Genomic DNA, 288,358 nt, shown 5'->3' with positions numbered 1-288,358 from the left:
ATGTCTGTGTGAAGTAGGATGTCCAAGACTTGATGCTAGAATGCTGTCAGGAGACCTTGACCACCAGGAACCCAGATTTCAGGTTGATCTTAGTGGGTTCGGCCGTGAATGTTCCATTGTAAGGCGGACTCGAGAAACCCTAGGTGACAAACACTAGAACATTTCATGGGAGTGCTGGGCGGCGACACTGAGATTTGTTTCTCGATGGACCGCTAAAATGTGCTTGGACAGTCGATAGGCAAGTACGTTACAATTTGCTTTCAACATGCTACATAATCCACCAAATCTATGTTGAGATGACAAGCTCAACACATGCGGACATTGATGATGGACCGCCTGGTTAGATGGGTCCACACGTCTACACTTAGCACGTCGGTGGTCATTATGCATCTCACATGGCCACTGACTCATTACTTATTATATTCAGGTCGTTACACCTATTTACAGCTGGCATAGTTATAGCGCCAATCGACTAGTGTGGTCGGTTATGCATTGTTTGACTTAGTAGGTCACTTTCCTTTTATGTTGTATCTTATCTATACTTTGTGTATATTGTAAAGTGTGTGGAAGAAGAAGAAGAAATTAGCAATAAAACGTTTTGGCCTCCATCTCTCTTCTTGTCTCTTGAGTGAGCTTCTCCTTGTGCATTCTGTGTGTGTTCGGCGCAGCATCTTGAGCAACCCCCTCCACCACGCGATTCTTGACATGGTATCAGAGCCGCGCCATTGAGAGAGGCTGATTTCGAAGGCTGAAGTGAAGGAGAAGAAGCAAGGTTCGAGCAAGCAAGCTACGAGTAAGAATCTCTCCCATTCTTCCACTTCTTCTCTTGGATAGTGCCTGTGGAGGCACCGGAAGCAGGGCAGAGCAAAAATCTCAGATTGCAGTGAGATTTGGTGTGCACGAAGAGCGCTGTATATTCTGCAGACAAGCCCAGGGTACACTGTGACTTTGACTGTATTGACCGAACGTGGGTGCGCAGGTTACAGATTTCAGATCTGTAAGTTCAAAGGTGTTTACCAGTGAGTAAACACAAGGTTTATCTGCAAACTGGTTGCAGATTGCATGTATTGTTGAGCAGACAGTGAAAGGCTGTCTGGTGTATTGTTGTGCACTACAGGTCAAGGGTTGCAGAAGATTTGCTTGCTGTTTGGCATTAATTTTGTGATAATGGCAGAGAACAGTGGAAGCCCCATCATTGAGAAGCTCGACAAGAATAACTACCCATCATGGAAGTTTCGTGTCACGAACTTCCTTATTGGAAAAGGCCTCTACGAGTTCGTTTCAGGTGAAGAAAAGGAGCCGGAGATGAGTGATCCTCCAACTGCAGAAGAGACAAAGGCACGGAAAGAATGGAATGCAAAGGATAAAAAGGTCATGTATTGGTTGTCTGCAGTAATTGACAATAATATGCTGGGACACATTAGAAATGCAGAGAATTCATATGCAGCTTGGACCATACTTGAAAGTATGTTTTCTGTAAATACAAAGGCACGAAAGATTCAACTCAAGCAAGAGTTGAATACATTAAAGAAAGGGAAGATGTCTATCAATGAGTATGCACTGAAGGTAAGAAGCATTGCAGATGCATTGGCAGCGATTGATGCAATGCCCGATGATGATGATTTGGTATCGTCTACCTTGGGTGGACTTAACAATGAAAAGGCTTGGAAGTCTTTTGTAACTTCTGTATATGTTAGAAAGCCATTTCCAGATTTCGATGAGTTGGTCTCTCTAATGATCACTGAAGAAATCAACATGCAGAGTGAGACATCTGAAAGAAGTGGTGAACAGGTCCAGGCTTTCTACTCCAGTTCAGGAAGGGGACGTGGCAGGTTCTCTTCAAGAGGCCGTGGTACAGGACGTGGTAGTGACAACCAGCAAAACAGATTGAATCAGCAATTTGGCGATATGCAGGTTTCAGGAGGTCGTGGTAACTTTAGAGGCAGGGGGAGCTTTAGAGGAAGAGGTGGATGGCAGAACAGAGGTTCTAACAACTCTGGTATTGTGTGCCACTACTGTGGTAAAACAGGTCATATTGCAGCCCAATGTTATGCTAAGAAAGATGATATCCGCAGTGGTAAGTTGCAGCAAGGAAACTATGCATCATCTTCACGACAGAATGAAGACAAAAATGAACGTTTGTTTGTTATGCAGCATATGTTGAATGCTGTTACAGGAAAGGGAACACATGAAGATGTTTGGTATGTTGATTCAGGTGCATCCAATCATATGACCAGCCATGCAGAATGGTTTGGAGAGATGCAGGATTTGCAGAATGCAGGTTATGTGCAGACGGGTGATGACTCATGCCACCCAATTTCACACATTGGTAAAGTTCCTTGTCCTTGCATGATGGTAAGGCAAAGAGTTTTTCAGATGTATTACATGTGCCATCTATTACAAAGAACTTGGTGTCAGTCGGTCAAATGGTAGAGCAAGGGCTGCAAGTCAGATTTAATGCAAAGGGCTTCTTTGTAGAAGACTTCAATGACAAGTGCAGATTGGTAGCAAAGGGAAGTAGAGTTGGACGTATGTTCACTCTAGATGCTGGAATTCCTACTATGAATGCTGCTATGTATGCCAAAGGAAAAGGTGTTGTTGCAGACATTGAAATTTGGCACAAACGCATTGGACATGCAAATGTACAAAGGCTGAAATTAATGCAGTCCAAAGGGTTGGTTACAGGTTTGCCTACATTTAAAGTTGCAGAATTTCAGAAGGTATGTGAAGCATGTCAGTTTGGTAAGCAGGCAAGACAACCCTTTTCACATGACAGAGATGTAAGCAGAAATGTCCTTGATGTTGTGCATACAGACATTTGGGGGCCTACACAAAATGTATCTCTTGGAGGTAGTTCATACTTCGTCACATTCATTGATGATTGTTCTAGAAAGCTGTGGGTATATTTTATGAAGGAAAAGAGTGAAGCTTTTGAGCACTTTAGAACTTTCAAGGCTGCAGTTGAAAGAGAAACAGGCTTGAAAGTAAAGTGCTTGAGGTCAGATGGAGGGGGAGAGTACCTCTCCAATGAGTTCAGTGATTTTCTGAGGTCTCATGGGATAAAGAGACAGTTCACATGCAAGTATACCCCACAGCAAAATGGGGTTGCAGAAAGGAAAAACAGGCATATTGCAGAAGTTGCACGCGCCTTGATGGCTGAAAAGAATATGCCTAATCATTTTTGGTCTGAGGCTGTTCATACTGCTGTTTATATTATGAACAGAACTCCCACAGCTGCAGTTCATGGTATGACCCCCGAAGAATGTTTTACAGGTAAGAAGCCAGATGTTTCACACTTGAAAGTATTTGGCTTTATTGCGTATGTTCATGTGCCAGATGAGTTGCGGAAGAAACTGGATCCAAAGGCTGAAAAGTGTGTCTTTATTGGATACTCTTTAGAGCAGAAAGGGTATCGTTGTTACAACCCTGTCACATGTAAGTTCAGAGTGAGCAGGGATGTCATCTTTGATGAAATGAGCAGTTGGTATGCATCTAGTGGTGATGCATTGGATGATGATGATGATCATGACACTCATGTGCAGGCTGAAAAGCAAGAATCACGAACTCTTAGTGGACCAGAGACATCATCTGGCAGTCCTTGGTTTGGGAGACTAAGGAGTACCTCTACATCTTCGGGTGCATCTAGTAGCACTATAGGTAAAGACAAAGGAAAGAATAAAGTGTCAGAAGGCATTGATGCAGTTCTTGATGGAGATTCCAGTGGCTCAGAGAGCTTGGATGATGAGCTTGGCATTCCTTCAGTGAGGACTCCAGGTGTGCAGAGAGCACGCGTTAATGCAAAGACTCCATTGAGTGATCCAGTGGTACGCAGGTCTAGCAGGGTGAGATACCCTGTTAAAAGATTTGGTTTTGAAGGTTATGCAGCTCACCATTATGCTTATATGGTGAAACTAGTTGAGGATGTTGAGCCCACATGTTTTGAGGAGGCTGTTGGTCATGCTCATTGGGATGCAGCAATGGATGAGGAGATGGCTGCATTAGAGGCCAATAAGACTTGGGATCTAGTATCATTGCCGAAGGGAAAGAAAGCTATTGGATGTAAGTGGGTTTATAAGATTAAGCACAATGCAGATGGTTCTATTAGCAGGTACAAAGCTAGGCTGGTTGCAAAAGGCTATGCTCAGACATTAGGCATAGATTATGATGAAACCTTCAGTCCAGTTGCTAGGATGACAACTGTCAGATGTGTGATTGCTTTGGCAGCAGCCAAAGGTTGGAGGTTGCAGCAAATGGATGTAAAGAATGCCTTCTTGCATGGTGATTTGCAGGAAGAAGTGTATATGGATCAGCCAGCAGGTTATGAAGATTTAGAGCATCCCACGTATGTGTGCAGGTTGAAGAAGGCACTCTATGGGCTCAAGCAATCACCTAGAGCATGGTCTGACAAGATCGGAGAGTATCTTGTTAATATTGGCTTTTATGTTTCTGATGCTGATCACTCACTTTATGTGAGAAAGGGAGATGCAGGTTTGGTCATCATAGTCATCTATGTGGATGACTTGATTATTACAGGTGATAGTGATAGTGGGATTGCTGAAGTCAAGGGTTGTTTAAAGATGAAGTTTGAGATGAAGGATTTAGGTGAACTAAGGTACTTCCTTGGCATTGAGGTGATCAGATGTGATGATGGTATATGGCTGTCCCAAAGACAGTATGGCTTGGATATGTTATCCAAGTATGGTATGACTGCATGCAAACCACTTTTAGTCCCGTTGGAGCAGAATGTAAAGCTGAGTGCTGATGTTGGGGATGAGATAGAAGACCCTACTATGTTCAGGAGGATAGTGGGGAGTTTGATCTACATGACCATTACAAGGCCAGACTTGAGCTACGCTGTTGGTCTTGTGAGTCAGTTTATGCAAGTACCTAGAAAGCCACATTTGGATGCAGTCAGACGCATATTGAGATATGTGAAGTCCACATTACATTATGGACTTTTCTATGAGGCAGGTACAGATGTACATGTATTTGGATACACAGATGCAGATTGGGCTGGTAGTATGTCTGATAGAAGATCTACCAGCGGATACATGTTCTCTCTTGGTAGTGCAGCAGTTGCATGGAGCAGCAAAAAGCAATCTACAGTTGCTTTGTCGAGTACAGAGGCTGAGTATAGAGGTGCTGCTGTTGCAGCATGTGAGGTAGTATGGCTGCAAAAGCTATTGGCTGATTTGGATGTCCAGGTGGAAGGTCCAGTTGTCATTTATTGTGACAACATGAGCAGTATACAGTTGGCTCGGAACCCTGTGTTCCATGCCAGGACAAAACATATTGAGGTACACTACCACTTTGTGAGAGAGAAGGTACTAGCAGGTGAGATTGAGTTGGTGTATGTCAGCACACAGGATCAGATAGCTGACATCTTCACGAAGGCATTGGGTACAGAGAAGCTTCAAAAGTTTCGAAGCTTACTTGGAGTTGCAGAGATGCAGTTGAGCTTGAGGGGGAGTGTTGAGATGACAAGCTCAACACATGCGGACATTGATGATGGACCACCTGGTTAGATGGGTCCACACGTCTACACTTAGCACGTGCTTGACAATATAGTCAATCCAAAATCGATGATGGGCATTTCAAAGAGTCGATCAATATGAGTTCGCATGCATCATATTATAGAATAATAACTGTCTCGTAGAAAGAATAACAACATCTAGGATAGACTGCTTGCCTACAAGAAGCTCGCCCCACCTAGATATCATCTTGGAAAATGTAGTGTTTCCGTTCTTATTCCTACTTGGCCATGGCACCTATGATGGCAACATCTATCTTAGTGAATACATCAAGATGCAGGTATCAACCCTGTTCTTTATATACACCTTACACAAGCCTTACATCTTGATTCTATATCAACTAAAATAAGGTGTCTTGATCATGTTCATCACAAGCAAAACTTGCCTACAAAGGGACATTGACAACTATAGGTGTGCAAACAAGAATAGTCTCAATGAGAAGGTAATCATGCACATCCTCAATTGTCGTGCTACTACACGGACTCATTGTGAAAAACTCTAGAGTGCATTGTCATTCAGCTTTCTTATTGATCTAGATAGTCAATGCCATATTAGTCATTAGTGTTAGTGTCTGTAGTGTGGATGGCTCAAAAATACTAGATTTTTGGACAAGTTTAGTTTATTTTTGATATTATTTCTTGTAAATATCCAAAAGCTGTAGAAAACTTCTAGAAAAGGATGACATGTAAAAAAAAGCAAGTGGCTTTCAGTCATTTTTAGGAGATTTTATGTAAAAATAAGGATTAGCGAAATTGCGTGATGCGTGATCGCAATTAACAGGTAGAAAACAATACTTTGAACTGGGAGAAGAAGGAGCGATCTGGGAAAATTTTGACTAGGTGTCTTTGTATTTTACGCCCCTGTCAGAGCCAATGGAAGCATCAAATTGGCAGCTTGAGTAGCAGAGAGGAAGCTATTGTTTTATGCACGTTTTTGGTCTACAAGAGATTTATCTTCTCAGGATACAAAAATAAATTTTCAAGCTTCACCTCAATGAGTATTCTTCTACATCTTCTATTTCTTTAAACCCGTTCTCTTCCATCTACTCCTCTCCTTGAATCTCCCTTCACCCTACTATCGCTTACCCTCGTGGTAGACTTTCAACCCCAAACACTCTAACACCGTTATTGTGTTCCCGCTATCCCAATCTTGGCACTAGTGTAACTTGAAGGATCTTATCGCAATGGTTGATGTATGGGGCATACCTCATTTCTCCCTTACGTTCACTTGAGACGAGGTCATTAGTACAAGGTGGGCCAAGATAAAAAATTTGGAATGCATTGCAAAGGATTTCAATCCTGAATTCTCATGGAAAGATTGTCCCATAGAGTGTGCCATTCTCTTCCACACCAAGTTTCACATTTTCTTCAACCAATACATTCTTGGTAGAGCTATTTGCATTGGGTGTGTCCACTAGCACCATGTCATTAGGTATGAGATTCAGCATAGGGGCTCCTTACATGCACATGCAATCCTATGGTTACACAAGGCGACAGATGTTGTAAATATGACAAACGAGGCATGCGTGTATATTCCATCCAACAATGATCGATACAGTTCAACAAGAAAACTAAGAGCCCTTGTCATGAAAAAGAAAATTCATAGGTGCCATCGTGCTTACTACATAAGAAAAAGCAACAGTCACAATAAATGCAAGTACTGATTTTCTTATGCCTCTCGTGACAATTTGGAACCAACAATAAACCCTAAAACTCAATTATACATATACTACCATCCTAGAGATGAGCACTGAAATGTTGTATCATATTAAGCAACACTATTGCTCCTCTGGGGAGCATAAATGAATATTCAATGAGTAACAAACTCTTCCATCTCTTACTACCTGCTCAAGAATGCAATGAAGGCGGAGCTGATTGGATGGTTAAATATCCAGATAGAAGATGACAAGAGACTGGGATTGCAAGAATTGGACTCAAATAAGCAAAAAGTAATTTCTGCTGCAATATTGTGCAAGCCATTGTCACCCACCAAAGCAATGTTGAATTGCATCTAGATCTCGATAGTCACACGAAGCGATTCTATCGAGCACATCGACAACTTTTCTACACAAATACCATAGTGGAAGCTCACAAGGACATGTAATATCATCATGCACCCTGCAAACCTTTACTGTGCCTGGCCATCAAGCTTAGAGTATGTAACATTATATCACTACTACAAAGACTATAGCATTACCAAAACCACCACTACATCTAATCTTGAACCCACTCTCCATGATGCCTATGGCAATAATGTGGAGCAGTATACTAGACTGGTACGATTCACTGATTTTCACCCAAGCTACCAAACTGAAGGTTTTTTCTTTAACACATTACTCGAACAAGATTTAGGTTAGAGAACAAACTAATAAATGCAGAGAACTCAGCACAATCATACTACATCGAGTGACAACTCCGTGGTCTCGTGGCCAATGAGGAAGACCTCAAAATGTTCATCACAAACTACATGCAAAGAGACTCACTCACCAATCGATGAGCATGATCATTCAAAAGATCCCTTTCATCAAAGACAACATAGTGACATTCACAGTACTCTAGCAGCATCTAACTATGAAAGTAGCATTGCATCGATGTTACAGCTCAAAAATAGTTTCAAAGAATTCCTGAAAATACTCTAACAATAGAACAAAAAGTTGTCTAAAATCACCTCATTGATGCGACATATGGCCTACACATCGTTAGTCAGCGACATACTAGGCAGTGGAAAGAGCTTTCCCAAACATTACTATAGTTACAACCTCATTGCCAATAATAAGAGTGTAGTGCTAATAGCAAGCATAGGAGCAGCTGTGCAGCTAGACTATGTAGCCTATCCACCATAGTCCACTACCAGTTCAAGATACTAGTATGTCCATAGCAATATCCAATACAATTGCAAGAGATGGATGAATGCTACATTGCAATAAGAAAAGTTGATGCAATCATTGATGAGATATCCATGTTAACAAGGACAATGTTTGATATAATAGTACGCTAGATAGTAAGTGTCTACCAAGGCTTGCTGCTCAATCCATTTAGTAAGAAGTTCATGATACTATTTGGCAATCTTGCATAGCTACCACCTATTTGCAACCATCAAATCGAGTTCAGTTAACAATGTCACATCGCTTCCTCATTGGATTGGGCACATGGAAAGCAACTCATGCTCCAAACCTCAGTTTGACACATACGTGACCTACCATTCCTAAGTTTCAACAAGTGATTAGGGTTTGTTGTCCAACAAAGTGAGAGATATATGAATGCTTATATCAATGCATGATTGACAAGGACATCCTAGATTTTGTTGACAAGAAAAAAACAATCGTATGCACAACAAGGAAGACGTTCACAACTACAAGCAGATTCTACACAAATACTACACAGTTGAACAGATCCACACTGTGAAAGTTTAGACAAATGCAAATGACAAGCCAACATTGCAAACCTAGCTACATGACAAAAATTTCCATGAGATAGAGGAGATATCAATTGGGGTGATTACAATGATAACTGAGAACATTGACCTCAACATAGATACAACAAATAGTGTGATGTTTAAGATAAATCATATTGACATATCAAACGAGAAAATGATATCAAGAATCAGGTCATGATCTAGTCAAGAAACCAACAGCTCATCATGTGGTGCAGAAAGTACCAACACAATGGCATTGAATAGCAAGTGGTATCATAAATCCACATTTTCATTGACACTCGCATATGCAATCACCGATCACAAATTGCAAGGAGCCATAGTTAACCAAAAATCGCTTCTACACATAAGAAGCATGCTACATAATGCTCTCCTGCATAAATGAAAGAAGAAATTTGCGTATCTTCGACCTTCCAAATCCATTATCCTTCACTCCGACACCTTTCCTGATACCATGACTCAAGTAGAGAAATAACACATGTGAACAAAAAACAAACAAAGATTTAACACATCACATTCCATCACACAACAATCTCATACGCTTCTTATAGCAAGTGATGAAGCAATCTTCTAATCTTCTTTCAAACATTGTTTGTTAATATACTAATGCATTTTTCTAATTTCCTTCCCCTACTAATAGATTTATTAACATACTAATGTGCTTTACTCATTTTCTCATTTATAGATACACATGACCTGTCAAGGCAAAGATGACTGCGGATGAGGTATGCACAATCCAAACGATACCTAGTATATATAAAAAGACAAATATATTACTTCACCTGACCACATTGACTTGTACATGTAGATGTTCTAGCTATACATTCAAAACCATAGGAACATCTAGTGCCATATTGAGAATTGTCCTGCAAATATACAGAATTGCAGGTACGTAATGACAAATCAGATGAGAATGGCAGATGTTGCTAGAGGCAAAATCCATCAACATATGTCAATGGCTTCACAATGTACAATGACCTCCAAAAATTGATAGCCACATCTATTCAAATTCTTGACAACGAATGACGTTTGCATCAGATGACAAGATCACAACTGGTACACAATTGATCTCCTACAAACTTTGCAACCTTCATTTTTACTTGAAACAAAAATGCTAACCCGTATGTACTTAACATGCATGACTCCTTAAAGATATACTCGACAGACACAAACTTGAGTACGAAGACTCAGTTTGACAATCCACTACTATGAACAAGTACGGCCCAAGCACTTCTGGACAGAAGAACAAATAACATTGGAATATACCCAATTGAGATGCTGCACTATAGATTTAACATCTCATTCAACTAGTTGGTAGAAGTCATGAAAAAATAAGGCAAGGATATACTAGAAGATTACATGAAAAAGAACAACTACAATCACGGTCGTGACAATCTTGCAATAATGGTGAAGAAAGTCACTACCTATTGAGCAGAGAGGTATATACCTAGAAATATAGTTCCAAATTTGATTCATTCAACAACATAATCTATGTAGCAGGCAATTTCTCAAACACGACATCTTCTCAAACATGAAAAAAAAACTAATAATTCAACTTTTCTGTAGACAGAAGCAAAACCAAGAAGAAACCAAACTTTTGCTAGTGTCAAATATGCAGCCTCAATCACTGCAAGTCCTGCCATCAGCTCAAGTACTTCCATATCATGTGGCATCATCTGCAACCAAAACCTACGAGCCAGTCTAGAAGCACCAACATAGAGACACAAAAGCAAGTACTTCATCTACAACATAAGATGTAAGAAAAATGGCAAGGAGTACGTAGGACAAATGACCAACATCGAGAAAAGAATCCAACAACGCCAAACAAATCCCACTAAGAAAATGAAGAAAGATATAGGCATATTCGAGTCGTTAGAGGATAACTTCGAGGTTAACATAGAAGCCATAGTTGATAGCATAGAAAAGTCTATGAATTTTGAGTAGGCCACCATCCGTAAGAAAAATGCAATTGTGATAGGACATAACAATCTATATATACACCCAACAAGATGTAAAAAACATTATTTTTTGAAGAGAAGAAACCTCATTTAATAAAGCAAAAATAAAAGTGAATCTACAAATGTACTTCACTTTAAAACATGTCACACGTCTAAACACCATCAGTAAAACTGCCATATAACAAACATGCAAGAATTGCACATGGAACTTGATACTCCTTTACTTAGTTGAACGTGTCATCCTAGTTGATAGGAAAGAATAGGTTGGGCTAATGGAGTTTAGCAGGAAATCACCTTCAAGGGTTAGGGTTTTAGAATTAAAAAATACATTGAGCCTCCTTGAAAGTATTGCAAAAGCTTGGTAGCAAAGGTGTGGTAAAGAGCGAGAGGGAAGGAGACTGTAAATTTTGCAAGGCAGTAAAATTTTGCTTGTTGTAAGTGTTTTGCCACCTTGAATGCTTTGGTTCAAGACAAAGGATGTGAGGAGGGAGAAAAGAGGAAGCTCAAGACAAAGCTTTTGGATTGTGACAATGCTCTGGCTCAAGACAAAGCTTAGGTTCACTACAAGGGTACACACATATAGCGATGCTAAGTAGGGATGTTTTTTTTTTGGCGTCGGTATTAGCCTTGCTATTAGCATCGGTATCTGCGTCTCTAAAAACGTCGGTATTTGCATCGCTATATTTAGCGATGCAAATACCGACGTTTTTAGAGACGCAGATACCGACGCTAATAGTGACGACTTACTGCGGTAACATTTCGCCGAAACCCGAACGTTTCTTTCATATGAGCGCGCGAAGGCGGAGAGAAAGTGAAAGGGAGGTGAGCAAGAGAGGGAGGTGAGCAAGGAAGCAAGCCGCGAGCCGCACACGAGGAGAGAGCGTCGCCTGCACAAAGAGGTCATGGAAGAAGAAGAGAGCACGACGGTATGCCCTGTTTTGATTTCTTTACAATCTTTGTTTTGCTTTGCAATGTAGGTTAGAAAGTGTTGGTTTGTCTTCGATCTTTGTGTTGCTTTGTGTTGCTTTGCAATGTAGGTTAGGAAGTATTGAAAGAGAGAGAAATGGAAGCGAGTGTTTTCAAATTTTTTCTTGTGTTGGTTTTTATTCTTTGCGATGTAGGTACAAAAATGTATGTGTGTGAGCATAGTTTAGAGCCGACCTCAAAGATAGATAAGTTTAGAGCCGAACACAAAGAGATAGGTATGAAAATTAAAAAAAAAAGACCTGAAATATATATAGTGGAGTGGTCACAATATACAATATAGAATTGATATTAAATTATCATTCCATTACATCGCAGTCAAGATGTCTAGCACTCACGACCAACATGGTGGTGATCGTGAGGCTTGGCTCAATCAACGTGTCCCCTGTCCATGCACGCAATGCAAATTGGCCATTTGTCGATAACGTCGTTTCTCCATAGAGCATGTGCAATGGTATGGAGAGTTTTGAGTTGAGATAATCGACCAAGCAGTCTTGAATTATGAGATTGCGGTAAGTTATCTCTCATTACGTACTATATGACATGTAATTGATTTAAGTATAACAGTTTGGGGTTATCTTAGAAGTTAGCTCCTTAATGTCCTTTACAGGGTTAGGGCCATGTCGATACATTGCAGTCCGCAAATCTCTTGCGTCCAGTAAGACGGGTTCATCCGTGCTCTATACAAATGCCGTCCGAGATAACTAACTGTCTCATAGAAGGTGATAACTCTCAACCCCCTTCTATGGGTGAGAATGCTGGAGACATGGATGATCCTCCTGCTTTTTTGGAGCCCGAGTTAGAGGACATGATCAAATCATTGCTTTCAACGGACTCGGAATCCCAAGATCCTTTAATTGCGGAGGCTGCCATTCCATTGTATGATGGGAGTCGGGTATCCCGTTTGAAGACACTTCTTGCATTGTTGAGCATACAAACAAAGTATGGATGGAGCGATGCGAGTGTGACAGAGCTATTCAGGTATATTATGATGTGTATGATTCTTTATTGAAAGCCATTAAAATGTGCTATGTAGTACTCTAATAACGTGCTTCATTGCAATTTGTAGAACGTTGAAATCTTATATTTTACCTACCCAAAACACGATGCCTGAGTCTCGTGACGATGCAAGACAAGTGCTGTGAAAGCTAGGCATGGATTATAATTGCATTCATGCTTGCCCCAATGATTGTGTTCTCTTCCAGGGAGAGTTTGAATTGTTGGCCACATGTCCCAAGTGCGGTGCAGACAGGTATTGAAATGACTTGCAAGGACAGACTGTTCTGCAGAAGGTTTTGAGGCACTTTCCGCTGATATCGCGTGTTCGTCACATTTTCCGGACCTAGAGTTTTGCAAATTTGACTACATGGCATGTGGAAAATCGATCCACTCAGAAGCATGGCATCACATTGACGACTTTCCCTGACTTTGCAAAGGAGGTGAGGAATCTACGATTTGGTCTTGCCATGGATGGGGTAAATTCTTTTGGTTTACATTCCACCTCCTATAGTGTATGGCACGTGGTCCTTGTTAACTACAATATACCGCCATGGCTTTCCACCAAGAAAGGACACCTTTTCTCAGCTTGCTTGTGCCTGGACGATACAAAGTCAAGAATATGGATGTCTACCTCTCTCCACTGATTGATGAGCTAAAGGAGTTGTGGGAGGGAATTGTAGTGGAGAACATGAGCAAACATATTGGTAGGCGATCCGCAACTATAAGGGGAATTCTTATGTGGACCATGCATGACTTTCCATGTTATGGAGAATGCTCTAGTAAAGCCTGTTTTCTTATTTTGCTAGTTTTCTTTGAGCGATGTTGGTGTTATGACATGCCTCATTGTACATGTGTGTTTTGCAGGGCGTCACGTCAGGTTACCATGCATGTCCTCTGTGTGGACCAAGGTTGGATTCTCGTATGTCAAAATCTATGAAGAAGACGGTATTTGAGGGACATCGGGCTTTTTCGCCAGAGGGTCATGTCATGAGAGAAGGATTTCTTGGTCGCCCTCCTGCGAGAATGAATGCACTGAGCTAGTTTGATAGCAGGATGGTGGACCAAGACTTGCTTCCCAGTGGAATGCAACGCTTCTGAATTTTCTATGAGCCGACTTATTGGAAAAAACTGAAAATTAACCACCTTTTAGATCCCATGCACATTTTTAAGAATGTGGGTAGCTTGCTATGGGACTACCTCACTGGGCAGCGAGACACACTAGGAGCGAGGATGGATTTGAAAGCAGTGGGAAAGATGGAACCATATTGGCCTGTAAGTGGCGTCGACGGTCGAGTGCAATTGCCACGTGCTCCTTGGGTTTTGTCTGGCAATGAAGTGCGACGAGTAAAGGAAAACATCAAGTCCTTTCGCACGCCGACTGGCCTAATGCCTTCTCTCAAGACAACATTCACAAAGGATGACCAGCTGATAGGTCTCAAATCCCATGATTGGCATAAGATGTGTCAGGTATGTACGGTATGAGGCTGCGTATGGCATGATTCTGCATATTAGATTTCAGAATCTCCGTTTGTTTATACACAATGTTAGCAATACGTAACTAATCAGAGACCAAAGAAAAACGCAATCGCGGGGTCTCTGACATTGGAGGTACGGATAGCCATTTACAAATTGTCCGAGTTGGTTCAGTTTGTCTCCCAAAAAGAGATTCACACATCATCGATTGAATCCGCGAAATGCATGGCAGTAGAGACTGCTTGTCTTTTGGAGAAGTATCTTCCCACTAGCATGCTCACGATACAAACCCATCTTCTAGTGCATATTGTAGATGAATTGCAGGTTGCAGGTCCATTCCATAGTCGATGGATGTTTTTCCTTGAACGGTTCATGAAGACCTTAAAGGGATTTGTGCGACAACGGGCTCATCCTGAGGGTAGCATGGCTAAAGGTTGGTTAGTGTCGGAGGCCTTGGTGTACATTTCTGAGTGGTTGTCCACTGTGGACTCGGACAAAGGCTTGATATGGTCACTTAAGAAGGATGATCGTCTGAATGGAGATGTCCTAGTGGGAAATTGAATAGAGAAGAAGATGGACACATCCATGGAGTCCAAGGTGAACCGATTTTGTCTGCTGCATAGTGCTACGATGGAGAAGTGGCTGCAACGGTATGAGGATGCTCGCGCTGAGCGAGAGTCTACAAGATCTGACTTTTGACGGAGTACGCGGCAACGGCCCATTTGATATCTAAAGGGCTTAGAGGAGATGCCTCTACTCATGTCCACTAGATGGCTACATGAGGCCCTAACCAAAGCATCTCAAGATGGAGAAACAGTTACTGAAGAAGAGTGGGACTTCTCACGTGGATGCAATCCCAAGGTATGGATGCAATCCCAAGGTATGCAATCCCAAGAAATTACAATCTATACTGCAAATCACAACTAATATACTTGTTCTTCTCCCAGTATAAGGTCCCTAGTGTAGCATGGTCACGTGGACGACATTTCAGAGTAGAGCACATCGACAAGTTATGCTCGACAATGGACTGTGGAGTGATGGCAATGTTTGAGCAGGAAAGCTGACGACGTGCCACAGGTCCAAACCATGTAGTTGCAGAGATGGAGTATTTCGGATGTTTACAGAGTATCCTTGCAGTGGACTATCGAAGTTTCTCTATTTGCTCCAAGGCTTAAGGTCAGGTTCACCCTCACCCTTCCACATGTAGCATAACCATCATCCAAGGCAATCATAGGAGCCCCGCACAATTGCATACAAAGATGCTAGTAGTCACCCACACAAACAATTCCATATCAAGCTCCTACCTAGGCACATACAAATCACAATGTCATACTAGTGGACTAGGTCACACACTATCGGACACATAAGCTAAAACACATATGGCCAAAATAAATAGAACTCACTCTTGAGCACATGCATTAGGACTCTTAGATCGTAAGCACATTCACATTCATGTAGGGCACACTAGAAACATGAGCCAATAGCACATAACTTGCACCTACCGCATAAGCACTTCACCACCTATGACAATCTTCAATCCGGATGTAGCTTACTATAGAGCACCATTGGAGACTCCCGAGCCCTAAACTGAACTCAAACTTCCAATAGTTTAATCAAGGTCTCATATGTCTAAGACAACCACAATTGGCATTACCAATTCCCCAAAACTAGAGATAAGAAACTCTTGAGAGCACACATTAATCCCTTAAGAATCCCTAGACCTCCAGACTTGTTGATCATCACCTATCCCCCTAGTGATGATCTTGCTCAGTACGTTGAAGAACTTGTTGAAGTTGATAAGTACACAAATCCCTTTGTCTACTACAATGAAGGTCATCTCGTCCTCATGGACTGTCATCTAGTGTTGATCATGATATGGTGACATGGAAGGATGCATGGAATGATTTAATCATGAGAGATAATAGCTTACTAGTCATGTAGAAAACCAAGTCATGTGTCTTCATGATGTCCTCAAAAGCAAGAATAACACAAGGAGGATGGGTTCAACTAGTGGTATCTTGAGTGTGGGATCATTCACATGTATATAAATTGCCCTACATGAAAAGCTAGTAGCTACACAACAATTGTACCTTAGTCCCTCTCTAAGTCTTTGCAATTGAAATGATTAAGAACAAGGGCATGATCCCAATTCTAGTAAACTCCATCACCATAGTGCAAATTAAAAAAAGAGGAGTCCTTGAGGGATTTTTACAATTGTTAATGGATTCATAGTAGGAAAGAAATGTGCCGAAAAGAGAAGAATGTACAGTGAAATTAAATTGAAAGGTGAAGATCTAACACCCTTCAAGGAAATGTAGCTGCTTCTAGTGCAAAAAGTGCCACGATAGTACCCCAAATGCAAGAAGCCACAATGGCTAAAGTTGGGGAATATTGCTACCGTAAGTAGCAGCTAGACACCATAGACAATGTCAAGTAATGGGTTAAGATAATGCAAGAGGAATTCTCTTTAGAGCAAGCACGTAAGGGCATGATCATACCTAGTTTATCTAGCTTGTTGCATATGTCAAACCCTATGGGATCCTGCAAACTTGGAAACACAACCATTGAACCATGAAATGATCACAACCAATAATATTAAGAGGAACTTGAGAATTTGGAAAGTCATAGTGTGAGATATTTTCACCATTTCCATATAAAAAAATTGAACCTAGTATCATTGTAGCCTTAGCTTCCACAAATATTATGATTCATTTAAGGATGTTAATGAAAGGGATCCCTGCTTTGTTATCAAGGGCATAAATAAGATAAAAAGGGCAAGCACATTGAGTGTCCCAAAACTATCTTCCATTTTTCTTTGTGACTGCACTCAGTCAATGCGGTCATCCAGAATGTCAACTATCACTCTGTCAAACCATAAGAATTGATATCAAAATAGATTATATTAATATAAACCACTCCAAATAGTAAATCAAGTGAATACTAGAATAATGCATTTTGATTTTGAAATTCTTTTGCAGCATAAACCTCCTATAAAAATCCTTCATCATGAACTAGTATTAAAAATCATACCAAACAACTCATTGCATAGTGGAAAATTGTGCATGTAACAAATTTCATATTGTCTCAAAATTTTGATAGTTGCATTAGATATAGTTATTTGCTTGTGTAGATAAACCTCCTAGAGTTCATCTATTTTAAAGAACCTCATTTAAGAAGAATTTTTAGGTAAGTTATCGGAACTTGATGTAGTAACTAGCCCATTTCTTTGTCCCCTTGAGTAACTAAATGCTCTCTTAAACTCTTCAACATGATTGTTATGAAAGTGGACTCTAAATTTCTCTTTATGTATGTTTGCTATTGTTTTAATCACTCCGCTAATGGAAGTCTTCATTTTAGCATTAATGAGAAAAATTCATTTCCACTTTTCACTAGGGTCTAAAACTAAAATTTTAAGGAAACTTAACACTTTTAGCTATTAAAATAATATTAAAATTTATTTAACCTTTTTTTACATAAATATGTATTACACATTATCAAAATATTGATAATATGATGATGGGTACTTGCATCTATTATTTTCTAATCTTAAGCATGTTTCTGTAGACCAAGGTTAGTTTTTAGGATATATTATTTTCTAATCCTAAACATATTGGTGTAAAATAGCTCTATGTTGATGCAAGATACAAGCATGTTACATCAAGGTGTCATTAATGTAAATTTTTTTCTAATGCTAAACATGTTGGTGGAGAAGCCAACATGCTACACCAAGATGTTACTATTTGATATACATAGTTTTTCCCAATTCTAAGCACATTGCTAACAATACAACACACCAATGTGTTACTTTTCCTAGAACTTAATTTTTTCTAATCCTAAATTTGACATAGGATGTAAGCATGCTAGACCAAAGTGCTACTAATACAAAATACTATTTTTATTATTTTAAATTTATTTATTTATATAAGTAATTTTGATATGTTGGTATAGGATGCAAGCATGTTACACCAAGGTTTATAAAATAACAAATTAATTGAGCATTTCTTTTTCATTTAAGGGTGAGCTTGAAATCCTCAAAGTGTATAGAAGCTACTATGATACAAGTTGTAAGATAGGATTAGCTCTTTCATACGAATGGATTTTAAATTATGAGCTCTAGAGGTGTATATCTTTAGAGAAAAAAATCTTTGATACGAAAGATTAGTGATTGCATAGTAATTAAGGTATGATATAGATTATAGGCTATATGGAACATATCAAGCATATCTTTTTATAACACGTGTGTATAAATACAACTTAGCAAATAGGTGTGTGTAGTGTGCGTGTTACATTTAATTAAATATTCAATTACGTGTCTTCACCTTCACACACACACACACACACACACACACACACACACACACACACACACACACACACACACACACACACACACACACACACACACACACACACACACACACACACACACACACACACACACACACACACACACACACACACACACACACACACACACACACACACACACACACACACACACACACACACACACACACACACACACACACACACACACACACACACACACACACACACACACACACACACACACACACACACACACACACACACACACACACACACACACACACACACACACACACACACACACACACACACACACACACACACACACACACACACACACACACACACACACACACACACACACACACACACACACACACACACACACACACACACACACACACACACACACACACACACACACACACAACATACTGCATCATGATGTAGAGGGATATTTCACTTCACTACAATATACAAAGGGTATGCCAATGAAATATAAGACAAAAATAGGCACACATTTATTTTGAAATATTAGCCCCCACCATTGACATTAGTGTTGGTATTAATTATGGTGCAAGTACATTAGTATGATTGTCTAAATACACAATAGTAAACATGTTGGAATAATAATCACTAATATAAGTTATTCTCACATTTGTTTTGATGCATCTAGTTATTATACCAATGCATATATCAATGCAATCGAGAAGGAGAAAAATTTAGCAAGGATCTAGCCCCTTACAAGGCAAGATTCCTACTATCCATGCCTATTATTCTATTACACAAGGACCACCTATTTGATTGAAATGGGATTGTAAAACCTAACAAAATCACTTTATTTATTTTAAAAATAAAATACAAAATGGTAATAATTATACAATATATATAAGTTCAAATCCCATTGTCTAACTTCTATGACTCTAAAAAGTACACAAAAGATGTATCTTACATATTAATTTGTAAATTATTGATGTTGTGTGCACCTTGGAGGTGCATTTAGGGTTCCCTCTTTTGGAAGAGTGCTGACATGCATCAAGATTTCCTCAAGAAGATGTAAGTGGAGTGAGAGGAGTTGCCCTCTCCAAGTAAAGAAGAATCTCCATCTTTTCTTGTAAAAATCAACTAACAATATGTGGTATTCCTCCACAAGAACAATTGCTCCAATGATAATGTATGTTAGGATTTGGGTTTGCATCTACACATGGAAAAAAACCAAGGTGATGGTGTTTAATACTACACCATAGAGGGTTAGGAGATCAACACTTAAACTTACGTATGGACAAGAGGAGTTGGAGTATGTGGATTCATAGATATATTTGGGAGTGCTATACACAGGTCCCACTTTCTCTATGAGGGAGGTAGTACATACTACACTGACCCGAGGATATGCAACACTAGGACACTTGGAGAGAATGTGTTCACAAGTGCAATTTTATGAACCTTGCATCGAGATGTGGTTCTTTGATACATTGTTGGTCACTTCCACACTGCTTTATGGAGTACAAGTATGGGATTCCAGTAGTCTGGATCACCAGAGTTGATTGGGTTGCCCATATGATGGATGGAGATTGATGGAGAGGCCACTTGTATCCATGATTTCCAAGATGATCAGATTCAAGGCCTCGATACCACATGAGATCATCAGAGCTACTAGCCTACAATTTCCCTTACTTATAGCTTTTAGTCTTCTTGTATTTTTTATTACATTTCCATTTACTATTTTTCAGACAGTTGTACCATCATGTAAATGACATGGTCTCATAGGTCGTTTTGGCCCGTTTGCAAACCTTAATATATAATTTCATATCATTCCATATTCTCTCTAGCTCTCTTCCATCTATCCTCTCATTCCTTCTCTCTCTCTCTCTTTCTGTGTGTGTGTGTGTGTGTGTGTGTGTGTGTGTGTGTGTGTGTGTGTGTGTGTGTGTGTGTGTGTGTGTGTGTGTGTGTGTGTGTGTGTGTGTGTGTGTGTGTGTGTGTGTGTGTGTGTGTGTGTGTGTGTGTGTGTGTGTGTGTGTGTGTGTGTGTGTGTGTGTGTGTGTGTGTGTGTGTGTGTGTGTGTGTGTGTGTGTGTGTGTGTGTGTGTGTGTGTGTGTGTGTGTGTGTGTGTGTGTGTCTCTCTCTCTCCCCCCAGTCTTTGTGTGTGTGTGTGTGTATGTGACCACAAAGTAACCACAAGAGAAAATTTGGAATGGCTCATCAAAACTATATCCTACTAGCTAAAACTTGGAATGATAGCCATGATTAAATTCTAAATGAATTAGCAAAACAGTATACTATTAGTTAAGACTTGGGATAATAAGCATGCACTTTTGATTTCAAGTCCTCTAATATCATGGATAGATGTACATATGTCTCGTTAGTGTTATTTTGAGTGTGTTTGTGTGGCTTTTGGCCATTTCCAAGAACAAATACTCAATATTCTTATTGGCTAACATGGCTTTCTTAAGTTAGGTAGGTTGTTCCTTGATCTAGCATGATTCTTACCTACATCTACAAGGGGCAATATACATTAGTAGTGGTCCCATGTATTGGCAAAAAAACTTAGGTGAAGAAACAATTCTCATCATTGTTTTCCTATTTCCCTTCTTCTTTTGCTAAATTAAACCTTTCATGGGATTTACTTAGGTCCAATATTTGTTGCTTAAATGGCTTTTTTTGACCCTATGAAGGATGTGACATGTGTGAGTATGAAGTGGCATGCTTTTGTTGTTTTCATTCCTAAGTTCCTCCTCCTCCCTCCTTTGTCTTCTTACTATTCCACTAGGGATTTACAATTGTATGGCTTATGATAATTAGAATCCATGTGGGATAAAGTCACAAGTCCAAGTTGTTGGATTTTGGAAGCACTTACTTTGGGTCATTGAGTCCACACAAGAGATCCAAATGATTGACTTGAAAAAGAAATCAAAGTTCAGATAGTTAGGAATATTTTGTGAGCAACAATGGAATGCATCAATCTATGTAGCATAAACCTCATTAGCAATAAAACTATAGGCAACATTGAGCTTAATAACATCTCACAAATAAACTCTATATCTTCCAAAAAGCTTACTTTTAATTGTTTAGAAGTTATTTTAAGAGAGGTATATAAAACTCAAAAGGGTTTAAAATATCAAACTTTCACATTTCTTGTGTTTATCTTTTGTAGTCCTTTAAAAGCCTCACATTATTGGTAGCTAAATACTTGTACTAATTCAAGTCTAACATTAAACATGCTCCCTTATATTGGGCCTTAAATATCACTATTCCATACTGAATGTGAACATTTTGTCCATTGAAGTAATGAGAGAGAGAGAGAGAGAGAGAGAGAGAGAGAGAGAGAGAGAGAGAGAGAGAGAGAGAGAGAGAGAGAGAGAGAGAGAGAGAGAGAGAGAGAGAGAGAGAGAGAGAGAGAGAGAGAGAGAGAGAGAGAGAGAGAGAGAGAGAGAGAGAGAGAGAGAGAGAGAGAGAGAGAGAGAGAGAGAGAGAGAGAGAGAGAGAGATTTCAGCTAGATTTAGAAAGATGAGAAAACACTTACCATTGAATTCAATTTTGAAAAAAATTCAAAACCTTATTCCACTTGTCTCCTCCTTTTTTCTTGCATAAATTTTTTTTGTTGCCTCTGTTTCTTTTCTTTTAGAAACTCATCTAATTCAGAAACGGATCATGCGCATCACATAAATGCAACTAACTCTTTACTTATTTTTCTATTACTTTTTTATAAAGCATATAGAGATTTTGTTGTCTCAAATTTTGAAGTGGAACATGAATGTATGGCATTTATTGAAAGATCTTCTAGTGAATTCACTAAGTGGCATATAGTTAGTCATGCATTATTTGTATACTATTCATACTGCTATTTGCCACATGTTAGGAAGGCCTAGAAGAATTACACCCATTAAATCTTTAAAGTCTAACTTGAGAAACACATTTGTGATATTAATACTCATTCATTGTGTGTGTGTGTGTGCGCACGCGCGCCAATGGACATAATGGCGACTTGAGGTGAGCGGCGGGAATGTGCCATTGAGATTCTTTAGTTACTACAATCTTTTTAGGTATCATGTCACCACATGGTGGCCACCCTCTCACTACTCTCCTAATCCATGCATGCGAGGGCAAATAAGCACTCAGAGCATGCTACGGCATGCACTTATCTTAAAGGCAAGTTAGTTAAGGACTATTGTATGCTCTTAGGTGACTAGAATATGACATGTTTTGGACTTGAAAATTTACATGGACTAGCTATGATGATTAATAATGAGAAAATAAGCTTATATTTCTTTGCTTTGAACTTTAGACCAAGAAATCTATGGATCTAACTCTAACATTCTCAAGGATGATTTTTAAAAATTTCACTAGGTATGATGATTACTAATGAAAAAATAAGCTTACATTTCTTTGCTTTGAACTTTAGACCAACAAATCAATGGATATAGCTCTATCATTCTCAAGGATGATTTTTTAAAATTTCACTAGGCATAATAGGAACGTCATGACACTTAGAGAGGAGATGAAACTAGGATATTGCGTGTTTCACTTAAGAAGAACAACCATGGGTGGAAATATTCCATCATCCTTAATTTTTGGATTCCACAAGCTCCTTTCCTATTTGGATTGAGATGAAATTCAATGGTATGATAATGTCACTAAATTGATTGCTTATTACACATTCTCTATTTAATAAATTCATGTCAATAAATTAATGACTCACTTTTCTTTAAGTGTTGATGATGATCTAGAATGGCCATGAGACCATTTAGAGACCAATATTCATAGTGCATCACTTAATGGGGTGATCAGAGCACTGTGATGGGGATATCTAGTACAGGCAGTACAAGTTATGAAGGGGGAAAGAAGTGTCTACCAAGTGTAAGAGTGTACACAAGAACCAATGAGTGACACGTAAATGAAAATGGATTAAGTTCTAAGAAGAGGAAGTGCATTAGCATTGTGTATATGTATTTATGTGTGCATCAAGGGATGCCTGGGAATGTTTACTTGTGTGTAATGAGCATTGCATTCATTTGGGGTCATCCTCTCCCTTATAAGTCAAGGTTTAAGGTCTTTTCTTTGATTAAGAAAGACAAGAGAGGTAATTCTCTCACTAAGAAAGAAAAGAAATGTGATCCTCTAGAAGTGAGGAGAGAAGTGATTTTCTCTTTCTAAGGTCTAAAAAGACACAAGCTTTTGTGTGGAAGTCAATCTTAAGGTTGAGGCCTAAGGCAATTTAATGAACTCTCCTTAAGGTGGTTGCATGGACCACAAGTTAAGAGTACAGTTTGAGAAGTTGTTCTTTTTAAAAAAGACACGGTGAATCCATTTTTAAAATATCTTGTGATAGAAAGATGATCTCTAAAAATGGGCCACTAGACTTATAAAAAACAGCGAGATCTACAACTTTTGTGTTGGACGTTTTTTCATCCGAACAACGCACATAGAGATATCTCGAAATTAGTGCTCTAGAGTAGGTCCTGGAACAACCACATCTTGCATGAAGATCAACTCAAGTCCCTTTCCAAGAAGAGTCGAAGCTCTTGAAAGCCTATAAAAGAGGAGGTTCTCCTTGGGTGTGAGGGAGGTAAAGGAAGAATCACTTTGAATGCATCCAAGAGGAGAAGAGAAGGTGCAAGTGTTGCGGAAGCTCTACTGAAATCAAGTGCTAAGAGGAAAGCCCTACACATATTGTGTAGGAGAGAAGGAGACTAAAGAAGGATCAAAAGGTGCCAACTTCCAAGTTGTGCAAGTGTTAGCCGGTTGTATACCGTGCAAGGAACCGTGATCTTGTTTCCAAGATCTACAAGTGAGAACTGCCTTATGTGTAATGGAAGAGCTTGCTCCTTATCAATAATATAACTCCACCAGGGGGGGAACTAGCCCATCTTCCAGTCCCTAGTGTGTTGCCAATTTCTCTACTTCTCTCTCTCTCTACATCTTTCTTTTCTCTCATCTATTCTCCCTCTGTGCCAGCATAATATTCACCATATATATTTTAAGTATATAAGAAAGTCAAGCGTGTATCTCAGATCTTATAAGATAAGCACCCACATACTCCCCACATATAGAAGAATTGATCAAAGTAGCATACTGACAAGCTACTCATATGTTGGTCCTTGAATAAGTTTACTAACCCAAATCCTTGTGGAAGCTTTCCATACCCAAGAGTTCTAATTCATCATTAAATCAAGCTATTTGGACCTTCTTTGATGTTTTTTAGGATGGATTCATTCCATTCACGATGATTAAGCCCCACTCTTAGAATATGCTTAACAAACATATTCAAAGGTGGGTTGACATTTGGGACAATTAACTTCTACCTTTTTGCGTCTAAATAGTATGGGATGATAGTTTAGGTAGAATGCAAAGGAGAGGCAAAGGAGCAAGATTGGCTATTCAATGTCATGATGAAGAAGAAGCAAGAGTGGCCTACTTCCTTTCTTCATTATACCCTCAAAAGTAGTTGTATTAAAAGGGGGATAAAACCCTTGAAGTATTGTAAAAGGTAGGGCAATATTGATGGGAAGGAAAATTCTCAATTTATTAAATCTAAATGCATTGGAAATACAAGTTTCCAAGCACAACCTTAAAATTTGGAAAGGGTGGATTGTAACTATGTGGAAATCTATTGAGTCTAACAGGATGAACATCACATATTGAAAGATACTAATGAATAGGTCGCAAGAAGAGACAAGCTCAAGAGTGTATTTCTCATCCTTTCTTTCTTTACAAAGATCAAATACATTATTAATCTCTTTTATGAATGTGGAGAGGTAAAATATTCAAACCGTTGGGCTTTCTTATAGTTTGATATAAATGATGCCAAACTAGGGGACTCTCATAGATGAAGATTGTTTTGACATTTAGCATGTGGTCAAAATAATAATCCTATGATCCATTTGGAAGTTAGGAATTCAGTTTTGTTCAAAGGGCCCCTATCTCAAGGGTGGACAAGGAATAGTGCAAATCAATTAGAGAGGAGATAAAATAGAATTCAGTGGCCATAAGGAAAGAAAAATTGGCTTCACGATGGGTTATAATAGATCTCATAAAGCCAATAAGCATTCATTATTTTGACTTATTTTGAAGGTATCTAGGAAGCTATGCAAATACTTTACTTTAACCATTAATAACAATAATTCTCATTACAAAGTTGCATAGATTGCTTTAGAACTTACTTGCTCTTTTTTCAAGTTGTAGTCGAGCTTGGGAATTAATGTGATAGTCATGTATGGCTTTCAAAACTTCCCTTCTTGCATCTATGTATTTCAACACAATCACATTGTTAGATTGTAAAAGGGAATCTTAGACTTTCAAGCTCTAGATTGAATAAATGAATTTAGACTCACTCAGCTTTCCTTCAATGCATCTTTTCATTGTCCCAGTAGCATTTTCTTTATCTTTTTCTTTTGATGCATCATGTGGAGTGACAAGAAACCTCCTCAAAGGTCTAGGAGTGACACTTCTACCAAATGCAACATTGTTTGAACATTTTTTGGATTTCCCATATCGGTGCTTCCTTAACCAATCTTTGAGATTCCTTTTTCCTGTACTCAATCAGGATCTGTGATATATGTAAATAGCACTTTATTTTTGTATTCAAAGTGTGTTGATATTTCTAAACAAAATAAAACATTAGTGTATAAATGAAACATACGTAATGATGTTTAGATTTAGAAAGAGAATTCTCATTATGATAAACATGTCAATGGTATTCTATCAAGGTGTCTTCCTTGATTACAATATACGTAGAAGCTTATACAAATTAATTCATGGTGATTAGTCTTCTACATATCCTCAAAATTTTATGATCATTAGAAGAAAATTAATTACGACCAATTGAAACGCATAAGACATAACTTACAAGTGCATACCTAGATCAAGAGGATGATAGTGGTATAATGACCCTGCTGAAACATGTGATGGAGCCTTTGGGACTTTGAGATCCTCATCACTAACACCATAATCTAGCCTTGAATTGAGTTGATGAATATAAGACTGAAAACTTTTCTTTAACAACTCTTTCACTGCTCGAGAATTGGTCTCTGTATGTGGTATAGTAACTTCTTTCTTTAAATCTGCAACATGTTGAGTTCTTATACTTAGTTGAAACCATACACCTGTGGTAGTTCTACAAATCATCTATTAAATCTATGTGCACTACAATCTTATATTTAGGTCAACATGTATGCATGACTGACCAAAGAACTTTCCACGTGGTGTATGACAATGCTACCAGTTAATGACATCTTCATATGTGCAATAAATATACCCATCATTAACAATGGTAGAAGATATCTATTTGATTCTTTGGGAGATTGGTTGGTCCACTATGTGCCTCTAGCATGGCTAACTAGTTCCCTCACACTTTTGACTTGCTCTTACAAAATGGACAATGGAAAAGAGCTTTGCTTTCTAAGTCTTTGACTAGGGTCATTGATTCCTCCCTCCAAGTAGATATTTAGCTTTGAAAATGTTATGTTCTTGAGGAAAAATAAAGCCCTTATCCAAAAAAGCTAAATTGCATATGATTTAATTTAGATGGTGATACCATTACCAATAGAAGATTGAACACAAATGATGTGTTGCTATTTAATCCCTCTTGAATGAAATAAAAGGAACATTTTTAATGATGGATTTGCATGTTATGGTTGTGTAGAAGTATATACCATTTTGATGAAGAGATAAAATTCCTTTATAAGATGAAAATTTTAAAATCAATGGATACATAACTAATAATGGACCTTTCAGTATAGTACTTTCTTACTTTTTTACTTAGTATATTATATGTGAGGAATGATATTATGAGAAATAATAGGAAAAAAAGATGTGGTGGTTAAGAGAAGGAATTGATGTTTGTTAAAGAGGGATGGTCAAAATGTTGATGCTTTTGAATATTTGATAATTGTATGAGTTAGCTAAATAAGGCTACTTATAATCTATGTTTTTCATGTTATTATTGATTTGAGCTCCATCAATTAAATTGTTAATATTCTTATCCATGAACTTAATAATTTTGGAGACTTCAGCTCTATAAAGAGAATATTACTAATGTTTTTATTCATGTCAAAACAATAAATAACTTGGTAGGCTTGGTGTCTAAATTGTCTAGCATGAATTGTATTTATAGGAAGGGTGAGATAGATAAGAGGGAAACAATGATGACACTTAATAATAATAAACAATGCATAATAAATATGTAAAGTTGAATTACCTTGAGAAGGAGAGAACCTCAACCCAGAAGGCTGTGAAGATGGTGGTCTTTGGAGTTCATATTGACAATATCCCGGGATTTCAACTTGAGCTAAGGGTACATGATGAGGCGACCTATGATTCTTCTTTTTGGTGGTGTAGCCTTTGGGATATACATGATGAAGTAATGGTCTCCCTTGAATAGTTAGAGGGGCTTTAGTCGTCGTGGCTTTGGGATGGCCATGTGGGGGTTTTTCTTTGGCAATGATACCAAGGGTGGAGGAGGATGATGGAGAGGTAATGCACCATGGTTGCCTTTCTCTTCTCTTTGTGGGAGGGGAAGTTTTATGAGGTAGGGTAATATTGAGATTGTGATCTCTTTCTCGCTTCGAAGGACAAGTGGTCTCATGGTTATATAGCTTGCCATGAGACTTGGGCTGCAAGCTTGTGGCTAGATTGAGGTGAGGATGATGAAGATGAAAGCAATGATCAAAGGGACGATTAAGGTCAGGGTGACGATCAAAGGGACGATTAAGGTTAGAGTACTGATTATCAAGGTTGGCCGAATGCCGATCAAAGACAGGCGAGGAGGCCAAGGGGGGATGGTCTCTTCCTCTAATTAAGCGGAGGCTGTCGTCCCAGTATTGCTGTCTGAGACGCCATAGCTTCTCCACAGTGAGGGGCCATGGAGGCTGGGGCGGGGCCAGTTGCTGAGATAATAATAACTGCATGGCGCCACCCTCTCTGCATGATCGTCCGGTTCGACTTCAAATGAAACATCTGATCCCTCTTTCTGGCATCCTGATTCCAATCATTATTTCCCAGTTATACCATGACCGAATCGTTCTATCGATGAGGCTCGTGGCGCTCATCATCTGTATCTGATCTCTGCCGCTTGAGTCGCCGCTTCATAGATATTGAAAATCATGGTCCCGACCAATGTAGACGAAGGTCTCTCTCTCTCTCTCTCTCTCTCTCTCTCACACACACACACACACACACACACACACACACACACACTCTCTCTCTCTCTCTCTCTCTCTCTCTCTCTCTCTCTCTCTCTGTCTCTCTCTCTGTCTCTCTCTCTCTCTAAATGTCGTGCCCCTACGCCGTCGTGGCGTTCAATCGAGTTGCCAAATCTACCCGTTGAAGTAGTTTTTCTCTTATTGCCCCCTCTCCCCTGAGGATTTTATTTTGTAGGTCACTCTTTTGTGCTCAATATGGTCAATAGACCCCAAGGTAAGGCACCCACCTAGTCAAGGTTTTGAACACTCTACCTTACCAAACTCACATACATACCCTTTCAACTAAATGGCCCAAATTGCCTCGACCCTAGCCCACTACACGGAAATAGGCATGTTAACCAACCAATACACATGCTTTTTAGAATAGAAAGCTACAACACATCTCTAGATGCTTCTATTTTCTTGTCTCGATAACTATGTCCTTAGCTTATCTAGTATGTAACTTAGACACATACTTAGGTATGGATATGCATGGGAGTATAAATGCGATGCTTACTAGCTAAAAAAACCAAGGAGGTGATGGTTGCAAAATTGCAACTAAGAGTGGAGCTACAACAAGGCAACCAATAACTTCCTAGATTCTTTTTAGCATACATGTGTAGATGTAGAGCATCATTCATGATAAGGATACATACATTATAGCGAGTCAAACCAAGATGCAAAATACCATAATGCGTAGATATTACATCTTAAAAGATTGTAAGCGATAGTAAATTCACCATAGCAAATATACAATCCAATATGAAATAATAATGAGTTTGGCCAAAGAATATCCTTTGTTGTGTTATAAATTTGCATGGGTGTACATAAAGCTTTGAAAATAAATTTTGGCTTGCAAACAAAATAGAACAACTAAAATCTATATAGAATGTTCTTTCTTGCATTATACAGAAGCATTGGCATATATAAAGCTTTGAAAGCTAAAGTTTGGCTACATTACAATATAGGAGAACTAAAACTAAGTTGGAGCGTTGCATGCACTAATAGACCTCTCCATGAAACCACTATTATCAAATCTATTTAGTCCCATAGAATCCATTAGGCTTGTTGGATCTTGCTTCCTCCTCTCCCTCTTCATCGGCTTGAGATTATACATATGATCCATCTAATATATCAATATTAAGAAAAAGATTACAATACTTAACATAGTAAATGACATAACAAGCTGTAATTAGCTCTTTGTATATCTTTATTCTCATGATGCAACAATATTATTGCTCGGGAATTTTTTCGTTAATAGAAGTACTCCCAAGTATCTCGTGTATGAGAGAGAAGAAAATTTCTTGTGTGTCTTACTCACCTCCCAACCAAATATACCCTCTTCCCACCTTCTAATCAAGTCTCTAGGGCATGTTTTCATGGTGCACCTGACCGGTGTTCCCAAATAGACAAGTCTTGCCCAATTTAGCAAGAAATCTGAGGGTATCCCCCGAGCTTCGGACCTTGTCACTTCTTGTCTTTGTCCGGGACACACTAATTAATGGCCCTCTTGGGCTACTTGCCTGCCGACGTGAGGGAGGGAGAGGAAATGAGAGAGGGAGAGGAAGAGAGAAAAAGAAATGAGAGAGGGAGAGGAGAGAGAAAAATGAGAGAGAGAGAGGAGAGAGAAAAATAATTAAACCTAATAGGGAAAGAGAGAAAGAGAGGGTGAGGGTGAGGGAGGGAGAGGAAATGAGAGAGGGAAAGAAAGAGAGAAAAGGAAATAAGACCTTACAATAAGCTCATCCTAGGCTTATAGGGCTTAGGCCTATCCTCAACAAACCTAAGGGATATATTTCTAGAGAACCCTAGCACACTTGCACCTCCTAGCATAATGTCCTTCCTACAAAGAGAACTCTCATACATGGGGCTTGTCCTAGCCTCCACCATGCTCAAACTATCCCCTTGGTGAAGGGATCTAGCCACTAACCTTGGGGGAGGTTTAGTGTGTAACCAAATATCCACCTATGAGGGCACAAGAACTTTTGTAGAAGTATACAACGAAGGCAATCAGCCTATCAGTTAGAAAGACATTCATTTTTCATAACGTAAATCCAAAAATAACTTTGGATATTCCATAAAAATCAATCTCTTCTTAAAAAGACAAATACAAAAAACTAAAACAGCATCATTCATATGCTTCGCAAAAGAAGATGCAATCCACAATAACTTACCCTTGTTATGTTAAGTACAATAATAACTAGTACTAAATATAAACAATTCCATCCCAAGTATATCATTGTACTTTATTTATCTTACATTATTTAAAGTTACTAGTCCTTGTAGTACATTAGGTGATGAGTAGCCTAGGTAGTAAAGGTTCTTTTCTACATAACTTCTAGATTGTCCCTTATGTTCATCGCCACAAGATCTCTTAGGAAACTCATCTTTAACTATCAATTTTAATTAAAAAATATAATATAATATCACTTGGAAGGAAGGATACTCTTTTATCATTAACCCTCTTTCATCGTTAGAATAGTCTTAGGAACAAATTTCTGCTCTAACAAGCATATATTTGAGCATAATAACTATTTTAAGGTTTCTTCCATGAGGAGTAGGAGTATATATGCAACCATCAAGCTAGAGATCATGCTTTGGTATATGTGGAGATCCCAATCTCATGCACCCATAGAGATTGTAGTGTGCAATAGTGTGGAGAGAAGGTGGGTAAATTGTAAATGGTAAAGGGGAATTCTATTGATGATGGAGAGAAGATGAGGTAGAAAAGACAATTCTATTCTTAGTGAGTGCAACCTACCCATACTATGGCATCCACGACCGATTGAAATCAGTAAGACTTCAAAATCCTACCTTGAGTATTATAACTATTGTTTTGTGGTGGATTTTCTTGCCATAAGTCAATGTCAATTTGTGGTTGTGTTCTCCATGGTGTGTTGGCTATGGGTGTCAAATGCTCTAGTCGGATCTTTCTCTCTCTTTCTCCTCTCTCTTCTCTCAACCCTTCTCTCTCCCTCAATCTTCCCTCATTCTCTCTTCCTATACTCTCCCTAAATCCTTCTCTCTCCCCCTATCTTTTTTCTCTCTCTATCTCTCTTTCTATTTTTACCTCTCTCACTTCTCTCCTCTTCTTCTCTAACTTTAATCTCTCCTTAACTCTTGTCTCTCTCTTCCTCTCTATATAAGTAGTCGTGGTCGTGGTCGTGGTCATGGTCGTAGTCATGGTCGTAGTCGTAGTCGTCGTCGTGGTCATGGTCGTAGTCGTGATCGTGGTAGTCGTGGTCGTGGTCGTCGTAGTCATGGTCATGGTCGTAGTGGTGGTCGTGGTTGTGGTTGTGGTCGTGGTCATGGTCGTAGTCGTGGTCGTAGTCGTAGTTCGTCGTCGTCGTAGTTGTAGTCATGGTCGTGGTCGTGGTCGTGGTCGTGGTCATGGTCGTGGTCGTGGTCGTGGTTGTGGCCTTCATCATAGTCGTAGCCGTGATCATTAAAGAAAATGAGAGAGGGGGAGGAAGAGAAAAAATAAGGAATGAGAGAGATGGAATAAACATACAGTATAATAAAGAAAGAGAAAAAGAGAGAGAGATGGAAGGAGAGGAGATAATGAATGGATAAAAAACAAAGAGAGTGGTGGCGAGGTCCGGTGCAACACCACGAGATGGGAAACACTCCGACATATATATGTTAATTTGTGGGTGGGTGGGTGGAGACTTTACATACGTTAAATTTTACTGAGTTACAAGAGAAGAAATCCCTTCTCAAAGAATTTAAGAAAGAAAAAAAGAATGATAACAAAAACAAATTGTTTGTCGTAATGTAGACAAAATGAAAAACGATGAAGGTCTTGTTGTTCAAGATCGCGAGGCGTATCTTAATCAGCGTGTCCCATGTCCTTGCTCTCAATGCAAGTTGGAAATTAGACGAAAACGTTAATTGTCTATAGAACACGTACGATGCTTCAGCAAGTTTCAATCTGAGATAATTGATCAGGCGATTGCGGATTTTCAACAAACGGTAAGAAAAGTTAATATCAATCATGCATTGTACTTGCAAGCTAATTAAATACCATATACAAGAAGATTGGATGTGGCTGACAAATTTTCTATCAAGGGAGGTGATGTCTCGTCCCAAGGAGGAGTGCACCCTTTGCGGCCAATCAGCAGATTCACATGCATGGAGCCACATTGACTCTACCTTCTTAGGCTTTGCTCGAGAGCCAAGGAATCTTCGGCTCGGTCTTGCAATGGATGGCGTGAACCCATTCGGTCTGTGCTCAACTTCTTATAGTGTGTGGCCTATAGTCCTTGTCAACTACAATATCTCTCCATGGCTCTTTACGAAGAAAAGACATCTCATCCTTAGCTTACTCGTCCCCGGACGTTACAAAGTCAAAAATATGGACGTGTATCTTCGTCCATTAGTCAATGAGGTTAAGATTTTGTGGGAGGAGGGGGTCATCGTGCAAGATATGAGCAAGCGCAATGGTTGACGCTCCGCCAATATTCAAGCCATTCTCATGTGGACGATGCATGACTTTCCGGGATTCAGAGAGTGCTCAGGTAAATAGGCTTCTGTTCTTGTTGGTAATATCTATATTTTATCTCATTCAAGTTTGTATTCACTAGATAGAGGTGTTAGAACATGTCTGGTTACCTCAGGTTATCATGTATGTCCATTATGTGGGCCACAGTTAGACTCTCGAAAGTCACGAATCATGAAGAAGATGGTATATCAAGGACACGTCGCTTTCTTGTTAGAGGGTCATGAACTCAGGGAAGGTTTTCTTGGATGATCTCCAACACATATGAATGCCACAAGCTGGTATGAGTTGAAAATGGTCCACACGGAGTCACATCCAAACGGAATGCGACGGTTCTTAGTTTTCTACGAGTTGCCATATTGGACCCACTTACAGATCAACCACTTGTTGGATCCCATGCATATTTTCAAGAATGTGGGCAGCTTGCCATGGGACCACATCACAGGAAAGAGAGACACTATAAGGGCATGAATGGATTTGAAGGAGGTAGGCAAGATGGAGGCGCTTTGGCCGCAGTCGAGTGCTACTGGTCGGGTGCAGCTACCTCGCGCTCCTTGGGTTTTGTTCACTAAAGAAGAGCGCATTGTGAAGCAAATAGTCAAGTTTATCTGCACTCCGACGGGTATGATGCGTTCTCTCAGGTCTGCATTTTCTAAAGATGACCAATTATCAGGGCTAAAATCCCATGACTGGCATAAGATATGTTAGGCTTATACTATGAATGGATTGTAATTAGCGTGCACGTTTTGCTATTTGGAGTGTAGCCATTGTCTATAATGCTTTCTCATTTGTGGCAGTTTGTACTACTGATCGTGATCACAGGATGCCTTACTTAAAAAATACGCGGGGCCATATACAGGTTGTCGACTTTGATGCAATGGATCTCATAAAAGGAGATTAAGACGTTTTCTATTGAATCTGCGAGGCGGGGTATAGTGAGACGGTCTGTCTCTTTGAGAAATACATGTCTACCAGCATGCTTACGATACAAATCCACCTTCTTCTGCATCTTGTAGATGAAGTGGAGATTGCTGGACCTGTCCATACACGATGGACGTTCTTCTTGGAGCGCTTCATGAAAATCCTGAAAGGCTTTGTGCAATAACGAGCTTGGCCAAAAGGTAGCATGGCTAAAGGTTGGTTGGTGTCTGAGGCGCTAGTGCATATTTCACAATGGCTACCAACGGTGGATCTAAACAACAAAATGCTATGGTCGCTGAAGGATGATGATAGACTGACAGGAGATGTGGTGGTTGGAAATGGGGTAGAAAAAAGAATGGATGCTGCAATGGAGGAGAAGGTGAATCGCTTTTGTATGTTGCACCATGCCTCTATGGAGACATGGCTCGCTAAGTACCAGATCGCTAGGTAAGATTGAGAGGAAGCGCGATCTGAATTTCAACGTAGTATGCGCTGACCGATTCGATATCCTGAGGGCATGGAGGAGATGCCGCGGTTCATGTCAATGCGATGGTTACATGGAGCTTTGACCGCAGTACCTCGCGAAGGGACGGAGGTCTCAATGGAGGAGTGGGAATTCTCGAGGGGATGTAGTCCAAAGGTGATGACGTGTTTAGGATTTGTCGTATCTATATTTTATATGCGACAAATAATTTGAGCGTTTCAATGTATAGTACAAAATATATAGTACAACGTGGTCACGCGGACGACATTTTCGCATGGAGCATATTGAAAAAATGCGCTCCACAATGGACTGTGGTATCATGGCAAGGTTCGAGCAGGAGAGCCGATGATGAGCAACGAATCCAAACACGGTTATAGATGAGATGGAGTATTTTGGGAACTTGCAAAGTATTGTTACAGTGGATTACTATAGCTTCTCCATGATACTATTCGATGTGCAGTGGTTCAAAGTGGTACTTGAAGGAGCTGGAGCAAAAGTTCAACGAGGTCCATCTGGATTTCTCGAAATGGATTCCGAAAAGAAATGGACAGATTTGCGCGACACCTTTGTGTTGCCGGCGCATTGTGAACATGTGCATGAACTCATTTGTTTGTTAATTGTATTATGACATGGTACATGTCACACTAGTTTAATCTCTCTTGTATGTGTTTGTAAACATATAATCTTCTATTCAAACCCTTGACAACCTCGATGGTGGTATGTTATACCTTCAGCTCCCCGAAGTGCGAGAGTATATGATCAAAGTGATGTTCCGAGCATACATGAAGACAATATGCAAATAGAGGGGTCGATATTGCAAGGGGTGGAGGCCACCAAAAGCTTGGTGCATATAGAGGAGCCAACATCGGCTAACAATGATGGAAATACAGGAGTCCAAGAATTCTTTGAGAACGAGGTGAACTCATCCTTTTGTGGTGACACGTCTATCGACCTTCTAGCGTATACGGAGTTGTGTCAGGAGATTGACATGGGACCATATGATACTTCATACTTGGAGCATCCACTTACTCAATTCGTTGACTAATCGCTTATAAGGGTACATAAGATATGCATTTTAAGTGAGATCATTTTTTAAGGATTTATATTACCATACTTTGTATGATTTAAATTGATTATACTAACATTATTTTTGGTCTGTGCAGGTGACATTTTCAGGATGAGTCGAGGGATGAGCGATGAGGAGTTACAGGATATCTTCACATGCATGTATCCAGATCAGATGGCGAGATTCAGAGACATGGCAGACTAGGAGCTCTCTCGGACATCGTGAGGCCGCTCTACTAGATCTACTTCGGCGCGATCAGATGCTTCAGCTTCGAGCAAACGAGGTCGACGCTCCAGACTTGGGCCAGAGGGAGGGAGTGCTTCAGGGCCAGGGGGATGTTGTAGAGATACAGAGACAATGAGCCCGCGGTCGACATGGGATACATGTGCGACTCCTCGCTCTTGTGGCGGTTCCAGGGAGCGCGGCTCAGGTGGATGCTGTGGAGGCACGGACGCGGTGTCTCCGTCTCGTCGTTCTGCTGGAGTTGTATCACCTCCAAGATTTGACACACCTATGGGGATGTCTACTCCAGTTACTCCGGCTTTTGCCAGCCATCTACAGGTGGCATCCCTATGGGTGCTACTCCGATAGATACTACCCCGGTCGGTACAACGGATGTACAGGGGTCTCCTGGATATGCCTAGAGCGTGGATGTAGGTGGGAGAGGACCCATCTTAGGCATACCCCAGAGGGATATGCCTATCTTGTCAATGATAGGTCAGGAGCCATCATCATGAATGATGAGGGGAGGAGGGTGATGGCTCGCATGAGAGAGTTGTGTCAACAAGTTTTTCGGCACAACATCTTAGATCATTGGAAAAACATACCGGAGGGGAGCAAGGACTACATAGTAGCATCCTTGCATGAGGAGTTTTCGGTTCTAGCCACAGCAGATAGATTTTCTATGGGTTGGATGATGGACTGCATGCGTGCATATATGTCACACAGACGATCGGCACTCAAGAGTGGGGCTGCAAAGCCCGAGTGGATAGACGCGGACAACTGGCACCGACTGAGGGAGGAGGCTACAGATTCTCCAGGATGTTGGAGTCAGCAGCACGAGGCGGTGAGGGCACGACTAGAGGTCGGAGTGGTCTATCATCTTGGGAGTGGCGGCCATAGGACATATCTGGAGGACTTTGTAAGTTTTTCTTTTGTTTTGCTTGCTTATTTTTTTGCAATATCCTTTGTACTGACAATCATGTTTCTAACAGTTAGTATTTTGTTTTCTTTGTAGCACTCCATTACAAATCACGATCCAACCGGCCTTGAGACTCGATATGCAGAGAGGCATGGTCTCACTGCATTGATCGACCGATTGTATAGACGCGACGGCCCTGTAAGTCACTCATCTTTCTTGTCCGTAGTTACTATGTTTAATTAGAATGCATTATTGTATGGTGGACTGATGTGTAGTTGTTTCTTTTTTTGTAGAGTTCATTCGACGTTCCTTTGCGGCGGGACGAGCTTTCAGATGGTGAGGATATGTAGCTCGCCCTTGGATCCCTGGAGTTCACACACCCTTCTTTTTTGGTCACTTGATCTGTGTAGACATTTTCTATGTAGTAGTGATATCTTGTCATGATTGTACCAGTCGCTTTCATTATGCGATCATGTATTTATTTCATGTATCAGTGTTATGATTTCAGTACACTTTGTTTTTGTTTACATGAGCATTGTACACAGTGCAAAAACTATTTTGTATGGCCCAAATAAAGCACAAAGTACTATATACCACAAAATTTTTTCCCCTATTACCGTCGCTATTAGCGTTGCAAATTTACCTGCACGTGTCGTTATTTACGTCGTTATTAGTGTCGCAGAGCATCATTATCAGCGTCGCTATTTGCGTCTATATCAGTGCAACACTGATATCGACGCAAATAGTGATGTTGACAATAATGCTGATACCGACTGTTCTATGGTGTCGCCAATAATGACGCTTTTTGCGACGAGGAGGAAATTTTTTTAATTTTATATTTTCGTCGCTTTTAACGTTGATATAAGGCCTATATCTTGTAGTGATTATCTCCCCCTTTCAAAAAATCATTATACTTAATGATTAGTGATGGGAAGTGTCATCGAATTAGAGCTTCTGATTCCCATGTAGCATCAGTAACTTGTAGACCCTTCCAAGCAACTAGATACTCGTGGAGAGTACGATTACGCAACCGTTTCTCTCTCCAATCTAGTACCTTGTTTGGTCCATGGTCAACAACTGAATCCTGTTCCTGCAAAGGTACCATACCATCAATTAGATTATCATCACCTGAGATATAATTTCTTAATTTGCTAACATGAAACACTGGATGAACACGACATCCAAGAGGAAGTTCCAATTGGTAAGCTACATCACTTAACCTTCTGAATAATTTTACACGGTCCACAATATCTTGGAGATAACTTTGGACATTTGCCAGTCGATAAACTAGACGACTTGGCTGGTACTTGGAGAATTTTTTTTTCTCCTAATTCAAAGATCCTACTTGACCTTTTATTATCTGCAAAATGCTTAGCTCTATCAGCAATTTGCAATAACTTGGCTCGAGTAATTTTAATAGTAGCCTGTATGTCAATAAGAAATTTTGGTGCAGTCGGGCATTTCTCATCAGATCTTACTATACTAGGAAAACTTGGATTCATTCCATACTTTATTTCAAAAGGAGACAAACTTATCACCTTATGAGGTCTATTGTTATACACAAATTCTAACAAAGACAAATGTGTATCCCAATCTGTTTGTTTATCATATACATACGCTCTCTCAACATGTCTTCTAGTATCTGATTGACTCTTTCTATTTTTACTATCTATTTCTGGGTGATCACCACTTGATATGTTTAAAGACACATTTAAACGACCAAAGACATGACACAAAAAATGACCAGTAAACTTGACATCCCTATCAGACACAATGGACGTAGGTAGACCATGCAACCTAAACACATGATCAATAAACAAATCTATGACTTGTGGAGCTTCCACACTTTTGTGAGTGGCTATAAAATGAGCCATTTTACTGAAGCTATCCACTATTAGGATAGTTTCTTTTTGTCTCTGGGTTCTAGGTAAGTCGACTATGAAATCCATGGAAATGCTTTTCCAGTTAGATTCTGGAATTTGTAATGGCATTAACAGATCTGGTAGCTTCACCCTTTTTGCTTTTAACTTGACATTGAAAGCATTGTTGGACATATTGGAAAAGATCCTTGGCAAACGTTGGCCACCAAAATGTCCTTCTAACAAGCTATATGGTCTCATCAATACCAGGATATCTTGCACAAGGCACGTCGTGGTTATCAAACAAAACTTTCTTTTGTAGTTCTCGTGCACTAGAAACACAGATCTTGCCTTTTTGTTTACGAAACCCTTTCTCAATTGAAATGTTCTTAAATGAACTTTCCTTATCAGAAATAATAGTAGGCAATGAAATAGAAGTATTTGGTCCATCCCTAATCAAAGAGTCTCGTTCTATGGCTTGATAAATTTTTGCTATATAAGGGTCCTCTAAGTGTGCTTCCTTTATTTCTTGAAGCAATGAGCTTTCTAAAATTGTAAAGCTCATTTGATACATTATACGAGATAATCCATCAGCAACAACATTATTATTACTCTTCTTGTATAGAATTTCCATATGAAATTCTTGCATCATTTCAACCCATTGAGCTTGGTGCCCTCGAATGTCTGGTTGATTACAAAAATACTTAAGGGTATGGTGATCTATATAAACTTTAAAATCTGCACCATATAAATAGTGCCACCAAACTTTGAGGCAATGAACAATAGCATAAAGCTCTTGTTCATGAACTGGCCAATTCTGTTGGCTTGGGAAAAGCTTATTGCTTTCAAAAGCTACAGGCCTACCTTCTTGGCTAAGGATTGCACCTATTGCGATGCTACTTGCATCTGTTTCTAAAACAAATGGTTTCTCAGGATCAACTATCTTGAGAACAGGGGTAGTAGAAACTGCTTGTTTCATAGCCTTAAAACTTTCTTGTTGCACTGATGTCCACACATAGGGTACCATAGCTTGCAACAAATCTGTCATAGGAGTAGCTATATACGAGTATGTGTATATAAATCTCCTATAGAATCCTGACAATCCCAAAAAGGAATGAAGACCTGTTTCATTTTGGGGTTTCGACCAGCTAAGTATCACAAAAAACTTCTTGGGGTCCATCTTGATCCCATTAGCAGATACAGTATGACCTAAATACTCTATCTCTGCTAAACATAGAATTTTCTTGTCTAGGTTAGCATAGAGTTTTGCTTCCTGCAAAGTTTCAAAGACTGTCACCAAATGTGACTCATGTTCATGGATACTCTTACTATACACAAGCACATCGTCAATAAAATCTACAACGAACTTGCCCATGTATGGTCTTAGTAAATCATTCATTAAAATCATAAAAGTACCAGGAGAATTTTTTAAACCAAAAGGCATAATCAAATACTCATATTGACCAAATCTTGTTCTAAAATCAATTTTAAAAATATCTTCATCTCTTAATCTAATATGGTGAAAACCACTTTTTAAATCAATCTTACTAAAGATAGGAGCACCACCTAGAGCATCCAAGAGATGATCAATACGAGGCATATGATATCTATGCTTGACAGTTATTTTATTTAAAGCCCTGTAGTCTACACACATTCGAAAAGAATCATCTTTCTTTTTTACAACTAAAAGAGGGGTTGCAAAGGGTGAAAAGCTAGGTCTAATCAATCCTTTGCTTAAGTACTCATCCACCACCTTACGGACTTCATTCTCCTCTTGTAGTCTCATCTTGAACGGGGGTCTAGCAAACTGGATTAGCTCCTGGGACAAGATCAATCCTATGCTCCATGTTCCTACGAGGAGGTAAACTAAGAGATAGTTTTGATTTAAATAAATAAAAAAATTGGGCTCTTATTTAAATTGATAAGGCCAAAGGGATACTTGTGGAACTTCCACATTTATCCGTGTCATCCTTTGACACGCATTTAGAAACATTTAAAATATAAAAAAAGTAAAGAGACTTACAGTCAATCTTGAGCACTTTGGTCATCGAGAGAATATTTGCTTCTTGGAGATCTAGTTCTTCGTGAATCAACAAGTGTCGGCTCTCGTGCTCAAATTGATAAATATGAGAAGAGAAGTTAATGATAGGTCACTGCACGCTCAACATTGGGTCAAATCTTGCAAGCCATGTAATTTCAAAATCCAATCTGTCCCTCATAGGACTGGATATGTACAGGGAGGTCAACAACTTGTTGATCCCATGTCTCTGTACCCATCCCGTCAGCTAGCTCTACGAACTAACTATATTCTGAAGGGGTAGTCTTGAGCTTCACCTTCTTGACGAGATAGAGCTAATAACATTATGTGAAGAGCCTGTATCAAATAAAATATGCACAGGGCATCCTGGCACTATGCCTTTCATTACAACGATCTCAGTGTTAGCAACGTGGTACCCCTTTTGTGCCTTATGCGATAACACTGCATCTGGCACAATTGGTACTTTCTTTGTTATTGTCACGGCTAGGATCCATTCATGATAACGAGAGTCATGTGGAGGTGACTCATCTAGGTCATCTCTCACCTTATCCACATCTTGCATTGGATTAAGCATCATTTGAGCATTGACTCTTGCCTTCTTGGACAAGCCTTAAATTTATGCTGCCCTAGGCATCCGTAACAGATTCCTTCTCTCATTACTTTCTCCCTTTGCTGTGGAGTGAGCGTGGATTAATTGTACGCTCTCTCAGCCATAGCAAAAACCTTTCTCGGTACCTAACACCGTCTTGATCATATGCACCTCTCTAGTGTCCTTTGCATGAGGAGCACTAGATGCAACTGCAGGATTAAAGACAGGGCGTGCACCTCTAGTCCAAGGAAATCTCTGGGCCTTCCCATCTTCAAGGACCAATGCAAGCTCCGCTGCCTCATTCAAGGTTTTACATCTCTCCTTCCTGACAAGTGGCCTTAAGGTTTTTTAAGCCCATGAAAAATTTATGCACTTGTAGAAAGTCAGGAATATGTTTAGGGACCTTTAACAGAATCTCTCTATACTTGTATGCATATTCTTGGACAGAGTAGCTCTTCTGAGCTATGAAGAACAACACATCTAGGGCCCTTGTCCGCTCATCTGGAGGGACAAAATTATTATAAAACAATGTCTTAAATGCAATCCAAGTAGACGGCTCTACATGATTGTGCTCAATTTTCTGCCACCAACGGTGAGCGGTATCCATGAGATTATATGTAGCTTGCTGTATCTTTAAATCATCCTCATGAATATGGCATAACTTAAAACAATGCTCCCATTTAGAGAGCCACTGTTTCACTGCATTTGCAGTCCTTTGTGCCACTGTGCCATTGAACTTAGGTGGCTTAAGGCATTTAAGCTGCCACTTAGCTTTTGGAAACAGAGGAATGACTATAGAGGAGTCATGTACAACTTGTGTGTCAGGCATACATGCATCAGGTAAACTTTCATGTACAAGTCTCTTGCCTTTATCCAAAGCATTTCGAGTTAAAATTTTCATTTGTTCAAGAAAAACTTGCATAGTGCCTTCCAAACTAGAAAGACGATTATGCACATCACTAGATGAAGAGGGCAACTCATCATCATTCATAAGAGGTTCTTCCTCTACATCAATGTCGTTCAAAGGCATATCTTCAGTGCCTGACATGATTGATTAATTGATGTTTTTTTTTGGGATTGATAATTCAAACCAACAAAAGTAATGCAAACGTAAATACAACGTACTTTCAAAAAACTGCTATGTTTCTGCACAAGTACTATCCACAAGAAGCATACATGTCAAAAGCAAGCCTCTTTGTACATTTCGAACAAAAGTGCAAAGCTGAATAAGTCACAAAATCCTCTTTGAAACCATGCATAAACATCCAAATAAACAGAATCCAACTCTCAAGCATACATAGATGCACTCAAAGTAGTGAATTTTAAGCTCCAAAAGGTAGATATAGTGCGTATCTGGCACCACGAAAGTAATTTGAAATGTCATCACCAGTCCTCGCTAGTCAAAACCAGAGGTCAAATATGCTGAAATTTGATGCTCATCAATGCAAGAAAGCCATAAGAACCGACATCACTTGAATCGGAGTCTGTTGAAGCCCAAAAAAATCCCAATTTTTGCCTGCCTCAAGAGGTCACTTTGGCGCCAAATTTTGGAAGTGCTCCCAGGCTCAATTGGCGATGATAATACTTCAGAAGCTTGTTTCAAATCATTCTTGAAGCTCGTGAAATTAGTTTGCAATTTGCATGTCATACCAAGAAGTTATAGATCTCAGAAAATGTGCTTAGAAAGAGGAGGAAACACCCTTTTTTTTTTTACAAGGGGATGGAGGGCTCAAAAGGTTGGTAAAAAGGGGATTCTATCCCACATGCAGAGTGCCACAAGGAATTTACCAAGGATAAAAGGTGAACCAGAGATGATCATTCCCTCAAGTAAAAGAGAGAGAGCTCTCTTGTGTGATGGAGTGTGCCTTGGCCTTGGGCCACTGCTAGCTCACGTGATTAGCTCATTGGGCTGCATTGGACCTTTTAGTGGGTGCCGCCACCTACAAAGAAAGAGGCTTTTCACGATGCGCTGTCTTCTGTGGTGTGTTGTAGAGATGCCTTCATGTTGCCCACTCCTGTGCGCTCTCGCGATTGTAGCACGATCTCACCTGTGTGGTTGTAACCAAAAAACCCCAAAATATTTTTTTTTGGAAAACCCGCGAGCCTGAATACCAAATGTGAGAGAGAGAAGAAAATTTCTTGTGTGTCTTACTCACCTCCTAGCCAAATATACCCTCTTCCCACCTTTTAATCAGGTCTCTAGAGTTTCAACAAAATGAGATGAAATGGAATTATCATATATACATTGCATTGAACTTCATAGGAAAAGATTTTAAGGACAAGTATTAACCACCAACTTTTTTCCAAGGATTACCATTTGCATTGATTCTAGGTATTAGTGAAAGGGATAGGTCAATAAATCCAAAAATAGCAAGATGTTTGCTTGTCGTAATCAACATCATTAACGAAGACGAGCGATTAATAAATTGTAATTGGGGATTAACGAACTCTAATTAGAAATACAGTTTTAAATAAAGAATCGCAGATTCGAGCAGAATTGCTGTCTTGAATCCTGAACTGTCATAACTATTATCAAGGAGCTATTGGAGATATATTACAAAGTTATGTGGTCACATTTTGCACCTTACCCATGAATGAGTGTGTTACAACAAAGCAATAGCATCACGTGCTAAGATTAAAAGAGAAACAAATCCATACAAGATACAACATGTTTAATATGGGAGAAATGTCTCTTATTGCAAGATATAAAGTAATACATGGTGTACAACAGTAGGGAAAAGAGTAGGAAACCATGAAATACAATGGCCAAAAAGTAATGGAGATGAAGGAACATGATACATAAAATGACATCGAGGGGTTACATGGTGTACAACAATATGGAAAAGAGTAGGAAACCATGAAGTACAATGACCAACAACTAATGGAACTAAAGGAACATGATATAGAAAATGATGTGGAGGGGTTACATTGGTTATCTACATTCATATAAAAGAGGAATGTTAGAATTTCTATCGACATGTATTGCAGGCAATGCATGAATGTATGTTTATGCATGTGTTTGTGAATGGGTGCATGAGTGAATGGGGTAAGTGTTATGTGTGTGTGAGGTGTATATGTGTGGTGTATTAAGTGTATATGTGGTGTGTATATGTGTGAATAGTGTGTGGATAAGTGGGTATGTATATATATGAATGTGTATGTTTGAGGGTGTGAGTGTGTTTGCATGTGTGTGGGTATATAAGTGGTAGGAGTATAATGAAGTGTATAAAGTGTATGTGATGTGTGTTTGTGGATGGGTGCGAGAACAAGACGATTAAGTAAATGAAGTTTGTGAGTGAGTGTGTGTCTGTGTTTTAGTGTGTCTGTGTATGAGCATGCCCTAATGTACCCAACTACCTAGGAGGGTTGTTTCTAAGTGTGTCCACGTGTGCTATGTGGGTTATGATGATTTCCTAGTCTCCAAAGAGGAATGTGTGCTAACTACCTATTGTGCATCGAAGGTGTGAATGAACCCTAATGTGCAAGAAGGTATTATTGTTGTGCTATGTGAATGAAGCCTAAAGTGCGCACTATAACAGAAAGGCCTCATAGATGCACTTTTAGATGCGATTTTTGAATATAGAGAAAATCTTACGGGCGCGTCTATCCGCTCTTCTATTTGTGCGTCTACCATTTCGCGTCTATAATCGCATGTATGAACGAATTTACATGCAAAAATAGACGTGCAATAGACGCACATATACACGCACGAATACATGCGCATAATAAACCAAAATTGCTATTTATTAAATTCATTTTTTGCGTCTATAAGCGCGTCTATCTGGCAGTTAGACGGGCATATAGACACGCTGATAGACGCGCTTTTACAAGAACTGGTAGACGCGAATGGAAAACAAAAAATCTTCTTTTTTTAAAAAAGATATTTAATTTCTTTTTTAAATTTGAATTATGGAGCGCGTGTACTCTGCACTGTAGACGCGCTTATAAACGCGGATTTTCCGCAATTCAGACGTGTGGATAGACGCGCAAAACAGAACTGGAAAAAAAAAACCAGAGAGTATGTGGTTGCAAAGCAACCGATTTTTTTTTCCCCCTCCCATACGTCAGATTGTGCATTTGGGAAAAAGACAATGTATCTTACGGGCACGAGAATTGAAAATAAAAGTCCATGTATTCATTATAGATCAAAAGCATTTACATGGGAAGTTTAAGTGCTTGCAACCTAAAGCATGGCCGCAAGCAGTAGGCTCAAAGATGGATCATACATATACAAGAAAACAAGGCCTCATGAGGAGGTATGGTGCTCCTCTACGAATCTGAAGAAGAAACATCTTCGCTAGTACCACCATGGCTACTAGCGTCGCTATCCCCCTCCTCGCTATGCTCCACATCCGGGTTCGCCTACACACACAAAAGATCAAGGTTGCTTAAATAGACATGGTGGAGAAAAAGTTATAATTAGCTATACTTTTAATAGGAAAGTAAGAAAAACATACCTCCTTTGGCTGTCAAATCCTCATGGCCCGGTTGTATTGGTGCTCAGTGATGAGACCCTCCTCATAGAAGTGAAGTCATGTGGCTGCGCGGTTATGGCCTCGATGGTAACCTACCTCTCTAGGAGTAGGTATCCTACCAACGATAGTAGTCTGCAAAACAATTATGAGTCACAATATATTAGAATAAATTATATAAAGAATAAAAAGAAATATAAATTTTAAAAAACTAGAAATCAAAATATACTTACAAACTCTCGCCTCCCACGACTCTTTGCCGCCCGATCCGTAATGCGACGATCCCATGGTTTCCATTTGGATCCGTCGTGCCTCTGCGTGCTGGCAACTCTTCACTTTCTCTACTGGTTTCTTCTTGGCTTTCTTCCACTCTATGCGGTGGCACATAGGTGGTTGGCTATAGGCTCCACGTCCCTCCTACCTCCGCAGTGAGTCCCTGGCCCGTGTCATGAGGTGGGATCTTTTGTTGTGAAGCATATCCCTCACTTTTGTGCATCCCCAATCATCCGAGAATCGCTGACCCTCAGGATTTGGGTACCTCCTATGGACTGCCCTCAACACCTCCTGCCATAAGCCGCTTTTCTGATTTTTGAAGGAAATGAAACAATCTTTATACGTTACATGCACGCCGCTCCTCATGTACGCCATTACATCCCTTCCTTCATCATCATGAAAGATGCCACCAGCATCTGTAACTCTATAGTACTGGCGTACAACCTCCTCTACGTGATCTACTGGTGAGGGTGATCGCTCGCCACCTCCTAGGCAACCCCCACACAAGCCTCTTCCTCCCCCTGCTTCTCCCTTCTCCCTCTCTGTTGACTATCCTCTACCTCACTGGACGCACATGCTTCTGCAAATGCTTGTGCTTCAGCTGATGCACGTACATGTGCTGCACGTGGAGTACCTGCATGTGGAGTACCTGCATGTGGAGTTTGGGAAGTAGTGCTAGGCAAAGACGTCAGAGGCGTTCCAGACATGACACTGCAGCCCTCGTCTGCTCGGTGGAGAGCGGCCAAGGTGTCTGGTCATCTCTCCCATGAAGTCTTCCCTACTAGGAAAACCTCCAAAAAATGCATTTATCCCCTGCCAAACGAGGCCAATGTATCATTCATGTGATCCAAATCCGGGTCATTGCTAGATGAACCAGGATACGACATCTGCAAAAAAAACATAGGAAAAAGACAAATTTATCTGCATACAAAAAATCATATATTACCTACATTTTCAAAGAGCTTTCTTTAGACATTGAGCATAAAACGTAAGTGCTAATGCTTCTCATAAACAAGAAAACTGATAAACACAAACATGGGATTTGTCACATTCATCATTGCAAAAATATATTGTTTTTTATCAGAGCTGGGAGAGGTGGCACATGTATAACCGCGTCTAAATTGCAGGTTAGACGCGCCCTCAGACGCGCTCCCAAAGTCACCAGCGCGTCTATATTCGCATCTAAGATGCAGCACAGACTCGCTATCAGATGCAAATTCCAGGTCAATCTGCGTGCGCGTGTATCCTCGTGTGTAGATTGACCTGCACACACGCCAGCACACGCGCTCTAAGACGTGCTCTTAGACGCAATGAGAGGAAACATTTTTTTGCATCTATACCTGCGTCTACATTGAAATGTAGATGCGCTCGGTCGGCTGATTTTAGCCCGACAACTGCCATTGATGATTTACAAAATGCAATACATAATGGAATCAGAAATCCTAAATACACAGACAGAGCAGAGAGAGAAAGAGAGAAACAAAGAGAGAGAGAGAGAGAGAGAGAGAGAGAGAGAGAGAGAGAGAGAGAGAGAGAGAGAGAGAGAGACTCACCTTGGGTGTTTAGTGTGGCGGGTGGTGGCGCTTCTTCCTTCTCCTTCTTCCTCTCCTTGGTCATGTACCCTCCCTTGATGCTTGCTTGCTGCTTCTTCTTGTTCCCTCTCTCTTGTTCTCCTTCTTCTCCTTGCTTTCCGTTTTCCCTTCTTGTGTGTTTGAAATAAAAGAAGAGGTGAGTCATGAGGAGGTGAGGCATGAAGAGAATAGGTGAGGCATGAAGAGACTGCATGTTGGCTAAACTCAAGCTTCAGAACTGCAAAAAACGTAGGAAAGAAAATGCGCAGTTTGAAAAGAAATGATTTAAGTATGGTTTGAATTTTGACGTGTGCGTCTATTTTTGCGTGTATATGTGCGTCTATTGTTCAGATAGACGTGAGTATAGACACCAATATAGACGCGAAAATAGACGCGTAGTTAAACGCGGATATAGACGCGCATTTGGGCTTTATCATAATTTTTTGTTTTAAAGATAAGTTTTGATAGTGAATTCTTATCATACGTTTTAATGTATTTATGATGATTTTTGTGTATTTAAAATTGAGATCTTATGTAAAAATATGAATGAAAAATATTTTGATGTTGTCATGAAATAGGTTTAATCATGTCGACGTCGTCATCACCTAGTGCGGTGCAAGCTCCTGAGTCAATGAGCACATTCTTAAGTGAGGATGAAACATTGCATCTTCATAATCGAGATGCATGGCTACGATGAAAAATTAAATGCATATCTGATCGTTATCGAGGGTGTATTTTTCGAGTACGTCAAATTGTAATGTCACACCTCAGCTTGTATGGAGAATGGGACCGAGAAAAATCACCGGTATTCATTGTTTTTTTTTACCACTAAGATTGCTAGTCTATGTTACGGGAATTATATATCAACGTACATGAAACTCCCTTTTGTGGTTGAGCAGGATGTGGTGCCACATCCTCAGATGCTCCCTCCTGGGCGTCGAGAGGCTGCAAAACGTTGACGCGAGGAGGCAGATTCTTCAAGAAGAGTAGAGACTGACGACCATGATAGTAGCCCTCATGAAATGCCCCATCAAGTTGTAGAGGATTAGATTTTGGACAACATGGTACACCATCTATTTTCGCAACCGGTTCAAGGAGAAGGTCACTCTACAAAGCTAGATGATCCACTATATGTAGCATCATCTACTCCGTTGTATGAAGGTTGTACGTACTCCGTTCTTCGTGCGTCCCTCGAGATACTTAACTTGCAAACAATTTATGGATCGAGTAATGTCAGTTTGGATGCATTATTGAAGTAGGTATCAATTCAGTTTGGCTTATGAATCATAATATTAATTGTTCTATTTTGAAATCAGGCAGAAATATATATTGGTGGTTTTTTAACTCACTTTTAAAAATATATGTAGGTTATTATTACAAATGCTTTCAAAAGGAAACAAATTGCCAACTAAGAGAGAGCAATCAAGACATTACTTGATATCTCTGGGAGGCCTCGATTATGTCAAGATCCATGCATGTGTCAATGATTGTGTCTTAATTCGTGGGATTCATGAGTTCGCACGAGAGTGTCTTGTTTGTGGTGAATCAAACCATACTTAATATATCAGATGTCATCCAAGTGGTTTTGTAATCATTGACTCTACAAAATTTCACCAAAACAAGAATGACACATTAGTACTACCTCAACAATGCAAGCAGGTATATATGCAAAGGCTAATTTTTTAATATGTATACATGTGATATATATACACAATATAATAAGTATTTAAGTTTCTTGCTTTTGTTTTTCAAACACAGGTTGTGTATCATCCAATGGTAAACAATAACCGATGGTGGTATGTCATCCCTATATCTAATCGTTCAAAACCAATATATGGTAATATTACCGACATGGAGATAGCAGATGACAATCCAACAATGAATGATGATGTGCATGATGACACCATAATGGATGATATGCGTGATATAGTACAAGATGAACCTCGCGAGGATGTTCAAGGAAATGCAGAAGAAGACAATAATGTGATTGTCGATGATATTGATGAAGTTATTGAGCAATATAGCAACACATCTGATAGTGAGATAGACTTATTTGTTTCGTTACCTCTTGGTAACATAGACCTAGAAGTAGATACTTTAGCAAGGGCTGATCTCGTTGAAGATGAGATGGATCATTCACTGTAATATACTTAATTTGCTTAATGATTCAATGTGTATTCCTAATTCTATGCTTTTTATCATGCGCATACGTGCATACTCAAGAATCAATAGTCAAGTTTAAAGCTAAATTGAATTTTTCATAATAAAAAGGAAGTATTTTTTATCATCTTCGAGTAGAGAAATTACAAGATACATATTGCAATGCTTGCTACTAATTGTAAGGTTTCTGTCGCTTGCCGCTAATTACTTATATCAGGCTTGTCAACTGGAGGAACTGCCATTCATTAGATAGCAATGAAAAAGTAATTATTAACTCTATTTTTTTAATTCAATGATTCAATGTGTATTCTTAATTCTATGGTTTTTATCATGCGCACACGTGCATGCTCAAGAATCAATTTCAGGTGGTTAAATAAATATTAACTTTGGTTTTTTAATTATGTGAATTGCAATTTTAGGTGGTTAATAATTAAGAATTCCGCTGGCGCGTCTATATTGGCGTCTATTTGCGTGGATATATAGACGCAAAATTCGCGTCTATTTACACGCACTTTTACATGCACTTACATACGCAATGAGAGACGCGCCCGACTTTGCGCATCTAACATGCGCGTCTATGCCTCGTTTCTATTGTAGTGGCGTGTGCTTACTATTTTATATGCCTATTTCATGTTCCCAATGTGCTCTTAGGAACGTGTGGCCTATTTGCCTATAGTAGTCGAGTTAAAGGTAGTCGAGTGTGAAGAAGACAACATCTGGTCAAGTGGTGGTGCAAATGATGTGGTTGAGTATGAGACACTCTATGATTGAGTGTGACATCAATGTGGCCGAGTGGTGGAAGATATTCAGAGTTGCCGTGATGGAGGGGTTTACCAACCTCACGTGATCGAGTGGTGGCCAGTGTGGTCGAGTGGCAATGGCGACAGTGGGTACACACTACAACAAAAAGGCCTCATAGACGCACATTTAGATGCGATTTTTGAATATAGAGAAATTCTTATGGGCGCGTCTATCGGCCCGTCTATTTGCGCGTCTACCGTTTCGCGTCTATAATCGCATGTATCAATGAATTTACACACACAAATAGATGTGTAATAGACGCACATATACACGCGCATATAGACACGCTGGTAGACGCGCTTTTACAAGCACTGATAGACGCAAACGGAAAACAAAAAATATCCTTTAAAAAAAAAAGATATTTAATTTATTTTTTAAATTTGAATTATAAAGCGCGTATATAAGCGCATGTAGTCTGCATTATAGACGCGAGTATAAACGCGAATTATCTGCAATTTAGACGTGCTGATAGACGTGCAAAAAAGAACTGGAAAAAACCCCTCCCATACATCAGATTGTGTATTTGGAAAAAAGGCAATGTATCTTACGGGCACAAGAATTGAAAATAAAAGTCCATGTATTCATTATATATCAAAAGCATTTACAAGGGAAGTTTAAGTGCTTGAGACCTAAAGCATGGCCCGCAAGCAGTAGGCTCAAAGAGATATCATACATATACAAGAAAAGAAGGCCTCATGAGGAGGTATGGTACTCCTCTACGAATCTGAAGAGGAAACATCTTCGCTAGTACCACCATGGCTACTAGCGTCGCTATCCCCCTCCTCGCTATGCTCCACATCTGGGTTCGCCTACACACACAAAAGATCAGGGTTGCTTACATAGACAAGGTGGAGAAAAAGTTATAATTAGCTATACTTTTAATAGGAAAGTAAGAAAAACATACCTCCTTTGGCTATCGAATCCTCATGGCCTGGTTGTATTGGTCCTCAGTGATGAGACCCTCCTCATAAAAGTGAAGCCATATCGCTGCGCGGTTATGGCCTCGATGGTAACCTACCTCTCTAAGAGTAGGTGTCCTACCAATGATGGTAGTCTGCAAAACATTTAGAGATATACAAAAAATTATGAGTCACAATATATTAGACTAAAATATATAAAGAATTGAAAGAAATATAAATTTAAAAAAACTAGAAATCAAAATATACTTACAAACTCTACCTCCCATGACTCTCTACCGCCCGATCCGTAATGCGACGATCCCATTGTTTCCATTTGGATCCGTCGCGCCTCTGCGTGCTGGCGACTCTTCACTTTCTTAGCTGCTTTCTTCTTGGCTTTCTTCCACTCTATGCGGTGGCACATAGGTGGTTAGCTACAGGCTCCACGCCCCTCCTCCAGCCTCCGTAGTGAGTCCCTGGCCCGTGTCATGAGGTGGGATCTTTTGTTGTGAAGCATATCCCTCACTTTTGTACGTCCCCAATCATTCGAGAATCACTGACCCTCAGGATTTGGGTACCTCCTATGGACTACCCTCAATACCTCCTGCCACAAGCCGCTTTTCTGATTTTTGAAAGCAATGAAACAATCTTTATACGTCGCATGCACGACGCTCCTCATGTACGCCATTACATCCCTTCCCTCATCATCATGAAAGATGTCCACTGTGGGAGAGCGGCCAAGGTGTCTGGTCATCTCTCCCATGAAGTCTTCCCTACTAGGAAAACCTCCAAAAAATGCATTGACCCCCCTGCCAAAGGAGGCCAATGTATCATTCATGCGATCCACATCTGGGTCATTGCTAGATGAACCAGGATACGACATCTGCAAAAAAAACACAGGAAAAAGACAAATTTATTTGCATACAAAAAATCATATATTACTTACATTTTCAAAGAGCTTTCTTTAGACATTGAGCATAACACTTAAGTGCTAATGCTTCTCTTAAACAAGAAAACTGATAAACACAAACATGGGATTGGTCACATTCATCATTGCAAAAATATATTGTTTACTATCAGAACTGGGAGACCTGGCGCGTGTATCCCCGCGTCTACATTGCAGGTTAGACGTGCCCTCAGACGCGCTCCAGAGTGATCCTTCTGTCTAGCGCGTCTATCTGCGCATCTAAGATGTAGCACAAACGCGTTGTCAGACGCGCATCCCAGGTCAACGTGCGTGTATAATCGCGTGTAGACTGCAGGTCAACCTTCTGTGCAGCGCGTGTATCATCGCGTATACGCTGCAGAGCACAAGCGCCAGCACATGCGCTCTAAGACGCGCCCTCAGACGCTCTGAAAGGAAACATTTTTTGCGTCTATGTCTGCATCTACACTGAGATGTAGATGCGCTATCAGACGCGCTTAGTCGACCGATTTTAGGCCGACGACCGCCATTGATGATTTACAAAATACAATACATAATGGAATCACAAATCCTAAATACACAGACAGAGCAGAGAAAGGAAGAGAGAAACAAAGAGAGAGAGAGAGAGAGAGAGAGAGAGAGAGAGTCTCACCTTGGGTGTTTGGTGTGGCGGGTGGTGGCGCTTCTTCCTTCTCCTTCTTCCTCTCCTTGGTAAGTTACCCTCCCTTGATGCTTGCTTGCTTGCTTGCTGCTTCTTCTTGTTCTCCTCTTTCTTGTTCTCTCTTTCTTCCTCTCCTTGGCTTTCCTTTTTCTCTTCTTGTGTGTTTGAAATGAAAGAAGAGGTGAGTCATGAGGAGGTGAAGCATAAAGAGACTAGGTGAGGCATGAAGAGACTGCATGTCGGCTAAACTCCAGCTTCAGAACCGCAAAAAATGTAGGAAAGAAAAGGCACAGTTTGAAAAGAAATGATTTAAGTATGGTTTGAATTTTGACGTGTGTGTCTATTTTGGCGTGTATATGTGCGTCTATTGTTCAGATAGACGTGAGTATAGACACGAATATAGACGCGAAAATAGATGCAAATATAGACGCGTAGTTAAACACGGATATAGACGCGCATTTGGGCTTTATTATAATTTTTTGTTTTTAAGATAAGTTTTGATAGTGAATTCTTATCATAAGTTTTAATGTATTTATGATGATTTTTGTGTATTTAAAATTGAGATCTTATGTAAACATATGAATGACAAATATTTTGATGTTGTCATGAATTAGGTTTAATCATGTCAACGTCGTCATCACCTAGTGCGGTGCAAGCTGGTGAGTCAATGAGCACATCCTCAAGTGAGGATGAAACATTGCGTCTTCATAATCGAGATGCATGGCTATGACGAAAAATTAAATGCATGTGTGATCGTTGTCGAGGGTGTATTTTTCGAGTACGTCAAATTGTAATGTCACACCTCAGCTTGTATGGAGAATGGGACCGAGAAAAATCACCGGTATTCATTGTTTTTTTTTACCACTAAGATTGCTAGTCTATGTTACGGGAATTATATATCAATGTACATTAAACTCCCTTTTGTGGTTGAGCAGGATGTGGTGCCATATCCTCAGATGCTTCCTCCTGGGCGTCGAGAGGCTGCAAAACGTTGACGCGAGGAGGCAGAGTCTTCAAGAAGAGTAGAGACTGACGACCATGATAGTAGCCCTCATGAAATGCCCCATCAAGTTGTAGAGGATTAGATTTTGGACAACATGGTACACCATCTATTTTCGCAACCGGTTCAAGGAGAAGGTCACTCTACGAAGCTAGATGATCCACTATATGTAGCATCATCTACTCCGTTGTATGAAGGTTGTACGTACTCCGTTCTTCATGCGTCCCTCGAGATACTTAACTTGCAAACAATTTATGGATGGAGTAATGTCAGTTTGGATGCGTTATTGAAGTAGGTATCAATTCAGTTTGGCTTATGAATCATAATATTAATTGTTCTATTTTGAAATCAGACAGAAATATATGTTGGTGGTTTTTTAACTCACTTTTAAAAATATATGTAGGTTATTATCACAAATGCTTCCAAAAGGAAACAAATTGCCAACTAAGAGAGAGCAATCAAGACATTACTTGACATCTCTGGGAGGCCTCGATTATGTCAAGATCCATGCATGTGTCAATGATTGTGTCTTATTTCGTGGGATTCATGAGTTTGAACGAGAGTGTCCTGTTTGTGGCAAATCAAGATACGAAGTGGAGATGAAGTCAACAGATGTGCCTCGTAAGGTTTTGCGACATTTTCCGATTGTTCCACGTATAAAACTTATGTTCAAGTGTAGGTCTATTGGAAAGCTCATGTCATGGCAGGGATCACTTGATAGGGGCTCGTGATTCAGTTAATGTAAGGGAGGATTTACATAACATTGGTCGCATGAGACGAGCCTGGCCACGCATTGGACCCAGAGGAAAGATTGAGCTACCCCATGCACCTTGGATGTTGTCAAAGAACGAGGAAAAAATAGTGAAGGAACAAATATATAGCTTTCGAACACCCACAGGATGTATGAGATGTCTCAAGGGAGCCTTCATAAAGAAAAAGAAAAGAGGTGTGGAGCAACTATCTAGTTTGAAGTCCCACGATTGGCACAAAATGATTCAAGTAAGGGTATCTCTAACCATGAATATAGTAATTAGTGGAGTAACTATGTGTAAACTTTGGGGTATGATGACTTTTTCCTCAACTAATCATTTGATCTATGAATATTGTTTACATTCAATTCGTACTTTCTACTAGCATATCCCATTGTGTATCCAAAGATGTACGTGATATCATTTACAAGATGGGAGAGCTTGTGAGGTGTGTATGCATTGTATTTTTTCATTATATATCTTTGAATTTCTACACAAAAATAAACAATTCTCAAATACATCTTGATAGATACGTGAGCTCAAAGGAAATTGATCCAAACACATTGCAAGATGCTCGAGTATTATCTGTTGAGGTGGTTTGTTTGGTGGAGGAAATTTTTTCTCGATCCATTTTGACTACTCAATTACATTTACTCGTACATTTGATTGATGAGATCACACTTTGTGGGGCAGTTCATGTAAGGTGGATGTTTTTTTTTAGCGCTTCATGAAAACCTTGAAAGATTTTGTGAGGGAAAAAGTACGGCTTGAGGGAAGCATGGCTGAGGGTTGGTTAGTGCAATCATGCCTTGTTTATATCTCTGAATATCTTACTGAAGTGGATCCCTCTCAACCACGACTATGGAAAGATGATGAAGACTTGAGGATGACCTCTATAGTACCTCAAGGAAAAGGAATGAGTAAAGTGCTAACAAAAGAAGAACTTCGTAAGTTAAATAGTTTTTGTGTACTCAATAGTGATGTAATGAGCAAATGGGTGATACTATATAATGAAGCAAGGGCAAGAAGAAAAAGCGAAAGACAAGAATTTCGCACTAGATATGGACATAATGTCTCATTTCCAGATCATCTAAATACGCTCCCATGTCATATTGATATAGATTGGTTACATGAGGAAATGGAGAGAATGGAAAAAGAGGAGGAAATTAATATATCTCAAGAAGAGTGGGAATACGCACGAGGTTGCTTATCAAAGGTGAGACATACTATCAATTAATTTGTTTCTATAAGTTTTATTTTATATAAATAATTGACATTTTGATCTTTTATCTTTTACTACTAGTGCACATTATTCAATGCACTTTGGTGTGAGGGTAAACATCTTCGAACTCAACGTATAGATGAAAAGAGAAATACCCAAGATTGTGGTGTCCTTGCTCACTTCGAGGATGCCAATGGTACCATGGAAGGTTATTGTGGCTTGATCCAAGATATTCTGAAGCTTGACTTCAAACGATTCTTTATATATGTACTGGATGTGAAGTGGTTTAAAGAAGTGGTAACAAATGGTGAGCATTGCACAATCAGACGTCATCCAAGTGGTTTTGTAATCATTGACTCTACAAAATTTCACCAAAACAAGAATAACACATTAGTACTACCTCAACAATGCGAGCAGGTATATATGCAAAGGCTAATTTTTTTATATGTATACATGTGATACATACACACAATATAATAAGTACTTAAGTTTTTTGCTTTTGTTTTTCAAATACAGGTTGTGTATCATCCAATGGTAAACAATAACCGATGGTGGTATGTCATCCCTATATCTAATCATTCAAAACCAATATATGGTAATATTACCGACATGGAGATAGCAGATGACAATCCAACAATTAATGATGATGTGCATGATGACACCATAATGGATGATATGCGTGACATAGTACAAGATGAACCTCGCGAGGATGTTCAAGGAAACACAGAAGAAGACAATAATGTGATTGTCGATGATATTGATGAAGTTATTGAGCAATATAGCAACACATCTGATAGTGGGATAGACTTATTTGTTTCGTTACCTCTTGGTAATATAGACCTAGAAGTAGATAGTTTAGCAAGGACTGATCTCATTGAAGATGAGATGGATCATTCACTGTAACATACTTAATTTGCTTATTGATTCAATGTGTATTCCTAATTCTATGCTTTTTATCATGCGTACACGTGCATACTCAAGAATCAATAGTCAATTTTAAAGCTAGATTGAATTTTCCATAATAAAAAGGAAGTATCTTTTATCATCTTCAAGTACATAGAGAAATTACGAGATACATATTGCAATGCTTGCTACTAATTGTAAGGTTTCTGTCGCTTGCCGCTAATTACTTATATCAAGCTTGTCAACTGGAGGAACTGCCATTCATTAGAAAGCAATGAAAAAGTAAATATTAATTTTATTTTTTTTAATTCAATATTTCAATGTGTATTCTTAATTCTATGGTTTTTATCATGTGCACATGTGCATGCTCAAGAATCAATTTTAGGTGGTTAAATAAATATTAACTTTGGTTTTTTAATTATGTGAATTGCTAATTTTAGGTGGTTAAATAATTGTGCGTCTGCTGGCGTGCCTATATTAGCGTCTATTTGCGCGGATATATAGACGCAAAATTCACGTCTATTTACACACACGTTTACATGCACTTATACACGCTCTAATAGACGCGCCCGACTTTGCGCGTCTAACATGCACGTCTATGCCTCATTTCTGTTGTAGTGACAAGCAATGAGCTCCAACAAAAAGAGCATGCGACTGAGTAGCTGCAGGCTCAAGAGATGAGCAACCATGAGTCCAATCAGAGGTGTGGTCGAGCATGTCGAAGTCAGAGGAAAACGTGGTTAAAATCGATGAACTCGCCTGATGAGTAGCCCATCACGTCCCTGGAGAAGCACACGCCCCGAGATTGAAATTTGCCACCTAGAATCTTACTGGCTCTGGGACAAGTGAGACACATCCCATGGCGCTCAAGGCTAATGGCCCGCAAGAAGATCGGTGGCGGTCAACGAGTCGGCCGAAGGCGAGTAGGCAACCCCGCGCAAATCCAGGATGTCCCATGAAGGCGACAAGCATGGGAGAATGGGTGAGGAAGAGTACTGGCTAAGATGGCAGTGGTGGCTGGTGCACTGGTGGCACCTCATCATGCACAGGCGAGAGTGAGGACTGGAGCAATATAAATGAGCAAGCAATATCTTGCATGTGCAGGATAGCCCTGCAACATGGAAACTGGCTAAGAGAGCCGAATCATTGTCTCCCTTCACAGAACATATACTTTGCCCTTATCCTTCCGCGACGAATGCAACCATGTGCTGCATGAAATAGCCAAGCTTGCTTTTCACTCGAAGCCTTGCTTTTGGAGTTCTATATCTTTCCTTTTTACGAGTTTTTTGAGTTTTGCAAATATTCTTTTCTTTCCGGGCACATAGGAGTGACTTCATGATAAGCACAATGCATCTTCAATCCACAATAATATTGTCACACAATATGTTTAGCAAGAAGAGTTTGAGTTTTGAGTTTTATATTTTGTGTTTTGCATTTTCTATTTTCTTCATTTTTTGCATAAATGTTATTTTTGTAGATTTTATTATGTTTTGTAGTTTATGTTTTGTGTTTTCTTTTACTCTGATAAATCCAATCTTTCCAATCTTAATCTAATGAACTAGTTCCTTTCAATTCAACTTTCATTAAGTACTCGCATGTGTTTCAAAGTAAGCAAGTTGCAGGTGTGGATAATCGATATCCCATCAATCCCATCTCCATTCAAGCAGATAAGCCTCTTAGTCTACCACATAGTAGAAGTGTGAGAAACTCACTGATTGCACCATTTGTTGTCCTAAAAACAAAACCAAAATGTTGGCCTAAGCGTACAACAGTCGGGACATTGGATGGCTTTTTATTCCTTCAAAAGTCGTAACTCGCTTCAACGACAATCTCTCACCTTACTTCTCATCATTTCTCTCTAAGTAACAAGGTCCCCTTCTTTCCAACTCAAAAAAACAAGAGTATAAGACTAGTTTTGAGGCATAATGAATACACCTATCTTACCTTTTTATATTATAATCCAAAAACTTGAAAGTTTCAAGATTATTCCACGACCCTAACAATATAATTCAATATCGTCGCTCCTCACATCCACCACCAACTATGTTACAATGAGAGAAGAAGATAGAGAAGAATGAGAGAAAAAAGATGGAGAAGAGCTTCACCTCGCTGCATCCCTCACTCTCTCACAACCTCACACAACTCCAAACTCAAACCTCTTACCATGAATGGGAAGAAGAAAAAGATGTAGATGTTTGCTTTTCCTAAATCCCTCACTCAATACACCTCTCTCTCTCTCTCTCTCTCTCTCTCTCTCTCTCTCTCTCTCTCTCTCTCTCTCTCTCTCTCTCTCTCTCTCTCTCTCTCTCTCTCTCTCTCTCTCTCTCTCTCTCTCTCTCTCAATAATGGAGACAAGATAACAGAAGAGAAGAAGTGAACGGAAAGCTTCAATAGTTGCTCTAACAAAGCTTCCGCAACATGGATACATCAAAAGGGTAAATAAAACTGAGACCTCCCACTCTTATATAGACCAAAATTAGGGATAGAGTTAGGCCCCTTCTCTATAGTGGCACGCCATTTGCATTTTAGGATTGATATCTCTTTTCTATTTTAGGGTTTGCATCTGTGAATTAGGATTTGTACACTCTTTTGGGTATCCTACCCAACTATGTGGACTCTAGACCAAAAGCGTGCTTGTACCCTTGCCTAATTATACCTAGCATATGCTATTGCAATTACATTCATGGGTACAACACACATAATAATTGGGGGTACAACAAATACAACTATGGGTGATAAATAACACATTGTATTTATCACCCACAGTTGTATCTATCGTTCTTGACTCTTAAAATAATACAATCATGATAATATAATGTCCATCAAGTACCACAAGGGCCCAAACATAATATACTAAGCTACACAAAATAATATCCACCAACATAATTCTAACACTTGCACTTTTATCACTTTTGATCTTTTTTATTATCATTGACTTTAGCCTTCCACATTCACTATTGAGAGTAGTCATCTTGACTACTAGTGAGAATATTTCATCAAAGTTAATCCCCTTCTCCTACTTAAATCCTTTGGCCAACAATCTTACCTTGGACTTATGCAATGCATCAAATGAAGATACCATATAGTTGTTGTGGGTTAAAGGCTTTTACTATGGAATAATAAAGGGAAGGCATGTCACACATTATGACTCTTAGATTTTTCCCATACCAGTCTTGCTCTCTTGACTTAAAATATTCATAGCTATCACTCTCTTGCTTCCACTTGTGCTTCTATCTCACTCTCACTCATATCCATTCTTTTACTGGTATCAAAGGGGGAATTCAAGGAACTTCAACCATTCTACATAAGCCTAGGAAAGAGAGCTTCAATAACCAAGCTTCTATTGTAGCCAGTCTTTATTCCGTTTGAGGTACCCATTAGCTCCCTTGCCTTCCCAGCTTGTTTCCCACGTCTTGAAGGATGCCTACTCACTGTGGCAAGTGACCCTAAGATGTTAAACATAGTAGACGCAAGCCCCAAGAATCAGCCTAAAAATTGTTGCATAACTTAAGGGGTTGTCTCTATATTCCATATATCAATCTCCTACTCCTAGTACTCCTTCTACTTGCCTAGAATTTGGTAATTCATTTTGGCTTCTTGAACTCCATTTTGGGTAGACATGATTAGCCATTGTTTCATTGTTGTGGATATACCTATTTGGGGCAGAAAACTCTTGAATATTTATGCTTCTCTTATGCTTATGCATTGAAGATTCAATGTTGGGACAATAAATTCATGGTCATGATGGCTATATAGATTGATTAGAACTTGCTTTGATTAGCCATCAAAAGATTTATTTTTGTCATAAACAATGGACAGAAAGCTTATGTATTGAATATCAATTTAATACATGCTTTTATGCTACTCAAGAATGCTCTTGGATCATATGCATGATTACTACTACTAGCTATGTTGCATATGCTCCTGCTTGAGCTTTGAGCTTTGACGTTAAGCTCCTTTACATTCACACTTGAAAATGGTGGTTACATTGATCAATGGCACCTTATCACTTACAAGCTTGGATATTCTGTCATTTGTATACTCTCGGATGTATTACTTGGCATTATTGGGCTTCTAGATATTATGATATATATGCATTGAGTTTGCCTTGCTCTCCAAAATTCTGCTTTTCTCTAGTGGGAATAATTTTAGTCTTGTATTGCAGAGCTTGGCCTTTGGCGCCATGGGATCTCTTTATGCTCATTGGTTCATGCAAAGCTTGTCCTTGCAATCATTTATCACTATGGGCTGATCTTTATTTGATACTTTGTTCTCCAATACTTCCTCCTATCAGACAGATTGTCATTCATGGATACATGCTTCATTATATACTGAGCTTCATTGTTCATGAGCAACATTGAATTGGTTGCAGTTCGGTAGACCTCATAGTTTTTTGGAGATCTCTTATCACAATTAGCTTATGTACACAGTTACTCCATGGTTGGGATGCATTTGTATCTAACACTTTTGGATGCTTTGATTGTATTTAGTACTTGGAGTTGCATTCTCTTTCTTGAACGTTGTTAGTCTTATTGCTATCTAGACTTCCTTCCTAGTGGAAGCATTATATTTGTGGACATTTACCTACATTTATCTCATTATTTACTGCAGTTTTATGGGTAATATTGTTGAAATTCAATTTTGAGCTACTTGACTGAGAGTAGACACTTGTATCACACACTCTAGTGCTTTTACTTTGTGGACAACAACACCTTGTTCTTCCCCTATTGCATCCATTTTTGGAATAGTGTTGGGGCTAATTTACTACTATTATAGTAGCCCATTCTCTGTTCATGTTGTAGTCATAATGGCAAGGGCTTCTAGTACCTCTAGGTATATTTCCATCTTTAACATAGATAACTTTGATGGCAATAACTTTAACTATCAAAAGACTCAGATATGGAAAGTTTTGGTGCAAAAGAAGCAAGTTAGACCATTGAAATGCAAAGGTATAATGCCCAATATATTGATACTGACACTTGGGATGACTTTGATGAGCTATGCAAGTCTACTACTATTTTATCTTTGTCTAAGTAAGTATACTTTAATGTCATTGAGACTAAGGGTGGTGCATGGCAATTATGAGAGGAAATATGCAATCTTAATGATAAGAAAATTCATGCTTCATAGTTGTACTAGCTTAAAAATCTTGTGGACCTTCGGATAAGGAAGGCACCACATATGTCTACTCATTTGAATGAGTTTCACTCTATTTGCAACCAGCTTATTTCACAAAAAATCATCTTTTGTGATAACATAAAGTCAATATTATTGCTTGTGACTCTTCTCGAAGATATCCCAAGACTCTTCTAGAGTCTTGGGATATCTTCTATACCGCTATTAGCACTAATGCTCATGAGGGTGGTTTTAAATACTCAAACATAGAGGGAGTCTTGCTTACTAAGGAACTGAACAAAAAAATGGCAATGCAACCTGTGCCTCTCGTGCTCCTATAGTTAGAGGCAGACTAGAGGCAATTATAATCCTTGTGGTAGACACCCACAGTAGAATAGGTCTAAGTCTAGACCTCGTGGAGACAGGGTCATAGTAAATCTCATAATCCTAAGTCTTCTCTTACTTTTCATTATTATGGATAGTGGGGATATATATGACCACATTGCCATAAAATGGCTCAAATTAGGTGTGAGGAAGGCAAAGAAAAAGTGCAAAATAATGCTAGTAAAGGCATCTAATGATTAGCATATTACTAAGTTCACTATAATGATTAAGGAGGTTAATGTAGGAGTATAGTTTAGATGATTATATTTTTGTTGCTTCTTCACTTAGTGCCTCACAGTTGTTGGATGGTCAGTCTCCTTTCTCTCAATGCTAGTTACTTGATTTGGATTCTTTCTTTTTATGTGACCCCATATCATAGTTGGGGCTCTATACTTATGGTATTATTCCTGATTTAGTATGCCTAGGGGATGATCACATCTATGATATTGTTGGTATTTGTTATATATGTTTGTAGTTTCCCACTGATACTTCCTTTGTTCTCCATCATGTAGTATGGAAAATCACTCATGGTAATCTCATTTTTGGTAAAGGTATCAAGATTGGTAGTCTTTATCCTTTGCTTATCTCTCACTCCACTGGTTATATATTGGCTATTATACTGACCTCTATCATGCATCTTTGTGGAATCACCGCCTTGGACATATGTCACTCAAAGGAATGAAAATTTTGACCCGTTTGCAGTATCTCTCACCCTTGGATTATTTATGTTTTGATTCTTGTGATCACTATTTATATGGTAGGTAAACACATAACATGCATGATAAATTTGGTTCTACACATGTGGATAAGTTATTTATTCAAATATTTGTGGTCCTAGGCCCTACTAGTCATTGGGTGGTACAGTTAGAAGTTCTAGCCGTGTTTCAGTGATTTGTTGCTTTGGTTGTTTGGGTGTAAGTTGAAATGCCTAAGGTTTAACCATGGATGTGAGTATATCTCACGTGCTTTTGAGTAGATTTGTGATGATCGGAGTATTAAGTGCTAGTTAACCACCTCTTACATCCCACTGTAAAATGGTGTTGCAAAGCTCATGAATAGAAACATTCATGAGAGGGTTTGTAGTATGCTTAGTCATGTAGGCTTATCTCATACTTTTTGGGATGAGGTAGCTACTATTGTAATTCACTTCATTAATAGATTCTTGTGCACTGCTCTTGGTGGTAGGGTTGCTAAGGAGGTATGGACTGGTAAAGCTCCCTCATATGCACACTTATGAGTCTTCAAATGTGAGGCTTTCTACCATATTGTCAAAGACAAGCACAATAAGCTCGATCCAAAGTTTCTTAAATGCATCTTTCTTGAATATGGTGATACAAGTGAGATGTACTATCGTGTTTGGGATCCATATGCTAAGAAAGGTATCCACAGCCATGATGTTGTGTTTCATGATAAAAATATGAATTAGTAACCTAAGCAGGTGATTGAGGTGCATAAGGTGATCTTTTAAGTGGAGCCTCTTATTACCATATAGCTAGTCCTAGTTAGACAACCTATAGTTATTGTTGATGCTCCAATGGTCCATGATGCGCATATTTTGTAGAACCATGAAATGATGGATAGAGAGGATAGGATGTAGTGACTCTGAAGTTAGTTTTTACAATCCTCTACTATAGCCTCACATCCTCTTGAGATCATGTCATTATTTCATGGTCATAGATTATGATGAACCCCTTATTTATGAGGAGGCTATGCATAGAGGTGATAGTTACTCTTGGAAAGGAGCTATAAGAGTTTGACTCATACATAAGAATTATACTTGGGATTCAGTTTTTTTGCCTAATATTGGAAAATATACATTGCCATGTAAGTGGATGTATAAGCTGAAGAGAGCACCCCTAGTCACCCTACGCTTGCATATAAGACTCGATTGATTGCAAAGGATTTTAATTAAGAGAAGGGAGTTGTGTTTGATGAGATCCTTGCTTCTATGGTCAAGATGACTACCATTCGCTTAGTTTCGGCCTTGGCTGCATAGCTAGATCTAGACTTCTACCAAATGGATATTAAGTCAAATTTTGTACATGGGGACCTATATCAAGACATCTATATATTGCAACCTAAGGTCTTTGTGAAAAAGGATAAGAAACACCTAGTATGCAAGTTGAGGAAAATTATTTTTGGAATTAAGCATGTACCTAGGGGTTGGTATAATAAGGGTTGGTATAATAAGTTTGATATTTTCATGCATTCATAGTCCTATAGCCCAGCGATATGGTTCCATGTCTTTACAAAATAAGGCTCATGATGGTAGCCTCATTTTGGTATTATATGTTGATGGTATGCTGATTCGGAGTACTCATGATGAACTTGATACTTTGAAGACTCAAGTCAAGAAGAGATTTGAAATAAAGGACATATGACATGCTTCTCACATACTTGGTATATGTATTACACACAACCACTCTAAAGGGATCCTTTAGTTATCATAGAAGGAGTATATTCACAAGGTACTTGAGCAATTCCATGTTTTTGGGTGGTAAGCCCATTGGTATACCTTTATCTTCCCATGTGAAGGTTAGTCACTCAGATTATTCCCAATCAGATGAGGAGCAAGGTGAGATGGCTAAGATTGTGTATACGTCCACATTGGGGCAGCTTGATGTATGCCATGATAGCCACTAGACTTGACATAGCATTTGCAAAGGGAGTTGTGGCTCATTATATGGCGAATCATGGGCTACAAAGACTCAAATTATACAAGATGTGCATATAGTAGGAAGTCCACCTCTTATTATATCTTCACCTTCGCTAAAGATGTTGTTTCTTGGATGTTTAGTGTAACATGTCTACCTATCTATTTGCGGAACACGCCTTTAGCAATCCATCGAGAGATAATCCTAGAAGACGCCGCCTCTAATATTTCCAAAAATACACCCCCTTTCATTATCTTTTCTCTAATCAAAGAGAGGCCACAAGAATTTACTTAAAGTTGAGAGTGTGGGAATTCTATCTCTCGTACACGCATCTTCGAGTATGGCCCCGAAGTGTAGATCCACAAGGATAGCCAAAAACCCCGCAAGAGTGGATGGCAGTTTGAATCAAGACGATACCGCCACCACGAATGGTTTATCATCAGGAGTAAATACCACTAGAATCAAGACATCACTCCAAACCCAGGTTGCTCTATTATTAAATCATAGATTATAATTATCATGGTGAAAAGCATATTCACATGCATCACATTGATTGCGTGATTGATGGGTAATTGCCTTGGTATGAATTTAGTTGTGATGTTTCTAACAAACAAGATAATTTTCCTTGTAAGATGACATCATAATAGGTGAAATTGATTAGGTAATTGCATCATAAATTACAAAAAAAACTATTGCATGAATTCTTGCATAAAGTGCATTGCTCCTTGCACAATTCTTGCAAAAAAATACATTTCATAGGACATCGAAAGAAACAAAGTGCATCTCCATATCGCAAGATGGATTCTAAGGTACATGTAATAAACTGCAGAAAAGATTAAAGTGCAGCTAGACTCATACAATAATCACATAAATCTATAAATATCGAATCATTCAAGAAGGTTATAGATCATGTAAATAATTACATAGAGGATAATGCTAAGATTGCATGCATAGAAAGTACCTTCCCATGTGTGGCATAAAATATCGTATGGGTTATATCAAAATTGTAAGCATTGAAATGAAGGCATGGCATTACGTTGCGTGCATTAAAGTTTTTGGAAAAATTCAATGTTGTTTGTAATTTACTAAATGGGACTGAGATCCATGAGTCCCATGTCAAAGTCCCTGGTGACTCCAAGAGGGATAGGTAAAAGCTTAGTGCATGAGAGCATTATTAAGAGGGCTTAAGAAGATTATAATTAAGACAGAGTAGGAACTGTTCCAAAGAGAATCATCTTGACCAACCATGGTCAAGGGGATAGACAATCTTGATCAATTAAGATTAGAGATAAAGGTACATAGGTACTTTAAGGGATCTAGGAGATAACCATCAAGTTGACCATGTGACACCCTGAGGGGGAGAGTACACTCTAGTGAATACGACTTGATTAAGGATAAGCTAAGTTGTATCCTTGGAAAAGAATGCAACGCTTGCTTAAGAAATTGGTTGAAATGGTTTATCATTGATGTTCTTAATGAGGATTGATCTTGTTAAAGATGGAAAAGAGGGTGTTAAGCAGAGTGGTGATTTGCTGATTTGGAAAATGATGTTTTTTCTAGTAAATGTTATTAGGCTGGTTGCCTCAGTTGTAGATGATTTTCTAAAGGGATAATTAAGGAAGGATGGCGCTAGCTACCCCCGCGAACCGCCAAACCCTAACCAAGGGGGTTATGAATCCATGCTAGAAATATGGACCAAACTAGCCAGGAGAGATCTCTCCATGGAAGTTACTTGGCGTGGGAGGACACGGGTGCTAGGGGGGCTCTGGGCATAAAATCCCAATGTCTCCGGACCTACACAAGTGTTCTATGTGACTCAAGATGGGATCCCGAGGCCTTAATACTAGTTGCAAGGCAAAATCTTAGTAGGATAAACCTTCAAGTTTTTTATTTTTGGGAGACGGAGGGATATTTTCTACGGAGGCAGTGATGCCAGGAGGCATATTTCACGGTGGATTCCGTGAGGTTTTACGGTGGATTCCGTAAACTTTGATGACCGGGGCTCATACACAAAGTGGATTCTTTGTGCGAGAAGATGATGGGGATGCCTTTTCTTTTTGGGCGTTTCATTAATTTAGTGTGTACATGGGTGATTCCATAGCGGGTGATTCCGCAAAATGCATATTAAATTAATAAACATTTATGAGTTTAGAGTGCGCACTCGTAATAAATTAAGGTTAGGATTTATTTCTAACCAGTTGATTTATTTATGTAGCTGAAGACTGCTAGGTATTCACTTTTGTCAGTTTAATTGTATTATTTTACTAACGATTGTGAATGCTTCAGTTGATGTGTAGAGATAACAGCAGTGGCGGAGGAAAGCATTGGAGGATAGCGAGTATTCGATTTATGGATTATATTTTGATAGGCGCCACACCTATATTTTGTCATGCCTATTTATTGAGGCATTGATTATTTATTATTATTTTGTATGCGCATGGGCGCACGGTTATGTTATTTCTATTTGGACATTGTATTGGGCGTGCCAGACTCTTTGGGCACCGTCCATTAGCTTTATTCCTATTTTTGTGTAAAAGCAAACTCAAAAGCTAAAAGCTTGCTATTTTGTAATTTGGGCTATTATTTGAGCATGAAGATGAAATATACATAAAATACATGCTTTGTGGAGCACTCACACAAGGCATGGGGGGAGATTGCACCCAATTGGTCTCTTGCTCTTGTTGTTCATGCTTTTTACCTTGTAACTTGTGCAAAAAGTAGAGTTCATTGTTCTTGGGGACCTTTCGGCATTCACTACACGAGCATACAGCGTCCGATCTACGCACCAGTGGTATCAGAGCTGAGCTGAGATCAAGAGCTTCCAATCGCTACCCATCTTGTGCGAAGGCGGAGCTCCTGGAACGATCGGGCTCTACGGTCAATCTCGACGCGAACTGTCGATACAGGCAGACTTTTGGTGATCAAGAACCCCTGTTTCTGTCATTGGATCGCGAAGGACCGGGCTACAGAGGCGGAGGACCACTTCCAACTTTCCTTCATCAAGTCGTGGAAAAACAGTGAGAAATCCTCCATAGCCAATCTTTTTAATAAGCTTAATAATAAAGCTTATAAGCTTTAAAAAGCTTAAAATCTTCGAATTCAACCCGCGAGGTCTCTGAGGACGTCGCGATTTTTCCGCGACGTCAGAAAAACGCCCCCCCCCTCCCCCCCCCTCCCCCACGATTTACGATTTTTCAAGGCTAAGCTAAAAAGCTTAGTTACCTAAGTTGCAAGACACACAAGTCTCTCAGATCCAGCAAGTACTGCAAGTCTGCAAAGTTCAGATTCAGCAAGTATCTTCAAGTCAAATTTTGCAAGTCAGTTAAATCGACTAAGTTCTGCAAGTCTGCAACTCTACAAGTCACATAAGTCTGCAACTCTGCAAGTCAAACTAGTCAACTGGAGTCAGAACTGACTTGTGCTCAAAACTCATAGAAGGATTGTTCCTGGGCAGAAACTCCGAACTGCAAAGTTGTTCATTGGAAGGTACTCTACCCATATGCAGGTTTGCTGAAGCATTTTCAGCATACGAAGAAGGATAAATCGCAAAATTTCCGAAGATTGAGAAAGCTATACCCAAAAACACATAAGCCTTGTATTCTTGAACTTGAGCTACGCTCATCCCGCTAACTTGATTTTGAGTGAGAAAGGTCTTTTGAGTTTTGCAGGATGACGGAACCACATATGGATGATCTTATGGCTGAAGGCGACCTACCTGAACCTACGATGGAGCAAAAGCTGGACTTAATCATGATGCAATTGGAAGAAGAACGAAGGGCTAAGCAAGCATTGCAAGTTCAACTGGCAAATTTACAAAGAGCGTCTACCGACAAAGAAGAACCTCAAGCTGAAGATCTTATTCGACGTACCATCGACGCAACTCTTGAAGCTTAAACCATCCGCAAGGAATCAAAGATAAGTAAAAGAAGTTTCAAATTTCGTACTTTCAATGGCATACGAGAAGGAAAAACTGTTCTAGCATTCATTAGTCAGTTTGATGACTATTTCCATGAGGAAACCTATGTGGAAAAAGATAAAATCAAGTGTGTCACTAATCATTTAGTAGACAGAGCATCTCTTTGGTGGATTGTTGTACGCAAGAGTATAGATTATCCTGATACTTGGGAGAATTTCAAGAAGAAGTTCATACAGAATTTCCTTCCACCACAATTTCATGAGAAAGCTATTAAGCAATGGGATCTTCTCCAACAACGGGATCGTGAGCCTATTCCTCAGTATACAGAGCGTTTTTGGAATGCATTACTCCAGCTATGCATGCTTGAAGACGTACCTGAAGCGACACACAAGCGTAAGTATATGTCTGGACTCCTTGGGCATTACTATGCTGAAGTTAACATGTTCAAGCCTGCTACCCTTGAAGACGCCATTTCACTAGCTCACGACACTGAAGATAAGCTACGAGGTAGAGACAGACGTCCACAGCAATTCCAAGCCAATGGTAACTATGGATCTAAACAATTCAATTCCAATTTTAGAAGATTTAATCCAGGTCGTTTCTCCTCATCATTATCTTTTCGCAAAAATTGGGCAAAACCACCTGCATTACCATCCAATGTCAATCAAAATTCTAAGCCTATTCCATAGCCAAATCCTAATGTACCTAGACTTCCCGCCATTGCAAACAATGTAACCAAAGCCAAGCCAATAGTATGCTATAAATGCCAGCAGCCTGGACATCTAGCAGCAAATTGTCATTCAAAGAAGCCACCTGCCCATATCAACTACCTTGGAGCAATGGACGAAGACGAACATGAAGATATGCCTGATTTCACTGAAGATGAGGATGACACTACTACACTTCCGGATACTTTACCAGGTATGCCTATTCCGCATTCTTTATTGACTATGAAATGTTTGGTGCATGGAAAGGAAAAGATTATTTTGCATGATAACGGTAGCACTCATGATTTTATTTCAGCAAAATTAGTAAAGGAATTGAAGTTACAGATTGTACCTACGCATTATCGCATCAAAGCTGCATTCTTAGGCACTAGGTATAATGGTACATAGGAAGTGCAAGACTTAGAGATTCAAATTGGTCAATACACTGAAAGAAGAAATTTCCTAGTTGTTCCATTACAGTCGAGTGACATTATTTTAGGTATGCCTTGGCGTTATTAGCATAACCCAGATATAGACTATTCCACACACTCAATGAATATTAATTTTCAAGGAAAATCTATTACATTATATGGTATGCATGCATCTAATGTTTTTCCACTGCTTTCGCATACTCAAGCTAAACGTGCATTACGCAAGAGTAGTAAATCTTATCTCATTTGGGTGAATGAATTGCAAGTAAAAGAAAGTCATATGCACCCTAGGGATAAAGATTTTCTTGCACATTTTAAGGACTGTTTTGCAGAAGACCTACCACCTGGTTTACCTCCTTCACATCCAGAAGACCATAAGATAGATTTGATCCCTGGCACACAACCACCTTGCAAAGCACCATATAGGCATAACCAGATAGAGCAAAAAGAAATCCAGAGTCAAGTTGAGGAATTACTAAATAGAGGATTGATTCGACCTAGCAGTTTTCCATTCGGTGCACCTGTTTTGTTACTCAAGAAAAAGAATAATACCTATCGTATGTGCATTGACTATCGAGCTTTAAATAAGATCACTGTAAAGAATAGGTATCCTATTCCTAGAGTTGATGACCTTATGGACAAACTGCAAGGATCTGCTATATTTAGTAAAATAGACCTTAAGTCTGGTTATCATCAGGTGAGACTAGATACGTCAGACATATTCAAGACTGCATTTAGAACACAATTTGGTCATTACGAATTTTTAGTGATGCCATTTGGATTGACTAATGCACCTGCTACGTTTAGTAGAATGATGAACCGTATATTTTTGAAATATCAGTATTGTGTAATTGTCTTCTTTGATGATATTTTGGTGTTTAGTCAAAATGAGAAAGAACATTATGAGCATTTGTCATTGGTTTTTCAGTTATTGAAAGAAAATCAACTGTATGCAAATCCTAAAAAGAGTGAATTCTTTAAAACAGAAATTGAGTATTTAGGTCATATTGTATCATCTGATGGAATTAAAGTTGATCCTAAGAAAATCGATACAATATTGAATTGGCCTGTACCTAAAAACGTGCATGAGTTACGCTCATTCCTTGGTCTTGCTAGTTTCTATAGGAAGTTTGTACGTAATTTTTCATTACTTGCTTTACCACTGACTAAACTTCTGAAGAAAGGAATTGTTTATCATTGGTTCGAAAATCAACAGAAATCCTTTGACTTATTGAAACATGCATTAACCCATGCCCCTGTTCTACAGTTGCTTGATTTTAATAGACCATTCTTTCTAGTAGTGAGCGATGCTAGTGGATCAGGAATAGGAGCTGTACTTATGCAAGACAATCATCCTATAGCCTATTCTAGTTGTAAGCTGAAACCCTCTGAACTGAAATATTCCACATATGACAAGAACTATTAGCAGTTGTACAAGCATTAAGACAGTGGAAACACTACTTAATCGGTTCAGAATTTATGATTAAGACCGATCAACAAAGTATTAGACATTTACTTAGCCAACCCCAAATCTCTGATCGTCATATCAAATGGGCCTCCTTTATTCAAAGTTTTCATCCTATCATTCAATACCAACCTGGAAAAGAAAATGTAGTGGCTAATGCATTGAGTAGAAGACTTGCCATTCATAATATTTCTGTTATATCTTTTGATTCTTTGATTGCTATGAAAGATACTTATCATCAGGATATTACTTTTCATGCTGATTGGAATAAATTAGTCCAAAATAATTTGATTCCTATTGATTCATTGTCATATAATGATGGATTTATGTTTTATGAAAAGAGATTGTGTGTTACAATTCCATTCCGATCTTTTGTTTTGAATGAAATTCATTGTCCCCCATACCAAGGTCATAGAGGTATCATATCAACTTTACGTACGTTAACTGAAGATTTTTATTGGCCGCATATGGATGCTGATGTATCTAACTTTGTTTCTGAATGTTTGATTTGTCAAAGAGTTAAGAGACATCATGGTAAACAGTATGGATTACTTATGCTTTTGTCTATTCCATCTAAACCTTGGGAACAAATTTCTATGGATTTCATTACTGGTTTACCTAATACTAAATCTAACCATGACATGATTTGGACAGTAGTAGATAGATTTAGTAAACAAGCATATTTCATTCCATGTAAGAAAACTTTAACAGCATCACAGTTGTTTTTGAAAACTGTCTTTACTAACCATGGATTGCCAAAAGTTATTATTTCAGATCGTGATTCTAGATTTTGTAACAACTTTTGGATTACTCTGTTTGCTAACCTAGGCACAAAGATTGATTTCTCATCTGCATTTCATCCAGAAACTAATGGACAAACAGAAGCCACTAACAGCACAATTCTAGATCTTTTACGTGCATATACTATCTCTAAACCACAAACATGGGACACACATTTACATTTATTACAGTTTGCATATAACAATACACCACACACATCTACAAAGAAAGCACCGTTTGAAGTGATTTATGGATATAGATTATCTACACCTGTTGCATCTTTGTCAAATAGTGTTCAAAGTGCTGATGATATTGCTAGTATGCATAACACTATTTTTGATGAGGTTATAGATATGATTGCTAAAGCCCAGCAATCATATACCAAACAAGCCAACAAGAAAAGACAAGCAATGAATTTCAAAGTTGATGACTATGTTTGGTTGAGAATAGAAAAATGTAGACTACAAAGTGTAGATAGACATCCAGTTGTCAAATTAGCCCCTAGATTCTATGGACCATTTAGGATCATTCATAAAATTAATGATAATGCATTCAAGTTAGAATTACCACCTCATTGGAAAATTCACAACACATTTCACATTAGTTTATTGAGACCATTTAGAGGCCAATTACCTGTACACCCTGTTTATGAAAACCCACCTTTATTAGAGGAAGAGATTGAAATACTGGAACCATAAGCTATCATAGACACTGACTTTTTGACCACTAGAACTGGCCGAAGATATTCTAGATATCTAGTTAAATTTAAGAACCATCCTGTAGAGGAAGCACAATGGATGCACGCTAGAGACTTAAATGCTTTCCCCACTCTGTTAGCTCCACATTGAGCTAATAGCAATTGAGGTCAATTGCTATCCCACCCTGGTGGTATGATGCTAGGAGGCATATTTCACAGTGGATTCCGTGCCATGGTGGATTCCGTGAGGTTTTACGGTGGATTCCGTAAACTTTGATGATCGGGGCTCATACACAAAGTGGATTCTTTGTGCGAGAAGTTGATGGGGACGCCTGTCCTTTTCGGGCATTTCATTAATTTAGTGTGTACATGGGTGATTCCATAGCGGGTGATTCCGCAAAATGCATATTAAATTAATAAACGTTTATGAGTTTCGAGTGCACACTCGTAATACATTAAGGTTAGGATTTATTTCTAACCAGTTGATTTATTTATGTAGCTGAAGACTGCTAGGTATTCACTTTTGTCGGTTTAATTGTATTATTTTACTAACGATTGTGAATGCTTCAGTTGATGTGTAGAGATAGCAGCAGTGGCGGAGGAAAGCATTGGAGGATAGCGAGTATTCGATTTATGGATTATATTTTGATAGGCGCCACGCCTATATTTTGTCATGCCTATTTATTGAGGCATTGATTATTTATTATTATTTTGTATACGCATGGGCGCACGGTTATGTTATTTCTATTTGGACATTGTATTGGGCGTGCCAGACTCTTTGGGCACCGTCCATTAGCTTTATTCCTATTTTTGTGTAAAAGCAAACTCAAAAGCTAAAAGCTTGCTATCTTGTAATTTGGGCTATTATTTGAGCATGAAGATGAAATATACATAAAATACATGCTTTGTGGAGCACTCACACAAGGCATGGGGGGAGATTGCACCTAATTGGTCTCTTGCTCTTGTTGTTCATGCTTTTTACCTTGTAACTTGTGCAAAAAGTAGAGTTCATTGTTCTTGGGGACCTTCCAGCATTCACTACGCGAGTATACAGCGTCCGATCTGCGCACCAGGTAGAGAGAGATACTTAATTCTCCTGCATGTGCGGGAGACAAAGATTAACTTGGAAATAAGTTAAGGAACTACTTGATCTTGTTTTATCTTGTCTTTGTTTTTGTGCCCTAATTTACATGAACAAACCTATGCCCTAACGGGTTAATTAAGGAAGTTACTTTTATATGTCAAATATAATGTGGTAGGTAATTAGATAACTAAGCAACCCCGAGAAAAGCGTAGTGGATGTGACCATCAGGTCCATCCTACGGCAGGGTGGTCTCAATTAGCCGAGAGCTTTCCTCAATGGATTTTATCGATGCAAACGCTAGATAGACAGGGACCTTAAAGTTGTAAGTTAAAACCCGGTTCATGCCGTTTTAGGGGATCAGAATGGGACTATGCCTGATGGGTAGTGAGGCTGAGCGACTCATCCCTCTCGTTTCCCATTCTCCTTGAACAAAGTGCGACATGGATTCGCTTCGGTTCAGGTGCTTCTACGCAAAGTAGAGCATGTGAAATCCAACGCTAGATGTCTGTGAGGAGACCCGTCTGTTATGAACCCTGACTTTAGGTCGGTCCTAGTGGGGACGGCAAGATACATTCCATTGCGAAGTAGATTTGAGAGACTCTAGCTGATAGACCCTGTGCCATTCCTTGGGAGTACCAGGCAACATCTTCTGGGATTATCTCTTGATGCACTGCTAAAGGCGTGTTCTGCAAATAGATAGGCAGATACGTTATAGTTGGTATCAGAGCAAAACTATGAGCGAAACAATAGATTATGTAATTGGGGTAGAGAGTGACAATGTCTGTGTCAAGAAAAAATGTGCTAACCTAACCATTTGCGTGCCACCCTAGGGTATCACACCAGCTCTCAATCCAACCAAGGCCTAAGAAAACAAGCTCCCCCTCAAGCAAATCAAACCTCCAGATTTTGATGGCAAAGGAAAAAACATCGAGATTGATGTAGAGGTTTGGATTGAGTCAATGGAGGATTATTTTACTACTGCTGGAACTACCCTAGCAAATTAGTCCATGATCGCTAAGTTAAAATTGACTGGCAAGGCTCGGCTATGGTGGAAGCAGTGGTGTAGAGAATGAGGCATCCCGGAAGCTACTATTACATGGGATAAATTAAAGGAAGTGGTGCAAGGAAGATAATTGCCGCCTACCTATCGCACACATCAGATGAATTAATTCTATAACTTGAAACAATTGGGATTGACCTTAGAAGCCTACTTCTCAAAGTTTGTTTTACCACTAAAGTATGCACCACCCATGGACATCCTCCAACAGGTGTCAAAATTTTGCTATGGACTGGATTCTCCACTGAATACCCGACTAGAAGCAATGAGTCCATCTAATTTGCAAGACACATTGATTAGGGCAAAGCCAATCATTCAAGAGCTTCAACCCAAGCCAAAGAGCCATTATGAGGACTATGATGAAGATGACTCACGAGATCAGGACAAGAGGTGCCACAAGTGTTGTAGAGAGATAGAGGGGATCAAGAACCTGCGGGCAAACGAAGCCACCTAAGCTCTACTTTTGGGTTATATCATGAATCACATGATGATGAAGGCTTGGAGCCTGCTGTAACATTTATGGATGATTAGATATCCTAGGAAGATCTTCTTGGGTGTAATAAGTCTTGTACTTGGAATAAATCCTTCTTTTGTAAAGAACAGTTGGATCACATGAGTTGTGACAAGTTGTTATTTTAAGTTGAGTATTTGAGCAATCAAAGTAGCACAACAGAAGCGTTAAAGGTCCTAACCCACAGGCTCTAAGGTACAAAGATACTTACCATCCCTAGGACTTTTCAAGAGGAGGACATCTCGATTCCTCTAAGGGGGAGAGAATGTAATATCTCCACATATATTAACACAAGACAACTTCTCTCCCGCATTGGAAACCCCCCTAGGCTGAATTTTTTCTAATTAATTAGTGCAAAAAAAATTGTATCTCCTCTCTCCGTGTCGATAGGATGTTGAGGAGAGAGAGAGAGAGAGGTGGACATGCATGCCATGTGGTGGGGGAGAGGAGGCCATGTGGCCCCCCTTTAAGCCCTCCCAAGGGAGCCATGAGGACCGCCAAGTGGGCGGTGGCATGCTACCCGCCCCCCTCCTAGTCGATGAGGCAACCCCCCCCCCTCTTATATAAGCTCCACCTTCTCCCCCCCCTAGTAGGGGACGTGTAACACAACCCCCTCCTCATCATCATCGGAAGAAGATGCCCCGACATGCTGCTCTAATGGCAAGAAGAGAGAGAGAGAGAGAGAGAGAGAGAGAGAGAGGGAAGCTTTTGGAGGGTTCTTCTTTCCCCCCCTTAAAGAGAGGTCATATGCCCCCTCTAATATTTTTGAAAATACACCCCCCTTTCATTATCTATTCTCCACTCAAGGAGAGACTACAAGAATTTACTTAAAGTTGAGAGTGTGAGAATTCTATCTCTCATACGCGCATCTTCGAGTATGGCCCCGAAGTGTAGATCCACAAGGATAGCCAAAAACCCCGCAAGAGTGGATGGCAGTTTGAATCAAGACAGTACCGCAACCATGAATGGTTTATCATCAGGCGTAAATACCATTGGAATCAAGACATCACTCCAAACCTAGGTTGCTCTATTATTAAATCATAGATTATAATTATCACGGTGAAAAGCATATTCACATGCATCACATTGATTGCGTGATTGATGGGTAATTGCCTTGGTATGAATTTAGTTGTGATGACAAACAATATAATTTTTGTTGTAAGATGACATCACAATAGGTAAAATTGATTAGGTAATTGCATCATAAATTATAAAAAAACTCTTGCATGAATTCTTGCATAAAGTGCATTGCTCCTTGCACAAGTTCTTGCAAAAAAATACATTTCATAGGACATCGAAAGAAACAAAGTGCATCTCCATATCACAAGATGGATTCTAAGGTACATGTAATAAACTGCAGAAAAGATTAAAGTGCAGATAGACTCGTATAATAATCACATAAATCTATAAAGATCGAATCATTCAAGAAGGTTATAGATCTTATAAATAATTACATAGAGGATAATGTTAAGATTGCATGCATAGAAAGTACCTTCCCATGTGTGGCATAAAATATCATATGGGTTATATTGAAATTGTAAGCATTGAAATGAAGGCATGGAATTACGTTGTGTGCATTAAAGTTGTTGGGAAAATTTGACGTTGTTTGTAATTTACCAAATGGGACTGAGATCCATAGGTCCCATGTCAAAGTCCTTGGTGACTCCAAGACGGATAGGTAAAAGCTTAGTGCATGTGAGCATTATTAAGAGAGCTTAAGAAGATTATACTTAAGATGGAGTAGGAACTATTCTAAAGAGAACCATCTTGACCAACCATGGGGTAAAGGGGATAGACAATCTTGATCAATTAAGATCAAAGATAAAGGTACATAGGTACTTCAAGGGATCTAGGAGATAACCATCAAGTTGACCATGTGACACCCTAAGGGGGAGAGTAAACTCTAGAAAGGTAATCTATCATAACTGAATACGACTTGATTAAGGATAAGCTAAGTTGTATCCTTGGAAAAGAATGCAACGCTTGCTTAAGAAATTGGTTGAAATGGTTTATCATTGATGTTCTTAATGAGGATTGATCTTGTTAAAGATGGAAAAGAGGGTGCTAAGCAGAGTGGTTATTTGCTGATTTGGAAAAAGATGTTTTTTCTAGTAAATGTTATTAGGTTGGTTGCTTCAATTGTAGATGATTTTCTAAAGGGATAATTAAGGAAGGATGGCGCTAGCTATGCATGCGAACCGCCAAACCCTAACCAAGGGGGTTATGAATCCATGTGGGAAATGTGGACCAAGTTCACTGTGAGAGATCTCTCCGTAGAAATTACTTGGCATAGGAGGACGCTTGGGTGCCAGGGGGGCTCTGGGCGTAAAATCCCAATGCATCCGGACCCTACACAAGTGTTCTATGTGACTCGAGATGGGATCGCGAGGCCTTGATACTAGTTACAAGGGAGAATATTGGTAGGATAAACCTTCAGGTTTTTTTATTTCTGGGAGATGGAGGGATATTTTATGCAAAGGCAGAGAGAGACACTTAATTCTCCTGCATGGGCGGGAGACAAAGATTAACTTGGAAATAAGTTAAGGAACTGCTTGATCTTGTTTTATATTGTCTTTGTGTTTGTGCCCTAATTTACGTGAACGAACGTGTGCCCTAACGGGTTAATTAAGGAAGTTGCTTTTATATGTCAAACATAATGTGGTAGGTAATTAGATAACTAAGCAACCCCGAGGAAAGCGCGGTGGATGTGAGAGTTGGGTCCATCCTACGGCAGGGTGGTCTCGGATAGCTTTCCTCAATGGATTTTATCAATGCAAACGTTAGATAGACAGGGACCTTAAACTTGTAAGTTAAAACCCGATTCATGCCGTTCTAGGGGATCGGAATGGGACTATGCTTTATGGGCAGTGAGGCTGAGTGACGCATCCCTCTCATTTCCCATTCCCCTTGAACTAAATGTAGCATGGATTCGCTTCGGTACAGGTGCTTTTGCTCAAAGTAGAGCATCTGAAATTCGACACTAGATGCCCATGAGGAGACCCGTCTGTTAGGAACCCTGACTTCAAGTCGATCCTAGTGGGGACGGCGAGATATGTTCCATTGCGAAGAAGATTTCGGAGACTCTAGCTGACAGGCCTTGTGTCATTCCTTGGGAGTGCCAGGCGGCATCTTCTAGGATTATCTCTTGATGGACTGCTAAAGGCGTGTTCTGCAAATAGATAGGCAGACACGTTACAGTTGGTATCATAGCAAAACTATGAGCGAAACAATAGATTATGTAATTGGGGTAGAGAGTGACAATGTCTATGTCAAGAAAAAATGTCCTAATCTAATCATTTGCGTGCCACCCGAGGGTATCACACCAGCTCTCAGTCTAGCCAAGGCCCAAGAAAAGAAGCTCCTCCTCAAGCAAATCAAACCTCGAGAGTTTGATGGCAAATGGAAAAGCATCGAGATTGATGCACAGGTTTGGATTGAGTCAATGGAGGATTATTTTACTACTGCTAGAACTACCCTAGCAAATCAGTCCATGATCGCTAAGTTAAAATTGACTGGCAAGGCTCGGCTATGGTGGAAGAGGTGGTGTAGAGACCGAGGCATCCCGGAAGCTACTATTACATGGGATAAATTAAAGGAAGTGGTGCAAGGAAGATACTTGCCACCTACCTATCGCACACATTAGATGAATGAATTCCATAACTTGAAACAATTGGGATTGACCTTGGAAGCCTACTTCTCAAAGTTTGTTTCACCATTAAAGTATGCACTACCCATGGACATTCTCCAACAGGTGTCAAAATTTTGCTATGGACTGGATTCTCCACTCAATACCCGACTAGAAGCAATGAGTCCATCTAATTTGCAAGACGCATTGATTAGGGAAAATCCAATCATTCAAGAGCTTCAACCCAAGCCAAAGAGCCATTATGAGGACTATGATGAAGATGACTCACGAGATCAGGACAAGAGGTGCCACAAGTGTTGTAGAGAGATAGGGCACATACGTAAGAGATGCCTTGTAACCGCTGATGTTCCCTCTCCAATGAACTGGGACACATCCAAACAGATTGTCCTGAGATGGACCCTGGGGATCAAGAACCTATGGGCAAATGAAGCCACCTAAGCTCTACTTTTGGCTTATATCATGAATCACATGATGATGAAGGCTTGGAGCCTGCTGTAACCTTTAGGGATGATTAGATATCCTAGGAAGATCTTCTTGGGTGTAATAAGTCTTGTACTTGGAATAAATCCTTCTTTTGTAAAGAACAGTTGGATCACATGAGTTGTGACAAGTTGTTATTTTAAGTTGAGTATTTGAGCAATCAAAGTAGTGCAACAGAAGCATTACAGGTCCTAACCCACAAGCTCTAAGGTACAGAGATACTTACCATCCCTAGGACTTTTCAAGATGAGGACATCTCAATTCCTCTAAGGGGGAGAGAATGTAATATCTCCGCATATATTAATGCAAGACAACCTCTCTCCCGCATTGGAAACCCCCTAGATTGAATTTTTTCTAATTAATTAGTGCAAATTTTGTTGTTCTCCTCTCTCCCTATCGATAGGATATCGAGGAGAGAGAGAGAGAGAGAGAGAGAGAGAGAGAGAGAGGTGGACATGCATGCCCTGTTGTTCTCCTCTCTCCCTATTGACAGGATATCTAGGAGAGAGAGAGAGAGAGAGAGGTGGACATGCATGCCATGTGGGGGGGAAAACCATGTGGCCCTTCTCTAAGCCCTCCTAAGGGGGCCATGAGGGCCGCCAGGTGGGCGGCGGCATGCTACCCACCCCCCCTCCACCTGGTCGATGAGGCGACCCGCCCCCCCTCTTATATAAGCTCCACCCTCCTCCCCCCCCCCCCAAGTAGGGGCCGTGCAACACAACCCCCTCCTTATCATCATCGCAAGAAGATGCCCTGACACGCTACTCTGACGGAAAGGGGAGAGAGAGAGAGAGAGAGAGAGAGAGAGAGAGAGAGAGAGAGAGAGAGAGAGAGAGAAAGAGAGAGAGGAAAGCTTTTGGAGGGTTATTCTTTCCCCCCTTAAAGAGAGGTCATATGCCCCCTCTAATATTTAACACAACATTAGTGAGTTCAGGAATCTCCCAACTCTGATTTTTTGAATGCTAAAAAGGTGGCACTCGGATAACATGCCTATAAGTTTTTCAAAACCATATGATGTGGCCTATCATTGAAAAGCTCTTGAAAAATGGAATCTATTGAGCTATAGAGCACTTAATTTGGAGTTATAGTGTTCAAGTTATGACAAATCCAAAGATTTGACCACATGGGAAATTCCCATATTCCCCAATATAGTGTATTTTCGAAAATGCACCCCCATTTCATTATCTTTTCTCAACTCAAGGAGAGGCTGTAAGAATTTACTTAAAGTTGAGAGTGCGAGAATTCTATCTCTCGTACATGTATCTTCAAGTATAGCCCCGAAGCGTAGATCCACAAGGATAGCCGATAACCCCACAAGAGTGGATGGCAGTTTGAATCAAGACAGTACCGCAACCACGAATGGTTTATCTTCAGGCGTAAATACCACTAGAATCAAGACATCACTCCAAACCCAGGTTGCTCTATTATTAAATCATAGATTATAATTATCATGGTGAAAATCATATTCACATGCATCACATTGATTGCGTGATTGATGGATAATTGCCTTGGTATGAATTTAGTTGTGATGTTTGTAACAAACAAAATAATTTTCGTTGTAAGATGACATCACAATAGGTGAAATTGATTAGGTAACTGCATCGTAAATTACAAAAAAAACTCTTGCATGAATTCTTGCATAAAGTGCATTTCTCCTTGCACAAGTTCTTGGAAAAAATTACATTTCAGAGGACATCGAAAGAAACAAAGTGCATCTTCATATCGCAAGATGGATTCTAAGATACATGTAGTAATAAACTGCAAAAAAGATTAAAGTGCAGCTAGACTCATATAATAATCACATAAATCTATAAAGATCGAATCATTCAAGAAGGTTATAGATCATGTAAATAATTACATAGAGGATAATGTTAAGATTGCATGCATAGAAAGTACATTCCCATGTGTGGCATAAAATATCATATGGGTTATATCAAAATTGTAAGCATTGAAATGAAGGCATGGCATTACGTTGCGTGCATTAAAGTTCTTGGAAATTTTCAACGTTGTTTGTAATTTACCAAATGGGAATGAGATCCATGAGTCCCATGTCAAAGTCCTTGGTGACTCCAAGAGGGACAGGTAAAAGCTTAGTGCATGTGAGCATTATTAAGAGGGCTTAAGAATATTATACTTAAGACGCAGTAGGAACTGTTCTAAAGAGAGCCATCTTGACCAACCATGGGGTCAAGGGGATAGACAATCTTGATCAATTAAGATCAGAGATAAAGGTACATAGGTACTTCAAGGAATCTAGGAGATAACCATCAAGTTGACCATGTGACACCCTAAGGGGGAGAGTAAACTCTAGAAAGGTAGTCTATCATAGCTGAATACAACTTGATTAAGGATAAGCTAAGTTGTATCCTTGGATAAGAATGCAATGCTTGCTTAAGAAATTGATTGCAATGGTTTATCATTGATGTTCTTAATGAGGATTGATCTTATTAAAGATGGAAAAGAGGGTGCTAAGCAGAGTGGCTATTTGCTAATTTGGAAAAGGATGTTTTTTCTAGTAAATGTTACTAGGCTAGTTGCTTCAACTGTAGATGATTTCCTAAAGGGATAATTAAGGAAGGATGGCGCTAGCTATCTGCACGAACCGCCAAACCCTAACCAAGGGGGTTATGAATCCATGTCGGGAATCTGGACCGAACCCGTCGCAAGAGGTCTCTCCGTGGAAATTACTTGGTGTAGGAGGACGCTTGGGTGCCAGGGGGGGCTCTGGGTGTAAAATCCCAATGCCTCTGGACCCTACACAAGTGTTGTATGTAACTTGAGATGGGATCCCGAGGCCTTGATACTAGTTACAAGGAAAAGTCTTGGTAGGATAAACCTTCAGGTTTTTTATTTTCGGGAGACGAAGGGATATTTTCTATGGAGGCAGAGAGAGACACTTAATTCTCTTGCATGGGTGGGAGACAAAGATTAAGTTGGAAATAAGTTAAGGAACTGCTTGATCTTGTTTTATCTTGTCTTCGTGTTTGTGCCCTAATTTATGTAAACGAACCTGTGCCCTAATGGGCTAATTAAGGAAGCTCCTTTTATATGTCAAACATAATGTGGTAGGTGATTAGATAACTAAGCAACCACGAGGAAAGCACGGTGGATGTGACCGTCGGGTCCATCCTACAGTAGGGTGGTCTCGGTTAGCCGAGAGCTTTTCTCAATGGATTTTATTGATGCAAACATTAGATAGACAAGTACCTTAAACTTGTAAGTTCAAACCCGATTCATGCCATTTTAGGGGACCGGAATGGGACTATGCCTTATGGACAGTGAGGCTGAGCGATGCATCCCTCTCGTTTCCCATTTTCCTTGAACCAAGTGTAGCATGGATTTGCTTCGGTTCAGGTGCTTCTACGCAAAGTAGAGCATCTAAAATCCAATGCTAGACGTCCGTGAGGAGACCCATTTGTTAGGAACCCTGACTTCAAGTCGGTCCTAATGGGGATGGCCAGATACATTCCGTTGCGAAGCAAATTCCGGAGACTCTAGCTGACAGACCCTGTGTCATTCCTTGGGAAGGAGTGCTAGGCGGCATCTTCTAGGATTATCTCTCGATGGACTACTAAAGGCATGTTCTACAAATTGATAGGCAGACACGTTACAGTTGGTATTAGAGCAAAACTATGAGCAAAACAATAGATTATGTAATTGGGGTAGAGGGTGACAATGTCTGTGTCAAGAAAAAATGTGCTAACCTAACCATTTGCGTGCCACCCTAGGGTATCACACTAGCTCTTAGCCCAGCTGAGGCCCAAGAAAAGAAGCTCCTCCTCAAGCAAATCAAACCTCGAGAGTTTGATGGCAAAGGGAAAAACATCGAGACTGATGCAAAGGTTTGGATTGAGTCAATGGAAACTTACTTTACTTTTGCTGGAACTGCGCCAGCAAATTAGGCCATGATCGCTAAGTTATATGTCATTCCTTGGGGTGTGCTAGGCGGCATCTTCTAGGATTATCTCTCGATGGACTGCTAAAGGCGTGTTCTGCAAATAGATAGGTAGACACGTTACATTTAGGGTGCAGAAATGCATTGGCTTGTCTAGTACGAAGGGTAAATACATTGAACCCACCACTAAGTCTTGCAAGGAGGCACTATCGTTAGGCTATCTAGTTGCATATCTCAGTATCACTACTATGACTCCTACCTTGTATTTGGATTTCATGATAGTTGATAGGTAATTTGATCTTTCATGCCAAGACCAAGCACATTGAGATCCATGATCACTTCATCAAAGGGGCAATTGAGTATAAGTATATATAGGGTGTCAAGTTCTATACAGATGAGAATCCTATTGATCTACTCATTAAAAGTCTCCTAGTAGTATGTTATCCCTTCCTTTGGAAGATGATGTGTATAGGATGGGATCATGTCTTTCCTCATCTAGTTGTATGTATATGTACATTTTGTATCGCCTTCTCCTCACTCCTAGCGCATTCCTCTTTAAGTGAGAGATTGTTGGGGGTTAAAGGCTACCTATGCCTAGCCACCTATTTATCTTATACTTAGTACTGGCACACATATACATTGTAGGTGGAGGCAGCCCATCACTGTCATGTTTATTCTTTATTCTTCACTATGAAATAATAAAGGGAATGTAGGTCACACATTGTGATTGTTGGAGTTCCCCCATACTAGTCTTGCTCTCTTGAGTTAAAATATCCATAGACATTACTATCTTGCTTCCACTTGTTCTTCTCTCTCACTCTCACTCTTGCTCACCCTACCAATAGTTTTTTTTTCAAAGAATCTATCTCCGACTGCATAACTCTCTACCACTTATGACTATCATCCCTACTCATAGCGTCAGTATAACAAGAAGACTTACCATAATCAGTGACCATGAGATTATCTAGAGATGAAATATATCTATTTGGAGGTCTAAAAACCCTCATAGACTTGTATAAAATTGGCTCAATAGGAACCTTTGGCTATCCCATCTCTCTATCATGTAAGACATGAGATTGTTCACCATCTTGTGGCACTCCCACCATAGCATTAGTAGGTTGTCTAAGCCATGCATCATGTGGAATAGGTCATAAAATTTCTCATGTGCTAGATGTACCCATCCTCCTAAAATACCACTCTACAAATTTAAAATATTTTAATAAGCTACTTATGTATATTATCTTCATTAAAGATGACATCATGGCTACATATTATCCTTCTACACTCAAGGTTCCACAAGTGATAACCCATTTCACTTGACTCTCCCTAGCCAAGAAAAATATATTTCTTAGAGTTAGGATAAGCTTACTTCACTTGTCCCTAGGTATATGCATAAATCCCTCATAGAAAATAAATGTAAGTGATCATAAGTAGGTTTCTTACAAGACCATTAGTCTTTTGCTATATTGCCATCCAATGGCTTGCTAGGAGACCTATTGATTAAATGCATTGTTCTCTTAACAACTTCAGCCCAAAGTCCATCATAGTGAAACTAGCATTAGAGAGCATACTATGGACTCTTTTCTAAATGGCCCTATTCATCTTCTCAACCACACCATTTTGAGAAAGATTATCAAGAGGTGTTAAAACTCTCTCCTGATATATGATGGCTTACAAAAAAAGTCATAAATGTATGTGAGGTGTACTCTCCACCATTATCAATCCTCAAGCACTTAAGCTTATTGCTAAAATATATACAAATCCCAAAAACTTTTGAGATGTATCTAGCATATTATAATTTTTGCTAAGAGAATAAGTCCAAACCTTCATTGTTGCATCATATACAAAACTAACAAAATACGATGCTCCATCCAATGAAACCATGGATCTTAGCCCATACAAATCGCTATGAATCAAATCAAGACATTTTGATATTCTACTTCCATTACCTCTCTTATGCGACATTTTAGTTTACGTTCCAAAGAGACGATGCCCATAGAAACCAAGATACAAAAAATTTAGAGATAGAAAATAATGCAAATGATGCAAATTTTTCAGTCTAGTGACTAGCATGTTTTCTAAATGGTGATTCCATAAAGAAATAGATGGCTATTCAATCACAACTACAACATTGTCTTTAATACTAAAAATATGCAAAGGATACAAAGTACGAGATTTCAACCTTTGGCTACAACAAGAGATTCCTTGCAAATCTTCCACACATGATTACCAAAGATCACTCTATATCCACAATCATCAAACTTTTTTGTGCTGATCAAACTTTTGGTCAAGCATGGAAAATGCCATACTTTTGCAAGACAAAAGAAGAACCATTTGTTAGTGAAAAGTGTATATCCCCAATGCCAACAATGCTACATGCATGGTTATTTTCAAGTCAGGCACATCCTCTCTTTCTTGTATCATAAGTAGTAAATCTATGCAGAGTAACATGAAATAATACTTCATAATCCAAAAGCAAGTTTTGAGACATGCCATTATCCATAGTAACTAAGAATATATAGACCTTCGTTGTCATCTTGGGGATAGCCCACTATAGGTACTTTTAAAACAGTAGTGAGAAAGGGTAGAAATTAGTTTGTGGCATCATCAAAGGGAGGACACATACAAAACATCACCATCATCACTATTGCTTGTATTTATTTCCTCTATCTTTGTCTTGGTTTTCTCTTCCTTTTTTCCATAATTTTTTATGTGTTCTTTCTTGTTACAAAAGAATCATTCTATATCATTTTTCCTTTGTGACTTGCTACTTGACTTGCCTATCTCACAAGAATTCCCCTTAACATTTGACCTTTATCTCACCATAGGACATTGGAGCTCTTTGACCATACATTGTCCTTTCTATTCACCTTCTCTCACTGAGTAAACTACTCTCAACATTAATACTCATAAGACCACCTATGAGTGCAAAGTTATTATTGGAACTCCTTAAAGTATCCCAACTCTCAGCAACCAAGGTGCCTAACAAGAACATGGCCTTCACTAAATCATAAAAGATAATCTTCTGATATGTTAGTTGATTGAGACAAATTTATCAAAATCTATATACAATCCGAAGCTGGGAATAATTAGAGATTCCCACTGCTAAAATAATGTTTCAACCTTAGAGAAAGGTTTCTATAATAAGATAGATGTCATTTAGCATCTAGAACATTAAAAAAAAGGAAAAAATGGAGTGAGCAACCTGATTTTCCAAAATGCATCGACATAGGTTATTTTCATCATGAACAACCTCTTCATGCATCTGGATTAGTAATAAATTCCATAGATATTGTGATCTCAGCAAATCATTAAGTCTCTCTCTCTCTCTTTTCTTTCCTCTATTACAAACACAAGCAAAGTCTCTGCTTTAGAACCTAACTTAATCCCTTTGCTTAGATCCTCTGATTGCAACAAGTAGGCCCCATCCTTCCAAGAGACAAGCTACCCTCTACTTAAGCAAGCCATGTGCTTACATGCATCAAAATGATGGCCAAGATCTCTTCCCAACTATCCAAAGCCAAGCTATTTTGCTTCAATCCCAATCATTGATAACTTTCCAAATCAATGCCAAAAGTCTCAATGGATTAAGTACCTAGTTGACTTAGATCTAGATCCTGGTGATGAGAATAACACCTCTAGGAAATACGAGTAGCAAGCACCAATATCAAAAAAAGGTCGAATCCTCGACCTTTGTGGCAAAGCTTCACTCCTTGTGCTCTTCGCTCCAAGAATGAGCTCTCATGAATCCTCGATGCCACTCTAATACCAGTTGAGAGGGAAGCAATGGTGGTATGCGAGGTAGAAGATATGGAGTGCAAGAAGGTTGAGGGACTATGCAGTATAAGAGGATTGAGATAGATAAGAAAACAAGAAAGTTATGTAGGTACAAGAATGAATGGAAAAAATAGCACATAAATGTGTAAAAAACATTTTTATAGAAAGAATTTTCATTATATTGAATAGAGTCTCATTTGACTCGATATATTGCATGAATACATGGGTAATACACATAGTACTTACCAGGACAAAGCCAAACGGCATGCAAATCTGTATAGACACTTTTTATCAATATCTAAGATGTTCTATGACTCATTATATTGTTTTACATATGGAAACTATGACACAGAAGTTACGTGGATGGTGGACAAATGGCATGCAAATCTAAATAGACACAATGGTACTAACACTTCAAAGGATTTTTAAACCTTGATTTCTAGTATTACCAATCTATCCTACATAAAGGAAGTACTCATTACAGTAAAGTAGATCTAGAGTTACGTGCTTCATCTATACCTCATACTACATCGGCATGTTGTTGAAATGGACTAGTTTGGTAAAAATCCAAAATAACTAAACAATCACATGAATTTTGGCAATACAAAAGAGAGCAAATTTACCTATAAGCTTATTTTGGAAGACAAGATGGAATCTCTACTTTGCCCTATTTTGATTACTGTAGGGTTACTAGATTATAAAGTTATGACCATCAAAACCTATTGAAAATAATAGATATAAGAAAATTTCAATGTCATGAGTGCTTCTTAGCATTAACAATAAATTTTTTTATCATTTCCTACTCATTATTTTCAAAAATTTGAAATGTTTCAAACCTTAAGCGTGATTTTGTAAGTGCTTAAGTATCACTGTCCAATCGACCATTGTAAGGCTATGTGTTAGTTATAAACACATAGATCATTGTCATTATCTCTTGCCTCATCTTGTAGACCATCATATTGAGCCTACTAATGATTAATGTAAACATCATTTCATTTTCTTCCACACTTATTGGTCATTTTGTAAAGGATTAGACAATGCCATTGTCTAGTGCAATTGGTAAGACCTTCCTATTATGGCCATGGCCTATGTTGATTTTAGACCTCAAAATCATAAGTTCGATGGAAAATGATTTCACCCATGGCAGGTATTAGTGAAGTACAAAATGATGGAATGAGGTTACTCTTCTAGATGTATAAATCCTCTACCTATAAGCACTCTTGTAGCCTGATATATAAAGGCAACCCATGCGATTGAGGGAGGGGGAACATTAAAATGTCTTGTAATCCAATGCCACTCTAACATTTTGGGGGGGGGGGGGGGGGGATGTCTTGAGAGATAGGCATGTGAACCCACTACATCCAAGGGTGGATAAGGATAGATGAGTGTAAATGGGCTAGAGGGCAGGAGAAACCCTAACACTAGCCATCTAGAGGCTATTTAAATAGCCCTAAGGGTCACTCTCATTGTTGTACTTGTGAACAACTTACTACACAAGATTTTCTTATTGTACTTATGCTCTCTCCCCCTCTTGTGCACACATCTTTAGCCTCTCACTCTGATTTCCAAAAAAGTTTTCAATGAACACCCTGATTGACTTATCAAAGAAACGGTGAAAAACAAAGTTCATGAAGCGCTAAAATGTAGCAAGAGCCTTGGTAGGCCAAAGGGCATGACTCTATATACAAAACATCCCCAAGGTATAATGAATATTGTCTTTCTTTTATCTTCTTCAACAATTTGAATTTGAAAGTAGCCTAGGTTTCCATCACAAATGGTGTATTTTCATGTGGTAGGCCAAAGGGCATGACTCTATATACAAAACATCCCCAAGATCTAATGAATACTGTCTTTCTTTTATCTTCTTCAACAATTTGAATTTGAAAATAGCCTAGGTATCCATCACAAATGGTGTATTTTCATGACCACCTACCTCATTGAGAATCTCATCTTAAAATGAAAGAAGAAAATGCTCTCTTTGTCATTGCATTAAGTGGTTTGTAGTCCACAAAAACTCTCTACTTTCCATTTTTCTTAACTATTACCACAACTGGTGAAACCCATTCAGAATCCTCCACGGAATAGATAAAGCTTTACTTTAAGAGCCTTTTTAGTTCCACTAGGAGAGTGTTTTGTTGTAGGATCTCTAGCCGCCGTAACTTTTGTATTGGCTTAAAGTTGTTGTAGTGTCCCATAACAATCTCTCCTGCAATGTGATCATAATTAGAGATAAACGAAGTGGTATGCTTCCTCAATATTACCATATAATCCTCTTTCTCCTTTGTACTAAGGTCCTTGGCCAACATGTTTTCTATCTCCTCTTTACTTGGTCCCACCCAAGTGCTCAACTCACCTCTATCAATTGGCTCCTTTAGGACAACTCCCATAACTTCTAAATTATGGACTACTATCTTTTTTTTTCAAACATCTCTTCATTGGATGAGGAGTATTTCTTTGAGCTCCACTCATCTTCTGAAGTCTCCAATGGTATACTCTATTGTCTCCCTTTCCTAATATTTGTACACAATGGCTTTTCCTTCTGTTCTAGCCCTTCCTTGCAGCCATAACACAAGTGTACTAGACTCCCAAACTTGCCTTGCTTTCATAACAATAAGCCCAAGTTTTCCTAGTATAACTGGATAGCCCTCCCCTTTGGAGGATAGCAACACATGCATATCCACTTCCACTTGAATATCATGTATTGTAATCTTCACATCTTTTATCACACCAACACAATTAATATAAATATTATTTATCATTTTTACTTTAAAAATAGAGGGTCCATTCACCTCCAGACCCAAATGATGCATTAGCTTATCACTCATTACACATATTTGTGCACCCCATTAACTGATACCTTGGATACTCTTTGTCCTTTGATATAAGCCTCTGCTATTGGTAATACATCATCAATGCCTTGGGCTTTAATTAAGCCCACCTTCTTTACTATTCTTCTTGTACTCACCATATAGGCCCATTGTCTTTGCACTTGTGGTGACAGATGCAATAGTTGTGGCCATGTGAGTCTTGATCCTTGTGAACTCACATACTTGATTAGACTATAGGGCTCAACTTCCTCCCCTAATGGGTAATCTTTGATCCCTATCTTGCGCCAAGGGTCATTTGACCTCCTTTTTTTCTTCTTGCTCTCTTTTGAAGTGCTTTCACCATCTCCTGGTCCCAATCTTGCTATGGTGAAAATGCTGAGATTCATCAACCCAAGCTTTCTTGATTGATATGATATCCACCTCTACCATTTTTCATTTTCCTTGTTCTGTTTTCTCTAAACCAATCATATTCATGATATTCTGGTAAGAGAGGAATTGTAGCTGGTGGTTGGGGTGTTGCTGGAGGTCTTAGAGTTTGTGGCTGTAGTGGGGTTTGTAAAAGAAATTGAGTCAAAGGCCTTTCTCTAAGATGTGTGACGCGTTATTGGCATGGTCTAGGTTGGGCATCTTCTACAGTTCTTCTTGGATAAGGGAAAAAATACATACCATGTTCCTCTTCACCACAATCATAGCAAAAATATTATTTGTTGGCCTCGACTATCTCCACCACCACCAGCTACTACCAGAGGTTGTTGTTGTGGAACCCTAACAACCTACACCAAATTGATTGAAAGTTTATCTAGTTGACTAGTTATCCTTTTAAGTAATTCTTGATTATGATCCCCCATATGAGGGTTTGTGGAAATTGTAGGTAGTAGTGGTGCTTGGACAATGGCTAACATGAGTTGTGATTGCAAATATTCCACCCTTGACACTTGGGCTTGGAATCTTAATTTTCGATCCTTAGCTCTTGCCACTTCCATTGTCTCCTTAAATATACTGAAAATTTTACTTTTGACTTTCTCTTGGAGAAGAGAAAAAAGACCTGCCACAATTCTTTCTTTCTTTAGGAAATCAAGGTCTCTCTCTCCATTGGCTAGGGTTGTTGACCATCTTACCCAAATGCTCATACTTAGATTCATCATTAGAATAATCTTCTAAAGAATATTGGCATATTTTTTAGAGTTGTCTCCACAAATCTTCAAGAGTATAACCTCCTTCCATTGGAGAAGAAATGCATTCTTGAGGGCCTCCCATCAAGCTTTAGTTTCATCACCCAAGCCATGATGCCAAACCCTTACTTCTTCTTTAAGAACCAATGGTAGGCCATGAAGCTTTGTAACCTAGTCATCCCTTCTAGATACAAGGAAACCCATTTCCAGACTATCCGTGAAATTAGTAGCATTCTTCCTCTGGCAAATAGAGAAACTTGGAAATAGCATGATTACAAGATTATTGTTGTTCAAAGTAGGAAAGGATGAAGAAGTTGGATAAGATTATATTTCGCAAAGTGGTCTATTGCAAGATGAAGATCATGACATCACATGAATTTTGATAGTTGATGATAGAAAGGATAAATGGCTCTACTGAAGCATTAATCTTAACTAGTCTTTGTGGCCTGAACATGAGAGCTATATGTTGTTGAAAGTAGATTTTTCTACTAAAGATTATGTGAATTTATTGAAAATGAGAAGGCACAAATGGCATATTCTCTCTAAACGGTTGATTCCTTGTACCACCATTTTCCATCTTTGACAAAGAACTTAGGAAAAAAATCTAAACTTCCACATCTCAAATATAAAGTGAAGATTTCTTGTAGAATGTCCTCAGTGGGGTACCAATTAATGAGAGAGATAAAGAGCAATTGTGGCCTCTATACAAATGGGATAAATCTCCTCACATTAAGGGGTGTGAAAGGAGCACCATTGAGGCAAATTAGAAGTGAACTATATCACTTTTTATACACATGAGTAGAAAGGTAATGATGGTGATGATATTAAAAGAGGAAGAGAGAAGAAGGTGTAGTGCAATATGATACAAATAAATGAAGATGCTAATATTTATAGTTACAACTAATGCATCCCAACCCAAAATGATGGGGGAGACATGCACACATAAGTAGAGGTAATGGCAGTAATAATGTAGAAAGAGAAAGAGGAGAATGGGGTGGAGAGGATGATTGTACAAAGGGGCATGAGGATAGTGAAATGGAGAGGATGGGAGTAAAGGAGGGATGGAGGGTATGAGAAGATGAGGGTAAGGGTAGAATAGGATGAGGGTATGATGAAATGGGGGCAAGAAGGGTGATGGACTTGGGAAAAGGGTGGGGGAGTGAGGGAGAGGGAGATGGTATGTGTGTGTGATGAAATGAAAAAGAATGGTGGTGGATTGGAGAGAGATGGTGGGGGAATAGTAAAGGAGAAAAAGAGAATAAACATAGTGAAAATAGTGGTATAATGCATTATGTATCTCTCCCCTTTTGAAGGCTCAAAGAGATCGTCTTTTATAAGCACTTGGCTAGATTATATTATCTGCTAATCCGAATTAATCAAGTGTAATCTTGATTTATTAGAGCTCCAAATTGGATGATACACCAAGTGATGTAGCGCAGTGTATGGAGTCTTAATGCATTTTGTTGTCTTATGTGCACAAGTCTTCATAGTTAAGATTCCCAAAGAAAGAAATAAGATAAGGGAAGGTAAACTACAAACGTTTGAAAATGTGAGGGAGATAATTTTTTAGAATATGGGATGGATAATTTTACAAGGGTTTGATTAGAGAGAATGTGAAAATGTATATACACTTCTTGTAAGATGTTATCATCCTCCAAAAGAAAAAGTAGCTTACTTTGAAAAACGATTCATAGAGGAAAAGGCTTTTAATAATAATTAAGAAGAGTCTAATATCTCCACTATTGGAAATATGTCTTTGTTACAAATCATTTCATGCACAAATATATTATTGTCTTTTCTTATTTTGGTGGCCCAAAGTCTTTTCCATGCATGCACAATTTCTGATAGGCTAGGAAAAGTGAGATGCTTGAAAATTAAAAAAATATAAGAGAAAAAAAAGAGAATCCGATGTATGCACCACATGGAAGAGTTATTGGAGTATTTCCTTAAAATACTCAATGACATGTGTGTCCAAGCTTGGTCCCACCTCCTACTTTTATTTTCAAATATCTTGGATATAAGTGACTCACAAGTTTAATTTGTTTTGTAGAAGGTGTCTTCATATCCCCTTGTCTTATCCTCATGTTGACTTCCTTGTATACTTGGTACCATTTCCTTAAATGTGAGGAGACACTTATGCACCAATCCAAGGTTTTTTTAATGTCATTTAGTCCACCTCCAAATCCATCCAAGCCCAATACTAGAATTATTTTAGATAAATATTCCCAAATAGGATTACTTCTAGAAAGAAATTTTCTAAAGGAAAAGTAGATCACTCTTATTTGGTAGAAATGTGTAAGCCTTTATAAATATTGGTTCCTATATGAGGTCTAAACTATGCATCCCAAAGCTATGTATACCTTACGGGATTCTAAGAGAAGGTTCTTCACATGGAAAGAATAAAAGGTTGTGAAATGCACTAGTCAATGGTGCATCTCACAATCACATCTCTCATATGGGCTGTTACACCATATACAGTGATGAACAAAGCCTCCTTGAGGAGGATTAGGGGTTATAGTCCACCCCTTTTCATCCAACTTTGCAACCTTTAGTTGTAGGTTATGCATCTCCTTCACTAACTCATGCATGACATCGTCTTTTACTATAAGTATAGCAAATATAGCCATAGGTACATGTGGTTGAATTGAAAATTTAGTTGCCTTGCCAAAGGTGGTAGGTAGAGTCCCAACATGCAATCTAGCCCTTCTTCTTTGCTTCTTTATAAGTGCGTTAATAGCCTCTTTTACATGATGTCAAGTTGTCTTAAGCCCCATTTTCATTCTTTGATCTTCCAAATTCTGTTGTAAAGTAAGATCCACTTCTTATAAAAACATTTCAATCTTTTGTACCTTTAAAGCTTGTTGCTCTGCTACATCTAACTAATCATATTTGCTTTTAAATTCATGTAAAGATTCAGTAGCCTATAAGTCCTTTGTTGGGCTTAGTAACCCATTCTTGGTACGTTTTGTAAGTAATCAAATTAGTAACCTCTATGTAAAACTCTTCTCTTAGAGTCTTTTTAAATTCTGCTTTAGATGCAATTCAATAATATGTGCTTCTAACCCATGCATAGTGAGCAAAATAAAGTATTGGCTCCATGCAAGCTATATAACCCCAAGAAATTCCATTTTCACTAATATATCAATGCAAGTAAGCCAAAACACAGATGCTAAATAGTTTCAACTTACTCTTCATAGCCTGAAAAATCTTAACCACTACAAATTCCAAATTCGTAGAAGTATACATTTGTTGTGGTTACTATTAAAATTAGCTACTAGTTGAGACTACAAATACACATCGAAAGTTTGAATCAATTGCTTTAGAGAAAACCCTATTGTAGGATAAATCTCTAGTATACGTAGGCTTTATGAATTCTCATATGCTTTAAATATCATGTATAATCCAAGAAAACATATAAGAAATAAATGCTACCATCAACCCGACCAAGCGGTGGAAAGCTCTGTGTTTTAAGAAATTCCTATATTGGCCTAATTACATGAGTTTAGTCTTGTTTTACGATTATAAACAATAGTAAAAATGCTTTTGTATATTGCCCTAAAATCACAGTAAAGAGGATTCTTCATGCACTTCAAGTATACACTCACTGTAAGACAAGCATATGCATCCGATATTGATCCCTATCTTCAAATATTTATGCCAAAGTTTAAGGATAGAAATATACAATCTAAATGTCCTATTTTACATTGTTTTCCATAGCTCAAATGAGCCAAAATCACTTATTTGATGTCCCCAATCAATACCTTGAAGGTCTAAGAGTGTTTAGCCCTATTCCTCTTCACCAAAGCCTCCAACTTGCATGATCTTTTAGCCCCCTTCTTCTCTACACTTTTTTCAATCCTAATCTACCCTATTTGCACCCCAAAAATGCCACGTTGCATTCTATCCTCTTTCCTCTTACTTTTCTCTACTTTACCCTTTTTTATCTAAATCTCCTAAGTCCCACATCTTTCCTACATAAAGTCACATGCAAACAGCTCTTAATCAATGACTTACTTGACTTCCCCTTCTCCTCTTGAGTTTAACCTCATTACTTGTGGTGACTGAACTATGCTTAAACCATTGATGAATCTGAACTTGGTAGTGCCTCCGGATCTCCTACAACTCTTGTCACTCACTCTCACAGTCACACACACACACACACACTCTCTCTCTCTCTCTCTCTCTCTCTCTCTCTCTCTCTCTCTCTCTCTCTCTCTCTCTCTCTCTCTCTCTCTCTCTCTCTCTCTCTCTCTCTCTCTCTCTCTCTCTCTCTCTCTCTCTCTCTCTCTACACACACACACACACACACTTGGAAAGAGTTATTTTTAAGGATGCAAATCATATAGACCCTAAAAAGATAAAGGCTATCATTGAGTGGCTTCAACCCAGGTGCATGAGAGATATGAGAAGTTTCATGGGGTTAGCTTAGTATGAGAGAGCCCATATTTGTGACTTCCCCGAATAGCAATCTTATTAAATTTTTTGACAAAAAAAATTAAGGGCTTTGTTTGGAATGATTCATATCAAAGAGACTTTGAAAGGATCGCTAAATATTGCAATTTGGAAATTCTAGAAATGGAAAAATATTTTGTCTTGTTTTGTGATACTAGTGGGCAACAATTGGGGTGTGAATTGACACATGAGGGAAGAGTACTGTCTTATGAGCCTAGAAAAGTAAGAAAGAATGAGTTGAACTATCATGAACATGACTGAGAGCTTGTTGTTATTTTTTGAAACACTGGAGACAATGTTCATCAAAGTTTGAAGTATATTTCCAGTTAACTATTTTTGAATAAGCAACAAGAGAGATTGAATATATGGTAAGAAAAGAAAAGAATGTCAGTGATACTTTAAGTTGTAAAGCTATGTAACAATTTTCCTATCATAAAACTAACTTGGTTAATAAAATACAATTTGAATTTAAAGATGACCCAATGTATTCCAAAATCCCTACTTTTCTAAATGAAAATCCAGGAAATCTAGACAAGTTTCATGTGTTAAAAGGAAACATCTATTATTTAAATCATTTGCATATTTCCACTACTTCACATTTTAAGGATGAGATTCTCAAAGAAGTCATAAATTTCATTTCTCTGCACATCTTGGATTTGACAAGATTTATAACAAGTTCAAGAAATCATTCTTTTGGTGAGACATGAAGAAGGATATTAAAGCATATGTGATCCCGGAATGTCTAGATATGTAAAGGTCGAACAAAAGCTTATGCCTAGTAAAATGTAACCACTAGACATACCCTATCGAAAGTGGGAATCGATAACTATGGAATTTCATATTGCTAGGGGAGAATATGATACTATCTTTGTACTAGTTGGCATGCTCATTAAGATGGCTCATTTCTTCCCAATGAAAAAGACTAACTACGTTGAATCTACAAAAAAAATTTGCGAGAGAAGTATTTTGGCTACATGACAAACCTAAAAGTATTGTTTTAGATAGGGATTCGATGGATAGAATTGAGAATGAGCACTATATGTCATGCATAAATTGATGGGCAAACAAAAAGGGTGAATCTAGTCCTTAAGGATATACTTAGGGTGTATAACAATGACAACCAAAATAATTGAACTAAATACTTGGCATGAGTTGAATCTACATGTAATAAATCATAACACACATCAATTAAGATGACTCCTTTTGAAGTAATGCATGGATATGACAGTATGGCTCCTATTTGTTTTTCTAATGCTTGAAATAGGCTAGAGGTCTCTAAGTAGATGCTAGAAAAGATGAACAAAGAATTGGAAAAAATTAGATAGCACATCAAAGGAGCTAATTATGCAAGTAGAAGACCCATTATGATCACAATTGGTACAACCCCTATAAGCATTGTTTGGGCTATTGGGTAGGATGACAATGAGGGAAACAAGTTTATAATCAAATTTAAAGTATCCACAAATTAAGGGAGAACTATGGGACTAGTTATTGGTTTGATTTGCAACGATGAGTATTTTATTGGAGCACCAATGATTGTGAAAATAGATTGTTTACCTCTTCTTGGGATGATTACAAGGTTATTCTATTCCTAACATAGCTACGTTATAGTGGATTAGCCTTTATATGCTTTATGCTTTTTAAATCTTAAAGCTTTTAGCTTTAGGAGTAATAGAAGAGTAAAACAATCTAAGTTGATGATAGACAAAAATCCATGACAGCTATAGATTTGATGGTAGAGTTGAGTTGGCATATTCTATCATTTTTTTGATAAGCTATTGATTACTATGGCTATGGTTTAAAGGTCGAGATGGCAGGGTGAAAAAGTTGAGCAGATTACTAGCTGCTACCATCAACTATGACATGGTAATGTAGGCTATTATATAGGGTGCTTGCCATTGTAATAGTAATAGGGTCATTAGGAGTGCATTAACTTGGATGCCAATTGACATGCATAATGCCAGAAGAAAGACAAGAAGGATGCCACCTGCATCTTAGCTTTAAAAATGCTTCTCCTTTGCTTATGTATTGCTTCTTCTTGTGGAAATTAGTGCCCACAATAGGTTGTGGTGGTCCTAGTTGTGGCAATCTCACCTACAACACTTGGAAGGCTTGAAATTTTTTCATTTTCAAAGAAGAAATATCTCCTCCTTACTTGCTCCAATTGATATTGACAACTTCCAAGCTTTGTTGGGTGAATAAGAATGTGATTGCTCTCTTGGAAAAGGAGTTGCACATATCCCACTTAAAGAAGAGAAAGAAAACCTTAGATCCATGAATTAGTAGATAAAATCTTAGACTAGTAGACCATAGCATGCCTCTTAATGTTGATGATGATGATACTTTTCATACATGGAATGAGGGAACCATGGTTGAAAGTGACTATTACACCAATCACCAAAGCTATGATACCAATGTTGAGGCATTTCACCATACAATAACCAAGTATTAGTCAAAATTAAAAGAAACACAAATTGAACAAAAAAGAAAATAGATACAAGTAAGAAGAGTAATTGAGAAAGCATGCATGACACAAGATTGGGTAAAATCTCCCCATGTGCATATAAGCACCTCCCCCATGCATGTATTTATGAGTTGTATTAAGCTTTTGTGCTAAAAACAATATTAAAAATCATCTTCTTTTTGGGTCTTTACATTTCTTGCATGAATGATATGCTTTTGCTCCAATATTTCTAACTCTTATTAAATACATCTAAACTAAGGTTTACAAAAGCAGTAACCAAGTCTTCTAAGCTTTACAAAATAATAGCATCCAAATAAATAAATTGTGCATGTGCACCTACAATTTTCTTATGCTAAGAAGCACATAAAATTACAATAATTCAACACTATAAACCATCAAACCATAATTAATTACTATGCATTAAAATGTGTTTTCACAAAATATTTGTTATACATAACATCATCTAATAAGCTACTCAACACAACACAAAGCACATTAGTATCCTTCCATCTATCTATCAGGCATAATGCAACCAATGTCACATGTATGTGCTCTTGCAACGTCATGGACCGTGTGGCAAATGGACAAAATCCACAATAAATCATCTTGTTTCCATAGTGAATTCTAATAAAATACTATAAATGTCATAATTTCATAACAATAAAGACATTGAAATTACAAGAGTTGTTCTTGATGAATGTTCTACCTTTTTTATGGAAATCTTTCAAAGGAGTTGTATAATAAAAAACGGCTACATATCGGGCAATATTTGAGTACGTTGACAAGAAGAGATGGATGGCTAGATTATGAGTTCAATAGGATCAAAAGAAAGTCATGCTCTTCTTTTTAGAAAATTGGCTTTCTTTGGAAACATCTAGACATAAAAGAGGAATTCCTTTACGATAGCATGTGACTGGGCTACTGAGCTACAGATTATGCATGAGTTTCATAGAGTCTATGGGCTAGTCATAGAATATTCTAGACTACATTTGAGATAATCAAGGAGAGATACCAAATTTATTCTTCCATGAGACATTGTCATGTTTTGCATCCTACTTACCCTATCTCTATGCATGGCAAAGGGGTTGTGGATTTAGTGACCATGCCTATAGGACTATGGTAGATGAGATATATTATCGTGCTTGCATGGGAGGACCTTATAAATCAAGTTGAAGGTAGAGCTTTGAGGAGACTAGAAGATATAGAGCTTTCAATAAAACAACTGAAAGAAGCTAGACTAAGAAACAAAAATAGGTTCAACAAGAGGCATAGACTTTGACCTATAGCTATAGAAGAAAATTATTGGATACCTTGTGTATGAAATCTATGTAGATAACCATCATATTACCATCAAGAAGATCTTTAAGAGATGGTTTGTTCTTTATATCATGAGACATGCATATGATAATGCTACATATTCTCTTTGTGAGCTTGAAGGAACGGAGTTGAAGATTCCTATAGCATGGAAGGGATCAAACTAGTCAAGAAAAGAGATTCTACCACTTACAAAGAAGAATAGGATGACACTAGAACTACTCAAGATAGCATAAAAGAAGAGAAAGAGGAAGATAATGAAGATGAAGCTAAAGATCATGATTAGGAAGAAGACCAAAGATATGTGGCACATGCTAAAAAATGTATAGGTTTAGAGGGGGTGGACATCATGTGGTTCTATGTCCAATAGTTGAAAACTTATGAGAAGTCTAATAGTGACCATAATTTACATCTATGCCTATTGGATTGATCTATTAGTGTTCATGTTGAATATAAATTATTTGTACACATCTATCAAGAAGATGAAGTGGGTTTTATACCTTTGTAGGTATGCAAAGCATTAGGCACATTTCCTAGACAACAAAGTGGACATTATTAGTGACCCTCGGCAATATTTAGGTGCATACTTAAAGTGCTAAAGCCCTACATGCCTAATTCTGTGATTTTCAAAGAAAGGTAAATATTTGGTGCCTACAATAAGGAAAGAAAGGTCAGGAAAAAGCATAGTGTGCATGTTGAGTTAAAGAAGAAAGCAAGGGCAAAGACTAGAAAAGTAGAGGTGAAAGCTTTTGTTGCATGACAAAGGATTGATCTGGAATCTTTTGGGCTATAGATTATTAATCTTGGCTATCTCAAATAGAGAGATTATATGGACTTTTTTGGATTTTCTTGATCCACTACTATAGTAGATTGAAAGTGGAGTTTTTTGTGCTAAAAGAAGGGTCTTTGGAAGCTTCAAAACATGGTATTATTGGTCTATGTGGGCTACATAGGTAACAGATTACTCTAATGCATGTTCATGTTCAGGCTTGTTTTTGAGCCTCAGTCATATTGTTTGATATATGGGAAACAATAAATCATATGGGTTGAATCAAATTGGGTATTCATTGAGCTTCCATAGACTCATTTTTATGGTCTTTATGTGCATATATATATGATGTACAAGGGTTGAGCTCATGCTCTTAGGTAATAAATATATCATATAGCTGGATCTGCTCTCTCTTGGATTTTTGTCACTTCATATCTTTTGCTTCTATAGATTTTCTTTTCTCTGTATGCTGCAAACCCTTCTTACTTGAGATCTTATGGCTTTTTCCCATACACAATAAATACTTTGACAATGGGTGTCACATATATACTACAAATTAATATCACTTAAACCACACAAAAAGAGCCATGCATATACAATTATATTTGCAGCACTTATTGTGACATACGCAAACTAGAAAGCATTGCATAAGAGACATTTTCTATTACAAATTTTGCTAGGAGCTTGCAATATATATATATATATATATGTATGTATGTATGTATGTATGTATGTATGTATGTATGTATGTATGTATGTATGTATATATGTATATGTATATATGTATGTATATGTATGTATATATATATGTATATATATATGTATATATATATATATCTCCCTAGTGACTGCTAGCAACTTCGTTGCAATTGTTCTCTCGCTTCAATAGACACACACAGGTTGCATGTATAGCAACTAGTAGCATGCATTTCTCTCTCTATATATCTCACACAAAAGCTGATTTTATTAGATGAAAAGTCCAAACAAAACAGATAGAAAAATGCTTCCTAGCCCTTCCATGTTTTTTATATGATCTTACACTCAATAGTCTTCATGCACATAATGAAATAGACTCTGCAACATCAAAAGCTAATCAATCAAGTACCTAGATTGCCCCCTTCCCTTTCCTTGTTACATAAAGTACTCAATATGATGAGATAGAGATCATCAAAGATTACTAACCAATTGCAAACCTTTTGGATAATATTACATCTTAGGAGAAACATTTTGAATCCTTTTAAAGATTCTCTTACAAAGTCACCAAATTAATCCAACAATAAAAAGCTGCATGTTTTTGAGTCATGATGTTTTGAGAATCACCCAAGACCATGGATTTTTCAAGAACTCAAGCTTTGGGCATTACCCAAAAAGGGAAAATTTCAAATTATTTTTAAGCCCTACACTAAAACCTTTCCAATCAATAGCTATGATTTCAACTTAAGTTTATTCACAAACTCAAATGTGAAGTTTGTCTTCTTAAATGATTCATCAAAGCTTTTTCTAAAGAAGTTTTTGATGCATTTAGAAATCCACAAGTAGAGTACTTCTTTAATGATCTATGTAGCCATTTTAAGCTATCTGTAAATTCTAGTTAACAAAAAACAAGTACCCTTACAAAATAAGATAACTTTTTGAAAACTCAAACAAGGGATGTAACAATTGAAAGTGCTTGACTTTATGAGATCATAAAGTGAATATAGATGATTAGATTTCCTATCAAGAAATAAAAGCCTACAAATTACCCAACAAGAGATTGAAGTTAATACCAAAGTTAATACTTCAGTATTTTAGATGTATAGCCACACAATTATGAAAGCTTTCAAAACCATGTGATTACATTTTATAAGCTCTTTTGTGTGTGTGAATATGTTGAGTATAGCTTCTCTTATAAAGCCCTCATCAATAGTCATTACCTTAGCACATTCACAAGTCCTCAAGTTTATTGTAGAAAACCATGTCACTACTAGCCAATTGTTCATGCTGTCCAAGGAGCTGATGCCAATGCTAACTCAAGCTCCATCGAAACTAAAAGCAAAGAGAGCATATGTTCTCAACTAATTCAACTCAAAAGTACTAGACCATAAATGAGGTGCTATATGATAATTGAGTGGATGAATTGTTTAGGCCCACTATGTGTGTGATCTACATCATCATCATCGTGTTTAGAGGCATTGGTTTATCAATTAGTTTTCTCATAATCTTTTGTTTTTGTCTTCCTTGATTTATGGTCTTAATAAAAGATTTGCAAATAGAGACCACTATATGAAATAAAAGATGAGGCCAAGTCCTTTAGAATCATGTGGAGTCAAAAGAGCATTGTGTTAGGAAATTGTGAATGGATCACCTACATGGTCGAAGTTATGATCACATACTGTGAGTCACCATCATGGTCATGCTTTTTGGCCAACATCAATCGATACCATTTATTCTCATAATTGAATATAGCTCTGTTTTTTAATATTAAGGGCTATTGTAACATCAAGAACCTTTGTCAAATTCCCAAGAACTATGCCCAATTACTTAATCTTAACACAAGTACAATGGGTAGATGTCAATGCACCAAGCAAAGAACAAGGTTACTAAGAATCCTTGGATCAATTACATCATGTGTAATCAAACCATTTGACCCAATAATAGGTAGTGAGCACTTTAAACCAATGTTAAAGAGCTTGATCACCTACAATGTTATGTAACAATCAACATTATTATGTAATTATGCATGTTGAAGGTAGATGCCAATATGGATCCGATATTTCAAGTAACATTTGAACACAAGCTAATTATGCATGTATCCCTGAGTTTCTTTGCATTAGGGATGTAACCATGTTGAGCTTAAAGAATTTCAACTTAGATGCATGAGCACACAACACAAAGCGCATACCTAATTCCCAAGGGGCCCAAGCTTAATCCCCAATTTCATACAACCAGAACAATATTACCTTTTTGAGGTCCATGTTTACATAATTACCAAATGAAACCATTGGGCTCACACCTAGACATATCTACAACTAACAATGCAATTGTCTACAAGCAAATGGATCTGCATCCCCATTCTGTTTGTCAAGGTAGAAGCATCTATGAAAACTAGCAAGCAAACAATGCGCACATCACATGAAGAAAAGGTGACAACGAGGGACGTGAGTCGTGTCTCACACAAGGGCTTGTAGATCACACATTACTATTCTTGTGGTTTTGCTACCAAATGGAAATAAGTACAAAAAAAGGCAAGGATATACAATAATGCATGCAAGCATTGCCTCAAATAAACACCCACAAGATGAAAAAGAATAATAAGAGACCATGAATAAGTAGTTTGTAGAAACCATGTAAAATGAAAAATAAAATTGACTCTTTTCAACAGTTAAATTCATTTGGTTTTTTTTTTGTTCAATAGTCAAATTTACAATAGTGCTAACTCTTTTCAATAGTTAAAAATCATTTGCATTTTTATTGACATATTCGTTGTCGAAATCATTTTACAATGTTAGTTGTTTGTGTAAATGCAAATTTCAAATGAGGGCAAGGGCACGCGATCATTATGGGAGCAAACAATTATTTCGGGAAAACAACCAACATCTGCAACTTTTCAAACAAGTGCATACCATCATATTATGTATTTGTTAGGCCTTATTATTTATCTGATCTCTAAACGATGGCTATTACTTTCCAAGGTTGAGTGATCGGGATTTCGACGAAGGTTTAACCTCTCTATAGACTTATCATCCATATTTCATTTTGCTAATTATAATTGCTCGCGTCGGGGCACAAGGAGTTCCGCTGACAGATTTACAGAGCATTTCTTCCATACCTCCTGCTGATAAAACAAAGAGCACCCTTGCCTCATCCCATGGATATATGAAGAAGTTACATCAGGTATCTATGATGTAGGCAAGCTATGCATTCTCCAGATCTTTTTACCAATGGGGAGATCACACCTCTAAGATATCGAGTAGGGTTGTGACAGTGCGGAAACCATGCTCAGAAGGCAAAGGCGCATTTCCAGGACGCAGTGTAATCACTGCCTGAAGACCTGTTCGTCGAAAACACATGATTGCGTGCCAGTAGATCACAGTATTGTTAGTAGACAAAACAAAGTCCCAATATATTTAAGCAGTAAGGCAAAGATCATACCAGCTTCTTTTGCTGCAAGTGCCTCTTGAAGTACATCAGTTGCAAATAATATCTGAGAGGGTTCATCAACCCCAAGAGAAAGAGCAATCTCCTTGTAGCTCCGTGATTCCCTCTTGTTTCTATGCATGAAAATGTTCAACACAGCATTCACTCAGGATTCTGAGTCCATGGGTGGTTCAAATGCAAACAAATATAAAAAATCTTGCTTAATGAGCCCTGAATGTGTCTTACAAGCAGTTACTATGAAGAGCCCTTTAGCAGGGCTTTATACCAGGCTAATGTATACACATCAATCAACCAATCAATCTGCACTTACTACACTTACAGAATGACTGATTTTTTGTAAATCATGCAACATTATGAATTTTCGGACAACCTAACATGTATGTACATGCACTCATTGCATAACTATATAAGAGAGTGTCCACCGGAGCTACCCAGTCATGGTGTCGAAGTAGCCACACAAAAAAGGTCGCAAATCACCATGCTGTGTATTTCCAAATATAAGTCTTTGTGCCTCCCTACTCCCACTAGAATATATGTACACCTGAAGAAAACATCAGACCAGAGTGAAAATTCAATCATCCCTGAGGAAGTTGACACTACATTTCAAAGGAGTTGGGCAAGCATTCAGCTGACAGGTTCTAAATCAAACATCTGTATTTAGTTCTAACACAATGAAGAGGCTCAGAACATTTTGCATGAATGATAGAAACACTCGAGTGTGATTTCTTAACCCATGAAGAGATGTAAAGATCATTGGACTTAATCTGAATAATCTGTTATGCAAGACTTTTATATCCTGGAGTGTTGTCAGCACCTACTCAGCACCAAATCTGAAGATAAGTATTGTTTTAGTTTTATGAGTATTCAAGACTCTGCCTTGATTGAGGGTGGCTTTCCAACCATTTGTTCCTTTATTTTTTGTGCCCTCAAGTAGAACAATGCTTCTTGAAAACCAGTATAACGGCTCTGATTTAATTTTGGTGGTGTCTACATCTTTACAAGACGTTATAGTGCTTGAATGTATTGAGACTATTTCCAGTATAAGGCATGTTGTATTTTCATGTATCATAGATTTGCTACTGTTCTAGAAGTTTGAACTTCTTAGAGTTCAAACTGGTTATGCACAACAGAAAAATAAAAGAATCAATGCACAAGAACTGTCAACAAGCAGTAAGAACAGGAGTCCATCCTCTTTCAATCACGTACAGTGGCATACTGCCAAGCATATATAAAATACAACCATTAGCATACACAGTCGGTCTACACACTCCATAAGCTACCTCTCTCCACATCAGGGAAGTAGATACAATATCAAATAAATGTGTTCAGTGTCAAACACCCACTAATTTTATAGATAAATAGGAGTCGCACATGAAAAATAGGTCAACCAGCTTAATATGGCTTAAATCCAGTCAACCAAAGTAGGCTTGGGGATTGGAACCCTCTGAAATGAGAATGGTTAAATCACTCTCGCTAGGAGACAAGGGAGCAATCACAGAACATGCAGAACTAAGATGTACCAGGGATACTCCAGCCTGATTAAGACTGATGTGCTTCAAAATAGAAACCTCCAGTGCCACAATCCCTCTCTAAGATCAAATACACTCAGTGCCCACACAAGCTCCATGGATAGCATGCCAACAAGCGGACTCCTTCAGTAGACTACGGCCATATGTGAGACTAATGGAGATATCATGGGAAAGCTGTCTCATTGCTGTCAAAAAGTAACCTCTTCATTCCTGGCTCATAAATGGATATGCATGGCTCTGACAAAACACCCCAAGATTTGCTCGTCTCTTTGCAATACAGGTCCATAAGCTGTACCAGAAGAAGTAAACTCAAAGAACACATGAAAGAGCATGAGTATGCCCATTTGCAACCCTCTCACATACAAAGCTGGATGGAGCATGTTGGGGTGGTATGTGAAAGTGCACAACAGAAACAAAAGCAACAAACACAACACAATGAACAGTGAACAAGAAAGAACGATGAACTCAGAGAGAACTCATGAATGGGCAATGGAACCATAGCAGAAAGCACTAGTATAAGTACAATACCAACAGGATAACCACCACTCTTATGACCAGCCACAATGCCTCCAGTCTCCCTCTCCAAGGATGTTAGGCAATGCTAAGCAATGAGCCACCCAGCTCCCCACTAAAGCCTAATGAAATGCACATAAAAACAGTGCCAAATACCCATAAAGTGAAAAGCTAACACCCTCTCTCAAATCATGTGTAATCTGTACACAGTCATGTATGGCTCTAAAAAAGAAGCCACCAAAAAGTATCCCCCAAGTATCCATGTCCCATACCACAGTAGGCACCAAAAAACCCTTAACATCATAGTACATACAGATATCCAAGCCTTCAGTGATCGAGCCCATGCTCAGGTGCCTTGAAGAAGACACTGATGTTGATGTCAATCATACTCAAACTCGGATCACAAAGTAGAAATCGTCAAATTCTCTTCACGTCTTCAACAGCCCTGCAGAAGCACATCATGACCATGGATTCCCCACCTTCAATCATCCTGCCAAGGGGTCTCCCATGTGAGAGCCAACTAAGAGCAAAGCAAGCCTGCTGTCGTATCTCCCAATATGGACCTAAGGGCGCACAAGCTTCATGGTTCCAAAACCATGGTGGTTAGATATCTTAGGTATCCTACATTAGATACATGTCCCAAAGAATTATGCATCGAGTATATTAAGTACGGTGATAGTTTTTATTTTTGAAAACATATATACATATTGATATGTTGAGCACAATATACCAGGTGGCACGTCCCGTATAGAAAAGTAACTTGAAGGCTGAAATAAAAAGCATGCTGCTTACAAGTTTTAAATGAAAATCATAATTGTCTAAAGCATTGCATGAGTCATATATATGAATCTGAAATACAAGGCATTGATGAGATGCACAGTGGATCCTATCACGTACCGCTGACATAGTACAAGACAGCCTTCTTTATGGCTCATGAGTGTTTCAGCACTGGAATTGAAAGTATGGTATGGCACAGAACAGTAATCAATTTTTTCCTATGCTGAACCTATGAAAACATATGATTTATGCAACATGATACAGAACCCTTTTGTCTACATACAGAATGCAACCATGTTCAAAACCACCAAACAAATTGATGAATGTAAAAAGCCACCCTCAAGGAGTCACCACACCAAAGATATGAGTGAGACCAGGATGCCCCACTACCACCCTCTTATAGTTCCTCCCTAGCCCAAGAACTCGTGAAAAATGCAGCATCTCTAGGGCTAGAACATTCATGCCAAATAGGAACTCCTTAATACTAGGACTCTCCCAAAACAAGCATTGCATTGTTTCCAAAGAAGCAAACATATTTACAAGCAATGTGTGGTGACTTTCTAGTTACTAATGTTTGCCCTGAACCGTCATGTCTTGATAATGTGACCAACTTTGGAAAGCCATCCTCACAAGAGTATTTTGAAAGATGCAGGTGGGTTAATAGTTAAAATAGATGAAATCAGCATAGCATCAGTGAACAATTGTGGAAGTGAATTGTAGTTTACAAAGAAGTACTCAAGGAAAGCAAACCTTTATTCCAGCAGAGTGCCACCTCTGAAGAGCTTTAGGTACATCTTCAAAAACCTGTCCTTGCAACTCGCCCTTTGCATATCCAGACCTCCAGATATGACCCTGATAAGTGGAAACAACGCTGCTTCAGTTACATAATCTAACACTCTGCTAGTTGTTTTCATAATATAAAGCATCAAAATTAAACCTGTAGTTCCTTCAGAGCTGTGACTTTACGGTCAGCTTTGATCATAGACAAAACATTTGCCTCTACTGCTTCAATTATAGAATCCTTAGATTCATCACCAGGAGGTATCAGTTGTGCACCAACTACTTGATCTTTTACATCTTGTTCAGCCTGTGAAAAGCCAGAAAAATATCCATGTGGCATTACAGAACAAACAGCAGTTGACAATGCAACATATTTAATCAGTCAATTCTTCATTGGTGAATGCTACAAATCCAAAAGCATGCAACAGCTAGCTATAATAACATAAGCCATTCATAGTCTCGGGTTGAAAAATCATCCTATGTCTGCATACAAAATCATCAAATCCAAATGTACATATATTTACACATTCTCCCTCATGCATTGTGATACTTGCAGGGGCCAAACTGTTCAACTTGAAATAAACATTACAAACATTAATGATTCCAGCATTATGTCTTTTCCACCAGGATGGCATTTTGGAAAGTTGCAGACTCGTATGCCCTTTTTGGGCTTACAACTTTTGGTCTGGTGAGGCAAGAACTCATATGATAGCTTCACGATTGTACCATCAAAGTGAGTGCTCATATAACATGAGACAACATAACTATCCAACTCAGTATTTGACATTCCGATCCACAGTTATCAAGATCAAGGTGGTTATTTTCAGAATTAATATTCTGAAAAGTAATTTAATTTGACTGAAAATTGCTGGAAAATGCAATTAGAAGGCTGCCACTTGACAAGACTTGCCCATGTAAGTGAGATCCTGGTTGGAGGCTGGGAAGGGAGGAGAGAGTCTTTCTCAGCTTGACCAGCTGAGGAGAAGGCTATTGGAGCAGGTTGTCAGCAGTTCAGGCCCAGTTGCAGCCACGAGGAGCACCACTAGGGGCAGGCGACAGCAGCCCAAGGCCCCACGACAGCATGCAACAGCTGGGCAACAGAGTTTGTGGCCAGATAACAGCCTCTTGGTTGTAGGCAACAGCTCCAGGGGCTGTTCCAGCAGGGCAGCAACATTTTCTCTCTCCTCAGCACTCTCTCATTCTCAAACCATCTCTCAAGATACCTCAGCCATTCCAGCAGCTAACAATCTATTTTATGTACACTTCCCAACACTTTGAGCTCACATGCCACCCCTTGAAATAATCTTTTCTCTCTCACTCTATTCATCTTCTCTCACCTTCATCGCTTTCCACCATCTCCAATCATCATCATGGCCTCTCACGACATGCATAAATTTGATGCACTTGTTGTGAGTGAACCTTGACATATGGAGGATGCTTGACCGGCTTGTCTCGAACCCAAACGCAAACATGGGCATCATCCAGAGGGATCCTCTTACCTGATGTCAAATGCGCACTCATTGCTTGTGGTGGCTCTATAGGCACAATTAAAAGAAATGTAGCAGCCATTTACTGAGCTGCACACTCCCACTTTCCATTTGTGCCCACAACCATGAGGACGCTGCCTCTTCAATTCCAACATGGTCCTTTAAACGGAAGGAATGTGATGAAACAAACATTCACTCATGGTTGGCCAAATGGACGGCTTATTTCGATATGCATCAGTCTAACAATTCTCAATGCATTGCATCAATACAGATTATGTTGTAAGGGAAGGCATATGCTTGGTGGATAAGGCTACACCCCAAGCTAGAGACTTGGGCAATTCAATTCATTTTCTAACGCAATTTACCACCAACAACTTGATTAAAAACCTTTGTAAATGTTCGAGTTGGATATGAAAAAAAACCTTGCACGTATATTCACAAGAACTTAAGGATCTCCTCCATAAAAGGAAGGCCCTAGAGGACCGCAAGCATTGCTCTACACATGCTATCTCTTTAGGTTCCTACTGGACTACCAAAACAAGGTGCTCTGCAACCCTTTGCATTCTTTGGAGGATGCCTACAAGTATGCCAAATATTTTGACAACACTTCAGCTGCGAGTATGGGCAGCCCATCAATGGGTGGGTCCCATCAAGTTGCCTCTACCTTCAAGTTGAAGAAAACCCATACACCAACAATATCTCATCATTCACCTTCGCAGTCATGCAAGAAAAAAGATACTAAACACAAAGCAACTTGCAACAAGGATCATTCCAAAGGACATCGGGTAAATCAAGCAAGAAGGAGAAGCAGTGCAAAGTTTGTTTTGGACATGGACATACCTCAAAATGTTGTCCGTATGTTTATGAATCTTGTCATAGAGGAAAATTTTGCAAGTACTTTTGTAAGGTTGACTTATGTAGGGAGTTTAATGGTATCTATTGTCAAGTGGTTGCATGTCCAACGACTGAAAACTCTAGAGAAATCTGATAGTGGCAGTATTTGAGCTATATGCCTATGGGATTAATCCGCTTGTGTTTATGTTGGATACACACTATTTGTACATATCAATCATGAAGTTGAAGTGGATTTTATATGTCCGTTAGAGTCAACAATGTTAAGGATCTTTCCTAGGCAACAAACTGTATATGACAAGGGGCCCTAGGCAAGATTTGGAGGGGGATTATGGTGAGAATGCTAGAAGTGAAAACATACACGTATACAAGCGTACAAGTATTTATAAATATTTTTATTTGTTAGTTTTACACTTTTATTCTTTTGGTATGATTTATGTACAAATTTTTAAATATAAAAATATATTCAACATTATTTCTACACAATAAAATTTAAAATATGCAATTTATGTACATATACAATGTTACTAATACGATCTAAACATAATTGCATAATCAACAATATTTTTTCATTTGATAATTTACAACTCATCTTTAAATCTATATAACAATTGCATTCTTATAACTAGAGCTTTTACAAGTTACATATGTACAAAAGGCTTTACATAAAGGAGGAATGCTAGATAGATGTGAAAGACATTGTCATTGCCATCACTCCCATCTATAAGGTGTTTCGCATAATGGATATGGAAGGGGCTACTATTGGCCTCAATTATCTTATGGCGGATGCGATGGAGGAGATACAATCATCAACCGTCTTGAATGGAGAGGCCTCTTCTTCATGGTGTTCTTTTTATTTCTTTTTTTTTTTAATGATTCGTGCTTTTTTTTAGTTTTAGAATTTATAATTCACATTGTCTCATCCTCTTTCTATTCAAATTGAATCACCTCTAAATCCCTATCCTCTTACACCTATTGTAGTGATATCTTGGATACCACCTCTAAAAGAGATGATATTCTCTTTTTGGCGAAGAAGAGACGGGAGTGGATGAAGCAACCTGGACATGGGTTTGCGGCACTCTTGCATCCCGCCTTAAAAAAACCCTCTCTTCATGGATACCAATGTCCTTGCCGATCGCAATGCCTTTCTTCCAAAGGCTTTGGTGGAAGAGAACCATAGTGTCTTCCTCCCAGAGCTCGTCAATTATAGTGATCAAAGGGGCACCACTTTCGCATCTACCATTTGTTGGAAGCGGAAATCATTGGTGAAGCCCCCTTTTTGGTGGGAATCATTTGGCTACCAATTGCCCCACCTCCAAAGAGTAGCCTTGCACATTCTTGCACAGGTTTGAAAATCTCCTATTTATTCATTTGATTCTAATTACAACTTGCAAGTTTAAAGTTTAAACTTACTTTCTCTTCACATGGTTTAGGATTGTTCCTCTGGGGCATGTAAGAGGAATTGGTCCACCTATTCCCTCGTACATTCCAAATTTCGTAATAAGCTTAGCATTCAACAATTGAAGCGACTAATTTATTGTCACTCCAAATCACGCATGCTACACAACATGCATGAGATATCTATAGCAAAACAAATATCATATATCCACTTTTTATACTTTTTAGTTCATAACTTTATTCATAGATTATGAAATATATTTAGAAAAGTAGCATTTATTTAATCTAAGTTTTTCATCCTTTCATCAACTCAATAGATCAATAGATCGCACAAACCAATATCCAATTTAAAAATAAGTCTTATTAAAACCTATCACTGTCCTTTTATTGAGCAAACATTCATATTTTACTATTATCTTTTTTTTTCGTAAAAGGTAATTGTATTAATTACGAAAAAAAGGTACAAGTTTACATGATTACAAGATACACAAGGGCTCTAAGCCAACGTGTGGAAAATCCCAGTACTACGAAGCCAGGGAAAAGTTACACAAGTCATGGCAAAGACGCAGAGGAAATTGCCATATGCCAGGGAAGTAAGTCCTCCCGAGGGAGCAAATCCGAGTGCCGAATGAGATCTATCTGCCAATGCAAGAGACCTTTAAGCCTAGCAATGTGTCTCGGTACATTAGAGGCCGAATCAAAAAGAAAGGCATTCCGAGTGGTCCAATTGTGCCAGCATCCCCAGTATCGAAAAAAGTGGAATAAGATCTTCATATGCAACTGTGGTGGTGTGGGGTATTTTGGGCGCACAAAGACTCAATCGAAAGGGGTTAGTGAAAACCCCACCACTGCGCGCCAAACCTGTGACAAGAGCGACCAGATATTCTTAGTGAGCGGGCAAGAAATAAATCGATGTCTGGCCGATTCCACAATAGTGGTGCAGAAGAAACAATTACCGTTCGAGATTCGACGCTTGGAAAGGGCCGAGGCAAGAGAAAGACCACCAATAATCACCCGCCAAAGAAAGACCTTACATTTGAAAGGTGTCTTATTCAACCAGCCCTCCATCACAGTTGCCTTTCACCATGATTGAGATTTGCGCAATCCCCATACAGTATTAGCTTTAACACCCAACCATTGATGATCTTTAATGAGAAGATGATACACTTGATTAGCAGAGGCCTTTTCCAGACTCAACCGACCTGCAAGAGCCCAGTCTTGCCAAGGACAATCCACAGCAAGGGCAGGAAAGGGTTGCCTGCTCTGAAGCACTAACAGAAGTTGTTCCCATAAATCACGGTATCCACGCGGGATTCTGAAAAGTCTCCTGGCAGTACGAAACAATGTGAGGACATTACGACTTGCAAGGGTGGCATCCGCAACTGAAGTCACACCCAAACGGGCCATGCGGTTGAATTTCGGTCTGAGCTCATGTTTGTCTTCCCATGAAAGTAATCTCGAGACCGCCAACAATTCCAGTTGAAAAGAGTTAGTATGCAAGCGGTCCTCCGCTCGATGCCAACGTGCTTTTTGGAGCACCACTTTCCAGGAGCCAGCCAAATGCAGTAACAGAGAGGAAGACAGACTAGAAAACCGAAAGTCTCCATTAAGGACATGCCATCAGGAGCTCTGAAGTTGAGTATTGCCATGCCGAAGCCCACTGTCCTCAAGAAAATAACGGGCTATAATGGCCCACGGGTGATGATCCACACACATGGCGCGAAAGAGAGACCAACGAAGTGCCAGCATATGACTTTTGGCATCCAAAATAGCTCCACCACTCAGGCGTTTGGGGGTACATGTATGTGACCACGAAATCCACGAAATACCTGCGTGCAATGAATCCTTCTTCCATAACATGAAACGAATGGGGCGAGTGAGAGCCTTCAAAGTAGTAGGAGTCCATGGCAGCAATGGCAAGAAATATGTGAGCATTGACAGCATAATTGTCTGAGCCACTTTGAGGTGGACATGGAAGGGCCACGCTTGCGACTTCCAATACATAAACTTAGCTGCCAGTTCTTGTGAAAGTAGCTGCTTTGGCCGAACATCAACACCCAACAGGTACCCAAGATGCCTGACAATGGAACCACGAGGAACCACCTGACCCTGCCAGCCCAATGACTATAAATCAGACTCCATGCAATTGAGAATGGCTGATTTGAAGGTATTGATACGAAGACCAGACGCATGACTAAAGAGCGTCCAAACATCTAATGCCTTGCGAATGTTGTCCTTGTCCGCACGCAAAATCATAAAGCTATCATTAGCCAAAGATTGGCTAATGAAGTGCTATCCAAAAGGAAGAGACAATCCGGCCAGCTGAGTAGAGGCTGCCATTGAAGATAACATAGAAAGAAGTGGGTGGGTCGCCAGGGCAAAGAAAAGAGGACTCAAAGGGCAACCCTGTCTCACCGAACGTGCAAGGACAAATGGCTCTATAACCCCACCATTGAGCATAACTTGCGAAGAAGCCGCAGCACTAATGGTGTAGATCAATCGGGACCATAGTGACAGGAAACGGCCGGAACGGCTCCCCGGCACGCGGAATCGCCGTCCCGGCATGTATCTGGCGCGGACCGCGTTTCCAAATGATGGAACGTTCCCTGTCCCGTTTCAGACAGGGAACGCAGCAGGGAATTCCCTGTTTGAAACGGGACAAGGAATGCCACGTGGCAAAATGACCTACCGGCCGCCCGCGCCCAGTTTCTGCCCACGCCCAATTTTCGCCTGCGCCCAGTTCTCCTGCGTCCCGCCTGCTCCCGCCTGGCCCAGTTCTCCTGCTCTCGCCTAAGGCCCTGCATTCTGCTCGCGAGACCCGCCTGCATCCTGCCCCCAGGCCCCAGGGCCCAGCCACCTTCTTTCTGTTCCTTCTTCTTCTTTCTTCTCTTCCCTCTCTTCCTTCTTCTTCTTTCTCTTCTTTCTCCTCCCACCTCCAACCTCTTCCTTCTCTTCCTTCTCTTCCTTCTTCTTATTTCTCTTCTTTCTCTTCTTTCTCTTTCTTCTCTTCCTTCTCTTCTTCCTTCTACCTTCTCTTCACTTCTCCCTTCTCTTCTTCCTTCTTCCATGAACCTTCTTCTTCTTCTCCCTTCTCTCCCTTTGCCTTCTCCCTTCTCTCGAGCCTTCAATAATCAATTTTCAGCCTTCAATTTTTCCTTCTCTCGACTTTTGAACCTAAGGCCTTCAATTTTCAGCCTGAAATCATAAATAGCTTCATCTTCCCGCCCCGCTCGTCGGGTTGGTGGTGGAGGAAGAAGGTCTGATGACTGGTCATGGTGGGAAGAAGTAAAAGCTGACAGCCCTTTGAGTGGTGGAGGATCTCGACCATGGACTTGCAAGCTTTGCCCATACAAGCGAACTAGTGGAGCAAACAAGGTAATCCATTGAGCCGAGCATTTGTATTTCAAATTTTTATTGATTTTAATTTTTCAAAGTTACTTAAATATTAGAATATGGACTACCAATTGCCACTTGTTCCATTTTAAATTTTAATATTTATGCATAATCAGGTCCGAGCTCATCTCCTACATGAGCCAAATTCAGAGGTGCAGTTTTGTCCAAATGTGACCTTGGAGAAGCAAAGGGAGCTTCGTGACCGTATAGCAGGTTAACAAGCTTATCTTGTATCTAGACCACGACGTGTTGCAGTTGACCCTGCAACTTTTGTGACACCATCCCCATCAGATGTATCTAGAGCAAGGTCAGTATCAGGAAGTGCTACCTCCACACCTACTACAGGCATTGTATCGGCCATGGCATCAACAACGCCACATGTTGCACGTAGACAAAGCACACTTGATGCTAGTTGGGATCCCAAGAAGAAGGAAGAGGTGGATACATCAGTGGCACGCTTTTTTTATCATGACCACATTCAATTTCGTGCAGCCAGGTCAGAGTATTTTAAATTGATGTGCAAGAAGATTGGTGAGTATGGCCCTTCGTATGTACCTCCATCATCAGAGACCTTACGCACCACTTTACTCGACAAGGAAAAGCGCCTTGTTGAGCAAGCAGCAGTGACTAGAAAGAGCATGTGGGCTAAAAATGGAGTTTCTTGATTGCTGATGGTTGGAGTGATACACGCAAGCGATCCATTCATGGTATGGTTGCTTATTCTCGTGGGGAAATGTATTTTATATCTTCACATGATGCATCGGGGACAGGAAAGTCAGCAGATGTACTTGCAGCAGAGTGGGTTATAGGTGTTGAGCTTATTGGCCCAGAGCATGTTGTGGGATTTGTTGCAGATAGAGAGCCTGCAAATAGGGCAGCAGGTGCTATTATTCAGGGATATTATCCACATATCACAGTTTGATATTGTATGGCTCATTGCTTGAACAACCTACTAAAGGATATTGGTAACCTGTCATGGATTGCACCTGTCATAAAGCAAGGAGCTCAAATGGTTAGCTTTGTTTTGAATCACCAGTTTCTTCGCCATCACTTCTCTTTGCGGTCAAAAAAGACACTTTTTAAAATACTCTGATACCAGATTTGCCTTTAACTTCTTGATGCTAGGCAGGTTAAGAGAATGCAGTGGTGCCTTGAGGCAGTTATTTCTTAGTGATGAGTTTACCTCATCAACATTGGCAGATACTCCTACAGGTATCTTATGCTTGGAGAAAGCAAATAACTCCACTTTCTGGGATGATGTAAAGCTGATAGATGCTATGGTATCACCCATTGTACATTTATTGAGGGTTATGGATGCTATGCAACCTTGCATTGGCAAGGTATATGAGGCTATGGACAGGCTGAATGAAAAGTTGCAGGAGTTGGCACCAAATGATGAGGCGTATGAGGAAGTACACCATTTAGTTGTGACGAGGTGGAACTCCTATAGCTCACTCATGCATGCAGCTGCATTTGTTGTGGATCCTGAGTTCCAGGGCAAGGGTCAGGAAAATGACAGTGAGGTTATGGATGCATGGAGACTTATATTGTCTCGTCTAGTGCCTGATCATGGCACTAGACGAAAGATCAGAGATCAGCTTTCATGTTATAGGACCTTTCGGGGTTCTTTTGGTTGTGGGGATACACAGGAGGATCGCTGTAAGATTGGGGCAGCTTTGTGGTGGGAGGACTATGGTTCGGATGGTCCTGAGTTGCAGCAACTAGCCATCCGTATTTTGAGTCAGTCAGTTAGCTCCTCTTGTTTGGAGCAATTGTGGAGTACCTACGCTCACATTGCTTCAAAGAAGAGGAACCGTCTTGGTGTGGAGAGGGCAAACGATCTAGTATTCGTTAGTGCTAATTTGAGGATGTTATGTAACAGTATGACAACAAAGCCTGATCCATTCACAGAGTGGGAGATACAGCAAGAAGAGGAGACACATGCTGATGTTGAGGGAGATGCAGCAATTCATGGTACACATGATGATGAGGCTGGCACTTCAGGAGTGACTAAAGCAGCCTCGGATCATGATCATGATCTTTGATTTAGCTTACTTATCACGAGTCTCATGATACATGACACATTTACATTATATATGATATTATGATCATTGATGACACTGTGACACTTGGGTTGTTGACAGTTGTGCCATGCCGATATTATATTTGTACTTGAGTCTTGCAGTCTTGCAGTTGCCCTTTGGGCTATTTTGGCATGCCGCATTTTGCTTTAGTCTAGAGATTAGACTTTATATTTGCAGTCTTTTTTAGGACAATGAGCATGTTCTTTCAAAGATTAGACTTCAATTTCATATTTGTAATTTTTTAAGTTTTTTGGCAATGGTACCATAGGCATGTTCTTTTAGCTTAGACTTTTAAGTTTAGTTCATTGTTCATTGTTTTATCATTTATGATTTTTGGCATATGTATTATGGATTTTATTATTTATAATTGAATAGCTTACCTCTTGAGCCTTGTAAGTTGCAATTCAATTTCTAATGAGTAGTTTTAGAATAATGCATGATATCTTAAAGTCAAAACTTAAAATGATTTGTCCTTGTGGATTATATACCTTGGTTTTAAGTTTTAACACTCCAGAGTCCACATGGATTATGAGTGAAATATTAATTTTTTTTTCATGAGTTTTGATTTTTTAAATGCCGTTCCTGTTCCCACGTCCCCGTTCCCTAGGTTTGGCATTCCCGTCTTCGTCCCCGTCCTCGTCCCCGTTCCCCGTTCCCGTTCCCCGTTTCATGTTTCTATGATCGGGACATTCGATTACCGAAACCCATCGCAGACATAAGTTCTGCAGTGAAAGACCAATCTAAATAGTCAAAAGCCTTTTCCAGATCCAATTGAATCAATACCACTTCCTGACTAGAGTGCCTGGCATAGTCAATAGCCATTTGCACATTTAAGATATTATACAGAATGTTGCGGCCCTTAATGAAACCATATTGAAGAGGATGCACAATAGCTGGAAGGTGCTTGTAGAGCCGATTTGCCAGCACTTTGGAAAAGATTTTATACATCGAACCCATCAAAAAAATTGGTCTCCAATGTTGCAACATTGACGGTGAAGGAATCTTTGGAAGCAGTTTGATAAGGTCTTCTTTCCATGAGGAGGGCATGACCCCTCTTTCCCAAACCTGCTGAAACATAGCCGCCAATGGCTTCACCAGTTGGGTAGCCGAGCTCTCAAAGAATTCATTGGTGAGACCATCCCAACCAGGACTTTTATCCTTAGGCAGGTGTAACAAAACATCCATAACCTCCTCCTCACAAATATCTGCCTCCAAAGTAGTTTGCATATCAAATGGAACCTGATGGCGGACCAAATCATAGAAGACAGAGCGTGCATGCGTAACTTGGTCAGAAGGCGACGGAGAAGAACCAAGAAAATCCAGAAAATAATTCCTGCACATATTGACAATGGTCTGCGGATCAGTGACCATTCGACCTTCTGAATCCTGGAGTCTAGTCATATTTTCTCGAGCCGGAGAAGCATGCAAGGCGCGAAAGAACTTAGGAGTCTGACAAGCACTATCTTGCAAATTGTCAGTCAAGTTGTGCAGTTTGGCCTGCTGATAAGATTTCAACTGAAATTCTTTAATAAGACCAGCCACACGCTGCGCCAGAGACAACAGAAATTCATCATCTGGGGAGTCCACCAGCAGCGAATGAACCAAAGCCAGTAAGTCCTCCGCTGCATGTCGATGCCTTCGACAAATAGAGGCATGATGGATCCCATACTGCCGAGCAACCCGCTGCACATTAGAGAGCAGTCGTTCAAAGGAAGCCGAGCCCTCAGAGGCGAAGTCTACTTTTTTTTTTTAAATTTAAAAAGGAGAGAGAGAAAACTTAAGAGAGAGAGAAGGCCAGCGGATCGATAGCGGAAAGAGACTGTACGCCCATCTGGCCCTTGCCGTCGCCTAGTCCTGCTGTCGCCTCGACCTGCGCGCCCTGCCCCTGCCGTCGCCTAGACCTACGCGCCCTGTCAGAGCGCACCGTCAACGCCTGGAGCTTGCCCACCTGTTCCGCCCGTGTTCGCCTGTGCCCGCCTGATCCTGCTCGCCTGCTGCCTGAGCTGCCTGTGGTCGTTTCCTCTGCGTCAGCGTGCAGCGCCCTGTTGCCCCGTCGACTCCTGAAGACCGAACGCCTTTCGTTTGCAGAAATAGGTACCTTTCATTTGATGCCCTGTCAGTCATCTGCACGGCGTCTGCCTGCGGGTGCCTGCCCTGTGCATCTTGCTGGGCCGCGACAGAGACAGGGAGCCCTAACCTGGCAGCACGTGATTGCAACCCTGCGCAGATCAGAGAGCTGATCTGCTCCTATACACAGAGAGAGAGAGAGAGAGTGTGTGTGTGTGTGTGTGTGTGAGAGCGCTAGTGAGAGAGCAAGCGAGTGAGAAACAGAGAGAGAGGACAGAAGCATGGCTGGGCTGGATATGGCTTTTATCGACCAGACGCGGTGGCAGCCCTTGGTCCGGATTTTGATACAGAGGAACTGGAGGATATGGTTCCTTGCACAGAGGAGATGCCTCCTGGTTCTGACCTTCTGCCTGCGGGCAAACGCTCCAAGCATACTTCCGAAGAGACAATGGATCATCAGAAACGTTCCTATGCGCAGGTTGCCTCTAATTCAGTGGAGTCACAGGAGATTGACCGGGAGCACTTGCTGGAGTTTACCAATACTCTGCTTGGCAATTATGTCCAGCATAATCATGAAGCTTTTTCTGACTCGAGAACTGAAGAAGTTCTGGAAGCCACGGTGGACCCGAAAACTGTCTTGCGCTCTTTTTCGGTGTTTTATGACCGTGCGGTTATACTCTTCTTCACTGGCAGGATCCCAGTGCTTTCCCATATTCGCCAGTGGTTGCACCATTTACTACAAGGGGAGTATGTTGAGGAGATCTTTGTTAGGCCCCGAGGCTTCTATGAGGTGCTGCTGAAATCGGAGAAGCATCGGACCGAGCTCCTGTCCAAACTACCATTATTCTTTGATCGCCGCTTGGTCCATGTTGTGCCATGGCGCCCTATGGCAGACTTTCAGCACCTGCTTCAACGTGAATGCCCGGTGTGGATTGAAGTGAAAATTTGTCTGGCTGTTTATTGGCAATTGTTAAAGGATGCCATGGCCGTTGTGGGAACGGTGCTGGTTCCCCCGAGCCTAAGGGCCATGAACCGAAACCGTTTGTGTATGTTATGGGACACGGCCAGGAAAAGGCCTGCGTGGCTTCGCCTTAATTGCTCTGGCATGCATCCTTTGCACTTTCGCTTGAAATGGGGCAACTTTGCCGGACACTGCTTTTCGTGTGGAAAATTGGGGCATTTTATAGACGAATGCCCAGAGAGGCAACCGCCTTCAGATGATGCGCATGTGGTGCTGCCTATGGAGGACATGGTGCTTGATGCCCCGTCACAGGAGGCCATCCAGCCACCTAATATTTTGGATAAAGATAAACAACAGGTCTTGGGTTTGGATTCCCGTAGCAATGATTGGCTAGAGGCACGTCCCAAAAAAGGTAAAAAGTTGGATGCTGGCTTGGCGGATTCTGGGCCTAATGTTTCACAGGATTCCGTGCGCACGTATATGCGCAGGAAAGAAATGGTCTCTTCACAGCATGCTGCGCGTACTATGGTTCCTTCTGCTCCCCGTAATTAGTCTACGAGGAAAGTATATACAGATGGTCCAAAGGGCCCACCTGCTAAGTTGGCGTTTGATAATAGAGGTAATTTTATTACACCCTGGGATCGTCGTTATCCCCGTTCCACTCCCAAGACAATGGATATTCCATCTACCTCTAAAGCGGGCCATCAGAATTCTTTTGCAGTGTTAGCTGATTTTCTAGATGAAGATGTCCTTGACATTCTGGCAGACAAGGTTAAATCGAGGCAAGCGGTGCCTCGTTCCTGATTTCTTTTTTTAAGATATATGAAGATAGCCACGTGGAATGTGCGAGGCATTTGTTCGCGCCATCGGTGAAGTAGGAAAAGTTGTGGATTGCCATGGGTTTCGCTTGTTTTATGCAGGAACACATGCTATGCACTATTCTGGCGTGCTTATGATTGTCCATGAGAAATACCAGCCTGCTCTTATTAAAAATGATGTACAGGGCCGCTTTGTGGTAATCGAAGTTTTATTTGAGGGAGAGATCTTATGGTTGCTGGGCCTCTATGCTCCGAATGACCCTGCATCTTGACGGGATCTTTGGAAGACTTTGCAGAGCTCCATGTCACTTGGCAGAAGGGGTTTTTTGATGGGGGATTTCAAATTGTGTGTTGACTCTTCTCAGTCCACTTCAAGGCATTCGGTGATGGATGCTCCGGAAAGCCAGGTGTGGAATGCCTTTGCTCTTGAGGTACTTAGGCAAAATCTATGATCTTGGCTCCACCCTTCTTCTACAGGGTTTACTTTTCATCTCTCTCTCTCTCTCTCTCTCTCTCTCTCTCTCTCTCTCTCTATATATATATATATATATATATATATATATATCTTTGCCTCCTGCCCATACCCATACATGAGAAATTATATATCTCTTCTGTCCAACAGAAGTACCCGATCCAAATCACATGGCACCATAATTTCCATCCATTATCTAGAATAGGATCTTCCAAAGCCCTAGATATTGGGCTCACAGCAGTCTACAACTCTGTTCCGGACTAGGCAAGGGGTATCCAGACCTCCACTGACCCCAAGCGACCTGGGAGTGAGACACACTTTCCGTGGTTGGCCTATTCACCACTCGACCTTCAGCCCGTGAATCGAATAGTGTCCTCTTGGATTCAAATGCGGCGTGACCTTGGAGATGATCCACCCACGTAGAAATATCCTTTCTTAATTAATCCAATGAATAATCAAGCACAATCAAATTAACCTATTATCATCTTTCAAGAAAACATTCCTTTATTCCCCATGGCAACTTGTCATTACTAACCCCTGCTATGCATTTACCACCAAACACAACCAATTGGAATAATTATCCAAATCACATCTCAACAATCAATTTAATACAAAAGAATTTAGGACGTTGTTTGATCAATCAACAAAAAAACAATGGTATCCCTTTTCCAAACATTGTAGGAATAGTCGCGATAATCTTTCCATCGCGCATTTTCTCTCCCTCTTGGAATCAGGAGCAGTTCTATGTAAAATTTACTTAACATGCCCTTCTTTTGATTAAGGTTTCAAACACTTACAAGACATAAGTTCTATTAATCACTTATATTGATCGATAACCCAGCCTTCTTTTCAAAGAGTAATGGTCTTTACTTTGACTCGGTCTTCTCAATCCCTTGAGCTCTCTACTTGCCTTTGGGGCCAGAGTTGTATTCAGATCTAGCCCAATCTCCAAATTAGATTGATAAACGTAGTGGTTATCAAATGGATCCCAAGGCATTCTTAGTCTTAGTCCTTATGGTCGTTGCTTGTGTTAACTACGCACATCATCAAGATCCCAATGAACTAACAGATTCAAGATTGAATTTCCCCTAGGCTAGATTATTTATCGTGCAATCCGTCAAGCGTGCAAGCTACAACATACTTTCAATGTGGGAAATACCCATTAATTATTTTCACGAAAAGGAGAGTGTAATGTCTCCACGTAATTAAAAATTAGTTGGTTAGTTCGAAAGTTAGTCAGTCAATTAATAAGTTAGTAAGTGTACTAATTAAAGACTAACTAAGGTAAAAACTGACTAACGTTAATAATTAATTATTTTTTATTTAATTAAAATTACATGTTTTAAAAAAACAAGAGTTGTAAATCCGATATTTTTCTCGGATTGACAAGGACCGTAGCCACCCTTTACAGAAGTTACAACGTAAGCGAGAGTTACGAGACATATTAATTATTAGTGTTAATATGTATAGTACGGATTGTCCGAAAATATTAGATTTTTGGGCCAAAAAAACCAGTATATTTTAGATATTATTCTAAAAAGATATGGAGATTTCTAAAACTGGATGTCATTTAAAAGAAAAGACAAGTGAAGTTTTAGTTAGTTTTGGAGATTTTATAAAACTAAAAAATAAAGAGACGGATTTGCGAAATTGCACGTGCTGCAATCGCAGTCTACAAACAAAAAACAACACTTCAAACAGGGAGAAGGAGTGAACTGAAAGATTTCCAATCAAGTGTCTCGGAGTTTTACCCCCCTTTCGAAGCCAATTAAACCATCAAATTTATTATCTAAGCATCAGATCACTGACTTTTCCAAGATACTGAAACCGGCCTGTTCACTGGGAAGGGCGGTAGTGTACAACCAAAATATATAAATGCTTTCACCCAATTTACATTCTTCTGTTTTACCTGAACTTAAGGTCACAGAATCAAGAAGAAAAACAGGAATCTAAAATGCTCCTGTTGCCACACAGACACCTTGTTGGCCCCTAAGTTAAGACTAAGCCATCTTCTCTTACGCTCTCCTATCTCGAATCTATTCTGCTTTCTTTATTTCTCGAATCTACTTGCGGGACGATGGCTCCCAAGCGAAGAATGTCGCATGCGGATGGCAATCCCATAACCAACAACGAAGCTTCAGACAAAGGCATCACTGTCAATCCAATTGCGGTACCGGTCGTAAGTAATGTATTTCGAAATTGATAGATGCTTGTTTTTTATCCTCGTATGAGATACGTTAGGCCCCATACTATGATGCATGAGTATAGGTCATTTCATCTCATGTATTCAAAAGATCGAGCTTGCAAAGTGCATGTAGCAAGGGAAGTTAATTGCACCTAGTTGTATATGGCTTATTCATTGATAGAGCAATTACAAGGAAGAATTGATTAGGAGTTATGAATGGCATAATCATGACATTAAAAATTGTGTATGCAAGTGTTAAGTAAATTTTACATAGAATCGCTCTTTGATCCCAAGGGGGAGAGCAGATATGCGATCAAAATGTTATCGCGACTATTCTTGCATTGTTTAGGAAGAATACAATTGGTTTTTTGTCGGTTGATCAAACAACATTCTAAATGCTTTCACATTCAACTAGTTGTTAGTTTGTGATTGGATGATTGTTCCAAGTGCTTGCGATTTATGGTAAAAGCATAGCAAGGGTCTGTGATGACAAGTTGCCATGGGAATAAATGAATGTTTTCCTAGAAAATGATATTAGGGCTGAATGCCTTGATTATGCTGGATTCTTAAAGAATTTAATTAAGGAATGATATATTGCACGGGTGGATCACCTCCGTGATCGCACCGCAGATTAACCCAAAGAAGGCACTGCTCAATTCATGGGCCGAAGGTCGAGTGGTGAAAAGGCCAACCACAGGAATGATGTTTCGCTCCTAGACAACTTGCGGGTCAGGTGGAGCTCTAGACACACCTTGCTAGGTCTAGAATGGAATTAAATATCTCTGTGGCCCCCAACGTCTGGGCATGTTAGGATATCCTATTCTAGATAAAGGATAGAATTGTGGTGACCTGTTACTTCTGTTGGACAGAAGTGGTACATAATTTCTCCTATATGGGCGAGAGACAAAGATTAACATGAAGATAAGTTAAGGAATTTGTTTGAACTTGTTTTGCTTGCTCTGTTATCGTGTCTATGATGTAAGTTATACAAACGAACCCTGTTCCTGAAAAGGCTTAATTAACGAAGCTGACTTTAAGAGTCACACATAAATGTGGTGGGACCTAATTAGAAAACTATACACACACACACACACACACAAATTGATACACTTACTCAAAAATAAAAATGTATATTATTATAAATCTTTACTCCAAATAATATAAAATAAGTATACTATATTATCGATAAAAGATGAACAAATAGTGGAGCTTGATCAAAATGGGACCCTCCCTTCCTCCTTGTTGAGGTATCAAGGGCACGGTAGCAAGCAATACTGTGCAATCCTAGCCAAGATCTCACAATACGGGTGGTGCAACCTCCATAGTAGCACTACCCACCATATAGCAACTAGAATCTGTTCAATGTCCCATGGGATCAGATCCGTAGCCTGAAGGATAATTAAGGAGTGTGGGCATCCTTTGAGGAGGTGATAAAGCAACCACTAACTTCTACCACACACTTTTCTAGCAAGGGCAATACTTAGCACATGATCTGTGGTGCAAGGAGGAGGTTCTAGATTCTGTTCCAACATTGATCACAATTCACAATTGAGATGAGTCACTTTCTTTTGACACCTTTCTTGAAGGAGTTGTTCTGGAGGTAGAAGTAGAGTGCTCGAAGCCTGCTCTCATTAATGGATGAAGCATATTGGGGTCACTACATCTTGTTTGTGAGCAGATTGGGCTGGTGACCCTAAGGCTGAAGTATACGCATTCAACCTCATCAGCCTCTCACACCCTCACTGTAGGCCATCTCAGCACCCACCTTTGCACAGCCCTCTCTAACACAACACCTAGCTGGTCTCCTGCCATCAGCCCTACCTGTGCTCCCTGGAGTCACCACATTGGTTCCTTTGCCTGTGGACATGTCATCACTGCTGCTGCTTGCACACATTTGGTGTGCCACCTGCCTGCTGCATTGATCATGACCTGCTACCCCACTCCACAACATCCGATATATCTGTCCATGTTGCCTTCACAATCAGCCACCCCCGTTCAAGCCCCATTCGTGCATTTTGATCTACCACCTCACACACCACACTAGTCCAATCACCAAGCCAACTTTGCCCATCACAGTCCCCTTCCTGGTCACTGCATTACATCTGCTGACACATCTCCTACCACGTCAACACGGCCTGCTGCCTTGGACTCAACAACTCAAAACATAATCAATATTATTTATTCACTAATTCTTTTAATTCTCTTACACCAAAAAGCCCTTGTTCACACTCAATGCTCCACCCAAGTACAATTTGGGACCAATTTGGGGATTTCCATCAAAAACACCCAATCCACACTAAATTCCATTGAAAATTCAAGGCTTCTCATTATTTCTCAAGATTTCTTCACCAAGCCGCAAACATTCGCCACCGGCCATCAATAAATTAGAGTTTTTTCATTGATTTGGCCAAACTCCAATTTTCTCGCCAAATTTGGGACTTTTCTAAAATTTGGCATTCTTCATCAACATTCATGCTTAATTCATCAACAAGAACAACATTCAGCATCATCCAAGCAAAAATTTCACAAAAAATTTTGAACCCCTCTTCAATTTCTCCATTAAATTCGGGGCTTTTCGTCATTCAAGCTTGATTTCACCCCAATCTCTTCAAAAAATTTGGTGCTTTTCTGAAATTCATCAAATTTCTTCAAAATCAAGGCTCAATCCACCTTGAGATGCGGCATTCGACACCAACCAAAAATAATAAGCATATCCAATTTCTACTATTTCTCATCAAATTTTGGGGCTTTTGTCCAATTTCACTTCCGAGGCACTCCAAATTTGGGGCTTTTGCCTCAAATCACCTTCTTTGGCCTCATGGTGCTCAAAAATCATATTATTTGGCTGCTGGTCCTGTTTTCTCCTAACATTGAAGACATATTCTCTTATTTTGGGTGCATGTATTGGGCGAATCTATTCAAATTCTGCTGCTGTCCACACTATTGGAGCATTTCAGCCATTAATATCTGATTTCAGCATATTGCTGATTGCTGCCTTGTTTGGGTAATATTTTATTTCTCAAATTTATTATTTTCAGCATATTTTTTGTCGCTCCTCAACAGGAAAACAGCATATTACCTCCTCTTCCAAATTGCTTTTCACTCAAGAGCAGATTTGTTGGGATGGCCATGACGCCCAAGTGCATGCACTAATTACTTTATCTGTGAAGAGAGCTATAATTCCACACATTTGATCATGCAAGACAGCTAAGGATGCATGGGATAAGCTTGCATCATTGTATCAAGTGCGCAATGAAGTAAGCGCACATTGCTTATCTACGTAAGCAACTCGAAGACATTCGCATGGAAAGAGATAATATGGATGCTTAATCCTGCAAGCATCAAAGATCTTATTTAGTAATTATTAAATATTGATGAAGTATTCCAAATAATCAACTTATTTCCATCACTCTTAATAGCCTACCAAAATCATATCAAGGTTTTACCACTTTGCAGTTGGTATCTCAATCGCAATGCTACCACGGAAAACTGAACAACCCTTTTCCACTCATCATCCTAGGAAGGGAAAACCTAAAGTTAAAAACAAGCCCGCTGATCAAAAATTAGTAAAGTTTCATGTTGGTCATCCTTTTACTTCCACTCCTCTTCCATCTAATACAAATTTGGTGGATAGTAAAGAGATCTCAAAATTAAGTTATCTTGAAATTTAATTTACTTCCACTCCTTTTCCTCCTACCATCTTAGTCAAATTTGGTGGACAGCAAAGAGATCTCTACTGTAAACCCTAAATTTCTACAAAAATTAGGGTTTAGCAGCCACCTTGGGACCCATGCCAATAGGAGAAGCCATCGTACACTTAAATTAGCTCCTAAAATTCGTGGAATTAACAAGGTTTTCACATGCCAGGCCATGTGAATTGGGGAAACATTTGGCCAATTGGTGATTCCGTTTATGCAATTCCTGGGTGAAAATCAAGGGACAATTGACCCAAATTGCTTGCTGATTGTATGTACAACAAAGGGCTTTTGAATTAATGAAGGAGATTGTGGAATCTCAACTTGTACTCAATCCATTAGCAATTAAAGTTGAAGAAATACCCAAAGGGGGGCAAATTTGCGGCCAACCGGGTGTCTATTGTCCAAAATTATTAACGTAAATTGTATATTTCAATTTATGTTTATTTGCTGCTAGCTATAATTAAGTGTTAATCAAGGAATTACCACCCTCTCCAAGAAGGAAGGTTAATTTCATTGCCAAAAGACCACTCAATTTCTCGATTTGGTGGGCCCAAGGAACCTGATTGCAAGCCAAAGCTTTGTAGTAGTGCTGATTTTTTCTCTCAGCTGAGAAATTACTGCAATATGTCTTCATACAAGGAGATGGACTCAATCAATGATGATGCCTCTTAGTATGAACACTCACAAGCAAATGAAGAAAATGCAAAGCCTAATCTTGGACAAGGCTCAAACCACGGAACAGCAAGCTGAAAATGTTGCTGTTGGGCAAGATGCAGGCCCTTCAAGGCACAATAAGACTGCTGACCAGCAAAGTGAAGAGGAATTCGATGACCACTTCAAGAATCGGATGAGGACAGCAGCAAATCTCTTTGTTGAATTGGTAAAGGATCCTCAATTTACCAAATTTTTGAATGCTCTGAAGAAAGACATCAAAGGCGAGAAAAAGACATCTTCTACATCTTTGGAACAACAAGGTGCACCGAAGGTAATGTCAAAGCCTTCACTTGAAGCTCCCAAAGATACTAATGAAGCAAAATAGTTGGTATCTATAGGGCAAGGAATGCAAATGCATGGCCATTATGGAAGTGCTAATCCAATAGATTTTGGACAGCTAAGCGTGCATGCTATGATGGGACAGTTAGGATACTTAGGTGGAAGCACGATTTTTCATGCTATGGTTGGACATCCACCACATATGCGAATGTATGGCACAAATCCCTATGATTTACAAGTGCTCTTGCCACTTTTAGTCGGTTGATGGATCGCATCTTCAAGCCACATAGAGGATTTGTAGGCACTTTCTTTGATGACACGATTGTCCATTCAAAGAATGAGGCAAAGCATAGAAGACACTTGGACATTGTGTTCAATGAACTACATGAGCATAGGTTGGTTATCAATGACAAGAAAAGTAAATTCTTTTTGCATAAAAGGTATTGTATCAACTAATGCTATTCGCATGGACCTTGCAAAGGTTGAGGCAATACGATCATGGCCACCTTTGAGAAATGTGCATGAGATCTGCAGCTTCTTGGTTTCATGTTCTTCATACAAGAAGTATCTACGCAGGTTTGCTAAAATTGCATCTCCATTGTATGCCTTGTAGAAGAAGGTATTGTGAAGGTTGTGCATGAGCTAAGAGTGAAGGGGGCTGAGAGTTGAGAGCAGTAGAGAGTGAGAGAGTGAGTGAGCACGACAATGGGTATATGGTACAATGACTAGTGTACCACATTTTAGGTTTTGAATTGTGAAGGCTATGCGTGAGCTCAGAGTGAAGGGGGCAAAGAGTTGAGAGCAATAGAGAGTGAGAGAGTGAGTGAGCACAACACAATGGGTATACGTTACAATGACTAGTATACCACATTTTAGGTTTTGAATATATATAAAGCACAAAGTGTAAGGGTGTATTTACACCCGAACACGATAAAAGGCACAGTAACCCTTTATTCCCAACAATCTCCCACCTAAAGGCAACGTGCCTGAAGGTAGAGGAAAGAATCCACTAATTCTATGTATGTACAAAGCAGAAAGACACATATACTATCCAACCCCCATCATCTAGCGCAAATGAGGAAACCGCTCGACTGGGAGATCTTTCGTGAGAAGGTCTGCAGGATTATCATCTGTATGTACCTTGACAAGCTCAATGCCTTTGCTGTCAAGTACATCCCTGATAAAGTGATACATCACTTGTATATGCTTTGTCTTTGCATGAAAGACAAGATTCCATGCTAGCATGATAACACTTTGACTGTCACAGTGGAGGATAGGAACCTCTGTAATCCCAAGCTCTCTCACTAGACGTGAAAGCCATAAAGCCTCTTTGCACGCCTCTGCGGCAACCACATATTCTACCTCTGTAGTAGACAATGCAACACACTTTTACAGCCTAGATATCCAAGAGATTGCTCCTCCTGTGAACATAAACACATATCCTGAAGTAGATTTCCTGCAGTTAGGATGGCCAGTATAGTCTACATCCGTGAAACTAACAATAGATGGCTTCTGCTAACCAAAATAGATACACAAATCCTTTGTGCCCTTAAGGTATCTCATAATACCCTTCACTGCTTGCCAATGTTTTTTGACAAGATATGCCATGTATCTGCAAACTATTCCCACCGCAAGTGCAATGTTAGGACGTGTAGCAACCATAGCATACATCAAGCTACCAACAACTGAAGCATAAGGTATCTTGGTCATTTCAACCTTACCATCATTTGATGTAGGACTGTCATCTGCACTAAGTTTCACATATGGAGGTAATGGTACACTGATAGCTTTTCCCCTCTCCATATTGAAACGTTGCAGAACTTTGGTAATATACTCCTACTGTGACAAATAAAGAAGACCCTTTGATCTATCTTTGAGTATACACATGCGAAGAATGTGATTTGCCTCACCAAGATCTTTCATATCAAAGCTATTGTGTAGAATCTGCTTCAAGGAGTCCAAGGCATGCACATCCTTGCCTGCAATTAGCATGTCATCCACATATAATACCAAGAGAATAAGGTTGCCATCTTGGTATATAAGCAGTGATCAACTTGAGAATGATGAAATCCCTTAGATTGCATAAATGTATCAAATTTGTGATACCATTCGCATGGTATCTGCTTTAGCCCATATAGACTTTTGTTGAGTTTACATGCCATGTGCTCTTTACCCTTGGCAACAAAACCATGAGACTGCTGCATATAGATTTCCTCATGCAAATCACCATGTAAAATGACAGTTTTTATATCCATTTGTATGATTTCCATGTCCTCAGATGCAACCAAGCCCAAGATGGTTCATAGAGTAGTCATTTTGACTACAGGAGAAAAGATTTCATCAAAATCAATTAAGAGTTCTTGCTTGTACCCTTTAGCAACCAAGCATGCCTTGTACTTGGGCAAAGAACCAGAAGTAACTTTCATTTTGTAAACCCATTTGCAAAGTAGCACTTTTTGTCCTTTTGGCAAAAGTACCAAATCCCAAGTGCCATTCTTCATGAGAGATTCCATCTTTGATAGCATTGCTTTTTGCCATTTTTTACTATCTTATCTGTCCATTGCTTCCCGAAAGCATGACGGTTCACCACAATCTGTTAACATGACATAATCAACCACATAGTTTACTCCAGGAACAAATCTATTTGATTGTTTTTGCACTCTGGTCGATCTACGAACCCAGTGGTCAATATTTGTTGGCTGTTCAACCTGTAAATTTGTATTAACAGCTTGTTGTTCTGCAAGTATAGCTTGCTATATAACTAGTTCAGGTTGTTCCATGTGCACATGTTCTTGCTGAATTTGTGGGACATCATGGGCAAGATCCTACTGATCATTTACAGCATCATTCCCTGCATTTTCGAGGACATTTTCAACAAGTATTTGTTGTTGTCTAATGGGCATTCATTCTTTGCTGTTGAATTGATACATCCTCCCGGAATACAGCCCTTCTGACTTCCTCTGTTCTTTCGGACTGTTTGTTCATGCGATCTTCTCGGAAGATGACATCGTTGCTACGTACTACTTTTATTTTCTCTGGATCCCATAATCTATAACCCATTTCATCTTCATCACCATATCCTAGGAAAATACATTTGCAATACTTTGGCTCAAGTTTGTTGTGTTCTTCCTTGCATATGTGCACAAATGCCTCGCAGCCAAACACTTTCAAGTGGGCATACAAAGGTGGCTTGCCCGACCACACTTCTTAGGGAACTTATCCTCCCAAATACCTATTTGGTGACCAATTAATCAAGTATACGACTGTCATGACAGCGTCTACCCAAAAACCATGGGGTAAAGCAGCATGTGACAGCATGATACGGACATTGTCTTGAATGATCCGATTCACACGCTCTACAACACCATTTTGGAACGGATTATAAGAAGCAGTAAGCTCCCTCTTAATCCCTTTGCTATCACAGAAGTCTTGAAAGGCTTTGGACACATATTCCCCACCATTGTCAGAGCGAAGGCATTTTAACATCTTGCTGGTCAGATTTTCAATAAGTGCCAAGAATTTTTTAAATTTATCCAAGGTCTCGTCTTTGCGACGGATTGGATAAACCTAAACTTTGCATGTGGCATCATCAACAAAGGTAATGAAATACTTCTTCCCCCCTAAAGATAACTTGGCATTTGACATAGATCTAAATGTACTAACTCTAAGGGTGAAGACTTTAGAGAAATAGATTTTTTGTGTGACATTTGAGCATATTTATCATAAATACAATGATCACACTTTTTAAAATCAGCATACCTCAAAGACGGTAAATAACCCAAACGAGAGAGCACTTTCATTCCAAATTGACTCATGTGTCCCAACCGGCTATGCCACAAAGAAACACTTGGCTACTCAGTTATGGCGACAACATGGTCATGCACACTAGATACATGCAAAGGATACAGAGTATCACTTTTGGACCCCTTGGCAACAATTCATATTTTTCATTGGCTATCCCCAAAGGCGGTGTGATAGCCTTCATCATCTAGTTACCCTATGTTGTGCTAAGAAATGCATTTAGCCACTTAAACAGCCCCAAAACATGCTTATTTTAGCCAAAACCCTAAAACGGGGAGCCGATCGAGAAAGTTAAGTGGGAGAGAATCTAGAACCCTAATTTTCTATAAATTTGCAGCCAATCAGTTTCATGGAACACTTTAATTTTTTGGCTAAGCACATCAAGGACAGAACAAGAAGACTTGGCATGTTCTTCCCAATGGATTTAAAAAGTTCTTGGTGCACAATTCTGCTGAGCTAGATCTTCTGATGATGCATAACAGGAAGTTCTGTGCTGAAATTGTCCATAATGTCTCAACTCTCAAGAGGAAGTTCTTTCTATGCTTGTCATCCTTACTTCTGTAAATCAAAGAGCTAACTGCACTTCTAAGTGGCAAAATTTTGGCAAAAGCTTCTGGAGGAATTGGAGAAGCTACGCTGATGATATTTTAGAGATGTTGTTGAAAGACTCAAGTATCTTCACAAGCAGAATGTCATACATGGTGATATCAAGCCTGAGAACCTTCTTCTACCCTTTCATCGATGATACTTTGCAGGATGTACCAGAAGCTTCAAATCCAGATCTAATAAGCCTTCTTTCAAATTGAATCGTGATCTCGCTTGATTGATCTTCTATCCTGAAATTAGTCAAGGTCCTCTGTGGCCGCGACTTTGCTTTCGAAAACCCTTCGACATCTTTGGGATGTCGTATTGCTGCACATCCGAGCTGGGGTTGCACCTGATATGTCCTCCTTCAATAATGGTGGGTCCCTCCACTCTTTTACAATCTCGTTTTTGCAGATTTCAGGTGTTACCAGCTTGCTGCCCACACCCCGGTCACGGAGGACATCTTAGCCCGTGCTGTCCACCATCACTGTTCCCTACAATCTGGCACCTGTTTCTAGCCTTCCTTATGCTGACTGCAGGCTGTCCTGCCTGCGTTTTCAATCTCTCTCTCTCCTACAAGCTCCGCTTTTAGTCTTTCTCTCTCCTGCAGACTGTCTTGCTTGCATTTCTAGTCTTTCTCTCTCCTACAGGCTGTCCTGCCTACGTTTTCAGCCTTTCTCTCTCTTGCAGGCTCCGTTTCTAGTCTTTCTCTCTCCTACATGCTGTCCTGCCTGCGTTTTCGTTTTCAATCTTTGTCTCTCCTGTAGGCTCCGTTTTTAGTCTTTCTCTCTCTTGTAGGCTCCGTTTTTAGTCTTTTTCTCTCCTCACTGCTGTCTGCATCAGATCTAGCCTCACTGCTGCGTTTGCTGGTGTTCGACATCCGGAAGCTGCCTTGCTGCGATTCGAGATCCGTTCGGAGTACGACACTCTCTCCAGCTCATTACCCCTACCCTGATCCTAGAGATACAGGAGTTCAAGGTTTAGTATTCATTCACTACATAGTGTGTTTGCTGCATGAGCATCGTATTATTAGTAGTCATATCATTTCATTTATTCACTGTGTTCATTGTCTCTGAGTTACTCTAACCCTAACCCTAACTGTGTTCTTTTTATCAGTATGTGCTGTCATATATTTTTCTTTACATGGTATCAGAGCCTAGTACTCTCTGAGAAACCTAGACCTTTGATTTGAAAGCTCTTCGCAAGAAGCAAGAACAATAGTAGGTTCAAATGACTTCGAACACATCAACACCGATTCAGTCTCCAGATCAGCCTATGCCGAGAACCGAGCGAGAGTGGGCTGATCAGCTTGCTCCACAAAGTTCCCACATGGTACCTCTGAGCAATATAAACTGATCATAGCCTATCGACAAAAGAAGATTGAGGAGCTCGACCGAAGGACTGCCCTTCAAGAAAAGCTTCTAAATGAAGGTATGCATGGATTTTACTCTTCAAATGTTGTGCGTAAGTCTGATGATGTTGCAGAGCCGTTGAGACCTCCATCAGGGATGGGTCCCCCCTCTTGGAGAGCAAGATCCGAAGTATGTTCCATTTTTTCAGACTCTTCCGTCCTCTCTGGTGCAAGGTACTTTTGATTCGTCTTTTGTGCCTTCTTCTTTTACCTCTTCTGTTTTGCAATATACTGGTAGAGATCATGTGGAAGAAAGAGTCCAGTCTGTTGACTACGGAAAAGGTCCTCTAGAGGACCAATTCTTGTATGTTAACACACATCGTGGGGATTATAAGAAAAAGCTAGGTAACTCTTCTTCTGTCCTTCCTTCTTTTCCGTCTACTTCACATAATCAGATTGAATTTGGTGTTCCTTTCACTTCATTACAAGGTGTATCATCATCTTCACAATTTCATTTACAATCTTTAAATGATAAAAATGAACAAAAAGAATCTGCACCTCACTTTCAAAACCCACCCATTTCACCACATTCTTCCGTTGCTTCACCACTTCCACTTACACCATTTACATTTTCATTTCAGACACCTCATGTTGCACCGCACATAACATGGGAGGTTATAGAAACATAGGCACATCCTTTAGGACCTCATCCTTCCCTCAGCCGGGTGGTATTCCACCTACCTCATATACACTTTCAGGATCATTGCAGCCTAGGTATCCCACTCAGTCTCTCCCGAGTGTGGATCAGTTACCTCCATAGTTTGCCTCCATGGCATTGCCTAGTGGACCTTTTGGTCATAATGCTGCGTCCCAGCCTCACTTTGGACAAGGCTACTATGTCCCAGTGCCTCCACCTACACCGGCACCTTATGGAAACATTCATGTTCCAGTGCCTCCGCATCAATCAAAACTCATTGGAAATCACAGCCTACTTTTGCCTACCCACCTTTTCCCCCTCCTTACTCTTATCAGACACTCTCACCTCCACCATCTTTCCCACAATCATCTTACTCCATCCACCCAACACCTCATGTTTCTAGCTTATCTTCTGCCAAGAATGCATTTAATGACAAGACTCGTTTTAACGAGTCAAACTTTACGACTTGGTCGAATTTGATGAGACATGTCCTTGATTCACAAAACCTATGGGACCTAGTGCAGAGGTTGGAACCCCAACCCGATCCCGCATTTGTTTCATACGAGGTTGTCCGCTCATGGAAGGCTAGGAATGCCTCCGCTATTGTCGAGCTAATGCAGGGCTTATTGCCAAAGTTTCATTCTCAGCTTCAGAATTTTGACTTAGCGTCAAAGTGATGGGCACACTTGACTGACCGCTATGCGGCTCGAGATAGGACCCGTCGTATTAATCTTGACCATGAGTTTCAGCTTTTCAAAATCACTAATCGGGATGACTTGAAAGTCAAGTTGGCAGAGTATCAGCGTCTCCTCGCTGAATTCTCCACTACGGGGACTCCAAAGTCCTCTGACGATCAGGTCACATTGTTCCTAAATAAACTCCCCAAGAAATACTTCAATTTTGTGGAAGGAATAGTTTCAAAGCCTACCATGCCTACATTCTATGAATTTGAGTGTCACCTGTTACGTTACGCACGGTTGTTGGATCAGTTTCATATGAATTCCTCTTCAAAGGGGGCTCTTCTTGCTCATTCTTAAAAAGGGCAACAAGGGAAGAGCAAACCAAACCAAACCTCCACTCAAAATCAAAATGAAACTCAAAAGCTAAATCAATCTGGGGATTCTCAAGGAAACTCCCAGTCACAACTCAAACCTGGGTGGCACAATGTACCTAAAAAGAATAGATATTGTCAACATTGTCAAAAGGCTGGCCATTTTGACGATGAGTGTCGATCAAAGGCACGAGGCACAGCACCAAAACCTAAGTCTCAAACCCCCGCCCCTCAGTCGGGCAACCCCCAACAGGGGAGGCAGGGTGATGGCAAGAGGCAGTTTAAAGGTCAGACTCATACTGCCACCGCACAGTCATCTCAGTCAACAACGTTCTCAACTCTAGAGGGCTAGTCTAACTGGTCTGCAGAGGCCCATATCATCTCCATAGAGACATCAGATGCTAGTCTCGTCCACATCTGTAAGTTGCCTCTCGACGAGGTTACTGCAGAGGCCCACTCGTCACAGCCGAGCACTTCAGCTCCAATTTGGATTGTGGACAGTGGAGCTACACATCACATGACTCCTATAGAGGACATTTCCATACCGAAGTCCCTGCAGCCGGGCGGGTCCGTGTAGGAAACAACTCCTCGATCAAGATTCAGGCTCAAGATTGCATCAATTTTGCTACTAACAAGGGTCCGAATCTGGCTTCGTTGGACAATGTATATCATGTCCCTCAGCTTAGAGTGAACTTGTTATATATTCAGCAGCTTTGCTGGTTGGGGCGAGCAGTTTTCTTTACAGCAATCACAGTCGAGGTCCTTGACTCTCTGACTGGTTTAGTGATTGCTCGCGGTGAGGCACAACCTAATGGCCTATACCACATGACACATTCTGACCGAGCCCACCGCCGAAGGCTCCGTGTTCCATAGCTTCCAGGCCTTAGCCACATCTCGGGAGCCTACGCACAATGAGCATCTTTGGCATTTTCGCTCAGGGCATCTTAGTTATGACTCACTTTATGAGTTGTCACGCCGTGAGCTGGTTGAGGGCCTTCCACACCTGAAGCTAGCTCGAGATGTCTGTAAAGCCTGTCAGCTCGGGAAGCAGCATCGTACCCCATTTCCTCAGCAGTCTACACATAGAGCTGAGGAGCCTCTTAGATTGATTCGAGTTGATCTTTGTGGGCCGACATCCACTGTTGCTTTGAACGGTGCGCTGTACTTCTTTTTGATAGTGGATGATCATTCTCGATACATGTGGATGTACTTCCTCAAGCATAAGTAAAATGCTTTCACATATTTTTCTGCTTGGGTGCTACTGGTTCATAACCAGACTGGTCGTCGTGTTGGGTGCATGAGGAGTGATAGCAGTGGTGAGTTTATCTCCCAATAGTTTTTCGAGTTTCTACAGAAGCACGGCATTTCTCGCCAGCTCACCTCTACCAACTCCCCCTCTCAGAATGGAGTCATAGAGCGTAGGAACTGCACAGTCATGGAAATGGCACGCTCTATGTTGTTCACAGCAGAGCTTCCTGAGCGCCTTTGGGTCGAGGCTATTAACACTTCAGTGTACATCCTCAACCGGTGCCCGACTGCGGCTCTTCCTCAAAAGACCCCGTATGAGGCATTTTTTGGCTCTCGGCCTATTATTTCCCATTTCAGAGTCTTCGGGTGTCGTGCGTACACACACACGCCTGATGACAAGATAGGAAAGCTTACTCCCCGAGCTGATCTCCTTATTTTTGTGGGATATTCCTCTGAAGCGAAAGCCTATCGTTTGTTCGATACTCTGACAAACAAGGTAATCATTAGGCGGGATGTCGTCTTTGACGAGAGAGATATTGTGCAGTCTTCTGCACCGGATTCCAATCCACTTCCTTCTTCCACATCATCAGATATCGTGCCTATTGAGCCTCGTCTACTTCCTGCTCCTGACATTCCTGCTGTTTCTTAACCTCCCATGCCCCCTTCACGAGACCCGTTACCTCGCTGGTACCAGCAGACCATGAGGGATTCGGGGATCCTACCACCGGATTCCACTCCGGAGGGACCTAGAAGATCTGCCCGGCTTGCTCCTCACGCATCATTTGCATCGTTGTTTACAACTCATTACATAGCGCATTTTGAGCTGAATACCTGGCAAGAGACTCTTTAGCACCCTCAATGGCGAGAGGCCATGGAAAGGGAGCTAGAGAGTATTCACCGAAATGAGACTTGGACATTGGTGGATCGTCCGAGCGACAAGAAAGTCATCGGGACAATGTGGATTTTTCGGACAAAGCTAAAAGTTGTGGCACTTTAGACAAGTACAAGGCTCGCCTTGTAGTGCAAGGATTTCGACAGAAGCACGACATTGATTATGAAGAGACCTTTGCCCCTACTGCACGGTTGACTTCCTTTCGGTTGCTACTCACGCTCGCCACTCACCACGGCTGGCCGATAAATCAAATGGATGTCAAGAGTGCCTTCCTGAACGGATACTTTGAGGAGGAAGTCTATGTGGAGTAGCCATCAGGCTTTCCCTCAGGGAACCCTAGGGATACGGTATTCCGCTTGCAGAAAGCTCTTTATGGGCTGAAGCAAGTGCCGCGGTCTTGGTTCCATAGAATGGATGAGTTCTTACAGACTCATGGATACCATTCTACCCCTTATGACCCGAACTTATATGTTCGATCCACTCCAGAGGGGGTTAGCTATATCGTGCTATATGTTGATGACTTACTCATCACAGGTTCAGATTCTACTGTCATAGCGGAAATTAAGGCTAAGCTTAAACCTACATTTGAAATGACAAACCTTCGTTTGTTGTCTTATTTTTTGGGGATGGAGGTAGTTCGTTCTGGAGGATGTATTTTTGTGTCACAGCAGAAGTACGCATTTCAGCTTGTGGAACAGTACACTTCGGATCAGACACGGCCAGTGGCCACGCCTATTGATCCTATTGTCCACTTGTCGAAGGATACCCTAGGACAGCCCTTCGATGCACACACCTATCGTTCTGTTGTAAAAAAACGTCTTTGGTTAATTCACACTAGGCCAGATTTAGCTTACTCAGTTAGCATACTCAGTCAGCATTTCACAACACTTAGGATGTCACATTGGATTGCATGTCTTCATGTGTTGCATTATTTGCGGTGTACTTTTTCTTATGGCTTGACATATCGTTCTGGTTTATGTTTGCAGGGGTACAATGATTCTGATTGGGCAAGAGATCTTGACACCCGGTGTTCCCATGGCGACTACCTCTTTCCCTTGGGCACGGCTCCCATTTCTTGGTCCAGTCGTAAGCAAGAGACGATGGCAACTTCCACGGCCGAGGATGAGTACCGGGCTCTCTTCGATGGCACCACCGAGGCCATCTATCTGAGGAGTTTACTGGCGGTACTTCATTTTCCATGTGACTCTCCCACAGTTGTCTACTGCAACAGCCAGAGTGCCATTGCCCTTATGGGCAATCCGATCATCACACCACGGACACGGCATGTGGGAGTCCACTTCCACTTTTCCAAAGAGCAAGTTGAGCTAGGCACTATTCGCCTAGAGTTTGTGCCTTCATCAGATAATTTTAAAGATATCTTGACCAAAGCGGTCAACCGGCCGGTTCTTCAGTACCTACTACCCAGGATCGACATGGATACACCCTCCCCTACTTCTTCAGCTTGACGGGGAGAGGGTGCTTCCCTCTTGCTTTCCCTTCCAGTTTAAGAAGGGATGGCTCTTATTCTTGATCGTGACAGTGATGATGCTTACAGTTTTTTAGACATTACATTCACTTATTCTTTTGTATTGTATCATGGGCATTTGTAACTTCATCCGCACTATTAGGATGACCTGATTGTAAAAGGGCACTTGGACAAGTGAACACTGTTGCATAGCATATTGCATGAGCATGACATCTTGCATCTCCCTTTGCATTACCCTATGCATTGGCATTCTGTTCATGTCAACATGCATCTGTGCGCATTTATCCCTTTTCGGTCTTTTGGAGTGGTCGACTCTAGGATCCATCATATTCGTAGCATAACACATGGCAATTCTGCTCAAGGCAGTTTCCCTACCCTTGCTTGCTTACTTTGCTTGTCTTGCTAAGCCCGCCGTTTTTTTTTGCCTCTCACATATTCAACACATGATTAGCACATACATTCACCTTTATCATCCTTAGGTACTTATTCTCGTTAGTGTGAGGGATTGGCTTGCTAGTTTTGTGAATAACTTGGGTTTAAAACTCTCTTTATCTTTTCCTATCTGTCACTTAATCGGCCGCTGCCTCTATATTACTTATATATTTTCAAAACACTTTTCAAAAAAGGAGAAAAACAAAATAAACAAGTCCATTGTTGATTCCATCTGCCTTTGTAGGCCTTGGTAGGCCCTTGGGCAGCCGACGAGCACCCTCGTCCGATGCCCTGACCTCTTTGGGGTGATCACTTGGGCTCCCTTGGTAAGATATCCATCACCACTGTCGTCTTGGTAGGCCACTGGGCAGCCGACGTGCACCTTTTGTCCAATGCCCTGGCTGCTTTGGAATGGGACGCCTTGGAGTAAATCAAAATTTAGACTGGCCTACTTTTCTCGCCCTATTTTGGGCCTAAGAGGGGATGTTGTGCTAAGAAATGCACTTAGCCACTTAAATAGCCCCAAAACATGCTTGTTTTAGGCTTATTTTAGCCAAAACCCTAAAACAAGAAGCGGATCGAGAAAGTTAAGTGGGAGAAGATCTAGAACCCTAATTTTCTATAAATTGGCAGCCAGCCCTCCACTCTTTTACAATCTCGTTTTTGCAGGTTTCAGGTGTTACCAGCTTACTCCCCACACCCCAGTCACGAAGGACATCTCAACCCTTGCTGTCCATCACTGTTCCCTACAGTCTGGCACCTATTTCCAGCCCTCCACACGCTGACTGCAGGCTGTCCTACCTGCGTTTTCAGTCTTTCTCTCTCCTGCAAGCTCCGTTTTTAGTCCTCTCTCCTGCAAGTTGTCCTGCCTGCCTTTTAGTCCTCTCTCCTGCAAGCTCCGTTTTTAGTCTTTCTCTGCTTGCATTTTTAGTCTTTCTCTGTCCTGCAGGCTCCATTTTTAGTCTTTCTCTCTCCTACAAGCTTCGTTTTTAGTCTTTCTCTCTCCTCATTGCTGTCTGCATCAGATCTAGCTTCTCACTGCTGCGTTTGTTGGTCTTTGACATTCGGAGGCTGCCTTGCTGCGATTCGGGATCCGTTCGGAGTACGACGTACTACATGTCCCACATTATGCAAAACAAGAATAGAACCATACTGAAATTCCAGTTTCACACTACCAATGCTTGCAATTTTACATGCATAGTTATCCCCCAAGTGGACAACACCACGTACAGCACCATTGTAGTCAGAGAGCCACTCATGATGTGGTGTGACATGAAAGGACGCACCTGAATCAAGTATCCAAGTGTGAACATCATCTTCAGAATCTACAATCAATGCATATGCATCCAAAAAAGAAGCTAGAAGTACGTCACCGTCACTGTCATTATCATCAGTGACTACATTAACCTCTTCTATTTTCACATTGCTCTTTTTGGCATGCTGGCTGTCCTTGTTTTCAGCCTTGTTGGCTTCATTGTTTTTGTTTTTACCCTTCTCTTTCTTTGGCTCAAAGCAATCCCTTTTGTAGTGCCATGATGGCACTCCATATTCTTTCCACAAGATTTGTTGCATGCTCGGTTTTCAGAACTGCTCTTATGCTGAAATCTGCCTCTAGTGTGTGATGCATTTAAAGACTTATTTGCTAAGTTATTTTGCCTATTGGTAGGGTGCATAGCAAGAAGATAGCTTTGAACTCTTCATCAATATGAAAATCCAAAGCAATCAGCTAACTGAAAATTGAGTTAAACTCATTCAAATATACAGACATGGTTGTACCCTCGTTCATGCGAAATTCCATCAATTTTTTCAGCCCCAATAAACCTTGTTGGCTGCACTTTTCTGAGCATACAATTCTTGAAGCCTTTGCCACATTGCATATGCTGAATTCAACTTCTCAATGTTGAAGAGCAAGTTGTCTGATGCTGAGAACTCGATGGTAGAGCGAGCAAGCTCGTCCAAGTCATCCCACTCATCTTGTTCCATGTCTACCGGTTTGACTCCCTTCGTTTTGATAGGCTTTACATGTTTCTTCTACACCAAGATATTATAGCATTGTTTCTGCCCGATTGCAAAATTATGGGCACCCTCAAGCTTCTTGATGTGCAAAAGATTACTGTTGTCACTGTTTCCAGTCATAATTTGCAGTCCCAAATTGACTAACCAATCACCAAAGGCAAGCCCAAATATAACACAAGTGACCACAATGCACAAGAGTACCAACCAGCAATGAAAATCCCAATATTGCAGAAATTTTCAGATCTGCAAATAAACTTTCAGTAAAAAATGTCATTTGTTACACTCCTCAAGCAATTTCTGACACAATTAGAGACCAAGCCACCAGTTACATGTGAAATCCCCAAAATTTCATTGCAATTTCTGCTCCAAAGGCATTCCCGAGCACAAATTTGACAATGTGGGTCAAAAGCCCCAAATTTTTAAGGACAATCTATTCAAAATTGCATCAATTCAAGTACCTAAGTGCATATACTGGGAAATTCTTGCACAAATTGATGAAATTCTGCAAAATCCCCAAATTTCTCGGGTCTAGTGTGCACAAATTTCACTAAAATTGAAAAATTTTCACTAAAATGTGAAAAAACCCCAAAATTCCACAGGCAAATGTGCACCGATTTTGCAATTTCTGAGTCAGATTGTCCACTTTTGCATTAAAGTCCCCAAATCCAGAAAAAGGCTCAATTTTCCAGAAGCAAATGTGCATAGATTTGTATTCTGTGCTTGTATAAAGGAAACCCTCTTTTTTTTCAATTTCGTATAAAGCAAAAGAAAACGTTGACTAGCAAATGGGTCTGTGACCTGCCTAGTCACGGGTGACTTGTCGAACAGGTCACCGCCTGACCTGTCGGATTAGCCCATGTCTAGTCGTCGCATCCTGCCTGTCACGTCCACGCTGAGCTCGGTTGCATGTTGCCTGGGCCTGGCCGCCTGCAGCGTGTCGGCTACAGCTTGCTACCCATCGAGCTTATGTGCCACTCCTACGATACCTACAACACTGCCCGCCGCTGGTCCCCCACTACCTCTTCTACACCTGCTGGACACTAACGACTGGTGCATGAAGCTCCTGCTCGCTTCTCATGCGACCTGACAACTGTCTCACTGTCACAACTCTATAGAAACAGAATTTGTATCCTTTTTCATTAATTTGTCTATATAATGATTTATTAAATTTATTTCCTTTGCACTAATTAGATATAAAGAAAAGTGCATTGGAGCTGGCCACTAATGAGTGGTCACAGGTTATGGTGGACCCACGCGGTGGGTTAGAGAAAAGATAGTTCACACTTCCACCTATATGGGCCGATTGGGCGCCTGTGACCAGAACTCACGCATATCAGGGTTAGACTCGCACACAGAAAGGATTGATGCCTTCAAGTGTGGGCTAGATCCACCAGAACAGACAGTTACAATCAACAAGATGGCATGATCATGAAATGCTTGTATAATGTGCATGTGTGGGCTGAAAGCTTGAAATGCACATTTCTTTGCATAGGAAAGTCACATGAAGATTCTGATACCGTTTTTGCGATGTACACGGAAAAAGCTTTCATATGACACCCATATTGGGGGGTCCCTAAATTTTAGGAGATCCCTAAATTTTAGGAGGTCCCTAAATTTTAGGAGCCTCGAATTAGCCTAAAAATGCTAGTCCTAAAAAATAGGGATGTCATTTTAAAAATAGTAAGTTCTGTACTCTGACTGTGCTTACTAAATTTGGTTGTAAAATTTAGGGACCTCCTAAAATTTAGGGATCTCCTAAAAAATAGGGGTGTCATTCTAAAAATAGTAAGTTCTGTACTCTGACTGTGCTTACTAAATTTGGTTGTTTCTATTCTTGACAGTATTCAACCCAAAAAGGAAGGCCATAGAGAAGAAACAAGTGTCAAGACACTTGTCACACAAGTTTCCAAGTGTCCCACCACTTGTCACATCTCATGACATGTGGCTGGACACTTGTCTTGTGCTACTCCACTTTCCCCTTTTGTACTAGCTCTTCCCTATCCTATAAATAAGAGCTCGTTTTTCTTCATTCAGCATCATTTTTCTTTGCTGTAAACTCATGTACAGCACCCACAGATAGCCAGAAACTAGCCCCATCCATCCCCATCATCATCCCCCACTTCTCCATTATCAAATTCCTCCATATTCCCTCTTCTATCACTGCTGTTTTACAGGACAGCAAGCCTGTAAATTCATTACAGCACCTCCTTTTCAAGCTCTTTCTTCCATTTTAGCAACAAGAAGCAAGCTCTATCCATGTACTATTGTTCAACGATGGAGAAGGCTGATTTTCCCTTTTTCTTCTCTCATACTGTAAAGAAATCAGTTCTTATCATTGCATAATAGATAATGCGTGTGTGTTTGTACATCTTTGCATGATCTTGTGAGAGTGAGAATTACTTCTTCTCACTCTCAGGTTGATTGTAACTGAGCTCTTCCCTAAGGGACTTGGGTTGAGCAGAAATACATTCCTTCGGTGGAGGGGGGGGGGGGGTTTTGCCCATCTTCAACCCTCAATCTTGTCTCCATTACTTTTACATTTTCATGGCTGTAATTTTGTGAGTAATTTTCATTTTCAGCTTTAAGTGTTCATTCTCTTTTATATTAAATCTCGAAAACAAGCGAATATCATAATTGTTAAGCATACTACGTTGTTCGGGGCGTTTACACTCACTGGCTTCGAGAAGCGTGCACAACCTGTGAGCTCTAATACTAGTTTGTTGTGAAGGTCGTGCGTGAGCTGAGAGTGAAGGGGGCAGAGAGTTGAGAGCAGTAGAGAGTGAGAGAGTGAGTGAGCACGACACAATGGGTATACGGTACAATGACTAGTGTACCACATTTTAGGTTTTGAATATATATAAAGTACAAAGTGTAAGGGTGTGTTCACACACAAACACAATAAAAGGCACAGTGACCCTTTAATACCAACAGAGGGATGTGCCATTTAGATGGACAAAAGTGAAAATTTCAACATTTGAAAAATTAAAGAAAAAGACAACTTTATTGGGGATTGATTTTACCGTACAGACAGGCCATCAAACTTTGAGGTACTTTCTGACACAGACAAAGTTGTCAAAGAAGCATATGAGATGGACAACTTTTGATGTTTCATTTTCAGATTGTATATATTGATGGTAAAAAAGTTATTGTGACTGATGCACTGTCACGTAAGCCACCAACTTTAGTTGTCAGCATTGTTTATCACACTGAGTTGGATACCATGAAAGAGTAATATATTATTGATTCGAACTTTGCTAATCTTTATGATCAATTGTGCAATGGCCAAAGGCATGAGCACTTTGTGTTAAGAGATGGATTTTTTATGATGCAAGGACGATAGTATGTCACGAAGCAGTTGAGACCTAGAGTTATCATTGAAAGTCATGCTCTTCCATATGCAAGACATAGAGGTATTAATGCCACAATCAAGGCAATGGAGCATTTCTTTTATTAGCCAGCTTTGAGACATGATGTAGAGCACTTTGTCAAGACATGCATCGTATGTCAAAAGGTCAAGCATATGACAGACAAAAGATGCCAGGTTTGTTGCAACCCTTGCCTATTCCAAATAGGCCTTGGCAGAGCATTGCAATGGATTTTATTTTTGAGCTTCTGGGACACCTACGGGAATGATGGAATATGGACTATCATTTACAAGTTTAGCAAACAAGCCCATTTTATTCCAGTGAGGAAGAAAATAAAGGCTAATCATATGGCTAACTTGTTTCTGCAGCATATCTTTAAGTATCATGATATGCCAAAGTCGATTGTTAGTGATTGAGATCCTCAGATAACCAGTTTATTTTCGAAGGGGTTTTTTGAGAATATGGGTACCACGCTGAAATTCTCGCCATCCTTTCATCTGTAGACACATGGTCAGTCTGAGGAACCAAATTTCACAGTGTTAGATCTTTTGAGGTACTATGTCTCAAACCACAAGACACAGTGGGAGCATTTGTCCTTAGTTGAGTTTGCTTACAACAATACAGTGCATAATTCCACTGACAATGCTCCATTTGAGGTGGTTGAGGATGGAAAGAAGATATCATCTATCTTGCAAACTAAGGATAAGATCTTTAAGGCTGACCGTTATGTGGAAAACTTGGATGCAACCTATGCAAAGATAAAGTATGCACTTCAGAGATTGCAAAAAAAGCAAAAGAAGGTGGTTGATCACCATAGACGTGCTTTGCAGTTTGCAGAGAGCGACTATGTATTGCTACGTTTTGAAAAGGCAAGAGTGAAAAAGAGTTTAAAAAAGAGAGAAATTGTATCCGAAGTTGAGTATGAGATACTATGGGCCCTTCTAGATGTCGGAAAAGATCAACGATGTGGCATATTGACTGAAATTACCTCCCCATTGGCAGATACACAATGCCTTTCATGTCAATTTGTTGAGGCCTTTCGTCGTGATGTGCTAGAAGATGTCTACTGATATTTAGCCTCAGGTTAAGGAGCTGGATGAGATTTTGGTACTTCAGCAGATCTTAGCACATAAAGAAATAAAGATTAGAGATAAAGTTTCCAAGAGATATTTAGTGAAGTTGCAAAATTATTTACCAATGGTGGATGCAAAATGAATGGAAGAGGAAGACTTGGCAGACCATCCTCAACTGTTGCAGCTTTATCTAGATGCCTTTCAGTTAGAGTCAACTTCAGTTCAAGTTCAGCAGAGCAGGGATCCGAAGTATTATCTGATGCTCAAGGGGAAGGTAGTACTTCCACTCCTCCAATTGTGGATAGCTCTTGTATGTAGTGAGTCTTGGATGTACTCAGCATGCATCCAAGGTACTAAGCTGACAGTATGTCTGCCATGAGGTCACTACTTAGTGTACAAGTCACTATGAGATGTATGCAAGTGGATATGGTTGTCACCGCGGCTTTGAGACTATACTTTTGCATCAATTTGAGATCAATTCATGATCAGTTTGGCATAAGCTTTTGCCTTAGTTTTGAGATCAAATTCTGATCAGTTTCAGCTCAATTTTTTATCAATTTGAGAGCTGTTTATGGTCACTTTTGGGATCAATTTTGCATTAGTTACTGATCGGATTTGTGATTAGTTTGAAATCACATTTGCAGCAGTTTGTGATCAGTTCTCAGATCAACAAGTGATTAGATTATGCTAAGTTTTCAATGGTTTACACTTGGTTCCATGAACACCAGCATGTTAGTAAATGTCATTGATAGTTTCAGCCATGGTTTATGCTGAGAATATGCTATACTATGGTTCTCAAGTAAGAATAGTTGAGAAACATGAGTTATGGATGAATCCAATGGGTTTCTAGCAACAGTTCTAGACTATTTCGCAGTTATGCAGGCTGCAAATTTTCAGCAAGCTTTGGGACATATAGCATGGTTAGACAACAATGGCCAATGTTGTGACTGTGATACCTTGTGGAAATTCCAATGCAATATGCTTTTCTTTTGGCACAATGCAGTCCAATCGAGGACGATTGCAAGGATTTCAAGGGGGAGGTCTGTCATGAGGACGTGAAATTTTGAGATGCTTTAATCTTGCTGATAGCATTTGATTATTTTATTAATCAAATGTGCAAGGTTGTTTCGCACATGTGATGCACATATGGAAGTTATTTCATAGTAACACGCCAAGGACCTTGAGGATGCAATGGGTGTCAAAAGAAAAAGATGTAATAAGTTATAACAGCTAGGCTTTGGAAGTCAATTGGTGTCAATTTTGACCCTAGGATAGTTATTTGGCCAATAAATGTCAATGGTGACACTAGGTACTAGCATTAATTAATTAATTAATGCTAGTCTAAGGGTCAACAAAGGTTCGGAACCACTCAGTCATTCAGTAAGTTTATAGCTTGGGGGAGAGAGAGAGAGAGAGAGAGAGAGAGAGAGAGGGGGAGCTGCTGGTCCATTTTCTAATCAGAGAATAGAACAGTCATCTAGGGACAGCATGGAGTCACCTTCCATGGACTAGCAACAGCATTGCCGATCAAGTGACAGCATTTTGAAGGCGCCTAGCAATAGATGACTGCATTAAATACAAGTTGGAGCAAGTAACAAGCAGAATTTAGGGTTTTTTCGCGAAGAAAATCAAATTTCTGTCTCATCTTGTCTTTCTCTCACCTTCTCGAACTGATTCTCAAGAGATCTCTACATTTCTCGACCATTTTGAGTAGATCTCACCTAAATTTGGTGGACACCATAGAGATCTCTGTTGTAAACCCTAAATTTCTACAAAAATTAGAGTTTAGCACTCCCCCTTTGGGACCTATACCAATAGGAGAAGGCATCATACACTGAAATCAGCACCTAAATTTCATAGAATTGACAAAGATTTCACATGCTAGTCCGCCGTCCATTGTGAATTGGGGCAACATTTGATCAATTGGTGGTTCCATTTATGTAATTTCTAGGTGAAAATCAAGGGGCGATTGGCCCAAATTGCTTGCTAATTGTATATACGCTAAGGGGCTTTTGGATTAGCAAAGAAGATTATGGACTTGTACTCAATCCATTAGCAATCAAAGTTAAAGAAATACGGAAAGGGACGCCAGTTTTGGGGCCAACCGGGTGTCTATTGTCCAAGATAATTAAGGTAAATTGTGCATTTCAATTTGTGTTTATTTGCTAATCATTGTAATTAAGTGCTTAGTCAAGGAATTACCACTCTCTCATGTACCTAAGAGGTGCACAGTTATATGTGCTAACAATGCCTCTTATGCAATTAAAGGCACTAGTCATATGCAAGTTGTCTCTGTTTCAAACACCCCTTTGACATTGCACGATGTTCTCTATGTGCCATGCTCAAGAAGAATCTTATTTTCATTTCATTCATTGCAACTTTAAGGTTTAACGTCATTTTCAATGGCCCTCAACGCATTGTATGTGATAATCAAGTTTCCTCTTCCATTGCGTTGACAGACACCCTCACTAAAGTTCTTTATCATCCTGATACATATGATCAACAGCTTGCTGAAGATCATATGTATTGATCGTGCCTTATTAACAAAGGAATCTTTCCAAGATACATGTTTATGGCATTAGAGGCTTAGCCACATTAACTATCAAGCATTGATGAAGCTCCAATCAAAGAACATGATCAAAGATCTTCCAAAAATCCACTTTCCAACAAATCACATTTGTGAAGGTTGTACTTGGTAAGATGCATTGATTTTCGTTTCCTAAGTACTTGGTAAGATGCATCAATTTTCCTTACCATCGAACCACATTTGTGAAGGCTACACTTGGTAAGATACATTGATTTTTCTTTTCTAAGTATTCTCATGTTTATTCTCCATCCATTTTGCATCTTCTTTATAGTGATGTTTGTGGTCCTATGCGGACCAAATCTATTGGTGGATTCCTATAATTTGTTACATTAATTTGAGGAGTTGGAGCAGCCATCGTGAGCTGAGTTTCAACCATTACCAGCAAGCATTTGTAGATTTGGAGCAGCCAATAGCTGCATGAGGTCCTAGGCAGCTCGCCCACAACCCCAAGCTAAAGGTGTCAATAGTTTTTGGGTCTCCAGGTGCAGGCAACAACATTAATTGCTGTTGGGACAAGGTAGCTCCTGCATTCAATGGAGGCTGAGAAGTTTCAGTTTTCTCTGCTGTAGGCCCTAATTTACGACAAAAAGTAGGTTTGGCATCTGCCTCGAGAAGCATGCTAAATATTGAAGACTCCAAGACCTGAATTATTCAAGGCTGAAGGTGATTTTCAGCTGAAATCAAGTGGAGGACCAGATAGCATTCAAATTTGGGGCATTTCCACTCTCCTTGAAGTGGGTGAAGGCCAATTGATTGCTCGAATCAAGGGGCAAATCAAATTGAAGACTTACTAGTCACTTTGGACAACAAGGGGAGTTTGGATTGCGAAGGGGATTGGGAAAATCCCATTGTAAATCTACTTCTACTTCAGTAAGGCTAAAGAAATACCAAAAGGGATGCCGCTTCTGGGGCCAACTGGGTGTCCATTGTCCAAAGATTTGTAGGTAAATTTGTATTTTCAGTTTTGCAATAAATGCTTAGTGCTGTAATTAAGTTCTAATCAGGGAATCACCACCCATCCATTGAAGGAAGGCTGGTTGCATCCTTCCACAAACAAGTGAAGGAGTGAAGTGGATTTTTGCAATGAAATTCCACTCAATGGTACCTCAAATATCTTCAATGGTACCCACAAATATGTTCAAGGCTTTTTCCCCTATACTATTCACCAAGGATAGAGGGACTTGAATCCTTACGATTCTTCAAAAACTATTGGTTTTTCCTCCTGTGTATCTGACAATCAAAAAATAACACCTAAACTAAGTAGCAATGGTGCCAGCAAATAAACAATAATAAGGCCAAGTTTTTACAATGTGTATTTGCAAATAAGGCCAGCTTTATTGGTGTTTCTTGTCCTATATTAAAATATATATGTACTCTTGTTTCAACTTATTTGCTTTACTTTGCATCCCAAAGTTGCAAAGATCATCCCATCAACTACAACACTATCGATGTTTGACTTTTTGCCTTTACTTCCTTTCAAAGCTACACCATGATATGGCAAAAGCGTAATGGTTGTCCTCATTGTTTCCAAGACTTTTTGGTTCCCCACAAATGAAATAAATGAAATGAAATAAATGGCACATCCTAGATGTACAAACATAGGTCTACTAACTCACATGCATGGTTAATGATTAAATCTAAAAACATTGGTGCACATGAAGAAAGCAGAAAAAAATATTGGATCAAACATAAAAAGATCCCACTCATCCACTCTATATGTAAAACAGAATTACTTCCAAGTTTGAGCATAGCAACAAGTGGGCTAAGCAGTTCAGTGTGTTTCCAAGGGAACAATGATGGAACTAGTTGTTAGACCCCTAGAGAACTAGTATTCTGGACTCGGAGATGCCTCTTCCAGTCTGGTTCTCCTACAAATCAGGAGGCTGAAATAGGGGGATGCCTAAGTGTACATAGCTTAAATAAATTGACCAAGCCCATCCCTAACAATATGATCTGATGGTTGGCCAATCAACCACCTATATACATGTGATATTGGAGTCCTGAAAGGCTCCATTCACATACTAAATGAGGATGATTGAGGCCATCTCAAGTCGGTGAAGGTGCAATTGAAAAACCTATTAGAATGGAATGTGCAAAGTGGATCTAATGGTACTTACTACATATATTACACTTACTTGGGGGTGAACGGAGAAGCGATTCAAATCATACACCAGCAAAGGATACTACAAATCGTATAGCTTGGTTTCATTTGGTTACCAAGGGACCTACAACGCGCTGCAGTAAATTTCATGTGGAAGACTCCCTTAGACCTCTCACAAGGCGCTCCTTGCCCCTCAAGTTTTTGTCTTCTCAACTTACATTTTTCCACTCATCTCCACTTTGTTCCCAAAATGTTGCTGAGAGGGGATGTGGAGTTATCATGTCCGACACAACCATTTTAGTCTTAAAGCACCTATTTCTGCACAGCGATGCACCTCAAGTGGCATCCACATTTGTTCTATTTATAGGACAGCATTTTAGCTCTTGCTTCACGTGAGTTGTGTGTTCATTGTAGTCATGATGTGAGAGTCAGAGACTTGAGTTTTTCTTTCACCCCTCACCTCAATGGTTATGTTGTACATGCATTTGTAAAGAGGGCCTGCATTTCTGCCACCATAGCTATAATGTTTGTGGGATGCATGCTTACTTTGAAGCGCCCCCCAATCAAGACTGATAGCTATTATAGTATTGTTTTGAGATTAACATAATCAGATGCATCAACATTTGTGAAAATAAAAAGGCATACATGGGCTACGAGAATTTCCACTAGCCATACTCTTTTTAGAAGATAACACCTTGCATTAGTTATAGAAAAACGACTGTAGAGACATCAAAAAGAGGGGGAGGAAAAGCTGGTAAAACCTTGGCTAGCATCTCTTCAGGGTGACTAACACATATAACAGGAGGTAGGGCCATACCTTGAGCAAGGTGATGGCATTTGTTATGTTGCAATACAAGTACATCCAAGGTTGTGTGTATAATTGCAGACATTGTAAGCATGTTCCCAGGCATTCGGAGTCGATAAAGGCCTAGTTGCTTGTGCGACATTCGAGGCAGCTGAGCAAAAATGATACTATGGGATTGCCCAAGGCTTAGGAGGTTTGGCAGAGACTCCTCAAACTCACACTACATGCACTCATGGCAAGATGACAATGACCTCAGTAGTAGTAACATGGGTCATAAACGCCAAACCTACTTGTGGGTTTGAGAACTTTCCAGGAACATAGCTTAGCAAATATCAAATAGATAGTAGAGCATTATCCTCACTCCCAATTTTTCTCACGCAAACTGAACAACAGGCCATTGTCACACCTGAGAGATCATTGTTAGCATCATTGTGTGGTACTTCTTGTCAGCAAAATGTAGCCAGGAAATAGAGGTGCAATACATCTCTACTTCAAAGAAAATTCTCTCACATGTGGACTGAGATTACCACACTCGAAGGTAGATGGGAGAGAGACCAGGAAGGCTCCAATGCATATAAGCAAGATCAGAGAAGCTTTCCTACACACCTAGGAGACTTGTACTTTCTTTCATTTAGGATCCCTCCACATGATTTGGTAACAGGGATTACAGCCTGCCTGATTAGTTATTTCATTAGCCTTGTACTGAAGACCTCCTTGATGTGGTTAACAAAGGAGTAGTCCTGATTTGTTTCCCTTGATTCCTCACTCCTATCATAGTCCTTGTCAAGGGATCTTGTACATTGCAATCTGTCTCGGTGATACTTTTTCAATGAGGTGTGTTTTCAATAGAATTCTCCCTTTTTTTGGTTTTTTGTCTCAAGTACTACACCAAAAGATTTATCATAGCAAGCATACTAAAATATGATGGCCAGATAGATATGTTGACATCAAATAACCGCACTCGTATTGACATTAAAAAAACACCAAAATTTCTTACCTGCCTATTGCTATCTCAATAGCTTCAGCACTAGCACTCGAAGTTACACAGAAAAGAGCAAAAAAGTCAATCAAGCAGACATACCTGCTGTCGTAAAAGGTTAATATCAGCTTGAGTCTCAGTTGTACTGAAAGTTGAGTACAGATGATTCTTGACATTATTTCGTGCATATGGGAAAAGAACTTCTGTTACAAATGAGATTGGAGTAGTTGTCCCCTCTATATCCAAGACAATAGCCAACTGCAAAAATTGAACAGAATCAGGCTTCCACAGTCAACAGGCGACTTTACCATCAAATCATTAAAACAAGAATCTCAGAGCTTCTCTAGCAGATATATTATTTTACCTTTTTAATATAGAACTTTTCTTCAAACACAAAGCAAAATTTTGATTGGATACTAGCACAAAATCCCAGGTCCCAGACCAACATTGCAGATCAAACATTACAGAGTATTTTTAATATGCCAAGGTATAAAACAACAAGAGTACAGTGTATATCATCCCAAATACAGATAGGTTTTCTCGGCTGAGGCAGCTGAAAGTTTGAGTTTGAAACCATGAAGTCCATGTAAAATCAAATAAATGTATTTGAGACAAGTCATAATTAGCAAAATATAAGAACTAGCTTGTCCTATTGAGATGGGAGAGGATAAAGGGCAGTTCAGAAACTGCGAGGAGGATGAGAGATGCTTTTCTCAGGACCTGGGACTCCAGCACTTTCTTCCATTGTCAGCCCATGCAATCTGGCACTATAGACCTCCCGGGTGGTTATTTATTCAGGCCTTGTAATAGACTTCCCTTGTTGTATATTTTTTGGTATGGAAATCCCTTACAAGGCTGCCGTGTACTTTGTATTTTGCTATGGAATGATACATGGTCGCAAGAGGATTTAATAATAGATCTTTTCTCTTCTCTAGAAAAGAAAAAAAAGTTTGTCCTACTTTGTAGATGCAGACAACATTATTCTACCATAAGCCCGCATCTTATAGGAAATCAACCAAAATTAGGTTCTCCTAAGTCAAGTTGTGACAACAACTACCAGCATAAAAGAGTTAAGAAATGGTGGGGATGTGGTGGAAAAGGAACAGCCGGTGGAAACAACTTACAATCTGCTCAGGGGTGCTTTGCACAATGAGATGTAGAGAGTAATGCTACATGAGGAGCAGGTGCCCCTTGGACAATGTCCCTTGTCAGAAAATTGTTCACTTGCCCAAGTGAACTTTTTACCAAGGCAAGTATGATCATGCAATGAGAAGGGTGGGTACAAGGAAGGGAGGCCAATGTCGAAGACAATGTCCAAACTTGTAAATGCCAATGAGCAGTAGAAACACCCTCTCAACCATGGATGTCAATGCCAAAGGAGGAGAAGGATCTGATGTTGGTCTTCATCTCACTGAGAATCATAATGAAGAATGAAGCTGATGATGAAGGTAAACCTAGCGTCCCCAACTAGAAAAGCAAGGGAAGAGTCAGCTACTAAGGCAGTTGGGTTATGCTAGTACTTGATCTCAAGAGATGGCTCCAATGTTGACCAAGTATCATAGGTATACATGAAACTTGACCTCGAGATATGGCTCTTATGCCGCTCAAGAATGTGAAGGCACAACCACCAATGGTAGCAATCCACCTAACATGAAACAATAAACAATACTATCGGAGTAGCGAATGATGGTTCAATTATAAAAACATCTCAATTGAAAAGGAAAGAAAGATGAATGCCAAGAAAAAATGCCCAAGACCGGATCTCGGAAGAAAATATACTATCTCCATCTCTATGTTGATGGAGGTAATACTCACTAGGGCAAGAACCAAGAAACCAAACCTTCAGCCCAAGTAGGACCAATAACATACCTGTGTTGAGCTAAATTACCATTAGCTTTAATTGAACAGCCCCAAAACTCAAGTTAATTAATGAATTTTAACCATTCTTTTAAATTGAAAGCAGTTTGAGAGAGTTTCAATGTTCCACAAGTAAACCCATAAATAGACAGTCTACCCTCCCATTCAACCAATCTCATTTTTGCAAGTTTCAAGTGATCTAGTTTCTTTGGCCACACCCCATTCACAGGGAACATCTCAACCAAGGCTACCCAAAATTGTCTCCAACCATCCGGCACCTATTTCCAGCCTCCACCTCACAATCCACACCTTCCTTCTATTGAAAGCACCTACTCACAATGTATGTGAAAGTTATGTACTCAGCAAAATGCATCATGCTTTGTTTCCCAAAGGTGAATCTATGTATGCTAATCAAAAAGTATAGCTTGTGCAGAATGATGTTTGTGGACCCATGCATTTCAAATCCATTGAAGGATACTTGTACTTTGTTACCTTCATTGCTGACATGACTCGTAATTTTTGGGCATATGCTTTGAGGCATAAATCAGAAGTGTTTGCATGCTTTGAAACCTTCTTGCCCTGGGCTAAAAATGGCGGTGGATGCAAGTTGATTACACTATGTACCAATCGGGGGAGAAATATATGTCACAGGAGGCTAAAAGGGGTATTATCTATTAGTGTACTACACCTTACACACCTCAACAAAATGGTGTGCTAAAAGAAAAAATTTGCAATTTAATCGAAATGGCATGTATGTTGTCACACAATAAGCTGCCCCCAAAGTTTTGGCTTGATGCTATCATGCATGCAATGTAGGTGCTGAATCATAGCACATATATTGCTGTGATCCAACAATGTATGTGGCTTGATACTATCATGCATGCAATGTATGTTCTGAATCACAGCCAAGCATTGGCTGAATGTACGTCTTATGAGGCTTGCAATGGTTGAAAACCAATGGTGCTACATATTCATGTCTTTGGTTGTTTGACATATGCTTTGGTGCTAGAACCACGAAGATAAATTGCAAGGCAAGGCTGTCCAATGCTTTTTTATTGGTTATAGTGCAAAAAGTAAAGGGTACCACTTACACCAACCCTCCACCAACAAGATTTTTGTTAGTAGAGATGTATTATTCATTGAACATGTTGGTCAGCCCTGAATGGACTGCAAAAATCAGCCCAATGTGGAGCCTATAGACATGTTTGATAGTTTCTTGCCTTTATTTCAGCAAAGTGCACCTGATTTTGGTCAATTCCAATAACCTATTGAGGATTTACACCAGTAAAATCAGCAGCAAACACATGCTGAACAGCAGCCTGATTTTCAGCCGATTGATCAAGGCATTGTTGATTATGAAGTGGCCAATGCGATGGCTGCTAAATCAAAAAGCTAAAACAATCCCTAGATAGCTATTAGATATATTACAGGGCAGCAAACAATCCCTTCCACTTCCCAGTAGAACTAGAGCAACCACTCGCCACATAAATGGTAACTTGGTTGTGCAAGCAATTGTAACCAGTGCATGCAATGAGGATCCTATTTCTTTACATGATCCTTTGCAAAATGAACATTGGATGGCAGCTATGCAATCTGATATAAACTCTATTCATAAAAATGGCACATGGGAGTTATGTGACTAGGCATGCCTGTTGGCAAGAATGCTATAGGAACAAAGTGAATTTACAAATTAAAACGCAAATCTAATGGTAGCATTGATCGCTACAAGGCACATCTTGTTGCACAAGGGTATGCCCACATCAGCATGGAATTGACTATGATGAGATATTTGCATCCACTTTATGTATGACCAACATTCACAGTGTCATTGCTTTGGCTGCTCATTATGATTGGCACGTGCATCAATTGGATATGAAGACTGCTTTTCTGAATGGCAATTTTCATGAGAAGGTTTATGGTTCTCAACCTCTTGGCTTTATTCAGAAAGGGTGAGAAAGCAAAATGTGCCATTTGCATAAGGCTCTCTATGGTTTAAAGCAAGCACCTAGGTCATGGTATAAAAAGATATATGCATACTTGATCGCTCTTGGCTTCAGTAATTCACACACTGAAAGTATACTTTATGTCCGCAAAGATGGGGATAGCCTCTTGATTCTTGGATTTGAGATATGTTGATTTTGACCATTGTGATCATTGTGTATCTGGTAAGCATGCTCAAACGCCACATAAAAAGTCACTTTCATTAAAGTCTTCACCCTTAGAGTTGGTACATTCAAATGTATGTGAGATGCCAGGGTTGTCTCTAGGGGGAAAGAAATATTTTATCACGTTTCTTGATGGCGCCACACGCAAAGTATGGGTTTATCCAATCCCTTATAAAGATGAGACACTGGATAAGTTTAAAAAATTCTTGACTGCTGAAAATATGATCAGCAAGACATTAAAGTAACTTTGCTCTAACAATGGTGGAGAATATGTATCAAAAACCTTCTAGGCCTCTTGTGACCAAAGGGATAAAGAGGGAGCTCAATGCCCCTCATGATCCGCCCCAAAATAGTGTTGCAGAGCATATGAATAGGACTATTCAAGAAAAGGTCCGTACCGTGCTATCTCATGCTGCATTAACCCACGGATTTTGCACAAAGGTTGTTATGACAATTGTACACCTGATAATTCGGTCACCGAATAGATCTTTGGGGACGAGAGTCCCCCCAAGAAGTGTGGTTGGGCAAGCCACCTTCTTATGCACACTTTAGAATGTTTGGCTACGAGTCATTTGTGCACATACGCAAGGAATAACACAGCAACAACGTCATCTTTGTACGAGGGCGCTTGGGCACGTGAACAATTTTTCCACAAGGGACACTATCCAAGTGACACCTATTGCATGAGTATTCTTTAGCATGTAGCATACTATGCATCCCACTGTGCAAAGCACCATTGGACGGTCCTAAGTTGTTTCCACTAGCGGATTATACCACCATCCTTCTTCACATGATACCTCATCACCTTTTCCTTGTCATCGACATCCTGGAGTGGTTGGGTAAGCTTGTACTATTTTGTGATGTATTGGGTGTACCATCCCTACTCCCGTCTTCTGAATCACTGTTACTTCCCCAAAATTAACTTTCCACCCAAAAAAAAGATTCAATGTGGTTCCATCCACCTTTGTAGGGCTTGGTAGGCCATTGGGCAATCAACGAGCACCCGTTGTCCGATGCCCTGTCCTCTCTGGGGTGACTACTTGGACTCCTTGGATAAGATAACCATCGCCTGTGTAGTCTTAGAAGGCCACTCGGCAGCCAATGTGTACGGTGCACCCTTTGTTCGATACCTTGGCTGTTTTGGGATGGGGTGCCTGTCAAAAGATGATGTACCAACAAGACAGTAGGGTTGGCGAGGAGGAACACAGAGTGAACTCGGCAAACATGGAGAAGAGAAGAGAAGAGAGAAGAAACTCTGATGAATGGAATAATGAAGTTCTGAATCATGGAGTGAATGTGATACAAGGGAACAAGGGTGCCGTAGCACAAGGAAGATGATGATGAAAGCCACGAACCACAAACCGCAATGTCCTCCTGAAGGGGCGTGAGGGTAGTGGAGAGGCTGGAGAGAAGAGGTGATGGACTGAATGAATCAGTCGTAAGGAATGAATGAGAGAATGGCCTATAAATAGGCATAGTCAGTCTAGGATGGCGCCCCTTTTTGGGGCTACAAATCCTAAATGCAAAACACAGAAACGCAAAAACGCAAACTGCAGGTGAAGGGTGAAGGATTTCTTAATAGTGCCTTGGGATACACATTGCCCACCTTCCCTTTTAGGCTCAGGTTTGGGCTTAAGAGGGGGAGTTAAGCTAAAACACCCTTTAAAGCTGATTAGCATCTTTAAAACACTTGCAAAACACGCTAAATTAATGAAAAACACAAATTTAATATGCAGTTCAAGAGTGTTTCAATGGTCCCCCAAAACCCTAATTTTTCGGGCACCCTTCAATATCTATAAATAGACGGGTTGTGCCCACCATTCAACCTTATCCCTTTGTGCAAATTTCTAATTCTTCAATGTAGATTTCAGCCATCAACCTTCATCCACGTGGCGGCGATCTACCCTTCACGACTAATGTCACTCCTCCATCAGCCCTTGTAATGCATGGCACCTTTCTCCCTGGCTGTCATGCACTGTCTGGCACCCTTCTCCCTATTGCATCCCAAGCACTCTAGCAATCAACGTTTGGTATTTCTTCACTCCGACACTCCAACTAGTGGTCACAACACTTAGGATCCGTCTCTAGTAAACGTCGCACTCCAACACTACATTGCTCTGTCCTTGGGCATTCTATACACTCTTACATTCATTTACAACATTCATTCACTTCAAAGTTTCATCTCTCTGTGTTTGAGTTTTGAGCTTTTGTGTTTTGCATTTTGCATTTAGGATTTGAGTTTTTACTTCTCTCTATTTGAGTCTTTGTGTTTCAGTCTTGGTCGTACATATTGTATTTCCTTGTGCAAACCCTGGCATATCTTCACAAGCTCTAACTAAAAGGCATCTAAGTAAAGCTACAACATCTGAGGATGGTCTGCCAAGTCATCCTCTTCCATCCACTTTGCATCCCTCGATGAATAGTTTTGAAACTTCACCAAATATCCCTTGAAAAACTTTGCCTCTAATATTTCCTTCTCTATGTGCCAAAATCTGCTCATGTATCAAAATCTCATCCAGCTCCTCAACCTCAAGTTGAATTTCACTAGATACATCCTCTTGCACATCATCATGAAAAGGCCTCAACAAACTAACATGAAAGGCATTGTATGACTGCCAATGTGGATGTAATTTCAGCCAATATGCAACATCACTGATCTTCTCCAACACTTGGAAGGACCCATAGTATCTCATACTTAACTTCAGATACAACCTCTCTTCCTTTCATCTTTTTCAGCCTTACCTTTTCAAAACATGGCAATACATAATTGCCCTCTTCAAATTGCAAAGATGTCTATAGCAATCAACTGCCTTCTTTTGCTTTTCATGTGACCTCTAAAGTGCATACTTTATCTTTGCATATTGCATCCAAGCTTTCCACATAGCAATCAACCTCAAAGATTTAATTGCTACTGTGCAAAATAGGTGGTACCTTCTTCTTGCCACCTTCTACAACCTCAACTGGAGCTTTACCAATGGAACTATGCATTGTGTTGTCACATGTGAACTCAACCAATGGCATATACTACTCCCACTATGTCTTATGGTCTGATACATAACACCTCAAAGTATCTAGCACTATGAAATTTATCTCTTCAAATTGACCATCTGTCTAAAAATGAAAGAATAAGGAGAATTTCAACGTAATGTCTATATTCTCAAACAATCCCTTCCAAACTAAACTGGTCATCCAAGGATCTCGATCACTAACAATGGACTCTAGTATACCATGACACTTAAAGATATGCTACAAGAATAAGTGTGCCATAAGATCAGACTTGATCTTCTTTCTCATTGAAATGAAATCGAATTGTTTGTTAAACCTGCAAATGATAGTCCATATCCCATCATTCCCCGTAGATATCCTAGGAGGCTCAAAAATGAAATCTCTATCAATGTTCCACCAAGGCCTGTCTGGAATAGGCAAGGGCTGCAACAAACCCAGCATCTTCTACCTATCATGCTTTACTTTCTAACATACGATGCATGTCCTGACAAGCTACTCTACATCATGCCTCAAAGCTGGCTAATAAAATAAATGATCTACTGCTTTAGTTGTGGCATCAATACCTCTATGTCTTGCATCCAGAGGATCATGACTTTCAATAATCACTCTAGGCCTCTACTGCTTTGTGATACACAATCATCCATGCATCATCAAAAATCCATCCTAAGAACAAAGTGCTCATACCTCTAGCCATTGCAAAGCTAATCATAAATATTAGCAAAATCTGAATCAGTAGTATACTACTCCATGACATCCAACTCAGTGTGATAAACCATGTTGACAGTCGAAATTTGTGGCTTACGTGGCAGTGCATCAACCACAACCACCTTTCTATCATCAATGTGTACAATATGAAAATGAAACATAGAGAGAAAGTTTGCCCATCTCATATGCTTCTCTGACAACTTTGTCTGCGTCAGAAAGTACATTAAGGTCTGATAATCTATCTACACTATAAAATCAACCCCTAACAAGTAATGTTTCCACATGGACAATGCATGAATTACAGCCAAGATCTCTTTCTCATAGATCTGCAAATTATCGTGGAGAAGCTGGCTCTCATAAGCCACAACTTAGCCATCTTGCATTAAAATAGACCCAATGTTATTTCCACATATATCACACTCAACCACAAATGACTTCCTTAGATCAGGCAACATAAGCACAAGATCTGGAGTCATCTTTTCTTGTAACTTTTCAAATGCTGAAATTTCCACTGTTGTCCATCTAAATGGCTTATTCTTCTTTTCCAAAGCATACAATGGAGATGCAATTTTAGCAAATCCACATATATACTTCATATAGTAGGAACATAGTCCCAAGAAGCTCCAAATCTCATGTACATTTTTCAATGGTGGCCATAAGCATATTGCCTCAACCTTTGCAAGGGCCATACGAATACCATCAACGAATACAATCTGCCCCAAAAAATTGGATTTCATGCAAAAAGAATTCACCTGCTACCTGCTCAAGCCTGCATTAAATGCAGTTGTCTATTATCCTAAGGCCCCAAAATGTTGTCACCTTATCAGCAATGTTGTCACTAGTCCTTGATGGATGTTTCCCCACTATCGCCTACCTCCTAGAGGCTCCTGATGGCTATCATTGGTTGTATTCTACACAGAAAAATCACTAGGAGCTCTCTCTCTCTCTCTCTCTCTCTCTCTCTCTCTCTCTCTCTCTCTCTTTCGTAAAAGGTAATTATATTAATTACGAAAAAAATACAAGATTACTTGATTACAAGATACATGACGACAATCTAAGCCATCATCAGAAGAGGTTCTAAGTACTACAAGTTACAAGGTCAAGGCAAAGGCGCGGAGGAAATTGCCATATGCAAGGGACGTAAGTCCTCCCTAGAGAGCAAATCAGAATGCTGGAGAAGATCTAGCTGCCAATACAAGAGGCCCTTAAGCCTCGCAAATGTTGCTGAACATTACAGGCGGAGTCAAAAAGAAAAGCATTCCGAATGGTCCAGTTATGCCAACAGCCCCAATATCGAAGAAAGTGATACATGAGCTTCATATGGGGCTGTGCCGGAGTGGGGTATTTGGGCTGCCCAAAAACCCAATCAAAGGGACGCAGGGTGAAACCAACCACTCCTTGCCAAACAGCCGATAAAAACAACCAGACTTTCTTAGCGATGGGGCAAGAAATAAATCGGTGGCGGGCGGATTCCACAGTGGTGGTGCAAAAGAAACAGTTGCCATTGGAGATTCGTCGCTTGGAAAGAGCTCAAGTGAGCGGAAGACCGCCAATCATCACTCTCCAAAGAAAGACTTTATATTTGAAGGGTGTCTTGTTCAACCAGCCATCCATCACAGTTGCCCTCCACCATGACCGGGATTTACGCAATCCCCATAAAGCATTCGCTTTAGTAACTAGCCATTGATGATCTTTAATCAGAAGATGGTACACTTGATTAGCAGAAACTTTGCTTAAATGGAGCCGGCCTTGTAGGTCCCAATCCTGCCAGGGATGATCCGAAGCAAGGGCAGGAAAGGGTTGTCTGCACTGGAGCTCCCTCAAAGGCTGTTCCCATAAAGGCCTATATCCACGAGGAATCCAGAAAAGCCTCCTAGCTGTACGAAATGATATAAGCACATTGCGACTGGCAAGGGTGGCATCCGCAACTGAAGACAAGCCCAAACGTGCCATCCGGTTGAATTGTGGTCTAAGCTCATGTTTACCTTCCCATGAAAGTAAACGCGAGACTGCCAGCAATTCCAATTGAAAAGAGTTAGTAGCTAAGCGATCCTCCGCTGGATGCCACTGAGCCTTCTGGAGGACCACTTTCCAGGAACATACCAAATGAGTAAGCAGCGATGAAGACGAACTGGAGAACCGCGAATCAGCATTAAGAACATGCCACCAAGAACTCCGGATTTGGGTAGTACCATGCAAAAGCCCATGGACCTCAAGGAAATAACGGGCTATATCTACCCATGGATGATGATCCGAGCACATGGCGCGGAAAAGAGACCAACGGAGTGCTTGCATGTGAGTTTGGGCATCTAAAAGAGCTCCGCCACCCATGCGTTTGGGGGTGCACGCATGCGACCAAGAGATCCAAGAAATACCTAAGTGCAATGAATCCTTCTTCCATAGCATGAAACGAATAGACTGAGTAAGAGCATTCAGAGTCGTAGTAGTCCAGGGCAACAATGGCAAGAAATATGTGAGCATTGGCAACATAATTGTATGGGCTACTTTGAGGCGAACATGGAAGGGCCAGGCCTGAGACTTCCAATACATAAACTTAGCCACCATTTTCTGAGAAATCCACTGCAGAAGCTGCTTTGGGGGAACCTCAACACCCAAAGGGTACCTAAGATGCCTGACAATGGAGCCACGAGGAACAACCAGACCTTGCCAGTCCAAGGACTGCAAATCCGACTCCGTGCAGCTGAGAATGGCTGATTTGAGCGCATTGATACGAAGGCCGGACGCCTGACCAAAGAGACCCCAAACATCCAATGCTTTTCGAAGGTTATCCTTGTCCGCACGCAAAATCATAAAGCTATCATCCGCCAGGGATTGGCTAATGAAGTGCTGTCCTGTAGGAAGCGACAGTCCGGCCAACTGAGAAGAGGCTGCCATATGAGATAACATGGAAAGAACTGGATGTGTCGCAAGGGCAAAGAATAGAGGACTCAAAGGGCACCCCTGTCTGACAGAGCGGGCAAGGACAAATGGCTCACTAACACCTCCGTTCAGCATGACTCGCGAAGACGCCGCAGTGCTAATGGTGTAGATTAGACGAGACATCCGAGCACCAAAGCCCATAGCAGACATAAGTTCAGCAACGAAAGACCAGTCCAGATAGTCAAAAGCCTTTTCCAGGTCCAGTTGAATGAGTACTACCTCCTGATTAGAATGCCTTGCATAATCAATTGCCAGTTGAGCATTCAATACATTGTGCAGAATATTGCGGCCCTTAATGAAACCATACTGGAGAGGGTGCACAATGGCAGGGAGATGCTTATGGAGCCGATTCGCCATTACTTTGGAAAAGATTTTGTACATTGAACCCATTAAAGAAATTGGGCGCCACTGTGTCAACTTAGATGGCGAAGGAACTTTTGGAAGCAGCTTAATAAGTCCCCCTTTCCATGAGGAAGGCATGATCCCCGTTTCCCACACCTGCTGAAAGAAAGCCTGCAATGGTTTCGCCAGTTGGGTAGCAAAAGCCTGAAAGAACTCATTAGTGAGACCATCCCAGCCCGGACTTTTATCCTTGGGCAAGTGTAACAAGACATCCATAACCTCTGCCTCACAAATATCTGACTCCATAGTAGCTTGCATGTCCTGCGGAAGCTGATTGCGGACCAGGTCATAAAAAACCGAACGGGCCTGAGTAATTTGGGCTGAAGGTGGAGAAGTAGAACCGAGAAGGTCGCGGAAATAATTCCTGCACATATGCACAATAGTCTGCAGATCCAGGATAAGGTGGCCTTCTGCATCCTCGAGTCTGGTCATATTCTCGCGAGCAGGAGAGGCATGGAGAGCTCGAAAGAACTTATGGGTCTGACACGCACTATCTTGCAAAGTCTCTGTCAGATGTTGCAGTTTGGCCTGCTGATATGATCTCAACAGGAACTCTTTAATAAGATCAGCCACCCGCATGGCCAGTGCAAGCAGAAATGCATCATCCGAAGTGTCCACCAGCAGCGAACGGACCAAAACCAGCAGGTTCTCCGCGGCCTGTCGACGCCGCCGACAAAGAGATGCATGATAGATCCCATACTGCCGAGCAACCCGCTGCACATTAGAGAGCAATCGTTCAAATGACGCAGTGCCCTGAGAGGAGAAGTCCAAGAGGAATCTGTCAATCAATTGCTGCATATAGCCCTGAAAGATGCCATGCTTCAAGTAAGACAAGTTGAAACGCAAAGGGAGTCTCTCCAGAAATTGCTTGAATGGTGCAATGGGTTGGGCAAGCAGCTCAAGCTGCAGAGGGAAATGGTCCGACAAGGCATATTGCTGCAACACTTTTATTTCGAGCATCTCGGGAAGAAAATCATCATTCTGCATGATATATATACGGTCCAACCGCGACCATGTTGTTGCATACTGGGCAGAATGGAAAGTAAACCCTGTAGAAGACGGATGTAGCCAAGACCAGAGATCTTGCTTAAGAACAGCAAGAGCCAACGCATGCCACATACGACTTTCCGGCGCATCCATTACCGAATGCTCCGATGTGGACTGGGAAGAATCAACACACATATTGAAATCCCCCATGAAGAAGCCCCGTCTGCCAAGTGACAAGGAGGTCTGCAAAGTCTGCCCAAGCTCCCGACGAGATGACGAATCATTCGGAGCATAGAGGCCAAGTAACCATAAGATTTCCCCTTCGAATAAAATTTCAATCACCAAAAAGCGGCCATAAACATCATTTTTAATAAGAACAGGCTGATATTTGTCATATACAATCATGAGCACACCCGAATAATGCATGGCCTGTGTCCCTGCATAGAACAAACGAAAGCCATGGCAATCCACAACTTTTCCGGCTTCACCGTGACTCTTGTGCTCAACAGTGCACAAGACATCCCACTGATTCTCATACAATACAGTCCACATGGTATGTTGCTTGTGTCGAGAACAAATGCCTCGCACATTCCAAGTGGCTATTTTCATGTGTATTCAAAACAAAATCAGGTACGAGGCACAGCTTGCCGCCATTTGACTTTGTCAGCGAGAATATCCAGGACTCCCTCGTCCAAGAAATCTGCCAACACCGCAAAAGAGTTCTGAGGACCAGATTTGGAAGTAGACGGCATATCTGCTGGCTTGGGGTTGGAACGAGGATAACGACGGTCCCACAGGATAATGACGTTGCCTCTGGTATCAAAAGCCAGCTTAGCAGGTGGACCCTTTGGACGATCCGAATACATTTTCCTGGCGGGCTGAGGACAGGGGCAGAGGCAGCCATAGAAGGAGTAGAGCGCTCGGAAGACAACATTTCCTTCCTGCGCATATATGTACGCATGGAATCTTGTGAAGTAGTAGGCACAGTATTCTCCATGCCCGCAACAACCCTGTTGCCTTTTTTTGCACGTACTTCAACCCAATCAGTGGCACGGGAATCCAGATCCGAAACCTGTTGTTTACCTTTGGCCAGAACTTGAGGCGGATGGAGAGTATCCAGCGACGGAGCATCACACACCATATCTTCCATGGGCGGCGCAACATGGCCAACATCTGAAGTGTGTTGCTGCTCCGGGCATTCGGCCATAAAATGCCCCAACTGTCCACAAGAAAAGCAATGTCCCGCAAAATTGCCCCATTTCAAACGAAAGTGTAACGGATGCATGCCAGAGCAATTGAGGCGTAACCAGGCAGGCCTTTTCCTTGCAGTATCCCATAACATACACAATCGGTTGCGATTCACAGCCCTGAGACTGGGAGGGACCAGAACAGTTCGTACAACGGCCATAGCATCCTTCAATAGTGGCCAATAAACAGCCGGACAATTTTCCACTTCTACCCACACAGAGCATTCACGTTGCAGCAGGCGCTGAAAATCTGCCATTGGGCGCCACGGAACCACATGAACCAACCGACGATCAAAAAACAGAGGCAGTTTAGACAGGAGAGCAGCACGGTGCGTCTCAGATTTCAACAGGACCTCAAAAAAACCCCGGGGCCCAACAAAAATCTCTTCAACACATTCCCCTTGTAGCAGACTGTGCAGCCACTGGCGAATACGGGAAAGCAGCGGGATTCCGCCAGTGAAGAAGAGTATCACAACGTGATCATAAAACACCGAAAAGGAGCGTAGGACAGTTTTTGGGTCCACGATGGCTTCCAGAACATCGTCAGGTGCAGAGTCAGAAAAGACTTCCTGATTATGTTGAACATAATCGCCAAGCAGAGTGTTGGCAAATTCCAGCAAATGCTCCCAGTCAACATCCTGAGAGTCCACAGAATCTGAAGCAACCTGAGCATAGGAACGATCCTGATGAACACCTATCTCTTCCGAAGTATGCTTGGTACGTTTACCCGCAGGCTGGATGTCAGGACCAGGGGGCATCTCTTCGGTGCACGGAACCATATCCTCAGGTTCCTCAGCATCGGAATCCGGGCCAAGTGCTGCCACCGTTTGGTCTATGAAATCCAGATCCAAACCAGCCATCGTGGATCACGATCTGATGGCGACGGAGGACTGACGCACAGTGGATAGCGGGAACCTCAACCTTATCTTCCGCAGTCGTGACCTGTCCCAAGAGGGCACGCGGCAGGGCACAACCCTAACAGTGCAGGGGCAGGAGGGTGGAACGCAGGGCGGGCAGGCGATGACAGAGGGGGACAGTCGGAGTCGCAGGGCAGGGGCGAGGCGGCAGCCGAGACCCTAACGCGCAGGGCGAAAGGACGAAGTGCAAGCGAAACGCAGGCGCAGAGCTTCAGAGACCGGCGACAGTGCAGGCAGCGGGACAGGCGATGGGACAGGCGCTGGGGCAAGCAAGGTCCACAGGGCCCAGGTCCAACGGCGACGGCAAGAGCCCTGACACACAGGGCGGACGAGCGACGAGCAAGAGCGGAGCCCGCAGATCTGACGGGCGACAGCAGGGCAAAGCACGCAGCCGACGGGCCTTTTAGATGCAGGCAACGGGCCTGCAGGAGAAGGCGACGGGACTGCAGATGACGGCGATAGGTGCAGGCAACGGGGCGACAGGCAATGGCTCCAGGGCGCAGGCGACGCCTCTCTGTCTCGCTCTCTCTCTCTCACGGGCACGTGCAGATGCAGACAGGCGAGGACGAGCACCTACAGTCGCAGACGAGCAGAGGCGACGGCGACTGACGCGGCGCAGACAGACGACGGGGGCGACCGGTACGGGCGTGTCAGGCGACGGGGGAGATTGTTACGTGGGTGTCAGACGACGGCGGCGACGGACCAGACAGGCGCTGAGAGGACGGGCCGACAGCAGGGTTTCCGTCCCGCTCCCGCCATTCTTCTCTCTCTCTCTTGACCGGCAATACTTTCTCTCTCTTGTAACAAGTCAGAATCTATTATCTGCAAGCCTCTCTCTCTCTCTCTCTCTCTCTCTCTCTCTCTCTCTCTCTCTCTCTCTCTCTCTCTCTCGAATAAGTGTATATTAATGTAGGGAAATATTTACATCAGACCTTCAGGCCAACCAAACAAGAAGGAAACAACGGTAATGAAGTCATCAGGCTGTCAAAGCAACCTTCTACATCAGCAACACAAAGGGGTTACACAAAAAGAACAGCAGGAGTAGAGCAAACAATAGCCAGCTAGGGAGCAACGATATCAAGAAGAACCAAGTCAGTTGACATCATAGAAGAGATTTTCCATAGCACTAAACCACGAACACGAGCCTCATGACCATGGATGCCCAAAACCGAATCAAAAATAAAGGCATTCCTAGTACACCAAATATACCACAGGGTTGTCCATCAAAGGAACTGGAAAAGGCAAGAATAATCTAAATGCAAAGAAGACACAAAGAGCATGTTTCCCATAATCCACGAATGAGCAAGTATCCGGTGTTGAGTCACCGAGGACCACATGTGAGAAATGAAAGTCTAAATCTGCTGAGCAACAGAGCAAGAGACAAAGAGATAAAGCAATGCCTCATCACATGTAGTGCAGAATACACGACGAGCAGAAATCTTTTGGGCATGCAGCACATCCCCAGTTGGAAGACCCCCAATAAATAGCCTCCACATGAATACTTTACCCTGATACAAAACCTTAGACTTCCACAGTTGAATAAATCTTTCCTGCCATTTCTTTTTGCTATCCCGAATATGCCATAACTTATTTACCATCCCAGCGACCCATTTCTTGCCCTCCACCATCTGATGATATATCTAATTAGCTCACATCTTCTCGAAATCATCACGAAGCACAAACATCCAATCACGCAATGGGTACAATGGCTGTAACGCCGGCAAAGGAGAGAACCTATAAAGGCTATCCTGTATGGATGACCAAATGTCACTATAACAGCGAGGCACCCGGGAGTACTGACGAACACCCCTGAAAGAATAAAGGCAGGGCTGCACAGGAATAACACCATCAAGGACTGTTTGCAACCCCAAACGAGCCATCCGATGAAACTTGTCTCTCTACAGATCTTTATCCGGTCAGTCTAACAACCTGGAGGAAGCCAATACTTCTCCTTGCAACGAATTCTCCTCCTTACGATTATCGGGAGGGTGCCAAATTGCAAAACGTAGCAACTCCTACCAAGATGCAATCAAATGAGAAAGCAAAAAAGATTCAAAGACATTAATAGACCTCAAAGAATTAAGCACATGCCACCAGGAAGCATGAATAACCGTGCTACCATGAGATATGCCAATCTTTTCTATGAAAAATTTAGTAATATCCGACCAAGGATGACTCTATACACATAGGACCTACAAAAGGGTTAGCCTCAAAGCAACCATATGCATGTTTACATCCAACAAAGCTGTACCTGCACCCCCCATCCTTTTCAGAGTGGTCACATGCTGCCACGAAATCCATACATGTCCCAAAAGATTACCTTTCTTTTTCCGCAACATGAATCTGATAGACTGAACCAATTCCAAAAGAGATTTCTTAGTCCAAGGAAGTAGTGGCAGAAAAAATGAAATCATACTGATCATAATACATTGAGCAACTTTAAATCTGACATGTAGAGGCTGACGCCTTGAGATTTCTAGTACATGAACCTATCATGAATCCGGGAGCCCATCCAATCTAGCAAGGCACGAGGAGCTACCTCCATACCAATAGGATATCCCAAGTGTCTGGTTATATTTCCCTTTGAGATCACAATACCATGCCAGCCTAAGGCCTGCAGATCATTCTCCGTATAGGAGATTAGAGTAGATTTCTAAGTATAATATGAAGGCCCGATGTCAAAGCAAAAAGATTCCAAGCCACCACTGCCCGATTAACATTAGTACGATTAGCCTTGAGGAACATTGAAAAATCATCTGCGAAGGATTGACCCACAAGTTGGGTACCCGAGGGAAGTATCTCGTCTTGATCAACCAACTTATCCAACAACGAGAGCATCGGGTGAGTGATCAAAGCAAACAGCAAAGGGCTGAGAGGGCAACCTTACCGAAGAGACCAATTCCCAGTTGAACATTCAAAATGTTGGGCATTATATTCCGTCCTTTAATGAAACCATATTGACGTGGATGAACCAGGTGCGGAAATACCTTCTGCAATCTGTTGGCAATGATTTTGGAGAAGATTTTACATAAGGAACCCACAACTGAAATGGGTCTCCATTGTTTCAAAGAGGTTGGAGAGGGAACCTTGGGCAACAACCTAATGATAGCAATCTTCTAGTTTGAAGGCATCATACTAGAATTCCACAGTTGCCTACACAAGCGAGTTAATGGGTCCTTAAGCTACTCCACATGGGCTGAAAACAGCTCATTAGGCAGCCCATCCCAGCCAAGACTTTTCCTTTGAGGCAAGTGGGACAGCACTTCTTCCACTTCATCTTCTGAAATATCAGCCTCCATTAGATCCACCCAATCAAGTTTGACTTGATTACTAACAACTCACAAATATATCAGCGAGCAAAGTGAACCGCATCTGAAAGAATCTCTTGCGTACCCAATAAGGATCTATAAAAGTCAACAATCATCCGAATGATGGAAGCGGGATCAGTCACCATAACACCTTGCCCATCCATTAAATGCACTATATTTTCCCGAGCATATTTCTGATGCAGACGAGCAAAAAACTGATGGGATTGACAGTTATTGTCATGTAAAGCTTCGGCTCTAGCCAGCAATTTGTATTTTGCATATTCCTCTTCCTGAAAAGAATGAACCCTACCTTTCAACCATTCAATGCATGTGAGCAGATCATCATTTGAATCCCTTGACTAACATAGAGACAACGAATGAGCCAATAAAGATAGAGCATACTGCAATTCAGCTCGTAAAGAGGAAGCATACTGCAATTCAGCTCGTAAAGAGGAAGCATGTTGAATACCATATTGTCTGGAAAACGCTCAAGCATTTTTCCTAAAAACAGTCCATGCATCCATCACTCCGGATAGGACCCTCAAGCTAAAAGAAGAGATCAATTGCTGGACACCATCCAAAAACTGATTTTGTTGCAAAAAAGATTGGTTAAATCGAAAAGGCAAGCGAGCAAGGAGAGCCTTAAATGCATGAACAAATCTGTGGCTCATTTCCAAGACCAAAGGATAATGATCGGATAAGACATGCTATCTTTCCACCCACATGTCAATGACTGCAGGAAGAAAAGAATCGCTCTGGAAAATGTAGATCCTATCTAGCCTGGCCCAGGTATTTGGATGCTGAAAAGAACGATAAGTATATCCTGGTTGTGATGGATACATCTAGGCCCACATGTCTTGTTTCAAAGACACAGCTACTAGAGCGTCCCAATCTTGTCGCTCAAGACCATCCATGACCAAATGCAAGGAAGTCGTCTAATCCCTAGATACACATGCATTAAAATCACCCATGAAAAAGCCATGGCAAGGCAGTGCAAATCATCCCAGAGCTGCCGACGTTCCCTTGCAGTAGAAGGAGCATACACACCCACCAGCCACAAAATCTCTCCTTCATAAAGTATTTCTAGTATCGGCCGCGAGGGTCCTGAGAAACCAATGATGGTTGCAAGGAAGATTTAACAGCCAACATAACTCCATATTTATGTGGAGCTCGACCACTAAAAAAGACTACATAATCCTTATAAACATAAGAAGATCCATCCCAAGCATGTTGTTTATGCTCCACAGCACAGAAAGCATCCCAATTTCTACCTAACACAACTTTCCACAACTGATATTGCTTGCTGCCCAAAGAAATACCTTTCACATTCCAGAAAGCAATTCTCATGATAAATCGCAAATAAGACAAACTATTGAACCACCGCTTTCTCTTTCCCTTTTACATCAATAGCCTTAGCTACCTAGAATCTCTCAATTTCGCTTCGAATTACATCTACAAGATCTGCCCTCTATAAGCCAGCAATCGAAGCACGGGAAGGAAACTGTTGTTGCTGTAAATGGAGAACATCTCGAGGAGGCACAAGCCTCACACGTGCATCAAAGCGCAAAGCAGAATCAAAAGACCGTTTATCATCCACTAGCGGTGCACGCGAAGATTGAGGTTTCATATAAAACCCCCTACCTCTGCGTTGAAAGGTTTGAATCATAGTTTTTCCATACGTGAATCAAACGTCAAACGCAAACGCGTATGAAAGTATGAAACGAGTATGATTCTAGACCTGAATCATACGTGACCCTAAATTTTTAACATATTCTTAACAAAATATGAGAAAAATACACAACTTTAAGATATGATAAACATGATAAACATGTGCTAATTTCAAAATAAAAGAACAATGCACAACTCTTGAACTTTGAAGACTGAGACTTGAGAGTTTGAGTCAATATAGAAGGATTCATGATTCATCATTCAACTTCCAAGAAATTGACATGATACATGATACATCTGTCATCAAGATTCAAGCCAAGTTGCCCAAAGCCAACTGCATAGTAGACTAAAAACTGAAAGGGAACAACCAAAAGCAAAACTGAAAACTGCATAATAGAGTCACATCATCTATCATGATTCATGATTCATCTGTCATCAACTAATCTACTCATCATCTTCATCATTCTCAAGAGTGCAGTCCTCCTCCTCCTCCTCCTCCTCCTCCTGCTCATCATCATCATCATCATCATCATCATCCTCCTCCTCCCTCCGATGTGGACCAAGAGAACTCAAGCCAGGAGCATCACTAGTGCTTGCCTCCCTCTGTGGCACTGGCAATGAGGCTACGATGTCCTCTTCCTCTCGTATCTGCTGCAATGCAAGCAATCTATCATCATCCTTCTCCTTGTTAACAAAGTGTGTGTTTCAGACTGCCTGGATCCAGGGAAAGAGTCGGCAGATAAAGGCGACCACATTCTGTATGCTTTTGTGTAAAGTCGTCAACATTTTTTAATTTAAAAAAACGTCAAGTCTGATATGGGGTTTTCAGACGTCTGTTTTTCAGACATTTACAGACGTCTCAAATTCATTTCAGACGCGTCTGGAAACAACTATGGTCTGAATGATTGGATTCGGCGGTGGATGGGCAGGAGTTGAGAACGAGAATCCTGTCTGGAATTATGTCTAACCACCGTGACCCAAGAATCCTCCTGAGGGAACAAAGTCCGCCCAAGCGCAAGCGAAGCACGCTCCACACCAACTTGGGGAACTTCCTTCTTCCCATCATCACGACCATGTTGGGGAAGCTGCTCAAGATCAACTTTTGGCTACTGAAGCATTTGCTGAGGATAGTGGTCTTGCATATCCATGTCAGGATCCATAGAGTGTTGCAATACCTCATGATTTTTGTCACATTCTGAAATGAAATAGCCCAATTGGCCACATCTGAAACAATGTCCAACAAAAGTACCCCATTTCAACTCATAAACCAACGTTTGCAACCCTGGAACCTCAAAACAAATTTTGATCGAGTGACGTTTCCCTGTATCCCAAAGCATACATGCCCTATTCCTATTGCAGGAAGCCACCCAAGGTTCCACCAAAACCTCACCAAGCGTTCTCAATACCACAAGGAGGAGTCTCAAAAAATGTGAAGAAAAATCAACCACCTCCACCAAAATTGGGCATGCTTGTCTCAGCACCTCCTGAAACTCGGCCATAGGTCTCCAAGGGACCATATGAACTAGCTGCCCATCCATAAACAAAGGAATGTGTTGCATAATGAGAGCCCGCACTTTCGAGGAATGAAAAAGAACCTCAAAGAACCCCCTCGGTCCATCGTATATCTCTTCAACAAGAGGATCCTGCATTTTCCCTGAAGCATCATCATGGCACTGTTCAACATTGACTAGCATGGACTGCAGCCAAGCACGAATTCTACTAATCAAGGGAGTCCTTCCTATAAAGTGAAAGATGGTTGCCCTCTCATGGAAAGCAGCAATCTGCTTTAAGACCAATTCAATTCCCATGACTGCAACTATCGAATCCCCATCCGGAAAAGAGTTCACTTTACCCTCATAATCCCTCCATTAAGAGCAATACGAGCCACAACATCCTAACCTATATGTCAATAAGAGAAACCATGCGAGGGCCAAATCCCATTGTAGACAATAATTGCCACAAGAAAGGCCAGCTAACATGATCAAATGCCTTCTCAATATCGAGCTGAAGCATAACTACTTGCTGTGCTGAAGCTTTAGCATAGTCAATTCCCAGTTGAACATTCAGGATATGCATGATATTCTGACCTTTAATGAAACCATATTGACGTGGATGAACCAGGTGCAAAAAAACTGTAATCTATTGGCAATGATTTTGGGGAAAATTTTATATAACGAACCCATAACGGAAATAGGTCTCCATTGTTTCAAAGAGGTTGGGGAGGGAACCTTGGGCAATAACCGAATTACAGAAATCTTCCAATCGAATGGCATGATACCAAAGTTCCACAATTGCTGACACAGGCAAGTCAATGGGTCTTTAAGCTGCTGCACATTAGCTGAAAATAGCTCATTAGGAAGCTCATCCTAGCCAGGGCTTTTCCTTCGGGGTAGATGGGATAGCACTTCTTCCACTTTATCTTCAGAAATATCCGCCTCCATTAAGTCCATCCATTGTGGTTTGGCCTGGTTGCTTACCAAGTTGCAAATATATCGGCTAGCAAAGAGGACAGCATCAAAAAAATTCTCTTGCGGACCCAGCAAGGACTTATAAAAGTCGACACACATACAAATGATGGAGGCCGCATCAGTCACCATAACACCCTGTTTATCCATTAGGCGCACAATATTTTCCCGAGCATATTTCTGGTGCACACGAGCAAAGAATTGATGGGATTGACAGTTATTATCGTGTAAAGCTTCAGCTTTGGCCAACAGTTTGTATTTTGCATATTCCTGTTCCTGAAGAGAATGAACCCTACCTTTCAACCATTCAATGCATGTGATCAAGTCATCATTAGAATCCCTTGATTGACTTAGAAACAAGGAGTGGGCCAATAAAGATTGGGCATTCTGCAATTCAGCTCATAAAGAGGAAGCATGCTGAATACCATACTGACGGGATAATTGTAAGGCATTATCCCTAAAAACAGCCCATGCATCCCTTCCACCAGATAGGACCTTCAAGCTAAAGGTAGCGATTAGTTGCTGAACATATTCCAACAACTAATCCTGCTGCAGAAAAGATTGATTAAAACGAAGTGGCAACCGAGTAGAAAAAAGAATTAAATACATGAACAGGTCTATGGGTCATTTCCAAGACCAAAGGATAATGATCTAATAAGACATGTTGTCGTTCCACCCACATGCCAATAACTGCTGGAAGAAAGGAATCCAGTCTGGCCCAGGTGTTAGGATGTTGCAAAGATCGATAGGTATAGCCAGATTGTGATGGATACATCTAGGACCACATGTCCTACTTCAAAGATCCAGCTGCAAGGGCATCCCAAGCCTGTCTCTCAGGACCATCCATAACTAAGTGTAGAGACGTAGCCTAATCCCCAGATAGACATGTATTAAAATCTCGCATGACCAAACCTTCACGACAGGCAGTGCAAGTCATTCCAAAGTAGACAACGTTCACTAGCCGTGGAAGGAGCATACACACCTACCAACCACAAAACCTCTCCCTCATAAAGTATCTCTAGAATCACAAATCGACCTCGAGGGTCTTGAGAAACTAGCGATGGTTGCAGGCAGGATTTCACAACCAACATAACCCTAGATTTATATGGAGCTCAACCACTAAAAAAACCCACATAATCCTTGTAAACATAAGAGGATCCCGCCAAAGCATGATGTTTATGTTCCACCACACAAAGTACATCCCACTTTCCATAACCGATACCGCTTGCTACCTGAAGAGATACCTTTCACATTCCACAAAGCAATTCTCAAGATAAATCAGAAATTAGAAAAACTATTGAACCACCGCTTTTCCTTTCCCTTTTACATCTATAGCTTTCGCTGCTGCCTGGAATCTTTCCATCTCGCTCCGGATAACATCTACAAGGTTTGCCCTTTGCAAACCAATAATTGAAGCCCAAGAAGGAAACTATTGTTGCTGTGAATGAAAAACATCCCTAGGAGGCACAAGCCTGTAAAGAAATATCCTAACACAGAAACATAAATAGAAATTGTACGACAAAGCACAAACTGATAAAAGAACATAGCTAGGGTTAGGGTGACTCAGAGACAATGAACACAGTGAATGAATGAAGTGATATGACTATTGAATATACGAAGCTCATGCAACAAACACACTATGCAATGAATGAATACTCTACCTCGAACTCCTGTATCTCAAGGATCAGGGCAAGGGTAATGAGCTGGAGAGTGTTTTGTACTCTGAACGGATCTCGAATCGCAGCGAGAGGCAGCCTCCAAATGTCAAACATCAACAAACACAACAGTGAGAAGCTGGATCTGATGCAGACAGCAGTGAGGAGAGAGAAAGACTAAAAACGCAAGCAACATGTGAGAGAAAGACTAAAAACGTAGGCAACAAGTGAGAGAAAGACAAAAAACGCAGGCAGGACAACCTACAGGAGAGAGAAATACTAAAAACGTAGACAGGAAAGCATGCAGGAGAGAGAAATACTAAAAACGTAGGTAGGATAGCCTACAAGAGAGAGAAAGACTAAAAACGCAAGTAGCACAACTGTGATGACATGGCAGGCTGTACGGCAACAGGTCTACACAGGAACAACAGTCACCTGGCTGGAATCAACTCCAAACTGCGTGAAGAGGACTGAAAATCAGGCGCCAACTGATGGAGACAGCAATGGACAGCTTCGGCTGAGATGTGCTCCGTGAACGAGGTATGGACAACAAGCTGAAGCACCTAAAATTTGCAAAAACGAGATTAGAGAAGAGTAAAGGGCTCACTGCCTATTTATAGAGAATTAGGGTTCTAGATCCTCTCCCACTTAACTCTCTCGATCCGCTTTCCATTTTAGGGTTTTGGCTAAAATAAGCCTAAAATGAGCATGTTTTGGGGTTGTTTAAGTGGCTAAGTGCATTTCTTAGCACAACACCCCCTCTCAGGCCCAAAATAGGGCTAGAAAAGTAGGCCAACCTAAATTTTAATTTACCCCAAGGTGTCCTACCCCAAAGCAGTCGAGCATCGGACAAAGAGTGCACGTCGGCTGCCCAATGGCTTACCAAGACTACAGAGATGATGGTTATCTTACCAAGGGAGCCCAAGTGATCACCCCAGAGAGGCCAAGGCATCGGGCCAAGGGTGCTCGGCAGCTACCCAAGGGTCTACCAAGTCCTACAAAAGCGGATGGAAACAGCAATGGACTTTTTTTTTTAAGTGTTTTGAAAATACATAAGTAATATAAGGACAACGGCCGATTAAGTGACATATAGGAAAAGATGAAGAGAGGTTTAAACTCAATTCATTCACAAACAACTAGCAAGCCAATCCCTCACATTGACTAGGATAAGTGCGTAAGGATGATAAAAGTGTGTGTGTGTGCCAATCATGTGGTGAATATGGGGAGAGGCAAAAAAGATGATGGTGGGCTTAGCAAGACAAGTAAAGCAAGCAAGCAAGCAAGGGTAGCAAATGTTACGAGGACGTGTATTTTTGAAACCTCACCTAACATGTGGATTAATTTTTAATCACATGATTAAGTAAATGATGCACATGTGAGGTATAATTGGGGTTAAAGTAAATTTACGAACCCGGGACGCGAAGAAATCACGAGATGTCAAAGGAAAAAGTTGCTATAAGTTATGCCGCACAGGTACTTGGTGGTATCTGGTGCCAGTTATTGGCCTAGGTCATTCATTTGGCCATAAGTGTCAGTTGGTGACACTAGAGAAGTGGCGTTTAATATACCTAACGCCAATTTGATGGTCAAAGATAGCGCAAAGACACTAGAGAATGGAAGTTGCCTAGCCAATTTAATTATTGGCCCAGTCAGATTATTTTGCAGGACACCAAAATAATTATTAGGTTAATTTTTAGTATTTAAAGACTGAAAATTAATATTTAATTATGAAAAATGTTGGAAAAACCATTTGGAAAGGTTGCCACTTGTCAAAAATGCCCATGCAAGATTGAAAAACGTCTTTAGAGCCGTTTTTCCATGTAATCAGAAGTGTCTTCCACCATGTCGAAACTTTATGGAGCAAGCTGATCGGCCCACTCTCGCTCAGTTCTCGGCATAGTTAGTTTTGGAGACTGAATTGGTATTCTTGTGTTCGAAGTCATTTGAACCTAGTGTAGTTCTTGCTTCTTATGTAGAGCTTTCAGATCAAAGACCTAGGTTTCTTAGAAAGTACCAGGCTCTAATACCATGTAAAGAAATGCCCTAATACAAAAACATCAACAGAAACCGTATGACAAAGCACAGACTGATAAAAAAACACAATTAGGGTTAGGGTAACTCAGAGACAATGAACACAGTGAATGAATTAAGTGATATGACTATTGAATATATGATGCTCATGCACTAAACACACTATGCAGTGAATGAATATAATACCTCGAAATCTTGTATCTCAAGGATCGGGGCAAGTGTAATGAACTAGAGAGTGTTTCGTACTCTGAACGGTTCCCGAATCGCAACAAGACAGCCTTCGAATGTCGAACAGCAGCAAACGCAGTAGTGAGAAGCTAGATCTGATGCAGACAGTAGTGAGAAGAGAGAAAGACTAAAAACGCAGGCAAGACAGCTTACAAGAGAGAGAAAGACAAAACGCAGATAGCATGACTATGATGATGTGGCAGGCTGTACAACAGCAGGTCTGCATATGAACAACAGTCGCTTGGCTGGAATCAGCTCCAAACTGCGTGAAGAGAGCTGGAAATCAGGGGCCAACTGATGGAGATAGCAATGGACAGCTTCGGCTGAGATATCCTCTACGAACAGGGTGTGGGCAGCAAGCTGAAATAGCTAAAATCTGCAAAAACGAGATTAGAGAAGAGTGGAGGGCTAGCTGCCTATTTATAGAAAATTAGGGCTCTAGATCCTCTCCTACTTAACTCTCTCGATCCACTCCCCATTTTAGGGTTTTGGCTAAAATAAGCATATTTTGGGGCTATTTAAGTAGCTAAGTGCATTTCTTAGCACAACAAAGCCTCCCTTGCACATCTAAGCACAAAGCAAAATTGGAATTGCTTTTATCATCCCCGGTTGGGGAACGTGAAGATTGAGGGTTCATGTAAAACCCCCTACCTCTGCATTGAAAGGTCTGAGTGATGGGGTGTGACGATGGGTAGGCAAGAGCCGAACGAGAAGCTTGTCTTACACTACATCTAACCACTGATACCCAAGAATCTTCCCGGGAAGACTTATTCCGGTCAACCGGAAGGGAAGTACGCTCAAGACCCACTTGAAGAACCTCCTTCTTGCCTTCATCACGGCCATGTTTATGGCTCACTTGCGCCTACGCTCACATAGAAGTGTTGGTGATCAGATAGGACACTGGGGCACTTTTTACTCTCGGAAGGAGAGGTTTTTTCCCCCATACCTATGGTATTATTTCGTATGTGCTTATGACACACACTTACGGACACTTATCGCGTTCGAGTGTGAACACCCCTACAACCCTAAGGTTTAAGGGTTGTACCTTGTACTTTCAGCTTACACTCTTTCAGTCTATTGCATTGGGTGTCGTGCTTCGGTCTCACACTGTCTACTGATTTCTGTGCTAAGCTTCGATCATGTCTCCATCTCACATTTGGTATCATAGCATTGGCTCTATTTAGCTGAATTCCGTTCAGCTTAGCTCCGCTCAGCCTGTGGGAGCTTCCCGCTCAATCCAATCCTGCCCCATCAGCTGCCTCACCAACAACGTCTTATGGAAGACCACCAGAGCCCCTTGCAACAGCTCGACTTGCCTCTTGGAGCCGCCTAGCCAGACGCCAATTGTCCCATCAGTCATGCTACCTCTAGCTGCACCGCCTGTACCTTACTCGTCACGCCCATCACCAATGCTCCGCTTGCCCTCTGGCTGTCATACCAGCCGCCCTGACAGTGCCCCACCAGTCTTCAGCCGCCTACATCTGCGGCAAACGCAACTCCTATGCCGCCCGTCATCTGGAAACGCCGCCTGCGCCAGAAAGAAACACCCGCCTTCTCCACGACGCCTACAGCCCCTGACGACGCCACACATGCTTGTTCGTGCTCCATGTACTACTGTACCGCCCTAACCAACGACCACACTGCCGGACTTTGACATCGCCTGCAACGTCCAGTCCGCCCTCTCCACGTCATGTATTTTTAAAAAAAAATTATCTTTTTATTCCAGAATAAATTTTTGGAAGAGGGGTTTTCTACGCAAGCAGGCACAGACTTCTGGATACGTGTTTGGGACATAGTGATGCAAATTTCTGGACACATTCATCAAGAATTTTGGGGCTTTTATGTTTTTTGAGAACATTGGCACATGTACTGCAGTTATAGTCATTGATAGACTGTTTTGAATAAATCTGGGGCAAGAAATTTTGGGGATTTTGCTGATACAGTGTTGTTGAACACTGATTGCACCTTGGATTGCATGCATTAAATACAATTTTGACAGAGCGTACCTCTGTACACTAATTGCAGAAAGTTATTTCCTACAATTTTTGGAAATTTTCAGATTTCCAATTTGGTCCCACTTCGACATTGCTCTTTTGCTTCTTTTGGTAATTGATTATCATGGCAAATCACGAAGGAGATGTCTTCACCTATGCATCCAAGGAGGACACATTGGATGGAAATAACTATTCACTTTGGTCCTTCATGATGAAGAATGTACTTGTGGCAAAAAATCTTTGGGATTATGTCAGTGGAGAAGAAGCTAGACCTGGAGTTGTGGCTCCAACTACTCCTCCAGGAGGACGTGCACAACGGGCACCTCAGCCTGCTCCACTTCAGCACCTTCCCCAAAGAACAGCAGCTCAAAAAGCATGGGATACATAGGATGCACAGGCTTTGTCACTGATTGCATTGGCAGTTCAGCGGTCAATTATCCTCCACATTCGTTCAACAGCTTCTTCACGAGAAGCTTGGCTAACTTTGGAGTAGATGTTTGCATGCAAGAATGAGACTCGCATCTCTTTCTTAAAGAAAGAGCTAGAGACATTGAAAATGGATGAAGGTGATTCTATTCAGGATCACTTGAACAAAATTCAAGACTTACGTGAGCAACTCATGGATGTTGATGAGTACTATTTGGATGCACACATGATATCTACCACTTTGAACTCATTACTATTCGAACGTTGATGAGTACTATTCAAATGCACAGATGATATCTACCACTTTGAACTCATTACCTCCTTTATACTTGAATTTTCATACAGCCTAAAATCTCACCATAAGGATTGCCGCACAGCCAATCACTTTTCTTCAGTTAGTCAGTTTGCTTCTAAAGGAGGAGCAAACAAGAAGAAATAGTGGTGTGGATGCCATAGCCTCGAAGCAGGCTTTTATGGCTAGACAGAAGGCAAAGGCAGCCAAGTAAATTCTGGCACATCACAGGCAAGTAAAAAACAAGGGGGCACGCAAGCCAAAAAGGGCAAATGCCATTATTACAAGAAGTCAGGCCACTACATCACTGAGTGCAAAAAGCGCATTGGCAAGGAGAAGAAAAAGGAGTCAGGAATGTCTATTTCTGATGCTCCTTCCACTGCTACTGAGTCTGCGTCCTTTGTTGCAGACAGGGACTATTGCTTTTACACATGCAATTATGATACTTATTGGGCTGATCGAGCATTTAGCTCTACTGAGGATGCAAGCACTTGGTTTTTTGACAGTGGTGCTTCTAGGCATATTACATCTCGCAGAGATTTATTTGCTTCTATTCGTGCAACTCCAGTTGGCAAGTCTCTACAGTGTGCCAACAATGCATCATACCATGTTAGAGGTATTGGGGAGATTGTGCTCACAGCCATTGATGGCTCTATTCTCCGCCTACAGGATGCTTTATTTGTGCTAGGCATAAAGAAGAATCTCCTCTCTATTTCTTCTTTGGCACGTTGTGGATTACAGGTCACATTTGATGATGACAGATGCATGGTGAGATACAAAGAACACATGACTTTGGTCTTAACAGGCACTTTATGTCATGGGTTATACAAGTTGGATGTTGATCAGTCAGCGTACTTGGCATCCACTCTTACTCCTGCTATGACACAGGCAGAGTTATGGCATGCTAGGATGGGGCATGTGAACTCTGGCAGCTTGATGCTCTTACACATATGCTAGATGGATTACCTCTATTGAAGAGACATCCTGAGCACTTGTGCGAAGGATGTATTTTGGGAAAAATGCATCGTTTTTCATTTCCCTGTGATGTTGCTTTTAGAGCAACAACCAGGTTGCAGTTAGTGCATTCAGATGTATGTGGGCCTATGTAGACAAAGTCATTGGGAGGATGTTACTATTTTGTGACTTTTATTGATGACTTTACTCGATTTTGTTGGGTCTACTCTTTGGTCAAAAAGTCAGAAGTGTATGATGCATTCTTGGCTTTTATTACACTTGTTGAAAACGAGTCTGGTTGTAAATTTGAGACTCTCCGTTCAGACCAAGGGGGGGAATACATGTCCTCTATGCTGAATTCTTTTTTGAAACAGAAGAGCATTGTTCATCAATACACTATTGCTTATACTCCACAGCAGAATGGGGTTGCAGAGAGGAAGAATCGGTCACTCATAGAGATGGTCAGTTGTATGCAGAAAGCAAAGAGCTTGCCACACAGTTTTTGGACGGAAGCTGTCATGTGTGCCTGTCATGTTCTGAACAGATGCCCCACCAAAGCATTGAAGAAAATTACACCTTTTTGAGACTTGGAACAGCTGGAAACCTTCTGTTGGACACTTCCATACCTTTGGGTGGTTGTCAAATGCATTTTTGTGGGATATAGCAGTGACAGCAAACGCTACAGACTCTATAATCCTGTTTCTAAAAAGGTGTTTGTCAGTAGGGATATACTATTTGATGAAAAATCAGAATTGTCCCTGGCTGGTTTAGACACATATCAGGCTGCCCGTGATGTATTTGAAGGGCTGCTGCCCATTACATTTGGTGATTCAGCTGGAGTTTCAGGAGCAAGTGAACTCAATGTTCAGCCAGCTACTGCTTTGGCAAATGCAAAAATCAGCCATTGGCTGATTTGAATATTCAACAAAGTGCTGAAACTAAAATTCAGCAAGAGCTTATGCACAGTAAGAAGGCAAGACAAATGCATGGATGGTATTTACAAACTATGAAAGATAGCCATCTAGATGCACCCATGGCTGGTCGTACTAGAAGGCAAGCTCGTATGCATGATACTGCACATACCATGGAGTTTGTTATGGCAGCAAGCACCCTTGATGATGAAGAGCCTGAATGTTTTGAGAATGCACAACAGAGTGTGCATTGGATGGCAGCAATGCAAGCTGAATTGGATTCTATCACTAAGAATCAAACATGGAATTTGGGGTCTTTGCCCTTTGGGAAGAAAGCCATTGGAACAAAATGGGTCTACAAGCTGAAACGGAATGCAGATGGATCCATTGACAAATACAAGGCAAGGTTTATAGCTAAAGGCTATGCACAAAAGAAAGGCATTGACTATAAAGAGACATTTGCTCCTACTTCCCGCATGACGACCATCAGGTCTATGGTTGCTTTGGCTGCCCATTATGGATGGACTGTGCATCAGTTGGATATTAAGACTACATTTTTACATGGGAAACTTCATGAGGAAGTATATGTACAGCAGCCCATTGGTTTTGCAATTGACGGATCGGAACACTTGGTTTGCAAACTGAAAAAAACTTTATATGGTTTGAAACAAGCTCCTAGAGCTTGGTATGCAAAGATAGATGCTTTCTTGCTTAGCCAAGGGTTCATAAACAGCTCATCTGAGTCTACCCTTTACTTATGTAAAGAGGGGGGATCCATGCTGATCATTTGTCTATATGTTGATTATCACTTGCTTACAGGGACACATGCTGATCAGATTTCAGCATTTAAACAAAATTTTCAGCAAACTTTTGACATGTCAGACTTGGGGTCTTTGCATTATTACTTGGGCATTCAGTTCATACATGATGCTGGAAGTATTGGTTTATCATAGTCAAGATACATTGGTAAACTTCTTCAAAAGTTTGGCTTACAGGATTGCAAGCCAATCTATACACCAATGGAACCTAGACTTAAGCTATCATTACATGATGATAGTGATTTGTTTGATATACACACATATGCTCCAGCAATTGGATGTCTTATTTACCTATGCAACACTAGGCGGGACATACAGCTTGTAGTTTCAGCACTGAGCAAATATATGCATCAGCCACGCATGTCACATTGGCAAGCTATTAAGCATGTCTTCCGCTACTTGCAGGGTACTAGATCTCTTGGATTGCTTTATGCCAAGGGGGGACCACTGCAGTAAGAATCCTTACAGTGATTTTGATTGGGTTGGTGATTATGATTCACGTCACTCCACTAGTGGCAATTGTTTCTTTCTTGGCTCGTCTTGCATATCTTGGCTTGGCAAGAAACAGTCCACTATTGCCATATTGTCATGTGAAGCTGAATACAAGGCAGCTATCACTACCACAGTTGAATACGTATGGATTAGACGTTTGGTCGCTAATCTAGATATATTTGTTACGGAGCCTACTCCTTTGTTCACTGATAGTCAGAGTGCCATTGCAGTGGCACAGAACCCAGTGTTTCATGCACGCACGAAACACATTGAGTTACATTATCACTTTGTTAGAGAGAGGCTACATGCAAGTGATATCAGCCTTGTCTATTGTCCTACCACCAATAATGTGGCAGACATCTTCACCAAAGCTCTTCCTCATGACAAATTTAAAGCATTTTGCAATGCTTTAAATTTGATCTCCTTTGGTGGCGGATGATCCTTGTACTCTTGATCACTCTTCACTCCAAGGGGGTTTGTTGGGTATTTCACTTACACCTCACTTACGCCTATGCTCACATAGGAGTTTCGGTGATCAGTAGGACACTGGGGCACTTTTTACTCTCGGTAGAAGAGGTTTTTTCCCCCCAGACTTATGGTATTATTTTGTATGTGCTTATGACACACACTTACGGGCACTTATCGTGTTCGGGTGTGAACACCCCCTAAAACCCTAAGGTTTAAGGGTTGTACATTGTACTTTCAGCTTACACTCTTTCAGTCTATTGCATTGGGTGTCGTGCTTCACTCTCACACTATCTACCAATTTCTATGTTGAGCTTCGATCCTGTCTCTATCTCACAATGTTGGGAAGGCATCTTAGAATCAACTTGAGGCTGCCGATGTATGTGGGGAGGATGGTGGTCTTGCATATCCATGTCTGAATCTATAGATTACTGCAAAACCTCCGGATTTTTTTCACATTCCGAAATAAAATGGCCCAATTGGCCGCATCGGAAACAGTGTCCTACAAAAGTACCCCATTTCAACTCATAACCCAAGGTTTGTAATCCTGGAACCTGAAGACGAATTTTGGTTGGGCAAGGTTTTCCTGTGTCCCAAAGCATGCATGCCTTATTTCGATTGCGGGAAGCTAGCCGAGGCTCTACCAACACGTCGCCTAAGGTTCTCAAGACCAAAGGGAGGAATCTCCAAAGATGCGCAGGGAAATCAACCACCTCTACCCAAATAGGGCATGCCTGCTTCAAGACCTCCTGAAAACTCAGCCATGGGCCTCCAAGGGACCATGTGAACCAGCTGCCCATCCAAAAACAAAGGTATGCGCTGCATGATGAAAGACCTTACTTCCAAGGAGCGAAAAAGCACCTCAAATAACCCCTTGGGACCATCATAAATCTCTTCAACAAGAGGGGCCTGCACATGCCCTAGAGCATCTTCTTGGCACTGTTGAACATTTACAAGCATAGACTTCAGCCAAGTATGAATCCTTGCGATCAGGGGAGTCCTTCCTGTAAAATAAAAGATGCCTGCCCTCTCATGGAAGGCAGCACAATCTGTTGTAGAACCAGTTCCATTCCCATGACTACATCTACTTGATCCCCTTCTGGCAAAGAGTTAGCTTTACTCTCATTAACATGGACATAATCAAACATAAGATGATTGGCAGTGGCCACCATGAACCCATCAGGTTGTGGACCATAAGCTTGGAGCTCTGGCTGAGGCAAATTTGGGGGGCATAATAGTGGATCTTCAACCGACATCTTCTGACGTTTACCTATCTCATCCCCTTCTATCAACTGCCTAGAATCCTCCACAAATGAATCAATGTCTGAATCCTATAGAAGGTCATTCCCATTCCCTATATGCTGGTCGAGAAAGGCCACATCGATACCATTTATCTCCTACAGATTCTCCATCACTAAACTAAATGTTGAGCATGAATTGCTTTGTCTTCCTTGTTGCAGGCTTAAAGACCACAAGTGTGTGTGTGTGTGTGTGTGTGTGTGTGTGTGTGTGTGTGTGTGCAGGCAGTGAGCACTCTGATCTGAGCAGGGACCCAGTCCTGCTCTGCCAAATTACGATTCTCTCTCCCTTCTCGGCACAGCAGCGTACACTGTGGCACCCAGGGGCAGCACGACGCAGGGCTGATGTCTAGCGGAGCAGTAGATGCTGAATACCTGACCGTGACATGACGCTTCCTTTCGCTGACAATAACAGTCGAGATTAGGTTTTTCTGCAGCACGGGATCAGGACGAGCACAATCACGAGGACCGCAGGCCAGCAGGGCGTCAAATCTGGTGGGCATCTGCAGTGTGGTGCGAAGCAACGGGGCAGGAGACTGTCTGAAAGAGTCGCAGGTTCGTTACAACAGGGCGTGCACAGGTCTAGACGCCGGCAAGGCGTGCGCAAGTCTAGATGCAGACAAGGACGCACAGGTCCAGGCAACGACAATGGCTCGCATAGTCCGTTCCAACAAGGTGCGCGCAGGTCCAGATGACGCCGGCAGGGACGCGCAGGTCCAGGTGACCATAGTGACTCGCACAGTTGCGGCGACGGTAGGGATGTGGACAGGGTCAAACAGGCAGCATAAGGGCTTCCATCTCCGTCGCGTCGATTCTTTTTTTTTTCGTAAAAGGTAATTGTATTAATTACGAAAAAATACAAGATTACTGGATTACAAGATACATGATGACACAAAGCCATCATGTGAAGAGGTTTTCTCTTTCTCTCTCTCTCTCTTTTTTCTGATTACAAGATACACGAGGGCCCTAGGCCAACGTGTGGGGAAACGTCGCGTCGATTCTCTCTCTCTCTCTCTCTCTCTCTCTCTCTCTCTCTCTCTCTCTCTCTCGTAAAAGGTAATTGTATTAATTACGAAAAAAAGGTACAAGTTTACATGATTACAAGATACACGAGGGCTCTAAGCCAACGTGTGTAAGATCCCAGTACTAAGCCACAAAAAAGTTACACAAGTCATGGCAAAGACCTAGAGGAAATTGCCATATGCCAGGGAAGCAAGTCCTCCCGAGGGAGCAAGTCCGAGTGCCGAATGAGATCTATCTGTCAATGCAAGAGACCTTTAAGCCGGGCAATGTGTCTCGGTACATTAGAGGCCGAATCAAAAAGAAAGGCATTCCGAGTGATCCAATTGTGCCAGCATCCCCAGTATCTGAAAAAGTGGAACAAGATCTTCATATGCAACTGTGGCCGTGTGGGGTATTTTGGCCGCACAAAAACCCAATCGAAAGGGGTTAGAGAGGACCCCTCCACTGTACGCCAAACCTGTGACAAGAGCGACCAGATCTTCTTGGCGAGCGAGCAAGAAATAAATCGATGTCGGGCCGATTCCACAGTAGTGGTACAGAAGAAACAAGTGCCATTCGAGATTCGACGCTTGGAAAGGGCCGAGGCAAGAGGAAGACCACCAATCATCACCCGCCAAAGAAAGACCTTACATTTGAAAGGTGTCTTATTCAACCAGCCCTCCATCACAGTTGCCTTCCACCATGACTGAGATTTCCACAATCCCCATACAGTATTAGCTTTAACACCCAGCCGTTGATGATCTTTAATCAGAAGATGATACACCTGATAACAGAGGCCTTTTCCAGACTCAACCGGCCTGCAAGGTCCCAGTCCTGCTAAGGACAATCCACAGCAAGGGCAGGAAAGGGCTGCCTGCCCTGAAGCACCAACAAAAGCTGCTCCCATAAGTCATGGTATCCACGCAGGATTCTGAAAAGTCTCCTGGCCGTACGAAACGATGCGAAGACATTACGACTCGCAAGGGTGGCATCCGCAACTGAAGTCACACCCAGACGGGCCATGCGGTTAAATTTTAGTCTGAGCTCATGTTTGTCTTCCCATGAAAGTAATCTCGAGACTGCCAACAATTCCAGTTGAAAGGAGTTAGTATGCAAGCGGTCCCCCGCTGGATGCCAACGCGCCTTTTGGAGCACCACTTTCCAGGAGCCGACCAAATGCAGTAACAGAGAAGAGGAGGGGCTGGAAAACCGAGAGTCTGCATTAAGGACATGCCACCAGGAGCCTTGAATTTGTGTATTGCCATGCCGAAGCCCACTGTCCTCAAGAAAATAACGGGCTATAATGGTCCACGGGTGATGATCCACGCACATAGCGCGAAAAAGAGACTAACGAAGAGCCAGCATATGAGTTTCAACATCCAAAATAGCTCCACCACACAGGCGTTTGGGGGTATATGTCTGTGACCACGAAATCCACGAAATACCTGCGTGCAATGAATCCTTCTTCCATAACATGAAACGAATAGGGCGAGTGAGAGCCTTCAAAGTAGTAGGAGTCCACGGCAGCAATGGCAAGAAATATGTGAGCATTGGCAGCATAATTGTCTGAGTCACTTTGAGGCGGACATGGAAGGGCCACGCTTGCAACTTCCAATACATAAACTTAGCTGCCAGTTTCTGTGAAATCCACTCTAGTAGTTGCTTTGGCCGAACATCAACACCCAACGGGTACCCAAGATGCCTAACAATGGAGCCACGGGGAACAACCTGACCCTGCCAGCCCAATGACTGTAAATCCGACTCCGTGCAGCTGAGAATGCCTGATTTGAAGGCATTGATGCAAAGACCCGAAGCATGACCAAAGAGTGTCCAAACATCTAATGCCTTGCGAATGTTGTCCTTGTCTGCACGCAAAATCATAAAGCTATCATCAGCCAAAGATTGGCTAATGAAGTGCTGTCCCAAAGGAAGAGACAATCCGGCCAGCTGATCAGAAGCTGCCATTGAAGATAACATTGAAAGAACCGGGTGGGTCGCCAGGGCAAAGAAGAGAGGACTCAAAGGGCAACCCTGTCTCACCGAGCGTGCAAGGACAAATGGCTCTGTAACCCCACCATTGAGCATAACACGCGAAGAAGCCGCAGCACTAATGGTGTAGATCAATCGGGACATCCGAGTACCAAAACGCATAGCACACATAAGTTCAGCAATGAAAGACCGGTCTAAATAGTCAAAGGCCTTTTCCAGATCCAATTGAATCAATACCACTTCCTGACTAGAGTGCCTTGCATAGTCAATGGCCATTTGCACATTTAAGATATTATGCAGAATGTTGCGGCCCTTAATGAAACCATATTGAAGAGGATGCACAATAGCTGGAAGGTGCTTGTGGAGCCGATTCGCCAGCACTTTGAAAAAGATTTTATACATCGAGCCCATCAATGAAATAGGTCTCCACTGTTGCAACATTGACGGCGAAGGAACCTTTGGAAGCAGTTTGATAAGGCCTTCTTTCCATGAGGAAGGCATGACCCCTCTTTCCCAAACCTGCTGAAACATAGCCGCCAATGGCTTCACCAGTTGGGTAGCCGAGCTCTCAAAGAATTCATTGGTGAGACCATCCCAGCCAGGGCTTTTATCCTTAGGCAGATGTAACAAAACATCCATAACCTCCTCCTCACAAATATTTGCCTCCAAAGTAGTTTGCATATCAAGTGGAACCTGATGGCGGACCAAATCATAGAAGACTGAACGTGCATACGTAACCTGGTCAGAAGGCGACGGAGAAGAACCAAGAAGATCCAGAAAATAATTCCTGCACATATTGACAATGGTGTGCGGATCAGTGACCATGCAACCTTCTGAATCCTGGAGTCTGGTCATATTTTCTCGAGCAGGAGAAGCATGCAAGGCGCGAAAGAACTTATGAGTCTGACAAGCACTATCTTGCAAATTGTCAGTCAGATTGTGCAATTTGGCCTGCTGATAGGATTTCAACTGAAATTCTTTAATAAGATCAGCCAAACGCTGCGCCAGTGACAACAAAAATTCATCATCTGGGGTATCCACCAATAGCGAACGAACCAACGCCAGTAAGCCTTCCGCTGCATGTCGACGCCACCGACAAAGAGAGGCATGATGTATTCCATACTGGCGAGCAACCCGTTGCAAATTAGAGAGCAGTCGTTCAAACGAAACTGTGCCCTCAGAGGCAAAGTCCAATAAAAATCTCTCAATCAATTGGTGCATATAGCCCTGAAAGATTGAATGCTTCAAATAAAACGAGTTGAAACGTAAAGGGAGTCTATCCAGCAATTGCATAAAAGGTGCAATGGGTTGTGCCAGTATCTCAAGCTGGAGAGGGAAATGGTCCGACAAGGCATATTGCTGCAAGACTTTCATTTCCAGCATCTCAGGAAGAAAATCATTCGGTCCAACCGCGACCATGTAGATGCATACTGTGCGGAATGGAAAGTAAACCCTAGAGATGAAGGTTGTAACCAACACCATAGATCTTGCTTAAGTGCCGCAAGAGCAAAGGCATTCCACACCCAACTTTCCGGAGCATCCATCACCGAATGCCCTGAAGTGGACTATGAAGAGTCAACACACATATTGAAATCTCCCATCAAGAAACCCCTTCTACCAAGTGACATGGAGCTCTGCAAAGTTTTCCAAAGATCCCGGCGAGATAAAGGGTCATTCGGAGCATAGAGGCCCAGCAACCATAAGATCTCTCCTTCAAATAAAATTTCAATTACCACAAAGCGGCCCTGTACATCATTTTTAAAAAGAACAAGCTGATATTTCTCATGGACAATCATAAGCACACCAGAATAATGCACAGCATGTGTCCCTGCATAAAACAAGCGAAAACCATGGCAATCCACAACTTTTCCTGCTTCACCGTGACTCTTGTGCTCCACCGCACACAAGACATCCCACTGATTCTCATGCAAGACAGTCCACATGGCATGTTGCTTATGGCGAGAACAAATGCCTCGCACATTCCACGTGGCTATCTTCATATATCTGTAAAAAGAAAATCAGGAAGGAGGCACCGCTTGCCTCGATTTAACCTTGTCTGCTAGAATGTCAAGGACACCATCATCCAGAAAATCAGCTAACACTGCAAAAGAATTCTGCCGGCCAGCTTTAGAGGTAGATGGGATATCCACTGTCTTGGGGATGGAACGGGGATAACGACGATCCCAGGGTGTAATCACATTGCCTCTAGAATCAAATGCCAACTTAGCAAGCGGGCCCTTGGGACCGTCTGTATATACTTTCCTCGTAGACTGATTACGGGAAGTAGAAGGAACCATAGTACGCGCAGCATGCTGTGAAGAGAATATTTCTTTCCTGCGCATATACGCATGGACTCCTATGACACAGTAGGCCCAGAATCCGGCAGACCAGCATCCAACTTTTTACCTTTTTTGGAACGTGCCTCTATCCAGTCATTGCTACGGGAATCCAAACCCAAAACCTGTTGTTTACCTTTATCCAAAACACTGGATGGCTGGGTTTCCTCCTATGACGGAGCATCAAGCACCATGTCATCCCTGGGCGGCACAACATGCACATTATCTGAAGACGGTTGCCTCTCTGGGCATTCGGCCATAAAGTGCCCAAATTTACCACACGAAAAGCAGTGTCCCGCAAAGTTGCCCCATTTCAAGTGAAAATGCAAAGGATGCATGCCAGAGCAATTAAGACGCAGCCACGCAGGCCTCTTCCTGGCAGTGTCCCATAACATACACAAACGGTTTCTATTCATTGCCCTTAGGCTTGGGGGGACCAGCACCGTTCCCACAATGGCCATGGCATCCTTTAACAATGGCCAATAGACAGCCGGTAGGCAATTTTCCACCTCAACCCACACCGGGCATTCACGTTGAAGCAGGCGCTGAAAGTCTGGCATAGGGCGCCATGGCACAACATGGACCAAACGGCGATCAAAGAACAATGGTAGTTTGACAGGAGCTCAGCCCGATGCTTCTCAGAGTTCAGCAACACCTCATAGACGCCTCAAGGCCCAACAAAAATCTGCTCAACACACTCCCCTTACAGTAAATGGTGCAGCCACTGGCGAATATGGGAAAGCACTGGGATCCTGCCAGTGAAGAAGAGTATAACTGCACGGTCATAAAACACTGAAAAAGAGCGCAGGACAGTTTTCGGATCCACCGTTGCCTCCAGAACCTCTTCAGTTCCCGCGTCAGAAAAAGCTTCATGATTATGCTGGACATAGTCGCCAAGCAACGTATTGGCAAACTCCAGCAAATGCTCCAGGTCAATCTCCTGCGAATCCACAGAATCAGAGGCCACCTGAGCATAAGAACGATCCTGATGACCGATTGTCTCTTCGAGAGTATGCTTGGAGCGTTTACCCGCAGACTGAAAGTCAGGAGCAGGAGGCATCTCCTCTGTACGAGGCACCATATCCTCCGGTTCCTTTGCATCACAATCCGGACCAAGGACGGCCACCGTTTGCTCAATAAAAGCCATATCCAGGCCAGCCATGCTTCTCTCTGAGTTGAGGCGGGACTACGACAAAGGCGAAGGGGCAGGTCTGGAATTGGGTGTCTCTCTCCCTCCCTCCCTCCCTCCCTCTCTCTCTCTCTCTCTCTCTCTCTCTCTCTCTCTCTCTCTCTCTCTCTCTCTCTCTCTCTCTCCCTGCAGGTCCCGCAGACCTGCAAAATCAGTGCACCACCCGGCTGCAGCAACAGGACTGCAACCGAGAAGAGAACAGACACGCGCAGATGAACCGGGGTGCCGGGTAACGGGTCAAACACAGATGAGGCTTAAATGCGGCTGCGTCAGCCTTACACACTGACGCAGAGCAGTCGACCACAGGCGGAGCACTCTGCACAGGTCAGACGTTGACGGGGCAGGCTCCAAGGGGTCAGGCACAAGGCAGGCGTCGACAGTGCAGAGTTGAAGGGCGCTGCAAGTACAGGCGACGGACAGCATTTCACAGGTGGGGCAAACGTCAAGCGTCAAGGAAGGCGGGCAGACGAAGGCGTAGCAGACGTCCGGCGAGCAGATGTGAGGCATGGACGAAGGTGAGCGCAAGTACAGACGACAGGCAGAGATTGACAGACGCACGTACAGACAGGCGGCGGTACCTGCAACAGGTGTAGCAACGGCCGGTACAGACGGGTGCAGCAACGGCAGGTACAGACGGGTTCAGCGGCTGCGCAGAGACCACGAGCTGGTCGCCAGGTCACAGGGGTTGAAGGGCTCCCATCGCTGCTCATCACGTTTCTCCGGAGTCTCTCTCTCTCTCTCTCTCTCTCTCTCTCTCCGTAAAAGGTAATTGTATTAATTACGAAAAAGTTTACATGATTACAAGATACACGATGGCTCTACCCCATTGTATGTACACACTGACTCTTTACAAGAACCAGACGGCCAAAGAGTTACAAAATCATAGCAAAGGCGCGGAGGAAATCGCCATATGCCAAGGATGTAAGTCCTCCCGAGAGAGCATGTCAGAGTGCCGAAGAAGATCTATCTGCCAATACAAGAGACCTTTAAGCCTAGCAATATGCCGCTGAACGTTATAGGCGGAATCAAAAAGGAAAGCATTCCGAATGGTCCAATTGTGCCAATAGCCCCAATATCGAAGAAAGTGAAACAAGATCTTCATATGTGGCTGTGTCGGTGTGGGATATTTGGGCTGCGCAAAAACCCAATCAAACGAGCGTAGCGAGAAACCAACCACCGCTCGCCAGACGGCTGACAAGAATGACCAGATTTTCTGAGCAAGGGGGCAATAAATAAAACGATGACGGGCGGATTCCACAGTGGTGGTGCAAAAGAAACAGTTGCCGTTGGAGATTCGGTGCTTGGAAAGAGCTGAACCAAGCGGAAGACCACCAATCATCACCCTCCAAAGAAAGACCTTATATTTGAAGGGTGTCTTATTTAACCAGCCCTCCATCACAGTTACCCTCCACCATGACCGGGATTTATGCAATCCCCATAGAGTATTAGCTTTAGTAACCAGCCATTGATGATCTTTAATCAGAAGATGATACACCTGGTTAGCTGAAGCCTTTTCTAAATTCAGCCTGCCTGCAAAGTCCCACTCCTGCCAGGGACGATCCGTAGCAAGGGAAGGAAAGGGTTGTCTGCTCTGAAGCACCATCAAAAGTTGTTCCCATAAATACCTCTATCCACAAGGGATCCTGAAAAGCCTCCTGGCTGTACGAAACGATATCAACACATCGCGACTGGAAGGGTGGCATCCGCGACCGAAGTTAAGCCCAAACGTGCCATGCGGTTGAATTTTGGTCGAAGCTCATGTTTACCTTCCCACGAAATTAACCGCGAGACTGCCAACAGTTCCAATTGAAAAGAATTAGTAGCTAAGCGATCCTTCACTGGATGCCACTGAGACTTCCGGAGGACCAGTCTCCAAGAACACACCAAATGGGCAAGCAGAGATGAGAAAGAACAGGAGAACCGAGAATCGGCATTAAGAACATGCCACCAAGAACTGCGGATTTGGGTATTACCATGCAGAAGCCCGTGATCCTCAAGAAAATAACGGGCTATGACGACCCAAGGATGATAATCCGAGCACATGGCGTGAAAAAGAGACCAACGGAGTGCCAACATATGAGTTTGGGCATCTAAAATAGCCCCTCCACCCATGCATTTTGGGGTGCACGCATGCGACCAAGAAATCCAGGAAATACCTGCATGCAAGGAATCCTTCTTCCATAACATGAAACGAATAGACTTAGTAAGAGCATTCAGTGTAGTAGTAGTCCAGGGCAGCAATGGCAAGAAATATGTAAGCATTGGCAACATAATTGTCTGAGCTACTTTGAGGCGAACATGGAAGGGCCAGGCCTGAGACTTCCAATACAGAAACTTAGCCGCCTGTTTCTGTGAAATCCACTGTAGTAGCTGCTTTGGGGGAACATCAACACCCAAAGGGTACCCAGGATGCTTGACAATGGTGCCACGGGGGACAACCATTCCCTGCCAGTCCAGTGACTGCAAATCCGACTCCGTATAGCTGAGAATGGCTGATTTCAAAGCATTGATGCGAAGACCAGAAGCCTGACCAAAGAGAACCCAAACATCTAATGCTTTGCGAAGGTTATCTTTGTCCGCACGCAGAATCATAAAACTGTCATCAGCCAAGGATTGACTAATGAAGTGCTATCCAGAGGGAAGCGACAATCCAGCCAACTGAGTAGAAGCTGCCATATGAGATAACATCGAAAGAACCGGATGAGTCGCAAGGGCAAAGAAGAGGGGACTCAAAGGGCACCCCTGTCTGGCAGAGCGGGCAAGGACAATTGGCTTGGTAACGCCTCCATTCAACATGACTCACGAAGACGCTGCAACACTAATAGTGTAGATCAGACGAGACATCCGAGTACCAAAGCCCATAGCAGACATAAGTTATGCAATGAAAGACCAGTCCAGATAATCAAAAGCCTTTTCCAGGTCCAATTGAACCAGTACGACCTCCTGATTTGAATGCCTTGCATAATCAATCGCCAGTTGCGCATTTAATACATTGTGCAAAATGTTTCTGCCCTTAATGAAACCATATTGGAGAGGATGCACAATGGCAGGAAGATGCTTATGGAGGCGATTCGCCATTACTTTGGAAAAGATTTTATACATAGAACCCATCAAAGAAATTGGGCGCCACTGTTTCAACATGGATGGCGAAGGAACTTTTGGATGCAGTTTAATAAGACCGTCTTTCCAAGAGGAAGGCATGATCCCCGTTTCCCATACCCGCTGAAACAAAGCTGTCAATGGTTTCGCGAGCTGGGTGGCAAAAAACTCAAAGAACTCATTGGTGAGACCATCCCAGCCAGGACTTTTATCCTTGGGCAAGTGTAACAGAACATCCATAACCTCGGTCTCACAAATATCTGCCTTCAGAGTAGATTGCATGTCCTGAGGAACCTAATTGCGGACCAAATCATAAAAAACTGAATGAGCATGAGCAATTTGGCCTGAAGGAGGAGAAGTAGAACCAAGAAGGTCAAGGAAATAATTCCTACACATATTCACAATAGTCTGCGGATCAAGGACCATTTGACCTTCTGCATCCTGGAGTCTAGTCATATTCTCTCGAGCAGGAGAGGCATAGAGAGCTCGAAAGAACTTATGGGTCTGACAAGCACTATCTTGCAAAGTCTCCGTCAGATGTTGCAATTTGACTTGCTGATAAGATTTCAACTGAAACTCTTTAATAAGATCAGCGAGACACATTGCCAGTGACAGTAGAAATACATCATCTGGAGTGTCCACCAGCAAAGAACGAACCAAAGCCAACAGGTCCTCCGTTGCCTGTCGGCGCCGCCGACAAAGAGAGGCATGACGGATCCCATACTGCCGAGCAACCCGCTACACATTAGAGAGCAATCGTTCAAACAAAGCAGTGCCCTGAGATGAGAAATCCAATAAGAATCGATCAATCAATTGCTGCATATAGCCCTGAAAGATTGCATGCTTCAAATAAGACGAGTTGAAACGCAAAGGGAGTCTATCCAGAAATTGCTTGAAAGGTGCAATGGGTTGTGCAAGGAGCTCAAGCTGCAGAGGGAAATGATCCGACAAGACATATTGTTGCAACACTTTCATTTCGAGCATCTCAGGAAGGAAATCATCATCCTGCATGATGCATATGCGGTCTAACCGCGACCATGTTGTTGCATACTCGGCAAAATGGAAGGTAAACCCTGTAGAAGAAGGATGCAGCCAAGACCAGAGATCTTGCTTAAGAACGGCAAGAGCCAACTCTTGCCACATACGACTTTCCAGCGCATCCATTACCGAATGCTCTGATGTGGACTGTGAAGAATCAACACACATATTAAAATCCCCCATCAAAAAACCCCGTCTGCCAAGGGACAAGGAAGTTTGCAAGGTATGCCAAAGCTCCCGACGAGATAAAGGATCATTCAGAGCATAGAGACCAAGTAACCATAAGATCTCTCCTTCGAATAAAATTTCAATCACCACAAAGCGGCCATGTACATCATTCTTGATAAGAACCAACTGATATTTCTCATGTACAATCATAAGCACACCAGAATACTGCCTGGCATGTGTCCCTGCATAGAACAAACGAAAGCCATGGCAATCCACAACTTTACCTGCTTCACCGTGACTCTTGTGCTCAACAACACACAAGACATCCCACTGATTCTCATGCAATATTGTCCACATGGCATGTTGCTTGTGGCGAGAACAAATTCCTCGCACATTCCACGTGGCTATCTTCATGTGGATTCAAAAGAAAATCAGGTACGAGGCACAGCTTGCCTCGATGTGACCTTTTCTGCAAGAATGTCTAGGACTCCCTCATCCAAGAAATCAGCTAACACGGCAAAAGAGTTCTGACGACCAGATTTGGAAGTAGATGGCATATCCGCTGTCTTGGGGATGGAACGGGGATAACGACGATCCCATGGGGTAATGACGTTACCTCGAGTATCAAAAGCCAGCTTAGCAGGTGGACCCTTTGGACCATCTGAATACACTCTCCTAGCTGGCTGTTGACGGGGAGCAAAGGAAACCATAGCAGGAGCAGAGTGCTCTGAAGACAACATTTCTTTCCTGCGCATATACGTACGCATGGAATCTGGAGGCAGTAGGCACAGTATCCACCATGCCAGCAACAAGCCAAACAGCCTTTTTTCACGCGTGCATCTACCCAGTCGTTGCCACTAGAATCCAAACCCGAGACCTGTTGTTTACCTTTATTCAAAACTTTAGGTGGCTGGGTGGCATCCTGCGATGGCGCATCACACACCATATCCTCCATGGGCTGCCCAACATGCTCGGCATCTGAAGTGTGGTGCTTCTCTAGGCATTCAGCCATAAAATGCCCCAATTTTCCACACGAAAAGCAATGTCCTGCAAAGTTGCCCCATTTCAAACGAAAATGTAAAGGATGCATGCCAGAGCAATTAATACGTAACCAAGCAGGCCTTTTCCGAGCAGTGTCCCATAACATACACAGACGGTTGCGATTCATGGCCCTTAGGCTTGGGGGGACCAGAACAGCGCCCACAGCGGCCATGGCGTCCTTTAACAGTGGCCAATAAACAGCCGGACAGTTTTCCACTTCAACCCACACAGGGCATTCACGTTGCAGCAGACACTGAAAATCTGCCATTGGGCGCCATGGCACCACATGGACCAGACGGCGATCAACGAACAATGGCAGTTTAGACAGGAGAGCAGCATGGTGTGTATCTGATTTCAACAGCACCTCAAAAAAACCCCGGGGGCCAACAAAAATCTCTTCAACACATTCCCCTTGTAGCAGACTGTGCAGCCACTGGCGAATACGGGAAAGCGGTGGGATCCTACCAATGAAGAAAAGTATCACAGCACGTTCATAAAACACTGAAAAGGAGCGCAAGACATGTTTCGGATCCACAGTGGCTTCCAGAACATCTTCCGTTGCAGAGTCCGAAAAGACTTCCTGATTATGTTAAACATAATCGCCCAGCAGAGTGTTGGCAAACTCCAGCAAGTGCTCCCAATCAACATCCTGGGAGTCCACAGAATCAGAAGCAACCTGAGCATAGGAACGATCCTGGTGATCCATTGTCCCTGCCGAAGTATGCTTGGTGTGTTTGCCCAATTGCTGGAGGTCAGGAGCAGGGGGCATCTCCTCTGTGCACGGAACCATATCCTCTGGTTCCTCGGTGGTAGAATCCGGACCAAGAGCTGCCACCGTTTGGTCTATGAAAGCCAGATCCAGGCCAGCCATATTGTATCGGTCAGAGGCCGAGTGAAGAACTCGCGGGAGGCAGATACACGCAGGCCTCTCTCTCGCTCTCTCCCTCTCTCTCTCTCTCCCTCTTTTCTGTACAGAGGCGCTGTCCAGGGGCGTATTCTGCAAGCACAGCTGATGAAACCGGAGCTTTACCTGTCAGCCTCAGTCGTGGCCTGTCCCAAGAACACTTGTGGCAAGGCACAACCCTAACAGTGCAGGGGCACGAGGGCGAAACAAAGGCCTGGCAGTCGACGGCAGAGCAGGACAGTCTAGGACGCAGGGCAGGGGTCCGGCGTCAGCAGAAACCCTAACGGACAGGGTGAAGGGGCGAGAAGCAGGCGCAGAGGTCGCAGTTCAGGCGGGTGACGGACGCAGCCGATGCGCCATCCGACAGCAAGGCGGGGGACTCAGCGGCAGTCGACGAGGCGTCAGGGGCAGGTGACGGGCCTGTGGGCGACGACCAGAAGGCGGCTACAAGCGACAAGGATCAGGCGACGACGATGGGACAGCAGGCGACGACGACGAGGGTCAGGCGATGATGACGAGACCTCCATCGCTCGCTCCCTCCTTCCCTCCCTCCCTCCCTCCCTCCCTCCCTCCCTCCCTCCCTCGCGCTCTCTCTTTTTTTTTTTTCGTAAACCGCGCGCTCTCTCTCTCTCTCTCTCTCTCTTTTTCGTAAAAGGTAATTGTATTAATTACGAAAAAAATACAAGATTACTTGATTACAAGATACATGACGACAATCTAAGCCATCATGTGAAGAGGTTCTAAGTACTACAAGTTACAACGTCATGGCAAAGACGCAGAGGAAATTGCCATATGCCAAGGACGTAAGTCCTCCCTAGAGAGCAAATCAGAATGCTAGAGAAGATCTAACTGCCAATACAAGAGGCCCTTAAGCCTCGCAATATGCCGCTGAACATTATAGACGGAGTCAAAAAGAAAAGCATTCCGAATGGTCCAGTTATGCCAACAGCCCCAATATCGAAGAAAATGATACATGAGCTTCATATGTGGCTGTGCCGGAGTGGGGTATTTGGGCTGCCCAAAAACCCAATCAAAGGGGCGCAGGGTGAAACCAACCACCCCTTGCCAAACAGCCGACAAAAATAACCAGACTTTCTTAGCAATGGGGCAAGAAATAAATCGGTGGCGGGCGGATTCCACAGTAGTGGTGCAAAAGAAACAGTTGCCATTGGAGATTCGTCGCTTGAAAAGAGCTGAGGCAAGCGGAAGACCACCAATCATCACTCTCCAAAGAAAGACTTTATATTTGAAGGGTGTCTTGTTCAACCAGCCCTCCATCACAGTTGCCCTCCACCATGACCGGGATTTACGCAATCCCCATAAAGCATTCGCTTTAGTAACTAGCCATTGATGATCTTTAATCAGAAGATGATACACTTGGTTAGCAGAAGCTTTGCTTAAATTCAGCCGGCCTTGTAGGTCCCAATCCTGCCAGGGATGATCCGAAGCAAGGGCAGGAAAGGGTTCTCTGCGCTGGAGCACCCTCAAGCTGTTCCCATAAAGGCCTATATCCACGAGGGATCCTGAAAAGCCTCCTAGCTGTACGAAACGATATAAGCACATTGCGACTGGCAAGGGTGGCATCTACAACTGAAGACAAGCCCAAACGTGCCATCCAGTTGAATTGTGGTCTAAGCTCATGTTTACCTTCCCATGAAAGTAAACGCGAGACTGCCAGCAATTCCAATTGAAAAGAGTTAGTAGCTAAGCGATCCTCCGCTGGATGCCACTGAGCCTTCTGGAGGACCTGTTTCCAGGAACATACCAAATGAGTAAGCAGTGACGAAGAAGAACTGGACAACCGCGAATCAGCATTAAGAACATGCCACCAAGAACTCCGGATTTGGGTATTGCCATGCAGAAGCCCATAGCCCTCAAGGAAATAACGGGCTATATCGACCCATGGATGATGATCCGAGCACCTGGCGCGGAAAAGAGACCAACGGAGTGCCTGTATGTGAGTTTGGGCATCTAAAATAGCTCCGCCACCCATGCGTTTGGGGGTGTACGCATGCGACCAAGAGATCCAGGAAATACCTGCATGCAATGAGTCCTTCTTCCATAGCATGAAACGAATAGACTGAGTAAGAGCATTCAGAGTCGTAGTAGTCCAGGGCAACAATGGCAAGAAATATGTGAGCATTGGCAACATAATTGTCTGGGCTACTTTGAGGCGAACATGGAAGGGCCAGGCTTGAGACTTCCAATACATAAACTTAGCCACCATTTTCTGAGAAATCCACTGCAGAAGCTGCTTTGGGGAAACATCAACACCCAAAGGGTACCCAAGGTGCCTGACAATGGAGCCACGAGGAACAACCAGACCCTGCCAGTCCAAGGACTGCAAATCCGACTCCGTGCAACTGAGAATGGCTGATTTGAGCGCATTGATACGAAGGCCGGACGCCTGACCAAAGAGACCCCAAACATCCAATGCTTTTCGAAGGTTATCCTTGTCCGCACGCAAAATCATAAAGCTATCATCCGCCAGGGATTGGCTAATGAAGTGATGTCCTGTAGGAAGCGACAGTCCGGCCAACTGAGAAGAGGCTGCCATATGAGATAACATGGAAAGAACTGGATGTGTCGCAAGGGCAAAGAATAGAGGACTCAAAGGGCACCCCTGTCTGACAGAGCGGGCAAGGACAAATGGCTCACTAACACCTCCGTTCAGCATGACTCGCGAAGACGCCGCAGTGCTAATGGTGTAGATTAGACGAGACATCCGAGCACCAAAGCCCATAGCAGACATAAGTTCAGCAACGAAAGACCAGTCCAGATAGTCAAAAGCCTTTTCCAGGTCCAGTTGAATCAGTACTACCTCCTGATTAGAATGCCTTGCATAATCAATTGCCAGTTGAGCATTCAATACATTGTGCAGAATATTTCGGCCCTTAATGAAACCATACTGTAGAGGGTGCACAATGGCAGGGAGATGCTTATGGAGCCGATTCGCCATTACTTTGGAAAAGATTTTGTACATTGAACCCATCAAAGAAATTGGGCGCCACTGTGTCAACTTAGATGGCGAAGGAACTTTTGGAAGCAGTTTAATAAGTCCTTCTTTCCATGAGGAAGGCATGATCCCCGTTTCCCACACCTGCTGAAACAAAGCCTGCAATGGTTTCGCTAGTTGGGTTGCAAAAGCTTCAAAGAACTCATTGGTGAGACCATCCCAACCCGGACTTTTATCCTTGGGCAAGTGTAACAAGACATCCATAACCTCTGCCTCACAAATATCTGACTCCATAGTAGCTTGCATGTCCTGCGGAAGCTGATTGCGGACCAGGTCATAAAAAACCAAACGGGCCTGAGTAATTTGGGCTGAAGGTGGAGAAGTGGAACCGAGAAGGTCACGGAAATAATTCCTGCACATATGCACAATAGTCTGCGGATCCAGGATAAGGTGGCCTTCTGCATCCTCGAGTCTGGTCATATTCTCTCGAGCAAGAGAGGCGGTCCGTAGGTCTCGGGATAGAGCTCCGTAGCTCCCCTACAAATATCTATTAGACACCATAATTTGAAAATCCCTTGTTCCCACAAGAACTTGACTATTGTTTGTGCATCATCCTTCTATATGGATTGCACCTCAATCCATTTGGTCACATAGTTTAGGGTGAGTACGATGTATCATACTTGGGAATACCATGCTTTGGGGTTGATGGGTCTCCTAAAGTTAATCCCCCATTTTTTGAAGGATTGATAGGCTAGAATTGACACTAGCTCCATTTTGTCCTTTTTAAGCATGTTTATGTACCTATTTTTTTACAAATTGTGTCACATCTTTGAATAGTGTCGACCATTGATTATCGAGAGCTCGAAAGAACTTATGGGTCTGACATGCACTATCTTGCAAAGTCTCCGTCAGATGTTGCAGTTTGGCCTGTTGATATGATTTCAACTGGAACTCTTTAATAAGATCAGCCACACGCATGGCCAGTGCAAGCAGAAATGCATCATCCGGAGTGTCCACCAGCAGAGAACGAACCAAAACCAGCAGGTCCTCCACTACCTGGCGACGCCGCCGACAAAGAGAGGCATGATAGATCCCATACTGCCGAGCAACCCGCTGCACATTAGAGAGCAATCTTTCAAATGACGCAGTGCCCTGAGAGGAGAAGTCCAAGAAGAATCTGTCAATCAGTTGCTGCATATAGCCCTGAAAGATTGCATGCTTCAAGTAAGACGAGTCGAAACGCAAAGGGAGTCTCTCCAGAAATTGCTTGAAAGGTGCAATGGGTTGTGCAAGCAGCTCGAGCTGCAGAGGGAAATGGTCCGACAAGGCATATTGCTGCAACACTTTTATTTCGAGCATCTCGAGAAGAAAATCATCATTCTGCATGATATATATACTGTCCAATCGCGACCATGTTGTTGCATACTGGGCAGAATGGAAAGTAAACCCTGTAGAAGACGGGTGTAGCCAGGACCAGAGATCTTGCTTAAGAACAGCAAGAGCCAACGCATGCCACATACGACTTTCCGGCGCATCCATTACCGAATGCTCCGATGTGGACTGGGAAGAATCAACACACACATTGAAATCCCCCATGAAGAAGCCCCGTCTGCCAAGTGACAAGGAGGTCTGCAAAGTCTGCCAAAGCTCCCGACGAGATAACGAATCATTCGGAGCATAGAGGCCAAGTAACCATAAGATTTCCCCTTCGAATAAAATTTCAATCACCAAAAAGCGGCCATGAACATCATTTTTAATAAGAACAGGCTGATATTTGTCATGTACAATCATGAGCACACCCGAATAATGCATGGCCTGTGTCCCTGCATAAAACAAACGAAAGCCATGGCAATCCACAACTTTTCCGGCTTTACCGTGACTCTTGTGCTCAACAGCGCACAGGACATCCCACTGATTCTCATACAATACAGTCCACATGGCATGTTGCTTGTGTCGAGAACAAATTCCTCGCACATTCCACGTGGCTATTTTCATGTGTATTCAAAACAAAATCAGGTACGAGGCACAGCTTGCCTCGATTTGACTGTCGGCGAGAATGTCCAGGACTCCCTCGTCCAAGAAATCCGCCAACACCGCAAAAGAGTTCCGAGGACCAGATTTGGAAGTAGACGGCATATCTGCTGGCTTGGGGTTGGAACGGGGATAACGACGGTCCCACGGGGTAATGACGTTGCCTCTGGTATCAAAAGCCAGCTTAGCAGGTGGACCCTTTGGACGATCTGAATACATTTTCCTGGAGGGCTGAGGACGGGGGGCAAAGGAAACCATAGCAGGAGCAGAGCGCTCGGAAGACAACATTTCCTTCCTGCGCATATATGTACGCATGGAATCTTGTGAGGTAGTAGACACAGTATTCTCCATGCTAGCAACAACCCTGTTGCCTATTTTTTCACGTACTTCAACCCAATCAGTGGCACGGGAATCCAGACCTGAAACCTGTTGTTTACCTTTGGCCAGAACTTGGGGCTGGTGGATAGTATCCAGCGACGGAGCATCACACACCATATCTTCCATGGGCGGCGCAACATGGCCAACATCTGAAGTGTGTTGCTGTTCCGGGCATTCGGCCATAAAATGCCCCAACTGTCCACAGGAAAAGCAATGTCCTGCAAAATTGCCCCATTTCAAACGAAAGTGTAACGGATGCATGCCAGAGCAATTGAGGCGTAACCAAGCAGGCCTTTTTCTTGCAGTGTCCCATAACATACACAAGCAATTGCGATTCACAGCCCTGAGACTGGGAGGGACCAGAACAGTGCCCATAGCGGCCATAGCATCCTTCAATAGTGGCCAATAAACAGCCGGACAATTTTCCACTTCTACCCACACAGGGCATTCACGTTGCAGCAGCCGCTGAAAATCTGCCATTGGGCGCCATGGAACCACATGAACCAACCGGCGATCAAAAAACAAAGGCAGTTTAGACAGAAGAGCAGCACGGTGCGTCTCCGATTTCAATGGGACCTCAAAAAAACCTCGGGACCCAACAAAAATCTCTTCAACACATTCCCCTTGTAGCAGACTGTGCATCCACTGGCGAATACGGGAAAGCAGCGGGATTCGACCAGTAAAGAAGAGTATCACAGCGCGATCATAAAACACCGAAAAGGAGCGTAGGACAGTTTTTGGGTCCACGGTGGCTTCCAGAACATCGTCAGGTGCAGAGTCAGAAAAGACTTCCTGATTATGTTGAACATAATCGCCAAGCAAAGTGTTGGCAAATTCCAGCAAATGCTCCCAGTCAACATCCTGAGAGTCCATAGAATCCGAAGCAACCTGAGCATAGGAACGATCCTGATGAACACCTATCTCTTCTGAAGTATGCTTGGTACGTTTACCCGCAGGCTGGATGTCAGGACCAGGGGGCATCTCTTCGGTGCACGGAACCATATCCTCAGGTTCCTCAGCATCAGAATCCGGGCCAAGTACTGCCACCGTTTGGTCTATGAAATCCAGATCCAAACCAGCCACCGTGTATCACGATCTGATCTCGAAGGAGGACTAACCCTCTCTCTCTCTCCCGCTCTCTCTCTCTCCCTCTTTTCTGTACAGAGGCGCTGTCCAGGGGTGTACTCTGCAAGGACAACTAATGAAAGTGGAGCTTTACCTGTCACCGTGCAGGGGCAGAAGGGCGAAACAAAGGCCTAGCGGTCTCAACGGCAGAGCGGGACAGGCTGGGGCGTAGCGCAGGGATTTGTCGGCAGCGAAACCCTAACTGACAAGGCGAAGGGGCGAGAAGCAGACGCAGAGGTCACAGCTCAGACGGGTGAGGGGCGCAGGCGATGGGCCGTCCAAACGCAGGGCGGGGGACTCAGCGGCCGTGGACAGGGCGTCAGGGCCAGGCGACGGACCTGTGAGGAACGAGCAAAGGCGTCAGGGCAGACGGACCTGTGAGAAACGAGCAAAAGGCGTCTCCAGGCGGCGACGAGCAGACGACGACGACGTGACACTAGGTGACGACGACGAGTCAGGCGAAGACGACGCAGGTCCCCATCGCGTTACCACCACAGCCCCGCCATCTCTGTATCCTCTCTCTCTCTCTCTCTCTCTCTCTCTCTCTCTCTCTCTCTCTCTCTCTCTCTCTCTCTCTCTCTCTCTCTCTCTCTCTCTCTCTCTCTCTCTCTCTCTCTCTCTCTCTCTCTCTCTCTCTCTCTCTCTCTCTCTCTCTCTCTCTCTCTCTCTCTCTCTCTCTCTCTCTCTCTCTCTCTCTCTCTCTCTCTCTCTCTCTCTCTCTCTCTCTCTCTCTCTCTCTCTCTCTCGTAAAAGGTAATTATATTAATTACGAAAAAAATACAAGATTACTTGATTATAAGATACATGACGACAATCTAAGCCATCATGAGAAGAGGTTCTAAGTACTACAAGTTACAAGGTCAAGGCAACGGCGCGGAGGAAATTGCCATATGCCAGGGACGTAAGTCTTACCTAGAGAGCAAATCAGAATGCTAGAGAAGATCTAGCTGCCAATACAAGAGGCCCTTAAACCTCGCAATATGTCTCTGAACATTACAGGCGGAGTAAAAAAGAAAAGCATTCCGAATGGTCCAGTTATGCCAACAGCCCCAATATCGAAGAAAGTGATACATGAGCTTCATATGGGGCTGTGCCGGAGTGGGGTATTTGGGCTGCCCAAAAACCCAATCAAAGGGACGCAGGGGGAAACCAACCACTCCTTGCCAAACAGCCGATAAAAATAACCAGACTTTCTTAGCGATGGGACAAGAAATAAATCGGTGCCGGGGGGATTCCACAGTTGTGGTGCAAAAGAAACAGTTGCCATTGGAGATTCGTCGCTTGGAAAGAGCCGAAGCAAGCGGAAGACCACCAATTATCACTCTCCAAAGAAAGACTTTATATTTGAAGGGTGTCTTGTTCAACCAGCCCTCCATCACAGTTGCCCTCCACCATGACCGGGATTTACGCAATCCCCATAAAGCATTCGCTTTAGTAACTAGCCATTGATGATCTTTAATCAGAAGATGGTACACTTGGTTAGCAGAAGCTTTGCTTAAATGGAGCCGGCCTTGTAGGTCCCAATCCTGCCAGGGATGATCCGAAGCAAGGGCAGGAAAGGGTTGTCTGCACTGGAGCTCCCTCAAAAGCTGGTCCCATAAAGGCCTATATCCACGAGGGATCCTGAAAAGCCTCCTAGCTGTACGAAATGATATAAGCACATTGCGACTGGCAAGGGTGGCATCCGCAACTGAAGACAAGCCCAAACGTGCCATCCGGTTGAATTGTGGTCTAAGCTCATGTTTACCTTCCCATGAAAGTAAACGCGAGACTGCCAACAATTCCAATTGAAAAGAGTTAGTAGCTAAGCGATCCTCCGCTGGATGCCACTGGGCCTTCTAGAGGACCACTTTCCAGGAACATACCAAATGAGTAAGCAGCGATGAAGACGAACTGGAGAACCGCGAATCAGCATTAAGAACATGCCACCAAGAACTCCGGATTTGGATATTACCATGCAAAACCCCATGGGCCTGAAGGAAATAACGGGCTATATCGACACATGGATGATGATCCGAGCACATGGCGCGGAAAAGAGACCAACGGAGTGCCTGCATGTGAGTTTGGGCATCTAAAAGAGCTCCGCCACCCATGCGTTTGGGGGTGCACGCATGTGACCAAGAGATCCAGGAAATACCTGTGTGCAATGAATCCTTCTTCCATAGCATGAAACGAATAGACTGAGTAAGAGCATTCAGAGTCGTAGTAGTCCAGGGCAACAATGGCAAGAAATATGTGAGCATTGGCAACATAATTGTCTGGGCTACTTTGAGGCGAACATGAAAGGGCCAGGCCTGAGACTTCCAATACATAAACTTAGCCACCATTTTCTGAGAAATGCACTGCAGAAGCTGCTGTGGGGGAACCTCAACACCCAAAGGGTACCCAAGATGCCTGACAATGGAGCCACGAGGAACAACCAGACCTTGCCAGTCCAAGGACTGCAAATCCGACTCCGTGCAGCTAAGAATGGCTGATTTGAGCGCATTGATACGAAGGCCGTACGCCTGACCAAAGAGACCCCAAACACCTCCGTTCAGCATGACTCGCGAAGACGCCGCAGTGCTAATGGTGTAGATTAGACGAGACATCCGAGCACCAAAGCCCATACCAGACATAAGTTCAGCAACGAAAGACCAGTCCAGATAGTCAAAAGCCCTTTCCAAGTCCAGTTGAATCGGTACTACCTCCTAATGAGAATGCCTTGCATAATCAATTGCCAGTTGAGCATTCAATACATTGTGCAGAATATTGCGGCCCTTAATGAAACCATACTGGAGAGGGTGCACAATGGCAGGGAGATGCTTATGGAGCCAATTCGCCATTACTTTGGAAAAGATTTTGTACATCGAACCCATCAAAGAAATTGGGCGCCACTGTGTCAACTTAGATGGCGAAGGAACTTTTGGAAGCAGCTTAATAAGTCCCCCTTTCCATGAGGAGGGCATGATCCCCGTTGCCCACACCTGCTGAAACAAAGCCTGCAATGGTTTCCCCAGTTGGGTAGCAAAAGCCTCAAAGAACTCATTAGTGAGACCATCCCATCCCGGACTTTTATCCTTGGGCAAGTGTAACAAGACATCCATAACCTCTGCCTCACAAATATCTGACTCCATAGTAGCTTGCATGTCCTGCGGAAGCTGATTGCGGACCAGGTCATAAAAAACCGAACGGGCCTGAGTAATTTGGGCTGAAGGTGGAGAAGTAGAGCCAAGAAGGTCGCGGAAATAATTCCTGCACATATGCACAATAGTCTGCGGATCCAGGATAAGGTGGCCGTCTGCATCCTCGAGTCTGGTCATATTCTCTCGAGCAGGAGAGGCGTGGAGAGCTCGAAAGAACTTATGGGTCTGACACGCACTATCTTGCAAAGTCTCCGTCAAATGTTGCAGTTTGGCCTGCTGATATGATCTCAACTCGAACTCTTTAATAAGATCAGCCACCCGCATGGCCAGTGCAAGCAGAAATGCATCATCCGGAGTGTCCACCAGCAGCGAACGGACCAAAACCAGCAGGTTCTCGGCGGCCTGTCGACGCCGCCGACAAAGAGATGCATGATGGATCCCATATTGCCAAGCAACCCGCTGCACATTAGAGAGCAATCGTTCAAATGACGCAGTGCCCTGAGAGGAGAAGTCCAAGAGGAATCTGTCAATCAATTGCTGCATATAGCCCTGAAAGATGGCATGCTTCAAGTAAGATGAGTTGAAACGCAAAGGGAGTCTCCCCAGAAATTGCTTGAAAGGTGCAATGGGTTGGGCAAGCAGCTCAAGCTGCAGAGGGAAATGGTCCGACAAGGCATATTGCTGCAACACTTTTATGTCGAGCATCTCGGGAAGAAAATCATCGTTCTGCATGATATATATACGGTCCAACCGCGACCATGTTGTTGCATACTGGGCAGAATGGAAAGTAAACCCTGTAGAAGACGGATGTAGCCAGGACCAGAGATCTTGCTTAAGAACAGCAAGAGCCAACTCATGCCACATACGACTTTCCGGCGCATCCATAACCGAATGCTCCGATGTGGACTGGGAAGAATCAACACACACATTGAAATCCCCCATGAAGAAGCCCCGTCTGCCAAGTGACAAGGAGGTCTGCAAAGTCTGCCAAAGCTCCCGACGAGATGACGAATCATTCGTAGCATAGAGGCCAAGTAACCATAAGATTTCCCCTTCGAATAAAATTTCTATTACCAAAAAGCGGCCATGAACATCATTTTTTACAAGAACAGGTTGATATTTGTCATGTACAATCATGAGCACACCCGAATAATGCATGGCTTGTGTCCCTACATAGAACAAACGAAAGCCATGGCAATCCACAACTTTTCCGGCTTCACTGTGACTCTTGTGCTCAACAGTGCACAAGACATCCCACTGATTCTCATACAATACAGTCCACATGGTATGTTGCTTGTGTCGAGAACAAATGCCTCGCACATTCCAGGTGGCTATTTTCATGTGTATTCAAAACAAAATCAGGTACGAGGCACAGCTTGCCGCGATTTGACTTTGTCGGCGAGAATATCCAGGACTCCCTCGTCCAAGAAATCTGCCAACACCGCAAAAGAGTTCTGAGGACCAGATTTGGAAGTAGACGGCATATCTGCTGGCTTGGGGTTGGAACGAGGATAACGACGGTCCCACGGGGTAATGACGTTGCCTCTGGTATCAAAAGCCAACTTAGCAGGTGGACCCTTTGGACGATCCGAATACATTTTCCTGGCGGGCTGAGGACGGGGGGCAGAGGCAGCCATAGCAGGAGTAGAGCGCTCGGAAGACAACATTTCCTTCCTGCGCATATATGTACGCATGAAATCTTGTGAAGTAGTAGGCACAGTATTCTCCATGCCCGCAACAACCCTGTTGCCTTTTTTTGCACGTACTTCAACCCAATCAGTGGCAAGGGAATCCAGATCCGAAACCTGTTGTTTACCTTTGGCCAGAACTTGAGGCGGATGGAGAGTATCCAGCGATGGAGCATCACACACCATATCTTCCATGGGCGGCGCAACATGGCCAACATCTGAAGTGTGTTGCTGCTCCGGGCATTCGGCCATAAAATGCCCCAACTGTCCACAGGAAAAGCAATGTCCCGCAAAATTGCCCCATTTTAAACGAAAGTGTAACGGATGCATGCCAGAGCAATTGAGGCCTAACCAGGCAGGCCTTTTCCTTGCAGTATCCCATAACATACACAATCGGTTGCGATTCACAGCCCTGAGACTGGGAGGGACCAGAACAGTTCCTACCGCGGCCATAGCATCCTTCAATAGTGGCCAATAAACAGCCGGACAATTTTCCACTTCTACCCACACAGGGCATTCACGTTGCAGCAGGCGCTGAAAATCTGCCATTGGGCACCAGGGAACCACATGAACCAACCGGCGATCAAAAAACAAAGGCAGTTTAGACAGGAGAGCAGCACGGTGCGTCTCAGATTTCAACAGGACCTCAAAAAAACCCCGGGGCCCAACAAAAATCTCTTCAACACATTCCCCTTGTAGCAGACTGTGCAGCCACTGGCGAATACGGGAAAGCAACGGGATTCGGCCAGTGAAGGAGAGTATCACAGCGCGATCATAAAACACCGAAAAGGAGCGTAGGACAGTTTCTGGGTCGACGGTGGCTTCCAAAACATCTTCAGGTGCAGAGTCAGAAAAGACTTCCTGATTATGTTGAACATAATCGCCAAGCAGAGTGTTGGCAAATTCCAGCAAATGCTCCCAGTCAACATCCTGAGAGTCCACAGAATCTGAAGCAACCTGAGCATAGGAACGATCCTGCTGAACACCTATCTCTTCCGAAGTATGCTTGGTACGTTTACCCGCAGGCTGGATGTCAGGACCAGGGGGCATCTCTTCGGTGCACGGAACCATATCCTCAGGTTCCTCAGCATCGGAATCTGGGCCAAGTGCTGCCACCGTTTGGTCTATGAAATCCAGATCCAAACCAGCCATCGTGGATCACGATCTGATGGCGACGGAGGACTGACGCACAGTGGATGGCGGGAACCTCAACCTTATCTTCCGCAGTCGTGACCTGTCCCAAGAGGGCGCGCGACAGGGCACAACCCTAACAGTGCAGGGGCAGGAGGGTGGAACGCAGGCGCAGAGCTTCAGAAACCGGCGACAGTGCAGGCGGCGGGGCAGACGATGGGGTAGGCGCTGGGGCAAGCAAGGTCCACAGGGCCTAGGTCCAACGGCGACGGCAGGAGCCCTGACACACAGGGCTGACAGGCGATGAGCAAGAGCGGAGCCCGCAGATCTGACGGGCGACAGCAGGGCAAAGCACGCAGGTGGCGGGCCTCGTAGATGCAGGCGACGGGCCTGCAGGAGCAGGCGACGGGACTGCAGATGACGGCGATAGGAGCAGGCAACCGGGCTACAGGCAATGGCTCCAGGGCACAGGCGACGCCTCTCTGTCTCGCTCTCTCTCTCTCACGGGCACGCGCAGATGCAGACAGGCGAGGACGAGCACCTGCGGTCGCAGACGAGCAGAGGCGACGGCGACTGACGCGGCGCAGGCAGACGACGGGGGCGACCGGTACGGGCGTGTCAGGCGACGGGGGAGACTGTTACGTGCGTGTCAGACGACGGCGGCGACGGACCAGACAGGCGCTGAGAGGACGGACCGACAGCAGGGGTTCCGTCTCGCTCCCGCTCCCGCTCTCTCTCTCTCTCTCTCTCTCTCTCTCTCTCTCTCTCTCTCTCTCTCTCTCTCTCTCTCTCTCTCTCTCTCTCTCTCTCTCTCTCTCTCTCTCTCTCTCTCTCTCTCTCTCTCTCTCTCTCTCTCTCTCTCTCTCTCTCTCTCTCTCTCTCTCTCTCTCTCTCTCTCTCTCTCTCTCTCTCTCTCTCTCTCTCTCTCTCTCTCTCTCTCTCTCTCTCTCTCTCTCTCTCTCTAGCAGAGAGAGAGAGTGCATGCATACACCCGGACAGGCAGGGTTCAGACGGGCATTTTCTACCATAGACCACATCTTCACTCTCCGTTGTCTGATCGACCAGACACGAGTGAAGAAACAGAGATTGTATTGTTGCTTTGTGGATTTCCGCAAAGCCTTTGACATGGTTCCGAGAGAGAGGCTTTTCAGACGCCTACTTGATCTGGGGGTGGATGATGACATGATGTGGGGTATTTATGCACTATATGAGCGGGTTACTGGCAGAGTCAGATGTCCGGGAGGTATATCAGATCCCCTTGTGAGCACCATTGGTGTGAAACAAGGATGCCCACTCTCACCGACTCTATTTGGGCTATACATTGATGAGATAGCAGAGTTTATTCAACAGCGAGCCGGTGGAGGTATAGATCTCAGTGGAGCCACAGTTCATATCTTACTATATGCAGATGACATTGTGTTGGTCTCAGACTCAGCTCAGGGATTACAGCAGCATTTATTAGCATTGGATGATTTTTGCATACAGAGAGGCATGACAGTGAACCTTGGTAAAACCAAGGTTCTTATATTCCATACATCAGCTCAGATACGCAGACAGAGTATTTTCATGGCAGCAGGAGGGAGTATTGAGGTCACTGGATCATATGTATATTTGGGAGTCACCTTTACAGCAGCTTCAGGGACTTTCTCGATGACACAGGCAGCTCGTGACCGCCTCACTAGAGGATACTCAGCATTGGCTCTTATGGAGCGACAGTGTTATCAGGCATACTTCCAGGAGCCCCGCACCAAGGGGTGGCTCTTTGATACTCTAGTCACTCCAGCACTGATGTATGGAGCAGCTATATGGGGGCCAGGCCTTGCCGATTATGTATGGACATTGATGGAGAGACCTCAAGTGATCATGATATCTAGATTGATTCGCAGCAAGGCCTCAGTCCCACATGACATTGTGCGACCAGAGCTTGCCACACCGCCCATGCTAGTCGAGGCATTATTTCAGACAGTCTGCTTCCTACACAGATTTCAGGATATGGACAGAGATCGCATTGCATATAGAGCATATATGGCATCTCAGGAGATGGCTCGAGCGGGGGATACCACATCATGGTATGCACAGACTAGAGCTTGGTTTGACAGACATGGGCTGGACATTGATAGACTCCCACCTCTTCTATATGATACTCAGGCTCCCACTTATACCCTCTCTCTCTCTGAGAGGAACAGAGTCATCAGACAGGAGATATGGCATATTTATATACAGAGGACATGGGTCAGCCCTGCACAGCCACTGCCATCGAAGATGGCACATTATTATACACAGTTCTTGAGCATATCAGAGCAGGGATTCATAGAGATTCCGAGATATATGCAGATCTATATGCCACATCGATTGAGAGTTCTTATTGGACAGCTCAGGGTATCATCACATCAGCTTATGATTGAGAGTGGCAGAGCCAGTGGCATCCCACGGGAGGAGAGGATATGCCCCCTTTGCAGATCAGAGGTGGAGAGTGAGGAGCATTTTGTTCTCAGATGCTCGGCATACTCAGAGTTGAGATCTAGATACACATTGAGCAGCTCACTTCAGGGATGTATGACTGATATGGATCAGAGATCATTTGGCCGTTTTCTGGGAGAGGCATGGCACATCAGAGAGCAGAGCACACAGCGGGTCCCAATCAGAGAGGGGCCCACCCAGACGACTATTACACAGTTCTTTCAGACAGACAGAGTGAGAGCTACTATACCAGCCTCCAGCCAGACCTCCAGGCTCACACTACAGCAGGCTGAGGACCAGCGTACCCGACGCCGCACGAGGATCCGGGGGTTTCGAACCCCACAGCCACACCGACAGGAGATCCGAAGGATTCTTGATCTACATCGACAGCAGACTGAGATCCGACGACACTCGACACATTGGATCTCAGATCTCCAGTTTGCTCTTTCTCCACCGCCGATGTACCACATCCTGCATCCAGGAGGGATCACCTGCTATTAGCGACTTCGACGACTGCTGCTACATCCCAGGATAGTATATCTCCCTGCATCTGTTACATATACACATCGCACCACTTTATCACAGCCGACAGTTGTTCCCCTATCACAGCCGACATTTGTTCCCCTTTTGTAGCCATTATCTGGAGTACCAGAGCTACATACGCACATACACATATACGACACTTATCACACTCACAGCACCGTATTTTCAGTTTCCAGTTTTTAGCTTTTCATTCAGCACTTTTATTTTGGATAGCTGGACCTCATCAGTTGTATCACAGTTTGTCTCATAGGCCAGTTTTGGTCTTTAGAAGACGTTAATATAACTTTCTTTCTTTCTTTCTTTTTCTCTCTCTCTCTCTCTCTCTCTCTCTCTCTCTCTCTCTCTCTCTCTCTCTCTCTCTCTCTCTCTCTCGTGAAGATAATTAAATTAAATGGCAATGTTTACATCAGACCATCAAGCCAGCTAAGAAAAATAGAACAAACACAAATCAAGCCGAAAGGCTTCTAAGACCATAACACAGAAATATCACATAGAAAGGACACTCGTAGTGGAGCGAACAATATCCAGCCAAGGAACAGCAATGTCAGGAAGAACCAAGTGAACTAAAACCATAGAGGAGATCTACCATAACAATAAGCCACGAACACATGCCAAATGACCATGGATACCCAAGGCAAAATCAAAAATGAAGGCATTTTGAGTACGCCAAATATGCCACAGAGCTGTCCAATGAAGGAAATGGAAAAGGAATGAATGATCTGATTGCAAGGCGGACATAGAAGGCAACCTTCCCATAATCCATGAACGGGCTGATATCTGCTACTGAGTCACTAAGGATCACACACGGGAAACAAAACTCCAAATCTATCGAGCAATAGTGCAAAAGACGAAGAGATGAAGCAATGTCTCATTGCATGTAGTGCAAAATACTCAGTGACCATGGGAGATCTTGTGAGCACCAAGAGTTGGAGAAATCTTTCCAACCACTTCTTTTTGTTGTCCTAAATATGCCATATTTTACTAGCCTTTCTAGTGACCCATCTCTTAACCTCGACCATCTAATGATAAATCTGATTAGCTAACTTGTTCTTGAAATCATCATGTAGCACAAACATCCAATCCCCCTAAGGAGACGAGGGCTGTAAGGCAAGCAACGGAGAGTACCTCAGAAGCTCCTCCTGTAAGAACGACCAAATGTCATGATAGCCACGAGGCACCCTAAAGTACTGACGAATGTGCTAGAAAGAATAAAGACGGAGCTGCCTAAGAATAACACCATCATGGACTGTCTGCAACCTCTCTCTCTCTCTCTCTCTCTCTCTCTCTCTCTCTCTCTCTCTCTCTCTCTCTCTCTCTGGCTGACTACACTGAATGGCTCCCTCCCAAACCCAAACCCCTTCTGCCCCATTGCATGAGCATTTTTTTCAAGTGGCAACCTACTAATCCCATTTTCCAGCAATTTTTTACCAATTAATTAATTGCAATCCTAAACCTGCTCAAAATTAAATGTGCCTATCCACAATTAAATTAGCTATACCATTTGCAACACTTAGTGTCCCTAGCCTTAATTGACCCTTAGACTGACATTAATTAATTAATGAATGCTAATCCCTAGTGTCACCACCATTGACACTTAATGGTCAATTAATTGTCCTAGGGCCAAAACTGACACCAATTGACAACCAAAGCCCAGCTACGATAACTTGTCACGACTTTCGCCTTTGACATCCATTGCTTCCTCACTACTCACACTTAATGGTCAATTAATTATCCTAGGGCCAAAACTAACACCAATTGACAACCAAAGCCCAGCTGCAATAACTTGTCACAACTTTCGCCTTTAACATCCACTACTTCCTCGTGGTCCTTGGCCTTTTACTATGAAATAACTACCATGTGCATCACATATGTTTTGCAGCCTTGCACATTTGATTATTAAATTAATTAAATGTTACTAGTAAGCTTAAAGCATTTTACAACTTTCACATCCCCATGACAATTGTATATTTTGTTATACTGACCACCCATGATCTAAGAGAGGCTATTAGTTATGTATATTTCATGGGTGTTGGGCCCTGTATTAGGCTTTGTATTGGGCACCTTTATGGATAGATGGGCAGTCCATTAAGGGCTAGCTCATTTGTCTCAAGTCTCTCCCTAGGACCTATGTATACTCCACTCCTCCATTCTTGTTGAATCGGATCACATCCATCTGGAGAGAAAATCTGGAGATACTCCTAGTTACCACACATGCCATTCATCTATGTGGTTTGTATATTTGGTTTGTATGGTACATCTCTTGTATTGTGTTATGGATTCAATTGCCCATTGGTTCATTGTTTGAGTTCTTGTGTTCTATGCAGTGTTCTTTGTTCTTTGTGTTCTTGTGGTCTATTACACCAATATCTCTTTGCTTCCATTGCTGCCACTATACCAACAGTTTGTACTTTGGGTTTTTACTGGAAGGAATTTTCTCTGTTGTGCCATTAACCAGATTTTCTTTATTTGAAAAAATAACTAGTACAAGATTCTATCAATCCATGTGTACAAGGAGCTCACAGCTCTCCTACTATCCTAAAATATCCAACATGGGGTTATGGTAGAGAGACCTCAACACATCTATGATATCTTTAACTAATCTAGGTCTAGGTGTGAAAGTTCTATGTTGATGCGAAATGAGGGCTTAAATCCTTATGTCACATGGATGCATGGAGGAGCCTATCTCCTAGCCCTACAAATCTTTGCGGCCCTATAGATGGTCACCTCAGGTTGTCCTATGCTAGTGCTCTTTTGTGTTGATAGAGCAAATGCTTGTGCCTGTAAGTCAACAACTACTCTTCGAGTTTTGGTGGATCAGTCTCAATGTTTAAGAAGCTCCAGGAGGTAGAGCCCCATGTTAAGCAAGAAAAACATAGGGGAAAAGTAACGCTGATTGATTGAAAAAATAATTGGCCAATTTTTTCGCCTCTATATCAGCCCCAAAAAGGACAAATGACTTAAATATCCTTCTAGCATTTGGATAGGACAAATGCCCACCTAACAGTATAAAAGGGGCCATAACCATTCTTCATTCATCATGATCATAATCATCTCTCTCCTGGAGCGACCAGCCTCCACACCAGCCCCAATCCCACAACTAACGACCTACCAAACTGCCTTGGCATCCTCTTACACTTGTGGCCACTACCACCAAGTCACCAAAAGCTTTGTTGTGAAACTCCGAGTTTGTTTTTTTAAAAATCAACCTAGAACCTTGTTTTGGGACTGTACAAGAGTTGAAGAAGGTAGGCTATAATTTGAGATTAGTTTTAAGCTGAAAGTTGAGGTAGCTTAACAATGGGCCCCAAGATCAGAGGGCGCTTGAACAACGAAAGCATAAACTTCTTCAAGGTGCAATGTGGACTTCTTCAAGGTGATTTCTTCAAGGTGCTTCCTTCAAGGTCTGATATGTGGACTTCTTCAAGGTGCTTTCTTACCAAGGGACATCTAGCAGGGTGCAAACTACTAGAATATTCATGATGCATCTTATTGAGATACCAAAGTCATTAAATGCATTGTATTACATTAATTCCTGTTTTGGTTTCCATTTACATCCCCGAAAAGGCTTTAATTGTATCGTTCTATTACTATTTGGACACCACCCAAGACAATCCGGGTGCCAACCTACATAGTTCAATGACTCATGTGCTAATAAATAGGGCATGGGCATTATTGTTCACACACTCCCAACACTCACATTCATTCATCATTCCCCCATTCATTCACTTCATCACACTTTTAGCCTCAGCCCCCTACCACTACTGTCCACATCGCTGTCGGAGGGGTTTTTGTCGAAAGGTCGTATCCACCGGGAATCAGAGGTAGAAGGAAGTGGAGATAGGAGATGGAAGAGAAGAAAAAGAATAGACAAGAGGTAAACACAACAAAGACAACGCACAATGAATCGAATCAATATGTATTGAAATAACCTGGAATCCTTGCACTACTCAGAAGCAATCTCCAGGCATTAGATCTCCTGGAGCTTCTTCATAGAACAAAACGTGCATCAAAATAACAGCTTCTTCTCTGCTGCTTGGAACCCAAATCTGATGGCTCCGTTGGCTTCGAAAGGGGGGTAAAACCTCAGAACGCCTGTTCAGAGATCTCCCAGATCACTCCTTCTTCTTTTAGTTCAAAGTGTAGTTTTCAGCGTCAATAGCGATCACGACCCGCGTGATTTCGCCCATCTGACTTTTTTATGAAAAATCCCATAACTGACTGAAAAAACAACTTGCTTTTTGCATGCCATCCTAATCTAGAAGTTTTCCTAGCTTTTTCGGATATTTACAATAAACAATAGGCTAAAATTGTCCATAAATCTAGTATTTTCAGACCATCTATGCCACGGACACTAGCACTAATGACTCAGATCACATTGACCCTCTACATCAATAAAAATGTTAGATGATGATGCATTCCAGAGTTTTTCACACTATGCCCACGTAGTGGCACGACACCACTATCCAGTTTGTTGTGTTTTGAGTCCACAAAACCTGGCAACTTGTTCATTATTTTCCACTGCTGCATTTGCTGATTTGACTCCTCCCTGGACTGGTACAGCAGTTTCTCTTCATCTTCATTGAGCATTTCAGCTCTTCCTGCCACCACAACACCCAGGCAACAATTCCCAGCCATCAGCCACCTTTTTGCTTGTTTACCTCTGCTGTGAAAGAGAGTTTGGAACTGATCATTCCACGAGTTCACAGGCACCGAAACCCTAATTTATGTGCAGCATCTTATGGTTGATTTGACTATTAGGCAACCTACAATTTGGTAGGACAACTCTCTCTTTTTTGGACTATAGAAGGTGGGGTGTGGCCACAGTCATTCAGTCATGTACTTGCAGATTCTTGGTTCGGAGAGAGAGACCCTATGGAGTGTGAGAGTTGGTGCTCAACCATTGTACCCTTGATTCTCATAGCGGATTCATCTTCCCAATTACATTGTTTCTTGCGATTACTATTGTGCATTGTCTCTTTCATCCAGTTTGCCTCTTCCATTATTCTGCTGTGCATATAATTCTTCTAACAGGACCTCCAAATGGTATTTCTTACAGAAACTAACCCCTCCTAACAGGGAAAACATAACTAACCCGTGAATGATGCTTACTGTCAACAAGACCCATAAAATGTTGCTTGAGTGATGCACTGCATTATGGCATGAGTGCATTCTGCAGTGTTTCAGCTCATATCAAGTCAACAAAATAAAAAGAAGCTACGTATACACATTAGCAAAGCACATGAAAATGTAGTTAATCTGGTTGCCATTTCTTCTGATGGAGTGGTCTGACAATGACCTGGAGGTTGACTGGACAAATACACGAATCTGTACCCTGTCTTTGGGGATGAATGGATCTGAATAAGCTACAAATTATCTCATATTAAGCAATATTATAAGAACATGGGATTCTTGTAGAGAGAGGGTCACCCAGACTGATTAATCAGATTTCAGTCTGACAATCCTTGCCATCGAAAAATAAGAGATCGTTGTTGGAGTCCATAATGTTCAAGCAGACCTTGATTCTCTAGGATGAAGCATTTTTTTTATCCACTTAGTTCTAAGCAGTCGTTTTTGCAAAGACAATTGGGACAACATATACAAGACATCATTGCTCATGATTCAATTGTTTGGCATGTGTATACTCGGGTATAGGCTTGCCATCCCATATCACAAACATTCAAACCCCATGAGTGATCGCCTGTTGTAACAAATATGTGTGAATAAAGCAGAACAAAACAAGGAAAGAGACATGATTCAGGCACAAGCTAGCTTCCACCAAATTAATGATCAAGCAAGGTTTATCCCTACCAGTGTTAATTACATATATTCAGCCTATTTTATCAGCATTCATCTGTACTATTGCACTTCTCCCTGCTAAAGCCTAAGCATACCTCCCCTTGTCTTTAGCAGAGCCAGTAACACCATTCCTAATGAATCAACCATTAAGTCAACTAATCCCATGGGAAACAAAAACAAGGAAACACATGGTAGTATTGAGATAAGAAAGACAGCCAACTCTTGCCATACAGGGTCAGGATGCTGTTGTCCTTGTCCATGCTCGTGAAGTTCCTGATAAGTTCCGTTTTCTACCATCCCATTAGAATGGATTTGTGTAGCTGCAGATGTTAAGCTCTTCAATGGGCCATGTTTTGGATCTGCTGCATCAAGTCCAAGGTGGTGTAGTCTCAAAGCTGCTTCAAAAAGATAATGATAGCATTCTGCCTGCAATGTCATGAAATAAGCATTAGCGTTCTTTAACATCAAGCTACTTCCTGGTTCCTAAAGTTTTAACAAATTTCCAATATGGCAGCACTCTTCATAGTGTCTGGTATGGTCATGCATGCAACATATGAGCATGTAGGAGCTGAACTTGCTGGGGATTGCTCCACTAAAATGACGGCCTCTTCTATTGCATATTAATGTAACACAATAGAGCAGTGGATTTCAGAAAGAAAGAAAGAAAGAAAGTTATATTAGCGTCTATAAAAGGCCAAATCAGCCTATGAGATCAAAATGCTACATCTGAAAAGTTAGGGAATTTCCCAAGTCCCAAAATAGTTGTCATCTAATGCTATGACTAACTAAATGGAAAATAAACAATAAACAATATATAGCTGATGAGTACAAAATGATGTCTAAGCCACGTACAATGTGGAACTGCAGGAGGCACTCTCATCCCAAGATCTCTCTCGTGGGTCTATCTAGCATAGAGAAGCTAAAGCGGCAAGGTATGGTCCCCCAATGACAGGGTAGTATCCTCTGTATCTGCAATAATGCCTTCTACAAGGACATGGACTAGTTGGGCATGGGCTATGAGCTTTGCATCTCTCTATGGCTGTCTAGGGTGGTACCCCGTTGTGGGGCTGCTGGTCAGTCCGAAGAGGGCTCTGTAGTGGAGGGAGTAGTCGATGCTTTTCTATGTCACTCCACTTGAATAGGCTAAAAACAACTTTAGCCCTGTTGAATCCAAGTCTTGGAACTTCCAATTTCTGGCATGCTTCCCGAGGTTGCTGCTAAACCCTAATTTGTGCTACAGATTAGGGTTTACAGCAGAGAATTCCGAAATTTCTCAGGCTCTGGTGATCTCAATGTTGTAATCTTCGGAGCAAGGTTGTAGAAAGACTGGGAGATGAGAGAGAATGCTGAGGAGAGAGAAAATTCAGACTTTCTTCGCGAAGAATTGAAGAAAATCTATCATTTACAACTACTGCCCTATCTCAACAGCTTATAGATGCAAAGAACTGAAGAAAATCAATCATTCACTACTACTGCCCTCTCTCAACAGCTTGTAGATGCTGACACCTGCTATTGATTGGTCTTCTCCTGCCCCTGGCTGCCTCAGAAGGTCCTCCAAAGGCTGCAAATCAAACCAGCAGCATCTCCTCTCTCTCTCTCTTGCAAGCTGAAAACACTAAAAATGCCTCTCTCCAGTCTCTAAAGACGTTTTTAAGCCTTGCATGGGCATTTTTGACAAGTGCGAGCCTTCCCAAATGGTTTTCCTAGTATTTTCCATAATTAAATATTAATTTTCAGTCTTTAAATACTGAAAATTAATCTAATAATTATTTCAGTGCCGTGAAAAATAATCTGACTGGCCAATAATTAAATTGGCTAGGCAACTTCCATTTGTGAGTGTCTCTGCACCATCCTTGACCATCAAATTGGCATTAGGTACCATTAAACGCCACTTTTCTAGTGTCACCAAATGACACTTATGGCCAAATGAATGACCTAGGCCAATAACTGGCATCAAATACCACCAAGTACCTATGCAACATAACTTATAGCAACTTTTTCCTTTGACATCCCATGATTTCCTCGGGTCTCGGGCTCGTAAATTTACTCTAACCCCAATTACACCTCACATGTGCAACATTTACTTAACCATGTGATTAAAAATTAATCCAACATTAAGTGAGGTTTCAAAAATATATGTCCTCATGACAATGGGCATCCCTGTTTCACTCCAATATAGTTCATAGGAACCATGGGATCTTCAACTTTTAGGATTGGTACTATAGTATTAGCTGATCAACTAGCAAGGAAGCCTTCACATAGGGCCCTATTGAATAGGTAAGCTAGAAGGGGTGCTAGGATATCTCTAGCAAGTGATAGGTGCTCTGCTACTAGTTCATCATAGTCTTGGGCCCAGCCATTCTGAAGTTTGTCGATGGCATCATGAATCCTCTCCATGCTAAAGAAGGTAGATGACATGGGTCTATCCTCTAGTGGTCAAGGCAACGGGGCCTTGCCCATGTACCTACTATAGTGAGATAGCATATGCATGCCACATGTTTGGGGAGGTGATGGGTGTATGGGCTCAGGGCTCCTAGAATGCCTCCCACACCTCCTTCCTATCCTATCCCAAGAATAGCTGGTAAAACTCGTGCTTCAATCTAGATAGAAATGACCTCTTCTTCCACTACACTAGGTTGCGTAAGATTGAGCATGTCTAGCTATGTGTGTAGGTCCCTCGTGCTTCGCCTTGCTAGAGACGAAGACGGGTTTCCTTGCAGTCCTTGTCACACAAGCTATTCTATGGGACATTCTTGCTTGGATGGGTGGAATGGGTGCGTGTGTGGGAAAAATACATGGCAACTAAGGTGTGAAGTGCTCCGACAAGCTATGCTGTAAAATCCTCCAAGGGTATATAGGAATCCATCTCTTGCAATCTCCAATAGAGATTATTTGAGTAAGCACTCGCTGTCAATCTAGTGAAGTGGTATCTAGGAAATTTGGAGTGGCTGCTCACTAGAGAGATCATATCATGTCTACAAGTGATGCTAAATTGTAGGTAGGTGTAGTCACCTGCCAGTGCTAGTGGACAAGGGGACGCTTTGAAAGATTGTACGTCAGGGATGAGGGATGAGGGATAAGGGCCCTAGGAGATAGTCCACCATGCCCACTTCTAGTCTCTGTATAGATCCTCCGGACGGGGCTCCTCATGTACGTCTGGAAGTATGCTTATGTGGAATTCGGAAAGCATGTGAGAACGTCCAATTCAGGCCATCTATCCAAGCCATTAAGGATGGCTAATCCATGTGCACCTCCCCAGACTAAGAAGTGGTCACCATAATCTCTGCACTCAGTTATGTCCTGTGATGTCTGGTTGAGCCCCATCTCCTCTAGTGCTATCTCTCTGTACATGTGGTCCTCACTCTCAAAGAAGGGAACCTGTCTTTATGCTATGCGAGCATTGAAGTCCCCAGCCAACAGGATATCTCCAATACTGGAATAATGCATAATATCCTCATATAATGGTAGATATGGTGACTCTCCCCCTTGCGGTGCATATGGAGAATTTGCTGGAACAAAGTAGCACACTGCCATGTATATATCACAGGGGTGATCTGTATGTATCCAGATCCACATGAAGCAAGCCTCCTCATCTCTCTACATTACTTGTACCATATGTTGTAGCTCCTCCCTACACAGCACAGCTACTCCTCCAGACCCTCTAGTCCCCCCTCATGATTGGGCTCTAGGGCAGCATGCTGTCTCCCATCTATAGCCTCTCACCTCTAACAGCAAAGTTTCAACCGCAACACTTGTCTATGCATGAGAAAAGCAAAACCTTTGATTTTGGGGGGCTAGGACCACATGTTTATATATGGCATGCTGCTTGTGCTTCCCAAGTGGCTGTATTGCTCACTAGTATCACATGATCTAAAGTTCCCCCTAGTTCTAGCTTAGATGGAAACAAGGATACCCATATGGTCTGTGAGTGAATCAATTATCCAATCACAAGTGGAATAGGTATAAATGATCTAGAGTTTTCGAGTCTAGATCTAGGCTGGGAGGAGAGTGGGGATTATCCCCTTAAGGTAGACCTTTCTCTTCAACCCCTTAATGACACTTGATCAACCTTTCTTTTCAGCCTTTGTGAGTTTGGCCATTTTTGGGAGTCTGGTCCCTTCTCCTCACTAGGGAGGAGAAATTTTATGGCTACAGAAGCAACCAATGTGGCCCCTTGTTTTTGTATGAGGATGTTACTCTCAACAAGCAGCCAATTTGGAAGATCCTCTTTATCTTGTATCAACGTTAGGCATTTTTGGTTGTCTTCTGGACCTTTACCACTATGCCTAGAGAGAGAGAAAATTTGGCAAGTCTTACACAAACATTTGATCCAATTGAAAGGGCAGTACTATGGGCAATTGGTCCACATGGTGATTCAGTGTAATATGGTGTCAATCTAGCTTGGTCAATCTACGTTTTTAGAGATATCTTCAACCGTTAAAGAATGAGGCTCAAGTCAACAATCATATCACTCCGACTGGATAACACTTGGACAGAGGTCTCATGACCTATCTCTCTTGAGAAAATTTTCCCCAAAGATTTGAGGTACAGTAAGAGAGCAGTTTGCTTTTCTAAAGCTTCCTCTGTATGTTCAGACAAAGACTACATAAGCCTAGACTCTAGAGGATGGCAACTCATGACACAGTGAATCTAAGCAGGATCAACATAAACCCAGCAGCTTTCTAGCACTGGTACAAATAGGTATTACTTAGGAAACTCGAGGAAATCAGAGAACAGGTTAAGGCCTAGATGATTTAAATTTTCTTTTGCCTTATAACTCATACGAGTCTGGCAGTACCAACACTTGAGTGGAATGAGGTAGATTACCAGCTGTTTGCTTGAGATGCAAAGCAATTGAGCAGACATAATGAAGCCTCAAAAAGTCTTAGATATATCAAGGATAACTTGCACTTGTTGAGCACCAAACACTAAGGCCTACATGGCCCTGAATCAGGCAGACAAAATCGCCTATTTCTCATATGCTTCCTAGGCTAACTCAAACTTATAGTTATGTGCTTGGTGGGTCACTACATGGAGCCCCTATATAGCAAGTACGTTTAAACTTTGAGAGGTACTTTTAAAACCCCCTATTTGACTTCAGAAGGCAGGGAAGTAAAAGTCACTCCTGATATTGATCAAGGGTGTCCAGTTAGCCAGCCACAGCAAAAATGCTGCTCCTCCTTCGATGGCTGACTTAGGCTCAGCGAGTCACTGTAGATGGCTGCCACTAGAACATGACCTCCCTCATTTTCATAGCCTCCAAAATCCTTGAGCTGGCTCCTCTATGGAAAATGCAGCAGGAAACAGCAAAATGTAATGGCTCTCCTTCATTTTTCTCGATGAAATTGTTTCACCACGCTGGAAGGCACATGGTGTTCTGATACGTTGTCAGAAATGCAAGTGAAAGCATTGTGGATGGATCTCTAGACATGAGGATGAAGGCAATGAGCAAGTTGATTATGAAAGCAGAGACGCAATGAACAGCACCTGTGCATGGTGCATGAGCACCTCACTTAGGGCATTTCACAGAAGGAACACACTCTGGTGGGACAATAACTAAATGGAAAGAGCAATGGAGCTGGGGCTGCTATATGTAGGCACATACATATGCTACAAAACACGAAATATAGTAGTCCCACTAGCAGATTCAGCATGTCTGTGGAGAATGAGAAACAAAGACTATATTACTAACTACCCCATGAACTGGAAACATTCTGGCAGATACTCCTAGCAGCTAGGAATCCGAATTACACAGTATGCCTGCCCCAAGAACTATCACTTCAGTAATTAAAGCTTGATTCTAAGAAAATTTCAAGCATCCTAAGATATTGCAGGTTCACACTCCCAAGACAACATATATATCTAGCGAACTGTCATCTGCCTTGCATCATGTGTGGCAGTCACTGTTGGGCCATGGTCAAAGCAATTAAGTCAACTCTCCCATATCATCTACTATTAACCATCAATGCCTATCTGAGGATATTACATACTAGCCACGTACAGTAGAGCTATAACAATTTCAGAACAACCTACTGATGTTTTACCTGTGTTTTGGCACTGATCCATGAATCTCCCCATACATAAATGCCGTGATTTCTGACCAAAACTGCTGTACTCTTTGGATAAGCAGCTATCTGTAAAAATTTAACAGCAAAGGCATGATACCGTATCACCAGTTGATTCTCTTAATACCCGACAGATGATTCTTGCAACAGTTATTTTCAATATTATCCCCACAGATGATTTTAAAGAGATTCCTATGCACACCTACCTAACCCAAACAACTGGTCTTATACAAACGAATCAAGTAAATGGTCATGTCTGGGTAGCATGTAACAGCTCCTAAATTTCGTAGTCACAGGGAATGGCCATTTTGGGTTTTGGGCCATTGTGGAAAGTAGTTCTTCCGATCCCATGTCACTATATAGTCGCAAGTGAAAGCAACCCTGCCCATCCTCCATCCCCCAACCCTGTCCTGATTTGTCATCCCATATGATCATGCTAAATCTCAATCAAAGAGCAGAACAGAATGCCTTGCTACATAAATGGAAGTTGGTTGAAAGCACAAAAATGACAGCTCGTATTGCATTTTATTAACCAGCTTGTTATATCTTTGAAGAAGAAATTACACCAAAGCTCCAAGAATATTCTCTGAGTATGTACAACAACACATAATTACAGTTTGCTGTAATTGGAACTAGCACTGATTCAAAATTTAAATAAATGAACATTTAGCCCTTCAAATCCCTGCAGTTCAAGAAGCTCAAATCTTTTTTTCAATCTTTTGGAAGATAATAATAAAAATGAAAATCAGCAGAGATAGTAAAGGATCATACTGCTCCAGCAATTGAGTCGGTCAATTCATATTCACGGGGAGTGTTTTCAATAATGGGCACAACAAGTTCATCATGGTACCCATGGCCACTAATGCCTTTTATCATCTCCATGTGTGTAATCTACAGCCCCAAACATACGAACTGTTAAAGGACTGCATTGATGATTGTACTCCCATTGCAACCTAAAAAGATTATGCTGGTTTTATTAGGTCTGATTTCAGATTAACAAAAAAGCCAAAATAAAAATAAAAATAAAAAAATAACACCTACACGGAACTCGTTGACTGCAGGATTGATCATGGTTGCCAAGCAAGACTCTAGCCCATGGCTATGAATCACAGCTCCTGCATTCCTCATTTTATAAGCCTGAAAAGGGTCAAGAAGCCACACGCTCACATCATTGAACACCAGTAGACTCAAAAAGCCATCAAGTAATTAACACGGTGTCCCGTTCGTGCCAGCATCCACACATTGTGCCCCAAAGCTTTTCCATTGTAAAAAACATGCCAGCTTGTAGTAGAGCACGATGCTTACTATTCTAGAACTATTATAAGTGTTATCCACTTTATTTTAAAAGAGAAGCCCTACTAGCCTTGTATAACTTCTAAAATCTTGGCAACTGGATCCAAAGGGACCCAGAACACTTCTACAAACTATGATTTTGTAATAGTTAAAGATTTGTAGAAATACACAGAATGAAACTGGTAATGGTGTAAAAGATTCTAGTTGTGAACTAGAACACTTGTACAAACTATGATTTTGTAATAGTTAAAGATTTGTAGAAATACACAGAATGAAACTGGCAGTCATGTAAAGATTCTAGTTGTGAACTAGATATTACACTCAATTGCACAATGCATATGACAAGATCGCAATGGTGTACCAATCAATATTACCTTCATAAACAAGGGGGCACATTCACTGCATTTTGGAGGCTTGTGTGGTGCAGGTTTGGCTGATGGTGCAGACAAGACATTACCATCAGCATCCAGTATATACATATCATCAGGTGCCATCCTCTCTTTTTGAACCCCTATCATGCCAACCATGCAGTCTAAATAGTTGCATGGCAAAAAACTCCAAACAAAAAGACAGTTTTGCACATGTACAGTTCCTATTAAGAGAGAGATCCAACTAGAATTGTTTTCAAGAGAACAACAGAAATGCATATCTTCTAACTCCATTTATTCAACATGCACCTACAATTTTGACATTAAAAGCCCAAGAAACAGAATTAACATTTAAAAACGTAGTGCTCTTAGACATTTTGAATAAGGTGTGTTGAAAAAGATTGCATCCTGGAACTAATCTATTCAATTGCATTTAGGTTGTTCTTCTCAGTTGTGTGAGGCCTGACAATGGCCACTTGTTTATGATAATTTGACACCTAAAGGCCAGGCAAAAGATTAGAACAAAGGAGGGGCAGACGTGAGATTTGAGTGTTTAATCAAGATACGCTGAAAGCTGTGTTTTAATGAAGATACACTGAAAGCTTTCGCTTTCATTCAACAATTTGATGCATCCTATTTAGGTGGTAATTTCAATGAGGCTTCTATGGTGCGCAACGTAGCCACCTTTTTGAAGAGTAAACAATGGCGGACTACTTTTCTATTGCAAGGTAAAGCACCACCTAATTGGGTGGAGCCTAAGCAGGTTTTGTCATCTGCAAGGTAATAAACACTTTAGAGGTAGATATAATGACAATTTGGTATAAATTAGATGCAACACAGTGTGAGAATCTTGATGAGTACGACATGAAGTTTTGGGAGGCTTTGCTGCCCATTAGCTCATACCATGTTGTTGCTAAGTTAAAATGGATATATTGCGTAATAAATTTTCATTAGCTCATTAAAATAACCCCAAAACTCAAAGATTATTGAAGTTTCAGTGTTCCATAAGCCAAAACCCTAATTTTGGGAGGATCCACATCTATAAATAGGAGGCTGCCCAACCACTCAGCTCATCCTTGTTTTGCAAGTGTTTTGAAGCATCTCACTATGAACCTTTGTTTTTGCAGATTCTACTCTCTTTTATAGGGTTTTGTATTTCAGTCTAGGACTAATATGCCAGTTTGCATTGGTCCTTCCTTGGCTGGAGACATGGAAAGCTCAAGGTTTCATCTTCCTTGGAGACTTCCTCTTTTATTAGCATGGAGGCTTCTTCTCCCAAAACAGATCTTGTGACGTCTCTCGATGCTATCATACTTAGTAGCTCCTCCAACTAGAGTGCTTCATCTTCATCTTTCATCATGGTTCTCAACATTATATGAAGACTGACATCAAGTCCCTCTTCTTCCTTTTGCATCAATATCCATGGTTGAGAAGGGGCTCCTACCCTTCATTGGTACCTCTGAGTTTTGGCATTTGTCTTCAACATCAGCGTTCTTTCCTTGTTATACCTCGCCCTTGCATTGCATGATCATCATCTTTGTGAAAGGGCACTTGGGCAAGTGAACAGTTTCCCCCATGAGGGACACTATCTAAGTTGCACCTTGTTGCATATGCATTCTCTGTAGCAAAGCACCCTTGAGTGGATCCTCAATTGTTTCCAACAGCGATTCTCTTACCACGATACTGTCAGAGTGCAGCAGTGCGGAAGCATAGGACTGAGAGAGAGAGAACGCAGAGAGAGAAGGGAGAGAAAGAGACAGTGGACGATGAAGATCTGCTGTATAAAGAATGCTGAATACAAAGATATGCAGATATATACACGGGCGCAGTGCGCTGGACTGCGTGTCTCCACCTCGACGATGCAACCTGCTGTCCACCTCAAAGTCCGCTGCAGTCTGCACTGTCTGCTGTCTGAAATCTGTGAACAGAGACAGAATCTGCGCGTCAGCGGTCTGTAATCTGCGAGCAGAGAAGTGTGTAGACTGCTGGGAACGTCCGGTATAAATAGCCGACAACTGGGGCAAAAAGAGAGCGCCAGAAAATAGGGCGCAACCAGGACAGGTCGGCTGCATTAAATGCAGCCGACTGGGCTGCAGGCAGTCGGACTGCCACGTGGCAGTCCGACTGCACAGTCCGACTGTGCAGACTGCCTGCCTGCCTGGCAATGATCTCTAACACCCCCTCTCAGAGCCTGGGCAGGGCAGAAGCCTGAGGGATCTGGAATGTCTCCGAAGTAGAGCCTGAGGAAGCGCCTTCGTAAACAAATCCGCAAGATTGTCCTCCGTCTTGCAATACTCCACAGTGATGGTCTCATCCAGAAGCTTTTCTCGGATGAAGTGGTACTGGATCTCGATGTGCTTCGTCCGGGCATAAAAAACGGGGTTCCGTGCCAAGGCAATGCAACTCTCATTGTCACATCGCAGCGATGTAGGACGAGTCTGGGAGCACCCAAGCTCCTCCAATAATCTCCGAAGCCACACAACCTCGCATGTGGTGGAAGACGCGGCCCGATACTCCGCCTCAGTAGACGAAAGGGCTACTGTGGGCTGCTTCTTGCTACTCCATGAAATAACACCTGCACCCAAAGTAAAACAGTAACCTGTAGTAGACCGCCTGTGGTCCACGTCACCGGCCCAGTCCGAGTCGCTCCAACCTGCAAGTACAAGATCTGACCCATCTGTCCCTGCGGGGTAATGAATCCCTAAATCAGACGTCCCCCTTAGATACCGAAGTATCCTCTGAGCAGCCTGCCAATGCACCGTCTTAGGTTCACTCATGAACCCTACCAAGAGCCCAACAGCAAAACATAGATCAACCCTAGTGTTGAGAAGCCAAATCAAAGACCCAATCAACTGTCGATAGCGGGACGCATCCACCAAAGAAGAAGCTGAATGGGAAGTGGCCTTCCAGTTCGGATCCATAGGAGTAGAGAGGACCCGACAATCCTCCATCTCAAAAGACAGCAAGAGCTCATGTACATATCTCTGTTGAGAGATAAAGATCCCCCTCATAAATCTCATGGCCCAAAAAGAAATGGAGTAGACCCAAATCCGTCATCTCGAACGTCCGATGTAAAGCTGACTTCGTCTCCTGGACTTGCTGTGCAGCATCACCTGTGACAATCAAATCATCAACATATAAGACAAACAGCACACAACCATCCTCGGAAGTGTGTACATACAGCTGCGGATCGGCCTTGGACCGCCGATATCCCAACTGGGATTGGAGGAACGAATCAATCTTCTCGTTCCATGCACGCGGAGCCTGCTTGAGGCCATACAAGGCCTTCTTCAACCTGTAGACTTGCCCATCTGAAGAACCAAAGCCAGGAGGCTGCTCAACATAGATCTCCTCCTTCAAATCACCATTCAGGAAGGCCGACTTCACATCCAACTGATAAACAGGCCATCTCCTATGGCCAGCCAAAGCAAGAACAGCTCTAATGGTCACCATACGAGCTGTGGGGGAAAAAGTGTCATGACAGTCAATCCCTGGGCGCTGTGCAAAACCTTTAGCAACAAGGCGAGCCTTGTGCTTATCCAAAGTACCATCACTGAGGTATTTGGTCTTGAAGACCCACTTGACTCCAATCACCTTCTTTTTCGGGGGGCGGGGCACGAGTGACCAAGTGTCATTCCTCTCAATAGCCTCCAACTCAGCTTCCATAGCTTTCTTCCATGGGGCGGACTGTAAAGCCTCCTTCACGGAGGTGGGCTCTCGATCCTGCATAACACGGGTCATTAAACAATAGTTGGAGCAAACAAGCTCCGTAGAATGTGCCTGGTGCCTCCGTGACCGCCGCGGACCATCCTGCGGTCCCCACTCCTCAGGAACCCCCTCGATCCCTGAATCACGGAGTGTGTCACGGGCCCAGCGAGGAGGAGGCCGAACCTCCCCTCGTCGTTCTCCATCAGCAGAAGACTCTGGAATATCCACCGGTGGTAACTCCTCAGAGGTGTCCGGTGGAACAGTAGACTCTGTGTCAGAAACAGAATCATAATCAAAAGGCACGGGCTCCACTGGAACTGTAGAAGGAGCCCAACTCTCCCCTGGATCTCCAAGAACGGGATGCTCCTCACCCGTTGAAGTAGCCGGAACCTCCACAAACCGCACATCACGGCTAGTGTACACATCCCGCTTGACGGGATCATACAGTCGGTAGCCTTGGGACTGGGAGCTGTAGCCAACAAATACCTGTTTTCGGGAAGCTGCTTCAAATTTATCACGGTGAGCCTTGGGAATGTGAACATAGGCATCACACCCAAAGACCCGAAAGTAAGAAACATCTGGCTTCGTCCCAAAATAAGCCTCGAATGGGGTCATCCCTTCGACGGCCGAAGTAGGGGATCGATTAAGGATGTGGACTGCAGTAGCCACAACCTCGGCCCACAGAACCTGAGGGGTCTGTCGATGCTCCATCATGGTGCGCGCCATCTCGATCACACTGCGGTTCTTCCGTTCAAGAATACCATTCTCTTAAGGAGTGTTGGTATTGACAAACTCCTGGTGAATTCCTCTATCTACACAAAACCGAGCAAACTCGTTAGACACAAATTCACCTCCCTTGTCGGATCGCAAGGTCTTCAACTTCCGGCCTGATCGGTGCTCCTCAAAGAGAAGCCAATCCTTGAAGTGCGAGAAAGCTTCTGACTTTAGTGCCAAAAAGTAGGCCCATGTCATCCTGCTGTAGTCATCCACGATCAGCATGAAGTACGAGCTCCCACGCAGGGACTCATTCCTCATAGGGCCACATAGATCCGTAGATACTAGCTCCATCGGTGAAGTAGACCGCCGCGAAGCTATGTGGGAAATGGCATCCCTATGCTGCTTCCCCCGTATGCAGGAGACACATGGCTGCTGGCTCACCACTATATCCGGCAACCCTCGAACAAGCTGTCCACGTGACACCCTCCAAAGATAGTCATAGTTCAGGTGACCAAATCGAGCATGCCATAACTCTGACTGTGACTGTGAGGTAAGAAGAAGAGTAGAGAGGGCGGTGGAAGACTTCAGTTTGTAAATGCCGTTCTCCTCATATCCGGATGAGAGAACCTTCCTCGATCCACGATCAAGGACTCGCACTGTAGTACTGTCAAACTCCACCAGAAGACCAAGGGAGCAAATCTTATGAATTGAAAGGAGATGGTACCCTAATCCTGGTACATGCAAAACCTCTGAGGTATGGGTACCACCTCGTCCATCCGGAATGAGCTGCATCTTACCCCGACCTGCAACAGAAACTGAAGAGCTGTCTCCAATGAGAATCTGCCCACGCGAGGGTCGCAACTGGGCAACACCATCTGATGAAGGAGTCATGTGCCGTGAGGCACCACTATCAACAATCCACTCTCGAGCCTGGGGAGCCGTCATCGCAGCATCAAAAGCATTCGGTGAAGCGTCCTCAATGACAGCTAGATGAAGAAATGCAGCTGATGAGGGTGCAGCCACCGCTCCAGAATCCTTGGTGTCCTTCGTGTCTTTGTCAGGGCAATCCTTCTTCCAATGGCCAGTCTTTCCACAAATATGGCATGTGGAGTCTTTATCCTTGTCCTTCTTGGACTTGTTATCCCCCTTCTTCTTCTTTTGGTCCTTCCCCTTCTTCTGAGAGGCTTGACCTGTCAGCGCCTCCGACTTGGAAGCATTCTGTCCCTTTAACTGTTCCTCTTGGTCCAAGACCATAGGAACCAACTCTTCCCACCGAAGAGTAGACTCTCGCCCCGAAGCAATAAGGGCAGAGTAAAATGTACCGAATCGTGGCAGCAACTGGGACAATAGTGTGATCGCCATGTCTTCGGAGGAAATCGGCTTCCCCGCATTCTGAACCTGCATCTGTAACTGCCTTAGCTTGTTAATGTGTTCCCGTAGCGAAGAAGACTTATTTACGGACAAGGTCCGCATCTGTACCTCCAAAGAAACCCTCTTCATTAGGGCCATCCGATTGTACATCTGATCAAGCTCCAGCCATATCTCCCGAGCCACCGTCAAGTGCTCGATGTGAGCGATCACGGCTATAGTGCATGATAGAAAGAGAAAGGATCGAATCCTGGCATTCAGCTTGTCCCAATGAGACTGGGCCTTGGCCAACTCCGCACGAGCATCGGAAGAGAGTTTGGACTCATCTCTTACCGAGGGCCGGTTAATCTCCTCCTGTACCAACTCCGCCAAATCATAGGACTCAAGAATGGCCAACATCATGACGCGCCAAATGCGATAGTTGTCGCCGTCGAGCTTCTGATCTGTAGGAAGAGCCGGTAAGACAGGCACCTTCCGGTCCATAATCGCCTGGAACTCCAAGTCAATCTCTATAGACATCTTCACCTGCAATGCCTTCACAAACGCAAAAGCAGCCCCCTCTGCCTGCTAAGGCTCTTCCGCGTCCTGAACCTTCGTCACCCGCCGGAGGCGATGAAAAAGCAAAACCTGCACTTGTAGGCTGAAAACTCAAACTTCCTCCGCGTCAAACAGCAGTAAACAGCAGCAAATCCACCACCTGTACTCCTTTCCTGTGCGCCCACACTCGTTTCAGCCTTGTTCCAAGGCGCAGCCCTCCTGTCTGCCCTTAAACGCAAAAAACGCAAATTTGTGTCGCGATGGAAACTCCTCTTCAGGTTGATTCTGCGCTCAGTCAGCCCTCAAACACTGCTCTGATACCATGTCAGAGTGCAGCAGTGCGGAAGCGTAGGACTGAGAGAGAGAGAACGCAGAGAGAGAAGGGAGAGAAAGAGACAGTGGACGATGAAGATCTGCTGTATAAAGAATGCTGAATACAAAGATATGCAGATATATACACGGGCGCAGTGCGCTGGACTGCGTGTCTCCACCTCGACGATGCAACCTGCTGTCCACCTCGAAGTCCGCTGCAGTCTGCACTGTCTGCTGTCTGAAATCTGTGAACAGAGACAGAATCTGCGCGTCACCGGTCTGTAATCTGCGAGCAGAGAAGTGTGTAGACTGCTGGGAACGTCGGGTATAAATAGCCGACAACCGGGGCAAAAAGAGGGCGCCAGAAAATAGGGCGCAACCAGGACAGGTCGGCTGCATTAAATGCAGCCGACTGGGCTGCAGGCAGTCGGACTGCCACGACTGCACAGTCTGACTGTGCAGACTGCCTGCCTGCCTGGCAATGATCTCTAACAGATACCTCTTCACTATTTTTTACTTCTCCAGTAGCACGCTTGACAAGTGATTGGGATAGTCTTCTATTTTGCGATGTTGAATCTAACCATCCCTTTACTTTTCACCATGGGCACAAAAAAGGGGGTTCAAAGTGGTTCCATCACCTTCACAAGTCTTGGTAGGCCACTAGGCAACCGAAGAGCATCCTTTGTCTAATGCTTTGGCCTCTCTAGGTGACTCCCAAGGTAATATAACAATCGCCTCTCTAAACTTGGTAGGTCCTTGGGCAACCAATGTGCACCCTTGGCCCGATACTCTAGCTACTTTAGGGTGAGTCACTTTAGGATATTATGGGCTGAGCTATACTTGCAATCCCCTTTTGGTTCTAGTTTTGGTCCTGAGACAGGGCGTTAAGCTCATATATATTACACATTAAAACTTCATAAGCTCATTGAAAGAGCCCTAAAACTCAAAGATTATTAAAGTTTTCTATGTCCCAAAAGCCAAAATCCTAATTTTGGGAGGATCCCCATCTATAAATAGGAGGCTACCCAGCCACTCAGCTCATCCTTGTTTTGCAGGTTTTCAGCCATCAACTCCCTATTCAGTGGCTGTCCAGCCCTAGTGACTACAGCCACATCATCTACACCCCTTAGCACCCTGTCCACTATTGTCATCTATTGTTCTTGCTGCTGGCAACCACTCTAGACAACTGTGTTTTCAGTCAAACCAAGCCGTTGCTGTCCAGCCACTTCCAGTGTATGCTGCAGCTTCTGTTTACTGCAGTGCAAGCCCAGTCAGCATCATCCTCACCTTCTCCAGCTGTCGCCCAGCCTCCTGCTATTGCCAATGATCAGTTGCCTCCATCTTCAAGTGGTTATACCACCATGTTTACCAGTTCCAACCATCCATACTGGTGCGTTTTGGTTTCCAGGCTACTGCTCTTCCATTTTCAGCATCGTTACACACTCTGACTCATGGTTATTGACCTTACAATCCATCTCCGGTAAACAGCACTCTCCGACTACTCCCATTGCTCTACCTTTGAGCATCTATACATTATTTCATTCATTTACAGCATTGATTCATTCACTCCAGAGTTCTCTTTCTTCTATGTTTGTGTTTTGTACTTTTGGATTCATTGCATTCTTGTTTGAGTTCTTTTGTTGTAGTCGTGTTTGTACATTCTATGTTTTCTCAATGCAAACCCTAGCATCACTTCACAATTGTGCCAATACCAAGGAAGATAACGAAGAACTGTTTTGGGTTGCCCAAAGAGGTTCGTGACTATTGCACAAAGACAATTGTAATCAGCATCATCGAATTGATTAAATTTGCATTAGGGAAGTGTATTCTAATGATAGCCATTGAAACTGAAAATCTGCCAATACTTTCTATGTGTTACAAATCATGTAGAGTTGGATGAGAAATACTGCTTGGCAAGCATTTCAAGCTACACACAACTTGCAATGTGGATTACACTACAAAAAGAGTCCACCTAACCCTACTAGGTGCGAGAATCACCATAACTTTCAATCAAGGCAACCAAGCAAAGCAAGAGAACCATCTACAACAACCGAAAATACTATCTATCAAGGGAGGACAACAACTGGTGGCAAACCTCCAAGGCACTCAAAAACCTAAAAGTAGTCGGCTAGATCACTCTCTACTAAGAAGGAGGAACACAAATAGAGGAAGGAATAGAAGCCAAGACAACCAAATCGAAAACTCACATGAAGAGGGAAGAACACAGGACAAACATCAAGAAGAAAAGCAAATTAAGCCCTATAAACGGTGCAATACACACCAAGGCGGGTGCCAAAAATCCCACTCTATTTGCAAAGGCAATGCCGCTGAAATCACACACTATAGCTACCCAAGCCAAGCAAAACAACCTCTTGCATGTCCTTCCCCACAAGCTCCTTAAGATACGAAACCCAAACCAACTCCTCCATCCAAATCAAAATAACCAATAATAGTCACAACCAAAAAGACAACCATCAGCTCCAACAGCCAAAGACTACAAAACCAATGGTCATCTGCAAGCCAAAGAGCTTGCCACATGAGGGCCCACAACCATAGCAACCCCCACTACTACCACTATTGCTCCTAAAAAGAAGAAAGAAACCCAAACCTCAATCATGAATCTAGAAGCAATAGCCCACCATTACTATAAACCTTGTGATAACAATAGAAGCCAAAGAAACCAAGAATGAGGGCATCCCTAGACAAGAGAGACATAGAGACTGTGATTCTTGCAGAGAGACCGTCCACATCCAAAACACAAGGTTTCCAACTTGCATTTACTGTAAAAGCAGCCATTTCAGGAGATTTTGCCCAGGGTCAACCACATCTAGCAGCCAGGTGACATCATCTAGGGGATTGCGACCTCATCTAGAGGCCAAGTAGCAACATTCAAGTGAGGCTACATCTTTTAGGCATCATGAGGCCCATTTTCCTTAGCGTTTTGTCGAACGCAAAATTCTCGGTAGTAGCAACAGTTCCTTGGTGTAGGCATGGTGCTAGGTGACAACATTCTACGTGCAAGTAACAATCTTTTCCCACAGGCAAACCTTCTACATCGATATCTTGGTATCCTGTAGCTGTTTTCTTCTAATTTGGGGCTACTATAGCCAAACGATGGTTTTATTTTGTAACAGATTACAAAAGAGGAAGATGTCTTTTCCATTTTCAGGCTCTAATGACTCACATGGGGATTGTCCTCCATCCAAAGTGAAGATGAATCCTTTGGTACCCTCTATTCAGGCACTCGTACTTCCTTCACTACCCAAAGAGGACCAATTGGATGGCTCCAACTATTTTCTCCAATCCTATAATGTGAAGTGTGTTTTGGACTCCTTCAATCTTTGGGAGCTTGTTTCTAAACCTATCCCCCATCCTAAGGAGGATCTTGCAGGTGTGACATCTATGGATCGCACAACCTTATGGGATTGGCTCAATTCTAGGGCCCAATCCTTCTTCTTTATGAGTTTGCAAGATTCTTTTCTTGTTCATGTTCACAAGTTGAAGACTACAGCAGAAGTGTAGAGCAAGCTTGTATCTCTCTATCAACAGAAGGCATTTGCCCACAAGATTTCACCTAAGAAGAAATTGCGAATGCTCAATATTGATGACTCCTCTTCTATAAAGGAGCACATCACTAAGATGGAGGACATAAGAGGTGAGCTTGGCTCTCTTGGTCGGATGATATCTTCTAAAGACATTGCTATGATCCTTTTGATTCAGCTCCCATCTCCTCGATTCAATGACTTCTACACCATCCTTATCACATCAAGAACCCACGAGACACTTCTTTAGGAGGAGTTATCACCGCTTGTCCTAGAGCATGACGAGCCCCTCAAAGAGGTCAAAGCTAGTAGTTCCTATTAGCAGTCATGTTTGTCATGCCTTGTTATCTCCTACCTGTGAGCCTCAATCTAAGTCACACGAGGACATTAGGAGCTCTGACCTGTCTATCACTTGTTTTGACGGAGAAGGTAGCTCATTCTAGAGCACTCGATTTATTACCTTTTAGTGCATTTTCTCCCCCAATTGGGATTTTGTGTGCATTTCCTAGGCAGTTTCTACATACATCAATCTATCTCACCTATCAGCGGAGTACGCGAGGATCGAGACACGCCATATTGTGGTTCGCAAAGTGAGAGAGAGTGAATACAGAGTAGAGCGTAAGAGAGAGAGCACAAGACTCGATATGGGTACAATCTCCAAGTACCAATTTAGGTTTTTGATATTATATATATATATATATATATATATATATCATGTGTAAGGGTGTGTGCACACCCGAACACCATAAAACGGCACGGTGACCCTTTATTCCCAACAACCTCCCACCTAAAGGCAATGTGCCTAAAAGTAGAGGAAAGAATCAACTAAGTCTATGTATATACAAAGCTGAAATACACATATACTATCCAACCCCCATCATCTCGCGGCAATGAGCAAACCGCTTTGCTGGAAGACCCTTTGTGAGAAGTTCCATAGGGTTATCATCGATATGTACCTTAATAAGCTCAATGCTCTTGCTATCAAGTACATCCCTTATAAAATGATACTTCACATGTATGTACTTTGTCTTTGCATGAAAGACACGACTCCGTGCTAGCATGATAGCACTCTGACTATCACAGTGAAGGATAGAAACCTCTGTAATACAAAGCTCTCTCACCAGACGTGAAAGCCATAAAGCCTCCTTGCATGCCTCAGTGGCAGCCATATACTCTACCTCCATAGTAGACAATGCAACACACTTCTGCAGCCTAGATATCCAAGAGATTGCTCCCCCTATGAACGTGAACACATATCTTGAAGTAGACTTTCTACACTCAAGATGACCAACATAGTTTGCATCCGTGAAGCCAACAGATGACTTCTACTTTCCAAAGCGGATGCACAAGTCCCTTGTGCCCTTGGGGTATCTCATCATACGTCACTGCTTCCCAATGCTTTTTTGCCAAGATATGCCATGTACTTGCTAACCACTCCCACCGCAAATGCAATGTCAGGACGTGTAGCAACCATAGCATACATCAAGCTACCAATAGTTGAAGTATAAGGAATCTTGGTTATCTCAACGTTTCCATCATCAAATGTAGGGTTGTCATCTGCACTAAGTTTCACATATGGAGGCAATGGTAAACCAATGACTTCCCCCCCCCCTCCATATTGAAACGCTGCAAAACCTTAGTAATATACTCTTGCTGTGACGGATAGAGAAGACCCTGCGATCTGTCCCTGAGTATATACATGCCAAGAATATGATTGGCCTCACCAAGATCCTTCATATCAAAGCTACTATGTACGTGTTGTTTCAAGGAGTCCAAAGCATAAACATCCCTGCCTGCAATCAACATGTCATCCACATACAAAACCAAGAGAATAAGGCTGCCATCTACTGCCTTCTTGGTGTATAAGCAGTGATCAGCTTGAGATCTATGGAATCCCAGAGATTGCATAAATGTATGAAATCTATGATACCATTCTCGTGGTGCCTGTTTCAACCCAAACAAACTCCTGTTGAGTTTACATACCATGTATTCTTTCCCCTTCGCAACAAAACCCTCAAGCTGTTGCATATAGATCTCCTCATGTAGATCACCATTTAAGAAAGTTGTTTTTACATCCATCTGTATGAGTTCCATATCTTTAGATGCAACCAAGCCCAAAATGGTTCGCAAAGTAGTCATTTTGACTACAGAAGAAAAAATTTCATCAAAATCAATTCTATGTTTTTGCTTGTGCCATTTAGGAACAAGTTGTGCTTTGTACCTTGGCAAAGAACCAGAAGTGACTTTCATTTTGTAAACCCATTTGCATGGTAGCAATTTCTGCCCTTTAGGCAAATGCACCAAATTCCAAGTGCCATTTTTCATGGGAGATTCCATCTCTGACAGCATAATCTTATGCCATTTCTTGTTGTTTTTTCTATCCATTGCTTCCTTGAAGCATAACGGCTCACTACAATCTCTCAACATGACATAATTAGCCGCATAATTAACACCAAGAACAAACTTATATTTGCATTCTAGTCGACCTACGGACCCAATGATCAAAATTTGCTGGTTGTTCAGCCTACAAAACTACATTGACAGCTTGCTGTCCTGCAGATTCAACATGTTGTACAGCCAATTCTGGTTATTCCAAAGGCATCTGTTCTTGCTGATATTGTGGTACATCATGGGCAATATCTTGCTGATCACTTTCAGCATCATTCCCTACATTTTCAAGGCCATTTACAGCAAGTATTTACTATTTTCCAGCCGGCATTCTTTGTTGTCCTATCAGTACATCTTCCCAAAATACAACCCTTCTGACTTCCTCATTCTTTTTGAGATGTTTGTACATGCAATCTTTCCAGAAGATAACGTCATTGCTACGTACAATTTTCCTTTTTTCGGGATCCCATAACCTATACCCCATTTCACCCTCATCACCATATCTTAGGAAAATACATTTACAAGACTTTGGCTCAAGTTTGTTGCATTCTTCCTTGCGAATGTGCACAAATGCCTCGCAGCCAAACACTCTCAAGTGAGCATACGAAGGTGGCTTGCCCGACCACGCTTCTTGAGAGACTCCCCTCCCCCCCCTCAAAAGATCTGTTTGGTGACCGATTAATCAAGTGCACGGCTGTCATAACAGCCTCTACCCAAAATCCATGAGATAAAGCAGTATGTGACAGCATCGTACGGACCCTATCTTGAATGGTCTTGCTCATACGCTCTACAACACCATTTTGGGGTGGATTGTGAGGGGCAATGAGCTCCCTTTTAATCCCTTTGCTGTCACAAAATTCTTGAAAAGGCTTTGGACACATATTCCCCATCATTGTCAAAGCGAATACGCTTTAATGTCTTGTTGGTCTGATTTTCAGTAAGTGCCACGAATTTTTTAAATTTATACAAGACCTCATCTTTATGACGGATTGGATAAACCCATACTTTGTGTGTGGCATCATCAACAAAAGTAGTAAAATACTACTTGCCCCCTAGAGATAACCCTCGCATCTTACATCTTAATGTACCAACTCTAAGGGTGAAGACTTTAGAGAAATAGATTTTTTATGTGACGTTTGAGCGTACTTACCATAAATACAATGATCGCATTGTTTAAAATTAGTATACCTCAAATACAACAAATAACCCAAACGAGAAAGCACTTTTATTCTAGTTTGACTCATGTGTCCCAACCAGCTATGCCACAAAGAAACACTTGGCTGCTCCGTTATGGCGACTACATGGTCACACACGCTAAATACATACAAAGGATACAAAACATCACTTTTAGAGCCCTTGGCAACAATGCGAGAGTCCTTACAAATTTCCCATTTGCTATCCCCAAAGGTGGTATAATAGACTTTGTCATCTAGCTGCCCTGTGCTTATCAAGCTCTTCTTAAGCTAAGGTACATGCCTTACATTATGCCAAACAAACACAGAGCCATGCTGAATTTCCAATTTCACACTGCCAATACCTACAATTTGACATGCATAGTTATCCCCCAAGTGGACAACACCACGTGCACCACCATTGTAGTTAGAAAACCACTCATTATGTGGTGTGACATGAAAAGATACACTTAAATCAAGTATCCAAGTGTGCATGTCATCATCATAATCTACAATCAATGCATGTACACTCAAAGAAGAAGCAAGAAGTACATCACCGTCAATATCATTCTCATGAGTGACTACATTTACCTCCTCTATCTTCACACTACTTTTCTTTGCAAGTTGGACGTCCTTTTTCTCAGCCTTGTTGTCTTCATTGTTTTTGCTTTTGCCTTTCTCTTTCTTCAATTGAAAACAATCCTATTTGTAGTGCCCTTTCCTACCACAATAATGGCACTCCGCATTTTTACCATGACACTTGCTGCATGCTCCATTTTCACAATTGCCTTTTTGTTGAAATTTGCCCCTAGTGTGCAATGCATTAGAAGATTTGTTTGCTGAATTATTTTGCCTGTTGAGTTCTTCCATCAACAAAGACTTCACATCAGAATATTACAGTTGAGCATTTGAGTTACTTAAAGCTGTCTTGAAAGTATCCCAATTTTTAGGCAAAGTGCATAGCAAGAAAGTAGCCTTGAACTAATCATCAATGTGAAAATCCAAAGCAATCACCTGACTGAAAAATGAGTTGAACTCATTCAAATGTGCAGACATGACTATAGCTTCTTTCATGCGAAGGTCCATCAACTTTTCCAACCAATAAACCTTGCCGACTACACTTTTCGGAGCATACAATTCCTCAAGTCTCACCACATTTCATATGCAGAATTCAGCTTCTCAATGTTAAAGAGGAAGTTGTCTAACACTAAGAGCTCTATGGTAGAGCGTGCAAGCTCATCCAAATCATCCTACTCTTCTTGTTCCATACCTACTGGTCTAATTCCCTTCGCTTTGATGGGCTTCACTTGTTTCTTCTACACCAAGACATTGTAGCACTATTTTTGCCATATTACAAAATTGTGTGCACCCTCAAGGTTCTTGATGTGCAAAAGATTGCTACTATCACTATTTCCAGCCATGATATGCAGCACTAAATTGACTCAAATGCAAGCCAAAATGTCACACAAATGACCATGGTACACTACAAGGACCAACCAGCAATGAAAATCAAGAAATTACAAAAATTTCAAATCTGCAAATTGATTTCCAAAATTAGAGAATGTCAACTACTGCACTCCACAATCAATTACAGCTAGATTTATAGGCCAATGCACCAATTGCATGTGAAATCCCCAAAATTCTGCTGCAATTTCTGTTCCAAATGCATTCTCAGGCACAAATTTGACAATTGCGGTCAAAAGCCCCAAATATTCGAAGGCAAATCCACCCAAATTGCATCAATACATGTACTCAAGTTCATATATCAGGCAATTCTTGCAAAAGCCAAAATTTTCTCGGGTCCAGTGTGCAGAAATTTCAGTGAAATTGACAAAATTTCACTAAAATGTTAAAAACCCAAATTTCCTAGGCAAATGTGCACCAAATTTGCAATTTTTAAATCAAATTGTCCTATTCTGCATCAAAATCCCCAAATCCGAGAAAAGCCCCAATTTTTCAGCTCAAAATTTCACACTGTGCTTACGCATGCGAACACCCATTAGTGGGTTTAATTAAGAAAACCTTTGAGATTCTAAAAAATTAAGAAAAATCTGTCCCATTGCCTTGATTGGACTGCCGCCTGCAGTCTGAGCTGTCTGACGGATTGACGTAGTCTAACGGACTGTCTGACACAGCCTAATGGACTGCAGCTCTGACAATTGTCCTGACGCAATCCTGATGCAGCTCCAGCAACCTAAGTTCTGATACCATTTGTCAGCAGAGTGCACGAGGATCGAGACACACGATGCTGTGGTTCGCACAGTGAGAGAGAGTGAGCGCAGAGTAGAGAGTGAGAGAAAGAGAGCACAAGACTCGATGTGGGTACAATCTCCAAGTACCACTTTAGGTTTTTGAGATATATATATATTACATGTGTAAGGTGTGCACACCCGAACATCGTAAAAAGGCACGAAGACCTTTATTCCCAACATCACCTACCAAACATTGTTCACCTTCTCTAGGATTTTTATGAGATTTTTCTCACAATTTACCAACATTAAATGTTGGTCAGCCATATTTTGGCCCCAAATCTTATGTCGGCAAGTTTGGGGTTATTTGGCCATTTATAGCCTTTCCCACTTGATTGGCAGATCATTCATTCATCTTCCTCATTCCTGGGTAGGTGCACACTCTAACTGTGTCATCTTCCTCCTTCTCCAGTGCTGTCATCATCATCAGCCTGATCTGGTGCCCTCACTGACACTATGGGCTGCATGCAGGGACTAATACTCCTATATTCAACATTCTTCCTTGTTCAATGCAAATTTCTTTCTTCTTTTCTTGCAATCTCCCTCTATTCCTTTGTCTTTGTGTTCGTGTTCCTTCTTCCATTATGCACTCTCACATGGTATCATTGCCTAAGATAGACAGAGCTGATTTCTCACGGAGGAGACCGCCCCGGACTACCACGTGGCCTTGCCATATTAGCGACGAGCGCTTTGCTGAAAACGCAACTTTCTTCTTGAAGGCAATAGCTTCTTTGAGCAGGCAACAATATTAGTCCCCCAAGCAGACCCTCTACATCAACTTCCTTACGATCCTATAGCCATTTCCTCCTATTTCGGGGTTGTCTACTACCAAAAAGCAATTTTTTTGTGGGTGTCTTGCAGGATTTTGAAGATGTCGTACAACCAATTTCATGGCTTCGATTATATAGATGAGGAGCCTTCTCAACACTCCTCCGAATGGCAGCGAGATTATAGCACAAACCATGAAGAACGGAGATCACCTAGCCCGTTTGTTTAGGAACCCTCTCCTCCCTGTTCTCTCCATGTCTCGTAAAAGGTGTGTTCTGCTGGCCTCCATATGCCATCCATGGCACCCTCTATACAATTGCCCATACTCCCTTCTTTGCCCAAAGAAAACCGGCTTAATGGTTCAAACTTCTCACTTTGGTCGTGTAAGGTAGAGTGTATCCTTGATACCTTCAATATTTGGGAGTTTATTATCCACCCTATTCCCCGTCTAGTGGAGGATCCCACCATTGGATCATTGATGGATCGTGTGGCCTTATGGGATCGCCTCAACTCTAGAGCTTGATCTCTCCTCTTTATGAGCTTACAAGATTTTGTCCTAGTGCATGTGCGCAAGTTGCGGAAAACAGCACAGATATGAACAAAGCTTGCTTCTTTGTACCATCAGAAGACATTTGCCCACTGGATTACTCTCAACAAGAAATTACAGATGCTCGTTGTTGATGATTCTCCTTTAAGGATCATATTAACATGTTGGAGGATATGAGGATAAGCTTAGGTCTCTTGGCACAATAATCTCTTCAAAGGATATGGCTATGATTCTTTTGACTCGGTTGCCATTTCCCCGGTTTGATGTCTTCTATAGCAACCTTCTTACATCCAGGGCCGGTTAGGTTATTAATCAAATGTGCAAGGTTGTTTGATTAGGTTATTAATCAAATGTGCAAGGTTGTTTAGCACATGTGATACACATGGGAATTATTAATCAAATGTGAATCCATAACATTTGATTAGGTTATTAATCAAATGTGCAAGGTTGTTTAGCACATGTGATGCACATGGGAATTATTTCATGGTAATAGGCCAAGGATCCCGAGGATGTAGTAGGTGTCAAAGGCAAAAGTTGCGATAAGTTATGCCAGCTGGACTTTGGGGGTCAGTCAGTGTCAATTTTGACCCTGGGACAATTTTTTGGCCAACAAGTGTCGATGGTAACACTAGGGACTAGCATTAATTAATTAATCAGTGCCAACCCTAAGGGACAACAGAGATTGGGGACTACTCCAGGTTGCAAATAGCATAGCCAAATTAATTATAAATAGCCACATTTAATTTTGGGCAAGGTCACAAGGGCTTAAATTAATTTTCAAGATTATTTAATTCTAAAAGTAATTAAATGACTGGATAATGTTGAAAAATGGGATTAGAAGGTTGCCACTTTGCAAAAATGCCCATGCAAATTGAGCAACGTTTTTGGGGGTTGGGTCTCAACCATTAAGTCAGTTTACAGCTTGGGAGAGGGAGAGAGAGAGCTGCTAGTCCACTTTCTGATTCGAGAACAGCAATTTGCTGTCTTCTAGGGCCTCGACAGGCAAGGGACAGCAACAAGTCACCTTCCAAGGGCTAGCAACAGCATTGCTGATCAGGTGAAAGCACTTTGGAGGTGCCCGACAGTAGGTTGGCCCAAAACCAGTGCCTCTTTCAGTATTTCTTTGACTTGCTTGCTAATGGAGTAAGTACAAGTTGAGATTCACAATCTCCTTTGCTATTCCAAAAATCCTCTTTGTTGTAGCAACAATCAACAATCAATTCAAGCCGATTGCCCCTTGATTTGATGGTGGAAGGAGATTGTGAATCTTAGCTTATACTCATTCCATTAGCAATCAAGTTAGGCGTCAGTTTTGGGGCCAACCGGAAGTCCAATGTCCAAGATTTAAGTAGCAAAGTGTGCATTTTCACTTTATGTGAAATTTATGGTTGTTGTAATTAGTACTTAATCAAGTTATTTACCACCCTATCCGAGAAGGAAGGCTGGTTTCAAGGTTCCATTATATGAATATACTAAAGCCAGTCTTCCTTCTTGAAAAGGGTGGTAATTCCCTAATTAAGCAATCGTGTAAATTAATTTCAACCCTTCTAACCCTGCCCAAAATTAAATATGTACATTTATAATTAAATTGGCCAGCCCATTTGCAACCTACAGTGGTCCCCTACCTCTGTTGACCCAACATTAATTAATTAATTAATGCTAGTCCCTAGTGTCACCACCAACACTTATTGGCCAAATAACTGTCCTAGGGTCAACACTAACACTAACTGACCCCCAATGCCCGGCTAGCATAACTTATCACAACTTTTGCCTTAGACACCCACTGCATCCTCAAGGTCCTTGACCTGTTACCATGAGATAACTGTCATGTGCATCACATGTTGAGCTAAAACATGCATTACTTGCTGATTAGCCTCTTAAACAACCCCAAAACACACTAAAAAATGCTCTTTTAAAGTAAAACCCTAAAACAAGGAGCAGTTCGAGAGAGTTTAGTGGAAACCCTAAAATAGGGAGCGGTTCGAGAGAGTTCAGTGGAAACCCTAATTTTTGGGATACCCTTCCACATCTATAAATAGACAAGCTGCCCCCATTCAGATTCATTCCGTCTATGCAGGTTTCTCACTCCACGTGCAGATTTCAGCCATCAGCCTCCTCCCACGTGGCTGTCCAGTCCTCGAGACTGTTGCCACTCCATCCGTGTTTGCTCCTACTGCTGGCGCCTTCATTCATGCTGACGTCAGCTACTAGTAACATCATCATCTGCTGCGATCTGATCATCCAGTCACCATCGCCAGCCACATCAGACACTATTTACAGCAGACTGTGCACAATTTCCAGCCCCTGATCAGTGGTACACTGCTGTGTTTACCAGTTCCCAGTCTCCAGATTGCTGCGTTTTGGTGACCAGCATGCTGCCATTTACTATTCAGCACTTCTACACTCCAACTGGTGGTCACAAACTTGGGATCCGTCTCCGATGGACGTCACACTCCAACATTGCTCTGCCCTTGAGCACACTGTACACTCTTAAATTCATTTACAGCATTCATTCACTTCAAAGTTATGGTCTCTCTCTCTCCCTTCTTCTGTTTGTGTTTGAGTTTTTGAGTTTTGCGTTTAGGGTTTGAGTTTTGAGTTTTGCGTTTAGGGTTCGAGTTTTGCCCTCTGTGCCTATGTTTATCTCTTTGTGTTTTTGTTGTGGTCGTATCCTCTGTGTGTCCTCAATGCAAACCCTAGCAGTTTTCTTCACATGGTATCAGAGCCGGTACTCTTGTAAAGAGTATCTTGCAAATATTGTGGAGAGCTAGTCTTTGTGCGAGGCACACAATATGACTCGTAACCGAATCACAATGTCCCAAACACCTTCTTCTCCAGTTCCTATGATGTCTTATCAAGCTTCTCCATCATTGGAGGCCCTGAGACGACATTATGTACTCGGTGAGAAGGACGACGCTCCACCTTCACCAGATTTCACTAACATGATAGAGGACTTTGAGGAGTACTATCGCAACAAGTATGGTGATGTTTACACCCCTCCTACCAATTTTGCTACCATATCCGGACCGATTGATGAGGCTGGCCACCTCTCCGATCATGGAGGACATACGGCATTCGGAACGTCTAGTGATCCATCTTCGTCATCTCAGCCAGGTCCAATGTCAGGTTTGTACAATTCTTTTGTGTTGCATGAATCAAAACCCTTGCATGTTTCTTCTTTAGAGATACAAGATCCGGATGGCTTTGCGTATGTGAACTTCAATAGAGGGGGCTCACGAAGCAGATAGAATTCAGGTGAAGAAATCGATTAGGCACGGAGATCGAGACAGACAGTCATTACGCTCAATGAGAGAACAAGGAGAGTGCAAGAGAGCAGAATAGAGAGTGAACACGTTTTTCGGTACAAGGACGAGATACCACTTTAGGTTTTAGATAGATATATGTATGAAAGTACAATGTGCTAAGGGTGTGTTCACACCCGTGCACATATAAAAGGCACGATGGCCCTTTATTCCCAACAACCTCCCACCTAAAGGCAATGTGCCTTAAGAGGAGAAAAGAATCAGCTAAGTCTAAGTATGTACAAAGCTGAAATAAATATATCTATCCAACTCCCATCATCTGTTGGCAATGAGCAAACCACTCAGCTGGAAGACCCTTCGTAAGAAGGCCTGCAAGATTATCATCTGTATGCACTTTGACAAGCTCAATGCTCTTGCTGTTAAGTACATCTCTAATGAAATGATACTTCACCTCTATGTGCTTTGTCTTTGCATGAAAGACAGGATTCCGTACTAGCATGATAGCACTCTCACTATCACAATGGAGAACAGATAACTCCGTGATGCCAAGCTCTCCCACCAGACGTGAAAGCCATAAAGCCTCCTTGCATGCCTCAATGGCGGCTACATACTCTGCCTCTGTAGTAGACAATGCAACACACCTTTGTAGCCTGGAGATCCAAGAGACCGCTCCTCCTGTGAAAGTAAACACATACCCAGAAGTGGACTTCCTGCAGTCCGCATAACCAGCATAGTCTACATCTATAAAGCCAACAATAGATGCTTTCTGCTTTCCAAAGCAAATGCACAACTCCTTTGTGCCTTTAAGGTATCTCATAATACCTTTCACTGCATCCCAATGCTTCTTGCCAGGGGTTGCCATGTATCTGCTAACCACTCCCACTGCAAAAGCAATGTCAGGACGTGTAGCAATCATAGCATACATCAAACTGCTAACAACTGAAACATATGGTATCTTGGCCATTTCAGCCTTCTCATCATCAGATGTAGGACTGTCCTCTGCACTGAGTTTCGCATATTCACATATGGAGGCAATAGAACCCCAATTGTTTTCCCCCCCTCCATATTGAAACGCTGCAAAACTTTGGAGATATACTCCTGCTGAGATAGATAGAGTAAACCTTTAGATCTATCGCTCAATATTCGCATGCCAAGAATGTGATTTGCATCACCCAGATCCTTCATGTCAAAGCTACCATGAAGACTTTGCTTCAATGAATCCAAGGCATGAGTATCCTTGCCAGCAATCAGTATGTCATCAACATACAAAACCAAGATAATCAGGCTGCCATCTGCTGCCTTCTTGGTGTACAAGCAGTGATCCACTTGACTTCTATGAAAGCCTTGGGACTGCATGAATGTATCAAACTTATGATACCATTCTCTTGGTGCTTGTTTCAGCCCATACAAACTCCTTTTGAGTTTACATACCATTTGTTCTCTCCCTTGTTCAACAAACCCTTCACGCTGCTGCATATATATGTCTTCATGCAAATCACCATGTAAAAATGCAGTCTTTACATCCATATGTATAAGCTCCATATCCTCAACTGCAACCAAGCCCAAAATGATTCTCAATGTAGTCATCTTGACTACAGGAGAGAAAATCTCATCAAAGTCAATTCCATGCTCCTGCTTGTATCCCTTTGCAACCAATCTTGCTTTATACTTTGGTGAGGAACCAGAAGTGACCTTCATTTTGTAAACCCATTTGCATGAAAGGATTTTCTATCCTTTAGGCAACTGCACCAAGTCCCAAGTGCCATTTTTTTCAAGAGATTCTATCTCTGATAACATGGCTTTATACCATTTCTTGTTGTCCTGTCTGTCCATTGCTTCCTTGAAGCAAGACAGTTCACCACAATCTATCAACACGACATACTCAACCACATTAATTGCAGCAGGAACAAATCTGTCAGGTTGTCTAGTAGCCCTAGACGATCGCCTAACCCAATAGTCATTATTTGCTGGCTGTTCCTGCAAATTTCCATTTTCAGCATGCTGTCCTGGCATTTCAGCCTGCAAATCAACATTAACAGCTTGCTGTCCTGGCTGTTCCTGCACATGTAATGGCTCATTTTCATGGGCAATAGCTGGCTGATCATTTCCAGCATCATCTCATGCATTTACACGTTCATTTACAGTAGGTATTTGCTGCTGTACAGCGGGCACATTTTGCTGTCCAAAAGGTATTTCCTCCCGGAATACAACCCTACGGACCTCCTCAGTCTGTTCACGTTGTTTGTGCATGCGATCTTCCCGGAAGATAACGTCATTGCTGCGCACTATTTTCCTTTTCTCGGGATCCCACAATTTATACCCCATTTCACCCTCGTCACCATATCCTAGGAAAATGCATTTACAAGACTTTGGCTCAAGTTTGCTGCGTTTTTCTTTACGAATGTGCACAAAAGCCTCACAGCCAAACACTTTCAAATGAGCCTATGAAGGTGGCTTAACCGACCACGCTTCTTGGGGAACTCCTCCCCCCCCCCCCCCAAAAAGACCTGTTTGGTGACCGATTAATCAAGTGAACGGCTGTCATAACAACCTCTGTCCAAAAACCATGGGGTAATGCAGCATGAGTCAGCATCGTACGGACCTTATCCTGTATGGTCCGATTCATACGCTCTGCAACTCCATTTTGGGGTGGATTATGAGGGACAGTGAGCTCCCTCTTTATCCCTTTGCTGTCACAAAATGCCTGAAAGGCTTTGGACACATATTCCCCACCATTGTCAGAGTGAAGACACTTAAGTGTCTTATCTATCTGATTTTCAGCCAATGCTAAGAATTTTTTAAACTTGTCAAGCACTTCATCCTTGCTACGAATAGGATAAACCCATACTTTCCGTGTAGCATCATCGACAAAGGTGACAAAATATTTATTTCCCCCTAAAGATAATCCTGGCATTTGACATACATCTGAATGTACTAACTCTGGAGGAGAACATTTCAAAGAAAGAGACTTTTTGTGAGAAGTCTGTGCATGTTTGTCATTAATACAATGATCACAGTGCTCAAAATCAGCATAACGAAGACAAGGCAAGTAACCCAAACAAGAAAGCACTTTCATTCCTGTTTGACTCATGTGTCCCAACCGGCCATGCCACAAAGAAACACTTGGCTGCTCGGTCACGGCAACAACATGGTCACGCACACTAGATACATGAAGTGGATACAACGTATCACTCTTGCAACCTTTGGCAATAACCCTAGATCCCTTACAGATCTTCCATTTTCCATCACCAAAGGTGGTATGAAAACCATCATCATCTAGCTGCCCTGTGCTGATCAAGCTCTTCTTGAGCTAAGGTACATGCCATACATGCTGAAATGTAAAGACAGAGCCATACTGAAACTGTAACTGCACACTGCCAATACCTGCAATCTCACATGCATAGTTGTCCCCAAGATGGACAACACCATGTCGACCCCCTGTATATGCGGAAAACCACTCACGATGAGGGGTGACATGAAAAGAAGCACCTGAATCAAGAATCCAGGTATGCATGTCATCATCTGTATCTGCAAGTAGAGCATGTGTACCAAAATGTGAAGAGACAAAGAGTACATCACTCCCACTGTCACTGTCATGAGTGACTACATTCACCTCTTCAATTTTTACACTGCTTTTCTTAGGCTGACTGTCCTTCTTCTCTTCCTTGCAATCATCTGTCTTCTTGTCTTTTACTTTCTCTTTCTTCCATTTGTAGCAATCACGTTTAAAGTGATCCTTCTTGCCACAATGATAGCATTCAACATCTTTGCCACGTGATTTACTGCGTCCCTTGCCATCATATTTGCCCTTTTGTTGTGATCTGCCCCTAGTATGCAAAGCACTGGAAGACTTGCTAGATGCATTGTTCTGTCAATTCATCTCTTCCATAAGTAGAGCACTCTCTACATCAACATACAAAAGGATCACATTAGAATTGCTCATGGCAGTCCTGAATGTATCTCAACTCTCTGGTAGAGTGCAAAGCAAGAAAGTAGCCTTAAATTCCTCATCAATCATGAACTTCAAGGCAACCAGCTAGCTGAAAATGGAGTTAAACTCACTCAAGTGAGTAGACATTGCTGTACCTTCTTTCATATGCAACTCCATAAGCTTTTTCAGCCAATATACTTTAATTGCAGCGCTCTTTTGTGCATACAATTCTTCCAATCTAGTCCATATAGCATATGCAGAATCCAAACCTTCAATGTTGAAGAGCAAGGCATCAGAAATCGATAGCTCTATGGTTGAGCGTGCAAGCTCATTCAACTCATCCCAATCGTCCTGATCCATGTCCACAGGCTTTGCCCCTTTAGTTTTGATCGGCTTTGCCTGCTTCTTTTGTAACAGGATATTGTAGCACTGTTTTTGCCACACTGCAAAATTATGTGTGCCTTCAAGCTTCTTTATATGCATCAAACTACTGTTGTCATTGCTGCCAGCCATGGTTTTCAGCTCAAAAGTGACCAAAAAACCAGTAAATGCAGGCCCAAATTGTCACCCAAGTGACCCAAGGTACAAACGAGTACCAATCAGCAATAAATGACCACGCAGAAGTACAGATTTCAGATCTGTAATTCAGTTTTCAGAAGCACCAAACCAAATGCTACAGCATTATCCAACTGATTACAGCTGTTCCAAAGGGCATGTGCATCACATTACATGAGAAATCCCAAAATTTCAGCTGCAATTTCTGTTGTACGTGTACCCACGGGCATAAAATTTGGCACGAACGGTCAAAAGCCCCAAAATGTTGTGCTCAAAAGCGTCAAACACACATCTGCATTTCCTCTGTCATGCATAGGGCTGTCCAATTTTGCCAAAATGAAGCAATTTCAGCAAAACCCCCAAATTTCACCAAGTGTTGATGTCCAAATTGCGCGGAATTCAACCTGCATGTACATTAAATGACCAAATGCTACACAAATTTTGCCCAAATTGCAAAAGCCCCAAATTGCACAGGGTCCAATGTGCCTCAATGTCGAGAAATTGGGTTAATTTCAGCCCAATTTGTGCATGTACATGAAAAGCCCCAAATGTCGGGGACAAAATGTCACAAATTCCTGCAATTTCTGAGACAAATTTGCCTGTCTTGCATCAAATTTCCCAAATCTGAAAAAAACCCCAAATTTCTGGGCCAAATGTTGAGAAATTTCACTCAAATGAGCAAAATTTCAACAATTTTGGCGAAATCCCCAATTCAAATGAGCACAATGTCTGCAATTCCGACGTAGATGCCTCAATTTTCCACGAATAGTGCTCAGTCTAGCAAAGCCCCGGCTTTCTGGGCCAAAATTGCACAAAGTTGATGTTTTGTACTTGCACACGCGAACCCCGGTTAGGGGAGTATAGGCTGAAAAAGATGAGAGAATGCTGTAGAGAGAGAAAATTCTGAGATTTGTCGCAAAGAACTGATCAAAATCAGCTGCTGCCTGTTGTACCAGCCCCAAACGGATGCAGCAACAACAATAAGAGCATCAAAGACTGTGATCTTCACGAGAGAGTGCATCAGCACAATTGCCAGCTTCCCAAGGTCAAGAATATGCAATCTCCATCACCAAAATGGTCTCCAATGGCTGGGAAATGGCCCCAAAAGTTGGCAGCAACAGTCCAACACCTCTTCCCAACAGCTCCAAAATGAAACAACGAGATTTCCCTCTCCCTTCAGCCCTATTTAGCCTTTCCCCCACTTGCATGGGAAAGTTTTGCCAAGTGGCAGCTTTCTTAATCCATTTTCAGCAATTTCCAATCATTTAATTGATCTTCAAAATTAATTAATTCTAAAAATTAATTCAGCCCTTAATCCATGCCCAGAAAATTGACCTTGCCCATCCAAAAATTAATTGGCTAGGCCATTTGCAACCTAAAGTGGTCCCATGCATTAATTGACCCTTGGACAAGCATTAATCCATTAATTAATGCCTAGTCCCTAGTGCCACTACTGACACTTAATGGCCAATTAATGGTCCTAGGGACAAACTGACACCAAAATTCACCTAGAATCTAACAAGTGTAACTTGTTACAACTTTTGCCTTTGACACCCATCTCTTTCACAGGGTCCTTCGGCCTTCAACTGTGAAAAAGTAGCTTGCACCTCACATGTGCAACACATGTGCATCTTTTAATTGCACATTTGATTAATCCTTTAATCAAATGTCAATTAAACATAAGCAAAGCATCAAATTTTCACGTCCTCGTGACACTTAGAATCGGGCCCATAGGATTTATTGTCCTTAGCTTTTCCATTCTTTTGTCTTCCGCTGCATTTACTCACACATACACATTCATTGCATTTATTTTGAGTCAGATTTTCTTTCTGTTCTGTTTTGCTTTGGAGCATCTCACCACTAACCTCTGTGTTTGCAAATTCTCATCTCTTTTGCAAGGTTTTGTCTTTCAGTATAGGACTAACTTGTAGATTGCTCTGGTTCTACCTAGACTAGAGACATGGGGATGCGCACCATTCCTTTCATGGTTTCATCATCCTAGGAGTGCTTGCTCTTCTTCCAACATGGCGGTTTCCCCTCACAAGGCGGATCGTGCAGCATCTCTCTCAATGCTATCATGGCGGTGACTTCTACCTTGCTCTTCTAGCAGGGTACTTCATCCACTTGTCCCAAAACACACTAAAAAATGCTCTTTTAGAGTAAAACCCTAAAATGGGGAGCGGTTCGAGAGAGTTTAGTGGAAACCCTAAAATAGGGAGCAGTTCGAGAGAGTTCAATGAAAACCCTAACTTTTGGGGTGCCCTTCCACATCTATAAATAAACAGGCTACCCCCATTCAGATTCATTTCGTCTATGCAGGTTTCTCACTCCACGTGCAGATTTCAGCCATCAGTCTCCTCCCACGTGGCTGTCCAGCCCTGGAGACTGTTGCCACTCCATCCCTGTTTGCTCCTGTTGCTAGTTCCTTCATCCATGCTGACGTCGGCTGCTGGCAACATCGTCATCTGCTGCGATCTCATCATCCAATCATCGCCAGCCATATCAGACACTATTTCAGCCTGCTGTTTACAGCAAACTGTGCACAGTTTCCAGCCCCTGATCGGTGGTACACTGCTGCGTTTACCAATTTCCAGCCTCCAGACTGCTGCGTTTTGGTGACCAGCCTGCTGCCATTTACTATTCAGCACTCCTACACTCCGACTAGTGGTCACAGAATTGGGATCTGTCTCCGGTGGACCTCACATTCCGACATTGCTCTGCCCTTGAGTACACTATACACTCTTACATTCATTTACAGCATCCATTCACTTCAGAGCTGTGTTCTCTCTCTCCCTTCTTCTGTTTGTGTTTGAGTTTCTATGTTTGAGTTTTTGAGTTTTGCGTTTAGGGTTTGAGTTTTGAGTTTTGCGTTTAGGGCTCGAGTTTTGCCCTTGGTGTCTATGTCTGTCTCTTTGTGTTTCTATCATGGTCGTACACTCTGTGTGTCCTCAGTGCAAACCCTAGCAATTTTCTTCACATCACATGTGCTAAATAACCTTACACATTTGATTAATAACTTAATTAAATGTTATCAGAAAGAATAAAGCATCTCAAAATTTCACATCCTCGTGACATATACCATCAATTCCCTCGAATCGGTGGGTCCGAGGCACCTAATTGAAGGTCAGATGCTTTGCTCTAGTCCTAAAATTGTATTCAGCTGAGCATTACAACAAGAATATCTTCAAATAGTGAAATGGGATCAAGCAAGGATGATGCCTCTCAATCTCAAATTTCACAAAGTGTTGGGAAAAATGCAATACCTAATCTTAGACAAGGCATGAAGCATGAATAGCAACCTGAGAATGAGGGAATTGGACAAGAGGTGGGTCCTTCTAGGTCTCTTGAAGCTAATAATTAGCAAAAGGAAGAGGAATTTGATGACCAGTGTAAAGATCAGCTAAGGACAATAGCTGAAATGTTAATGCAATTGGCAAATGATCCTCAGTTCATACACTTTTTGAATCCCTTAAAGGAGGGCAGCAAAGGCAAGAAGAGGAAATCATCTTCAAGAGATTTGAGACAGCAAGATGCATCAAAAGAAGAGCCAATACAACAGCATGATGTTCCAAATGTAGGTAATGAGCATAAGCAAATGATGCCAGTGGAACAATTGATGCATATGCAAGGCCAACTTGGAAGCGCGAATCTAATGCTTTTTGGACAGCAAGGCATGAATACAATTATGGGGCAGCCAAGGTACTTTGGTGGTGGCACTAGTTTCCATGCTATGGTGGGGGTCAAGGACCGCATATGGGGATGTATGGCACAACTCCTTATGGTATACAGCAACCAATGCATGGTGTGTAAGGCCCAATGTATCAAGGTATGGCTGGTAATATGCATAACCCCATGTATAACAATGTTCGCATGATGTTGGGACAAAGTGGCAAGTTTGGCATGCATATATGCAAGCGACTGTGTTTGGGACTTATGGTATTAATGCTAGTCATGCAAATGCTCCGTATAGTGTTGGTCATGAGGAAAAATGATGCTAGTAATGCATGCAATGTATGGGAAAATGTATCTTGATATGGCTGGTGGTATGCAAATTCCCATACATTGTCACATTGCAATGGTCCAAAATATACATATAAGAATGTTTCCTAATACATTTGGTGCTCTTAGCATGTCAGGTACACACAAGGAGCTATTCAACTAGATGCAATGTTGCATATTAGTTAAATTGGAATTTTAGCAATGTGAAAGTATAAAGCATCGCAATGCTTAAGGGGAAATACAACCTACAACCTAGTGGAGGTTTTGAGGCAAGTAAAGTTAGAGGTAAAGTTTCCATATGCTTCTTGGTAAAGCTTCAACATTGTTTCACCAATAGATGCAAAGTAGATGGAAGAGGATGACTTGGCAAACCATCCTCAATTATTGCAACTTTACCAAGATGCCTTTCAGTTAGAGCCGTTCAAGCTCAATCAGGTTCAGTAGAGCAGGGGTCCAAAGCATTACCTGATGCTCAAGGGGGAGGTAGCACTTCCACTCCACCAGTTGTGGACAACTCTCATTATGTAGTGGATCTCGGATGTATTCAACATGCATCCAAGGTATTGTGCTGACAGTACATTTGCCTTGAGGCCATTAATAGTGTACTAGTCACTATGAGATGTATGCAGATAAGTATGAGTTTCACATGGGCACTGACACTATACTTTTGCATCAACTTATGATCATTTTGGCATGAATTTTGCCTCAATTTTGAGACAAAAATTCTGATTAGTTTCAACTCAATTTTTTATTAGTATGAGAACCATATATGGTCACTTTTGGGATCACTTTTGCATTAGTTTTTGCATTGATTGTTGGTCAGTTTTTGCAATGAGTTTGTGATCAGTTTGGGGTCACATTTGCAGCAGTTTGTGATCGGTTCTTAGATCAGGAAGTGATCAATTTACAATCAAACTATGCTCACTTTTCAATGGTTTAAAGTTGGTTTCATGGATAGCAGCATGTTAGTAAATGCCATTGATAGTTTCAGCCATGCTTTATGCTAAATTAATGCTTTTCTATGGTTGATAGTCAGAACTGTCAAGAAACATGAGTTATGGATAAATCCAATGAGTTTCTAGCAATTTTTAAACCCATTTTCAGCATTATCCAACCATTTAATTAATTTTCAAAATTAAATAATCCTAAAAATTAATTTCAATCCTTCTGACCTTGTCCAAAATTAAATGTGCCCATCCATAATTAAATTGGTTAGGTTATTTGCAACTTGGAGTGGTCCCCAACCTTTGTTGATTCTTAGACTGACATTGATTAATTAATTAATGCTAGTCCTTAGTGTCACCACTGACACTTATTGGCCGAATAATTGTCCCAGGGTCAAAATTGACACCAATTGATCCCCAAAGCCCAGCTGACATAACTTATCACAACTTTTGACTTTGATACCCATTACATCCTCAGGGTCCTTGGCCTGTTACCATGAAATAACTGCCATGTGAATCACGTGCTAAACAACCTTGCACATTTGATTAATACTTAATCAAATGTTATGAGCAAGATTAAAGCATCTTAAAATTTCACATCCTTGTGATAGACCTTCCCCTTGAAATACTTGCAATCATCCTCGATTGCATTGCATTGTGCCAAAGGAAAAGCATGCTGCAGTGGAATTTCCATAAGGCATCACAATCACAACATTGGCCATTGTTGTCCAACCATGCTACATGCCCCAAACCTATAGAAAATTTCCAGCCAGCATATACATTACATAAAACCAAAAATCAGTCCAAAAAAAAAATGCCCATGCAAATTGAGAAAACGTTTTTGGGGGCTGAATTTTAGTCATTTAGTCAATTTACAGCTTGGGAAAGGGAGAGAGAGGAGAGTTGTTGGTCCATTTTCCGATCAAAAAACAGCAATTTGCTGCAGAAGACAGCCATCTGGGAGCCTCAATGGGCAAGGGACAACAGGGAGTTACCTTCCAGGAGCTAGCAAAAGCATTGTTAATCAGGTGACAGCATTGTGGAGGTGCCTAGCAATAGGTGACTACATTAAATGAAGGCTGGAGTAAACAGCAGGCAGAATTTAGGGTTTTCTCAAGAAGAAAATCAGATTTCTCTCTCATCTTGGCTTTCTCTCATTTTCTCCAACCCATTCTTAGAAGATTTCAACATTTCTCAATCATTTTGAGCACATCTCAACCAAATTTGGTGGACAGAAGAGAGATCTTTGTTGTAAACCCTAAATTTCTACAGAACTTAGGGTTTGACAGTCACCTTGGGACCCGTGCCAATTGGTGAAGCCATCGTACACTAAATTCAACACTTGAAATTTGTGTAATTGTCAAGAAATTCATATGCTAGTCCATTCATTGTAATTTGGAGCAACATTTGGTCAGTTCGTGGCTCCATTTGTGCAAGTCCTGGATGAAAAATCAAGGGGCAATTGGCCCGAATTGATTGCTTATTGTTGCTACAGCAAAGAGGCTTTTTGGAACAACAAAGGAGATTGTGAATCTCAGCTTATACTCATTCCATTAGCAATCAAGTTAAAGAAATACCAAAAGGGGCGCCAGTTTACGGGCCAACCGGGTGTCCAATGTCCAAGATTAAAGTGGTAAAGTGTGCATTTTCAGTTTATGTGAATTTTATGCTTGCTATAATTAGTACTTAATTAGGTTATTAACCACCCTATCCAAGGAGGAAGGCTGATTTTAGGTTACCCATGAGTCTAGGTTTCTTCATATTGTTAAATTGGAGGAGCCTTCTTCAATGGTTGCCTTGTCTTCTGAGAGGCTTTGGTTGGTTGATAATGTAGCTTCTAGTCATATAATTCCATGAGGTGATTTGTTGCAAGATCTACGCCCTTCTGAGGGTTCCGTCACCGTTGATGACATTGTTTCGGTGCCTATTAGTAGTGTTGGCATTTTGCCTTTGTTTCCCGACTGCGCTTTGAGCTCCCTTTCACAAGCCCTTTCTGTTCCGGACTTAGTCTTTCCACTCCTCTCAGTTTATGGCCTTACTACGCTTGGTACATGAGTGAACTTCACTGAGCATGCCATTTGTATTGAGGATTCTTCTATAGGGGCTGTTATCGCGACATGTTGGCAAGAGAGCGGGCTTTACAAGCTCCATTCCCCTTCTCTTATGCAGGGTCCTCCAAGGCAATTTTCTATTGCTACACCCATTCCCACTTGTGCACTATCTATTCCACAAGCTCCTTCTCATCTCCCACCCTCTTCTCCGATGGTTCTTCTGAGCAGCCTTGGTTGGTGGATAGCGGTGCCTCGAGTCATATGACTCCCTCATCTGATTTGTTACAAGATCTCCATCCATCAAAGGGTTCAATCACTATTGATGATATTATATCAGTGCCTATTAGTGGTATTGGCACTTTGCCGTTATTATCCGACCATGCATCATACTCCCTTTCAGAAGCCCTGCATGTTCCGAACTTGGGCTTTCCACTCCTCTCTGTTTATGGCCTTATGAGGCTTGGCACCTGTGTGATCTCCATCAAGCATGCCGTTGTTATTGAGGATTCTTTTACAAGAGCTATCTTATCGATAGGTTAGCAAGAGAGAGGGCTTTACAAGCTCCATTCCTCTTCTATGATGCAAGTGTCAGAGTGCAGCGGTGCGGAAGCGTAGGACTGAGAGAGAGAGAACGCAGAGAGAGAAGGGAGAGAAAGAGACAGTGTACACTGAAGATCTGCTGTATAAAGAATGCTGAATACAAAGATATACACGGGCGCAGTGCGCTGGACTGCGTGTCTCCACCTCGACGATGCGACCTGCTGTCCACCTCGAAGTCTGCTGCAGTCTGCACTGTCTGCTGTCTGAAATCTGCGAACAGAGACAGAGATCTGCACGGCACCGGTCTGTAATCTGCGACAGAGAATAGTGGGCAGACTGCTGAAAACGTCAGCAATAAATAGGCGAAAAATCACCTAGAACGGGGCTCAAAACTGGGGCGCAGCCTGGAATAAGTGGCTGCAGGCAGTCGGACTGCCACGTGGCAGTCCGACTGCACAGTCCGACTGTGCAGCAGTGCTGCTGGTCCGACTGCTGCAGCTGGACAGGCTATGATCTCTGACACCCCCTCTCAGAGCCTGGACAGGGCAGAAGCCTGAGGGATCTGGAATGTTGCCGAAGTAGAGCCTGAGGAAGCGCCTTCGTAAACAAATCCGCAAGGTTATCCTCCGTCTTGCAATACTCCACAGTGATGGTCTCATCCAAAAGCTTTTCTCGGATGAAGTGGTACTGGATCTCAATGTGCTTCGTCCGGGCATGAAAAACAGGATTCCTCGCCAAGGCAATGCAACTCTCATTGTCACATCGCAGCAATGTAGGACGAGTCTGGGGGCACCCAAGCTCCTCCAACAGTCTCCGAAGCCACACAACCTCGCATGTGGTGGAAGACGCGGCCCGATACTCCGCCTCAGTAGACGAAAGGGCTACCGTGGGCTGCTTCTTGCTACTCCAAGAAATAACACCTGCACCCAAAGTAAAGCAGTAACCTGTTGTAGACCGTCTGTGGTCCACGTCACCGGCCCAATCCGAGTCGCTCCAACCTGCAAGTACAAGATCTGACCCATCTATCCCTGCGGGGTAATGAATCCCCAAATCAGACGTCCCCCTCAGATACCGAAGTATCCTCTGAGCAGCCTGCCAATGCACCGTCTTAGGTTCACTCATGAACCCTGCCAAGAGCCCAACAGCAAAACATAGATCAACCCTGGTGTTGAGAAGCCAAATCAAAGACCCTATCAACTGTCGATAGTGGGAAGCATCCGCCAAAGGAGAAGCTGAGTGGGAAGTGGCCTTCCAGTTCGGATCCATAGGAGTAGAGAGGGCCCGACAATCATCCATCTCAAAAGACACCAAGAGCTCCTGTACATATCTCTGTTGGGAGAGAAAGATCCCCCTCTGAGACTGAAAAATCTCATGTCCTAAAAAGAAATGGAGTAGCCCCAAATCCGTCATCTCGAACGTCCGATGTAAAGCTGACTTTGTCTCCTGGACCTGCTGTGCATCATCACCTGTGACAATCAAATCATCAACATATAATACAAACAGCACACAACCATCCTCGGAAGTGTGAACATACAACTGCGGATCGGCCTGGGACCGCCGATATCCCAACTGAGTCTGGAGGAACGAATCAATCTTCTCGTTCCAAGCTCGCGGGGCCTGCTTGAGACCATACAGGGCCTTCTTCAACCTGTAGACTTTCCCATCTGAAGAACCAAAGCCAGGAGGCTGCTCAACGTAGATCTCCTCCTTCAAATCACCATTCAGGAAGGCCGACTTCACATCCAGCTGATAAACAGGCCATCTCCTATGGCCAGCCAAAGCAAGAACAGCTCTAATGGTTGCCATACGAGCTGTAGGGGCAAAGGTGTCATGACAGTCAATACCTGGGCGCTGGGCAAAACCCTTAGCAACAAGGCGAGCCTTGTGCTTATCCAAAGTACCATCACTGAGATATTTGGTCTTGAAGACCCACTTGACTCCAATCACCTTCTTCGTCGGGGGGCGTGGCACAAGTGACCAAGTGCCATTCCTCTCAATAGCCTCCAACTCAGCTTCCATAGCTTTCTTCCATGGGGCGGACTGTAAAGCCTCCTTCACGGAGGTGGGCTCTCGATCCTGCATAACTCGGGACATCAAACAATAATTGGAGCACACAAGCTCCGAAGAATGCGCCTGGTGCCTCCGTGACCGCCGCGGACCATCCTGCGGTCCCCACTCCTCAGGGACCCCCTCGATCCCTGAATCACGGAGTGTGTCACGGGCCCAGCGAGGAGGAGGCCGAACCTCCCCTCGTCGTTCTCCATCAGTAGAAGACTCGGGAATGTCCACCGGTGGTAACTCCTGAGAAGGATCCGGTGGAACAGTAGACTCTGTGTCAGAAACAGAATCATAATCAAACGGCACAGGCTCCAGTGGAACTGTAGAAGGAGCCAAACTCTCCCCTGGATCTCCAAGAACGGGGTGTTCCTCACCCGTTGAAGAAGCCGGAACCTCCACAAACCGCACATCACGGCTAGTATATACATCCCGCTTGACGGGATCATAGAGTCGGTAGCCTTGGGACTGGGAGCTGTAGCCAACAAATACCTGTTTGCGGGAAGCCGCTTCGAATTTGTCACGGTGACCTTTGGGAATGTGAACATAGGCATCACACCCAAAGACCCGAAAGTAAGAAACATCTGGCTTCGACCCAAAATACGCCTCAAATGGAGTCATCCCTTCCACGGCCGCAGTAGGAGATCGATTAAGGATGTGGACTGCAGTAGCCACAGCCTCGGCCCACAGAACCTGGGGGGTCTGTCGGTGCTCCATCATGGTGCGCGCCATCTCGATCACACTGCGGTTCTTCCGTTCGAGAATACCATTTTCTTGTGGAGTATTCGTATTGGCAAACTCCTGGTGAACTCCTCTATCTGCACAAAACCGAGCAAATTCATTAGAGACAAATTCACCTCCCTTGTCGGATCGCAAGGTCTTCAACTTCCGGCCTGATCGGTTCTCCTCAAAGAGAAGCCAATCCTTGAAGTGCGAGAAAGCTTCTGATTTTAGTGCCAAAAAATAGGCCCATGTCATCCTGCTATAGTCATCCACGATCAGCATGAAGTACGAGCTCCCACGCAGGGACTCATTCCTCATAGGGCCACATAGATCCGTAGATACTAACTCCATCGGTGAAGTAGACCGCCGCGAAGCGGTGTGGGGAATGGCATCCCTATGCTGCTTCCCCCTTATGCAGGAGACACATGGCTGCTGGCTCACCACTATATCCGGCAACCCTCGAACAAGCTGTCCCCGTGACGCCTTCCGAAGATAGTCATAGTTCAGGTGACCAAACCTAGCATGCCATAATTCAGACTGTGACTGTGAGGTAAGAAGAAGAGTAGAGAGGGCAGTGGAAGACTTCAGTTTGTAAATGCCGTTCTCCTCATATCCAGATGATAGAACCTTCCTCGATTCACGATCAAGGACTCGCACTGTAGAACTGTCAAACTCCACCAGAAGACCAAGGGAACAAATCTTATGGACTGAAAGGAGATGGTACCCCAATCCTGGTACATGCAAAACCTCTGAAGTATGGGTGCCACCTCGTCCATCCGGAATAAGCTGCATCTTACCCCGACCTGCAATAGAAACTGAAGAGCTGTCTCCAATGAGAACCTGCCCACGCGAAGGTCGCAGCTGGGCAACACCATCTGATGAAGGAGTCATGTGCCGTGAGGCACCACTATCAATAATCCACTCTCGAGATTGGGAAGCCGCCATCGCAGCATCAGAAGCATTCGGAGAAGCGTCCTCAATGACAACTAAATGTAGAAATGCAGCTGATGAGGGTGCAGCCACCGCTCCAGAATCCTTGGTGTCCTTCTTCTTGGTGTCCTTCGAGTCTTTGTCAGGGCAATCCTTCTTCCAATGGCCAGTCTTTCCACAAATATGGCATGTGGAGTCTTTGTCCTTGTCCTTCTCCTTGTCCTTCTTGGACTTGTTATCCCCCTTCTTCTTCTTTTGGTCCTTCCCCTTCTTCTGAGAGGCTTGACCTGTCAACGCCTCCGTCTTGGAAGCATTCTGTCCCTTTAACTGTTCCTCTTGGTCCAAGACCATAGGAACCAACTCCTCCCACCGAAGAGTAGACTCTCGCCCCGAAGCAATAAGGGCAGAGTAAAATGTACCGAATCGTGGCGGCAACTGGGACAAAAGTGTAATCGCCATGTCTTCGGAGGAGATCGGCTTCCCCGCATTCTGAACCTGCATCTGTAGCTGCCTTAGCTTGTTAATGTGTTCCCTTAGCGAAGAAGACTTATTGACGGACAAGGTCCGCATCTGTACCTCCAAAGAAACCCTCTTCATCAGGGTCATCCGATTGTACATTTGATCAAGCTCCAGCCATATCTCACGAGCCACAGTCAAGTGCTCGATGTGAGCGATCACGGCTGTAGTGCATGATAGGAAGAGAAAGGATCGAATCCTGGCATTCAGTTTGTCCCAATGAGACTGGGCCCTGGCCAGCTCCGCACGAGCATCGGAAGAGAGTTTGGACTCATCTCTTACCGAAGGCCGGTCAATATCTTCCTGTACCAACTCCGCCAAATCATAGGACTCCAGAATGGCCAACATCATAACGCGCCAAATGCGGTAGTTGTCGCCGTCGAGCTTCTGATCTGTAGGAAGAGCCGGTAGGACAGGCACCTTCCGGTCCATAATCGCCTGGAACTCCAAGTCCATCTCTGTAGACATCTTTACCTGCAATGCCTTCTCAAACGCAAAAGCAGCCCCCTCTGACTGAGTAGACTCAGCCTGCTAAGGCTCTTCAGCGTCCCGAAGCTCCTTCACCCGCCGGAGGCGATGAAAAAGCAAAACCTGCACTTTTAGGTTGAAAACTCAAACTTTCTCCGCGACAAACAGCAGTAAACAGCAGCAAATCCACCACCTGTACTCCTTTCCTGTGCACCCACACTCGTTTCAGCCTTGTTCCAAGGCGCAGCCCTCCTGTCTGCCCTTAAACGCAAAAAACGCAAATTTGTGTCGCGATGGAAACTCCTCTTCAGGTTGATTCTGCGCTCAGTCAGCCCTCAAAAACTGCTCTGATACCATGTCAGAGTGCAGCGGTGCGGAAGCGTAGGACTGAGAGAGAGAGAACGCAGAGAGAGAAGGGAGAGAAAGAGACAGTGTACACTGAAGATCTGCTGTATAAAGAATGCTGAATACAAAGATATACACGGGCGCAGTGCGCTGGACTGCGTGTCTCCACCTCGACGATGCGACCTGCTGTCCACCTCGAAGTCTGCTGCAGTCTGCACTGTCTGCTGTCTGAAATCTGCGAACAGAGACAGAGATCTGCACGGCACCGGTCTGTAATCTGCGACAGAGAATAGTGGGCAGACTGCTGAAAACGTCAGCAATAAATAGGCGAAAAATCACCTAGAACGGGGCTCAAAACTGGGGCGCAGCCTGGAATAAGTGGCTGCAGGCAGTCGGACTGCCACGTGGCAGTCCGACTGCACAGTCCGACTGTGCAGCAGTGCTGCTGGTCCGACTGCTGCAGCTGGACAGGCTATGATCTCTGACAGCAAGGTCCTCTAAGGCAATCTATTGCTACACCCGTTCCTACTTGTGCCCCATCTATTCCACAGGTTTCTTCCCATCCCCCACCCTCTCCTCCGATTGTTCCCTCCTACCCCCCACCCCTTTCAAAGGGAGAATCTTAGTGATGCGACTATGGATTTCCTGGCCCCTAGTGTTTCAAAGGGGGTTTCTCAAGATCATGAGGAGCTTCATCATTGGCAATCTACATCGATGAACTTCATCGACACTGGCATTCCTCTTGCCACCCCAAGTTCTATTTCTTCTTTGGCCTTCCACCACACCCACGATCAAAAAGGAAGTATTAGCAATCATGATTGTCATGCCTTGTCACCTCCTACCTGTAAGCCTCAATCTGAGTCAAACAAGGACACTAGGAGTGTTGACATGTCTATCATGTGTTTTGATGGAGAAGGCAGCTCTATTTGAGCATGCATCTCCATGTATTTTCTTCAGTTGTCAACTTCTTGTGTGCATTTCTAGGTCACTTTTTGTTTTTTCCAATCTACTTCCACCTACCGGACATTGTCCTTGCCTGTCGGAATTTTTCTGTGGCCACTTGGTATTTTTCTGGCATTTTTCCAATGCAACCAGCATTAAATGCTGGTCAGCTAGCATTATAATATTGCACTTACAGGTGCAAGTTGACCAAATTTGGGCATTTATGGCTATTTATAGTCAACCCCCCACGTGGCGGTTATTATCATCCTCTCCAATCTTTTGTCCTCCTTGGCAAGTGCACACTCCGACACTCCGTCTCCTCCGTGCTTGGTGCTGCCATCATCATTATCCTGTTTTGGTGCCCTCACTAATGCTATGGGCTGCATGCAAGGATTGACTAATCTCCTTCTGATTTCCCGTTTGTATTAGCATTCTTCCTAGTTCAGTGCAGATTTCATTATTCGTTTCTTGCAGTCTCTCTTTGTTCCTTTGTCTATGTGTTTCTATTCCTTTCCATTACACACTCTCACATGACCACTATTACTGGCAAAACAAGGTGGATTGTAAGTATGGACAAAGACCATGAGAACTAACAAAGCCCCAACCGGGATCATGAAGACCGACATTATGACAAAACAACGTCCAATGCAAAGACCACTACAATTGTGGAGATTGAGAGGATTGTTGCAAAGACCACAAAGACCATAACATAGATAGAGTTCTAGGCCGTGATCAGCCTCCCTTCCTCCCTCCATCTCTTCATGTTTCTAGCATTGGTGGCACAAAGGGCCCATGCCTTGCTATTATGGCACCCTATATACTTGTGCTCGTCTTATATCTGAAACCAACCTTCCTCCTTGAAAAGGGTGGTAATAACCTAATTAATCAATAATCACAGCAAGCAATTGAAACACATAATCTGAAATGCACAGTTTACCACCTAATCTTGGACAATGGTCAGCCTATTGGCCCTAAAACTAGTGCCCCTCACGGTATTTATTTATCTTTTATTGCAAATAGATGGAATACATTGAGATTCTTTGATCTCCTCCATAGATCCAAGTGCCTCTTGCTATCATAAATGACCAGCAAGCCTTCAAACCAATTTGTCCCTTGGTTTACTCAAGGATTGGCCTTCAATTGTGCTCCTTGGGTGACAATTCAACCCTTCAATTGGGCAGAGATAGAAAATTTATTGGCCTACCCAAATGTTTGTTGGCTAAATGGCCACTTGAATCTCCTAAAATTGCTCCAATTTCAATGACTAAAATCCAAGTCTCGAGACCTTCAATTTCTAAGCACACATCTCAAGGTAGCTATAAAATCCTAATTTCTGTTGTGAATTAGGGTTTGCAATAGAGTCACGAGAAAATGAAAGAATCAATTGTTACCATGTCTAGACAGCCATGAAAGTTGTCTCCACTAATGAAGCACACCAAATATGTTGTTGGTTGGCTAAAATAGCCCTCAAACTATTCTCACCTACGCAATGGTAGCCTCCTCTCTCTCTCTCTCTCTCTCTCTCTCTCTCTCTCTCATCTTGCACAAGACTAGAATGACCCTCTCTCAACGTCCACAGTCTTTTTCCACTTGCATGGGAAAGTTTTGCCAAGTGGCAGCCTTTCAAATCCACTTTCTTGCAGCTCCTACATAATTAATTAATTTTCAGAATATTCATTTCAAAAATAAATTTAATAATTATTCCTCGTTCAAAAAAATCATTTGACTAGCGAACAATTAAATTGGCTAGCTTTATTTATCACCCAAGTGATTCTGAGCACTATCAACTTTGAATCTGGCATTAATTAATTAATGCCAATTCCCTAGTGTCACCATTAATACTTATGGCTAGATAAGTATTCTAGGCTAAATTTTGACACCAAGTACCACCTAATACTTATCTAGTATAACTTGTTACAACTTTTGCCTTTGGCACCCACTAATATCTCAAGGTCTCACATTGTGAAATAACTATCCTACACTTCACATGTGCAAGTCACATTTGCACAGTTAATCAAATGCTAAGCAAAGCATCAAAATTTCAATTCCTTGTGATACATTCCTTCCTTAAGTGGAAAAAGTTGGATGGCTCCACCTTCTCCTTGTGGTCATGCAAGGTGGAGTGTATCTTTGACTCTCTCGACCTATAGAACTTTATCACAGCTACTATTTCCCCTAGAGTGGTGATCCACAACCAATCATGCAGTTCTCTCAGACAGCCTCAACTCTTGAGCTCCATCTTTCCACTTCATGAGCCTCCATGACTCGCTCTTATGCACGTACAGAAGATGCATTCCACGGCTCATGTTTGGACTCCAGCAGCTTTCTGTAGCTAACTCACTTACCATGAAGGACCACACTAATAAAATGGAGGAGATTCGGGATGAGCCAGCAGCCCTCATAAAGGTCTCTTTGGAGGACATGGTCATGACCCTATCGTCACATCTCCCACTTGTTAAGCTTACAAAGGCACATTACATGTTAAACCTTAATTAGCTCATTAAAAATAGTCTCAAAACTCAAAAATTGCCAAAGTTTCTATATCGCATAAGCAAACACCTAAACTTTGGGAGGATCCACATCTATAAATAGAAGGCTACCTAGCCCACTTGTTCTATCCCGTTTTTGCACATTCAAGCCATCGACTCTCCTCACCTTGCAGCTGTCACCACTCCTTCAACTGATGTGCTGTCTTCACAAGTCCCTGGGAACCTAATACCGGCTGCCGCCAACCACCAAGCGGCCTATTTTCTACTACATTTCCATCCCTCAACTCATGTCATGAACAGCTGCCTGCCTCCTGCCTCTGCTACCTGCATTTACAGCCTCTACCACCAAGCGACAAGCTGCATCCATTTCTCCCCACACAAGACAAACTTCACACCTCCAACTCCAGATCTGCCCATCCCTGTTCCAGACCTGATCAGACAAGTGTTGGTGCATCTACATTTGTTGCAGATCTGATCACATCACTACTGCCCTGCTCCTCGAGCTCTCTGTCAGCCTATCTTAGCTCCAACTAGTGGTTACAGCCCTCAAGATCCATCTCAAATGGACATCACTCTCCGACTACTCCCTCAACCCACTCCCATGAGAGTCATCAGCTATTGCCTTTGAGCATCATGTACACACATTCATTCATTTACTTCTAAGTTATCTTTCTTGTCTATTTGCATTTTTGCAGTTTTTCTTTTAGCTGTTGAGTTTTAGTCACGTTCATACATTCTGTGTTCTCTTTGCGCAAACCCTAGCATATCTTCACACGGTATCAGAGCCAGTGCTCTTCTAGAGAGTATCCTATGGCTATTGTGGAGGCTTAGTTTGTGCAAGATACACGAACAACACGTAACCAATTCACAATGTCTCAGACTCATTCCTCTTGGGATCCTAGAGTGCCTTATCAAGATTCTCCATCATTGGAGGCCTTGTGGAGACGTTATGGTCTCAATGAGAACGACAATGCATCGACTTCTTCTTTGCCATCTTGTCTAGATGTAGGGCTCATGACAGAGGGGGAGTTCAATAAAGTTGCATGAAGCACAATAGGATTATGTTTGAGACTCTGCAACGGAAAGGAAAGTGAACACAACGAGAGGAGACTGAAAGAGAACACAAGTGAGAGAAGGAACAATTTGACTGCAATGGCTCAAGGATACAAGGCTGCCATGGTCAGCCAACACGCATCTCTATGCATCAGTGTGGGTGCTAAACTATAGCAGGGGGATGAGAGAATGAGAGCTAGCTTATCACAAAGGATCAATGATGGATCATGAGAGTGAGAGGACAGGCCACCTATATATAAGCAAGCTGGGGCTGCAACTAGTAATAAAGTGATCAGACCCATAATGTGGCCACCCAAGACAGTCTACAATGCCCAAAAAAGAAATTCTCACCTGGCGACCTTCCTACATAGTGGGCGTCAACTTCTTCTCCTCTAGGTGGCTTCATCAGTTTGCATTTGGCTGTCTAGGTGGCTCCTCCATCACCTGATGACAAATTACCAGTCCCTACTCCCTGTGTTTGGCATTCAGGAGGCCCCACCCATTTGCGTTTGCTGCATTTGGGATCTCCTTCACTGTTGGTGACCTTCTCCTCTAGTGGGCGTCAGCATCAGAGGTTGCTACATTTGCATTTTCAGCTTTTGACTCCTCCTTCACCCTTTGACGGTAGTCTCTTTGCTCCAAGCATCACTAGTTATCATCCTTGTGTTGCGGATTCGGAGGCCTCTCTTTAATGGCAGTCTCCTTGCTCTAGGCGACACCTCATCATCCCTATATTTGTAGACTTACGAGGCTTCTTTGTCGAATATATAGGCACAAACAATCTCAAGTCTCACCCACTGAAGTCTCTCGAGTGGCGCTCCGACTCTCTCAAAAAGCCCTAGAAAGCCTTTTTTGGGCTAGAAACTAAAACTAAAAATGGGAATGAAGAAGAGAAACAATACCTACTACATGACACCGTGATTCGGGTCACCCTTCCCCTTCTCCTTCAAGTGCCCTATTCCCATCACCTTTCAGGCTGTGTTTGGAGGTTTTCATCCTTGCTGCCATCATCTTCAGATTATTCATGACATCGTCTCCTACCTTGAAGCCATCACATTGCTTGCATTTTGGGATTCTCCACCTGGCAGTACTCCTACAAGCTGTTGGCATCATCATCAGTGCTGTCCACATCTGCATTTTCAGCCTCGATCTTCTCTCTCCTACCTGGCATTAGCTCACACATCACTGACATCACTTTTTAGGGCTCAGACACTTGCGTTTATAGCTTATCACACCCAGACATATGCGTTTGCAGCTCCCCAATCTCAAGTGTCATCATTCATCTGGTGTTTTGCAGCCTTGGCTCATCTCCCCTGCATTAGAGGATTGCGGTTCGCTCCCTCAACAGCTGTCCTTCATCTTCCAGTGATTACTTCGATAGCCCACTGCCCAAAGGACTCATTTTCCTCCCTTCATTGTGCAAATTCCCATAGGTGTTGTTATGGGAGCACTAGATTAAGCTCGAGAGACTAGACTAGATGTAAGATTTGCTACAAGGGTTCTGATGACAAGATAATCCCACCTAGGGGCACAAGGTACAATGATAACAAGATACGAAAAATCCCACAACCGGGAACCGTAGGTATAGACAACAGGACTCGATAGGATATGAATTACTTAATTCTAAAAATTAATTCAGCCCTTAATCCATGCCCAGAAAATTGACCTTGCCCATCCAAAAATTAATTGGCTAGGCCATTTGCAACCCAAAGTGGTCCCATGCATTAATTGACCCTTGGACAAGCATTAATCCATTAATTAATGCCTAGTCCCTAGTGTCACCACTGACACTTAATGGCCAATTAATGGCCCTAGGGGCAAACTGTCACCAAAATTCACCTAGAATCTAACAAGTGTAACTTGTTACAACTTTTGCCTTTGACACACAACTTTTTCACAGGGTCCTTGGGCCTTCAACTATTAAAAAAAGGTAGCTTGCACCTCACATGTGCAACACATGTGCATCTTTTAATTGCACATTTGATTAATCCTTTAATCAAATATCAATTAAATATAAGCAAAGCATCAAATTTTCACGTCCTTGTGACAAACCACCCCCTTGAAATCCTTGCAATCGTCCTCAATTGCACTGTAATGTGTCAAAGTAAACAATATTGCACTGGAATTTCCACAAGGCATCATAGTCAACATAACATAGGCCACTACTGGCTAACTATCTCATATGCCCACCATTTGCTGAAAATTTCCAGCCAGCATAAACATAGCATAAAGCTCAACAATAGTTCAGAACTGTTGCTAGAAACTCATCGGATGCATCCCAAACTCTTGTTTCTCAATAGTGCTGACTACACAACCATAGTAAAGCAAAACCGAGCCAAAACCATGGCTGAATTGTCAATGGCATTCAATACACATGCTGTTGTCCATAGAACCAGCTGAATACCACTGAAACTAATGATCATACACTGAAAACTAGCACTCGGTAATTAGTCTCTCATGATCATAACTTGATGCAATGTACGGTTTCAGAGCTGCAGTGAAAACCATACCCATCTGCATACATACCACAGTGACTAGTACACTGAATAGTGACCTCATGGTAGACATATTGTCAGCACAGTACCTTGGATGCATGCTGAATACATCCGAGATCCACTATACACGAGAGCGGTCCATTCCTGGAGGAGTGGAAGTGCTACCTCCCCCTTGAGTATCAAGTGGTACTCTGGACCCTTGCCTTGCTGAACCTGAAAGAGCCCGATCCAAAGTCGGCTCTAACTGAAAGGCATCAAGGTAAAGCTGCAACAACTGAGGATGGTCTGCCAAGTCATCCTCTTCAAGGGGGTGGTCTGTCACGAGAACGTGAAACTTTGATGCTTTGCTTATGTTTAATTGATATTTGATTAAAGGATTAATCAAATGTGCAATTAAAAGATGCACATGTGAGCTGCAAGCTACTTTTCAAAATTGAAGGCCGAAGGACCCTATGAAAAAGATGGGTGTCAAAGGAAAAAGTTGTAACAATTTACACTTGTTAGATTCTAGGTGAATTTTGGTGACAATTTGCCCCTAAGACCATTAATTGGCCATTAAGTGTCAGTGGTGACACTAGGGACCAGGCATTAATTAATGGATTAATGCTTGTCCAAGGGTCAATTAATGCATGGGACCACTTTGGGTTGCAAATGGCCTAGCCAATTAATTTTTAGATGGGCAAGATCAATTTTTTGGGCATGGATTAAAGGCTGAATTAATTCTGAAAATTAATTAAATGGCTGAAAATTGCTGAAAATGGATTAAGAAAGCTGTCACTCGGCAAACCTTTCCCATGCAAGTGGGGGAAAGGCTAAATAGGGCTGAAGGGAGAGGGAAATCTCGTTTTTTCATTTTGGAGCTATTGGAAATAGGAATTGGATTGTTGCTGGCAACTTTTGGGGCCAATTTCTAGCCATTGGAGACCATTTTGGTGATGGAGATTGCATATTCTTGACCTTGGGAAGCTAACAATTGCTGCTGATGCACTTTCTCGTGAAGATCACAGTCTTTGATGCTCTTATTGTTGTTGTTGCATCCGTTTGGGGCTGGTACAGCAGGGCAGCAGCTGATTTTGATCAGTTCTTTGCGACAAATCTCAAAATTTTCTCTCTCTACAGCATTCTCTCATCTCCTTCAGCCTATGCTTAGCCATTCTCAGCAATTCTCAGCCATTCGGACGAGATCTTAGCCGTTTTTGGTGGGCTGATATGTAGTTTTTGCAGTAAACCCTAATTTACAACAGAAATTACGGTTTAGTAGTCACCTCGGGATCCGTGCCAGAGATTGAAAGCTCAAGGGACTAAAATCACCAGCTGATAATTGAAGATTATCAAGGGATTTCAAGAGCCAGCCCATCCCAAATTGATTTGGAGCAGCATTTGGCCAGCCAAGGGTCAAATTGGAGAATAAGTCCTGGGTGAATCAAGGGACAAATGACCCAAAAGGCTTGCTGGTCATTTATGACAGCAAGAGCAATTGGTTAGCAGAAGGAGATTGAAGAATCTCAAGTTGTACTCCTTCCAATTGAATGAAAGCTAAAGAAATACTGCAAGGGGCGCCAAATTTGGGGCCAACAGGGAGTCTACTGTCCAAGAATGTTATGGTAAAGTGGTATTTCATTTTATGTGCATTTATTTATTGATGTAATTAACTCTTAAATCAGGTTATCACCACCCATTCCAAGAAGGAAGGCGGAAGCCCAAATCCGAAACATAAAAGGCCTGTGAAAGGGAGCTCGACACGTAGTTGAAAAATAAAGGCAAAGTGCCAATACCACAAATAAGCACTGAAACAATGTCACCAACAATGATGAAACCCTCGGAAGGGCATAGATCCTACAACAAATCACCTCATGTAGTCATATGACTAAAAGCTCCACTATCAACCAGCCAAGACCTCTCAAAAGATGATGCAACCATTGAAGAAGGCTCCTCCAAGTCAACAATATGAAGGAACACTAACTCATGGGTAACTGCTAGAGTAGAGGTAAAAGGCTCAAATGTTTTAGCTCCATCCTTGGCTCCCGAATGAAGGTGATGATGTACCATCACGCACTCCATGGGTCACTCTAGTGCAAGGATTTCTATCCTCTCCTTGCAATGTGCCTATCCACCCTCCTTGTTCTAGTCACACAACTACCATGCCTATGCCCAATCTACCCACACTCACCTATGGATCCATTGTGCACACATCCTGCTTGCATAGTAAGCACTTTACGGTTATTCCCCCCAATTGTACTCCACTCCCTGACCCTACCCACCCTACTCCTCACTTAGTACTAACCCTCCAACTACTACGGCCAAGAATGTCTTTACAAATAAGACTTGTTTTAATTTTTCTAATTTCACTAGGCCTAACCTTATGCAGTGAGTGCTTGAGTCTTGAGGTCTTTGGAAGCTAGTAATTGATTTAAAGCCTATGTCTAGCCCACCCTGACTATATCCATCAATGGAGAGCTTGCAATGCTACAGCAAATGTCAAGTTAACACAAGGGTTACTTCCTAAGTTTCACTCACAATTAAAGCATCTTTCCCTACCATCTAATTGTTGGAGTGATGAGTCATCTCCTTGACCACTATACAATAAGAGATTGCACCCAACGTATCAATCTTGATTATGAGATGCAGGAGCTTTATAGGAAGGGGATGATCTAAAAGTCAAGTTGGACTAATATAGGCAATTACTCACCAAGTTCGCCACTACGGGCTCACCGAGGTCAAATGACAATCAAGTTGCCTTCTAAATACTTCTATTTTATGCAGCACGTCATTTCGTTGCTCCATTTGTCAACGTTCTAGAAGTTGGAATGTCAATTCTTGCCTTATGCAAGGCTACATGATCCAGTCCACAAGAAGTCCTCTTATACATTCTCACTTTTAGAGGGGGATCTAGTACCACTTCTTCTAAGGGGAAATGTGGAGGTGGCAAGAACTCTCAACTCTACAACTTGGAATTGGAGTGTAACTTCTCCATCACTTGAATAGGCCTTCATTTCTAATGACAGCAATCATGCAGCAAGGTTACCGGCAGCAGCAAAAGGCAACATGCTTGAGGGCAAAGCCTGGATGACAAAGTGTGAGGGCCATTCTTACAAACCATTTGAAAACTTCTCCTTGTCATAATACTTTCAACAGATTGAGTATCGTACTGCAACCTGCCGCCTTCAAGATAATAAAAAGAGAGCCACCATTTGTAGTTAAACTAGCTTTTTGGTCTCATTTATTTTGTAATTTCAGCTCAGTTTTCCATAATGACGAGTTCGATGGACATGATGCGATCTTTTCAGGTCTCATAGCTCACTTTTCAGCTCTGAAAAAACACACACACACACACACACACACACACACACACACACACTCTCTCTCTCTCTCTCTCTCTCTCTCTCCGATCGCACTGACTATACAGATAGGCCTATTCGAGTCTCCATTACCTGATGGTGCCATGATGATAAGCTGCTGCGAGAGGGGTATGGAGGCATCGTGAGCTTTGAGCGTGATGCTCCCGCCTGTTCCAGAGACCCAGCCTAGAGAATAGAATTGCTTGCACAGCTCTGCCGCAAGAGAAGTGGCCTGCTTTACTGCATCAGAAGCCACGAAGGAGGGAGCAGCAGTGGTTGTAGCAAGCATAGCCATGGCTTTCCTCCCTCCCAATGCAATTCAGTGCTGCATTCGTGTGAGATCTTCTGGTCACACCTTCACAATATTGAAGATCGAATAATTATTGTTGTTGCATATATTTCCTTCCCTTTATGTAGTTAATATGCTCTCTTCCATTCATTATTCCCATCTTTCATTACTACTTTCCTTCTCACTATTGGTAAAGTTCTACTCCGTTAGTGAGGGCATTGGTCAACCAAACCTTTTCTCTTCCTTTATCATATATACTAGGCGCTCCGCGCCTAGACACGCCCCGGCAGGGCAGGCGCGATTTTTGCAGGAGGGGGCGGCTGGTGCTGGACGTGTGGCACACGCCCCCGCATTCTCTTTTTTTTTTTTGTGGGGGAGGTGGGGGCTGCCACGTGGCATCTGCCCCCCACCTCTCGTTAACTAATAGTATAGATTCTAATATTATCACTCTACCTCTTTTGATGCGAGAAAGATGTATCGATGTGTGTGTGAGGCTTCTTGCGTTGCTCGATTAGTTGTCTGTGCCATTCAATAACACAGCCTCCATTTCCAAAACATTACTTGGTAGAGCAAAAGTTTGCAAAAACTTGGTTTTGTTTGTTGAGCGAATGAACAAAATTACAACATTTAATGCACAATGCACAATTTTGGTTCTTTGTGTGAAGCCTCTCTATACTATATCTAATCTTTAAATCAACCAAGCCTCATGGAGTGAAAGTATCGGACCTGAAAACAGTAAACCAATCCTATATGTGATAGCCTCTCCATTTTTTTATCTTCATCTTACTACTATATTATTTTCGTTGTAGGTTTGGAAAGCCCCAAACTTACCTCCTTTTCCAAACTCCCATTTTTTAATCAAAACCCCCTCCCCTCCCCTCCCCTCTTTCTCATGTGTAATCTCTCATTTTCTCTTCCCCTCCCTTTTTTCATAAAAAATCCTTCGCCCCCTCCCCCCCACCCCTCTCCTTTTTTTTAAATTAAAACCCCCTCCCCTCTCTCTCACTTATAATCTCTCTCTTTCTTTTTCCCCTCCCCTTTCTAATTAAATTCCTCCTCTCTCTCTCTCTCTCTCTCTCTCTCTCTCTCTCTCTCATTAGCCTTTTTAATTTTAACTTTTTTTTAAAAATTAATTTAAACTTTTTTGGATAGTTTTTCACACACTATGAGAGGGAGATAAAAGAAAAAGAAGAAGGATTTAAAAAAATAAGAAGAAAGAGAAAAAAACGGAGAGAGGGGGAAAAAGAATAGAGAATAGTCTTTTTTAAATTAAACCTTTTTTATATAGTTTTTTACTCAGAGAGAGACAGAGATAAAATATATAATTTGAAAGAGAAATAAAATAGGGGGAGAGAAAGGGAAAGAGATAAAATAGAAAAATAGAGAGAGAAGAAAAAATATATAGAGAGAAAAGAGAGCAATAGAAAAAAACTTGAAAGAGAAAGAGAGAGGAAAAGAAAAATAGAGAGAGAGAGAGAGAGAAACCAAGAGAAATATACAAAGAGCAAAAAAGAAAGAAGAGGATAGGGGGAAAGAGAGAGGGGCGACAAATAGAAAGAGAATTATATATATATATATATATAGAGAGAGAGAGAGAGAAGAAAAGAAAAAATGTAAAGAGAGGAGAGAGGGGGTAGAAGAAAAGGGGGGAGAGAGACATAAAGAAGAAAATGAGAGAAAAAAAAAGAAGAAGAAGAGAGAGAATTTGAACACAAAGAGAGAATTATAAAGAGAGAAAAGATAAAATTTTAAAGAAAGAGAAAAGAAAAAAATTTAAAGAGAGAAGAATGAAAAAAAGGAAAACAAAGGAGAGAGAAGGAAAAGAGAGAAGAGGGGGAGAGAGAGAGAGAGAGAGAGAGAAAGAAAAGAAGAAGAAGAAGAAGAAAGAGGAAAATAGGAAGAGAGATAGAGAAAAAGAGAAAAAAGAAGTCTTTTTTTAATTTAAATATTTTTTGAGAGAGAGAGGAATGGAGAGAGGAGAGGGGGGAGAAGAGAGGGAGAGAGAAGAAAAATATAAAATTTAAAAGAGAGAGAGGGAGAGAAGAAAAAAAACAAAATTAGGAGAAAGGGGAGAAGAAATGGGGATGGAGAGAGAGAGAGAGAGAGAGGAGAAGAAGAGAGAGAATATAAACATAAAGAGTGAGAATTATATAGAGGAAAATATAAAATTTACATACTTTAAGAGAGACTGAGGGGAGTGGAGGGAAGAAAGTGAAAGAAGAAGAATGAGAGAGAGAGAGAGAGAGAGAGAGAGAGAGAGAGAACATGTAGAGAGAATTATAGAGAGAGGAAATATAAAATTTAAAAAGAGAGAGAGAAGGAAAAGAGAGAAGAGAGAGAAGAAAAGCGTAGAGAAAATAAAAGAAGAGAGAGAGAGAAGAAAAGCGCAGAGAGAATAAAAGAAGAGAGAGAGAGAGAGTAAAGAAAAAAATTAGAAACTAAGAGGGAAAAGATAAGAGAGAGAGAAATGGATTGTTAAGCAAAGTTGTTGTGCAATACTTCGCTTGCCGTTTTGGAGCAGCAAAGTGGCCTAACGTTTCGTGCGCGTGAAGCACACGTAGAACACTAATTATTATCATTCATTAAGCTTGAACCTTTCTCAAATCATCCATGCAAGGAATGAGGTGTCCTCATTAAGGAAATAACTAGGCTCTACTCACCTATGTGTTGTTTAGTGCTTTGTATCGGTTTGTTTTTGGACACCTCACATACCAAGTCACACTTCATGCAGCAAGAGGGTTCTCACATTAGCATCATGTTTTGGTATTGTGGTTTGCACACTAAATTAGCTTTATAGCTTGAACTCTAAATTACACAAAAGCTATCAAAAGGACAATATATGTAATGTAATGCCATGCTTCTACAATAATTTCATTACTAGTGTTCCATGCACGCTTCATGCACATGAAACACTAGGCCGCTTTGTGGCAGCTTCGCTGCTCCGAAGTGGCAAGCGAAATATCACACATCAACTTCTCTCAACAATCCATTTCTCATCTTTCTCTCTCCTTTTTTCCATCTCTGTTTCTAATTTTTTTCTTCACCCTCTTTCTCTCTCTCTCCCCCCAAATTTCCTATGTCTAATTCTCTCTCTCTCTCTCTCTCTCTCTCTCTCTCTCTCTCTCTCTCTCTCTCTCTCTCTCTCTCCTAGTTTTCTCTCCCCGCTTTTCTTTCTCTCTCTCTCTCTCTCTCTCTCTCTCTCTCTCTCTCTCTCTCTCTCTCTCTCCTTTTATTCTCCCCCTCTCTCCTCTCTTTCCTTCTCTCTCCCTCTCCTCATTTTTCTTTTTCTTTTTTTTCTCTCTATCTCTTCATTCTCTTTTTAAATTTTTACTTTTCTCTCTCTCTCTCTCTTAAATTTTATATTTTCTCTATTATTCTCTCTCTATTCATATTTTCTCTTCTTCTTCTCTCTCTCTCCCCCTGTTTTTTCTTCTTCTCTCTCTTTTTTAAATTTTATATTTTCTCTCTCCATGTTCCTCTCTCTCTCTCTCTCTCTCTCTCTCTCTCTCTCTCTCTCTCTCTCTCTCTCTCTCTCTCTCTCTCTCTCCCCTTCTTCTTCTTCTATCTCCCTCTCAAAGTATGTAAAAAACTATGTCCAAAAAAACTTTAAACTTAAAAAAATAAAATATTTAATTAAAAGAAAGGTTTAAATTAAAAAGTTTAATCTAACTATGAGAGAGAGAGAGAGAAACTGTTGATTTCAAAAGACGTTTGATTTAATTAAAGAGAGAGAGAGAGAGAGAGAGAGAAAGAGAGAGAGAGAACCTAGGCCCTACACATGAGAGAGAGGGGGGAGCGGGGAGGGGGGAAGAAAAATGTTTAATTTAAAAAATACTATTATCTTTCCTCTTTCCCTGCACTACTTAGATTTCACTCAAAGCTTGTCTATCCTAATTCCTATGTCTTCTTATGATCTTCTTCATGCCTGCATGAACCATTGTGATGCCTTTTTGATTGATTCAAAGGTCTTTTAATGCTCTCAAGGGTTATCATCCCTTATAGGAAACCATTTCAGCTTCCTTGTGCATTTTACAACCCTTTATGATATAAGTAGAGCCTTTGCTTTTTCTTTTATTGAAAATCTCTACTTTGTCTTGGGAGGGGGGCTTAGGGGTTGGTGATTCATAAAATAAAGGTTGATGAGGTGAAGGGTCATGGGGTAGAGATGGAGGTGGGAGAAGAGCTTTGGAGGCTAGAATAAGTTAAAGAGAGAAGGGAAAAAAGAGTTATGATAACGTAATGTGACCCAAGAGGTGAAAGCAATAAGAGTCACATTAGCAAAGTGATTGGCAATAAAAGTAATTCCAACTAGTAAACTTGCACTCATTCCTACCATCAAGCAAATTGAAGCAACATTGGGAAGTATCATTTCATTGAGATGGTCTCACCATTATTGGTCAATGCACATGTTGGCATCAAAGAAGAGAGCAAGCATGTGTTCTTCATTGAGATTTGGATTGATCTTAAGGAGCACTAAGAAGAAAATGGCAATTAATGGTCGTGTGAAAGTAGGATATCATGGTAATTTGTGAACTATTGAATGAATATGCGAGGTGGGTTTAAGTCAGTAGGTCGAAAGATGTAAGTAAGGGTAGATCGTTGGGCATAGGTCCTAGGGCTTTTCAAAAAGTTAAACAAGTTGTGCTTGTTAGGATGAAAGTCATGTTCGAATCTTTTATGATATGGACAATGGATTGGTTTTGGACACTCGATTGTAGATCCATAATAGTAGGAGGTCCAATAAATTTATTGGTATTTATGATGGTTTTCTGCACTTGATTGCAAATCACATAGTAGTAGGAGGACCAAGAACTTTTGTTGGTATTCAGGATTATCCGTCTTTAGTGTAGTTTCTCACCATAGCATCTCAAAGGATTTTGGGTTAGTTTGGCACACTAAGATTTATTATCTCTAAAAAGCTAACAGTAGCATCTCAAAGGATTTTGGGTTAGTTTGGCACACTAAGATTTATTATCTCTAAAAAGCTAACAGTAAACTTCTTTATCAAATTGACTCTCCCTCCTTATTGCTAAGTTGAGACTGGGCTCAATGAGAAGATTCATGATGGAGGGTGGAAGCAGTTCTACAGGTGCTAGGAGTGGTCAAAGTAAAAAAGGACTAGGATACTAGGTTTTGTTTGTGAACCTTCAAACTTGTCCCCCATTTGTCACAAGTCTAGTTTAGCTATTTCCATTAGGTCAACTCACATTAGGTGGCATGCTAGGAGAGAGCTCTCAAACTTTCAATGATAGTGTTTTTCTTGAGGGTTAAGTGGACTAGTGGAAGTTGGTGGTTGTTGCAAAGGTGGTGGAGACAAGGGCTTTATCCTCCCAACGGATCCCAGTGGTAGGTGGAGTTGCTCTTAGGGAGCTTTGGAGGGTTCCTAAAATAGGGCTAAGGGATGACATCTAAAGCCTAGATGTATCCCAAAGAGTACTTTATATCCAAGAGGTTGTATAGTACACCATCTTTTTGATAACATACACAACATATGGTAGCTTAACTATGAGGCAAAGTTGTTATAACTTGGTTCTTAGGGCAAGCCACATATTTGTCATGATTTGGAGTCGTTACTTTTATTATGGCTTGAAAGAAGCTTCTCTCTTTGGCTTGGGTAGGATTTCCATTATCCCTATTTTGTCTTTTTTTTGTAGATTCCTTTATGCAAGGTCTCCTACTATACATGACATCTTCTCGTAGTGTTGCTCCCAAATAGCTACTTTTCTCTCTAGCAATTGATTTCCTTCTTGTGTTTTTCAAGGGTGCAATTCATTTCATTCAAGATTGACCCTAAACTTGTTATTTTCAAGTTGCAAGGTTTGGTTTTGATCTTATAATACCTCCAATAGTTCTTGTTCATCAACTTCTTTGTTTACTCTTTCAAGATCCTTAGCTATGGTGCTTAGGTTTTTCTCCCTAAGTCATTAGAAACTTTAATGCCAAATTTAATAAAGTAGCTTTATTTCATTTCAAAAAAGAGAGATCCACATGGAATGCCTACTTGTTTGTTCTTTAAAAAGCTATCCTCATTGAATGTGTTGATGACTCTTCTTTGAAATCTTGAGTAAATAAAGCTCTTTCTCACTGTTATGTTTGGTTCTTCCTCATTTGTAGCACACTATTTGCTCTCTCCTCTAAAAGGCCCCCCAAATGATCTAAAAAATGTCTTAACACTTTGCTAACTTTTTCTAAGGATTTGCTAGTAGTAGATGCTTTTCTAATTCACATTGCCTTTTGATAGCATCTTCCTTAAGCTTGGTCTTCATGATTATCCCATTGTACATTATTTTCTCTTCATTAGAGATGGAGCTTTCTTTCCCTTGTCCTTCTAGCTATCCTCACTTTGTTCAATGAGTGGATGTTTCTTTTTAGTTTTCATTTTAGCTGCCACCTTTTCTATTTGCTCTTCCTCCTACTCCTCTTTATATAGCTTTTTGCAAGTTAGGTCCACACACTACACCTAAGCCCTAAGTGTAGAGCTCTTGATGTCCTAGTCATGATAATGGTGTTAAGGTGGTTGTGAAATAAACATCAAGGTGATGGAAATGTCTAATTGTGATAGAGGTGTTAGCCCATCAAATCATGATGATGATAAGGCAAATAACTTAAGATGGTGGGCCCATAGTCATAGGGATTAGGGTGGGATTACTAAAAACAATTGTGGAAACTAAAGCATCAAATTAGTTAGTATAGTGAAGCAAGCATTCTTGTTGATCAAACAAGTCACTCAAGGTGATCGTTCCAAAGCAATCATGGTAGTGATGAAGAGAACAAGCACCTCCCACCTATGTAGTTATGGCTATATCCATAGGCATGTAGTTTTGGTGATGATGCTATCTTACTACTTGAAATATTCTTCCTTCATGAAAATAAGCTAAAAGCTATACTTTGATCACTATCCATAAGCATGAGATGCAACTTGTATCACATCATGGTCCCTATTCCAACACAATGGGGAGAATATGAGCAACAAAAGGGAGTGAATTCCAGCTTGGTCCTGACAATGAAATCAAAGTGTTGGGTCTCATGGAAGCACAACATCTTGACAAGCTTAAGCATACTTGTTGACTCTTACTCTTTAAGAGCTTCCTCACTCTATGGCCTAAGCTACCTCTAGCAACAATGGCTTGTACTCAAGTTTTGAATTGACCATGCTCTCTCCATTCTATCCCACAAGCATGAGATGCAGCTTGTAGCACATCATGGTTCCTATCCCAATATAATCACGAGAGTATGAGCAACAAAAGGGAGTAGCTTCCACCTTGGTCCTATCAACAAAACCAAAATGTTGGATCTCATGGGAGCTCAGCAAATTGATGGGATTAGGCATGACTCTTACTCTTCAAGAGCTTCCTCTCTCTATGGCCCAAGCTACCTCTAACATCAATGGCTTGTACCCAAGCTTTAAATTGACCATGCTCTCTCTCCATTTTATCCTAAGAATCCAAGAAGGCAATAGCAAGTTCAAAGATGGTGCTTGTAGTAGGATAATTAAAATTTGCCTCCCTACCATTAGTGGTCAAATTTTGTAAAATGGACTTCAAGTGTGGTTCTTTCTCATTCACCATAGCCTTTTCTTCCATGATATGTTCACTAATAATACCACAAGAAAAAAGAAGAAGGATAGAGGAAAGAAGAGGAGAAGGGAAGCTTCTTCCAAGATCTCATAAAGGTACACACTCTCTCTCACTGTCCTTCTCTTCATTTGTAAATCTCTCACTCAAGCAATGGCTATGATCATAAGTTCGTATGTGGGAGTGTAATATTGCCCCTTTTTCTCTCTCTTGTTTGGTAATATTGCCTAGTTTGGAAGGTGGAGAACAAGATAGAGAAGCTATGGCTCACAAGCTCCACATACAGAGAATGTGAGATTCTATAGGCCTTGACCTTTGAATACCTAGGCTTTGTGGGTCAGTAATCTTAGCCCTTTTCTCTCTCTTTTCTAGTTATATTGCCTAGTTAGAATATCCTTGAACCTTCATGGGCTCCCCATGGTGGATTAATGACTTACACTCGTTTTGTTAACTAACAATACTTATTTGGATTGCTTTTCAACATTTTTTGTGGGACTTTTCTATTCATACATGAATGAGAATTCTCATTTGTGACTGAAATACAATGTGCAGAGGAGGAGTGAGACCAGCTCTTAATATTATAAGAAGGAGAATTCTCATACATGAATGAGAATTCTCAGTTTTGATTTAAAGACAATCCGCAGAGGAGTGAGACTAGCTCTCAAATATTATAAGAAATTTCCCATGTTGGTGGACACAAAGAGTTCACTAGATGTCCCACCCAAAAGATTACACAAGCTACATTTGTTTCTAAAACTTAATTTATCAATTTTTGGTGCCCAAGTGGTATTTCTTATTTTGTTTTTCATTTTTAGGATGCTTCTTGGGCTATTGACTCCTTTTGATGGAGCTTGGACTGCCTTTTTGACAAGCTCTTTCTTTGCCCCATAGCGAAGCTATTGCCATTTTGGATTAACATGCTTCATCATGATTTAAAACATCCATGAGCTTTAACTAGTCAAAGCATAATTTTCTTTAATCTCATATCTTTTACTGGGTAAGTCAACATCTTTGTAGGCTTGTGGATTTTCCTACATCTATGCAATTAGTTGCCTATCACTTATATCTTTTATTTTGAAGGCATGTTTTGCATAAGCTACCATCCTTCCTTTTTCCATACTACTCATGAGTGAGTATTTGAAGCAAAATTCATTGATCTTGGTCTACCTCTAGTCATTTTCTTTTAAGAGACCCTCTAACATATTTAGGTTGACTAGGGAGCTATCTTAAGCATTTTCTAAAGTTTTTCTAAGGTTCAAACTACCCTACCATCTTTTCCAAGTCCTTGACCACAACAACTAGTGTGATGGTGTGTTCTCTCTTGAACCAGAGGTGGTGCCCATTTTATTTTTCTTGAAGCACCTTCCCAAGAGAGCAAGGGGGTTTCCATTAGTAAGAGGGCACCCATGTGCATGAAAGGAGGTTTTTATTCAAGAGGATGCAATGAACTAATTGATGAAGAAGAGGAGGTCATGCCAATCTAGTACGATATTAGGATGGACTCTGAAAGCTCTAAATGATCAAGAATGGTTGAGGGGAGCCCTTGTTCACGGAGGAGGGGGTAAATTGAAGCTGTGTATAGCCACACACTGGGGAATGAAGGCCTATCTGATCTTAGATATAAGTAGGGCATTATTATCAAGCAGACATCTTCTTCACTTGATTGAAGTGATTATCGAGAAATCAACACACTGGGGAGAAGTCACTTATGAGAAATCAACACATTGAGGAGAAGGTGTCTTTTCCACATTTTGCTAACAAGCTTCCACAAAGGAAAATGTTTTGCAACCCTAACATCAACTAATATGTTCAAGTGGTAATTCATACTTTATGATTTGGATATCTCTCTAGTCCTCTTGTAAGTGTTTGAGATTATATTTTGCTAGTCATGGCTAATATATATATATATGATTAAATTTTTTTAATGGGAAACTTAGAAGTTCAACTATGATAATATAAAGTATGCAATACCTTGTTCAGTAATGTGGTATATGTAGAAACAATTGTTGAAGATAAAGGAGGATCAAATTTGAACATTGCTTAATGTGTTCCTATGAACAAGGTACCTAAGCACATATCTACCATAAAAATATACAAATCTATCATAAGGAGTGGGCCCATTCACAAGAAAAATTAACAATTAAGGGAAAAAATAAGTTGTATCCATATAAGTTGATAGGTGAAAGTCCCCCATAAAGGTAAAGAAAGGTCTTATTATAAGAAGGGTGAGACCTTGAAGTGGACTTGTTAGGATCTTATATTATTCAAAGATTTCTTTAAGATATATTGAATAATTTGTATGTCAAAAGATTAGGCGTATGTATTAAAGAGGATAGATGTAGTGAGATGCTCGCTTTTACACTTTGCTATACTATTTTAGAAGGTACATGAAGACTAGAGATACATGCATTTTGCACTTTGATCAAAAGTTGAGTGTAGGAATGTTATAAAATAAAGAGGTTAAAAAGACAAGTGGACCTTTTATTTGAGGTGCCCAACACATATATAAAGTTTAAATTGAAAAGTCTAGATTTTTAGGAACCTAAATATGTGTGTGTGTGTGTGTGTGTGTGTGTGTGTGTGTGTGTGTGTGTGTGTGTGTGTGTGTGTGTGTGTGTGTGTGTGTGTGTGTGTGTGTGTGTGTGTGTGTGTGTGTGTGTGTGTGTGTGTGTGTGTGTGTGTGTGTGTGTGTGTGTGTGTGTGTGTGTGTGTGTGTGTGTGTGTGTGTGTGTGTGTGTGTGTGTGTGTGAGGAACCTAATCTTAGATGACAAAAGAGGATATAAGAACTTAATTGCCACAACAAAAGAAAAAGAGAGGGGCATAAGAGTTTTGTCTAAAGCTTACAGAGCTAGCTCATTTAACAGGGCTAGTGTTATATTTGAACTAGAGAGTCCTTTGTTTCCTAACAAGCATAGTGTTCACATCAAGAAGGTTTTATTAAAAATGCTTTTGTTGTTGGATGGGGGGATTAAACCACGAGTGTCCATGCCTAGGAGTTTGTTCTTAGTGGCAAAGTCATCTTTATGCCCTAATATCCTTAGCTTTTCTTTTCTTTAGATGGCATGCTAGGGTGTTGTGCTCATTGATAGAAAACCTGCCACAATGGATTGTCAAGGTTGTTGAGGATTGTAGGTCTTGTAGTTGTTGGTATGCTTGTGTTGACTAGTGGTCCTTCCTCGTCTTGCTAGCCTTTATCATACAATAACAAAATATTGATAGAAAATTGAGAGAGAACAAATTGCAAGAGAGAAGAGATATAGACAAGACTTGCACGACACAAGATTATTGAGTAAAATCTCCCCCATGAATAGGTGAGCGCCTCACCCACACATGTATTTATGAATTGTATTAAGCATTTATGCTAAAAAATTAACATTGAAAAGCATCTCCTTTTTGGGCCATGCCCTACTTTTACTCTGATATTTCTAACTTCTATCAAATAAACCTAAACTAAGGTTTATGAAATTATAATAATCAAGCCTTCAAAGCCTTACAAAATAATTATATCCAAATAAATAAATTACATATGAGTGCCTATAATTTTCATATGCTAAGAAGCACACAAAAAATAATAATTTCACCCTATGAAGTACTTAATCATATCAATTCTTATGGATCAAAATGCACTTTCACAAAATATTTATTTGACATAACTTTGTTTAATAATTTACTCGCCACAATACAAAGTACATCCAAACATGACCAATGTCACATGTAGGGCTACTCATAATAAGGCACGAATCATGCAATAAATAGACAAAATTTACAAAAAAAAAAATTCTTATTTTCATATTGAATTTTAGTAAGTACCATTAATAGCCTAAGGTTTCCTAGGGGTTAAAAATAAATTGTCCTTAGTTGATAAAGATATTTAAAACCACACGGGTGATCAACCACATGCTAATGCTATCTCATGCGATGAATTTGTGCCTTTCTATTGTTAACCTAGAATGACACAAGGCGCAAAGCCACAAAACAACACAAGGCGCAAAGAGACTTATAAACGGGCATAAAAAGACAACTTGTTGGAAAAAGAAAACTAAGGAAAATTTTTGAAAAACAAGAACAAGACACGCAAGAAATAAAGCGCATTTTAGCCCCTTGTAAAAGAGTGCCACACTCCCTCTTGTGCAAGTTGTAAATAAAAAGGCACATGTAAAAGAGCCATGAGAATAGGAAAAGAATAGGAAAGAAAGTGGAAAAGAGGATCAAGGCCGGATGGTTGGTCATGAAACAGGGTTGGGTGCCCAAGGGGACAAGGGCAT

At 41.9% G+C, this 288,358-nt stretch overlaps 1 protein-coding gene and 1 long non-coding RNA gene across 3 annotated transcripts; both read right to left on the bottom strand.

Annotated features, from left to right (window-relative positions):
* Positions 1–17,050: 17,050 nt before the first annotated feature.
* On the bottom strand, positions 17,051–26,085 carry LOC148008618 (uncharacterized). The gene is made up of 4 exons (XR_015689981.1): positions 26,039–26,085; positions 25,868–25,948; positions 22,231–22,340; positions 17,051–17,241 (listed from the first exon to the last, which is right to left on the bottom strand). It is a non-coding gene; the product is annotated as an uncharacterized LOC148008618 (long non-coding RNA).
* A 78,106-nt stretch (positions 26,086–104,191) lies between these two features.
* LOC148008617 (putative bifunctional methylthioribulose-1-phosphate dehydratase/enolase-phosphatase E1) lies at positions 104,192–276,658 on the bottom strand. Of its 2 annotated transcripts, XM_087674157.1 has the most exons (12): positions 276,323–276,658; positions 228,291–228,427; positions 227,665–227,760; positions 227,395–227,514; positions 226,603–226,692; positions 220,790–220,984; positions 153,431–153,586; positions 108,609–108,758; positions 108,422–108,523; positions 105,284–105,393; positions 104,847–104,965; positions 104,192–104,745 (listed from the first exon to the last, which is right to left on the bottom strand). In XM_087674157.1, the coding sequence occupies exons 1-12, from the start codon at positions 276,522–276,524 to the stop codon at positions 104,645–104,647; spliced, it is 1,578 nt and encodes a 525-aa protein (XP_087530283.1). In that variant the 5' UTR covers positions 276,525–276,658; the 3' UTR covers positions 104,192–104,644. The 2 variants fall into 2 exon arrangements, with proteins under 2 accessions (XP_087530283.1, XP_087530284.1); XM_087674158.1 differs by lacking the exon at positions 226,603–226,692 and having other exon boundaries at positions 104,201–104,745; positions 276,323–276,656.
* Positions 276,659–288,358: the final 11,700 nt, after the last annotated feature.

The sequence above is a fragment of the Lygodium microphyllum genome, unplaced genomic scaffold, assembly GCF_053477565.2.
Source record: "Lygodium microphyllum isolate KBCC unplaced genomic scaffold, Lygodium_microphyllum_v1.1.10 scaffold_115, whole genome shotgun sequence".
Classification (NCBI taxonomy): Eukaryota; Viridiplantae; Streptophyta; class Polypodiopsida; order Schizaeales; family Lygodiaceae; genus Lygodium; species Lygodium microphyllum.
The sequence above is the reverse complement of the archived record's forward strand: the minus strand, read 5'-3'. Positions and strand labels throughout refer to the sequence as shown.

Coding starts and splice junctions, on each gene's coding strand:
- LOC148008617 (XM_087674157.1), bottom strand. CDS start 276,524: ATGGCTATGCTTGCTACAACCACTGCTGCTCCCTCCTTCGTGGCTTCT. Junction 153,587..220,789: donor GACAACAGCATCCTGACCCT/GTATGGCAAGAG, acceptor CAATTTTTGCAG/TTGGCTATTGTCTTGGATAT. Junction 108,759..153,430: donor TTAACCTTTTACGACAGCAG/GTATGTCTGCTT, acceptor GGCTTTTCACAG/GCTGAACAAGATGTAAAAGA.